This window comes from Pristiophorus japonicus, chromosome X (assembly GCF_044704955.1).
Source record: "Pristiophorus japonicus isolate sPriJap1 chromosome X, sPriJap1.hap1, whole genome shotgun sequence".
In the NCBI taxonomy this organism is placed as follows: Eukaryota; Metazoa; Chordata; class Chondrichthyes; family Pristiophoridae; genus Pristiophorus; species Pristiophorus japonicus.
This window is the reverse complement of record NC_092010.1, coordinates 36,213,731-36,502,088: the sequence shown is the minus strand read 5'-3', so window position 1 is coordinate 36,502,088 and position 288,358 is coordinate 36,213,731. Positions and strand designations below refer to the sequence as shown.

The 288,358-nt window shown below is 45.2% G+C and overlaps 4 protein-coding genes, 2 long non-coding RNA genes and 1 pseudogene across 23 annotated transcripts in view; 4 read left to right on the top strand and 3 right to left on the bottom strand.

Moving 5' to 3' along the window:
* The window catches only part of LOC139240985 (STE20/SPS1-related proline-alanine-rich protein kinase-like), a 102,804-nt gene extending 35,737 nt beyond the window's left edge, over nt 1-67,067 (top strand). The window contains exons 1-18 of one of the 8 annotated variants that reach the window (XM_070869632.1): nt 715-785; nt 2,564-2,670; nt 37,460-37,572; nt 39,735-39,843; nt 40,933-41,074; nt 42,007-42,062; nt 45,157-45,266; nt 48,032-48,133; nt 48,790-48,923; nt 49,826-49,874; nt 54,085-54,150; nt 54,897-54,965; nt 56,296-56,415; nt 62,627-62,694; nt 63,205-63,257; nt 63,658-63,726; nt 64,044-64,108; nt 64,516-67,067. In XM_070869632.1, the coding sequence (XP_070725733.1) occupies nt 2,598-2,670; nt 37,460-37,572; nt 39,735-39,843; nt 40,933-41,074; nt 42,007-42,062; nt 45,157-45,266; nt 48,032-48,133; nt 48,790-48,923; nt 49,826-49,874; nt 54,085-54,150; nt 54,897-54,965; nt 56,296-56,415; nt 62,627-62,694; nt 63,205-63,257; nt 63,658-63,726; nt 64,044-64,108; nt 64,516-64,587 (1,470 nt within the window). In that variant the 5' untranslated portion in view covers nt 715-785; nt 2,564-2,597 and the 3' untranslated portion in view covers nt 64,588-67,067. Of the gene's footprint in view, nt 1-714; nt 786-2,054; nt 2,421-2,563; nt 2,671-15,482; nt 15,698-30,864; nt 30,926-37,459; nt 37,573-39,734; nt 39,844-40,932; nt 41,075-42,006; nt 42,063-45,156; nt 45,267-48,031; nt 48,134-48,789; nt 48,924-49,825; nt 49,875-54,084; nt 54,151-54,896; nt 54,966-56,295; nt 56,416-58,558; nt 58,677-62,626; nt 62,695-63,204; nt 63,258-63,657; nt 63,727-64,043; nt 64,109-64,515 lie in introns of those variants that run through there. The other 7 variants (XM_070869631.1, XM_070869635.1, XM_070869630.1 and 4 more) reach the window with 7 other exon arrangements.
* LOC139240989 (uncharacterized) lies at nt 25,967-57,853 on the bottom strand. The gene is made up of 4 exons (XR_011588767.1): nt 57,761-57,853; nt 56,268-56,402; nt 34,042-34,118; nt 25,967-26,088 (listed from the first exon to the last, which is right to left on the bottom strand). It is a non-coding gene; the product is annotated as an uncharacterized lncRNA (long non-coding RNA).
* A 10,880-nt stretch (nt 67,068-77,947) lies between the features above and the next one.
* Nucleotides 77,948-221,784, bottom strand: lima1a (LIM domain and actin binding 1a). Of its 9 annotated transcripts, none has more exons than XM_070869616.1 (15): nt 221,729-221,772; nt 221,323-221,358; nt 193,426-193,585; nt 168,982-169,045; nt 143,728-143,861; nt 137,699-137,759; nt 131,027-131,530; nt 110,807-110,939; nt 95,738-95,889; nt 91,966-92,058; nt 89,587-89,700; nt 86,697-86,766; nt 86,254-86,357; nt 83,552-83,685; nt 77,948-81,237 (listed from the first exon to the last, which is right to left on the bottom strand). In XM_070869616.1, exons 5-15 carry the CDS (start codon nt 143,844-143,846, stop codon nt 80,196-80,198), a joined length of 2,526 nt encoding a protein of 841 aa, XP_070725717.1. In that variant the 5' UTR covers nt 143,847-143,861; nt 168,982-169,045; nt 193,426-193,585; nt 221,323-221,358; nt 221,729-221,772; the 3' UTR covers nt 77,948-80,195. The 9 variants fall into 9 exon arrangements, with proteins under 9 accessions (XP_070725717.1, XP_070725716.1, XP_070725725.1 ...); XM_070869615.1 differs by having other exon boundaries at nt 221,619-221,753; XM_070869624.1 differs by having other exon boundaries at nt 137,699-137,744; nt 221,619-221,753.
* On the top strand, nt 96,047-96,284 carry LOC139241050 (U2 spliceosomal RNA; annotated as a pseudogene).
* Nucleotides 221,785-226,118: 4,334 nt separating the features above from the next.
* On the bottom strand, nt 226,119-255,488 carry LOC139240980 (protein FAM186B-like). Its single transcript, XM_070869610.1, has 8 exons — nt 254,998-255,488; nt 246,757-246,967; nt 244,888-245,079; nt 238,922-240,845; nt 237,111-237,300; nt 234,370-234,548; nt 228,038-228,151; nt 226,119-226,390 (listed from the first exon to the last, which is right to left on the bottom strand). Exons 1-8 carry the CDS (start codon nt 255,127-255,129, stop codon nt 226,216-226,218), a joined length of 3,117 nt encoding a protein of 1,038 aa, XP_070725711.1. The 5' UTR covers nt 255,130-255,488; the 3' UTR covers nt 226,119-226,215.
* On the top strand, nt 232,376-243,395 carry LOC139240982 (uncharacterized). Its single transcript, XR_011588766.1, has 3 exons — nt 232,376-232,906; nt 234,103-234,308; nt 243,055-243,395. It is a non-coding gene; the product is annotated as an uncharacterized lncRNA (long non-coding RNA).
* Nucleotides 254,549-288,358, top strand: part of LOC139240981 (cysteine/serine-rich nuclear protein 2-like) — an 81,597-nt gene continuing 47,787 nt past the window's right edge. For 2 of the 3 annotated variants that reach the window (XM_070869614.1, XM_070869612.1), the window contains exon 1: nt 255,644-256,002. The gene's annotated coding sequence lies outside the window, so the exon portion shown is untranslated. Of the gene's footprint in view, nt 254,610-255,643; nt 256,003-288,358 lie in introns of those variants that run through there. The other variant, XM_070869613.1, reaches the window with a different exon arrangement.

The window sequence follows — 288,358 nt, the reverse complement described above, 5'->3', positions numbered from 1 at the left end:
AACTGAAGGATATCCTTATTAGGCGGGAAATTGTGTTAGGGAAATTGATGGGATTGAAGGCCGATGAATCCCCGGGGCCTGATAGTCTGCATCCCAGAGTACTTAAGGAAGTGGCCCTAGAAATAGTGGATGCATTGGTGATCATTTTCCAACAGTCTATCGACTCTGGATCAGTTCCTATGGACTGGAGGGTAGCTAATGTAACACCACTTTTTAAGAAAGGAGGGAGAGAGAAAACAGGGAATTATAGACCGGTTAGCCTGACACCAGTAGTGGGGAAAATGTTGGAATCAATTATTAAAGATGAAATAACAGCGCATTTGGAAAGCAGTGACAGGATCAGTCCAAGTCAACATGGATTTATGAAAGGGAAATCATGCTTGACAAATCTTCTGGAATTTTTTGAGGATGTAACTAGTAGAGTGGACACGGGAGAACCAGTGGATGTGGTGTATTTGGACTTTCAAAAGGCTTTTGACAAGGTCCCACACAAGAGATTGGTGTGCAAAATTAAAGCACATGGTATTGGGGGTAATGTATTGACTGGATAGAGAACTGGTTGGAAGACAGGAAGCAGAGAGTTGGGATAAACGGGCCACAGGCAGTGACTAGTGGGGTGCCGCAGGGCTCAGTGCTGGGACCCCAGCTATTTACAATATTCATTAATGATTTAAATGAAGGAATTGAGTGTAATATCTTCAAGTTTGCAGATGACACTAAAGTGGGTGACGGTGTGAGCTGTGAGGAGGACGCTAAGAGGCTGCAGGGTGACGTGGACAAGTTAGGTGAGTGGGCAAATGCATGGCAGATGCAGTATAATGTGGATGAATGTGAGGTTATCCACTTTGGGGGCAAAAACATGAAGGCAGAATATTATCTGAATGGCAGATTAGGAAAAGGGGAGGTGCAACGAGACCTGGGTGTCATGGTACATCAGTCATTGAAAGTTGGCATGCAGGTACAGCAGGTGGTGGAGAAGGCAAATGGTATGTTGGCCTTCATAGCGAGGGGATTTGAATATAGGATCAGGGAGATCTTACTACAGTTGTACAGGGACTTGGTGAGGCCTCACCTGGAATATTGTGTTCAGTTTTGGTCTCCTAATCTGAGGAAGGACGTTCTTGCTATTGAGGGAGTGCAGCGAAGGTTCACCAGACTGATTCCCGGGATGGCCGGACTGACATATGAGGAAAGACTGGATCGACTGGGCCTTTATTCAGTGGCGTTTAGAAGGATGAGAGAGGATCTCATAGAAACATATAAAATTCTGACGGGACTGGACAGGTTAGATGCAGGAAGAATGTTCCCGATGTTGGGCAAGTCCAGAACTAGGGGACACAGTCTTAGGATAAGGGGCAAGCCATTTAGGACTGAGATGAGGAGAAACTTCTTCACTCGGAGACTTGTTAACCTGTGGAATTCCCTACCGCAGAGAGTTGTTGATGCCAGTTCGTTGGATATATTCAAGAGGGAATTAGATGTGGCCCTTATGGCTAAAGGGATCAAGGGGTATGGAGAGAAAGCAGGAAAGGAGTACTGAGGTGAATGATCAGCCATGACCTTATTGAATGGTGGTGCAGGCTCGAAGGGCCGAATGGACTACTCCTGCACCTATTTTCTATGTTTCTAACCCTTGCCACTGGACCAAGACCTAGCTCTGTCAAGCCCGTGTGGTGGTTGGTGTGCAACGGTCACCACACGTTAAAAAAAATCCACGCACAGGCATCTTCCACCCTTCAACATGTAGTTCGGGACCTGGAATATTCGGTCCTTCATCGAAACACCTGTGAACTCATCCCTTTTTGGTGTGGAAGCAAGTCATCCTCGATATGAGGGACCGCCTAAGAAGAAGTAGTATCGCCAGCGGCCCTGGCAGAAGAGAAAAGTTTATTGTGAAGGAAAAATGTCAAGCCCCTGCCTTGCATGGAGCAACTGCTGCACGGGGCGCAGACGTGTGTCGATTAAATCCCCCTTTCCGCCACCTTAGAAACCCGAGGACGCTTAGAAACGCGTGCCTCTCAGCCGGCCGTTGCCATGGTGCGAATAACAGGAAATTCACGGTCCTGGATAGATGCCCCCATCATTTGTGTTCCATCGCAACACGGCCGCTCGTATCGCCAAGGGTGGGGGCACATGCGCCCGCTAAAGAAAATGGCAGCGAAGTGGCGAGGAACCGGCGGGAGGGGGGCCGGATTTGCCTCCCTTTGCCGTTAGGACTAGAGCGAGCGCGAAGAGCGAGACTGCCGGGGAAAATCGGGCCTAAATTAACGACACGGGCAGGGATTTTAATTTTTGAGGGGGGTGTGAGGTGGTCCTGGGGACACTTTTGAAAGCGCGCGATGGAGCAGATGTGCCAGCGGGAGACTTCGACCTGTGACACTTTGTGATGCGGGCATTCGATGAGTAATCGGCGGGGCGAGGTAACAATGGCTTGTTTCTTGTGATGTATGTGCGCGAGAGACAGTGAGGGGCTGTCAGTTGGACGGTGCCTGCTGAGAGGTGTGTGTGTGGGGAGACTCAGTCTGTGGAAAGTTGCTGAGCTTCAGCCTCTCTCTCTCCTCAGCAGCCGACTCTCGCCGCATTGACTCACAGCGGCAATGGCGGAAGAGCTGCTCGCCGGGTCCCAGTGGCCGAATTCAAGAGATGCCTACGAACTGCAGGAAATCATCGGTTAGTCCCTTCGCCATCGTTTCAACTTTTTGCTTTCGGGTGGCGCGTCTAAATAAATATAACCGTCGCGTCAACAAAGAGAGGAAAAAAACTTAATTCTCTTTTTGTTGTTTTTTAGTTCTATTTTCAGTCTGTTGTGTGGCATTATTCATCCTGAGCGATCTCAATCCTTTCATTGCTGCAACTATATACTGGGTGCAGGGAGACTGCGTCTTTTTTTTTAAACTGGCGCTGCTTTTCAATAATATTGAGGGGGAGAAACCGTTTTTTTCGTTCTGATTTATCAGCTGCTTTGGGTTGGGTTCTCGCCTCAAGTGAATGTTCTGGTTATTAATGTGTGTTTTAAGGTCAGGATGTGTAGCTTTGGTTTCTTGCGTTGCTGTTATTTTTCTCTCTCCCCTCTCTGACTGGGTTGATCCGGGTTCAGTCGCAATGAATGAAAGGAGTAAGTTAAAACATGTTGGAAGTGACTGTGCTTCCAGACTGTGCTATCAAGCCCCCCCCCCTTCCTCCTCTTGACATGTTTGCAAAACTGCGACATTGGCTCTTGATGTCAAATAGGATCCCCCTGTAACAAGCGTTTACACTTGAGGGTTTGTGTGTGTGTGTGTGTGTGTTTGTGAAGTGTCAGCTGATGCCTGGCACTATATCAAGCCCAATGAAAATGTTTATACAGATCACAAACTATTTTATTATTGTTATTGGGAGAGGGGACAGGTGGTCCGAAGGCTAACTCGATGCATATTTGCAGAAGGCAGACAGACTTTTGAAACAGTAAATAGTGAGATTGTTTCTGTTGGTTGGCGAATCAGTAAAGAAAGGGGGCATCGACTCAGGATTGTCACCCAAAAAATGAAGAGGAAAGTTAGACAATTTCTTTTCACAGAGTTGTCAGAACATGGAATTTTTTACCACGGGTGGCGACAGTGGCAGAAAAATTTGAAAGGGAATTGGCTAAGTATTTGAAAGGGGAAGAATATAAAAGGATGTGAGGAAAGAACAAGGGAATGGGATTAGAGTAGACAGCTCCAATTGAGGAGCCAGCAGCAGCACAGACTTGATGGACTGAATGGCCTCCTTCTGTGCTATACGTTCACTGATTCCATGACTGAAACATGATCCAAATGTGACCAGGATTTAATCTGTAACCATGGAAGGACATCTAACCTCCCCCTCTTACTCCTTCCCCTCAAAATATGCACTTGACTCAGTACTGATACCTGAACACTGAGAAAGTGTATTGTTTTATTATGTTAACTATTTTCTGTGTATTTTTGACAGCAAATGTATCGTTTTATTATGTTAGCTATTTTCTGTGTATTTTTGACAGCAAATATCTCGAGTTAAAGACCTGTACAGAACTGTAAAACATTTTTTCCAGGGGCACAGCTAATTTCACTGATAGCTCTGTTGCTAAAAATGTAGCCGTACAGATCTGAAGGTCCCAGTTTCTGAACTTGGTTTGCATCTGAGGTGTGCAGTAGTTTGGAAGCTACAATTGACCGTAGCAACAGGGTTTCAGATCACCACATGATTGGCCGTGGCTACGATGCTCCCTGTGATCGAATAGCTGGGTGACATGCACTGTCCAGGCTCACATGAATATCAGCCATTTGGGTGAGGTATTGGAGAAGAGCAGTGAAAAGGGGAGAGAGTCGCGCAAAATATCAGGTGAAGTGCCACCTGAGTTGCTACCTCAGGCTTAAAATTAAGAATACGCAGTAATTTGGTTGGTGGCATCATTGCATTGTTAACTATGTCTGTCTTGACACATTTGTAAGAATTTTTTTTTAAAGTACATTATGGAAGTTGTACTGTTGCAGATCATCTGCATAAAATGTTTCCATCAGCCAATATGGCAGCTAATGAGTTGGTGTTCAGAGCAGGTTACTCTGGGCTCTTACAGAAGCGAAATCTGCCTAAACAGCCCTATCTTCAATATACAATGTCAGCATGATTTTGCAGAGTGCCGGATAATGCCTCATATCCTTAGTGGGCCAAGGATCAAAATCAATACTTATCCAATTTTCTTTTCCTTTCTCCACTTCTCTCTTGAAGGTGCTGACCCATGCTGGGGACTGGTTCCATGGGTGCTGGTCACTCTCTAGTAGCTTCTCCAACTATTCATTTGTGAGCCTAGAAGGGCTGTTTGGCCATAGGAAAAGGAAAATTAAAACCAAACCTAATTCTGTCCTCAGCTAATGACCACATAGACATATTTTCCAGCAGGAGTCACTGAATGCCAATTAAGAGTGGGAGCATGGACTGCTTTCCGTCACTGTAGCCCAGGGGGGCACCGATAACAATTGGAACACCCCATTTGCTGCCCTGGCTGATATCCACTAACTCGACATCGGCCAAGGATCGATCCTGGTACTTCTGATTCATATGGCTTAGGACTTCACCAGGAAGCGTCTTTGCTCATTGGGAGTGGAAGGGGGCTACAGCAAGCTATGCAACAGTGACGGGCATCACAGCCAAGCCCAATACTGTTCTCGTGTAACATCCACAAAATGGAGTATCTAGCAGGATCCGCTCACGATCAGCGGTGAGGCGCCTGGCTGGTTTTCCCTCCCCTCCCTTAGCCTAGCGACACTAATGCCAATTGTAGACCATTACTATCATTCCAACTGAGGTCAGTTAACTCAGCACAAAGCAATGTCGGAACCTTCCCAATCTGTATAATTCAGTGCCACACCATGTGGTGCAGTTACCCACTAGGGTACTAGGGGAGAACGATTCAGGCTGTAAGTGCACTTACAATGGCTGCCATTTAAATTATCTTTATACTGGAGCAAAATCAAATGGGGAAATTAATCCATTCCTCTTTTTCCTCCAGTACAAGTGGGTTTTGTGTTGTATGCAAGGACTGCTGTTACAGATCTGTAATTGGATTGTTAAACCGATGCACAAGACCACAGGCATGTTGCACTGTAGCAGTAATAACAGAAGCTAGAGATGTAAAGTTCTTGTGCACCAATGTACCAACCTCCCTACATCTCTAGCAAGTTTTAAATCACTTTGGGATATTGTCACCAGCAAGTGACTTGAAGAGATTCAAACTGGTGCCATATGGTGGTCAGGCATGGATTCATGCCCGTAATTCCAATATGGTAAGTTCCAGATCTTTGCCATGCCATGGGAAAGGCAATGATCACCTTAAGAATAAAAAGACTTGCATTTATACAGCGTCTTTCACGACCACTGGACGTCTCAAAGCGCTTTACAGCTAATGAAGTACTTTTGGAGTGTAGTCACTGTTGTAATGTGGGAAACACAGCAGCCAATTTGTGCACAGCAAGCTCCCACAAACAGCAATGTGATAATGACCAGATCATCTGTTTTTGTTATGTTGATTGAGGGATAAATATTGGCCCCAGGACACTGGGGGTAACTCCCCCTGCTCTTCTTTGAAATAGTGCCATGGGATCTTTTACATCCACTTGAGAGTGCAGATGGGGCCTCGGTTTAACATCTCATCCAAAAGACTGCACCTCCGACAGTACAGCACTCCCTCAGTACTGCACTGGAGTGTCAGCCTAGATTTGTGCTCAAGTCTCTGGAGTGGGACTTGAACCCACAACATAAGAACATAAGAAATAGGAGCAGGAGTGGGCCATTTGGCCCCTCGAGCCTGCTGCACCATTTAATAAGATCATGGCTGATCTTCTACCTCAACTCCAATTGCCTGCACTATCCCCAAATCCCTTGATATCCAAAAAATCTATCGATCTCTGTCTTGAATATACTCAACGACTGAGCCTCCACAGCCCTCTGGGGTAGAGAATTCCAAAGATTCACAACCCTCGGAGGGAAGAAATTTCTTCTCATCTGTCCTAAATGGCCGACTCCTTTTATTCTGAGACTGTGACCCCCTGGTTCTAGGACGCCCCAGCCAGAAGAAACATCCTCCCTGCATCTACCCTGTCAAGCCCTGTAAGAATTTTGTATGTTTCAATGAGATCACCTCTCATTCTTCTAAAACTCTAGAGAATATAGGCACAGTCTACTCAATCTCTCCTCATAGGACAATCCCCCCCCATCCCAGGAACAACCTTCTGACTCAGAGGCTATGCCGAGCCACAGCTGACACGGTAGAATGATATAACACAGAAACAGGCCATTCAGCCCATTAAATATGTTCTGATGTTTGCCCCTACATGTGCCATCTAACCCCACCCCACTCTCCTGCTCATTCCCCATGCCCATTAATATTCCTCTTTTTCAAGCAATTCTTTTTTTGAAAAGATTTATGGACTCCACTTCAACGGTTTGTGGCAGTGAATTCCACCCTCTAACCGCACCCCCTCTCTAAAGAAAATGTTCTAGCCTCCCCTTTAATTCTTTCTGCGATTACTGTCTCATCAGACATACAAGGGAGGCTGAGTCACCTTAGGCCCTTTACCCACATCTCTTTTGCCTGCCAATAAGCTCAAAAGTGCAAGTCCCTTTCAGTGAGAATTCATAATGAATTACATTCTTACTTTGTATGTGGGTGTGAGGGGGGAGGGGGGGTGGCAGTGTTTGCTGACAGAACATAAAGACTGTTGGTATCACCCAAATCTGCAATATACAGGCCACATATGTATTGGAAAAAGAAATACACTTGAAAAGAAGGAAACAAAATTCAGTTTTGATTTAAACGGTATCATGTTATTTTTTAAACTTTATGGATTCCCTCTACCCCAAATTAGTAAGAAAGTGATTTAGCTCAACATTCCTGCCAGTAGATTCTGTGGGCTTGCAGCGCCTGAAAAGTTTTGGTACACCAGCACTGTACATTCTGTACTGCTCTGTACATTATTAGTAGGTAACCCATGCAGAGAAGTTTCATTTGGTTGTGTTTTTTTTTCCCTTCGAAGTTTTTACTCTTTTTCCCTCCTGGAAGTGTTGTTTCATGCTGGGGCACACTTTCACAGGCACTGGCAGCCTTTCTGTACCTCACTCAAGTGGCCATTCTTCATACATGAGCTTAGATAGCAAGTGTCGACAGCTTATTCAACTGCAGCGGCGTCACAGACAGGCCTGACCTTGCTCTCACCCAACATCCATACAAACACAAATTTTCAGCAATCAGTCAAGAGTGGGAACCCTGGCTGATTCTTCCCCGCCCTTGCTCAAGGAGGCAGCTGCTCGCTTTATGGTGTCATCATTACTCCTTATTGCGGTTGACGGAAAGGGGAATAAAGGAATATGGCAGGCACATGCGATTAGGATTACGAATGTGTGGAGGATAAGCGTGTGTGTGCGCGCGCGTGTGCGTAAAATAACTAAATTGGTATCCAATTAAAAACAAGGGGATACAAAGTGACCCAAACTAGTGGGAGGATAGAAGATTGGGAAGCTTTTAAAAGCCAGCAAAGAATGACTAAAAAAATGATTAAGAAAGGGAAGATAGACTATGAAAATAAACAAGCACGAAATATAAAAAGAGATAGCAAGAGTTTCGACAGGTATATAAAAAGGAAAAGAGTGGCTAAAGTAAATGTTGGTCCCTTAGAGGACGAGACCAGGAAATTAGTAATGGGGAACATGGAGCTGGCAGAAACTCTGAACAAATATTTTGTATCAGTCTTTATGGTAGAGGACACTAACAATATTCCAACAGTGGATAATCAAGGAGCTATAGGGGGAGGGAGGAACTTAACACAATCACAATCACTGAAGAGGTGGTACTCAGTAAGATAATGGGACTAAAGGCAGATAGATCCCCTGGACCTGATGGCTTGCATCCTTGGGTCTTCAGAGAAATAGCGGCAGGGATAGTGGATGCATTGGTTTTAATTTAACAAAATTCCCTGGATTCTGGGGAGGTCCCAGCAGATTGGAAAATTGCAAATGTAACGTCCCTATTTTTAAAAAAAGGAGGCAGACAGAAAGCAGGAAACTATATACCAGTTAGCCTAACATCTGTGGTTGGGAAAATGTTGGAGTCCATTATTAAAGAAGCAGTAGCAGGACATTTGGAAAAGCATAATTCAGTCAGGTAACCTACAAGTCTCCCACTGCTGTGCCCTCTGGTGGCACACCTTGTGATAGTACCAACAGTGGCCATGTAGGATACACGACAGAGTATAATGTTGGAAAGTGTGAGGTTATGCACTTTGGTAGAAAAAAAATCATGGATTTATGAAGGGGGAAGTCATGTTTGACAAATTTGCTGGAATTCTGAGGATGTAACAAACAGGGTGGATAACGAGGAACCAGTGGATGTGGTGTATTTGGACTTCCAGAAGGCATTTGATAAAGTGCCACATAAAAGGTTACTGCACAAGATAAAGGTTCACTGGGTTGGGGGTAATATATTAGCATGGCGAGAGGGATTGGCTAACTAACAGAAAACAGAGAGTCAGGATAAATGGTTCATTCTTGGGTTGGCAATCAGTAACCAATGGGGTGCCATGGGGATCAGTGCTGGGACCCCAACTATTTAAAATTTATATTAACGACTTGGATGAAGGGACCGAGTGTAACATAGCCAAGTTTGCTGACGATACAAAGATGGGAGGAAAGCAATGTGTAAGGAGAACACACAAAACCTGCAAAAGGACATAAGCAGGCAAAGTGAATGGGCAAATATTTGGCAGATGGAGTATGTTGTGTCCTTAGATGCTCTAGCAATGACTCCACGAGGCAATGTGTTGTACTTGAACTGCAGTGGCCTTAGTCCTTTATTTGTTAACTCCAGAGTGAGGATCACACCTGGTGGCCTGCCTTTTATACTAGGCCAGGCACACCGATACAGGTAACCTACAAGTCTCCCACTGCTGTGCCCTCTGGTGGCACACCTTGTGATAGTACCAACAGTGGCCATGTAGGATACACGACAGAGTATAATGTTGGAAAGTGTGAGGTTATGCACTTTGGTAGAAAAAAAATCGAAGAGCAAGTTACTATTTAAATGGAGAAAAATTGCAAAGTGCTGCAGTGCAGCAGGACCTGGGGGTACTTGTGCATGGAACACAAAAGGATAGTATGCAGGTACAGCAAGTGATCAGGAAGGCCAATGGAATCTTGGCCTTTATTGCAAAGGGGATGGAATATAAAAGCAGGGAAGTCTTGCTACAGTTATTCAAGGTTTTAGTGATGCCACACCTGGAATACTACGTCCAGTTTTGGTTTCCATATTTAAGAAAGGATATACTTGCTTTGGAGGCAGTTCAAAAAAGGTTCACGAGGTTGATTCTGGAGATGAGGGGGTTGACTTATGAGGAAAGGTTGAGCCTCTAATTCAGAAGAATGAGAGGTGATCTTATCGAAACATATAAGATTATGAGGGGGCTTGACAAGGTGGATGCAGAGAGGATGTTTCCACTGATGGGGGAGACTAGAACTAGGGGGCATAATCTTAGAATAAGAGGCCGCCCATTTAAAACTGAGATGAGGAGAAATTTCTTCTCTGAGGGTTGTGAATCTGTGGAATTCGCTGCCTCAGAGCTGCGGAAGCTGGGACATAGAATATATTTAAGGCGGAGAAAGATAGTTTCTTAACCGATAAAGGGAAATAAAGGGTTATGGGGAGCAGGCAGGGAAGTGGACCAGAGTCCATGATCGGATCAGCCATGATGGTATTAAATGGCGGAGCAGGCTCAGGGGGCCAATGGCCGACTTCTGCTCCTATTTCTTATGTTCTTCAATAGCCTTTTCCATTGGACTCGACAGTAACTCCTGGCATCATGTTCCTAATTTTGATATTTTAGGTGATTTAAAAAAAAATATTCCTTCTCCAATTTGATGTAGACACCTGAAGGGAGTCAGAGGCCTGGTCACTGATTGGGAATGAGAGAGATATGGTCAGAGGAGGATGTAGTGGAGGATATGGTCAGAGAGGGATGTAGTGGGGGATATGGCCAGAGAGGGATGTAATGGGGGATATGGTCAGAGAGGGAAAAAAGAAATTGAAAGGTGACGTCACAGCCAAGGGGGTAAGTGATTAGTAAGTAGCTTTTCTTTTCCTTTCCTATATCAGTAAGTAACCTTTAGCATTGTTGTTGCCAAATTAAGTTAATCTAGGGGTTAAGTCATGGCAGGAGAGCTCGGACACGTGTTTTGCTCCTCCTGTACTATGTTGGAAGTCAGGGACGCTTCCGGTGTCCCTGACGACTAAGTGTGCGGGAAGTGTATCCGCCTCCAGCTCCTGACGGACTGCATTGCGGCACTGGAGCTGCGGGTGGATTCACTCTGGAGCATCCACGATGCTGAGAATGACGTGAATAGCACGTTTAGTGAGTTGGTCTTACCGCAGGAAAAGGGTACACAGTCAGATAGTAAATGAGTGACCAGCAGGAAGAGCAGTGCAAGGAAGGTAGTGCAGGGGTCCCCTGCGGTCATCCCCCTGCAAAACAGATACACCGCTTTGGGTACTGTTGAGGGGGATGACTCATCAGGGGAGGGCAGCAGCAGCCAAGTTCATGGCACCGTGGGTGGCTCTGCTGCACAGGAGGGCAGGAAAAAGAGTGGGGGAGCTATAGTGATAGGGGATTCAATTGTAAGGGGAATAGATAGGAGTTCCTGCGGCCGCAACCGAGATTCCAGGATGGTATGTTGCCTCCCTGGTGCAAGGGTCAAGGATGTCTCGGACCGGATGCAGGACACTCTGAAAAGGGATGATGAACAGCCTGTTGTCGTGGTGCATATCGGTACCGACGATATAGGTAAAAAACGGGATGAGGTCCTACGAGACAAATTTAGGGAGCTAGGAGCTAAATTAAAAGGTAGGACCTCAAAAGTAGTAATCTCAGGATTGCTACCAGTGCCACGTGCTAGTCAGAGTAGGAATCGCAGGATAGCTCAGATGAATACATGGCTTGAGGAGTGGTGCAGAAGGGAGGGATTCAAATTCCTGGGACATTGGAACTGATTCTGGGGGAAGTGGGACCAGTACTAACCGGACGGTCTGCACCTGGGCAGGACCGGAACCAATGTCCGAGGGGGGAGTGTTTGCTAGTGCTGTTGGGGAGGAGTTAAGCTAACATGGCACGGGGATGGGAACCTATGCAGGGAGACACAGGGAAATAAAGTGGAGGCAGAAGCAAAAGATAGAAAGGAGAATAGTAAAAGTGGAGGGCAGATAAACCCAAGGCAAAAAACAAAAAGGGCCACATTGCAGCAAAATTCTAAAGGGGCAAAGTGTTAAAAAGACAAGCCTGAAGGCTCTGTGCCTCAATGCGAGGAGTATTCAGAATAAGGTGGACGAATTAACTGCGCAGACAGCAGTTAACGGATATGATGTAATTGGCATCATGGAGACATGGCTCCAGGGTGACCAAGGCTGGGAACTCGACATCCAGGGGTATTCGACATTTAGGAAGGATCGGCAGAGAGGAAAAGGAGGCGGGGTGGCGTTGCTGGTTAAAGAGGAAATTAACGCAGTAGTAATAGGGACATTAGCCTTGATGATGTGGAATTGGTATGGGTGGAGCTGCGGAATTCCAAAGGGCAGAAAACACTAGTGGGAGCTGTGTACAGACCACCAAACAGTAGTAGTGAGGTTGGGGACAGCAAACAAGAAATAAGGGACGTGTGCAATAAAAGTACAGCACTTATCATGGGCAACTTTAATCTACATATTGATTAAACAAAACCAAACTGGTAGCAATGCGGTGGAAGAGGATTTCCTGGAGTGTATTAGGGATGGTTTTCTAGACCAATATGTCGAGGAACCAACTAGAGAGCAGGCCATCCTAGGCTGGATGATGTGTAATGAGAAGGGACTAATTAGCAATCTTGTTGTGCGAGGCCCCTTGGGGAAGAGTGACCATAATATGGTAGAATTCTTTATTAAGATGGAGAGTGACACAGTTAATTCGGAAACTAGGGTCCTGAACTTAAGGAAAGGTAACTTCGACGGTATGAGGAGTGAATTGGCTAGAATAGACTGGCAAAGGATACTTAAAGGGTTGACGGTGGATAAGCAATGGCAAACATTTAAGGATCACATGGATGAACTTCAGCAATTGTACATCCCTGTCTGGAGTAAAAACAAAATGGGGAAGGTGGCTCTACCATGGCTAACAAGGGAAATTAAGGATAGTGTTAAAACCAAGGAAAAAGCAACAAACCTGAGGACTGGGAGAAATTTAGAATTCAACAGAGGAGCACTAAGGGTTAAATTAAGAGGGGGAAAATAGAGTTTGCGAGGAAGCTTGCAGGGAACATAAAATGGACTGCAAAAGCTTATATAAATATGTGAAGAGAAAAAGATTAGTGAAGACAAACGTAGGTTCCTTGCAGTTGGATTCAGGTGAATTTATAATGGAGAACAAAGAAATGGCAGACCAATTGAACCAATACTTCGGTTCTGTCTTCACGAAGGAGGACACAAATAACCTTCCGAATGTACTAGGGGACAGTGGGTCTAGTGAGAAGGAAGAACTGAAGGATATCCTGATTAGGCGGGAAATTGTGTTAGGGAAATTGATGGGATTGAAGGCCGATAAATCCCCGGGGCCTGATAGTCTGCATCCCAGAGTACTTAAGGAAGTGGCCTAAGAAATAGTGGATGCATTGGTGATCATTTTCCAACAGTCGATCGACTCTGGACTGGAGGGTAGCTAATGTAACACCACTTTTTACAAAAGGAGGGAGAGAGAAAACAGGTAATTATAGACCGGTTAGCCTGACATCAGTAGTGAGGAAAATGTTGGAATCAATCATTAAGGATGAAATAGCAGCGCATTTGGAAAGCAGTGACAGGATCAGACCAAGTCAGCATGGATTTATGAAAGGGAAATCATGCTTGACGAATCTTCTGGAATTTTTTGAGGATGTAACCAGCAGAGTGGACAAGAGAGAACCAGTGGATGTGGTGTATTTGGACTTTCAAAAGACTTTTGACAAGGTCCCGCACAAGAGGTTGGTGTGCAAAATCAAAGCACATGGTATTGGGGGTAATGTACTGACGTGGATAGAGAACTGGTTGGCAGACAGGAAGCAGAGAGTCGGGATAAACGGGTCCTTTTCAGAATGGCAGGCAGTGACTAGTGGGGTGCCGCAGGGCTCAGTGTTGGGACCCCAGCTCTTTACAATATACATTAACAATTTAGATGAAGGAATTGAGTGTAATATCTCCAAGTTTGTGGATGACACGAAACTGGGTGGCAGTGTGAGCTGTGAGGAGGATGCTGAGAGGCTGCAGGGTGACTTGGACAGGTTAGGCGAGTGGGCAAATGCATGGCAGATGCAGTATAATGTGGATAAATGTGAGGTTATCCATTTTGGGGGCAAAAACACAAAGGCAGATTATCTGAATGGCGGCAGATTAGGAAAAGGGGAGGTGCAACGAGACCTGGGTGTCACGGTACATCAGTCACTGAAAGTGGGCATGCAGGTACGGCAGGTGGTGAAGAAGGCAAATGGTATGTTGGCCTTCATAGCTAGGGGATTTGAGTATAGGAGCAGGGAGGTCTTACTGCAGTTGTACAGGGCCTTGGTGAGGCCTCACCTGGAATATTGTGTTCAGTTTTGGTCTCCTAATGTGAGGAAGGACGTTCTTGCTATTGAGGGAGTGCAGCGAAGGTTCCCCAGACTGATTCCAGGGATGGCAGGACTGACATATGAGGAAAGACTGGATCAACTGGGCCTTTATTCACTGGAGTTTAGAAGGATGAGAGGGGATCTCATAGAAACATATAAGATTCTGACGGGACTGGACAGGTTAGATGCGGGAAGAATGTTCCCGATGTTGGGGAAGTCCAGAACCAGGGGATACAGTCTTAGGATAAGGGGTAAGCCATTTAGGACTGAGATGAGGAGAAACTTCTTCACTCAGAGAGTTGTTAACCTGTGGAATTCCCTGCCGCAGAGAGTTGTTGATGCCAGTTCATTGGATATATTCAAAAGGGAGTTAGATATGACCCTTATGGCTAAGGGGATCAAGGGGTATGGAGAGAAAGCAGGAAAGGGGTACTGAGGGAATGATCAGCCATGATCTTATTGAATGGCGGTGCAGGCTCGAAGGGTCGAATGGCCTGCTCCTGCACCTATTTTCTATGGTTTCTATGGTCAGAGAGGGATGTAGTGGGGGATATGGTCAGAGAGGGATTTGAAGTGTTTGTCAGTTGCAGCAGTGTAGCCAAAAAGGGAACAAAATAAGAGAAAACAGCAGAGGAACATAGCAGAGACCACAAGAGAGAAAACCGAGTCAGAACAGAAAAACAGCAAGGAGAAGGAAAAGGACTTAGTAGAGAGAAGCAGTGTTTGCGAGAGGAAATAGTAAATTATATAAATGCAGGAGAGACACAGATTTGCGTTTATATAAGCACCCGATCATGTCTCTCAGAAACATCTCAGTGCTTCACATCGAATGAATGCAGTAACTTATGTAGGCAGCCACAGTGGCCATTTTGTATATATAGTAAAACCTTGCATGTACTTAAGTGACAATGCAGAGAAATAAATATAGAGAAAAGGAGTGAGCGAAAGACCAGTCTCCTGAGGAAAGTAGGAGCAGTGTATCTTGGTGCCAAGTCCATTCATGTTGTCTTTTTTATAAAGTCACAGCCTTTTCTTCTGCCACAGGGGCACTTATTTAGTCAAGACCAGAGATGCTGTGGCACAGACAGGCCCACACAGGGCTGATTTAGATGACATTTTCAAGCAGTCTTCCCCCTTCTTTCCACCAGAACACACCATGTACTGTGTGTACCTTTCACTTCACAGCCTCTGCCAATGAAATCACTCACTCTGGGTCATTTGATTCATTTAACCGTTACAATGCTGCTTTCTGTTCAGCTCCAGACAGAGAGAGAGAGAGAAAATTAGCTGCCCGAGAAGGAATGAGATCTTCATTGTAAAGAAATCTGGCGATGGCAAAGATTGAGAGTTCGTGACGCAAAAGGCAGAAAGTACTGGAAGTGCACAGCAGGTCGGTCAATACCTGAAACAAAAGACAGGCTGATGTTTGAGGGGAAGGGACGGCACCGAAAGAAAGCATTAAAGCCATCTTTGCTTTTGCTGTGCATTTCCAGTACCTTGTGTCCAGATTCCAGGATTGGCATTCGGTTTGTGACTGGAAAAGGCGACGTTAGTGAGTAGCTTTCTACCTGTCCTTCACAGAAGAAGTACTTTTTGCCTCATGATTTTACAAACGTTTGCTCATTTTTGGTAAGCATATTATGCTAAATGTGGGAGTTTATTTGGGAGTGGTGTAAGAATTGGACTGCTTTGTGATTCCACGTGTTGTGGCACAGCTTTACCCTGGCAGCTGTGTCACTCGCACCGAGGGAGGCGGCGTTCGCTCCCATTGTCTGAGGGACAGTGGTCATCCAGAGGTCACGGCCTTGTGGGTCAGACAAAAATGTCACTTTATAGCATTAATGCAGGTCATGAGAGGCAGCGATGAGCAGTTTGTCTTGCTCAGCGATCATTGAATTGGTATAATTTATTTTCCACACCTCCGGTGACTCCAGACACAAGACAGTGAGTTTGTTAAACAACAACAACTTGCATTTATATAGCACCTTTTAATGTAGTGAAACCCCCCCCCCCCCCAAGGCGTTTCACAGGAGTGATAATCAAACAAAATTTGGCACCGAGCCTCATCATGAGATATTAAAGACAGGTGCCCAAAAGCTTGGTCAAAGAGGTAGGTTTTAAGGAGCATCTTCAAGGAGGAGAGAGGGGTGAAGGGGTTTAAAAACATAAGAAATAGGAGCAGGAGTAGGCTGTTTGGCCCCTCGAGTCTGCTCCACCATTCAATATCATGGCTGATCTGATCACTGACTCGGCTCCACTTCCCCGCCCGCTCCCCATAACCCCTTATCCCTTTAACGTTTAAGAAACGGTCTATTTTTGTCTTAAATTTATTCAACATCCCAGTTTCCACAGCTCTCTGAGGCAGCAAATTCCACAGATTTAGAACCCTCAGGAGAAGAAATCTCTCCTCATCTGTTTTAAATGGGCAGCCCCTTATTCTAAGATCATGCCCTCTAGCCTCCCCTATCAGTGGAAACATCCTCTCTGCATCCACCTTGTCAAGCCCCCTCATAATCTAATACGTTTCAATAAGATCACCTCATTCTTCTGAATTCCAATGAGTCGAGGCCCAACCTACTCAACCTTTCCTCATAAGTCAACCCCCTCATCCCCGGAATCAACCGAGTGAACCTTCTCTGAACTGCCTCCAAAAGTATATCATTTTGTAAATATGGAAACCAAAACTGCACGCAGTATTCCAGGTGTGGCCTCACCAATACCATATAACTAGCAAGACTTCCCTGCTTTTATACTCCATACCCTTTGCAATAAAAGGCCAAGATTCCATTTGCCTTCCTGATCTTGCTGTACCTGCATACTATCCTTTTGTGTTTCATGCACCAGGACCCCCAGGTCCTGCTGTACTGCGGCACTTTGCAATCTTTCTCCATTTAAATAATAACTTGCTCTTTGATTTTTTTTCTGCCAAAGTGCATGACCTCTCACTTTCCAACTTTATACTCCATCTGCCAAATGTTTGCCCACTCACTTAGCCTGTCTGTGTCCTTTTGCAGATTTTTTTGTGTCCTCCTCACACATTGCTTTTCCTCCCATCTTTGTATCATCAGCAAACTTGGCTATGTTATGCTTAGGGCTTAGACAGCTGAAGGCACTGCCACCAATGGTTGAACGATTAAAATCAGGGATGCTAAAGAGGACACAATTGGAGGAGTGCAGATATCAGAGGGTTGTAGGGGTGGAGGAGGTGAGAGAGATAGGGAGGAACGAGGCCATGGAGGGATTTGAAGACAAGGATGAGAATTAAAAAAAAAAAAAGGCATTGCCGGACCGGGAGCCAATGTAGGTCAGCGAGCACAGGGGGTGATGGGTGAGTGGGACTTGGTGCGAGTTAGGACACGGGCAGCCAAGTTTTGGATGACCTCAAGTTTATGTAGGGTAGAACGCGGGAGGCCAGCCAGGAATGCGTTGGAATAGTCAAGGCATGGACGAGGACTTCAGCAGCAGATGAGCGGAGGCAGGGGCAGAGACGTGCAATGTTACAGGAGGTGGAAATAGGCGGTCTTAGTGATGGCATGGAAACGCGATCGGAAGCTCATTTCAGGGTCAAATATGTCACCTAGGTTGCGAACAGACTGGTCTGGAGAATGTAAGGGCCACAGACTTGAACCCTACACTCTTTCCAATCTCAGCTGCTCCCCTGTGGAGCTGAGCAGAGGCCTGGCAGCGGAGAGATGGTTTTGTGGCAATTGCCCTGTTTGAGTGGGAAAAACTTGAATGTCTTCCCACCCAGCCTCTAAAGAGCCAGCCCCTCCTCGGTCAGTGGGCTTGGGAACTGCAATCAATCTCAGTACAAACTCCAGAACTTTCCAATTATTCAGGAGGGAGAGCCAGGAACATTTCATCTCTTCAAAACCTTGGAGAGACAAAAAGGTTCCAAGAGATTGGCGGCACCTTTATTCCAGCTGTGAGGAACAGCAGAGTAATGTTACGAGATTTACGAGGATGTTCTTTGGAACCGTGGAGACTTAATTGAGGTGTATAACAATTATGAGCAGCCTAGATATAGTGGATAGGAAAGGCCTATTTCTCCTAGCATAGAGAGTTCAATAACCAGAGGGCATAAATTTAAGGTAAAGAAAGAAAGAAAGACTTGGATTTATATAGCGCCTTTCACGACCACTGGACATCTCAAAGCGCTTTACAGCCAATTAAGTGTTTATGGAGTCACTGTTGTAATGTGGGAAACGCAGCACACAAGCAAGCTCCCTCAAAGAACAATGTGATAATGACCTTTTTTGTTATGTTGATTGGAGATAACTCCCCTGCTCCTCTTCGAAATAGTGCCATGGGATCTCTTATGTCCACCTGAGGGAACAGACGGTACCGCGGTTTAATGTCTCATCTGAAAGACGGCACCTCAGACAGTGCAGCACTCCCTCAGCACTGCACTGGTGTGTCAGCCTAAATTTTTTTTGTGCTCAAGGCCCTGGAGTGGGACTTGAACCCACAACCTTCCAACTCAGAGACAAGAGTAATTGTGAGAAGGATTAAAGGGGAGTGGAGGAGAACTTTTTTTTCACCACCCCGAGGGTGGTGGGGGTCTGGAACCCATTGCCTGAAAGGGTGGTCGAGGCAGAAACCCTCATATTTATAAATGCTTGGATGTGCACTTGAAGTGCTGTAACCTACAGGGCCACGGACCAAGAGCTAGAAAGTGGGATTAGGCTGGATAGCTCTTTTTCGGTCGGCAGTCACAATGGGCTGATCACACCGCTCCGCTGTGCCTTGCAGTGGTAGGCTGCCATGCTGCTCCTTCTTTTAAGGCCCCAACCTCCAGTCGCCTTGGTTAACCCTTGCCACTGGACCAAGACCTGGCTCTGTCAAGCCCGTGTGGTGGTTGGTGTGCAACGGCCGCCACACGTTAAAAAAATCCACGCTCAGGCATCTTCCACCCTTCAACATGTAGTTCGGGACCTGGAATATTAGGTCCTTCATTGAAACACCTGTGAACTCATCCCTTTTTGGCGTGAAAGCAAGTCATCCTCGATATGAGGGACCACCCAAGGAGAAGAAACGTCTATGATTCTCGGACTACGAGCAGTCACTGGTGGTAACTGCGCAGCTCCTCCCAGCTGCTGTCAACATTCCCAAGATTCTGAGCTGGGCCACATGAGGTGAAAGCCTCTTTATTCACAGCCGAGCACTGGGCCATCACCAACAGTGACCAGACAAAACAAATAGCAGTTAGAGACTCTGTGGTTCAGCCTTGTTGGAAGGAGGCAATTGTATGTTGTGGGAGTCACGAGTCTGGAGTCTATAATTATCCTCTATCACAACGATGTCTCTGCAACATTGCCAATGAGATCTTTAAGCACAATTGTTTCTCTCTCGAAGGTGCTGATTCATGCTGGAGGGTCAGGACTATGGGTGTTGTTGACATCTCTTCAGCACCTTGCTCGCTGAAGTGGTCATTTTTTTAACGTGCGAGCGCAGGCAACGAGTGCTGTCAATGTTGTTTGACCAGCGCTGGGCTTTTATCACTGGGAAATGGAGTACGGGGACAATATACAGCTTCTCAAAAGTGCTGAACTTCTCCAAACTGAGGAGTTCCCATGATGGCTTAACCAATTTCTTAAAAATAGCACACGGAGTCATTTCTGCTCCCAGGTGTGGGACTGAACCACACACACACACACACACGCACAAAGGAAGTTCGCAGTTGGTTTGAGCTGATCTCAGCTAAGGTGGCAATCGGGGCGCTGCATTTGGCCATAGTGTCCCTTGTCTGCAGGGGGAGGCGGTGGGGAACAAAGTCAGGTAGGTTGCTCATTCTTGGGCCGAGAGATTGGTTTCTGGGCCAGTGACAGCAGGGAACGGGTCGAAACATAGAAAATAAGTGCAGGAGTAGGCCATTCGGCCCTTCGAGCCTACACCGTCATTCAATAAGTTCATGGCTGATCATTCCCTCAGTACCCCTTTCCTGCTTTCTCTCCATACCCCTTGATCCCTTTAGCCGCAAGGGCCACACGTAACTCCCTCTTGAATACATCCAATGAACTGGCATCAACAACTCTCTGCGGCAGGGAATTCCACAGGTTAACAACTCTCTGAGTGAAGAAGTTTCTCCTCATCTCAGTCCTAAATGGCCTACCCCTTATCCTAAGACTGTGTCCCCTGGTTCTGGACTTCCCCAACATCGGGAACATTCTTCCCGCATCTAATCAAGTCCCGTCAGAATCTTGTATGTTTCTATGAGATCCCCTCTCATCCTTCTAAACTCCAATGTATAAAGGCCTGAGTCACACCAGATATTGGGCCTCATTTACATGACACCCCTGCTGGGCCTTCACCAGGCAGCTTGCCGGCAAAGAGGATTTCTGATGGGGACCGGGGGGGGGGGGGAACCTAAGACCTGTCAGGAGCTGGCAGCAGCCTTCGGCACTACAGTGGACCTGGAAGGAGCACTCCTGCACCTCACGGCTCCACATTTAACCAAGTATTTTAAAAAGCCATACCTCTTTGGTTGCGGCCTCCAGCGATCCCTTAAAAAAACGCCGGTTAGGCCGCCTGTAGACCACATTTTCCTGAACGCAGCAGGCCTGGCGCTGGGTGCGTTCAGGGCAGTCCACTTTTATAAAGGGGGGGGCCTCAAACAGGCTTTGCACCTCTATTTGCATTTGCAAAAGTGCGGGCCCCGTCTCTTCTGCCTTTATCAATATGGCCAGCATCGCACTTCCAGTGCATCATGAGCCAATGTGAACTGTTTAGCTCCAGATAATTTTTGGCTCCCATGATTCAGATTGCTCTCATAGTCGAGCCGGATTCCCCAAGTCCCACAGAGCGAGTTTTGCCCCGATATCTAGGGAAATTGGTAGGGTGGGCAGGGAATAAACTGAAAATTCTCTGCCTTCAGAAGGTGGCAGAACAGCTCGACACCAGACGAAAATGACTTGGCCTTTAACTGCCAGGCAATTTTATTAAACGGGAAAAGGGAACAGGAGCAATGACACAACAATATATTTTACAGTACAGGCAACTCTCGATTATCCGGGTCCCTCGGGGATTGGGCTATGCCGGGTAAACGATTTCTCAGTTAGAGCGATTGATATTCTAAAGTTAAAACCCGATGCCTTCCCGGGCCGAAATTTTAAATCCTGTTACAATGGTTTCCCGTTGGATCCGTGTGCAAATAATTGAGTTGCCTGTAGTTGTGAAGCTTTGTAGCTCCTCCCCTGGGCATCTGCCTGACAACAAGAACTGATTCAGCAACAATTGTATCAAAGATGTGCCGGAACATTCTCTTTGGTTGCGGCCTCCAGCAATCCCTTTAAGAACTGCCGGTGAAGCTGGTTTTTAAACCCCTGATGTACTGTGATAGAATTTTTAAAAAGCGCATGCCAAGTTAAACCCGAAGGCAAAGAAAGGCCTCATTTTTGTCCCACTCATCTTTCTCAATCCGATGCTGGCTGATCTGCTTTGCATTTCTAGTTTCCCCTTTAAACTAGTCTCGGCAGTATTCCTCCCAATCCGTGTTTGGGAAGAAGCTGACTTCCATTCTCTGCCTCACGTCAAGGTCAGTAGAGATGCCCCTTTGCCAGCCCTCCAGGATAGCCTTGCGTCGCCAGCAGTTCAACATTAATTTCCCAGACATTGCTGCGAGCAAAACCAGGAGAAAAATCAGAGGGGCATTGAGGGGAGAAAAAAAAAAGTGCGTTTTTTCTTCATTTACTGCAGTTGTACAGGGCCTTGGTGAGGCCTCACCTGGAATATTGTGTTCAGTTTTGATCTAATCTGAGGAAGGACATTCTTGCTATTGAGGGAGTGCAGCGAAGGTTCACCAGACTGATTCCCAGGATGGCAGGACTGACATATGAAGAAAGACTGGATCAACTAGGCTTATATTCAATGGAATTTAGAAGAATGAGGGGGGATCACATAGAAACACACAAAACTCTGTCGGGATTGGACAGGTTAGATGCAGGAAGAATGTTCCCGATGTTGGGGAAGTCCAGAACCAGGGGACATAGTTTAAGGATAAGGGGGAAGCCAAATAGGACCGAGATGAGGAGAAACTTCTTCACTCGGAGAGTTGTGAACCTGTGGAATTCTCCACCACAGAAAGTTGTTGAGGCCAATTCGTTAGATATATTCAAAAGGGAGTTAGATGTGGCCCTTGCGGCTAAAGGGATCAAGGGGTATGGAGAGAAAGCAGGAATGGGGTACTGAGGTGCATGATCAGCCATGATCTTATTGAATGGTGGTGCAGGTTCGCAGGGCCAAATGGCCTACTCCTGCACCTAGTTTCTATGTTTCTTTGAACACTTTTGTTTATTAGTTATACAAATGTTGGAGATGGGGGGGGGGGGGGCGGGTATAATCTATTTGCTTCATGTGTTCTTTGCTAATAAACCAACTAGTTCTTAATAGCAAAAAGGTTTAACAATCACACGACACATTACCAGTTCAGCCACCAGGCTCACAACTACCTGCCTCGTCGTGGATCCCCCGAACCCAACTGGCTGGAGTTTTATTGAGTCTTGTGAACATCATGGGACTGGCAAAGCCACTCCCAACTCAACAGCTCTTATAAACCCGTGAGCATGCTCACATAGTTGGCGGAAAGAGGGTGTTTGACTGACAGCTAAGAATCATCCAATTGGGTAATGAAGACTCTGCTTGCTGACTGATTGGCCGGGGAAGATGGTGCGCCATGAGGATGGATGTGTTGGGCGACCAATGACGGGAGTGCGGGAGGTCATGTGACAAAACCTCCTCTAATCCGTCCAACCAGAGTTGGCAACAATGGAGTTCCTGTCTGATAACCATGCTGACTCTTGCTCATCTTATGAAGGGGTCTTCTGGGCGGAGGGAAGGCAGCTAGTTTCCAGCCCAATAGTAGTTGCCCCGTGACCACCATATTTCAACAAAAACAAAGTGGAACGCCGTTTGAAACCTCAACTCGGAGAAAACTAGTGCTGATACAGGAGACAAATCCAGAGTTTGCTGGCACAGCACTGAAGGAGGCCATTTTGCCCATCGTGCCCACGCCAGCTCCCTGGTAGATCCACCCACCCAATCCCATTTCCCCACAACTTTCTTTCCATCTTATCCAACTTTCCCCGGAATGTCATGGTCCCACACAAGAGATTAATGTGCAAAGTTAAAGCACATGGGATTGGGGGTAGTGTGCTGACGTGGATTGAGAACTGGTTGTCAGACAGGAAGCAAAGAGTAGGAGTAAATGGGTACTTTTCAGAATGGCAGGCAGTGTCTATGGGGTACCGCAAGGTTCTGTGCTGGGGCCCCAGCTGTTTACATTGTACATTAATGATGTAGACGAGGGGATTAAATGTAGTATCTCCAAATTTGCGGATGACACCAAGTTGGGTGGCAGTGTGAGCTGCGAGGAGGATGCTATGAGGCTGCAGAGTGACTTGGATAGGTTAGGTGAGTGGGCAAATGCATGGCAGATGAAGTATAATGTGGATAAATGTGAGGTTATCCACTTTGGTGGTAAAAACAGAGAGACAGACTATTATCTGAATGGTGACAGATTAGGAAAAGGGGAGGTGCAACGAGACCTGGGTGTCATGGTACATCAGTCATTGAAGGTTGGCATGCAGGTACAGCAGGTGGTTAAGAAAGCAAATGGCATGTTGGCCTTCATAGCGAGGGGATTTGAGTACAGGGGCAGGGAGGTGTTGCTACAGTTGTACAGGGACTTGGTGAGGCCACACCTGGAGTATTGTGTACAGTTTTGGTCTCCTAACTTGAGGAAGGACATTCTTGTTATTGAGGGAGTGCAGCGAAGATTCAACAGACTGATTCCCGGGATGGTGGGGCTGACCTATCAAGAAAGACTGGATCAACTGGGCTTGTATTCACTGGAGTTCAGAAGAATGAGAGGGGACCTCATAGAAACGTTTAAAATTCTGATGGGTTCAGACAGGTTAGATGCAGGAAGAATGTTCCCAATGTTGGGGAAGTTCAGAACCAGGGGTCACAGTCTAAGGATAAGGGGTAAGCCATTTAGGACCGAGATGAGGAGAAACTTCTTCACCCAGAGAGTGGTGAACCTGTGGAATTCTCTACCACAGAAAGTAGTTGAGGCCAATTCACTAAATATATTCAAAAGGGAGTTAGATGAAGTCCTTACTACTCGGGGGATCAAGGGGTATGGCGAGAAAGCAGGAAGGGGGTACTGAAGTTGCATGTTCAGCCATGAACTCATTGAATGGCGGTGCAGGCTAGAAGGGCTGAATGGCCTACTCCTGCACCTATTTTCTATGTTTCGATATCACTTTTCTGATCAATACAACAACCACCTCAGCTCATCCGCTGCTGAAGCCCTTATCCGTGTCTGTGTTACCTCCAGACTTGACTATTCCAACGCACTCCTGGCTGGCTTCCCACATTCTACCCTACGTAAACTTGAGGTCATCCAAAACTCGGCTGCTCACCCATCACCCTTGTGCTCGCTGATCTACATTGGCTCCTGGTTAAGCAATGTCTTAATTTCAAAATTCTCAAGCCTTGTTTAAAAATCCCTCCATGGCCTCGCCGGTCCCTATCTCCAATCTCCTTCAGCCTCAACCTCCCGAGATATCTGCGTTCCTCTAATTCTGCCCTCGAGCATCCCTGATTATCAACACCTCTATCTGTGGCTCGGTGGGTGGCACTCTCGCCTCCAAGTCAGAAGGTTTTAGGTTCAAGACCCACTCCACGGACTTGAGCACAAAAATCAAGGCAGACATTCCAGTGCAGTGCTGAGGGAGCACTGCACTGTCAGAGGTGCCGTCTTTCGGACGAGACGTTAAACCGAGACCCCGTCTGGTCTCAGGTGGACGTAAAAGATCCCATGGCACTATTTTGAAGAACAGGGGAGTTCTCCCCGGTATCCTTGGCCAATATTTATCTCTCAACCAACATCGCTAAAACAGATTATCTGGTCATTATTACATTGCTGTTTGTGGGAGCTTGCTGTGCGCAAATTGACTGCTGCGTTTCCCACATTACAACAGTGACAACACTTCAAAAGTAATTCATTGGCTGTAAAGCGGTTTGAGACGTCTGGTGGTCGTGAAAGGCACGATATAAATGCCAGTCTTTTCTTTCTCCTCTCAACCTTCTTTGCTCCAAGGAGAACAACCCCAGCTCTCCACATAACTGAAGTCCGTCATCCCTGGTACCATATGGGGGCAGGGAGGGACTCGCTCTTGGATATTTCATTAAAGGAAGGAGAACTGGAAATAGTATACCTGCACACAGTTTTCGCTTGATACATTAGTGTCTCAGCTTGCTCAGTATAAGAGAACCGTATAAATTAGTATCCCAATACCTGTACCTGCAGCATCACAAACCTGTGCTCGACGTGATACCACGATGCGAGCATCAGAATCCATCCTAGAAAACAGCCCGTCAACGACTGCTTCGCCCCGTGGAAATATTGGCCTGAAATTTCCTCGCAGCTGCTCCCGCTCCGCCAGAAGATCGGCGAAAGCGCAGTGGAGGTTTACGCACAAGGAAATTCAGACCATTGTGTATAGTTTCGGCAGCAAACCATAAAAATGACATACATGCATTGGAGAGCAACAGGACTGATCACGTGGAAGAGAGAAAGATAAAAGTAACTCGAGCTCGCCAGTCTAGAAACAATCCAGTTTACAGAGGTGGTAGAAACTGTCAAATGCACATAAAATATTAAATGATATAGATGACTCAGCATATTACTTCAAAGGCAAGAAGCACCAATGGATAGAAATGAGAGTTTGTGAAACTGATATCAGACAATACATGAAAAAAATTGTTCCTATCAACACTGTCCAAGCAAATGAGCCTTCTTACCTCTACTTTGTCTGTACCTTTTGTTAGTCTAAAGGTGATCTGTATCAAGTCTCCTCCAGAGAAAAGCTGTTCAGTTGCCAGAGTCTATAGTCCCCAAAGGCCAGGATCCATCCGACTCACTTCTCTGAATTCTGTATCCTTTTAGAGGTCGAGTGAGCAGAAAAAAAGGGTCAATTCTGTATCGATTGATAACCTTTTCCAAATACTGGATCAGTATCTGTTGAGAACGGGTTTGAGAGGTATGGAGATGTTAGTTTATCTGTTTGAGTCACATGGGGGGGGGGGCGGGGGTTAGGAAGCGAGATCTGATGGGGTGGGAGAATCCATGATAAAAGTAGTCATGCTGGGATTGTGCAGGGAGTGGGCTCGATGGCCTTTTATCATTCCAGACTTTAACTTCTTATGATTAGAGGGGATTTGAGGAGAACTTTTTTCACCCAGGGAGTCTGGAACACACTGCCTGAAAGGGTGGTAGAGGCAGAAACCCTCACCACATTTAAAAAGTACTGGATGTGCACCTGAATTGCCGTAACCTACAGGGCTACGGACTGAGAGCTGGAAAGTGGGATTAGGCTGGATAGTTCTCCTTTTAACTGGCATGGACATGATGGGCCGAATGGCCTCCTTCTCTGCTGTAGATTTCTATGATTCTATGTTCTTTTCTCAGAGTGATAACTTGCCTGGTAGATTATTCCAGTTAATAGAGGCACAACTGTTGGGGCCATTCAAAATGCAGTTCGATACTACAGGTACCCTGTATTGCAATTACTATCCGATATCCTGTGGCATTGCTCCCAGTTAAAAATATGCAACAATATCATAATACAGGCAATGCACAACATTAATATTAAATATGTGAAAGCAGTAGGCATAGTATTGAGGAGGGAGCCACAATTTCCCAAATGGGCGGTTATATTGTTGGTATTATTTGGTTGAATTTTGGAACTTCCCAAAAGTTGGCTATGTATAGTTTACTGTTCAGTATTTAATATCCGCTCCAATTCAGCATGGATGATTTGGCGTGTTACTAATGTCTGTGTTTTGGTGTAGCTCTATCCATACAATATATTATAAATCTTACACCTTCATGCATTCCCCATCAACCTTTCCCATTACAAATTCCTGTGTCCCCATTTATAATGGAAACATCCTAAGTCAATGTGTCATGCTGTAATTATACCCTCCCGCCAGTAGAAGCATTGCAGCACCACCACTGGAAGAAAGGAAATTATACTTGTTCAAGGGTGACTCCTGAGGCCAATTAGAAGATATTTCCTATTAATCCTCTGTAATACTTTGAAGCGCGACATGTAGCATGTCACTGATATTTTCCAAACATTTCTATGAATAGGTAGATGAAGCATGGACAGTAGAAAATTCCAGGTGTGATGTAATGGCAAATGTGAAGTATAATTGGATTTAGACCTTAAATGGCACAATATAATTAAATCTCCCAAGGCACTTCACCAAATGAGGGGAATGGACACAGCAAGAGATACAGAAAGAATTTGAAGGTGACTGAAGGCAAGGTTGGAGGAGACTTTTGAAGGTGGGGAGAGATGCAGTACGGGGCAGTGAATTAGTGAAAAAATTCCAGAATACGGGGCAGTGATGGCAGAATGGTCTGGGAAAGGCAGCAACAGTGTCATGGCGGGTTTGGTGGATGGTTGATAGGAGCACTGGCAAAGTCCAGGCGGTTCTCAAGCCTGGGACAGGGGGCAGGGGAGATCAGTGGGGGAGTAACATTGATTGGGGTGAGGGACACCGAAGTATTAGCTTTGATCCATGTACAAACCAGGAAAAGCTATACATGGCTAAGAGAGTCCCTAAATAGAGGCTTGAGTGTAGTGATCATGGACCAGGTCAAGAAATTCAGAGCCTAGCTGGTGGCTGAGAACCCAGGGTCTGTCATCAGGTTGAAGTCCAGGGTTCTGCACTAATCGGGGGCTAGAGCCTGCTTGATGGCAGGGGTCCCGAGTGTGGCTAGTGGGGGAATGCCAGGGCTATTCTAATGGGTGGTCTGTGCTGCCAAGGAGCGAGTGTTCTGGGGCTGCCAGATAGTCGGGAGCCGATTATTCCAGCAGTAACGTGGCGACGATAAGAGACCACTGAAACTTGGAACGTTGCTAGAGCTGTTGCATTGTGAGTGGCTCAGCCAGTCACATGATGGTTCGCAAGACTCAATAAAACCCCAGTCAGTTGGGTCTAGGTCATCCACGATGAGGTATGCAGTTGTGAGCCTGGTGGATGAACTGGTAATGTGTCGTGTGATTGCTAAACTAATAATAAATCAATTAATTCTTAATAGCAATGTGTTGCTATGAATTCTTAAGCAAAGAACCCATGAAGCAAATACATTACAACAGGGAAGTACCAACGTCAACGACTAATGGAGCTCTCTTCCTAAGAGAGGCAAGTGGAGGAAGTGTGTGACCCTCTCCCTTTAAAGCCTGGTGAAGAGATCCAGGAGCAGGGTGGCATGTTCTGTGGGCGAGCCTTGGTATCTACTGGACCGGCTTGCACCCTCACTTGCATACTCCCAGTGACGATGAGACTTTAGCCGGCAGGCGTGCAGAGTCTTGAGTCAGATGCCGAGTGCCATCAAACGGATTGAGAAATGGATAAAGTCGAGCCATTGGCCGAAGGACTCGCGGTCTTGTTTTTGTCTTCGGCCAAGGAGGGAAAGCCTGGCGCTGTAGTGGGCGGAGTGCTGGAACATTCCAGAAACTGGATACAGGGCTACTTCACACCATGCTTCAATCGCTTTAAAAAAAAAATTATAATGGACTTTCTGCACCGAAGGAGGAAGCAGGCGATGGACTCCGAAGTGAGGAAAACAATAACGGTTTATTAAATCGTTAACATTTAAAAAAGGTAAATGAATAACATTCCTCATATGTAATAACTGAAGTAAATCTACTGTTGTTGTTGTCATATATAAATAAAACCAGTTGAAATGAATTGTCTAAAGAGTTTGGTCAGGTTGCATCACTGGGGAGGAATTCTGCCCGGGACGGAGGCAGCACATCCAGCCCATTGACATTCACAGCTGCCCCCAACCATGCCTCTAGGCTGGGCTTCAAACAAGTCACCAGAGCATTGAATGCTGACTGTGTGGAGGAAGCGTTGCGGACGGTACATGAATGATAATAGGCTCCCGAGGTATGGAAAGTGGTCCACGTTGTCCAGGGCTGTGCCGTGGATCTTGATGACTGGGGAGCAGTGCTGTGTGGCGGGGTCAGATTGGTGGAGGACCTTTGTCTTATGGATGTTTACTGTAAGGCCTATGCTTTCGAATGCCTTGGTGAAGATGTTGACTATGACTTGGAGTTCAGTCTCTGAATGTGTGCAGACGCAAGCGTCGTCCGCGTACTGTGACAGAGATCGGGATGGTCTTGGATCTGGCCTGGAGGCGACGAAGGTTGAACGGGTTCCCACTAGTTCTGTAGTTTAGTTCCACTCCAGCGGGGAACTTGATGAGTGTGAGGTGGAGCATTGCAGCGAGGAAGATAGAGAAGAGGCTTGGGACGATGACGCAGCCCTGCTTGACCCTGGTTCGGACGTGGATTGGGTCTGTGGTGGATCCGTTGGTCAGGATCACTGTTTGCATGTCGTCATGGAGGATGGCGACAAACTTTTGGGGGCAGTCGAAACGGAGGAGGACGCTCCATAGTCCCTCGCGGTTAACAGTGTCATCAAAGGCCTTTGTAAGGTCAAAGAGGCCATATGCAAGGGTTGGTGCTGTTTCCTGCATTTCTCTTGCAGTTGTTGCACCATAAAGATCATGTCCGTTGTACCCCGTAGTGGACGGAATCCGCACCGAGACTCCGGGAGGAGCTCCTCAGCCACTGAGAAGACGGTTGAGGAGGATTCTAGCGAAAGTGGACCACTTTCCATACCTTGACAGCCTACCATCAACAAGGGCAGAAATCGATGACTAGGTTTAACACCCCCTCCAGTGCACCAGTGCAATCTTCGGCCGCCTGAGGAAGAGAGTGTTCGAAGATCAGGCCCCCAAATCTGGCATCAAGCTTATAGTCTAGAGGGCTGTAGTGATACCTGCCCTCCTGTATGGCTCAGAGACGTGGAACATATACAGTAGACACCTCAAAATCGCTGGAGAAATACAACCAACGATGCCTCCGCAAGATTCTACAAATCCTCTGGGAGGACAGACACACCGTCAGTGTTCTCGCTCAGGCCAACACCCCAGCATCGAAGCACTGACCACACTCGACCAGCTCTGTTGGGCGGGCCAATTGTCCGCATGCCTGACACGAGACTCCCAAAGCAAGCACTCTACTTGGAACTCCTTCACGGCAAGTGAGCCCCAGGTGGGCAGAGGAAACGCTTCAAGGATACCCTCAAAGCCTCCCTGATAAAGTGCAATATCCCAACCAACACCTGGGAGTCCCTGGCCAAAGACTGCCCTAAGTGGAGGAAGAGCATCCAGGAGGGCGCTGAGCACCTCGAGTCTCGTCGCTGAGAGCATGCAGAAACCAAGCGCAGGCAGCGGAAGGAGCATGCGACAAACCAGACTCCCCACCCACCCTTTCCCTCCACTGACTATCTGTCCCACCTGTGACAGAGACTGCAATTCCCGTATTGAACTGTTCAGTCACCAGAGAACTCACTTTGAGTGGAAGCAAGTCTTCCTCGATTTCGAGGGATTGCCTATGATGACATTAATGAGGGTGAGCAAATTGACCGCTGAGTCACCTTGCTCAGGCAGCCTTCCTTGCATCGTATCATGCAAGCCATTCATGTTTCTGTGCATGTGGTGGAATCTTGTCATCGTCCCGAGTCCTTGGGCCACTCCCTATCCGTCTCCTGTGTGCTCAAGATATTGGAAGAGGGTGTTGAGGGGGACAACTGCTGTGCATTGTGGCTAATGTGTCCCTTTCTGTGTTTCAGATGTGCAGACCAATGACTTGGCTATTTCCCCGAGGTGGCCCTGAGGAGGATCCTTGAAAAGGTGTGACGCCCTCTCCTCTCACTGCTCAAATATCTTGGTTTTGCCCAGGGGTGAAGGTTCTTCCTGTTGACTTCCCCCTCCTCCCCCGCCTTGACCGTGGTGTTTTCAGGCACCGATGGGGAGCTAGATATGGAAGAACCGTGTGTGGTGATGTGTAACGATGTGTAACAAAACACTTCAGTCGTTGTAAAGGAGCCAAGCTGTTCTTTATTCTGCAGTTCAAAACCAACCAGCAGTTCATTCTGATTCTCTGACCCATGACCCCTGTAAGCATCTGCCTTCTATCGAGTTCTCTCTGTTACTTCATAAGCATCTTATCAATTCACTCATATGACATGCTACCAATGAGTTACGCACCACAATGCTCCATTACGGAGTCTAAAACATTACCAATGTATGACCTTAGAATAGACATTTAACGGAGATTTTTTTTAAAAACGTCTGCTGCACGCGATATGGAAGAAGTTGTTTTTACAAAGCTCTGTGATGCTGATGAAACTGGACAATGAACATTATACCCCTGTTCCAACCACTGCGCAATGTGTTAGCACAACTTCAGGAGTATCATACATAGAAGATAGATGGTGTGACAACCCATCTAAAAAAATGTGAACCCAACGACACAAGACAAACGCAGAAAGGTCCTGAATATAATGTGTGCAGTCAACAGCAACTAGTATCTGACACAGCAAGATGTCCCAAGGTGCAGGGACTAAAATAGACAGGGAGCAGCACTGCAAGAGTTAGGATACTGAAAGCATAATCAAAAAGATAGGCTTTGAGGAGGTTTTTAAAAGGCAGGGAGAAAGATAGAGAGGTGGAAGGGTCCAGGGAGAGAATTCTAGAGGGAGGCCGAGGTGGCTAAAGGTTCTTCCATCGATGGTGAGTATGCAAGGTGGGGTGCACAGAAGGCCAGAGCCCGAGGATGAAAAGCTACAGGCTGGGGGATGTAGCTAGGGGGCAAGGCCTTGGAGGGATTTGAAAAGCATTTTGAATTGAGTGTGTTGGGGGACGGAAGCAGGCGAGGACACGGGTGGTGGGGAGACAGGATGTGGATGGAAGAGTTCTGGAGAAGTGGGAATGTGTGTGGTTGGAGCTTGGGAGGCTGGTGAGCTGGACGTTGGTGGAGTTGAGTCTGAAGGTAATGAAAGCATGGATGAAGGTTTCAGCTGAGATAAGGGCAATATTGCAGCCTTGGTGACGGATAGGATGCGGGGCTTTGAAGCTTCGCACACGGTTGAACAAGACACCAAGCTTGCAATTGGTCTGGCTCAGACTGTGAACAGCTGGAAGGAGAATGGAATCGGGGCTAGGGTATGGATTGTTTTTGACAGGTTTTCGTCTTCATAATGTTCAATTAGGTAAAGTTCTGATTTATCCATGATCCGACGTTGACAAGCAATGCAAGAGGTAGTCAAGTAGTCGAGGGTTGTGGTGGAGAGCTGTCATCAGCACCCATATGGAACCATCTAAACTAGGAAAAGGAGGGCCCAAGGTTGAAACGTTGAGGTACATTGAAAATAGGGACTGCAGAAGCTATTGGTGGAAATGTTGGGACAGGTAAGGGGATAGTACCACTGAGGTGGACAACAGAGGAGAGGCAGTGCAGGAGGACGGAGTGATAGAGTGTGTCAAACGTTGTGGAGAGGTCAACCTGGATAAGGAACGAAGACAGATCAGTCGCACTCACAGGTTGTCGTGACACGGGAAGGGCATTGAAACAGGCAAATGTGGGAGGCGAGCATGGAATTGGGGGGCAACAACGTCTTCAAAGACCCTGGAGAGGAAAGGGAGGGTAGAGGTGGGGCAGTAGTCGGAGGAGATGGAGGGATCAAGGGTAAGCTTATTGAGGAATAGGTGATGACAGCAGTATGAAAGGAGAAGGAAATGGTGCCCTTGCAGAGGGAGCCATTAATGATGTCAGTGAGCATTGAAGCAAGGAATACCAGTAGAGTGGTCAGAGGTTGGGTGCAGAGCATATTGAGGGAGGAATCTGATTGAGATGAGCGTGGGGAGGGCTGCTTAGGCCGGGAGATGGGACAAAGCAGTTGAGTGGCCTGAGGTCAAGGCTGGTCAGAGGGGAAAGCCGGAGGAGGAGATTGTTGCTGAGGCAGCCATGGGGAGAGTTTCAATCTCGAGACAAAAAAGTCTGCAAGGTCCTTCCATTTGACGTTGAATGTGTGGATTTGCGGGGGGGGGGGGGGGGGCGGGGGCGGGGGTTGGTCACTGAGAAAAGGAATCTAGGACTGTCCTCACACTGGGATGATTCTGGATTTGGCCGTGGAGGGGCGGTTTCTGGAGATGGTCAAGTGTGATGTGACAGCAGTGATGTGCTCACATCTCTGGCACTCAAACTTCAGGATACCGGTGGCAACTTTACCAGTCTCTCCACAAGTTGTTGAAATATTGCATCGCACTGGGACCCATATCCATTTCTGTTCAAACAATGGCTAACTAATGTTGAGTTGTAAAAACTGTGAAAAATGAAATAAATGGATCTATTTTCTACGTGTGCAGTGTCATGGAGGAATACTATGGTTGCGAGTGGTGATTCGGTCAGTTTACTGAGAGTTGGGACTCGGGTGCGTGGGCGTGAGTCCTCATAATGCTAGAGGCACTTTCCTTCACACCAAGCTTCCATATGATTTAAACTTTAAAATATTTTTTTTTAATTAAAAGGTGGTTGTATTTTGTATTTAATATTTTAGTCCCGAGTTTGTAAGCGTGAAACCCAGTTAATGGTTTAGTCCAGAGATCAGGATATATAAAAAAGGAACCATGTTGTGTGTTTGTGTTTCCAATGAGAGCTTGTATCGAATATTCCTCACGTGAGGTATGATTTCCTGGATAGTTAATGGTGTGCTTATATTTCTGATATGTGCCCCACCCGTGCAGAGCACAGGGTTGGGAAATTAACCTTTAAAGTCTTGTGACTAGTTAGTACATGTCTATCACACAGCAGATGTCGCACCTCATAGTGTCACACTTTGTTAAAGATGTAAAACAATCTTAAAAGTATGTATTTAATTTCCTGCTGGTTTTCCTGACCTGGATAACCTCGTCTCACCACAAGGGCAGGAGCTGGGGATTAACGAGTGCTGCCAATCTAGACTTACCCTCAACAATCAGCCTCGGGATGTGCCTATTTAGACGGGGAATGCTGGAGCTGTGGCCTTATTGGATAGAACACCACCTCAAAGGATAAAAGAAAAAAAAACAGACTTGTATTTCTATAGCGCCATTCACGACGTCCCAAAGCACTTTACAGCCAATAAAATACTTTAATTGTAGTCACTGTTGTAATGTAGGAAACATGGCAAGCAATTTGCACACAGCAAGCTCCCACAAACAGCAATTTGATAATGAACAGATAATCTGTTTTAGTGATAGCGATTGAGGGATAAATATTGGTCTCAGGACTCTGGGAGTAACTCCCCTGCTCTTCGAAAGAGTGCTATGGGATTTTTTACATCCACCCGAGAGCAGACAGGGCTTCTGTTTAATGTCTCATCTGAAAGACGGCCTCTCCGACAGTGCGGCGCTCCCTCAGCACTGCACTGGAGTGTCAGCCTGGATTTATATGCTCAAGTCCTTGGAGTAGGACTTGAACCCATAACCTTCCAACTCAGACGAGAGTGCTGCCCACTGAGCCACAGCTGATACAAACATCATCACAGTGCCTCAGAGCAAGTCGAGGGGGATCAGCTTATTCTAGTTAAGTGCTATCACGCTGGTTTTTACTAATATTCTGCAGGCCACAGCCATCATATTCATTGGTATCTTCCATTTACTAATAGTCCATTACTGCTGAACATTAAATCATTACTTACCAGAGTCAGACCATTCTAAAGATTTCTCATCTCCGCTGCGGTAAAGGTGGAAGGTACGGCTCAGCATTGCTTTGGTGCCATATTGCCACCCTTTGTTGTGTGTGTGGGGTGATGGGCCACTTTTTTTTGAAGACTCCTTGTGTTGGGTCTTGGGGTTCCTTTTAATTTTTTAAATCTTAATCGTCAGCTCCCGCCCAGTGAATCCTCCGATGTGGAACTGAGCCACGGAAACCAGGAAAGTCCCAGGATGAACTGCCGATCTGGCCTGAGCTGGTAGAGTATAGCCAGGGTTGCACTGAGGGCAATCGAATTATCTGTGTCCGCTGGGCTTGGAGAAGGTGGCAAAGATCAGCCAGGGTTCTTGCTCCTGATCGCCATCCAGTGACTCCCACTGGAACACACATGGACGTGGATATTGGGAGAGGACAGGATCAGTTGTGATAACTTCCATGGCAGAACAGCCTGTAGACACTCGGGGTGATTTTTTTTAAAAAATCCCACTCGCTCAGCAGAAAACTGGCGGGTGGGCAGTTAAAAATCGCCCTGGCTCTTACCTGACCAAAAGCCGCCATGATCGCAACATCTGCAATTTTAACCTGATCTCCTGAGCAAGCAGCAAAGACACACACCCAGAGCCAACATAGGCATGGTGCGGCCCGATGACATCATCAAGACCCGACTGTAATTTTAACTCTGGCCTGAGCAGGGAATCCACCTGGAGTTAACATCGGGGCCAAGGCTCATGTGAAGGACAGCCAGTTGGGTGGGGTACCAGGGAGAGGCCAGTGCCTGTGAAACTGTACCCAGTGAGCGGTCAGCATCTGTCAGGGAGGAGGGGAGCAAATGTTTGTAATGCATTTGATGGATGATTCATTTAGAGGCATTTCAATGCCCTATAGTTGTTGACAAAATGGTTGACAATCCCATAAATACATCCTTTACCTTGTAATGAAAGAAAGATGTGCATTTGTACAGTTACCTCAGGACGTCCTAAAGCGCTTTACAGCCAATGAAGTACTTTTGAAGTGTAGTCACAGTTTAAATGTAAATGTGATTAAACAACAACTTGTAAGCTCAGGTCGGTGAAAGTGCGATTTCTCGTGCAGAGATGATGACTATTGCAGTTCCTCCTCATGGTGGCAAACATGCAGAATTTCAGCAAACTAATGGGAACACGGCCCTATCGCAGTTCAGCAGCAATGCAGTACTTTTTGGAGTGTAGTCACTGTTGTAATGTAGGAAACGCAGCAGCCAATTTGCGCTCAGCAAGCTCTCACAAACAGCAATGTGATCATGAACAGATAATGTGTTTTAGGGATGGTGATTGAAGGATAAATATTGGCCAAGCACACCAGGGATAACTCCCCTGCTCTTCTTCGAAATAGTGCCATGGGATCTTTGACATTATCCCAAAGACAGCACCTCAGACAGTGTGGCGCTCTCAGTACTGCACTGGAGTGTCGGCCTAGATTATGGGACTCAAGTCTCTGGAGTGGGGCTTGAACCCACAACCTTCTAACTTAGAGGTGAAAATGCCATTACTGAGCCAAGGCTAACAAATAGACAAAAGAAGATGCAGAGTCAATGAAACTCATATATAACTAGGTAATGGACTCTCCCGTGAGGCAGAACACTGCTATCAGAACGGGGGTTGTTGATACTGTTGTAGTGACATTTCAAATGAAGGGTTGGGGAAGGGCTGTGGGGTGAACCAGTCAAATAGAAATTAAAGAATCTCTTCAGGAGGCTTGGGTGGCAGTGTGGTGCCATGACAACAGCTAGTGCCGCAAGAGTGCCAGGCATGGGTTTGAATGCTCCAACCTCAGCTGCGCCCTTGTGGGGAAGAGCCAAGTAGAAGCCGTACGGGAAGGAGTTGGTCTCTGGCTCCTCCGTATGCAGCTAACAACCCATTAATAAAAACTGGGCCCATGTGTACAAGAGTGCAGCTCGGGGCAATTCCCTCTTCCAGTTCCAAAGTGCCAGGTCTCTGCTCAGCAGCTCCCCCTGGTGGCACAGCCGATATTAGGAAATCAGTGCATGTGGGTAATTGCTGGTTTGAACCTGCATCCTAGTACGCATGATAATAGTTCAAAAAACATTGAAGCGTGTGTTAGAGCGTGGTGGGGGAGATGGGGAGCTTTATATTTTTATTGGGATGACTTTGGTCGTTGTGAACTGATGGTACTTATAATAGGATTACATAGGTTATACAGCACAGAAACAGGCCATGCCAGCGTTTATACTCCACTCAAACCTCCTCCTGTTTTTCCCTATCTAACCTTATCATCATAACCCTCTATTCCCTTCTCCGTCATATGCTTGTCTAGCCACCCCTTAAATGTATCTATGCTATTCGCTTCAACCACTCCCTGTGGTAGCGAGTTCCACATTCTCACCATTCTCTAGGTAAAGATGTTTCTTCTGAATTCCCTATTGGATTTATTGGCAATTGTTAAATTCTTAGAAGCCGGTCTTAAAGACCACCCCTGGGGAGAGACCACTGAGCACGGATCTGTCCCAACAGTAAGCGATGGCTCAGACTTGACTCTCGAGTTAAGACCACGAAAAGATTGACTTGGAAGGAGCTTTGCTGTATTTGGAAGCTCCATTGAAAAGTCGAGCGCTGTTTGCTGGACGGGTTGGGTGTTTTACGTTTCCCCCTTGTGATTGCCACTGGTGATTCTCTCGTCTCTCCCTGCTGTAGGCAGCGGGGCCACTGCCGTGGTGCAAGCAGCTCTCTGCAAACGCAAGAAGGAGCAGGTGGCAATAAAGAGGATAAATCTGGAGAAATGCAACACGAACATGGACGAGCTACTGGTGAGTTGAGGCACCAATTCTGTCCGAGGGTTTGTTTACAGAGAATCAGAGAAATTTACAGCATGGAAGGAGGCCATTTCAGACAATCGTGTCCACGCCAGCCGACAAAGTTATCCAGCCTAATCCCACTTTCCAGCTCTTGGTCCATAGCCCTTCAGGTTACGGCACTTCAGGTGCACATCCAAGTACTTTTTAAATGTGATGAGGGTTTCTGCCTCTACTACCCTTTCAGGCAGTGAGTTCCAGATCCCCACAATCCTCTGGGTGAAGAAATTTCCCCTCAAATCCCCTCTAAACCTCCCCCCAATTACTTTAAATCTATACCCCCTGGTTGTTGACCCCTGTGTTAAGGGAAATAGGTCCTTCCTATCCACTCTATCCAGGCCCTCAATTTTATACACCTCAATAAGGTCTCCCCTCCGCCTCCTCTGTTCCAAAGAAAACAAACCCAGACTGTCCAGCTTTTCCTCATAGCTAAAATTCTCCGGTCTAGGCAACATCCTCGTAAATCTCCTCTGTACCCTCTCTAGTGCAATCAGATCTTTCATGTAATGCGGTGACCAGAACTGCACGCAGTACTCAAGCTGTGGCCCAACTAGTGTTTTATACAGTTCAAGCATAAACCCCCCCCACCCCCCACTCTTACATTCTATGCCCTTGGCTAATAAAGGCAAGTATTCTGTATGCCTTCTTAACCACCTTATCCATTTGGCCTACTACCTTCAGGAATCTGTGGATATGCCAAAGGTTTGTGCCCATCTAGATTAGCGCTGCAGCACATTGCACCAGTGAATGGCGGGACTTGACTTGACCACAAAGCGAGTGCCTGATCTGGGCAAACACCCAAGAGAAGTTGGGGACAATTCGGACAGAGTCCAGATTGTACGTGCACTTTCCCGACTGGCTACTTATTCAGCGACATTGGCAGAACCTGGAAGATGGTCACTGGCCTCTCCTCAGAACTGGTGCAGGGCAATTTAAAAAAACACCAAGACTGCAGGCTCCAGCGAAAGGCAAATGCCAGTCACAGGGTCAATGCTGAGAGTCTGTCCACCACAGGCCACTGTCAACTGCAGATTCAAAGAGTGTTTCCCAGCTTTAGTGGGCCTGGTTAGACCACGGAGTTACAGAAATTGCACTTTGATGCATATGAAATAAAACATTATGTAAATGGGGAGAGTTATGGACTAAAGTCACCATTGAAGTGGACAGTATAAATGGATCCAACTGGCACCTAGATAGATTTCTGGACAGAGAAGGGATTGGGAGCTAGGACGAGACGATGGGTAGTTGGGGCCGACATTTCTCAAAGTCCCAATGGCTTTAAGGGTCTTTCACTATCCCCAAAATGTTTTATGATAAAACAGGGATGATGTACATAGCCAATAAATACACACTCGGGGGCATTTTCGAATTGTGTGCTCCTAGTGGGGAGTCTTACCTGCCAGGACCACTCAGCAGAAGTTCAGCTGCCACCATTTTCCAATCATTTAAATGAAGGGACAGAAAATAGTCTTCAGCAACTGCCCAAACTTCCGATATCTACTCACAGGGGACCAGGGTGGTGAATTCACCCCGCGTGAGTACTCGCAATAAGTACATCATCAGAAAGACAGACAGACTTGCAGTTATATAGCGCCTTTCATGACCACTTTCAAAGTGCTTTCCAGCCAATGAAGTACTTTTTGAAATGTAGTCACTGTGCAATGAGCTCATTTAAGCAACACAGAAAAAATGCACTTCAACAATCCAGCCAATTCATTAAATTGCTTCCCTGGCCTGCTTCTCATCTTGAGCTGGGCATGTATCTTTTTACTGAAACTCACTGGCCCAAGTTTTGCAGGCACTGGCCGCCTCCAGTACCTCGACCGAGTGGCCGCTGTTTGATGCGTGAATCTAGACAGTGAGTGTTGGCAGATCATGCAACTGCTGAGGGCTTTGCAGTCAGGTTCACCCCCGTCCTCACCCAAAGACCACACACACACACACACACACGTTCCCGAGTCACAAATAATCACCATTAACAACCCTGGCTGGTGTCCTCTTTCCCCCCCCATCCCCCCATCCCCATCCCTAACCACAGGTGCAGAAGACAATGGGTATGATCACTAAATGTTTGGTGTTGCTGTGAAATGCTGACCATTCCGTTTCTCTCCGGACAGAAGGAGATTCAAGCTATGAGTCAGTGCAACCACCCCAATGTAGTGACCTATTTCACCTCATTTGTTGTGAAGGATGAACTCTGGTTGGTCATGAAGCTGCTGAGTGGAGGTAAGACCCAGAATATAAGTACAACTGTTGCCTTCTTTTAACAATATTACAATAATTATTGCTTTATATTCAAGCTGAGGGACGAGATTTAAGGTAGGGCAGTAGCGCAAGGCAGCCATAGCACTTGGCAGCCTGTTTTACACTCCGCCCCATTCTCTTTTCCACTGAGGTCAGTTTATCATTTTGTGGGACCACCCACGGCGAATGGAACAATGTAGTGCTTTATCATTCCCGAGGGATCTGAGGATGGCCATTGCTGTTCTAACGGAAGAAATGATTTTTCTTAATTATTTTCAATGCGAGGCCTGTATTCCCTGCCACAACGTCTGTTGTTCCATCTCCCTGTAACTATGGCGTTTGTAGCAGCTAAATTGCGCAGAGAGTTCAGTCAAGTGTTGGGCAAGAAAAACAAAAAGATAAAGTTCACATTTTGGACAATTCTATAGGTATTAATCCAAAGTGAAACTTTCATGAGATTGCTCAAGTTCCCCCATTGGCTGAGTGGGCGAGCGCACTGCCCAGCGAGGTACTGAGCCACAGGACAGGAAGGTCCCGGCTTTGATAGCTGCCTGATGCAGAGTTCACTGATCTCCACTGTCAGGGGTGGTGGGGAAGAATACACGTGGCCTCAGCAAGGGCTGCTGCTCCCAATTATTCTCCAGTGGCCCCTCTGTGTGGGCAGAGGGAGGGGACAGGATTGGGCTCACTGCAGAATAGCCCACTGACATTCCTCTGGGCTCACATTTAAAAAATGGGCATTTGGGCAGGGCAGCTGCTGCCTGTTGAAGCTCGACCCCAGCAAGTCAGGGCCTTCAAGAGAATTGGGCAAAAACTGTTTTGTCAGTGGCTCACAACGGCCTCCTACATCACAAAAGGGAGTCTTTTTTGATATCATTTGATTAGCAACTGTGACATTCGCAGTTTGAGCACAAACCTCAGTATTGACCGGTTCTTGTTGTTCAGTGTTATGTGCAGCAGCAGCTAATAACTTGGTGTGAGAGAGAGAGAGAGAGAGAGAGAGAGAGAGATCGAGATCGAGAGATCCATCTGTGATGTGTGGTGACCCAGCTCTTCATGCCCTTGTTGCAGGCTCTATGTTGGATATAATCAGGAGGACAGTCGGCAACAATGAACACAAGACTGGCGTGCTGGATGAGCCAGTAATAGCAACAGTTTTAAAAGAGGTGTTGGAGGGCTTAGATTACCTGCACAGGAATGGACAGATACACAGGTGAACTTTCAAATCTTCATCGAACCCATATTGAGCAGGGGTCAGGTGGCAGTGCCAATCCTAGGGGTCGAACTAAGTAACTTAAGTCAAACCAGAAGTGTTGCATCTAACCCTTTCATGGGGTGCTGCAGATAATCTTATCGAAGGATCATCTAATTACTCAGAGGAGACAACACCAACCGTGGGCACCGGTCAATATTTTGTGAAAAAGAAAGACGGACTTGCATTTATATAGCACCTTTCACGACCTCATGTCCCAAAGCACTTTACAGCCAATGAAGTACTTTTGAAGTGTAGTCACTGTTGTAATGTAGGAAACACAGCAGCCAATTTGCACACAGCAAGCTCCCACAAACAGCAATGTGATAATGACCAGATCATCCTTTTTAGTGATGTTGATTGAGGGATAAATATTGGCCCCAGGACACCGGGGAGGACTCCCCTGCTCTTCTTCAAAATAGTGCTGTGGGATCTTTTACGTCCACCTGAGAGCGCAGACGGGGCCTCAGTTTAATGTCTCATTCAAAAGACGGCACCTCCGACAGTGCAGCGCTCCCTCAGTACTGCACTGGAGTGTTAGCCTAGATTTTTTTGTGCTCAAGTCTTCGTAGTGGGACTTGAACCCACAACCTTCCGACTCCGAGGCGAGGGTGCTACCCACTGAGCCACAGCTGACAGATGCCTGAAAGATCAGGTCTTTGGCTGTGCCCAGCTCAGATTGTCTCGGGATAGAGCATGCTAAACTTTAGCAAGGGTTCTGCTAATTGGTCAGTATGGCCTGCCATGCTAAGGAGGTCCATCATAGAATGGAGGGATGACCTGAAATAGTGTAGAAAGCAAGGGGAGGGACACAAGATGAGATCAGAGTGTTCGACAGTAATCCTTCCAATCTTTTAATCTTTGTATTGTTTGAATGTGTTTTCCAATTGCAGGGATGTTAAAGCTGGTAATATTCTGCTTGGCAATGATGGATCTATACAAATTGCAGGTAGGTTTATATACTAATCTCGTCATTGTGCAGTCATTCAAAATAATTCCCTTAATGTATTTCTCCTGTGAGTTATATTAAATCAGCCAGTAGAGGATTATCAGAACGGATAACAAAATGGATTAGCTTTAAAACACGACTTTTAGCAGCAAAGCATTTCCAGTTACGACCTGTAGACAGAGTGAGTAACATTGACGCAGAACCGAAAGGTCACAGTGGATTCACACACTGCTGTCGGTGCTGTTGTTATTGATCACATGCTGACTGTACCCATTATTGGAAGCAAGTAAAAAAAACTCGCAAATCGCAGAATCCTTATAATTCAATCACTGTAATAAACTAAAAGGTTAAAGCATTCAGTGCATCGACTTCAGAAACAGTGGGGGTGATTCTGACACTCTGCGATAGTCCCTTTTTATAATCTCTCTCAATTTTTATTTCCATTGCAGCCAATGAGATGTAAAACGAGCTGCCGATTCTCTATTTCCCGTTTTACACCATCACAAAAGTCAGTGACCCCACCCCCGTCACGGCTGGGCTAGGACCCACAGTAAAACCAGAAGATTATGGATGAGAAAGACCATGTGCTTCTCAAAACCCGAAGCCTGTACCAACCACATCCACTTTGCACCATTGTGGACTCTAAGCGAAGCAACAAACCAAAAGTAACGCTCCCAAGAGCTCCCCTCATTGCTCAGCGAGCTTATCCAGCAAATAGCTGAGCCAGGAACATCCCAGATTCCATCCCTGGTCCGTGCCAAGTTAGTCAGTAGAGGCTAGGGTGGTACCAGGAGCATGCATATTGGCCACAGGATTGGGGAGGAGAAGAACCTTCTGATCATTATACAGTAACCCAGTCCAGAAAGTAAACCCATGTCAGCTTGGGTGAGGACAGGAGCAGTGATGCCTCTCTGGTGAAATAGTCTGTTGACACTCACATATGAACAATGGTCATTTGGGCAAGGCACCAGTGGGTGTCCAGTCCCCCCTGGAACTGTATTCCAGCAAGAGTCAGCACCTTCAGGGAAAGGAGGGCGGAGAAAATTGTTACAATAAAAAGGCGCCAAGACGACACAGCTTTGTGAAACAACAACTTGCATTTATATAGCACCTTAAACATAGTAAAACATCCCAAGGCGTCTCACAGGAGCATTATCAGACAAAGATTTGACACTGACATGTAATATTTCCAAGTTTGCTGACGACACAAAACTAGGTGGGATTGTGAGTTGTGAGGAGGATGCAAAGATGCTGCAAGGCGATTTAGATAGGTTGAGTGAGTGGGCGAACACATGGCATACGCAGTATAATGTGGATAAATGTGAAGTTATCCACTTTGGTAGGAAAAACAAAGACAAAGTATTATTTAAGTGGTGATGGCTTGGGAAATGTCGATGTACAAAGGGACCTGGGTGTCCTTGTACACCAGTCATTGAAAACAAACATGCAGGTGCAGCAAGCAGTTAGGAAGACAAATGGTATGTTGGCCTTCATTGCAAGAGGATTTGAGTACAGGAGCAAGGATGTCTTACTACAGTTATACAGGGCCTTGGTGAGACCGTGCCTGGAGTATTGTGTGCAGTTTTGATCTCCTTACCCAAAAAAAGATATACTTGCCATAGAGGCAGTGTAGCGAAGGTTCACCAGACTGATTCCTGGGATGGCAGGACTGTCGTATGAGGAGAGATTGGGTCAACTAGGCCTGTATTCACTAGAGTTTGGAAGAATGAGAGGGGATCTCATGAAACGTATAAAATTCTGACGGGGTTGGACAGACTGGATGCGGGGAGGATGTTTCCCCGGGCTGGGAAGTCTAGAACAAGGGGTCATAGTCTCAGGATACGGGGTAGGAAATTTAGGACTGAGATTTGGAGAAATTTCTTCACTGAGGGTGGTGAACCTGTGGAATTCTCTACCACAGAAGGCTGTGGAGGCCAAGTCACTAAATATATTTAAGAAGGAGATAGATAGATTTCTAGAAACAAAAAGGCATCAAGGGGTATGGAGAGAAAGCGGGAATATGGTGTTGAGATAGAGGATCAGCCATGATCATATTGAATGGCGGTGCAGACTCGAATGGCCGCCTGCTGCTCCTATTTTCTATGTTTCTATGGCTGAGGTCATGGCCACCAACGGTAGGGTTAAGGAAGGTGAGGATGGACAAGAGTCCAGAGTTGGAGGAACACCAATATCTCAGGAGGGTTGTGGGGCTGGAGGAGATTACAGAGATAGGGAGGGGCGAAAGCCTGGAGGGATTTGAAAACAAGGATAAGAATTTTTTTTTTTTTTTATAAACGAGGTGTTTTCAACCGGGAGCCAATGTAGGTCAACGAGCACAGGGGGTGATGGGTGAGCGGGACTCTGTGCGAGTTAGGACACGGGACAGTGAGCACAGGGGGTGATGGGTGAACGGGACTCGGTGCGAGTTAGGACACGGGGTCAGTGAGCACAGGGGGTGATGGGCGAGCGGGACTCGGTGCGAGTTAGGACACGGCACAGTGAGCACAGGGGGTGATGGGTGAGCGGGACTGGGTGCGAGTTAGGACACGGGGTCAGTGAGCACAGGGGGCGATGGGTGAGCGGGACTCGGTGCGAGTTAGGACACGGGGCAGCGAGCACAGGGGGTGATGGGTGAACGGGACTCGGTGCGAGTTACGACACGGGGCAGTGAGCACAGGGGGCGATGGGTGAGCGGGACTCGGTGCGAGTTAGGACACAGCACAGTGAGCACAGGGGGTGATGGGTGAGCGGGACTCGGTGCGAGTTAGGACACGGGCTGTCGAATTCTGGATGAGCTTAGTTTGTGGAGCACTCTCCGGTCCCCTGGGATAATCAAATAAAACTCCAGCGTGTTACTGCAATAAATGCAGACCTTAATGTCAACCTCTTCATCTCAGACAGACCAGATCTAGAATGTGAAGACTCCCAATCTATATACAGTCTCCAGCTGGGTCTCTCTGTGCCATGGACCTCCTGAGGCTACGATGGCAGCCGAGTGACCTCTGGCAGGCCTCCGCTGACGTCCTGCAGCAACAGTTACTGATGTGAAGAATTGCTCATACAGCAGTGTAACACTGACTTCTTCCTCCATTAGATTTTGGCGTCAGTGCCTTTCTAGCTGCTGGTGGAGATATGACCAGAAATAAAGTGCGAAAAACCTTTGTGGGAACTCCGTGCTGGATGGCCCCAGAAGTGATGGAACAGGTAACCCTAGGTTTCAAGTCAAACTCTTGTTAAAGCAGGGGCCTGGTTTTACATTGTTTGCATTCCCCCCAGATTCTAACCTAACCCACCCAGATCAGTTATGGTTTGCACATACCCCAACCCCTGGAGTGTAACTTCAGACGAGGTGTAAAACGGGCACTCAACCTGAATCTGCCTCGCTCCCACTGGGCGGATTAGGTTAAAATCAGGGCTTAAGTTTCCTGGGACTGGTAGGTATCAGTGAGTTGGGTGCGCTGTCCTTTCACCTCCAATACTGATGGAATCAAAGTCTTGTCTCTTGTGAAATAAGTTGGAGTAGTTGCCAACCGGGTGGGGAAGTGGAGCTGAGTCCATGACCTGATCAGCCATGATCATATTAAATAGCGGAGCAGGCTCGAGGGGCTGTATGGCTTACTGCTGCTCCTATTTCTTATGTAACCTCACTTAGAGGGCCTCAAGGGCATCACTCCAAGAAATGGACATAATATACTAGTACAGTAGGTGGCGCTCTTCAGCATTTAGGGCAAAGGTACGTTATGGTGTAGAGTAAAGTGAGCTTTATTCAACATCTGGAGGTGATGCTGTACATGACCTGAAAGCACTCAATGCTGACAGTAGATGCCCAACATGGAAAACATGTGATTCTCCTTCATTGACATTGCTTGCCTTGGTAAGCACAAATAAGCAATCTGACTGTATTCTAGAATGAGAGAAAGAACGAACTTGTATTTATATAGCACCTTTCATGACCTCAGGATGTCCCAAAGCGCTTTAGTCAATTAAGTGCTTTTTTTAGTCACTGTTGTAATATGTTGTAATATAGGAAATGCAGCAGCCAATTTGCACACATCAAGCTCCCACAATCAGCAATATGAGAAATGACCAGTTAATCTGTTTATAGATATTGGCCCAGGACACTGGGGAGAACTCCCCTGCTGCTCTTCAAATAGTGCCATCTATTTGAAGAAATAGTGGGATCTTTTACATCCATTTGAGGGGACAGACGGAGTCTCGGTTTAACGCATCATCCGATCGACGACACCTCCGTCAGTACAGCACTCCTTCAGTTATGCACAAGGAGTGTCGGTCTGAATTATGTGCTCAAGTATCTGGAGTGGGACTTGAACCCACGGCCGTCTAACTGGGTACAGTAGTGTCGTGGTTATGTTACTGGACGAGTAATCCAGAGAACACAAGTTCAAATCTCACTGTGGCAGTTTGAGAATTCAGTCTTCTAAAAAATAAATCTGGAAATGAAAAAGGATGGTATCAGTAAAAGTGACCACGAAGTTGTTGAATTATCGTAAAATCGCAACTGGTTCACTAATGTCCTTTAGATAAGGAAGCTTGGCGTGTGGCTGCAGTCTCACAGCAATGTGGTTAACTCTTAATTGCCCCCTAGCGCTGAGCAATAAGTTCTGGTCCTGCCAGTGACGCCCACATCCTAAGAATTTAAAAAACTCAGGCGAGACTGAGCCTTGGTAGGACTATATAGTGAATCTAACGTCCATGCAACATACTTCTGTTCAAAACTACTCTCATGCTTATTATACAGATGCTCAGCCTTTACCATCCTGTCTGTTACTTTTGCCAATCACAACAGATATTAGTGGTGCTCCTAGCCCATGACTGTGATTCTTTCAAGATTCACATCTGGTCACAAAGCATGTGATGGATCAAGTACAAAAGGATGGGATGGATCAATTACAGCGAACGTGATGGATGTTTCCAAAGCATGGGAAGGATTGTTACAAACCCAGGGATGGGTCAGTCGCAATGCATGGGGCGGCTCTGTCGCAGTACATGGTGTGGATGTGTAGAATTGCACCCACAGTTGGCTGCACTACAGACTTGTATGACTGGAAGCTATCAGTGCTGAATACGGTGAACGGCAAAAGTGTTACGTTATACAGTATTATATTTTTGGCAAAGATGTTTATCTTCAAAAAACAAGCAGATAGGACTGAAACGGTGTATATATTGGCTGCTTCTTCTGTGTGAAGCATTGGATGGGACAAAAAGCTGCATTTATGTATAATCTCAATGTGAAACAACACCCTTTTGTTTGAAAACTGTGCTCTCTCATCTGTTGGAGAAAAGGTTGTTCTCAAAATGAGTTTTATTTTATTGCTTCTGATGAAAGGTCATTGACCTGAAACGTTAACTGTTTCTTTCTCCACAGTTGCTGCCTGACCTGCTGAGTATTTCCAGCATTTTCTGTTAATGTTTCAGATATCCAGCAGTTGTAGTACTTTACTTTAATTGATCTCTGCAGATTGTCCTGCAGTAGAACAGAAGCCACTTGTTGCCAGTAGATGTCACTACAGCAATGAGCACAACACTTTTGCACACGTCTCGTCTTAGTCATGCTCACAGCATCATCATCGTAGGCAGTCCCTCGAAAGCGAGGAAGACTGCTTCCACTCTAAAAGTGAGTTCTCAGGTGACTGTACAGTCCAATACGAGAATTACAGTCTCTGTCACAGGTGGGACAGACAGTGGTTGGAGGAAAGGGTGGGTGGGGAGTCTGGTTTGCCACATGCTCCATCCGCTGCCTGCGCTTGTTTTCTGCATGCTCTCGGCGATGAGACTCGAGGTGCTCAGCGCCCTCCCGGATTCTCTTCCTCCACTTAGGGTGGTCTTTGGCCAGGGACTCCAAGGTGCCGGCGGGGATGTTGCACTTTATCAAGGAGGCTTTGAGGGGGTCCTTGAAACGTTTCCTCTCACAGCAGTAACAGACTGACTCCTGGGCCATTTCATTTCAGGTACGAGGTTATGACTTCAAAGCAGACATCTGGAGTTTCGGAATAACAGCGATCGAACTGGCAACCGGAACTGCGCCATATCACAAGTACCCACCGATGAAGGTGGGAGTAAACTTGTAACAGTTTGCAAAATGATGGATACCTGGGAGTAAGTTACGTGCAGGGAATCAGGGATATCCGGGAGTGAGTTGCACACGGAGGGAATCAGGGATATCCGGGAGTGAGTTGCACACGGAGGGAATCAGGGATATCCGGGAGTGAGTTGCACACAGAATCGGGGCGAGTTACATTTGGGTTTACAGATGCTCGAGAATGAATTACATCCAGGGGCAAGGATATCTGGGAATTGCAAGGCATTTGAGTTTCCAGCCCCTTTAATTGTTATGTTATTTTAACAAAAATGTGTCAGTCGCCTGTTTAAGATTAAAAATAACAAGCCAGGTGTTCAATTAGCCAGTTATCTTTTCTAAGTTTAGATTGATTCTAGTTGATTTAGAAATTATTTTATGTGCATGGATTCCACTTAATCCAGGTGGAGAGCGGATTTGCAGCGTGATGTGATCCGAACTGCGTGTTTAGTCAAATTGGAGCCGATTTTCATTTGCTAGCACTGGTTTAAAAAGTTGCAGGAAATGAAAATCAAGTTGAATGAGGAAACAGACACCGGGGCCGTCCGATGTTCAGAGCCCAATAATGTCTCGGTTACAGTCGGACAGTCGCACTAGAGATTACCACCCATATCTTTTATTTGTCACTAGGTGCTGATGGTGACGCTGCAGAATGACCCTCCTACTCTTGAGACAGGGGTGGAGGACAAGGAGATGGTGAAGAAGTACGGGAAGTCCTTCCGTAAATTGATAGCTCTGTGCCTGCAGAAAGATCCTGCAAAGAGGTGTGTGCATCAAGGTCATTCATGGGGCAGTAGCTCTGGTCAGGTGACTGGTTTTAAGTCCTGGTTCTGACTGATCTGGGCACTCACCTGGTCCCATTGACTGACCCCGTGAAGTGGCATCAGTACTGGTAGGATGATGGCTGCTGCTTTTGGCATTGCCGACAATAGAATGAGTGCATGCTTTTGACCTTCCCTTGGAATGAATCACATGCTGCGTTCCCGTTACAGCTGGGAGTCAAGAGAGCGCTACTCCTGAGGAATGGTAAAATCTGCATGCGAGTCACCTTGGGAAGATATGGAGAGGTGGGCACTGTGGGCACAAACCCACAGCAACCACCTTGTGGCGAAGCAGGCTGGCGCACCAAGCACGGTGCCAATTCAGTATGGCTTTTCAATACAAAATGGAAAAACACCAGTCAGTAAGTTTGCCACTCACTGCTTGGACAGAGCACCTACCCCACATGGACCGAAATATCCTGCCAATGTTGCTGGGTAGATCATATTTAGTTGCAGTAAAAGCCTGTCTGAGTTGATGCTGCTAGACGCTGTTATTGGGGCACTTGCCATGTGGAAGTTGGCCGCCCAGTTTGTGTTTCAATGGAATTGGTTGCTCACACGCAGCATGTTGTGTGACTAGAGAGTGGCAGAGGCTTGGCAGCAGGCTACAGGCCTATTCCCTCCATCAGGAAATGCTGTGGCAGACAAGGACCTAAAAGAGGTGGTAAAGAAAAAGCTAATTGTTGCAGCACCAGCCACATTTGGCAGAGTCTGCAAAAAAAAGCCCCCCGCCCCCATTTGGCAAATTGCCCATTCTTGCCCCAGTACTTAGCAGCCTGGGGCATCTCTCCGAGCTATTTAAGTTACTGCACGAGTTCCAACTCACTGTCAACTTTATTTTTCAGGCCCACAGCAGCAGAGCTTCTGAAGCACAAATTCTTCCAGAAATCAAAGGTAAGCGAGCGGGGGGGGGGGGAAATATAACCCACAAGTGCCATGGGACTCGGGGAGAGTCTATTTTACACAGTGAAGTCTGCTCAGTGGGGTCAGCTGTGGGTAGCACACTTGCCCGAGTCAGAAGGCTGTGGGGGTTCAAGTCCCCCTCCAGGAACTTGAACACATAAATCTAGGCTGACATTCCAATGCAGTGCTGAGGGAGCCGTCTTTCAGATGAGAAGTTAAACCGAGGCCCTGTCTGCTCTCCTCAGGTGGACGTAAAAGATTTCATGGCACTATTTCGAAGAAGAGCAGGTTGAGGGTTCTCCCCGGTGTCCTGGCTAATATTTATCTCAATCACCATAACAAAACAGATTATCTGGTCATTATCATATTACTGTGTGTGGGATCTTGCTGTGTGCAAATTGGCTGCTGCGTTTCCCACATTACAACAGTGATTACACTCCAAAAGTATTTCATTGGTTGTAAAGCGCTTTGAGACATCCGGTGGTCGTGAAAGGTGCTATATAAATGCAAGTCTTTCTTTGCTAGAAACTTCACTGATCTTAGCCCAACTGACAGGGTGACTCTTGCCAATTCTCCTTCCACCCTGTGGTGAACTGCTGAGCATCCACGTGGTGCATCCCTGTGACCGAGATCAGGAACTCAGTGCAGAGAATTGCGACTGCCTCGCTCTCCATTTCTTTCCGATTCGGAAAGATAGACAAGAAGAGAAAGGAGGTGGGGTAGCTCTGTTAATAAAGGATGATATCAGGGCAGTTGAGAGAGACAAGATTGTCTCTAATGAACAAAATGTTGAATCATTGTGGGTGGAGATTAGAGATAGTAAGGGGAAAAAAGTCACTGGTGGGTGTAGTTTATAGGCCCCCAAATAATAACTTCATGGTAGGGAGGGCAATAATCAAGGGAATAATGGAGGCATGTGAAAAAGGAATGGCAGTAATCATGGGGGATTTTAACCTACATATCGATTGGTCAAATCAAATCGCACAGGGTAGCCTGGAGGAGGAATTCATAGAATGCATACGGGATTGTTTCTCGGAACAGTATGTTACAGAATCTACAAGGGAGCAAGCTATCTTAGATCTGGTTCTGTGTAATGAGACAGGAATAATAAACTATCTCCTAGTAAAAGATCCTCTCGGAATGAGTGATCACAGTATGGTTGAATTTGTAATACAGATTGAGGATGAGGATGTAGTGTCCCAAACGAGCGTACTATGCTTAAACAAAGGGGACTACAGTGGGATGAGGGCAGAGTTGGCTAAAGTAGACTGGAAACAGACTAAACGGTGGCACAATTGAGGAACAGTGGAGGACTTTTAAGGAGCTCTTTGATAGTGCTCAACAAAAATATATTCCAGTGAAAAAGAAGGGCGGTAAGAGAAGGGCCAACCAGCCGTGGATAACCAAGGAAATAAAGGAGAGTATCAAATTAAAAACCAATGCGTATAAGATGGCCAAGGTTAGTGGGAAAATAGAAGATTGGGAAAATTTTAAACGACAGCAAAGAATGACTATGAAAGCAATAAAGAAAGGAAAGATAGATTACGAAGGTAAACTTGCGCAAAACATAAAAACGGATAGTAAAAGCTTTTACAGATATATAAAACGGAAAAGAGTGACTAAAGTAAATGTTGGTCCCTTAGATGATGAGAAGGGGGATTTAATAATGGGAAATGTGGAAATGGCTGAGACCTTAAACAATTATTTTGCTTCGGTCTTCACAGTGGAAGACACAAAAACCATGCCAAAAATGGCTGGTCACAGGAATGTGGGAAGAGAGGACCTTGAGACAATCACTATCACTAGTGGGGTAGTGCTGGACAGGCTAATGGGACTCAAGGTAGACAAGTCCCCTGGTCCTGATGAAATGCATCCCAGGGTATTAAAAAAGAGATGGCGGAAGTTATAGCAGATGCATTCGTTATAATCTACCAAAAGTCTCTGGACTCTGGGGAGGTACCAGCGAATTGGAAAGCAGCTAATGTAACACCTCTATTTAAAAAAGGGGGCAGACAAAAGGCAGGTAACTATAGGCCGGTTAGTTTAACATCTGTAGTGGGGAAAATGCTTGAAACTATTAAGGAAGAAATAGCGGGACATCTAGATAGGAATAGTGCAATCAAGCAGACGCAGCATGGATTCATGAAGGGGAAATCATGTTTAACTAATTTACTGGAATTCTTTGAGGATATAACGAGCATGGTGGATAGAGGTGTACCGATGGATGTGGTGTATTTAGATTTTCAAAAGGCATTCGATAAGGTGCCACACAAAAGGTTACTGCAGAAGATAAGGGTACGTGGAGTCAGAGGAAATGTATTAGCATGGATAGAGAATTGGTTGGCGAACAGAAAGCAGAGAGTCGGGATAAATGGGTCCTTTTCGGGTTGGAAATCGGTAGTTAGTGGTGTGCCACAGGGATCAGTGCTGGGATCACAACTGTTTACAATATACATAGATGACCTGGAAGAGGGGACAGAATGTAGTGTAACAAAATTTGCAGATGACACAAAGCTTAGTGGGAAAGCGGATTGTGTAGAGGACACAGAAAGGCTGCAAAGAGATTTGGATAGGTTAAGCGATTGGGCTAAGGTTTGGCAGATGGAATACAATGTCGGAAAGTGTGAGGTCATCCACCTTGGGGGAAAAAAAAAAAAACAGTAAAAGTTATTTGAATGGGGAGAAATTACAACATGCTGCGGTGCAGAGGGACCTGGGGGTCCTTGTGCATGAATCCCAAAAAGTTAGTTTGCAGGTGCAGCAGGTAATCAGGAAAGCGAATGGAATGTTGGCCTTCATTGCGAGAGGGATGGAGTACAAAAGCAGGGAGGTCCTTCTGCAACTTTATAGGGTATTAGTAAGGCCGCACCTGGAGTACTGCGTGCAGTTTTGGTTTCCTTACTTCAGGAAGGATATACTAGCTTTGGAGGGGGTACAGAGACGATTCACGAGGCTGATTCCGGAGATGAGGGGGTTACCTTATGATGATAGATTGAGTAGACTGGGTCTTTACTCGTTGGAGTTCAGAATGATGAGGGGTGATCTTATAGAAACATTTAAAATAATGAAAGGGATAGACAAGATAGAGGCAGAGAGGTTGTTTCCACTGGTCGGGGAGACTAGAACTAGGGAGCACAACCTCAAAATACGGGGGAGCCAATTTAAAACCGAGTTGAGAAGGAATTTCTTCTCTGAGGGTTGTGAATCTGTGGAATTCTCTGCCCAGGGAAGCAGTTGAGACTAGCTCATTGAATGTATTCAAATCACAGATAGATAGATTTTTAACCAATAAGGGAATTAAGGGTTACGGGGAGCGGGCGGGTAAGTGGAGCTGAGTCCACGGCCAGATCAGCCATGATCTTGTTGAATGGCGGAGCAGACTCGAGGGGCTAGATGGCCTACTCCTGTTCCTAATTCTTATGTTTCTCGGCTTTCCCCACCGATGTTTATATCTCCCAGCACGATTGCCCAATCAAGAGGGTAGGAAAGACCACCTCCCCTGCTTAGCAGGAGTAGAATATTCTGTGTTTCCACCGGCAGCCTAGCTTAGCTGGAAGCGAAACAGAAAATGGGGGAATGCAATCAGAGCGTGGAGAGAGAGGAGAGAGTTGTTTCACTCCATCTTCCGTTCCAGAACAGTCATCCATCCCGACCCCACACTCAGAAACGTTCGCCCTAAAACCTTGCCATATTTCTCCCCTCCTTCAGAAGGCTTCTTAAAACCAACCTCTTTGACCATGTCTTTGGTCATAACCCACCGCTCCAGGTCTGCTTATTTTTGCTGCTTTGAAACATTTGATCACATTTCAGGTTTCTGTACAAGTGAAAGTTGTTGTTTCAGGGACCATGAGTGGTGACCTCATTCAGTCCTGTTCACCAATAGCTTGTCAATGGCAAATATCATCTTCAGTAAAGTTGTGGCTTATTGAAGTTGGAGTGAACATTCACTTCAATCAAACCATGTATAAGGTAAAATGAAACAGCCAGCTCACCAACGTTTAACATTTGAAGGAAATGTCCTTGACTGATACTTGAGCTACGGTTCACTGGATATTTGAATGCTCGTATGATGCTTTGCACTTTAGTCCCTGTTCATGGGCTGGATGCAAACACGAGTCTGCAGCAATCACTGAGCCCAGTGGGACCAGTATTCTAGAGTAGCACCTCTTGTTTCATGTAGAACTCTGTACTCTTATTTCAGAATAAAGAATATCTGATGGAGAAGTTGCTGGGCCAGTCGTTAAGTGGAGGGCAAAAGGACACAAAGGTAAAGACAACTCCCTGGAATTATTTACAGACAAGGTTCAGGGCAAAAGATAGGAGTCGCACTGTCTCTGGTCTCAAACTTACTGCCTCCAGTTTTGATTAACTTGGAACAGTGCAATGAGGCAGTGATAGCCACAGTATGTTTAGAACACATCACTGAGCGAATGAGTAAACAAAATGGTAATGAGGCAACAGTAACTTAGAAGGCAGATGCTTACCGAGGTTGTGGGTCATAGAAGCAGAACCAACTGCTGTTGGTTTGGAAGGGAAGAATAAAGAACTGCTTGATTCTTCGACAAAGAATGAAGTGTTTTATTACAGTGGAGTACAATGCAGACAGACCAAATTGCAGCAGTTCACTGGAGAGATATTGGGGTCTAATTGAGTAATGATTTGCACTTCAAACCTCGCTGTATTACTAGTCACCCATCACACAGGAGCATCCCACAGGAACTGTCAGTGCGACAGATAGAGACAACAGCACACAAGCACTTTATCTTCCAGACTCACTTAGATGACGCGTCTTATTTAGACCTAATGTTCCCCTCTTGCTCTTTAAGTAAAAAGCGCAATGTTGAGAGATTTGGACCAATACTAACCCTCCCCAAAGATTGGACCAAGGAACAGACACACGTGGCCTAGAACGAAGAAGAGGGATACTGTGTGGCGCTCACCGAGACGCATTGATCCGTGGCTTTTCAATACTTCATACACTGGCGCAAATAGAGTTCTTCTATTTTCTTGCAGGCTAACAACACAGTCCAAGCTCCTGGCACGATGCCAAAGTCTGCAAGCGAGCCAGAGTCTAACAAAAAGGTCTGTATTTTCTCAAAGCGTTGAGAGAGCATTACTCAGCAGAGGCAATACAGATTTGAACGACAATTTGCCTGGACTGAAAGCACACGGCAGCGATCCTTGGCTCACTTAGTAGCACTCTTGCCTCCAAGTAAAAAGGTTGTGGGTTCAGGACTTGAGCACATATCCTAAACTGACACTGCAGTGCAGTGGTGAGGGAGCGCTGCACTGTCAGAGGTGCCGTCATTCGGACCAGACATTAAACCAAGGTTCCGGTTGCCTGTTCAGGCGGACATTAAAAAAAAATCCCATGGCGCTATTCAAAGTAAAATGAGGGAGTTCTCCTGGTCAACATTTAGCCCTCAACCACCATCACAACAGATTAACTGATCATTCATCTCATTGTTGCTTGTGGACCTTGCTGTGTGCAAATTTCTGGCCACAATTGCCTACAGAACAATAGTGACTACACTTCAAAAGGAATTTGCGTTCTCAGTGACGTGTAAAGATACTATATAAATGCACGTCGTTCATTACTGTTGGATACACTGCATGTTTGCCACAGGATCATAAGTTAGTATCAATTAGAAATACGCTTAAAATCTACCCAACCACATTTCTTCAAAGGCAGTTCTACCTTCATCATGATAGTATGATCTCCAAGTAAACCAACCAATTAACTCAAGTCACAGTGGAGGTAAAGATAGCAAGTCGCTCAATCACAAGACGTTAACTAGTTACTTACAGTGGGACAGCAGATGGACTGAAGGGTGGAAATGCTGGCAAGAGGATATTGGGATTGAATTCAATGCACGCTAGCCCACATTACAGGCTCCAGCACCTGTATCACAGCGGCTTTGCCCGACAGTGCTGCTACTTTGCTCGGATAGTTTCCTGTGCATTTCCTACTGGTCTGTCCAACAGCTGAGGTCTAGGAGCAGGTTTCCTGTTGGCTGCACTGTGTGTGAGTGTGAGTGTGTGAGTAAACACATGCGTTATGTAAAACCATGGAGCTCACTGGTGGCTCAGGTTGTAAACCCAGTGTATAACTGAGCTAGAGAGGGAGGGACACGTCAACAAAGGTTCACTGTCCTGGAGCAGTTGGACGGGATTGAGCCTGTGATGCCATGGACGACAAGCCTGGCGAGACTCACTGCCTTGGCTCACACGTGGAGAATGGTCACTTGGGCAAGTTACCCGAGGGCAACTAGTGTGCATTGAATTGGACCCCAGCAAGAGTTGGTGCCTTCAGGAGAAGAGAGGAAAACACTGGCAACAAAAAAAAAATATCTTACCAGAAAAATCTAAATGTTGCCAACTGACCTTTAACCCGCATTATGATTGACCTCAGGTGAGACGGGTCCAGGGATCGAGTGGCCATCTGTACAAAACGGAGGATGGCGGCTGGGAATGGAGTGATGATGAATCAGGTGACGCATATGAACGGAAACCTGCTGCCTATCAGAAAACAGTGAGTGCATTTTGTTCGTTCTTCCACCCGGCAATAGGCAATCTCCCTTTTTAAATGAAACGGAAATCAGACAAAGTCTTTCCTGGGGCCCAGTGATTTTAATCGAATGATGAGCTACACAGACCAGGTCGTCAGAGCCCTGGTCTGCGTGGAGCTCACTGATCTCTGCCTCTCAGCACTGGGGACACTGTCATTGGCTGGGGCCTCCTGCTCACTATTCATTGACCCCTGTTGTAAGTATGCCGATGCGGATATCAGGGCAAGGACAGGAGTAATGCCTGTATATCGGCTGTAATGCCTCCAAAGGTCAAATAGCAGACGGATACTGTTTATGCTCACGTAAGAATGCCCTCTAGTACAGGGTAGGAGGAGAGAAATCAATGCCTTCTGGGACAGGGGAGAGAAAATTGGATGGGGAATAATCATTTCATTGAGTTTTGGGTTCTGAATTGACAATATAAATCTATACCATCTGGTCAGATTACTAAGATAGTTACTCGCTTTTCTACCTATTTTTTTTTTCAGTTGATCAATGATTCCTCAGTTTCCTTCCCTTTATCCCTTTCTTTCGAAGCTGGTTGATTGTGTGGGTACAGCACCATGATGATGGGCACAGCCTGGTACCTCACCGTGTGATCCTAGACAGTGAGCACAGGCAAGCTATTAGCCCATGGAAGCATCACAACTGAGCCTGAACCAGTCTCCAATTGACGTCCACAGTTGCACACGTTCCAAGAAAGGAGGAGGGGGAAGAGAGATCAGTCTGGGCCATTTAGGCCAATTGTGGCATCCCACTAAGAGTCTTACAGCACAGAAGGAAGCCATTCGGCCCATCGTGCCTGTGTCGGCTCTTTGAAAGAGCGATCCAATTAGTCCCCTCCCTCTACTCTTTTCCCCATAGCCCTGTAATGTTTTCGTATTCAATTCCCTTTTGACAGTTACTATTGAATCTGTTTCCACCACCCTTTCAGGCAGTGCGTTCCAGATCATCGTAACTCACTGCGTTAAAAAATTCTCCTCATTCCCCTCCCCCCCCCCCCCCACAATTATCTTAAATTTGCCAGTTTCTCTCTACCTACTCTATCAAAACCTCTCATAATTTGAACACCTCTATTAAATCTCCCCTTAACCTTCTCTGTTCCAAGGAGAACAACCCCAGCTTCTCCAGTCTATCCACATAACTGAAGGCCCTCATCCCTGGCACCATTCTGGTAAATCTCTGTTCCCTCTCCAAGGCCTTCACATCCTTCCCAAAGTGTGGTGCCCAGAATTGGACACAATACTCCAGCTGGGGCCTAACTAGTGCTTTATAAAAATAAAACATTTTTAGAAATATAAAACTTACTGCTAGGTCTTTCGATAAACTCCCAGAGTATTCAAGCTTTTCTGTTACCCTGAGGGTAAAGTAAAAGTCCAAACAAAATCCACTCTCACCAACAATCACTGCTGCATGTTGGAAGTGGCCATTTTGTAACTAATTAGCCAGTAATTAAAATCACCATGGTAACACTCAACGAGAGTCCATGTGACTCCCCTCTCACCAACACAAGCACTACAAACAGCTGATTCATCATCAAATCACTAAACAAGGGCAACCAACTGAACCACCCTTTGAAGATAGAAAATGCTGGAAATCTCAGCGGGTCAGGCAGCATCTGTGGAGAGAAGCAGAGTTAACGTTTCAAACCCTGAATCATTAACTCCGTTTCTCTCTCCACAGATGCTGCCTGACCCGCTGAGATTTCTGTAATTTTCTGTTTTTATTTCAGATTCCAGCATCCGCAGTATTTTACTTTTGTACCCTTTGAAGGTTGTTCATTTCTCACTATAATGGCAGGTGGAGTGTGGGTCAGACGAGATATTTTAATAAAAATAACAGGGTCGTTGCAAGGTGTGAGTGTTGGATCAAGGGGACACTGTAAATGAAATCTTACACAAAGCATTGACATTGTGTCAAACAGCATTACATTCAGGGTTTGGCAGTGGGTTTATAAATGTGTGTGTTTACACAGTGTGTATGATAGAAAGGGGACGGGCTGCACAAAATGTGACAGCAGTGAGATCCCTTCCTACCCCGCAACCTCAAAACATTTCATGCTAACACGCAGATGTATTTTATTTAACCACTCCCTTGGTTTCGAAGGTTTGTTAAAAGCCTGTGGATTATGCCTCCCTCGGGACATCAGCCAACTTCACTCCCAACTCTGCACTCCTCAATGTTACCACAGCCCCAGGCTCAGTTTTGTGGTTCAAACACAGCCCCCGTGCTCAACACCAGCCAGAGATTAGCAATTCCAACAATCTCCAGCTCTTACCAGGGATTTCTGCACTTGGTTAGTATCAACTGCTTAAAACAAAATGTTAAAGTTGCAGAATTCAAAAGCAAATAATCCCACTGTCAGTTTTAGTTTGATTTCACACTGAGGTTCCAATATGATCAGGAAAGTGATCGCTTGCATTTTTTAAAAATTCGTTCCGGGATGTGGGCATCGTTGGTAAGGCCAGCATTTATTGCCCATCCCTAATCGCCCCTTGAGAAGGTGGTGGTGAGCCGCCTTGAACAGCTGCAATTCGTGTGGTGAAGGTGCTCCCACAGTGCTGTTAGGGAGGGAGTTCCAGGATTGTGACCCAGCGACGATGAAGGAACGGCCAATATATTTCCAAGTCAGGATGGTGTGTGACTCGGAGGGGAACCTGGAGGTGGTGGTGTTCCCATGCACTGCTGCCCTTGTCCTTCTAGGTGGTAGAGGTCGTGGGTTTGGGAGGTGCTGCCGAAGAAGCCTTGGCGAGTTGCTGCAGTGCATCTTGTAGATGGTACACACTGCAGCCACAGTGCGCCGGTGGTGGAGGGAGTGAATGTTGAAGGTGGTGGATGGGGGGGCCAATCCAGCGGGCTGCTTTGTCCTGGATGGTGTCGAGCTTCTCGAGTGTTGTTGGAGCTGCAACTCGTCCAGGCAAGTGGAGAGTATTCCATCACACTCCTGACTTGTGCCTTGTAGATGGTGAAAGGCTTTGGGGAGCCAGGAGCTATTCGTTCATCAATGAAATCAGTGCATTTAGACCTGTGCTTAATGGAGCTATAATTATAATTAGCAATCACTAAAACTTGTGATTTAATGTCCAGGCCTTGCCTAAAGAATTTTTTTTTTTTTTTAAAGATTTACTGAACTTTAGAGCACTTATTTTACAAAGTAAATTATTATTGATATACCCTCCCCGGATTTGTTAGGGTGGCCATTTTGAAATGAAAACAGCGATGCAATCCCATCATGCATTTGCTTTGGTACTGCAGGAACCTGTGCAACTAAAAGTTGTTGAAAAGGACAGACCCTGCTCCTGGTAATGTCACAGGGAATTGTTTCAGTTACAAAGGCCGAAGTTGGTTGGTTGAATATCTTCATGGCCAGAGGCCCTGTTAAGTTGTCTCCTCCCCACTCCCTTTGTATTTTTCTGTAACTCAGTTTAAGGCATCTGTATGTCTCACATTGGAAAAGGCTGAAAAGTATTGGTAAAGGAACAGAGTTTACCCTGGATTGTTGAGATTCACATGATGCTAAGAATGGATCGCAAGAGAAACCGGACAAGATCAGTTATGTTGGAATCTGGTGTTGGATGGAATCAAATAGAAAGTGGCCTCAGTGGTTTAATGCTGACATCCCACTGTCCCATTTCTGCAGCTATGGTTCACCTTGAACTTCCACATCTGCTTGTTGGAAACTGTACTTCGGCTTCAAGCTCGAGAGTGGGGCTCAGGTGGTGGGAGGGTTTAAACCCCATAACCAGGTGAGTAGCTAGCTCATTCAGTCACACGCTGCCTCATTAACACTCAGATAAACCACTTTGAAAGACAATAACAACTTGCATTTATATAGCGCCTTTAACATAGTAAAATGTCCCAAGGTGCTTCACAGGAGTGTAATACAACTAAATGTGACACCAAGCCACATGAGAAATTAGGGCAGATGTGTAAGAGTTTTCTTAGTTCTTTTGGACCGGCTTAAATTGACAAGTCAGAAAAGTTTATTAAACATATAAATACATATACCTTAACAAAACTAGGCAGCAATTAACTCGGCTTTACTTCCCGTATGTAACTTTGAACGGCGGAGCGTGCTGACTTGGGTGCATAGTGACATCATCCTCGACTCATTCCTCCGCTGTGTCTGCCCACACTTGGTTCGCTTCTTTTGTGCAGTCTCCGGTGCCTGGCCCCCTCATATTCGATCCCGAGCTGCGTGATCACTCTCGGATTGGTTCCTCTTGCTCCGGCACCGTCCAATGGCATCCTTCCGCAGGAATTTCAGCAACAAGCTCACCCGCTTTGTTCCTTTTTACCCGTTACAAGCAAACGCACGCTGTTTCAAGCACGTACACTTTTCGCAGTCAAAGGTTCACATTAAAGGTCCCCCCCCCATCTACATATATACATTCAAACATTAATTCATTAGCAAGTTTCTACATAAATTAATTAATTCCTAACCACACCTCTCTCAGACTACCAAAAGCTTGGTCAAAGAGGTAGGTTTTGAGGAGAGCCTTAAAGGAAGAATGGGAGGTAGCGAGGCAGAGAGGTTTAGGGAGGGAGTTCCAGAGCTTAGGGCCCAGGCAACAGAAGGCACAGCCACCGATGGTTGAGTGATTATAATCAGGGATGCTCAGGAGGGCAGAATTAGAGGAGTGCAGATATCTTGGCGGGGGAGGGGGTGCAGTTGTGAGGCTGAAGGAGATTAGAGATGGGGAGGGGTGAGGCCGTGGAGGGATTCGAAAACAAGGATGAGAATTTTAAAATTGAGGTGTTTAACCAGGAACCAGTGTAGATCAGCGAGCACAGTGGGTGACGGGTAAGTGGGACTTGGTACGAGTTAGGACACGGTCAGCCGAGTTTTGAATGACCTCTAGTTCACGTAGGGTAGAATGAGAGGCCAGCCAGGAGTGCGTTGGAGTAGTCAAGTCTGGAGGTAACAAAGGCACGGATGAGGACTTCAGCAGCAGATGAGCTGAGGCGGGGCGGAGATGGGTGATGTTACGGAGGTGGAAATAGGCGGTTTAGTTATGCTGCGGATATGTGGTTGGAAGCTCATTTCAGGGTCAAATATGACACCAAGGTTGTGAACCGTCTGGTTCAGACCAAGTATGTTTAAACACTTTGTGACCTTGCCAGTGTGAGGGGGTGGGTTTGGCGAATATTAAAACCTGGGGTTCGATGCCGCCCCCCTCGCCTCGCCCAGTTCTGCCTCTGGAACTATTCTCACGAGAAAGAAAAGGTTTTCTAAAACCAGCAATGGTGTTAAAACTTTCCACACTCTACCCATCCAGAATGTTGCACAGAGATTACAGAACTTGCTGATTTCAGCAAAGGGAACATTGCTCCACCCTCATTCGAAAGGCTTCCATTGTGCCCCCCGATTTCTCCGAGGTAAAGTCACCCACTTGGGCATGGAAGAGGAGGGTGACCAGTGTCCTTGAAACCAGCCCAGTAAGGACGTCAACACGTTGCAACCAGAGGGGAATGGAAGAGAGAGGGGTAAAAGGACTTGGGTATCACACACAATTGCAATTCCTGACCCGCGCAGTCTCTCAGCAGTGACTCCAGCTTTATTGTGTGTGTTAGATTTGTACGGCAGCCAGAGGAAACACTTATTGCCTGCTGAAAAGTACAGATAAGACCTGGACAATTTGTTGTGGGTGATAATGGTATAAACCCAGAGCCCTCCCATAGTTTGATGTGCAATTCTGTAATCCTGCTTACAAGGGATCATCAGCTCCAGTCACTCTCACTACCCTGACCTTTTCACAATATCTTTTACACCATGTTAATATTAGCCAGTAAGCTTGTGCCACTAAAGAACTGCTACGCTAAGACTGGGGATATGTAGACAAATGCGTCACTAAGAGCCAGTTGTGCAAACAGATAGGTTTGTGGTATTGAAAGGATCAAGTCTTTCCAGAGTGCAGTTGACCGAGATATTTTCAGGATTCCTGTTAACCAAATCCAGGCCGTTTCCAATAACCCTTGTTGGGATTTGGAGCAGTGCCACAAGATAAGTGCCCTCATACGGTGAGCCAAATGGGACATTGGCAGAGTCTTTTTACAGACATGTTTTGTCTAACTTGCAGAAGCCAGCAAGAGCTGTGGCCACACTTCTGAGGATTAGGATAGGACAAAGGCCACGCAACAATCTTAATTAACTTTGACCTTTCCGTTTGACAGGAACAATTGGGAAGTCCATCTCACCTAAGCAACGAGGATGGTTCTCGCCATCTAGTCCTGCGGCTAAGGTAAGGAAGATTCAACCTTCGTTAAATGTTGTGGAAAGTTCGCTGCACTTGTCTATCTTTTGAGTGGAATAAGCTGTGTTGATGTTGGATGAACTGGTGTTTGTTCGGCTCAGATGAGCACAGCAGCATACAAGTAGCACGTGTGTTGGATCAGAGTATCTCTGTCAAGGTTTCCAATGCAATGAAACAAGCGGCCTGGAAAGGTGCTACCCTGATTTTGGTGGTCGGGGGAGGGTCCAGAACGAGAGTCGCTCTCGAGGAGAGATTGATGGTGACGGTGAAGGGCTAGACCACCCAGTCCTCCTAGAGGGGGTAGCAGGGGGAATGTTCACCTATGTGTGGGGGGCACCAATTGGGATTTGGGAGAAGGGGAATGAGCAGGTGGTGGAGGGAGATGTTCTCAACCTCTGAAGAGAAGTCCTCAGTAACAAACAAGTCCTTCAGAGCTGGAAAGGTTAATCCAGGCGCTGTGTCACAGTTTCTGTATTAACTGTTTTGATGTTTACACAGGAATTTACGAAGGGAGTTAAACGACATCAGATTTGAGTTCACTCCAGGGAGGGGTAAGTCCTAGTGTGATATTTCTTAAATTAGAGCTGATCTGTCGGAGGATTAGACTTCGATATTCATTGATGTTTAGTGGCTGGTTATAGAATGGCAGAGACCTGGGACAAGGCATCTGTGTATCATCTTGGTTGGGCACGGGGCATGGCTCCGGAAATCTAACTGGGAATGGGACAAGTAACAAAATAATTGAGAGGAAAGGAGGACAACTTGGAAAAAGTAACTGCAGTGGGACCCCAAGGTGTCCCGGCCCACAATGAATAACGGACGAGGGGAGTGCGTTGATTGTCTCTTCAGTTTAGGCACCAGACTGTTGTTGTGGTCAGCATTAATGGTTACAAGTGATTCCACACACAATTCGGTGATCCCGCAACTGATTTCAAGCATCTCTCCCTGCAGACTCAGCGGTTGGTGTTTCTCAGGAGCTTGTCTCTGCCGGTCTAGTGGACGCGTTTGACATGATGGTTGGTAAGTTGCAACTCCATCGTGTTCAACTTTCAGATGAATTTGAAGGCCAGAGTAGCAGTTGGTTGGTTTGGCAGTGATGCCCATCATGGTCGAATAGCCTGTTGCTACTCAGTCTAGGTTCACACGTGAAGTCTGACTAAATAGAACTGCAGGCACCATTGGAACCTGACAACAGTCATCCCCATCGAGAGATTTGGGATGGAATCCCTCCAATATGTTGCATTGAGGCCAGTGTCCCACCATACCCCATTGTCGAACTGTTGGATGATGCGATGTCCTGTCACCTGACGACCCTCTTTTTCTGTTGCTTCTTATAGTGGCCAACAACCTGCAGAGACTAATAGATGACCCTCATTCAAACAGGAGCCTCACATTCAGACTGGTAAGGAGACCAAACCAAACACCCTCTCTACGAACCCCTCAAACGTACACTGATTTTAAGGGCTGCACACAGGCAGTTCAGTGTAAACTCCTGGATTGGGAGCAGCTGCTGTCAGGATAACACACACTGCATGATCACGAGTGACCACACATTGCCAAGTCAGTAATCTGAAACTGCTGGGGGAGGACCTGAGTAAATGCAGCGGAGATTAAAGTCAGTTCAGTTCAGACTGACAGATCCAATCACCAATTATACATTCCCAAGGAGTAACAAAACACTTCTTGGAAAACACATTATAACCCCCCCCCCCCAAATGTGACATCCGCTGACCAATGAGGATGTAAGACAAAGCGACAGAAAGATATGCCAGCTGGTAGCTCACTCTTTCCCCCTCATTCTCCTCACAGGTCTCTGGCTGTGAGGGCTACAGCCCTGACGAAACCAAACTCATTGGATTTGCACAGCTCAGCGTAAGATGACAATTCTCCTCAGCAACCAGTACCAAAGAATTCTGGGACGCCTCTCTATCAACACAAGCTGAACCCCCCCTCCCCTCCCCGAGAGCACTTTATATACGCCGTTTAATTATCCTGCTTCGACTAGTCCTGTGCATACTATCGATACTGTAGTAGTGATAGCTCAATATTCCAAAAAAGGATTTTCAGATGACCTGGCACTAGAATCAGCTCCAATATCTTAGCCATATACAATGGGCTCGTGCCTCCTGGAATAGAGCCATCGTCTTAATTCAATTGCAGAATTATTAAAGAGGCAATTTTATCCCCCCCTTGCAGTCTAGGTTCAGTGTTTGAAGGTAAGAAACTAGAAAAAGGTCTCAAAATAAGAATGCATTCAGTCCATTTCATTTAGATTAGTCACCATTTACTTTACCAGATTAGTGATATCTTTACGTCTCCTCTAGTCCTGTCAAGAATTGGCATATGAAAAGTGTTAACCGTGCTGAATTTTCCTTAAGGGTAGATATACATATGCTGCAGTACCACTTGGTATAATACTGTATTAAATTCACAACACTAAGACAGTTTAGTATGGCTTAGCCATTCTCATGTCATAGGAACTTTTAGTCACCAATTAAAATGGGGGAAAAATGAGTCAGCAGCATAGGAAGATTAAAGAGCTCCTATTTCTAAATGGTGAATCTCATCGATGAACAGTAAACAGATTAGCTGCCGCAGTGGTGAGAGCAGGTTGTGGAAGGATTGTTATCCGTGAGTTATTTACTGGATAAATCCATGGTTGGAGCCTTGCCACAGCAAAACAGGCTAGTGAAGAAGCCCTTTCTCGGTGTCAACTGAAACACCTGTTCTCTATAAAACGAGGTTTTAAAATCTGCTAAACCCGCACTTAGACCACGAGTTTCTGTGACACGGTCACGAGGGTTTGAGAGTGACATCAGGCTGATTTCGGGTCAGGCCCATCAAGAGAATGCACAGTATAAACTCAGTTTATGACATTCAGTCTTGCTGTTAAATTAACTGGACGGAAGAGGGATATGAAAACTAGTCATTATGTACCAAGATGGGGGTTTGAAATCTGAAATGTGGCTCTTCAGTACTGTACAGCCCGTTGGCCTTAGTCGTTTGTGGGGATCAGCCTGGATTCAGGGACCTTTGTTTGCCCTTAATAACATCGGGGGAGAGCTAAGTGGCTCAGCAAGAGGAACGCAGGAAATGTTAAAAATCTAGAAACGCACGCTACGTTGCTCGGCTTGGAATCTAATCCAGCTTGTACCTGCACGTGAGCCTGCCCTGGAGAATGGGTTGCAGCCCCCGCATCTGGGTGAATGAATCCCGTGCCAATCTAGTGGGCATCTCCGAGAGTCAGCCAAGGAGTGACAAGACGGTGGAGGAGATGTCTATGGGGCAGAATGTTTCTCGCAGCTGTTTAAAGCAGATTATTATGTAGATCTATATTTTTTTAAAAGAATTGGAGGGTGGGGGGTGAATGGAACAGGGAGGAGACACCCAGGACAGCAGATGAATGACAGACCTATTCCAGAATTCATCTATTCAAGGAATGTGGCGTACCCAAAGTAAAGCACATACGGACTGCTAGCTAGGTCACGTGTTTCATTGAATGCTGTTGTGTGTTGTTTTAAGTCCAGCCACAACCTGTATGGCAGTAGTGATGGGTTCACCAAAGCAAAGAACTACCAGGCAAGTAGCACCTCTCTGAATTAGACTTGAATATGCACAGCACATACTTTAGAGTATTTATTCTGCACTTAGCGATGGCATGGTACTTATGGGGAAAATATGTACCTTGATGAGAAGAATTCAACTCTTCATGGTCCCCCTCGTTACATGGAAGCTAGATTTGTTGAATGCAACGTCAGTCATGCAAAGGGTCCCAGCATGCTCCATGCCTCTGTTCTATTGTGTGATGCAGTGATCCATCCTGTGCGCTACGCCGATGAGGAAATAACTGCTCTATGCAAAAAAAAGGTCCACCCCACTCCCTGCTGGGAGTGTCAGGGTCCCCCCCTCCTAAAACCATTGGCCTGGGAACTTCAGGGAATGTGGGGTAGAAACCAATCATAGACTGAACCAGGAATCATTTTTGGGAAATGAAACCTAGAAGCTGTAAAGATCCACGTAATTGTAGAAATGTGACAAGTAAATGGAACTTCTCTCGTTCCAAAGTACTTCATAGGAAGTCAATTCAGAAGTAAAGCTGGTCAATCCCTGAATCAGCAGTTGAACCTGGTCTAACTGACCACATAAATGGTGATGGCAGCCAGGCTGCAAATAGAACAAAAGCCAATTTTATATTAGTATTGACTTGTCCCTAAAGGTCAAGCATGTGCATCCCAGAACGTGACCACTTCCACATGCATGTTCACAGGATTTTTGTTCAATCCCATTGTGAATGAATGTCTGAGACATTCTCCGTAGGGTAACAGCCCAGTGTGGTGCTCAGGACGCGCAAACCTGGAATGGCTCCCGGGATTGATCCCTGGTCCGAGCCGAGTTAGCTGAAGCGGGGGGGAGGGGCAACAATTTTCCTCACTAACCCTGCATTAGAGAGGAGAGGGGGGGGGGGGGGAAGAAATCAGCTGGGGTTTACACCCTGGGTCGCTATCCGTTGACCCTAGGGGAAAGTTACCTCACTCAGATGTTGCGCGTAGACAAAATCAGGCTCAGTTAGGCTTCCATGGTCGAATATCCTGCCGCCACTCACCCTCTTGGGGTTCGTACGTGGCCACTTGGGTGAGGGATTGGAGGTGTGCCCACACCTGGTGAACTGTACCCCAGTATGTGCCAGTGCCTTCAGGAGAAGTGAGGAGAAATGATAAAGGGGCTACCAACATTTGGGCACAGATTAACATTGTATGTTGTTAACGCCTGCCCCTCCAATTGTTCCTTCCCAGTCGCCACAAAAAATATCCATATGCCGAGAAGCTGGCTTTCTCGAGGAAAGTGCTTAGCTGTCAAGAGTTGTGGGCAGTGTTCCTTCTAATTAATTTTTTTGGGCTGCGCGGGCCATTCAAAATACCGCACAGACACGGTTTTTACATTGAAAGCTGGCAAGCCGGCTGTGGTGGGATCGCGGGAGCTTAAAAGGGAATGTTGCTTGCAGACAGATATTTCAGAATGAATCGGAAAGGCTGTCCATTGCCATTAATGTGCACACTCCCGCTCCGGGTAGGACTAGAGAGTCTTGCCAACCTGTCCAAATACAGGAAGTGCATTACAATTACATACTTGGACCTTCACTCCTGCTGAAACCAGTAGAATCACCCCAGCCCCGGCAGTTTTACTTGCAGTTTAGTCTGACGAATGTGTATACAGTAGGATCAGAGGAGAAAGTGACTACCAGACTCACTGTGGAAAATTACAGAAAGAACTCCTCCATAAACAGGTGGATATGCTCAGAAGAGAAGGGAGGGGGGGTACATCAGTCTGAAAGCAAATCCTTTTGGGGGTGGAAGACAAGGGGCGGACAGATTAAATTATACAGGATCGCTCACCGGTACACTTATCTGCATTATGGTATCTGCAAGTTCATAAACTGGCTTACAGGATGGGCCACAGCATCACGGCACAATATGCCAGTTATTGCTGCCGTTCGATTTAAAGTGGGTGAAGCGGGCATGCATCACTCTTTATTCTAATCACAGCTAGTATTGTGGGACTGGGACAGTCACCTCACACCCACAGAATAAATGATTCAATGGTTCACTGCAGGGTTGCCACCTGTCTAGTTTTGAGGTGTCCAGAAATTATTAAAAATATAAATCGGATTCCAGCAAGCCCAGAATGTTTGATCAGTATTTTAACACCGGTGCTAACCTATTGGGCTACCACTGATGTTAAAAGAACACCAATTGGGAAACCTGGGTACAAAAGGAATGAAAAGAACAATATTTCCCACTTGCATTGGTGTGTCATAATGTAGAAACAATGAGAGGTCATTAAAGCTTGTGATGGATATTCCTCAGCAGCGTAGCAACCCTCAAATGCAAGCCATAATCCCTCACATACCTGGGATAGTTTTGGATTTGGCAAAATATGGCAACCCTAAATACATGATTTTGGGATCTCACGAGCATAGACGGGAGACCGAGTTCTGTTCAGTAACCATTAAGTGCACACGACTGAGGAAAGTGCCTTGTATTACTGCTTTCCGTGAAGGATATACTTGGTATGAAGCATTGTAAGGATTTATTAGTATACGGGTTTCAGTGTATTAATGCTGCTGTTGTTTACATCCCATGGTTACTGGATCCTCTTCATGGGAGATTGCAGAAATTGTGACTAATTTATTTAAACCATCCTTGATGTGAATGTGAGTAATCGTGAAAGGATTCCACCATTTTACAAATGATTTTTTTCTTTGACATTGTAAGATGTACCAGTAACCAGTTTGTTGCACTAATGTAAAAGCTCTTGCTATGGCAGTGACATGTGCAGTTGTGTTTTTTTGATTTATGCATTTGATCCTCCATTTTGCAAACTCTTGCTGCCACATGCATCCATCACCGTTACAGTATGATGTTTACACAGTCTTGGACTCTTTGAACCGAAGCCACAGACTGCAGCAGCATGGGATGGTTACAGTTGGATACAAGATCAGATCAGTCCAGGACCTGTTCTGAGCAGGTGCACTCCTCCAAAAGCGCTTTACATGGTCATCTAGAACACAACGGTGAAACGCCTATGTAGGAGTGACGGACCCAGCTCGATCTTACAACAGCCTTTTAGCTGAAACTTGAATGCTTCAGCTGTATTCAGTCCCAGCATCAATCCCTGATCTGGGCTAAGTCAACCAGGATAGGACCACCATATCCGATTAAGACCCTCCTCTGACTAAGATTTTGGTTACCAATATCTTGTCCTTTGTTTTGGTGTTCCATTTCTGGCCGATTACAGTCTCGTGAAGCACCTTGGGATGTTTTTCTATGTTAAAAAGGTGCTGTATAAATGTTTGTTACTTTGGCAAAACAGTGAGTTCACTTGCACACAGAGCCAGAGGTTCACAGCACAGAAGGGAGATATTTGGCCCATTGTGTCTGTGCCAACTCCGATAATCCCACTGGTCCATGCGCTCTCTGTAGCCCTTTAATAGATGTTTAAAAAGGCAGGCAGTTTTAAAACAGGATTTTTACTGTTCCGTCATTCCAGAAAATTGCCAGGCAGCCACTGCTAAACCCGGGCTGGTTTAAAACTGCTTTAATCTCAGGTGCTGTAACTTAACTATCCCATAATCCCTGCTGAAAAGTAATTGAGAATGTGGACCACCAAAAAGGACCTTGACAAAATTGTGTTCACAAAGTGATGTGCATCAAAATGTGCGAGTTTAAATGGAGATAGTTCCAAAATTAGTTGTTGACGTAATGTGACCGATGGATCTTTGTTGCAAGTTTCAAATTGACTCTACAAATGAGGTGGGTGCACCGTCAAAATAAAACCCGTCGTCTGGAGATAAATCAGGTCTGGTGACCACCAGAAACAGGAGTCAGGCCCTTTACATGTGTAAATGAGGGGCCGAACACTGGTTGTAAGTCCTCTTGCCAAAATTGGACAGGGATAAGTGGAGACAGTACCACGCCTGCTCGACTCAGGATTCTTTGGTGGAGAGTGTGTTTAAAAAAATAATTGTTGCTCTGATTCCACAATATCCAGATCAATGCCACCTGCATTGTCACTCCACCACCATCCTCCTCCCCCCACCCACCCAAAAAGGGGCAGCCTACCCATAAGAGGTAAATGATATTAATAAGGCCCGAGTCTCAAGTTCAAGGCCTCAAAAGGAATTTCAACCCGTATGAGGGCAGGAGAAAGAAGCTGTAAATATGAGCGGTATCTACATTACCATGGTGAACACGAGTGGCCTAGCTGCCAGCCTAGGGGTCAGATACTGGAATGTTGTCAGTGATAGGAAAGTAGCACAAAACCCAAAGAGTTGCATTTTCATACTAGTGAAATGGATCTCTATTGCAGTAAGGTTTGATTTTAATCTTAAATCAGATAGCACTGGACCTGTAAATGGGATGTTAGGGGGCATCTATAAACAGCAATCAGATTGTGGTCCCAATAGCAAATTTTCAGAAAGAGCCCAATAAACAATGCCGCTCTACCAGGACAGCAGGAAACTTCATTCAGACTTTTTCAGGAAGGGTGTAGAGAATATATAAATATTTTTCATTTTTGTCTAAGAAATGACAATTGAAATGGATGCATCTAAACAAAACACCAAATATCTTAAAGCTTTATGCTTCAAAACGCAACTGTACAGCAACCAGCACTTTGTGCCATAGAAAGAGCTTTGATGAATTGGTAGTTGAGAAATGGTTTATGATTTATTGTTTGCTTCCTCTCCTACATTCCACGTTATCATCTGAGTAAGACCACAAGTAAAGTCTCCGCAGTTCAATTGTTCAGAGTCTCTGCACCACTTAATTACATTTTCACTTGCTCAAGTCCTCCCAGCAGTGCACAATGGAGACCTGGGATTATGCGATTACTGTAGCTATACACCAAACGTCACATGTTTGGGCTATTCTCAGTTAAATATTCAAAATCTCACCTTCAATTGGCTACGTTATGCACCATGTGTGTGTTGTAAGCATCAGCTTTGCTTAATCAGTTGTATTCATGCCCGAGGTCGTAGGTTCAAGCCCCACGACAGACTGGAACACAATATGCAGGGTCAACATTTCAGAGCAGTACCGAGTGTGCGCTGCATTGCTGGAAATGCCATCTTGTGGTTAACACGCTCAACTGAGCACCATCTACCTGCTCGGGTGGACCTAAATCTCGATTCGAAGAAGAGCAGGGAGTTAGCACAGGGGCTGAGTCACAATTCCTCCTCTAACCAATGATGCATTATTTGGCTACTCATTCATTTGCTGTTTGTGGAGCCTTGTGCGCAAATTGGCTGCTGCATTTACCCACATAACGGTGACACCTGCTTCAAACAGTAAGCCATTGGTTGCAAAGCACTTTGAGACACTGAAGACGCAAAAGGCGCTATCTAAATGCAAGCAAGCTCGTTCATTCTTCCTGCTTGGTTTTTTCCATCGATCAAAACAAAAAAAGCACAATTTTCAATGGCGCTAAGATTCTCCCAAAGAAGGATTTAGCCACCAATAAGTCAACAGTGCAAACAGCCCTAGTCAAACCACCAGGTCTGTGAAACCAGCAAGTTAAGAAATACAAGCGCAAATAGAATAGATTTGCCCGGGCTACGTAGATTGAATTGCCAGGGCTCACAGGCTTTAATGTGGACACCCAGCAACAAGTGACGGCAGAGAGTGTGTGTTCATTCTGAGGAGAGCAGACAACAATCACTGGTCTCAAGTGTAGGAAAGCTAACCATTTCTATAGTAAGCTGCAGACATGCAGCAAAACAAACGATTAATCCTGAAGTTCTGCAAAACCAACTCAAGACAAAAGATCTACAAATCCAGATGTTACCAGGTGGTCAAGGGAGATGGTCCCTGCTTAGCTGGGTCCAAATGAGAGCCCTCAAGATTGTGGATGAAGCAACCGAGCACGAGCAAAGTCGTCTCAAAAGATCAACGAGCAGGAAAAGCCTTGGAACAACTGGGGTCAAAGACTCGGTGCACTGAGCACCAAGAACTAAGTGCAGCATTTGACCTCCATCAAACTAAGTGACATCTGACAGTCAATTTTACAAGATACCGTAAGGATCCAGGCGTAGAGTTCATCCTCTTTATTTGGTCACTAATGTTTCAGTTCTCTAACAATGAAGGTGTAAAGCTATGCTTTTCCCCACCCCTAATTTAGAGAGGAGAGGGGGTTTACAAGAAGATTCAGAAGGTTCCAAGCGTTGGGAAGCTCTCTAGAAGGGGCAGAACATTAAAAGGTTGTAGTAAAGAACTTTTTAATTAGCTCTGCAAAAAAAAAGTAAAAGTTGAAACATTAAGAATGGTTAAAAGTTTAATTGATCTTAAGTAAAATTTGTAAAGTGCATCAAAACTTAGTTAAAGCTCAAGTCTCTGAACCCAGAGAGAGCAAACAGTATAGAGAGAGTAGAGATAACATACATGCTAGGTGAGTTAAGCTGGGATAAGATGATGACCGCTGAAGAAAAATGACAAACTACCACAGGTGGTGGTTCACCAAAAGCATTCCCAGAGGAGAAGCAGAATATCCCAGAGCAAGCTGCAGCAGCCAGACAACGGAAAGGAAGAGGACGTACAATGTGTTCCTATTTCAGAGGAATAGCCAAGTGCTGAAAAAATCAGTGACATTTAATATGAACTGTAAACATAATCTTGCAAAGCCATACTGCACTCTTGGGCCTTGAATATAGCTCCAATACCGTCATTAAGCAAAACCTAGCTACGGCTGAGCTTTGTGATACATTGAGGTACAATGATCGAAACCCCATGTCAATTAATATAGGGCAAAGCAGTTAATGTAATTCTCAATGCTTAAAGCTTGTGATTATGTCAATGTTATAAATGTTGAATAAAGTAATGTTAGTTAATGCAGCTCTGCCTGACCTCATCTGTGATGACTGACGAGTACAATTACTGCACCCAGTGATTCGGATTGGTTTGGCTTGTGTAACTTAATATAATTTGGACTGTAGGACTGGTTACTGAAGACCAAACACAAGCTATTTGGCATCTTGTAAATTTTAAAGATGAATGATACACTTCAACCCCAACCCAGTTCTCCAACATGAAAGTTGAGTAACACTGATTACAAGGCTTATGAATTCACTATACATTCCAATCCTACAGGAAGAAGGGAAGGAAGTTTCTTGTGCAAGAACCGGCATATCACCCTGGGCCATTTTCTCACGTCTCCTAGTGACCAGTTCAGTGAGCGATTACCCATCAGGAGCTGTGGATCTGAAGTGGACCACAGGCCATGGTCAGGGATGGCCCACTATTTAGGGCACCTTGGTTTACGATGTTCTATCATGTTACTCCACTATGGGAGACATTGATAGATGTGTGGGCAGCCATGTGTGTGTGTGAACAATGATTCTATTTAAAAGGCAGGAGAGCGGGACAAGGCACATTCAAAACCAGTTCAATGAGTTACTTTATTTTTTCAGCTTCCCAGCAGCCACCACCACCACCCTTCAATTAACTACTGTGGTTATGGTTTGGGACATAATTCTTGCAACAGCCTGCTCAAACACGGCCACGTGTATCTGCGCTATATCTACTGCAGTGCATTTATTCGAGAACCTCAGGATGCCCCAAAACACTTTACAGCCAATGAAGTACTTTTTGAAGTGTAGTCACTGTTCTAATGAAGGAAACACGCAGCCAATTCGCACACAAGCAACCAAAACCGCAATCCGTCTTTCGGATGAGATGTTAAACTGCTCTTAGGTGGACGTAAAGGATCCCATGGCACTATTTCGAAGAGCAGCAGGGGAGTTATCCCTGGCCAATATTTAGCCCTCAAATCAACATCACAAACAGATTATCTGATTATCACATTGCTGTTTGTGGGAGCTAGCAGTGCACAATTTGGCTGCTGCATTTCCTACATTACAACAGTGACTACACTTCAAAAAGTACTACTTTACAGCCAATCGTGAAAGGCACTACATAAATGCAAGTCAAGTCTTTTATAAAGTTAACCACGGGACCAGTAATGATGCGAGACGTGAGACACAGTAATACTGTGCACGGTGTAAAAATGTGACATTTTCATTCTTTGCATTATGGTCACCACTCCAATTACACAACTGGTAATCTGTCCATAGTACAGGGAATTGCAGACGCAGACCATAGTCTGACCTCTCCACTTGGGAGCATATGCAGTGTGCTATATGAAGACATCAACCTAGGAAAACATGCCCAACAAATTGAAATATCCTACTTCAGAATTTCCAACACTGCTGCACTGTCACCACAACTTGGGTGGAACTGGGTAGTGCAGTAGGTTCACAATCTGTCAAACCAACCAAGGGTTTGATTAGGGCAGGGAAAATGGAGTACGAGAAGAAGCTTGCAAGGAACATTAAGACTGATTACATATCTATAGAAACTTTTGCAAAGAGAAAAAGGTTAGTAAAGACAAACGTAGGTCCCCTGCAGTCAGAATCAGGGGAAGTCATAACGGGGAACAAAGAAATGGCGGACCAATTGAACAAGTACTTTGGTTCGGTATTCACTGAGGAGGACACAAACAACCTTCCGGATATAAAAGGGGTCGGAGGGTCTAGTAAGGAGGAGGAACTGAGGGAAATCCTTATTAGTCGGGAAATTGTGTTGGGGAAATTGATGGGATTGAAGGCCGATAAATCCCCTGGGCCTGATGGACTGCATCCCAGAGTACTTAAGGAGGTGGCCTTGGAAATAGTGGATGCATTGACAGTCATTTTCCAACATTCCATTGACTCTGGATCAGTTCCTATGGAGTGGAGGGTAGCCAATGTAACCCCACTTTTTAAAAAAGGAGGGAGAGAAAACAGAATTACAGACCGGTCAGCCTGACATCGGTAGTGGGTAAAATGATGGAATCAATTATTAAGGATGTCATAGCAGTGCATTTGGAAAGAGGTAATATGATAGGTCCAAGTCAGCATGGATTTGTGAAAGGGAAATCATGCTGGACAAATCTTCTGGAATTTTTTGAGGATGTTTCCAGTAGAGTGGACAAGGGAGAACCAGTTGATGTGGTATATTTGGACTTTCAGAAGGCTTTCGACAAGGTCCCACACAAGAGATTAATGTGCAAAGTTAAAGCACATGGGATTGGGGGTAGTGTGCTGACGTGGATTGAGAACTGATTGTCAGACAGGAAGCAAAGAGTAGGAGTAAATGGGGACTTTTCAGAATGGCAGGCAGTGACTAGTGGGGTACCGCAAGGTTCTGTGCTGGGGCCCCAGCTGTTTACACTGTACATTAATGATTTAGACGAGGGGATTAAATGTAGTATCTCCAAATTTGCAGATGACACTAAGTTGGGTGGCAGTGTGAGCTGTAAGGAGGATTCTGAGGCTGCAGAGTGACTTGGATAGGTTAGGTGAGTGGGCAAATGCATGGCAGATGAAGTATAATGTGGATAAATGAGAGGTTATCCACTTTGGTGGTAAAAAGAGAGAGACAGACTATTATCTGAATGGTGACAGATTAGGAAAAGGGGAGGTGCAAAGAGACCTGGGTGTCATGGTACATCAGTCATTGAAGGTTGGCATGCAGGTACAGCAGGCAGTTAAGAAAGCAAATGGCATGTTGGCCTTCATAGCGAGGGGATTGGAGTACAAGGGCAGGGAGGTGTTGCTACAATTGTACAGGGCCTTGGTGAGGCCACACCTGGAGTATTGTGTACAGTTTTGGTCTCCTAACCTGAGGAAGGACATTCTTGCTATTGAGGGAGTGCAGCGAAGGTTCACCAGACTGATTCCCGGGATGGCGGGACTGACCTATCAAGAAAGACTGGATCAACTGGGCTTGTATTCACTGGAGTTCAGAAGAATGAGAGGGGACCTCAGAAACGTTTAAAATTCTGACAGGGTTCGACAGGTTAGATGCAGGAAGAATGTTCCCAATGTTGGGGAAGTCCAGAACCAGGGGACACAGTCTAAGGATAAGGGGGAAGCCATTTAGGACCGAGATGAGGAGAAATTTCTTCATCCAGAGAGTGGTGAACCTGTGGAATTCTCTACCACAGAAAGTTGTTGAGGCCAATTCACTAAATATATTCAAAAAGGAGTTAGATGAAGTCCTTACTACTAGGAGAATCAAGGGGTATGGTGAGAAAGCAGGAATGGGGTACTGAAGTTGCATGTTCAGCCATGAACTCATTGAATGGCGGTGCAGGCTAGAAGGGCCGAATGGCCTACTCCTGCACCTATTTTCTATGTTTCTATGTTTCTAACTCTTGGGTCTTAAATCCACCCCATTGACAGGATTTAATAGTTTTACTTAGGTGAATGGTAAAATAGAATTTCCAGAACCAGAGATTAGTGCATGTTTTTTTCCATGCAACACAAGACCCCAAAGTTCCATAGGAAGCCAAGGGACGAGAGAGAGTGAGAAATATACCCGATTTTTAGGTCTGGTTTAACACTCCCAAATTAAAAATCAGTTTGCAGAGTCTCAATCCATCTTCTAGAGATGTTCAGTGTATAATACACCCACCAAAACATGCAGCAACCTGCATTAGTGCAGTCAGGAGAAACAGGTTTGTTCCCCACTTTTTTTTTAAAACAAAGAATTCCCTCCTCCGCCAAGATTTTGTGTAAGTGTAAAATGACAGAACAATGAAAGCTCACAGGAGAAACCAAAATAGGGACTGTACATCTCGTATGAGAAAAGCAAGATCAGTCAAACTTTTCTGGGCTGACTCAATGATATGAGTCAATAGTGGCTTGGAAAATAAATGATCTGGTACTCATTATTAGGAGACTACAGTCAAGGGAGACAGACACCTGAATCTCTCACATCATGAAAAAAATCCTGGACACTAAATGCAGGTGGTGGGGTGGGGGGGGAAGGAAAGAGAGAGAGAAAAAAAAACAAGAGTTGCCTCATCAAAATTCTGCCCATTTATTCACAACTTGTGGTCAGATGGCCTGTGGGATTTTTGTTTTCCAGCAAGGTGGGGGGGGCAGGGGAAAAGAGGAAAGAGAGAGAAGAAGAACTCCTGCTCACTAACAAGTGGCTCCTGCTAGAAGTGTACATGAAGATCAGATGAGGAAAGGGAGCCTGGCTGTGATGCCCCAGATCATTTAGTTTCATGTGGCATGTCCATCGGAGCAAGGTATCTCAAGGCTACCAGAAACCATATGCCAGCAAACGTCACCACCTGTAAAATCAATGTTGGACTGAATGGCATCGTTCTATCGTGCCTGTGCCAGCTCTTTGAAAGAGCGATCCAATTAGCCCCACTGCTCTGCTCTCTGTAGCCCTGTTTGACACCTTCCTCATGTCCCCTGCAGTGAATGGTGGGCACAGACCTGCACCCAACCACATAGTACAGTATCGAACCAACTATCCATAAAGCATCCCTCCCTTAAAAAGAATTTGTACAGGTCCAAAAAATTGTAAGGTGGAAGGTTTTCCAAAGCTGCTGAATGATTATCTTTCGAGTTTACAGTCATTTCAAAGCTTGTACACAAATCAAAAAATGGGATGAGCATCTATTCAACTTGAACATTAAACTGGATTCTGGTGAGGTAAGTATGCTGGTCTGTTGTGTGTTCTGTTGATCCTGAGGTCAAAGCAAATTGGCAGGATAAGTGTGTTGGAAAGTTTGCAATGTACCATGCTCAAGCTCTCAGACTGGAGCTCAGTGTCATCACTGGATAAGTGGAAAATAAAGACATTTGTGCAATAATCTTTATACTAAAGAGTTTATTATTCATTACATGCTAAACAAAAAGAAATCACGACACAGACAATACACAACCCTAAAATAGTTTTGAAAAAAAAAGTCACCAGCATTGGTCAAGTCATTCCTTTTACATCATTCACTTCTCTACATTCGGTTACTTTAAATTTTTTGAAGCTGCTCATTTCTTTGTACAAGACTCAATGGATGAGAACATGAAGGGGGTAGGAGACTAATATACTATCCATACATCGCTGGGACTTGAGTTGCATTCCAGCCTGGATTAATGGGATGAAAATCTTAGCTCATCTGCTGGTTGCAGGAGTCTTAGAGAATGAGTTTTGAGTCGGCTCAGGTACTGGGCCAAGACATGGAGCCACAACACAAAACAGGCTCCAATTTAACACTGAACTGGCAGACAGCCTATTGATAGCTGGCTGGTGTCAATATGGAAAAACGAATGTGCTATTTAGAGATTGGAGTTAACACACATGGTTGGAGATTTACTCAGCATCTGGTTGTCTCAACATGGACTCAAAAGTGGGAAAGTATTCCAATTCCCCAGCACCAACCATCCTTACCATGAAGGGGGGGGGGGGGGGGGAAAGACCCAGACAAGCTTTGCATTAGTGTATTCTTGATTCCAATTAAATGGTAGTCATGGGGTTGAACATTAAAGCTATGACAGGTCCATAGTAACTATTTACCTGCAGTAAAGCAAGAAACATAATTTAAACATCAAGTATAATGTAATAAAAAGATTGACTTTACCAGTGCAGCGTAAATCACCTTGAACCAATTGAGTGCCAGCAGGCTGTAGTGGTATATTCAACATTACGAAGAAAGCAATATTGTGCAATGTTTGAGTATTGGAATGTCAGAAGATTAAAATTGTATTGCTCCAGAAACCATAGCACAAATTTATTCCCCAATTCTTCACTTCCTATCTAAAATAGTTATAGTAAGATCACATCATTTAATATTTTCAGCAGCATCATGTCCCCACATATATGTGCTGTCAGTATGTAAAAACAATTTTATGTATAAAATCATATAGCATTAGGTACAAGAGATTCTAAAACAGGATTGGAGGGTGGGGAACAAAGCCAAATTTAAGAATTTACAATGTTTGAAGACTAAAGTCAGGTTTTACAGCCCACAACATTGCTATTAAAGTGGTGTTATTCTAATGCTTCCATTTTCATCTCACTGGAATCAGTTACACAATTCTAAAAAGAAATGTGGAATGTTTAAAACGACACTGTTACAGAGCAGCTAGGTCGGGTGGACTCATCAAGTTTTCCCTTTGATTTTTGGAACCATCTTTGGAAAGTACAAAATTGGAAAGTCTGTTAAAGCGGCTCGATTACGGAGAGTGTTTGAAGTCAGGATCATTCTGTCGCTCAGCTATTGCAGTGGAGGGACCACACCCTTGCATGCCAGCTGAATGCACTCAATCCAGTAGGACGTCAATGAATGGGCTCCATTTTCAAAGTACACAGAGAACCAAATTACAATACAGCCTCCAATACCCTTTCATTTCAGGATTCATATGGAGGCAACGAGGTAGAATATGCCTAGCTGCCTTCAACTCAAGACATCCTTTTTTGCTCCTCTGCTATTGGTAGGCAAGGTGTGCTGGCATGCTTTCTGGTTCTTGATAAGCTCAATTCATCCTTTCTATGACAAACATTGGGAGACTATGTGCAGGCAGCATTAAAGGAGCGATCTGAATACAACGTGCAACAGAGTTTACTTGTAACTTTCAGCTGAGTCAGAAAGTTATCTACAGTGTTTTGAAAATCAATCTCCCCCTGCCCAGTTAGTGGATGATGCTCAAGAGTAACATCAGATAAGAACCCATGCCCTCACATTAGTATTTCACTACATCCAGTTTGTTCAAATCTTGATTCCATACCCATTCTTTTTAATTGCTTGGCACTACTAGTATCTTTCCAGTGTACCTTTTGGAGGTTACCTGGTATGACCAGTGGAGCGAGAGCAAGATTCGAAGTATACACAAGCACTATTTTAGGCACTCTACATGTGCATAGTGTACATTAAAAATGTAATTAATTTCTTAAAAACTACACCAAAGTAGCAATCATCTCTCTTCTCACTCCAAATATAATCAACTTACCAAGTTTTTCTTTTCAAAATAAAGTTCACATCAATATAGGCACTTAGAATAAACCACTTTACAACAGGAAGTTCTGAGCTGATGCTGACATCTACGAACCACAAGGCCAGTCACCAATTAAAATATGTAAATCACCCATATCCACAGTAATCTAATCCTCATCTTCATAATATCGATTTCTCTTGATTTGTTCTTCAACTGACAATTCCTCAGTTTCTTCCACTTCCTCGTTTTCGTCCCCATCCCAAAAACCAACATCCTCCAGTTTTTTCTCGTTCTCTGGAATTTGCTCATTTGAGGTAAGAGTGTCCCCTGAAGTTTGCAACTCGACTGGCGTTTGTTTGGATTCCTGCTCCTCGTACTCCAGAAAGTCGGTTTCTTTGGCCTCCGCGTTTTTGAAGTGAAGCTCCTCTACATCCTTATCTGGAGGCAGCTGTCCATGGTTCCTTTTGACTTCTACAACCTCTTCAGCCACTGAATCTTCTTTTTCATCCTGGAGCTCAGTAGTCACCAGTTGCTCATCCTCATTTTTTAGACTTTGCTTCCTTTCATTCTTCAGTTCATCTGTCTCTCTTTTGGCTTCCTTCTCTTTACTGATGACCACATCCTGTACTGCATTTTTGGCAGGCTGTTGATTTCTTCCCGGCTCCTTTACGGCCACAGGTCTCAGAGGCATGGCAACAGTAAATGGCCTACATCGTTCTTTCAGAGAAGCACTTCTCCTCAGTCTTGATGTACCAATGAATTCGGAGTTTCTCTTGGTCATCTGTTGGGAGTCATCCTCTGGTGGCCATCTTGGTTTGTTAACTCTGAGGCTCTCATCAGTAGAACTGGCTCCTTTACTACCTGCTTCAGTAGGTGGTGGCCAAGCTATTTTTAACTTTTTTGTTTCCACGGGTTTCTCCATCTTTTCTGGCGAAGAACTGGTAACCAAGGCCTCCATGCTCGCAGCCAAAACACCTACCTTGGGTATGGAAAGCTCGTCTACGCCAGAGTTCTCGGTTTTGGCCTCCGATTTATCTGTGGCAGCTTCACCCTTGTTCTCCACAGTGTCACTCTCGTTTCTGGCCATCCACAGCTCCTTGTGCGGCTTGTGGCCAAATCCCTCGTCGTAATTACCTTTGGATTTGAAGAGCTGGCTGAAATGTGGCCTGCAGTATACGTTCCCATGTAGAGAAGCAAAATTTCCAATGCTGAGCAAAAGAAATTACAAATGTTAAGACTTCTGAAGCCCAAGGCTTGCACCAGTCTAATGCAACAATTTACAATGCATAGGCCCGTACAGTGCATCACCCTGTAAGTGCACTTGTTCTTCATATATTGTAAGCAAGTCATACTGTCCATTGGAGGTCATCACAAGATGACAACAGTAATGACAGATGTCTACCAAAAGATACCCAACAATGGAGAACAAAGACCCAGAGATTATGCACCAGCATTCGAGTGGGCAAGTCCAGAACAATCCTTTGGCATAATGTGCATACTCTTACACTTGCTTTTGAATACATACAGAAAATTACACAATGGGAGCATTGCGACTAACTTCAATGGGGTTCACCAGTGAGTCAAGCTCAAGCAGTTTCAAATTAGTCAGTCAATGGATCACTGGGATAAGATTACCCGTTCATTCTCTTCACCCTCCCCAAATGTGGTACCTTTGTTTAAAAAGGGAGAAAAGAATAGACTTGAATAATTACAGGCCAGTCAGCCTAACCTCAATGGTAGAAAAATTTTGGAAAAAATTCTGAGGGACAGGATAAATCTTCATTTAGAAAGACATGGATTAATCAACAATAGCCAGCATTTTAGTTTAGTCCCATTTAAGGGACACTTCTTCTATAAATGTAAAAAGTGGCCACAGAAGCCAATCTCCAATAACTTAAAGAACTCAACACTGCAGAAACTCTATGCACAGCTTGTTTTTTCCATTTGGAAGTTTCCCTTCCCTTTTTTTGCACCAATGTTCTCTCAAGGAGACAACGCCAGTTCTATATTTATGGTACCTTCGTGCCAGAGTCTGGACAATGATCAGCAGACGACTATTCAATTTTCGGGGGTGGGGGGGGAGAAAACGCATCACAGCAGAGACCAATCCTGCCCTCACTGGATGCATTAAGAAAGCAAATGGTATGTTGGCTTTTATTACAAGAGGATTTGAGAATAAAAATAAAGATGTCTTACTGAAATTTATAGCCGACGAGGAGCGATTGAGTGGACTATATTCTCTAGAGTTTAGAAGAATGAGGGATGATCTCATTGAAACATACAAAATTCTAAGAGGGCTTGACAGGGTCGATGCAGGGAGGATGTTTTCCCTGGCTGGGAGTATAAAAGCAGGGAAGTCTTGCTACAGTTATACAGGATATTGGTGAGGCCACACCTGGAATACTGCGTTCAGTTTTGGTTTCCATATTTACGAAAGGATATACTTGCATTGGAGGCAGTTCAGAGAAGGTTCACTCGGTTGATTCCAGAGATGAGGGGGTTGACTTATGAGGAAAGGTTGAGATTGGGCCTCTACTCATTGGAATTATGAGAGGTGATCTTATCGAAATGTATAAAATTGAGGGGGCTTGACAAGGTGGATGCAGAGAGGATGTTTCCACTGATGGGGGAGACTAGAACTAGGGGGCATAATCTTAGAATAAGGGGCCGCCCATTTAAAACTAAGGTGAGGAGGAATCTCGGGAGGGTTGTAAATCTGTGGAATTTGCTGCCTCAGAGCTGAAGCTGGGACGTTGAATAAATTTAAGACCGAGATAGACAGTTTCTTAACCGATAAGGGGTTATGGGGAGCGGGCAGGGAAGTGGACCAGAGTCCGAGTCCATGATCAGATCAGCCATGATCGTATTAAATGGCGGAGCAGGCTCGAGGGGCCGTATGGCCAACTCCTGCTCCTATTTCTTATGTTATGTAGAACCGGAGGTCACTCTCAGAACAAGGTCAGCCATTTAGGACTGAGAGGAGGAGGAATTTCTTCACTCAGAGGGTGGTGAATCTTTGGAATTCTCTAACCCAGAGGGCTGGAGGCTCAGTCTTTGAATATATTCAAGACAGAGATTGATAGATTTTTGGATATCAAGGGATATGGGGACAGTGCAAGGAAGCGGAGTTGAGGTAGAAGATCAGCCATCATCTTATTGAATGGCGGAGCAGGCTCAAGGGGCCTACTCCTGCTTCTTATGTTCTTGTGTATGGGCACACTTCCTAGCAGAGGTTATTGGGTAACCAGGAGCAGGGACCCTGGAGGTCAGTTGTAATGTATTAATGCCTGCTGAGGATAGAGTACAGACCAGGACCTCTTTCTCTGTATAAGTCATTTACATGGTTTTCACCAACTGAACCACTGGGGAAGAGAGGGGAGGCTGGAGGAAAAAAAAAAGAGCTCTAAAGAAACCTTTTTCAATACCCGATACCAAACATTAAGCTAAACAGTTAGCAAGTTGAAACATTTTGGAGCCAGGAATATGACAAAAACCGAAGTCGCCTGGAATCAGAATCCTCACCTCAGTTTCGTGTTGCAATGGCTGCAGCGGAAGCAGACATTGTGAAAAACCTGTTGGTTTGCAACAAGACGCTCCATTGGATAGACAGTCTTTTGGCAAGCGACACACAGCTCTCTGGCTGGAAGCTGAAATTTCTGGGAGTCAAAAAAAAGGAAATAGGTTAATTCGTCATCGTGAAAGCTGTACTGCTGGCAAGGCACATTCTTCAAATGTGACAAAACATTTCAGCATTAGGATTAAACCACAGCCCTTCACATATTCAAATAGATTTTTATTCAAAACAATCACGGAGAGGAAAGTGGCCTGGAGAAAGTCAGCGACTTGAGGCAGGTACTTCAGCAAATTGAGTCACTTCAGCAGTTTGTGAATTCAGCTCAGACTTTAGTTTTTAGTGTTTCCTCCAAACAGTTTCCTCGATATCAGCAATTATTGTTCAAGCACAGATTAATAGAACAGGGAGTGGAAAGAGGAGGAACAAAAAAGGACTTTGGTAGTAAGTAAATAACTGGGATAAGTAAGTGATGCCCCAAAGTTTGGGGCATAGATTTAAAGGAGGTTTAGAGGGGAGTGGAGGAGAACTTTTTTCACCCAGAGGGTGGTGGGAGTCTGGAACTCACTGCCTGAAAGGGTGGTAGAGGCAGAAACCCTCACCATGTTTAAAAAGTACTTGGACATGCACTTGAAGTGCCGTAACCTACAGGGCTATGGACAGAGAGCTGGAAAGTGGGATTAGGCTGGATAGGTCTTGGTCGGCCGGCACAGACACGATGGGCCGAAATGGCCGCCTTCCGTGCTGTAAATTTCTAGGATACTAATGTAGAGTTCCAACCAAAAAGGCTCATTTTAGATCAAATACAAGAATGTTTTATATCTGTTGACTTCAAAAATATCTAACATTAGAATTAGATCTCAACTGGTTATTTGGAAGGTGGGGTGGGGGGAAAAAGGAGAATAGAAAATTTTTTAAAAAGGGGAAAAAATGGGCACAGTCAGTAGAAAACGGAAAGGTGTTGCTACTCTCGCAAGACCCCCTTACAGCGCAGCATTGGCAGATGCCTGGCACTGGATCGCCCGCATGCCATTGACCAGTATGCCCACAATTGTTCCGCACCCCTTGCACTTCCAACTTCATGCTAGAAATGCAAACCCTGTACAAACCAAGACAGTACAATCCTCCTCTCCCATCCCAATAGTAACACAGACCCACTGAGTTCAAACAAAAAACAGGGTTTTAGTTCAAATACAAAATAATCTGAGCAGTATTAAGAGAGCATCTTGTTCAGACAACATCAGTTTAGATCAAGTTTTTTTTTGTTAAACAAAGTGAACAAGTGTAAGGAGACGTGGAATTATTTTATTTTATTTTAAAAAGAGCGAACAGAACCTCATATCGGAGAGAGAGGAATGCAGAGAGAGAAAAGGGATACTTCAGGAACAGGAAGTAGCAGCTGAAAAATAGGCAAAGAAATAGCATTAAGCAGCAATATACTAAACAGCAACAGGATGTCACAAAGGTTATACTACCGTGTTTAATCGCATTGGTTCAGTATTGAAGCAGTCTATCGTCCCATCAATTAAACAACGTTTCGATTATTGAAAGCCAAATTTTCAGTTTCAATTTCTCCAAAAAATTATTCTGTACATTTCAAGTACTGGATTTTAACAAAGCTGAAAATATACTGACTGTTTAAATACAAAGCATTGGGAGAGCTCTGGGAATTCTGGTACTGATATTCTCCTTTAAGGAAATAACCTACTTTGTGTAAATGAAGTTACTCAATCCTCTAAAGGATACTCACTATCTGTTTGGACCTTCTCTAGGACAGCTAATTCTACTTGCTTGCAGATCAGCTGGAGCGACAGATGCAATAGTGAGCTCAGCATATCTTGTAACCATAGCACCCAATGCCCGAGAAAGGCTCCACACAGCAGGTGGCTGGCAATGCAGATACAAGCTGCTTTCATGCTTGGGCTGTCCGTCTGGATTGGGAGAGAGCAGTGCGCAGGAGTCAGGCCGTTTACACTGCTTTATACAGCTCCCTTATCCTGGTGACAGACACTCAAAACACTGTCTGCAGGTCTGATACCGAGATAAGAGATTTATCAGTGTAAGCGCTGGGTGGGGGTGCTCTCTCAGACAGCAGTTTCATGTAATCCAAAAACAGGGACAGCATAAAAGCGACGACACAGACCAGAGAGATCCCAGGTTTGATCGCATGTCTATAGCTGATCCCAGGTGCGATAAATGGTTTCAGCACCCCTGGACTTCGGAGAGGTGGGGGTAGGGAAAAGGGGAAGATAAGAAAAAGGAAAGAAAAAGGGGTAATCAAAGCCAGGGATCCCATTCTTGCTCAAATCTAGCAACACGTCTTTGAAAGAGAGCACATCCGTGTCAGCTGAAGACAGGATTGAGCTCAGTTGGGATGGTTCTCTTTTCTCCCCCCTCACCCACCACCACCCATGGTAGCCACTCATTCATCTGGGCTCACACGTGTAGAATGGCCACTTGGGCAGAGGGGTGGGAGTACTGCCAGTGTCCAGTGTGGATCAGCACCTTCGAGGGGGGGATAACCGGACACATGATCAAAAAAAAGGAAAAATGCACCTTTTTTGCACCAAAGCCCAGCTCCGTAAAAGTTGAGTATCACGTACATGAATGACCAAACAAGGTCAATGACTGAGCAGCTGAGAGAGACACCTACCTTTACAGGTTTGGCTGGAGTACTTTGTATTTCCATGGGTGATATTTGTTGCTTTATACCCGGAGCTGAAAGCTTTGGTGTCCCTTCTTCATTTTCCACATTTACTGTTCATTTTAAAAGATTAAAAAGCATGAATTAAGTCCAAACAATCTACAGGCTGTTATTTTAGATCAGTTTTTTTAAAAAAAGTTATTAGTGCAGATATTAAGAGGATCAATGCTAGTTTGATTTTCTATTTTAAGTGCAAACATGACATTGAAACCTATACTGTGCCACCTACTGGCAGGAGGTGGATTTACACCTGCACATCTACACACAAGATGTCAGGCATTTTTCCAGAGAGTCACATGGGCCCTCTCACCCACCTCCAAGTGGCTGGCTGGGAAGGCGTGGGGAGGATTTACACGTGGTGTTCATAAAGAACATCGAATATATCGGCTCACCTTGGCCATCTACTGCTCTTTCAGAAGTAGAACTTTTCCAAGAGTTTGGAGTGCTCTCGATCACAGATCTCTGGGGAAAATAAAACAAGAAAAATTGTCATGAAGCTCCCCAACACCGTGATGGAACTATTGATAATGAAACAGCATTAGAAAGATTTTTTTGTGCAACCGTTGAAAGTGTTTGGCTGGCCTGGTGTGGTTTGAGCTCTGGCACTCCAACATCTAGCCTCAACTGATGACAAGATAGGGGGAATTTTAAAAAGCCACACCGACACCTTGCTGGATCAATGGACATCAGTGATCCAGCCGTTCCTCCTCCACCACCCTTTCATCCAAGTTAATCACCACCCAATCACTGCCAGATGTGAACATTCAGAAAATATTAAAGAGAGTCACATTCTAAAAGATTGACCAGACTTGAAACTATTTTTTAAAAAATGGTTATTTTCCCCAAAGTGATATACATTAAAACAGGTTCCATTTTTAAACTGAAATGAGTTATGAATGAAGCCGATAGGTCTGGCGTTGCAGAGATCCGGGGCCATTGGCGAGAGATCAGAAGCTGCCAGGTTACTTTGATTCTTTACTTGATACAGGGAGATTCAAACTACAATTCTCCACTCTGGAATAGATGTTTGGAATAGCAATTTCACAAAAGATCATCTGACAAGACACATTCTCGACATAAAGCCAACTGATCCCAAACTGCATTTTTGAAGTTCCTGGGGGATTGGAAGGTCTGGATGTGGTTCGGTTAAACTGGGTTCTTTGAAATACAGTTGTGTACAATAGCAAGCAGAGGCTGAATCATGCAATGACTCAATTCTTGCTAACTCTTCTGAACAAAACAAAGATTATCTGGTTGCATTCAATGATGATTGACTGCAGATATCAATTCTCAGCTGCATACAATTAGCACACCAGGGAAGGAACCATTTAACGTCTTAACTACCACGACGTGATCAAACCATTTATTGTGGAGGGATCCTGGTGCAAAGCTGATGCCACTTTGGCAAGAAACTCTTTTGGAGTTTACCTGAAAAACATAAACATAATGGTGCACTGGGACTCGACAGCTGTTGAATTTGTACCAAGGTGTATTGGGCGGTAACTGCTTGATAGACATTTCTACACTAGAGTGCAGCCAGCTATAGATCTCAGTTCTTCCTCCATTGGCTGCCCTCCATAATGTAAACCAGCTGACCTGCAGTAAGTTAATAGGAGGGTAGACCAATTTGTTGCCAAACTTTTCTGGACAAGATGGAATGGCAATACAGATCGGCCATGATCGGATTGAATGGCGGAACAGGTTCGAGGGGCTGAATGGCTCCCTCGTGTTCTTATGGCACTCCCTGTAACTACTGACATCTCCGGGGACCCCTGTCCTAACTTCCAAAAGACAATACTGCCGACCCAAAAAAGAAAATGGTGATGTTATTAGAGAAAAGTTACCTTGAAGGCCCCCGGCGATCCCTTCGCAAAACCCCAACAGTCCAGAAACCCCTGCTTAAAGACCTATGTTGCAGACTCACAAACGTGCCACGGAACTGGAGCAGGCGGTTTTTAAAATAAATGTGGGGAGGTGATCCCATGTGTTTGGGCTCTGGGTCTCGGAGTCCAGCCAAATTACAGCAATTGGTGGGAGTTTTTTTTGGCATATTGATGGCATCGAGAGAGAGTAGGAAACAACCTCATGAATAGACAAGTCACAAACTTAACTCATTTGAGCACAGAAAGACATGGACAAATTATACTTGGTTATTGATGGGAAAGTCACATTATCTAGAGCTCTTTCTCCTCTCCCCACATGACACTTGCAAAGATGTCGCACAGCAAGCTCTCACAAACAGCAATGTGATAATGACGAGAAAAAAGATACTGCCAACTGAGCCAAGACACTTGCAACAGTCAATATCCCAACTCAAAAATATGGGCCCGGATTTTGCGGTGGTCATGATGGCAAAACTGTCAGCATTTGCAGTCATTACCCCTCTGAAACTGACCATAACTCAGGATTTAGCACATGCGCAGATAAACGCAGAAATCCTGAAGTTGCGGTCAGTCATTTCCTGCTCCGCCATTATTAATAATTTTTTTAAATGTTTTTAAAGTTTGTTTGATATTTCAGCTTTTACCTTAACCCAGTGTGTTTCAATCTTTATTTTGCTCTTTTAACATTTAAAAAAAATTCATAAAAGCTGTTTATTTCCTGGTTGTGTGAGCTCGGATTGGCTGCTTCGACAGCTTGATGATATAACTGCTGCTGGATGGCAGAGATCCCCTATAGACAGCTCTACAATTAAATTAAGGTTGGGAAAGCTAAAGTTCAGAGATCAGGCTATCGCTGTGGGCAGCTTCCTTACAGGTCAGTGGCGATCACCGTTGCTTCACCGCTGACTGCAAATTCCGGGCCATTGTTAGAAAGTGAGAACCGATCAGTTGAAGGAGAAGGCGCTTATTTACAATTATAAAAGCAGCAATGAAAGACATGCATTTTTTTTCCAAAAAGGGGAAGCAATCCACGACCATAACACTTCCAAATGTATTAACTCAATTAAGATTGTGTGCCAGGTCTGCACATGAAAGCACCAAGATGCAGTGCCACGGCAGTACTGGGATGCAGGTTTGATCTTCCCTCGCTCATGCTGGCAAGCGTCAATCACAATGTTAGTGCTTGGAATCAGAACAGGGGTGTTTTAAAAAGATAAGGGGGCATGTACTGTTCACAAAGGTTGAAGGAAAGTGTCAAACTCTAGCCACACTCCGGACTGGAAACCAAAGCCAAACTGGCGGATTCTTGGCATTAGGAAGTCAACAGGCCTCCAGTGCATGTTTAGGTCACCCCTACTATAATTAACACAAGCATTCCAACTAAAGTCTGCTCACATACCTTCTGCAGTTCTGCATGGGGGGAGGTGCTGGTAAAAGGTACTGGTGGCACATTCTCTTTCTGTTCATTCCTATTGCTTGCATATATTTCAAGGTCACTGGTGTCTACGTCAAACTACAACAGATAAAGCAAGCACGATAAGCATTAAGACAAATGTCAGAATAGCCTCCGTTTAAACAGTGGCTGCATTATTTGCATGGCATTTGAATTACTGGCCATTTTAAACAACAGAAATTGGAACTGAAACAAAAGCTGCAAACCTAATTACTCAGGGTTCAAAATACAGGTGAAATCCCAACAATATACAGAGTATGTTGTCAACATGATGTATTAAAAAGGGACATACAAGAGATGAAACTGCAAACAGAATGGACACCTGCAGTCAGTCACAAAGCTGCAACCCAACACCAAGCTCAGAGCAGGAACAAGCAAACGGTTTGACAAAGGCTATTTGCTCCAGAGATTAAATTGCAACCTTCGGTCTGACTTCCTAGTGCCTTTTCGGTGCTATTTTGATTCATCAATATCGTTTTTAATTTGAAGAGGGGTGGGGGAGGGGAAATTGAATATTTATAAAAGGATGATAAAGAAAATGGGCATTTTGTTGCTATTCATCCTCCATATGTAAAATAGGTTGCTATGAATAACAAATACAATGTTCTCATGTATTCTACCATGTAAATATTTAGATTCAAACTAGCAATGTTTTCAGAATGCCTTGGTCATCTTTTATTTAAAACCCAGTTACGTTGACTGAGGGATAAATATTCGGAGTATGAGAGTTAGGACAAATAATCACCGACTCAGCCCACCTCCACAGCGCAATTTACACTAACTCTTTTCTGCACATGCATCCTCCTCTCCACCCCCACCACCACATTGCACCGTAAAGTGCTCCGTGAGGAGGGGGTGGGGGAGCACGCTGAGCAAGACACAGAGTGAACGAGACACAGAGCGAGAGCGAGAGAGAGAGAGAGAAAAAAAAAAGAGCTGCCTCAGAAGGGCCGGGGGGGGGGGGGGCGGAAGGGAGAGAACGCCCTATCTATGGCCGGCGGGGACCGGGGGGGGGGGGTAAGGGTAAGAGTCTTCGGCTGGAACATGGTGGCTTTTGGGGAGATCCATCTGTGGCTTCTGAAGTCAAAATAGATTGAATTACAAATTGGAAAAAGGTCAGTCAGAACGTGGGCTGAGTGGTTCCAGTTACACATTCCAGAGGAACTTCAGGATGTGGCTTATCCTCCAAGGGGACCAATCTGCAGTTGGCTCTCCATTTTCACACAGCCTATCAGAGAAACGGCTGCTTTTCAGTTCGTATAAATAGACGCATCCATAAATATTGGTCAGTTTACCGGGGATAACTCCCCTGCTCCTCTTCGAAAGTGTCATGGGATCTTTTACATCCACCCGAGAGAGCAGACAGGACCTCGGTTTAACGTCTCATCCAAAAGACGGCACCTCTGAGTGCGGCACTCCCTTAGCACTGCACTGGAGTGTCAGCCTAGATTTTTGCACTCCAGTCTATGGAGTGGGACTTGAACCCACAACCTTCTGACTCAGAAGCGAGTCCAGCGTGTAGTTATCAGCAGAGAGCAGAATTGGACTTGGCCACGATACCTCCCCCTAGGGTCAGACTACATGTGCAACACAGAATGACCACTTGGCTGAGGAAGTGGACGGCTGCAGGTGCACATAGAGACACATCCAAGCAAGAGTCTGGCGGTGCAAGAGGGTCACTCGATTGATTCATGGGATGAGGGGCTGTCTTATGATGAGAGATTGAGCATATATTCTGGAGTTTAGAAAAATGAGAGGTGATCTCATTGAAACACAAGATTCTGAGGGGGGGGGGGGGGGGGGGGGGAAACTGACAGGGTAGATGCAGAGGTTGTTTCCCCAGGCTGCAGTGCCCAGAACCAGGGGTCACAGTCTCAGGATAAGGGGTCAGCCATTTAAGACTGAGAGGAGGAGGAATTCTTCACTGAGGGTTGTGAATCTTTGGCACTGTCTGCCCCAGAGAGCTGTGGATGCTGAGTCCGAGTATATTCAAGGCCGAGATAGATAGATTTTTGGAGTCTGGGGGAAATCGAGGGATATGGAGATCGGACGGGAAAGTGGAGTTGAGGTCGATGATCAGCCATGATCTTATTGAATGGCGGAGCAGGCTCGAGGGGCCGAATGGCCGACTCCTGTTCCTATTTCTTATGTTCTTAAGTTCTTGAGTCAGTGCCTTCGGAAAAAAAAGGAGGAAAAAATTGCGAAGACCCCCCAGGATACTCAGCATCAATTCATTCTAACTAATATTTCACTCCCATCTCATTCCCTCCCACCCACCAGTGAAGAAATAAAACCAATAATGATAAAGGCACACTTTGCTTTTACCTGTGACAGTTTCTTCAGATTTGGTACTTCTTTAGTTTCCCACAGCTCTTTGGTGCTAATCACTTCTCCAGCAGGCATCTGCTCTTCCAAAGTCTAAGCATTAATCAAGACAAGACAGTTAGTTACAAGCAGCAGTCAGAGAGACATGGAAACGAGAGAAATTTAAAGACAGACAGACATGCTTTTATATAGAGCCATTCACAAGCTCAGGTCATCCCAAAGCGCTTTACAGCCAATAAAGTACTTCTGTAGTCACTGTTTGCAATGTAGGGAAACACGGCAGCCTATTTGCGCATAGCAAGCTTCTACAAACAGCAACATGGTTTCAGTGATGTTGGTCAAGGGATAAATGTTGGCCAGGACAACCAGATGAACTCCCCTGCTCTTCTAGTGTCACGAGATCTTTTATGTCCACCTAAATAAGTAGACGGGGCCTCAGTTTAACGTCTCATCCGAAAGATGGCACCTCCAACAGTGCAGCACTCCCTCAGCACTGCACTGGAACGTCAGCCTGGATTACGTGCTCAAGGCTCGAATAGGTCTTGAACCCACAACTTTTTTAACTCTGGAGGCGAGCATGCTACCTACCTATTGAACCACGACCAACACCGCACTGAAAAATGGACTACAAAATAAAACCAATGACAAATTCCATGCTATTGTCATAGCACACCGAAAGAGGTGGAATGGTTTTCTGTATAAATGCGTTTACATTTAAAACTGAATCCATTTTTTAGGATAGACATTAAACGGAGACTCCACCTGTCTACTCAAGTGGATATAAAGATCGCTGTGCACTATTTGAAGAGCAGGGAGCTCGCCTGGTGTTCTGGCCAAACATTCATCCCTCAATAACAGATTATCCAGTCATGTGTTACTTGTGGGATCACGCCATGCACAAAATTGGCTGCTGAGTTTGCCTACATAACAGACAACACTTCACTGGTTGTGGAGCACTTTGGAATGCCCTGAAGATGGGATAGAAGTTGCTATATAAATGCAAGTTTGTTGTTTTGTTGAGCATCACGATGACCACTAGCATGCCTTGATTTTCACGAGATGGCTTGTGTCTTTGGCCTCCAGATAGTATCAATATATTAATTAAGCCAGGAAAACATGATGCAAGCACCACCCACCTATGGAACATTCAACCTGAAATGGGAGTGTCAGAGAAGGCATTAATCCATTAATATGCAGTCAAAGCTAATGGATTATCTAAACCTGTGACCGAGCATGAAAGTGAGGGAACCAGGTGAAATGGAACTAAAAACAAGGGCTGGAGTGGGTTGAGACTGATGGTAAAGACGCTCACTATATTCACTGCTGCCAAGAATGGAGAATAGTTTGAAAAAGATCAGGTGTCATTGTGAACAAACGCCTGCTGTTCTGTGTTTCACTTGTTCAATTTCTGTAAATTCATTTAGTTCATTAATTCGCAATGTAAGCCCAGTTTGAGTGTGGGAGTGTTCATAATACCATCAGTGGCTTGGAAAGAACAAACTTGCAATCGGCATAAGCAATGCTGGAGTGCGAGAGGCTGAAAGGGGCAACAAAAACACAGGGCTGCATCTTCTGGGTTGTAGGTGACATGCATGTCAGTAAGGCTGGGGGAATGGTTCATTAAAATGAACACATTTGTGGCACTCTGAGTGGAGCGAAGAGATGCACATTCTGGTTTGAGGAAGTTTTAAAAACTGTAATTCAGATTATTTATTGCCAAAACTAACCAGCAGCACAATAGCAGGAAGAGATGCCAGGATAGATCAGTGTCAAAAAGACAGGAAAGAGCAATCCTGAAGAATCTGGCCAAGGGAGGGGAGGGAGAATGACACAGGACTCCACAAAGTGGTTTAAAACAGATAAATCATTTAGCAGCAGAATGGTGAAGAAGCGAGGCTGTTGAGAGAGAATACAAGATGGAGAAGGAGAAGGAACAGGATGAGAGACGGCAGCAGCAGGGGAGGGAAAAAGTGTCCAATCTAGCATTGGCAGGCACAATACCTGACCTGGCGGGCATTGCACCTGGCGGCTTGACCATTTCCAGCAAAATGTGGAGGACGTTAGCTTGGTTACATTTCAATTAGACTTGAATTCTAAGGAGACAGTGGCAGCTTCTTGCAGGCGTTTCAATTATTAATAGGTCTAAAGAGATGAGACAGAGTGCTGTGGTCAGAGAGTCTGGTCCATTCACATGTAATGTCTCTTCCCCTCCGGTAGAACAGGATGTTTATATCGATTACAACAGTGTGTGATTCGAGATTATTTTAACCACACTCAAGTCTTTACATAAATATAAAACATTAAAGGAAAGAAAGTAACAGTACAAAGAAGGGGCATTAGAAATACAGGACACCTGGACATGGCAGCTAGAAGGGGATAACCTGCAACCTTGCCAGTTGAGTGATTTGATGTCGAGAGATCAGCTCTTTGAAATTGTTCGAAGATTTAGGGTTCTGGCGAGTTGTTGCAAAAAAAGCATCCTCTCTGGTGGCTAGGGACTGCAGGTGAATGGCTGCAGCACTGAGAGCAAAGGGAGACAGAATCCAGCAGGTCTACTAGAGAACTCCAGACACAAGGTGTTTTAATTGCAATAGAGTTGGAACATAAGGCAAAAAATGTTGTTCCGGGGGTGGGGGGGGCAGAACGTCAGGGCACAGCTGGGGAGACAGAGTGCTGCCACAAGACAAGAGCATATAGCAAATTGCGCAAATATATCTGGACAATGGTGCACTACATCACCAGGTATCCAGGGGTCATTGGGCTCAAGTCCAAGGAGCCAGACATTGTAGCCAGTGCATAGTTAAAAACATTTGCGCCAGTTGGTTTTCCAATCTGCCTGAGGTACTAACTTTTTGTCAGTTAGTCACACAAATGTGGGAGGAGTGCCACATTAACCAGTAGTCTCAGCTTGGCTCAGTTGGTAGAACTCCCACCTCCAAGTCAGAAGATTATGGGTTCAAGCCCCACACCTAGCTGACATCCCCGTGTAGTAGAGGGAGTAACACATTGTGGGTTGAGACTTTAAACCAAGGTCCCATTTATCTGCTCAGGTGAATGTGAAAGATCTCATGGCCCTTCGAAAAGCCAGGAATTGTCCTCGTGTCCTGGCCAACATTCATCACTCAAACCAACACCATCAGAAACAAATTAACTGGCGATTCATCTCAATGTTATTTGTGGGAGCTTGCTGTGCGCAAATTGGCTGCCGCGTTTGCTGCAAAACAAGTGATTACACTTTTAAAGTAATTGATTAGATGTCAGAGTACTTCACAGCCAGAGGACATGAAAAATCCACCATATAAACGCAAATTAATATTTTTGCATACCACCTTCAGATGAATGGGTGGTGGAGCTTTAATGGCATGCTAATGCATATATTGCAGGCACATGGGAAGCAGTACTCTAGTGATCAGAGATACAAAGCTACTGTACCTCTCGTTTGCATACAGAGAGGTAACAGAGTTCTCACCTTTCAAGTTACTGTACAGGTGCCAAGTGCACGGTTCACTCACACAGTTGAAGGTGGGGTGGGGGCGAGGCCAAGGGAGAGCAAGGCAGTAAAAAAAAAAATAATAAGTTAGCCTGGTTTGCAGGCCTAGTTATTGATCCAGCTACGGTTGTACCAATGGCATGGTGGGCACAGCTGCTATGTCCTCTCAAGTTTCTATTTTACGGTGAGAACAGGATCATCATATTCCTCCTCAATAACATTTCGAACAATGCATTACAATCAACTGTGCTGCAGATGGAAATGTATTCAAAAGGTGTTTACTGTAGGAGATTTGATGCTGGTCTCCTTCTGTGATGCAGCAGCCTGGTACAATGCCATTCTGTCTTTCACTGATGTCTGTTCCTGCATGTCTGCCAACTCCGTACCAACCTTAGATTCAGTTTTATCAGGGCTTGTTCCAGGCGAGGTATGGTCTGCATGAAGCGCAAACAGAGCCAGATTCAACATTAATGAATACATCGCCACATCAAAGCAAGCAACACTCTTTAAAATGCTAACACAATTAGTCTGTTTAATGTGGGATATTTTTCCCCACATCAAAGTTACACCTGCATCAACATCAACCAGGGTATCGCTTCTCAGCCTTTTGGCTAAGATCATGCATAACTGACCTGACAGGGTAGTAACCATGACCCCAAAGTGGTTCTCCCTGGATCAGGAAGGTGGTTCTCCTATGCTTTTTGGAAATAGGAGGTGGGTGGGGTGGATTGACCCATCCACCTCCACGGAGGTGTGTGGGGGGCCTGACCCATCCACCTCCATGGCACGAACCTGGTATTGCAGTACTTCCAGGAACGGTGCAGTGGCTCTCGGCCTTTTGGCTAAGAGCATTGGCGCAGAGTGATCCTTGATGTGTGCAAGGTGACCTCTGGCGTTTGTGATTTGACAAAGAATTGGAAAGATTGGCTACGAATTTAAAAAAAAAATAACTAAATAAATAAATGAATGGAGATTAGCGCCCTACCCATCTGGCAATGATTATAGCTCAGCTCTGAATTTGTAACTGTTGACTAATTAGGATACACTCTTCTTGTAGCTTTTAAATTGTCATTTTCGCATTCAGTTGGCCACTCACTACTTATAGCTTTTAATTTCCACCACTCTTTAGCAAGGAGAGCAGGCATGGAACCAGCATTAGCGCCTGAATCTGCAGGTTATCAAAAAAAAAAAAAACAATTCTTGTTTCCCCAAAGTGATGAGTTCCACGCTGTAGCAATCCTGAGAGCAATGCACATATCTACGAGCCACAAAACAAGTATGCAGTGCAACTAATTTGGAATGGACTTCAAGCAATGCCCTTCCTCTAGATACCGCAAGATCTACTCAAAGCTAGTGAAACCATAAAGCAGGGGTGCCCTAGCATTTTGTCTTTGTGGGTTGTAAAGGCGGATACCACGGAGTCGCAGGGGCCACATATATTCCACGTTCCCATTAATGTACACATCTCAAATTACTGATACCAACAGCTCATGAGTGTTTTCATTGAGGATTGATCCACCAATGAGGCAACAACAAAGAACAGCCCTTTCCAGCCTCCAGGGCTGTAAAATTCAAAGAGGACACACCTGCAAGCAAGCGATAGAGAGCAGAGTTGCCTTGGCTTTGAGGGATGGATTGCCAGGGCTTGTTGGGTTGCAAGTGGTCCTAGGTTGAACAGTAAGAGTATTGCAATCTGGGATCAGTAATTAAATCTCCATGGATGGATTGTGTCCTTGTCACATTTATATCTCCCCTTTTCAGTGAAGCATGCTTCCCGTGGAGATGATAGTGTAAGGAAATGAAGGCGCTACATAAATACAAGTTAACATGGAAAAAGTCCCACAGGCAAGGTGCTTAAGAATAAAGGAATGAATATAGATTGGGAAAGGGTAGTGGTTGAAACCTTGGTCAACAAGAGGAGTTTGGAGTAGTCTGGGGATAAAGTTGGAGGGCAGGGTAGAAAGAGCTGAAGGTTGGTCAAGAGTGGCTGAGCCGGGTGCAAAGCATGTGCAGAGGTTGAGAGAGCAAGGAAGGGAATGCAACAAAAAAAGCCCGGGATGTGTGTATCAGGAGGGATTTTAAATTGGATATTGGGGTGGGGGAGGGAAAATCCAATGTAGAATCAGCAATGATGGATAAGTGGGGCTGAATGCAAGTGGCAGAGATTGACAAGTTGGAGGATGGAGGAGAGTGTCTATAGGCGTCATGGGGTGTGTATAAGGGTTGCAGCTGCAGTGGAGGCAAGGTAGGACTGCAGGGAGACAATAGTAAGTGGTGGTAGATAGGATGCGGGGCATGAAGCTCAATTCTGGGGATCGAACATTACCGAGCCAGAGGTTTCACACAGCCCGAGGCGGGGATGGGAGTTGGTGGCAAGGGAATGGAGGGTTTTTTCCCCCCTCCAGAGGCCAAAAGTATAACTGTAGTCTTCCCAATGTCCAATCCTCTCTATTTTAAATAAATGTCAATTCCCTCTTATTTTATTCAATTTCAAATAAAATTTGATGCTACAAGTTCTGCATGACTGTTTCACCCCTTATTAGTTCCAATATCCACAGCCTTGGAACAGAAGCTAGAGGCGCTACATTTTTCCCTCCCTCTACCCCTTGCTACAATGAGCCATCTCCCAACACTCTTCACCTATGCTCAATGAAGAGGGACATTTCCCATAAGCAGGCCCACATCGTGGGTTGAAACCTTTGCACAGGTTGTGAATGAGATGCATTGTGCCTCAGCGCCAATAATCGACCCATTTGCCGCTGGATTAGACTGGATATAGTACAGGAGGGCCACAGTATACTCCTGACCTCAGGATAGGCAGGCATGGGGGGGGCAGCAGGAAAGATTAAAAAAAAGACACACCATATTTCAGGCTAAACTACAAATTGTTTATTGAGAAAGAAACACATACAAGTTACGTCATCAAATAACATTAGCAATCCAGTCCTTAACTTTTGGTTAAGCAATATATATTAAATTTTGAGTTCAAAAATCACCAAAACATTTTGAAATTTAGTCCTTCAAGCTGGCAGTCTGGAACACGAGCTTCTTCAACCCGGCTATCATCTCCTTTCTTCTGTTTGCGTGCAATATGGACGTCACCGCCTAGTTTCAACTTCCAAACGTTTAGAAAAACTGCTTCTGGATTAGTGCAAAAATGCTGCTCCTTCACCGGTCTAAGTGCATCAATCAGGAAGCAGCTTCTGGGCCCAGGAAGTTTAAAGAGGCTGAAAAAAAAGAGCTTCTAATTTGCGAACTTTGGCACAGTCCTACCAGCCCAAGCGCAGTGGGTACAGCAGCGGCAGAGGGTCACCAAAAATAGTGGGGAAAGATGGCGGTGGAAGGTTCAGATTTTAGCTGTATGCAGCCTACACAATTAAGGGGGGGGGGGGGTGTTAGATCCACGTGGCTCAAAAGGTTGGACACCGTTACTTTAAGCAAAGTCTTGATTGCGTCTTTACTCGAGTGTACACATTGGTTCACGGAGTTCAGTCTCACCACAGTGGATTGTGGAAGTGATGAAAGCAGATTGCATCACCGCTTCAGGGACCTTGGATACTAAACGGACACTCAAGGCAGATCAGAGACACAATGAAGTGTCTGGAGCAGAGGTACTGTAATTGATTAACAAATGGTTGCACATCCCCAGGAACTGGTTAATACTGGAGACAATGCATTGACTGCATCATATATAATTAGATCAATCTAGCCTGCTCTTTTGCAGACAGCCTGATCCCATTCTCAACAGGTAACCTCACGAGAAGAGTTTCCATTTAAGTCATTCGTTCAAATTGACTCATTTCATTGTACATCATAAAAATGGAGAACAAAAGCATACAACAGCACAAAGCAGGATGGAACGTGGCTTCCATCACACGTCTCATTCCGTTTAGATCGTGTTCCTGGACATGGATGTGACAGTCACATGATGTTTCCCCATTTCTTCCCCCACCCCCACCAAGAATGTGTAAAATTCAGAGAAATGGAGATAGAGACTGGAACATCATAAAAGACAAGCTTCAATATTTGTTCTATATACAGGCCGAAATAGAAGACTCACCTGCCGTCCTTAAATAAGACACGTCCGCCCACAACAGTTCAGAACGTCCAGTGCGGGAGGTGTCCAAAGAGCAACACAAAGGATTAATTGATTGATTAAACCTGGAGTAACACACGCTAAATGGGCTGAGAGTGATCGTACCCAAAAGGAACACTCAATATTCTCCTCAGTTTAGTTCCAAAAGCCAGGATTAACAGCAAACAGAGGAGTTTTATTTCCTCAACTCTTTCCCAGGGATGAAATGATTGAAACAAACTTATGATTTGCTTATATTGGATTACTGCTGCCTGGTGAGGGGGAAGAGAACGCCCAATACTCCAATCGGGGATCACTTTTTTTTTTGGGGGGGGGGGTGAGGGGGGAGATGGGACACATGACAACAGTGAGGTGCAGCCCCCCTAACATTAAGAATGGTAGCTCTGGGGAGCTAGCAGGGATTCCGATTAGTTTAAGCGTCAGATTTTGTAATCTGGCAGTCTACTGATGGTTAAATACCTGCATTTTAGCTTTAAAGCTTCTTAAATGCTATGAACCCTCCCCCATGCAATGAGCTCAGGCACTACCACGAGAATATATTTCACCCAACCGAGAAAAGCCTTCGTTCTGGTTCTTGCTCTACCTCAGCTGCCCTTTACACTGCAGGGATTTTATGACTTCGGTTTCAAAACAGCTTGGAAAGCCCACTACAGCTCCATTGCTCAGGCAGAGTTCAACCTGACCTTGAAAATGTCAGGCATGCCAAACTCCAAAACACCTGTGCTTATGACTGTTCTTGGAGAGGTTAAAAGAGAGTGTCGGTTTGGTATTGAATTAAAAAAAATACCTGTAATCCCTAAAGAAAATAAGGTCCATTGAGGAGGTTAAACAATTGAAGATTAACTATAGCTGTAATGGGACAATAATTCAAGACATGAAATATTTGAAGATAATTATATGGTCACGGTCAGAACATTGAAAATTTTGAATGTGGGGAGAAGACTGCAGAACAACTGAATGGGACACATTTGCAGTGAGTCATGGAAAAGGTTAAATTTTTTGACAAAGTGACTTATTGCTGGAAATAAAACTCGGCCAGTCTGAAGTGGTTTCGCTCTATGAAGAGTTCTTTCACTTTGCTAGATTGCTGCTGGTCACAAACAATAGAGGGCAGAGGGGGCGGGGAAGCAGAGAAAAGGCCATACAGCACCATTCCCTCCAATCACAGCATCCAGTTGTAAACAATTCCAGTGTTCTCTCCTCTGCCATCGTACCTGGAAGTCCATTCCACATGTTGATCACTTTAAAAGAACCACCTCCTAACACCAGTATAAAATGTACCCTTCATTTGGTTGAACTGGTGTCCCTTGTCCTACTGTCACTGTTCATCTTAAAGTAGTGTTCTGGATATACCTGCTCAATACCATTTATTAGATCATACACCAAGTCACTCAAGGTTCGTTTTCCTCAGCTCAGTCCTCCGATGAGAGAGATCAGACTGATTGCTCTTGGCACCTCCTCTCATCATAAGTGGTCTCTCGAACGAGGAGTTCACAGATGTTTCAATGAAGGGCCCGATGTTCCAGTCCTGAACTCCAGTTGAGGGGGTGGAAGATGCCTGTCCGTGGATTTTTTTAACGTGTGGTGACCGTTGCACACCAGCCACCACATGGGATTGACAGAGCTAGGCCTTTATCCAGTGGCAAGGGTTAACCAAAATGGCTGGAGACCTGTTCTGCTGCACGGACCTAGTGCGCACACCTATCAGCTCTTCTGGGCCCCATACCCTCATTCACTGCTCCTCCGCCACAATCTCGCTCTGCACCAAACATTCGCCGAACCTCCGTCACGATCACCCACCAAATCTCAGCCATGATCCCTCAGCCCCGATCACTCATTGCAAGTCCGCCACGACCTTCCCGCTCCTCTGCTGTACCAGGGCCCTGCCAATGCTCCTGCCCACGACAGCGACCCGGGTCCTGATGACGTCCCCCAGCTCGAAGCCGTCGCAGATTTGTGTCGGCTCGCGCTGCAGCTGGAACGGTTCCCCTTGTGTTCAATGATAAGAGTTAGACATAGTCAAGGCCTGATCAAGCACACTGTACAGCTTGAGCATTACTTCCTGTAGCCAGATAGTTCAACATGGTTTGCTTTGGTAGACTGCTGCTCCAGTATCTGGACATGCTGAGCATCAACATCTTCAACTCCACCAGAGCCATTATAACAGAGTACATGTTGGCAATTGAGAAAAAATAAATTACATTTTTCCAAACTGAATTTCATCTGCCATTTGTCAGCTCACTGACCCATTCCAACTCATTTTGTAGGTCTTTCACTGCCTTTTTTACATTCAACTGTAAACCATCCCCTTCCCATCCCCCAGTTTGGTATCATTCAGGTATTTGATCAGTTTCCATTGGACTTGTTCCCTTCAAATCAAGCTATTTAAAAAGACAACAGCAGTAACGGACTCGACGTGTGCTCCAGTTTACTGTTCCTGCGAGGTTTCACACTTCACTTGCCCTGGACCGAGCTCCGATTTGAATATAAACGAGAGCCTGTGTCCCACCCCTCCCATGATGCAGCATGTAGCAACACTCTCCGAAAATATTCATCTTTAAAAAGCCACAAAGACGATTAAAAAAAATATTACAAATTGTGATACTACAAAGACCAAAGATGCCCAACATCTGGTGTACAATGTGGCTCCTCCCTGACACACTCTAATTACATTTTGACTCAAGTCTTTGATTAAGTCTGACATCATGGCTTAGTGTTAGGAATGCATTGACAGAACATAGCCGCTCCTCTTCCCAAACAAACTCCACTGACAGCTCATTAGTTTAGCTCACCCCTCAGGACTCGAGGGAGAAACTGGGCACCTTGCTCTTTGAATACTGCAACATGAAAGTGGAATTACTTCTGCCTGAGGGACAGAAATGCAGCTCACACTGGATTACATGTCCCATACTACTCTGCAGTAGCGTTCCCCTCATAACTGCTGCCGTTTGCTGACAACAAGTATTTATATAGCGCCTTTAACGTAGTGAAACAGCTCAAGGCACTTCACAGGAGCGTTGAGATTAACAAGTTTAGCATCGAGCTGCAAAAGGAGAAATTATGGCAGGTGACAAGAGGTAGGTTTTAGGGAGCATCTTGAAGGAGGAGAGAGGGGTAGAGTGGCGGAGAGGTTTAGGGAGAGAGTTCCAGAGCTTGGGGCCCAGGCAACAGAAGGCACAGCCACCGATGGTGGAGCGATTACAATCAGGGATGCTCAAGAGGGCAGAATTAGAGGAGTGCAGATATCTCGGGGGTTGTGCTTAGTCCAATACCCAATGGGGGCTGGGCATTTTAAAACATGGCTGTGTACAAGCTCACCGCAAACTCAACACAGTTGACTCTTATTTGTAGAGTCTTTGATATGCAGCAGTTAAAAGCTTTTACTGTCCAGTTCTCATTCTCCAAAATTACCAGCCTGTCACCCCTAAAACCAGGCTGGTTGAAAAACAGATGATGATCACCTCAGCTTCCGTGTCGGATGCTACAACTTAACAGCACGATGTATTTGTCAAAACTGTAAAGAAAAATAACCCCAGAAAATACTGTGCGTGCGCACACATGCGTGTGATGTAATCAAGCAGGAATTACGTTTTTGTCACAGGCAAAAGTATTCCTACCTTGAACTTGGTTCGAACAGTGTAGGACATCAAAGACTCAAGTGTCAGAGTGAGTGGTGTTGAAATAGCAAGTCACAGGAACACTTCAGGACAGAGCAGAGTTCTTCGGCAAAGCGGTCACCCAATTTGAATTTGGTCTGCCCCATCTGCCCAAACATATTCAGGGAATACAGGCAACACAAGGGTAACTAGTACAGGTAACTGGACCTGCCACATAAATACCATGGCAACAAGAGCAGGTCAGAGGCTGTGTATTCTGCGGCGAGTGTCTCCCCTCCTAACTCCCCAAAGCCGTTCCATCATCTACAAGGCACAAGCCAGGTGTGTGATGGAATACTCTCCACTTGCCTGGGTGAGTGCAGCTCCAACAACACAAGAAGCTCAACACCATCCAGGACAAAGCAGCCCACTTGATTGGCACCTCACCCACCACCTTAAACATTCACTCCCTCCACCACCGGCGCACCGTGGCTGCAGTGTACACCATCTACAAGATGCACTGCAGCAACTTGCCAAGGCTTCTTCGGCAGCACCTCCCAAACCCACCACCTCTACCGCCTAGAAGGACAAGGGCAGCAGGCGAATGGGAACACCATCGCCTGCAAGTTCCCCTCCAAGTCACACATCATCCTGACTTGGAAATATATCGGCTGTTCCTTCATCGTCGCTGGGTCAAAATCCTGGAACTCCCTCCCTAACAGCACTGTGGGAGCACCTTCACCACACGGACTGCAGCGGTTCAAGGTGGCGGCTCACCACCACCTTCCCAAGGGGCAATTAGGGATGGGCAATGAATGCCGGCCTTGCCAGCAACGTCCACATTCCAGAACGAATTTTTTTTTTTTAAAAAAAGGAAACCGTGGAACTCGAAGGATCCTAGGGGCTTGTTTGACAAATGATCAAAGAATGTCCTTTACTCCTTTATCAAGGTTTACAAATGAGTTTACAAGCAAGGAAATTCTTCCCCATATGGATTGGATTTACATAAGAACATAAGAATTAGGAACAGGAGTAGGCCGTCTCGCCCCTCGAGCCTGCTTGATTTAATGGCAAGGCAAAAAAAACTCATCTAGAAATCACCCCCAAAGGGGTCGATAGGTAGACTAATGACATGGAGAGCAAGGGTCCCAATCCTGACAAACTACAATAGACTAAGGGAAGCAACAAATGAAAACAGACACATCTGCCATAATTGTACCAAGGAACCAGTATCCAAGAGGCATATGTGGTTCCAATTTATAAAAGAAAGGACAGACGGATAACTATAGACCTGAGAGTTTGCCATCAGTAGTGGGTAAATCATAGAAAGTGTCCTAAAGACAGAATGAGAAAGAAAGAAAGTTAATGGATTTACAGGTAGATCATGCTTGACTTTTAAATCTACTGTATTACCCTGGTTAACTAAATGCATTACATTTGTAAAATTTTAGCAAAGCCTTTGACTCATCACAGAGGAAATGACTTTACTTGAAGAAATGTTGAGTCATGAAACTGGAGAAAGGAAGCAAATATTGGCAGTACCAAAAAAAAAAATGGGAACGGTCTACAGGAAATGACACCGAAGGGATCGGTAGAGTTTTAGTAGAAAAACACACTGGAACAGTCAGCACAACAGAGTACTGAAAAAAGCAAATGCAATCTTGGGATGTATAGTTCGAGAGATACAGCATAAATCCCATGGCATGAACATGTTCACAAAGCACTGGGACAATCCTCGCCTTGAATATTCTGCAGTTCTGCGCACCGTATCACCTGGAGGGAAGAGAGAACAAACATCCTTTGCCTTGGAGAGTACAAAAAGGGTAATTGAGTTGATAAATGGGGTTGGGCACCTGAGCTATGAGGAAACACTGCAGATACTGTGTATGTTTTATTAAAAAAAAGGGTTTGCATTCAAGATCCTAAAGAGAACAGGTAGCTATCGAGAGGGAGCATGGATTCAAATAAGATATCACTTCACACACAGAGGGTGCCAGATATGTAGATCACTGTTATAAATTTGTGCCTTAACATAGTAAAACGTCAACGTCACAAGGCACTTCACAGGAGCATTAACAAAATTTAACACCAAGCCACATATTGGAGCAGATGACCAAAAGCTTGGTCAAAGAGGTAGGTTTCAAGGAGTGTTTGAAAAGGAGAAGGTAGAGAGGTGGAGGGGTTTAAGGAGGGAATTCCAGATCTTAGGGCAGCAGCAGCTGAAGGCATGGCCACCGACGATGGAGGGATTATAATCAGGGGATGTGCAAGAGGCCAGAATTGGAGGAGTGCAGATAACAACAATTTGTATTTATATAGCGCCTTTAACGTAGTGCAATGCCCCAAGGCGCTTCACAGCAGTGTTACAAAACAAAAATTTGACACAACCACACAAGAAATTACAGCAGATGACCAAAAGCTTGGTCAAAGAGGCAAGTTTTAAGGAGCATCTTAAAAAGGGAGGAAAAAGAGGCAGAGGGGTTTAGGCAGGGAGTTCCAGAGCTTAGGGCCCAGGCAGCTGAAGGCACAGCCACCAATGGTTGAGCGATTATCAGGGATGCTCAGGAGGGCAGAATTTGAACCCCAAGTTTATGGAGGGAAGATGATGGGAGGCTAGCCAGGAGTGTATTGGAATAGTCAAGTCAATAGGTAACAAAAAGATGTGGATGAGAGTTAGCAGATGAGCTGAGGCAGGGGTGGAGTTATGGAGGTGGAAATAGGCAGTCTTAGTGATGGCACGGATATGTGGTTGATATCAAATATTGAAGGATATAGTCCTGTGCTCAAGCATTTTGGGGGGGGGGGGGGGGGGGAAGTAAGAAAAGGAGAGGGGGTCACCAGGGGCCTCAAGTCTAGTGGTGCATTATGGGGAATCACATTTGCCTGGTTCTAACCCAATTGCCTTTAGGGATTCAGGGAATAATTTCCTGAATTTTGCTCGAGTTTTTTTGCCTCCTTTACGTATTATTACTTAGAGGCGGTACACAAGGTTGCAATTCAACAAATAGGTGAGCACTCACTAGCCCAATGGTCTTTTCTCACTCTATGCAGAGACCACCATAACCCGAGCAAAAAACACAGTATACGAGATTAGAGCAAGTGTAAAAAATTGCCGTCTCTCAATGTGTGCGCGGTTCCAGGACAATGGTGTGCGAAGAGTTGACTGAACAGATGTTGCATCTGCTTTGGGGAAGTGCCAAGGGACAGGCAGTTGGAAGTCAAGGTGATGGATGAATGAACATTGGCATCCCAGAGGGAGCAGTCCCGCTAGAAAGTGGCAAGGAGACAGCAGGGGAAGATGTGCTTGTTGGTGGGATCAGTTTATGGGCAAAAATGGTGGATGATCTAGCAAATGCAGAGTCTTGTGCAGTTTTCACAAAACCAGTTTGCTCACTGTTCAACTGACAGGAGTCAGCATGTGTGACTCTGGCCTTAAACTTGGTCCATCCTCCCCCTGCCTCCATTTTGTTCAGTCTTTTTCAGGGCCTTAACTCATCTTCCAGGTCTGAAAGGATTCACACTGAAAATATTAACCAGTCTTTGCTCTTTTCCAGCTGCTGACTGGATCCACTAAGTATTTCCAGCATTACACCATACCACTCTTTCAACCCACCCCTCCCACAGCTCAGGAGACACACTGTGCCTCTGTAGAAAAGGGCCACAATGATAATCTCCACCCAATAATATTGCAGTATAAAAACCAGATAGTGTCTTGGGTTTGTATTCTGATTGGATCAAGGTATTTATAATAATAAATACAAGACAACATAAAAGTAGATATAGTGCATTTGAGGTGATGGGAATAGGTAAAACTAGGGGCCACCCATTTAAGGAGATAAAGTGAAGGATGGGCATCCAGGAGGGTGTTGAGCAGTCTCATTGCCGAGTGAATGCAGAGACCAAGCGCAGGCAGCGAAAGGAGCGTGCAGCAAACCAGTCCCATCCACCCTTTCCTTCAACCACTGTCTGTCCCACCTGTGACAGAGACTATAATTCCTGTATTACATAGAAAATAGGTGCAGGAGTAGGCCATTCGGCCCTTCGAGCCTGCACCATCATTCAATATGATCATGCAACCTCAGTACCCCACCCCTGCCTTCTTTCCATACCCCTGATCCCTTTAGCCGTAAGGGCCACATCTAACTCCCTTTTGAATATGTCCAACGAACTGGACTCCACAACTTTCTGCGGTAGAGAATTCCACAGGTTCACAACTTTGGGTGAATAGGTTTCTCCTCATCTCGGTCCTATTTGGCTTACCCCTTATCCTTAGACTGTGACCCCTGGTTCTGGACTTCCCCAACATCGGGAACTTGTTCCTGCATCTAACCTGTCCAATCCAGTCAGAATTTTAAGTTTCTATGAGATCCCCCCTCATTCTTCTTGGTGTATGTAGCACACAAATCACTGACTCCACACGGTCTGGTGTAAATCTAACTGCTGTGACCTTCGTCCTTTATTGTTCAGCTCCAGAGTGCCCCTCAGGTGTGGTGGTCAGCCTTATATAGCACCTGTTGCAGGTACTACCAGGGTTTCCCACCACAGCGCCCTCTGTGGTGTGTCATAGTGCTTACATTACATTTAAGGTACTGGGACGATACACACATCATTACATAACACTTCTAAATTCCAGTGAGTAAGCCTAGTCGATCCAGTCTTTCTTCATATGTCAGTCCTGCCATCCCAGGAATCAGTCTGATGAACCTTTGCTGCACTCCCTCAATAGCAAGAATGTCCTTCCTCAGATTAGGAGACCAAAACTGTACACACTATTCAAGGTGTGGTCTCACCAAAGCCCTGTACAACTGCAGTAAGACCTCCCTGCTCCTATTCTCAAATCCCCTAGCTATGAAGGCCAACATGCCATTTGGTTTCTTTACTGCTGTTCAGTCACCTGAGAACTCACTTTTAGAGTGGAAGCAAGTCTTCCTCGGTTCCTTCAAGGCAGCAACAGACAAGACTTCGAGAAAGGGAAAGAGAAAAAAAAAAGAGAAAAAGAGGAGAGAAAAAAAAGAGAAAAAAAAGAGAAAAAAAAAAGGAGAGAGAAAAAAAAAGAAGAGGAGAGGATGATTGGTACATAGGGATGAAATAAGCGGGGGGAGAAAAAAAAAGAAGAGGGACGAACACACATGGGCCGCCGACGCCCAGTCTTTCTCCTCAACCCAAACATAACGCAACACAACCCTACACATCAATTTGTGTGACTCAAAATAGCCAGTGCAACCGTAAAGCTACAACAAAGATATGGTTCAGTCACAAGTACATGGATATGATGCCGCTGCAAGGAAAATATCAGACTTCAAAGAGCAAATGGCAGGGAAATCAGCTGGGAAATCTTCAGACTGTAGCAGAGCAGTATTAAAAATTTACAAGACATTCAAATTTACAACACTTGACGTGGGGGGAGGGAAAAATGACCAGATACTACATGATTTACAAGCAATGAAACCTTCAGGAAAGTCAAAGGCAGTAGGAATGTACAACTGTAGGCTCCCATTTGAGTTTGAAATTATGCAGGAGGTTTGTAAAACATTTAGAAAGCAGTATGTTTTTAAAGCACGGTAGTTGCTAAAGTTAGTGAAGACTAATAAAAACAGACAGCTCTTTCCTGCCAAGTTGTTGTTAGTGATTTACACCTAGGGGAACTACCCCAAATATAATATTTAGTCACCACATTATAGGAAAGATGTGATTGCACCAGAGAGGGTACAGAGGAGATTTACAAGGATGTTGCCTGGACTGGAGCATTTTAGCTATGGGGAAAGATTGGATCGGCTGGGGTTTGTTTTCTTTGGAATAGAGGCTGAGGGGAGACCTTATTGAGGTGTATAAAATTATGAGGGACTTAAAGTGGATAGAAAGGGCCTATTTCCCTTCGCAAAGAGGTCAACAACCAGGGGGCATAAATTTAAAATAATTGGTCGAAGGATTCGAGGAGAGTTGGAGGGTTGTGGGGGTCTGGAACTCATTGCCTGAAAGGGTGGTAGAGGCAGAAACCCTCATCACGTTTAAAAAGTACTTGGATGTGCACTTGAAGCGCCATAACCTACAGGGCTACGAACCAAGAGCTGGAAAGTGGGATTAGGCTGGATAGCTCTCTTTCGGCCGGCACAGACACGATGGGCCAAATGGCTTCCTTCTGTGATTTGCGAGGATTCTGAGTTCAAAAAGGATATGAAGCCAGTGCTGTACTCCAGGAAATGCTGACGGGAGATTAGTGAAGCTGTCTCAGTTACACTTGCTAAAGTTTTCAACAGTTCTGAAACCAGTCCTGAAGGTGGGGGAATCATTTACACCAGAACAGATTAACCCAGCTAAACTGCAGGTGGCAATACTGCACACATCGGATACAAGAACCTCAACCAAGTCAACCACAACATTATTACATTCACACGTATTTATTTTATTATTTTAAAAAAAGTAATCAAAACCATAGAAAGCTTATTTCTCCAAGATCATGCTGGTAAAGCCCATTACAATTCCTGACCTTGCACTCCATCAGTTTAACAGATTTCATGGTCAGACAATCCCAGATTTTCCCCTAAAACACTGCAACAGCCAGTGATCAATGAATCAGAGATCGATCAGGTGTAGTCTTTGTGATCTGCAAGTAATTACTCATGACATTTGAGAAACTTGGCCACCCTGGACTGTGCAGTTATCCAATGAACAACCAGTAATCATTGCATTCTGCAGCAAGCAAAAGGAATCAGCAGTTATTCTAAAGAGCTGGCAAACAATTGCCTACTCCCCAGAAAAATGGCATCCCTTTGTCAAACGGTTTCACTTAACGATGTGACTGAATCTGTTCTGCTGTGATTGAAGCAATGGGGAAGTCGGCTCAACACACCGCTAAAATGCTAATGGCATCATTAGAAAGAATATTTAACAATACTATAACTCAGAGGGAAAGAGACGGATGCTCAGGGGACATTCAGGTTTATTTCCCCAAATGTCTATTTTCATACAGCAAGTCTCATTTGGCAACAAGGCTAGTTTTAGAAGACAGAACACAAAATCACTGACATTATACGGACCACTCCAAAAAGTCAGCAGAGTAGTCAACTGGCAATATAAACAAGGTGGCATTCACGCCACCAGAGACAGCAAGCCTTGCTAAAAAAGAGCTGGTTTCAGTCCAACAGCAGTATAAAGCTTGAAACAGCTGGTCACGGGGCCAAGAGGCCGAAGTGGTTCGGGCTGCTGTGGAAACAAGTCCGCAATGTAAACAGGGCACTTTCTACAGCAGTAAGGCACCCGGTATTAGAGAACTAAGTCAAGCCGTTCTCTGCACTATAAATGCAACAGTAAACGACAGCAGTTTTCAGAAAAAAGTACACCGACATTCTTTAAAGTACGCACGTGCGAAACATCTTGCACTATATCCCAAGGCCGATGACTCAAACGTCAGTGCTCATTTTACTGAATGGAAACAGTGGCAGCACAATTTAAAAAGGAGACTCTTACCACTTCTAATACCACCTCCAGAATGCACAAAGATACCTCTCCAGACTTGATAACTACACCTTCCACAAGCACGAGAAGGATTTTGAGCTTGGCAAAGGCAAGCACATAACCTAACTAGAATACTGCTCCTTCCCTCACACACCTCCGCGCCCCCGCCCCCCCCATACAGTTTTAAAGAAAACAAATCCTTACCAAAATCATCAGATTTGAAGCTACTTGTGCTTCTTCCTTTGTTCTCCATGCCTTCGATCGGACAGCTGCTTTCCATAGTCTTGTCTAACCACTTCTTGGAAACATCAGACTGAAGGTGCTGATCTCGGGTAGCCTGCTCGAGAGAACAAAAACACTCAGCATGTTCAACCCCGAGCATTTATCTGGGAGGAAGCGCTTCAGGAAGAGACTCTCGCTCACTCTTCATATCTCATTAAAATGAAGCACAGTGCACAATTTGGCTATCAATTACAGCTGTAAGCAATCAACTTGCACATCACATTATCTTTTGTTGGAAGAAAGCACAATCACTTATTTAATCAAATCGGCTTTGTCTGCCCATTTAAAACAGTTGTGATTAGTATATTGCCCGGCTGAAAGACACCACCAAACTTAATTAGCACCTCAATCCCTACATGGCAAAAGGAGACCCAGACAATGAACTGAATGTTTTGGGGCCCGTCTGCCCAGGTTCAAACCCCATATGATTGCATCACAAGCCTTAATAAACCTACAGTCTGCTAATGAGAGCACTGTATTGCCATCTGGATTAGCAGAGTTCAAAACCCTTGCAGCACTTATGGACAAGACTGATCCCATCTGCAGTGATCACAGGGCCCCTTTAATCCCATTTCCAGATGGTGAAAAAAAGTGACTGGTACCTACGGTTAATTGCAACCCCATACATTGCGAGTAATTCAATTAGCTATATTTTGCCAAAATAAATCATTTTAAATATTTTGCTGGTGTACATATTACAGCAACAAAACTAAACACTTTGAAATCAGTACAAGACCAAGCTCTGTACTGTACCTTTACATGTGCAATCTTTAACAGCTTCAGTATATACAGCAGAAAGATTTGCGTGTGCGCGCGCGTGGGCATGTAGCATTTTCTAGTTTGTTTAACACAAAAAAAAACATTCCTTCCTCCCCCACTAATTTTCTCCTGAAAGCTTAGGCTACTGTCGTCAGTTCCATGGTGCCAGGCACACTCCATTAACATACCCAAGTGGCCATTTTGCACACGAGCCGAAACAGCAAGTTTGGGTGGGCTTTTCAACAGCAGTGGGCATCACAGTCAAGCCCAAATTCTCGCACATGTGTGTGGAGCTGTGGCTCAGTGGGTAGCACCCTCGCCGCTGAATCAGAAGGTTGTGGGTTCAAGTCCCACTCCAGGGAGTTGAGCACGTAAATCTAGGCCGACACTCCAGTGCAGTGCTGAGGGAGGTGCCGTCTTTCAGATGACATGTTAAACCGAGGCCCCATCTGCTCCCTCAGGTGGACGTAAAAGATCCCATGGCACTATTTTGAAGAAAAGCAGGGGAGTTATCCCCAGTGTCCTGGCCAATATTTACCCTCCAATTAATCACTAAAAAACAGATTGTGATCATTATCACATTGCTGTTTGTGGGAGCTTGCTGTGCACAAATTGGCTGCCGCATTTCCTACATTACTTTATTGGGATATCCTTTCCGATATAAAAAAAATCAATTACCATATTTGTATAACGAACATTTGTGTTTATAAAATTCACATCAGCGTTATTGGGCTTCTGATGAGGGGCCATTGACCCGAATCATTAACTCTGTTTCTCTCTCCACAGATGCTGCCTGACCTGCTGAATATTTCCAACATTCTGTTATTTATTCTTGGGCTTATTTGGTATATTGGCATGCAGCCAATAGGTGCTCAAAAATTAATGAACTTGCATTTGGACGGCTTCTTAAATGCTCAAGCCATCCTGAAGCACTTTACAACCGATGGATTAAAGTGCAAACACAGCAGGCAATTTGCACACAGCAAGGTCCCATAAACAATGAATAAATGAACGAACGAATAAACAAACAGATAATTTGACACCGTCGGTCGAGGAGAGAATTTTGGCCAAGACACTGAACGCCATGGTCTTCTCTGAACAGTGCCAAGGAATCTTACGTCCACATGAACAGGCAAGGAATGGCCTTGGTTTAACATCTCAGCCAAAAGTACTATGCCTCAGACAGTCACTACAACTGACAGAACTGTACCCATCAGTATTTCACCTTTAGTGTTAAGTGTTCAAAATACTCTTGGCACAGTACACCATCTAGAAGGACAGAAATCTATAATTGGATTTTTTTTGCACAGTTCAAGAGGATATAATCCAAAATTTCATACTTCACTGAAATCCGAGCAACATGGTTTATAAAACAAAAAAAAAATGGCAGTTGTGAAAGGAACACAGAAAATGCTTGAAATACTGAGCAGGTCGAGTAGCATCTGTGGAGAGAACAGACAAGTAACTGTTACAGATGTGGACCCTTTATCAGAAGTATTGTAAATGACCAGCATTTTCTTTTAAAAAAGGAACAGAATAAAAGGGTAGGGAATAAAAACCAAAATCTCACACCGGAAAATAGAATGAGCTGTAGACTGCGTGGAGAACAGGGGATGATTAAATGCCAGAAGTTTATAGTAGCACGAGACCAAGCAGAGAGAAGTCAAAGAAATAAAATGCATTTGAGACACACAATGCGAGTAGCTGGGGTGGGGGATAGGCAAGTAGAAAGGGAGGGGGCAACGGAAAGCAGGCCTTCAGTGGCACAGAAGCCTGGTAGAATTTAAATGCAGGTCGACACCAAGGGTGCAGACAACCTCATCAGCACGGTGTTTGAAGGCTGTTGGAGCCCATAATCAAGGCCAACACTCCAAGTGCCAGTACTAAGGGAGTGCTGCACTGTCGGAGGTGCCGTCTTTTGGATGGAATGTTAAACAGAGGCCCCGTCTGCTCCCTCAGGTGAATGTTAAAAGATTCCATAGCACTATTTTGAAGAACAGGGAGTTCTCCCAGGTGTCCGGGCCAATATTTGCCCTCCAACATCACTTAAAACAATTCTCGTCATTATCACATTGCTCTTTGTGGGAGCTTGCTGTGCGCAAATTGCCATGTTTCCTACATTACAACAGGGACAACACTTCAAAAAGTACTTAATTGACTGTAAAGCGCTTTGAGACGTCCAGAGGTCTTGCAAGGCGGTGTGTAAATGTAAGTCTAACTTTTCTTTTTCCAGTCAAGTGGTCATTCTTCAGTTGTTTAGCTTGACTAAACTTGGAGACAGTAAGTTTAGTCAAGCTATACAACTGCAAAAGCATCTCAGTTGAATCTGATCTTGTCCTCACCAGATAGCCACACATCCACAACTTCCAATCGGATCCTTTTCTCCTCTCTCCAGTCTGGGGGAAGATGCCACCAACGCTGCCTCCACAAGATCCTGCAAATTCATTGGCAGGATAGGCGCACCGTCAGTGTTCTCGCTCAGGTCAACATCCCCAGCATCAAAGCATTGACCACGCTCGATCAGCTCTGATGGACGGGCCACAACGTCCGCATGCCCGATACTAGACTCCCAAAACAAGCGCTCTACTCAGAGCTCCGACACGGCAAGCGAGCCCCAGGTGGGCAGAGGAAACGCTTCAAGGACATCCTCAAAACCTCCTTGATAAAAAGAGCAACATCCCCGACACCTGGGAATCCCTGGCCCAAGACCACTCAAAGTGGAGGAGAAGCATCCGGGAAGGCTCTGAGCACCGAGTCTCTTCGCCGGGAACACACGGAAGCCAAGTACAAACAGCGGAAGGAGCTCATGACAACCCAAGCACCCCACCCACCCGTCCCTCCAACCACTGTCTGCCCCACCTGTGACAGAGACTCAGTCACCTGAGCACTAAGTGTGGAAGCAAGTCATCCTCGACTCTGAGGGACTGCCGAGAGAAGAGAGAGGTGGCGTCAATTGTAGTGTCCTTACTGATGCTCCTACATGGAAAACCAGAAAAAAAGTGATTGAAGCTGGGACAGTCATAGTTTCACTATTAGAATTTTAAATCAATGAGCATAGATTAAAAGGTTATGGATTAATCAAAACCCAAAAACAACCCATGTCAAGATATATTTTAAGATTGTGCTCGATGATCTTAAATGCAGACATCGATGTTTAAATTCTGTAGTTTTAAAAACCATGCTCAATATTTGTTACATGGATTCTATTAATTTTAAATTCACAGGATCAAAGTTAAAATTAGAGTTGCCCCCTTTTCCAAAACTCAGACGTTGGTAGAATGCCCGAATGTAGTCCTTTAATAGCATAGCTCAAAAAGGCAGCCAGACATGGCATCAAATAGAACAAAGCCGACAAATTTTGAGTCTGCAGCAACCAATCACAGTCCCCGCCACCATAGGATGTTTAGAGATACACCAGGACAGAGCTGGGAGCAGAGACGCCATGCTTCCTACAAGCAGGATGAATTTAAACCACCTGGTTTCTGTTCTGTACATCCAGGGTATTGCCCCACTGATAAAAGCACCATATTACCATGTGGTCAGTTTTACTATGGGGAGGGGCAGGCGATGGTTAACCAAAAGTGATGGCCAAAACACAGCCTTTGCCAGTCCTTCTCATACCAGTAGTATGGCACTTTTGGTAGCACTTACTGGTGTAGTGCCTCTTTCTTAGTACATCAGAGTTCGAGAAGTTTTAGGAACTTAGCATATAACAAGCATGCTCTTCAAAAAGTAAAATGAACATGAAAACCTTGTCAATAAAGTGAGATGGATTTTGAAAGTTAATTTTGAAAATGCTGCAATTAAGTTAATTGATTCCAGTACAGTTTACACTGTTGCATTAAGGGCCTCCGAGGCTAGTTACTGACGATAGTATTAGGTCAGCAGTGTACATTTATCAGTCAGCAGATTTGTGGGTGCATATTTCAAATGTAAAAGTGCCTCCAATCAGTCATTGCTGTTTATGGAACTGCCTATGTCATCTGACAATCTAGCACTGAAGAATTTAACTGCGATACAAAAGACATTAAAAAGATAGTTAGCATTAAATATTTCTGTTAATTATTTTATCAGCAATCTGCACTCATCTACCAGGTGGGAAAAAAGCAGGAGAGGAGATTTTACTAATGCCCTTAGTGTGAAATGGTACTTAAACTGCATTTAGATTACAAAAGCCATGGGAATGCCGTGATGTGAAATTTGTCACATGAATATTGCTGGGCAAATTCCACAGCACTGATGGTAAAGGTAAACACACATTCTTGTGCTGGCAGATGTCACTAAATCAGATTGCTCATTAGTTAAATCCCCCTCCCATTCACAGTGGTCTTTTCCCTCCAGTTTCAGCTACTACCTGATGTTGTAAACGGTATAGGCAGGAACGCCTGATCTCGCAAAACTACAAGAGTAATTAAGAGCCACAGAATACCGCAGTGTTTAGTCTCCTGCAGCAGTAGGGACATTGGGCAAGAGCTGGGAGCCAAAGTCAGCCAATTATTAGCTAGTGGCCAAGGACAGCACAACCAAAATCCAATTCTGACCTCCCTTGGCATCCACACATACTTTCTGGCAGGGGGGGGGTCGTCACTGCATAACAATCAGAATGGAGAACCCAGGCCGATGTAATCCTGCTCCTCGCTATTGTAGTGCCCTGCAGAGATCACTTAATACAGCAAAATCTAAGAACGGAACCTGGGACCTGTGGTCTGTATGGCTGAGCATCAACCATGCCATAGTGCGCATGCCAGACAAGAGACTCCCAAAGCAAGTGCTCTACTCGGAACTCCTTCATGGCAAACGAGCCAAAGGTGGGCAGAGGAAACGTTACAAGGATACCCTCAAAGCCTCCTGGATAAAGTGCAACATTCCCACTGACACCTGGGAGTCCCTGGCCAAAGTCCGCTCTAAGTGGAGGAAGTGCATCCGAGAGGGCACTGAGTACCTCAAGTCTCATCGCCGAGAGCATGCAGAAATCAAGCGCAGGCAGCGGAAAGAGCGTGCAGCAAACCTGTCCCACTCACCCTTTCCCTCAACGACTATCTGTCCCACCTGGGACAGAGTCTGTGGCTCTTGTATTGGGCTGTTCAGCCACCAAAGAACTCACTTCAGGAGTGGAAGCAAGTCTTCCGGGGCTGGGGGCTTGACATCTGGGAGTGTTCGGCATTTGGGAAGGATTCTGATGGGACGGGGTGGGTTGGGTGCGAGGGGAGTGTTCCCGGTGTTGGGTGGGTCCGGAGCCAGTGGGGTGGCACACTCTTGGGATTGGGGGAGACTTCTTTACTTGGGGAGTTGTTGGCCTGTGGGGTTCCCTGCCGCGGAGAGTTGTTGATGCCAGTTCATTGGATGTGTTTGGGAGGGAGTTGGATGTGGTCCTTGCGGCTGGGGTGGGGGTGGGGGAGGGGGAGGTGCTGGGATGGGTGATCAGCCATGATCTTGTTGAATGGCGGTGCAGGCTCGAAGGGCCGAATGGCCTACTCCTGCACCTATTTTCTATGTTTCTACAAGTTTTTATTTTCCTCGATTCTGAGCGATTGCCAATGATGATGATGAAGCATCATAAGACCACAAGAATCTGGAGCAGGAGTAGACCATTCGGCCCCTCGAGCCTGCTCCACCATTTATCATGGATCATCTACCTCAACCCTACATCCCTGTATTCCCCTGGACTCCAAAAATCTACCCATCTATCTCAGCCTTGAATATACTCAACTAATATTCACACGTGGCACATTTACCAACCAAGTTACTGGGGGGGGGGGGGGGGGGGAAAAAAAAAAAAAAAAAAAAAAAAAAGAGTTGCTTTCGCTTAGTGTATTTACAAACAGGAATGATTGGCTCTAGGCTGCTGAATGGGATTGGGGGGGGGGGGGGGGGAGGAGAGAAACGAGAGCGGAATCTGCATTAAGTTTTATTTAATTATTTAAAAAATTGTTAATCTTTGCACAAGTATTCCTTGCAACAAAAAAAAGTGTTCAATTATTTCAAAGCACAAAATACAAAGGTGATGGTTTGCTAATCAGGCCGTCTTATCTCCAACCTTCATATCCTTATGAACTGTTGGTAGCAGCCACCCAATCAGGGCATCTACCTGACCTTGGTGTCAACTGGGTACCACTTGAAAAACGATACTGCTTACCGAGTGTACAAGAACGCAGCATTGTCAACTGAAGCGACAAATATCAAGTCTTTAATGCACGGCCCCAGCTTTGCTGTGAAGTTTGGAAAGAAGGTTTCTTTTGCCCCACCCGCCAAAAAGGAAAAGTTATTAAAAGATGAGCAAGTAGAAATAAATAATTGTGCACAAATCATGTGCTTGTGATGAGTGGACAGAAAGAGCCCAGTGTTTCATTGTATGACTGCATGCATCATGTGAATCATTTGACTTGCTCTCCAACATCCTTACGGTCTTCCATGAGATTTACCACACAGATCAGTCGGAGATAGAGACTCTTTCACAGCTACTGTTCCTGCCCTGTATAGCTTAGTTTTGCTTCCTAGTCTCTAAGCAAACATTGTTTCCCTAGATCAGGGGGCATGCAGATGATCTGCCGACAGGCTGGCACGCGAACCAACATGGAAAAACAGTCCCAGGAGCGTCTCAAAAAAAGTGAGGGGAGGGGAGGAGTGATCAAGCAATATATACTTGGCATTTAAATGCATTTCTTAATGTTTAATTGTGTGAAGCTCAGACATTTCATTTCCGCACCCTCCACAGTGGCTTGTAGAAAGAAGAACTTGAATTTATAGAACTTGTATTTATAGAGCTAGAGCACCTTTAACATAGTGAAACGTCCCAAGGCGCTTCACAGGAGTATAATGAGATTAAACATTTGACAGAGCCGCATAAGTAGAAATTATGGCAGATGAAGAGGTATGTTTTAAGGAATATCTTGGAGGAGGAAGGAGAGGCAGAAGTTTACGGAGGGAGTTCCAGAGCTTAGGGCCTAGGCAACAGAAGGCACGGCCACCAATGGTTGAGCGATTATAATCAGGGATGCTCAAGAGGGCAGAATTAGAGGAGCGCAGACATCTCGGGGGTTGTGGGGCTGGAGGGGGTTACAGAGATAGGGAGGGGAGAGGCCATGGAGGGATTTGAAAACAAGGATGAGAATTTTGAAATCAGGACGCTGCTTAACCAGAAGCCAATGTAGGTCAGTGAGCACAGGGAGTGATGGGTGAACGGGACTTGGAGAGTTAGGACATGGGGCAGCCGAGTTTTGGATCACCTCTAGTTTACATAGGGTAGAATGTGGGAGGCCAGCCAGGAGTGCATTGGAGTAGTTGAGTCGAGAGGTAACAAAGGCTTCAGCGGCGGATGAGCTGAGGCAAGGGTGGAGACGGGTGATGTTACGGAGGTGGAAATAGGTGGTCTTCGTTATGCTGTGGATGTGTGGTCGAAAGCACCTTTCACATCCTCAAGATGACCCAAAGCGCTTTACAGCCAGTGAAGTACTTTTTGAAGTGTAGTCCCTGTTATGTAGGAAATGCGGCAGACAATTTGTGCACAGCAAGGTCCCACAAACTTGCCTTAGTATCCAGCCTCTGCTTAGGAGGTCACTTGATGGCACTACTGTTCAACCTTCGCCGTCTCCAGGCCAGGTCCAAGACTACTCCAACCTCTGTCGCCGAGCTACAGTACACGGACGACGCCTGCGTCTGCGCAGAGAGGCTGAACTCCACGACAGTCAATGTATTCACTGAGGCGTACGAAAGCATGGGCTTTACACTAAACATCCGTAAGACAAAAGGTCCTCCACTAACCTGTCCCCACCGCACAGCACTGTCCCCCAGTCTTCAAGATCCACGGCGCGACCCTGGACAACATGGACCATTTCCCATACCTCAGGAGCCTCTCAAGAGCAGACACAGACGACGAGATTCAACATAGTCTCCAGTGCACCAGTGCAGCCTTCGGCCGCCTGAGGAAGTGTGTGTTCGAAGATCAGACCCTCAAATCTGGCACCAAGCTTATGGTCTTCAGGGCTGTAGTAATACCCACCCTCCTGTATGGCTCAGAGACATGGACCATGTACAGTAGACACATAGAAACATAGAAACATAGAAACTAGGTGCAGGAGTAGGCCACTCGGCCCTTCTAGCCTGCACCGCCATTCAATGAGTTCATGGCTGAACATGCAACTTCAGTACCCCATTCCTGCTTTCTCACCATACCCCTTGATTGCCCTAGTAGTAAGGACTTCATCTAACTCCTTTTTGAATATATTTAGTGAATTGGCTTCAACAACTTTCTGTGGTAGAGAATTCCACAGGTTCACCACACTCTGGGTGAAGAAATTCCTCCTCATCTCGGTCCTAAATGGCTTCCCCCTTATCCTTAGATTGTGTCCCCTGGTTCTGGGCTTCCCCAACATTGGGAACATTCTTCCTGCATCTAACCTGTCTAACCCCGTCAGAATTTTAAACGTTTCTATGAGATCCCCTCTCATTCTTCTGAACTCCAGTGAATACAAGCCCAGTTGATCCAGTCTTTCTTGATAGGTCAGTCCCGCCATCCCGGGAATCAGTCTGGTGAACCTTCGCTGCACTCCCTCAATAGCAAGAATGTCCTTCCTCAGGTTAGGAGACCAAAACTGTACACAATACTCCAGGTGTGGCCTCACCAAGGCCCTGTACAATTGTAGCAACACCTCCCTGCCCCTGTACTCAAATCCCCTCGCTATGAAGGCCAACATGCCATTTGCTTTCTTAACCGCCTGCTGTACCTGCATGCCAACCTTCAATGACTGATGTACCATGACACCCAGGTCTCTTTGCACCTCCCCTTTTCCTAATCTGTCACCATTCAGATAATAGTCTGTCTCTCTGTTTTTACCACCAAAGTGGATAACCTCACATTTATCCACATTATACTTCATCTGCCATGCATTTGCCCACTCACCTAACCTATCCAAGTCACTCTGCAGCCTCATAGCATCCTCCTCGCAGCTCACACTGCCACCCAACTAAGTGTCATCCGCAAATTTGGAGATACTACATTTAATCCCCTCGTCTAAATCATTAATGTACAGTGTAAACAGCTGGGGCCCCAGCACAGAACCTTGCGGTACCCCACTAGTCACTGCCTGCCATTCTGAAAAGTACCCATTTACTCCTACTCTTTGCTTCCTGTCTGACAACCAGTTCTCAATCCACGTCAGCACACCACCCCCAATCCCATGTGCTTTAACTTTGCACATTAATCTCTTGTGTGGGACCTTGTCGAAAGCCTTTGGAAAGTCCAAATATACCACATCAACTGGTTCTCCCTTGTCCACTCTACTGGAAACATCCTCAAAAAATTCCAGAAGATTTGTCAAGCATGATTTCCCTTTCACAAATCCATGCTGACTTGGACCTATCATATTACCTCTTTCCAAATGCACTGCTATGACATCCTTAATAATTGATTCCATCATTTTACCCACTACTGATGTCAGGCTGACCAGTCTATAATTCCCTGTTTTCTCTCTCCCTCCTTTTTTCTCTCTCCCTCCTTTTTTTTTTTTTTAAAAAAGTGGGGTTACATTGGCTACCCTCCACTCCATAGGAACTGATCCAGAGTCAATGGAATGTTGGAAAATGACTGTCAATGCATCCACTATTTCCAAGGCCACCTCCTTAAGTACTCTGGGATGCAGTCCATCAGGCCCTGGGGATTTATCGGCCTTCAATCCCATCAATTTCCCCAACACAATTTCCCGACTAATAAGGATTTCCCTCAGTTCCTCCTCCTTACTAGACCCTCCGACCCCTTTTATATCCAGAAGGTTGTTTGTGTCCTCCTCAGTGAATACCGAACCAAAGTACTTGTTCAATTGGTCCGCCATTTCTTTGTTCCCCGTTATGACTTCCCCTGATTCTGACTGCAGGGGACCTACGTTTGTCTTTACTAACCTTTTTCTCTTTACATATCTATAGAAACTTTTGCAATCAGTCTTAATGTTCCCTGCAAGCTTCTTCTCGTACTCCATTTTCCCTGCCCTAATCAAACCCTTTGTCCTCCTCTGCTGAGTTCTAAATTTCTCCCAGTCCCCGGGTTCGCTGCTATTTCTGGCCAATTTGTATGCCATTTCCTTGGCTTTAATGCTATCCCTGATTTCCCTTGACAGCCACGGTTGAGCCACCTTCCCTTTTTTATGTTTACGACAGACAGGAACGTACAATTGTTGTAATTCATCCATGCGGTCTCTAAATGTCTGCCATTGCCCATCCACTGTCAACCCCTTAAGTATCATTTGCCAATCTATCCTAGCCAATTCACGCCTCATACCTTCAAAGTTACCCTTCTTTAAGTTCTGGACCATGGTCTCTGAATTAACTGTTTCATTCTCCATCCTAATGCAGAATTCCACCATATTATGGTCACTCTTCCCCAAGGGGCCTCGCACAACGAGATTGCTAATGAATCCTCTCAATACACAACACCCAGTCTAAGATGGCCTCCCCCCTAGTTGGTTCCTCGACATATTGGTCTAAAAAACCATCCCTTATGCACTCCAGGAAATCCTCCTCTACCGTATTGCTTCCAGTTTGGTTAACCCAATCTATGTGCATATTAAAAAGTCACCCATTATAACTGCTGCACCTTTATTGCACGCACCCCTAATTTCATGTTTGATGCCCTCCCCAACATCACTACGACTGTTTGGAGGTCTGCACACAACTCCCACTAACGATTTTTGCCCTTTAGTGTTCTGCAGCTCTACCCATATAGATTCCACATCATCCAAGCTAATGTCCTTCCGAACTATTGCCTTAATTTGCTCCTTAACCAGCAATGCTACCCCACCTCCTTTTCCTTTTATTCTATCTTTCCTGAATGTTGAATACCCCTGGATGTTGAGTTCCCAGCCCTGATCATCCTGGAGCCACGTCTCCGTAATCCCAATCACATCATATTTGTTAACATCTATTTGCACAGTTAATTCATCCACCTTATTGCGGATACTCCTTGCATTAAGACACAAAGCCTTCAGGCTTGTTTTTTTAACACCCTTTGTCCTTTTAGAATTTTGCTGTACAGTGGCCCTTTTGTTCTTTGCCTTGGGTTTCTCTGCCCTCCACCTTTCCTCATCTCCTTTCTGTCTTTTGCTTTTGCCTCCTTTTTGTTTCCCTCTATCTCCCTGCATTGGTTCCCTCACCTCAAGTCACTGGAGAAATACGAACGATGTCTCCACAATATCCTGCAAATCTCCTGGGAGGACAGACGCACCAACATCAGCGTCCTCCGTCAGGCCAACATCCCCAGCATTGAGGTACTGGCCACGCTCGACCAGCTCTGCTGGGCAGGCCACATTGTCCACATGCCAGACCCAAGACTCTCAAAGCAAGCACTCTACTCGGAACTCCTTCGTGACAAACAAACCAAAGGTGGGCAGAGGAAATGTTTCAAGGACACCCTCAAAGCCTCCCTGATAAAGTGCAACATCCCCACTGATACCTGGGAGTCCCTGGCCAAAGACCAGTCCGCCCAAAGTGGAGTAAGTGCATCCGGGAGGGCGCTGAGCACCTTGAGTCTCGTCGCCGAGAGCATGCAGAAACCAAGTGCAGGCAGCGGAAGGAGCGTGCGGCAAACCAGTCCCACCCTCCCCTTCCCTCAACGACTATCTGTCCCACCTGTGACACGGACGGTGCTCTCATATTAGACTGTTCAGCCACCTAAGGACTCATTTTTAGAGTGGAAGCAAGTCTTCCTCGATTCCGAGGGACTGTCTATGATGATAAATGATACGTCCTTACTACAGTATAAATGCACACGAGGCCCATGCTTGAGAGGTCAGTCTGTGACCTGTCCTTTATTCCTTAGCACTCAAGTGATGAAGGTGGGTGGAGCTTCCCCTCTTATACCTGAAGGTCCAGGTTAGGAGTGTCTCCCACCTAGTGGTCAGTGTTCTCACAGTGTACAACTTAGATCAGTTTATACATGGGTTACAATGCTGGTTGAATACATGACATCACCACCTCCACCTCCACCTCCCCTCCTCCTCCCCCAAGTCTTATTGGGATCACAGGTTGAGTCTCTCTGGTGGTTTACGCTCCCTTGTAGAGTGCCTGAGTTGGGGCTCCGGTTGTTGGGCGCTGGCCTGAGTGTCTGCTGTTTGCAGTGCCTCAGGCCTGTCTGGACTGCCGACAGCGACTGGGCTCTCCTCCCTTTGGTTCCGGTGTTCGGTCACCTGTGGAGGAGTGAACTCGATATTGTGTTCTTCCTCTGCTTCTTCTATGGGGTTGCTGAACCTCCTTTTTGTTTGATCCACATGTTTGCGGCAGATTTGTCCATTGGTAAGTTTAACTACCAGAATCCTATTTCCCTCTTTGGCAACCACAGTGCCTACGAGCCATTTGGGCCCTGCAGCGTAGTTGAGGACAAAAACAGGATCATTTACATCAATACATCGCGCCCTCGCATTCCTGTCATGGTAGTGATATTGTGACTGGCGCCTGCTCTCGACAATTTCTTTCATGGTGGGGTGTATAAGGGATAATCGGGTTTTGAGCGTCCTTTTCATTAGTAGCTCTGCGGGTGGAACCCCTGCGAGCGTGTGGGGTCGGGATTTATAGGCCAGCAGGAGGCGTGATAAGCGGGTTTGTAGGGAACCCCCTTGGAATCGGAGCATCCCCTGTTTGATTATCTGCACTGCTCGTTCTGCCTGGCCGTTTGAGGCCGGCTTGAACAGTGCCGTTCTAACATGGTTAATTCCATTGCCTGCCATGAAGTCCTGGAATTCAGTGCTTGTGAAGCACGGGCCATTGTCACTGACCAAGATGTCCGGTAGACCGTGGGCGGCGAACATTGCCCGTAGACTTTCTACTGTGGCAGAGGATGTGCTTGAATTTAAAATATCACACTCGATCCATTTGGAGTAGGCGTCGACTACAACCAAAAACATTTTCCCCATGAAAGGACCTGCGTAGTCCACATGGATGCGTGACCAAGGCTTGGCGGGCCATGGCCAGGGGCTAAGGGGGGCTTCCCTGGGCGCATGGCCCAGCTGGGCATAAGTGTTGCACCTGCGAACACAAAGTTCCAGATCTGCGTCTATCCCTGGCCACCAAACGTATGACCTGGCAATTGCCTTCGTCGTGACAATGCCCAGGTGCCCATTGTGGAGTTCTCTGATGAACACCTCTCTGCCCATCTGGGGCATGACTACGCGGTTTCCCCACAGTAGGCAATCGGCCTGAATCGAGTGTTCATCCTTGCGCCTGTGAAATGGTTTAAGTTTCTCAGGGCATGCCCTGTACGTGGCTGCCCAGTCCCCATTCAGGACACATTTCTTGAATAGAGACAATAGCGGGTCTCTATTTGTCCAGACTTTAATCTGATGGGCTGTCACGGGTGAGCCTTCGCTTCCGAAAGCTTCAACAGCCATGACCATCTCAGCACCATGCTCGGTAGCCCCCCTCAGTGGTGGCTAGTGGGAGCCTGCTGAGTGCATCGGCGCAGTTTTCGGTGCCCGGTCTGTGCCGAATTGTGTAGTCATAGGCAGCTAACGCGAGTGCCCACCTCTGTATGCGGGCCGATGCGTTTGCATTTATGGCCTTGTTGTCGGCCAAAAGGGACGTTAGGGGTTTGTGATCTGTTTCCAGCTCAAATTTCCTGCCAAACAGGTACTGGTGCATTTTCTTCACCGCATATACACATGCGAGCGCCTCCTTTTCTACCATCCCGTAGCCCCTTTCTGCCTGGGACAGACTCCTGGAGGCATAAGCTACCGGCTGTAACTGACCCTTGGCATTGACATGCTGCAACACACACCCGACACCATAGGACGACGCATCGCACGTTAACGCTATATGACCCATGTAAGAAACTTGTGTTAACAGATTGTTGGAACATAACAAATTGCGTACTCTATTAAAAGCCCTTTCCTGGCTGTTCCCCCCAGACCCATTCGCGACCTTTGCGTAGGAGCACGTGTAGCGGCTCTAGCAGAGTGCTCAATTTGGGAAGAAAGTTACCAAAATAGTTCAGGAGCCCCAGGAACGAACGCAGCTCCGTCGTGTTACGGGGTCTGGGTGCTCTCTGGATCGCTTCCGTCTTGGATGCAGTAGGGCTGATCCCGTCTGCTGCTACCCTCATCCCCAGGAATTCTACCTCTGGAGCTAGGAAGACGCACTTCGCCTTTTTCAGTCGCAGACCTACCCGGTCCAGTCTGCGTAGCACCTCCTCCAGGTTGTGGAGGTGTTCTTCAGTATCGTAACCCGTAATGAGGACGTCGTCCTGAAAAACCACCGTCCCTGGAATTGACTTGGAGGCTTTCCATATTTCGTTGGAAGATCGCGGCGGCCGAGCGAATCCCGAACAGACATCTGTTGTACTCAAACAGCTCCTTGTGTGTCGTTATGGTGGTCAGCTTCTTTGACTCACTCGCCAGCTCCTGGGTCATGTCAGCTGAGGTCAGGTCCAATTTTGAAAAAAGTTTGCCACCGGATAGCGTCGCAAAGAGGTCCTCCGCTCTCGGTAGCGGGTACTGGTCTTGGAGTGACACCCGATTGATGGCGGCCTTGTAATCGCCACATATCCTGACCGACCCACCCGCCTTGAGCACCGGCACAATCGGGCTCGCCCAGTCACTGAATTCGACTGGCGAGATGATGCCTTCCCTCAACAGGCGGTCCAATTCGCCTTCTATCTTTTCCCGCATCACGTACAGCACCGCTCTGGCCTTGTGGTGTACTGGTCTGGCGTCCGGGTTTATGTGAATCACTACCTTGGCCCCCATGAAAGTGCCAATGCCGGGTTGAAATAATGAGTCAAATTTGTCCAGGACCTGTGAGCACGATACTCGCTCCACAGAGGAAATTGCATTGACATCGCCCCATTTCCAGTTCATGACAGCAAGCCAACTCCTCCCTAGTGCGGGACCGTCCCCTGGGACAATCCAGAGTGGCAACCTGTTCTCCGAATCTTTGTGGGTCACGACTACCGTGGCGCTGCCTAGCACCGGAATGATCTGCTTTGTGCAAGTCCGTAGCTGTGCGTCAATCGGCGATAATTTTGGCCTCCTGGCCTTGGATGCCCACAACTTTTCGAACTGTTTGATACCCATCAGCGACTGGCTGGCACCCGTGTCTAACTCCATTGATACTGGGATGCCATTGAGGTGCATTTTCATCATTATCGGTGGCGTCCTGGTGTATGAACTGTATACGTGCTCCACATGAACTCGCTGAACTTTAGCTTCCAGCGATTTCCCAGAGTCCATTTCTGCAGGTATTTTGCTCATCTCTGCAAACTCCTGCTGAATGTATGCCTCCACGCCTCCAGCATGAGTTGCGGTTTGAAACAAACGGTCCCTTGCCAGTCGATCGTCCCTGACTGCCCCTGTTATTGTCCTTGAGTGCACCATTAACAGGTGTTGATGGCCCCATTGTCCCTTGCAATGGCGTGAATCTCGCTGTTCAGCTTGCCATTGTCTCTGTTGAACTCCCCCTCTGGGTTCGACTACATGTTGGGGCATGCCTGACTGCCCTTGTCTGCCTGAAGAACTGTGTGCTGCTTGAACAATGTTGAATCTCTGTCCCAACCATTCCTTAACAGTATCTCTAGTCTGTTCTGCTAGTGGCCATGCTCGTGTGGTTTAAATCCCAGTTTCTTGTCGCCATTGATACGTCCTTACTACACAGTATAAATGCACGAGGCCCATGCTTGAGAGGTCAGTCTGTGATCTGTCCTTTATTCCTTAGCACTCAAGTGATGAAGGTGGGTGGAGCTTCCCCTTTTGTACCTGAAGGTCCAGGTTAGGAGTGTCTCCCACCTAGTGGTCAGTGTTCTCACGGTGTACAACTTAGGTCAGTTTATACATGGGTTACAATGCTGGTTGAATACATGACAATAAACTTTAGCATTCTACACCAACTATTCCAGCAGTCACTTCTTAAAAGCAGTATTCCTTCCAAGAGCAACGAGACTACAAATGAAGTGGAGTCAACTGTGCCACACAAAGGAATACATATAGGTCATAATGGTTGCCGACATAAAGACAAGAATACTTTCATTCAAATGTGTTTTTTTTTTTAAATAAGTTCATTTAATTTTGTTTCCACTTACAAGATCTATAATTAGAAAAATAGGTTTAATAAAAAACAGCATTAACAATTTTTTTTTTTTAAAAAAGGTTGTGTTGTGACAAACAATATCCCCTGCAACACCCAAAAGTCATCAAGTTGTTACATTAACAAGTTATTTGGTATCAGTAACTTCTAAATATTTCAACATACTAGTGCAGTGGAACCTTGAATAATCAGCCATAAGGAAGAGGATCCCAGGAGATAATGTTCCCTCTGGAACCAGGGTCAATGGTCAGCTGCTCGGGGAGTGCAGAAACCCCCATCTGTGCAGTCCTCATGTCTGGATTCTTTTCAGAGCTTTGAATTAGTTGAGCAAGCATTTGCTACAGAATGACATGGGAGGCCACTTCGAAGAAAGTGCAAGGAGCAGCTGATCACAGTGGGCCTCTCTTGCTGACCCATACGCCCTCCTGTCCTTTCCCTTCCGCAATCCGCCAAATTAGTGTCATTGCCCTCCAATCCCCATTACATTTGCTTCTCAGATCAGACAGAAACACAGACACAGAGATGGCTCCTCCACTCCCCTAAACAGCACATCAGTGCACTCTTCTCCATTCCCTACACTGCAGTCTGTTGCTCTCCTGATTCTGGCAAAAAGTCACAGATACATGAAAACGTAATGAGAGTGCCAATAACTGAATTTCCACTAAACTGCAATAGAATTGGGCTTTTAAGCTGTGTATATAGTAGCAAGTGGGATTCAATCATTCCAAAACCAATCCTCTAGTTGTCACTTGGGGCGCAAACGGAACCCACTTGGAGCCGATCTCACAATTCGAGGATTTAGATGCAGTGAGTAGAAACTAACAAACTTGCATGCTAAAACTCTTACTCACCTTCCTGTTCTTCCCACAGTCCAACTTTGATAGCAAAGACACAGCGTGCATATATAGGTGTAGACAACTTTCCAAATACCCAGATCAAATTAGATTAGTCATGTTCCAAATGAATGGCGGAACAGGCTTGAGGGACTGAATGGCCTCCTCTTGTTCCCAGTTGCGATTTTATGAGTCAGGAGCAGAGATGAGAGGAGGCTCCCATTTATCAAGAGGGAATGGAATAAATTATTTTAAGTGGAGCACCAGTAGGCTGAACTTGATTCCATCTTCACCAAATATCCACAGCTTTAATAGGGTTCAGTGGATAGCCAGCAGGAACACTGGTCAACTTGCCCCTCCATAATTCAGCACACTGGAAAAGAAGTAGAGCACCTCCAACTACTGACCCAGCCGAGCTCCGGTAACTCAGCACAGCTCAGGAATCAAACCTGGGACCCTCTCACTCTGTGCCCCCACCCCACCTCAAGTTAAAATGGTCTGCCAATAGGCTTATACGAAGGATTGGCACTTGGGCCCTTCCCTTTAGCCAAGCAAATTCCGAGCATGCAACCAAGTTAGGATTGTTCAAAGTGCAGCCTGCAAGCCCTGGTAATGAAGTGCAGGCAACACTGGTCTATTTGTATGTATATTTCACTCATTGGCTTGTTTCATGGGCTGGAGGTTTGGAAAGCGTCATCAACTTAGAACACCAAAATCAACAACTGGAGATGCAAATTTAAATGTCATAGATTATAAAATTTTCTACATTACATTACAACAGTGACTACACTTTCAAAAACACTTCATTGGCTATAAAGCGCTTTAGAACATCCTGAAATGCGCTATATAAATGCCAGTCTTCATTTTCTTTTATAGGGCCCACAAAATTCTATTGTGTACATTTAAGATGACAAAAAGCTTGGACAATCTGGAACCAAGCCACAAAGACCAGAAAGCTTCAATTCTCAGCACATTTGGTGTTGAATTGGCAGATAGCTGGGTTGTGGTAGGGCACCACAAACACCTCAGCTCTCCTGGACTACATAGGAGAAAAATCATCTATCTAGGACACAGTCAAGGGAGGGAAGTAACCCATGTTCATGAACTATAACCCAGCAATGTGCAAACGACTTTGAGAAGGGTGGGAAGGAAAAAGAGAGGAGGATAAAAGGAGGGTGGGTGGGTGAAAACAGTTCTTGTCCATTTCAGTCAGTAATCGGGAACACATTTTCTTCCTTTCTCGAGGTGGCAACTCATCCTGGGACTTCTGTTCCACAGCACCAGCAGTGTGACCAGACGTTACACAAGAGGACATGTGTGAGCCTCAGCCACAAGTATGGGCAGGCTATTTAACTCAAGAAAAACCCCCATCACAAACTGAGCCCAATCCTATCCTCAACCAGCATCGATGTGTGGACATTTTCCAGCCAGGGTCATCAAGATTATCATATAGCCACCAGGATAGAGGACCCGGAATTATCTTCTTCATTTCTCCTCCCCTCCCCCAGCCCATAAAGACCATTAATTGTAGACGAGATCAGCTAAATTACCACAGATGGAAGATTGATCCTGGGACTTTTTGGCAGCCTGTATTCCTAGCGTTTTTGGGGGCGAAGAGATCTTTTCCCCCTCTTTCCCATTTTTAAATTAACAAGTGGACGATCAGGAAAGGATGAGCAGGCTGGGTCTCTTTTCTCGAACAAAGGCGGCTGAGTGGTGACCTAATGTAGGTCTATAAAATTATTAAAGGTTTGATAGAGTAGACAAAAGTGTTTCCACTTGTGGGGAAGAGTAGAACTGGGGGCCATCAATACAAGATAGTCATCAAGAAATCCAACAGGGAATTAAGAAAAAACTTCTTTAGTGATGAGAATGTGGAACTCACTACCACAGGGAATGGTTAAAGCGAATAGTATAGATGCATTTAAAGGGAGGCTAGATAAGTACATGAGGGAGAAGGGAGATGGTTAGACAAGGAAAGATTTGAGTGGAGCATAAACGCCGGCATGGACTGGTTGGGCCGAATGGCTGGTTTCTGTGCTGTAGATCCTATGTAATCCTATGAATGCCAACTAAAGCTCAAATTCAAATGTGGGACATCCAGGCAGTGTTATGTTGTGCTCAGCTTTTTTTTTAAAAGCAAGCCCAGGCTGGTTGTACAAGGCTCCCCTCAGTGCTTTTCTTCCCAAGAAATAAAAGAAAAATACATCAAATGACAGTGCCAACAAGTTTTTAACTAGTTGCTAAAAACAAAAATTCTTTGAAAAAAAACTTCTAATTCAAGCAATATTAAAACAAACGGAGTGCATTTAAAATGACAAATAGTGAACCAGTTGACAAATTCTAAAAGTTCTGAGCCACAAGAGGTCTCCACGTAACCAATTTACTTAAAGGCAGCAAGTACTTGGAGCTCAGAAACAGTTTGAGAATCTTTAAAATCAACTGAGCGTGAAGGATACTCTGCCTTAACAAACAACTTATGGCAAACACTTACCTTGACTGGGATTTCATGCTGTCTGCGCTTGGACTGAACATTTCCTTCCCCCTTCTCAAACATCATCTTCAAACTGTTCAGTGGGACGTTAAACTTCTCAATCTTGGGAGAGATCAGCAGATCTTGCGCTGTCCCATTCTCCACTTCATTCCCCTCTTTCGAAAGCACGCTCTCCATCTTCCAGCTCTCAGAATGCGTCTTTAACTCAACCTGGCCTTCACTCTCTGCACCAGGATAAGGAAATCTGCTCAAGACTCCTGGGCTCTTGGGAGACTTGACTCTTGTGGTGGTCTCCGAATTCTGATCAGACTCACTTAGAGGCACAGAGCTGGCGTCTGCTTTTGGACTGACAGCAGTGACCAGCGGCCGGGAATCTGCACGATTAATTCTGACAGGCGGCTTTTGAGGCACTAGCTGGGCTGTGGAATTTGCCGGAATTTCCCACCTCTTTTTCAAGATGCTCAGTGTCCCCTTCCTCAGGTTAGGTGGAAGATTTTCAGTGTTCTGCAAGACACAATTTAAAACCGGTTAGAGAAAAAGGAATGCCCACAGAATGGGTTGAGAGTTTTGTTACTGCTTTGCCAACAGGAAATAGTGCACACACATACACATACGTGTCACCAGTGCTTCGAGTTACATAGGCAGCTGCAACCATTTAGTGCTACAACTTGTACAGGCATTTCACCCCTCAGGGTATAACAGAAAGTCAGGAAACTGAAGCAGGAAATGATAAAACAGCAGGGTTTCCTTATAAGGAAAAAGGAAGAACAATGAAGGGAATTGTTCAGGATTTCACTTCTAAAATTAGTACATAAAACAAAGTTTTACTCAGTGCAATCTAAACTTTAAAAAAAAAAGTATTCTAGGGCAACTTGGTACCACCGGGATGACCTGGTTTCAAATTTCCAGCAAACAATCGTTTCAACTTTGCAGTCTCGATTTTTGGGAGAGCAGCGCTCTCCTTGCGCTCCTCTCCCCACTTTATATTCGCATTTTGAAACGCTCTACAGATACCAAGCAACAAAGTGGAACCAATGTATCCAGCAGCAGTTCACAAGACCTACATACACACAAAATAAAATTGTCTGTGTTGCTGCTGGACAAGTTGTTGTTTTTAGATTTTCCAGTATGGTCAGTGGTGGGAGAACAACCCGAGCAGAAGGCTTCATTTTACCGGCCTGTTAGCAGACGTGTGTGTTCCGGTTTCCCCCAGATGATAGTAGTGCATTTTTAAAATTAAATTTTACAGGATCTTTGCGACACCGACAAGGCGCCATTTATTGCTCATCCCGAGCTGCGCTGAGATGGGAATGGTGGGCCGCCTGTTTATATCAAGAGTCAACCACTGCGTTAAGAATACAACACAAGCAGCAGGAGTAGGTCATACGGTCAATGTTACCTTTAATTTTTTTTGTGGTGCGCGGCCCCTTGAAGGGACTGCACGGGCCATTCAAAACCACAACACGTGCATTTTTGGCTATTGAAATACTGGCGAGCCAACTGTGCTGGAGGTCCCAAGTGCTGCATGGCCACAGGGCTTAAAGGGAACACTGCATACGACCCCTCAAGCCTGCTCCACTATTCAATAAGATCATGACTGATCTTAGTACTTAAAAAAAAAAAAAAAGAGGTTTTACATTTGATCATAAACCAATCACGCAACTGTGGCCCGAAGGAATACTCCTTAGCATTCTACCTTCCCGCCCGATCCCTGGATTCCCCTAGAGTCCAAAAATCTATTTATCTCAGCCTTGAATATATTCAAACACTCAGCATCCACAGCCCTCTAGGGCAGAGAATTCCAAAGATTCACAACCTTGAGTGAAGAAATTCCTCCTCATCTGTCTTAAATGGACGATCCCTTATCCTGAGGCTATGCCCCCTGGTTCTAGACTATGCAGCCAGGGGAAACAACCTTTCAGCATCTACCCAGTCAATCCCCTTTAGAATCTTGTATGTTTCAATGAGATCACACCTCATTCTTCTTCACCCGAGTGTATAGGCCCAATCTACTCAATCTCTCTTCACAGGACAACCCTCTCATCCCAGGAATCAATCGTGAACCTTCGTTGCACCACTCCCAATGCATGCACGTCCTGAGTGGGAAAATATCTCCTCCCCGAGCCAATCTCTATGAACTTAAAAAAAAAAAACCTCCAGAGTTGCATCAAGAGGTGGCAGTGATGTTCACGGGGGCCACATTCGCTACTGGAATACATACCCACAAATCTAGAAGAGAATGGAAGAAAATACTTTGATTTCATTTTTAAACACAAGATGGGGTAATGACAAAGTGTGTGTAAAGTCCATCACTGCGGAGTTATGCTGAAAGGGTGGTGGAAGCAGATAAAATAGCAACTCTCAAAAGGGAATTGGGTACACAGGTTGAACCTCTCTTATCCAGAACTCATTTATCCGGAACCACCCCTCGGCCACTCTGACAAAGAAACTGAAGTTGAAGTCCTACCTTGCTGCCGACTCCTGCAATCGCTGGCCTGACCCCGCGATGCACCGCCCTTCTCCCCCTCCCCCCAGTGCCTCCCCCATGATCTCTCTGCCACACTCCCAGCTGCGATACAACCTTGCTCAGTACCTGTACTATCCAATTTAACGTAACCACCCCTCGTCCGGAAAAATCCCTTATCCAGAACAGGCCAGGTCCTGAGGATTCCAGATAAGGGAGGTTCAACCTGTACACTTAAAAAGGAAAATTTGCAGGGCTATGGGGAGAGAGAGAGAGAGAGAGAGAGAGAGAGAGAGAGAGAGAGAGAGAGAGAGAGAGAGAGAGAGAGAGAGAGAGAGAGAGAGAGAGGAGTGGGACTAATTGGATCGCTCTTCCAAAGAGCCGGCACAGGCGCGATGAGCTGAAAGGCCTCCTTCAGTGCTGGAAGATTCTATGAAAAGATATAACTACACAGATTTGAAATAGAGCATCCACAATGGCTGATTGAGTAATGGTACCTGCGGGTATAGTACTACACCACAGAAACCCGAAGTTCGCAGGTTCGGTCCCCAACTGAGCCACGATAGCAGAGTTCAACCAAAGCAGCAGTTGGTCTTGGCACCCCTGGGCTGGGTGGAGCAAAATCAGCTGGGATTATAGACTTCAACAGTATACACTGTGCCAGGGTTTGCAGCTGAACCTTCTCCCACTTCTACTAGATACACAGCTCTGTAGTACTATATAGTAGGGGCAACATCAACAGCTCAAAGGCTCCAGATTCAATCCCAGTCAGTTGAGTTAGCCGGGGCAGCAGACAGGCACAATTGGTCTCAGCATCCACCCCACACCCCCCTCAGAGTTAGAGGCAGACATCTCAGAACACTCACGTGGATGCTGAGTGAGGACAGTTGAATAGCCTGCCAACATACGTCAGCAATAATCAGGAACATATGGGCATATTTCCCCCGCATAAAAATGTATCTACTTGGAGTGTTTTTTGTACACTAGTTTTATTTATGCTGTACTGTGCATGCTGGAGTATAAACAAATCCTTCTAAATCCAGAATATCCTGGCCAGGCTTCAGCATCTGCTCTTGCCTCAGCTTGCCCATTGAATCTTTACAACATGCTAACCCTCACTGCAAAAAACTGGTATAATATACACCGCTTATGCCTCCTGCTCCAACAATGTTACACATTGTTTCTCAATCTCTACAGCAAGCCTCTTGCTAAGAATCCTTTGTCTGGCTCTCGGAGAGGATTTTATACAGTCACATCTTCTCCAAAACCTCTTAGATTTGCCCAATGCAATGTAAAGGATTTCCTTTCCTATCTCAGTTATACCAGCAAATGAGCCACAATCTCACTACACAAGAGTCACCTACACCTGAAAAAACTCACTACAAATTCAAACTTGCAATAATCCCAGACATGAACACAGATGTCAAATTTGGTGGTTACAGCTATGCTTTATACTTGGTGACTCATTTCCTGCCATTGCATCTTTTACATAATGGACATACAGTAAGCAGAGTGTCAACACAGCAGCCTTCAACCAGCAGAGCCTGCTGATTGAGCAGAGTTGGTCAAGTGGAACAGTTAAGGCCATTGACAACACGTCAATGACATCATTGCTATGCTGGGGCAAGTGCGCGGTGGGGGTGGGGTGCTGGACTGCATACACACATATTCCAATGTTGATCAGAGCTATTTAAGATAGGAGAAACATATCTTTCCTCCCCTTCTGAAGGCAGGACTCCTGCAGGGTACATTTCCACTAGCAGCTTCAGTATATTTGCCCAAATGGCTACCCTATATGCATGAGCCTAGACAGCAAGTCTCGGGATTGGGGCCGGCTTGGGGGGGGGGGGGGGGGCAACATCACAACCAATCATAATGCTGTCCTCACCCAAAAACCCCATACACATTCCAGCAGAATTAAAATGTACAGTGGGAGCTCGAGACTGGAAAATAGACAAATGTTGATTCAGTACTAAAGAAATGTGGCCGAACCATACCTAGCAACAACAGATCCATAGGAACAGGAGGCAGCCATTTCAGCCCCTTGACCTCATTCCGCCATTCAAGCAGATCATGGCGCATCTGTACCTTAACTCCAACAAACCACCTTGGTTCAAAGGTAGCCCAACTTCAATAAATTTGGAAAAAATTAGAAATGAGAAGGACAAAAAAAAAAAAAAAAAAAAAAGAGTCTAAATGTCCTCATTACAATAGTAAACTTACACAGATCTTAGACACTATAGTCTGGCATTGCTTGCTGATTTCCAATACTACGTTATTAAAACAACAATCAGGTTACTGAATGATACCAAAATAAGCTTGCTTCAACAGTTCAACCTAGAAATGTCTTGGTTTTGCTATGCATTGCCAGTTTCTTCATTAAATTATACTTGCTGGATCTATTCGAGATGAATTTCAAGAACATGGGTAGACCCAGTAAGCTGCTGTGATTGCAGTTTGATTAATAACTTACAATTGCTTGGTGTTGACTTGAGGCCATCTCCAAAACATAACCCTCAACAAGGTAAACAAACTTAGAATTGAACATCAGCAAGAACTGTACCTGCTTGCAATTCATTAACAAATGCTTACACTCCTCTTATTTTACTGCACAGACCATTTGAAAGCGAAAAATAGCCAGATAAAGCCTGTAGGAATTAAAAGGGATTATTGGATGAACTGGGATTGAGGGCCCACCTCAAAGTTAACTCTTCAAATGGCCACTTAACCTGGTCAATGGTTACAGCCAATATCCTGAATTCAACAATTCAGTTTTGTGTATGTAGCTATTTTGTGCCCAGTAGTTATTATTTTGCGTTGGCCGTGGCTCAGTGGGTAGCACTCACCTGAGTCAGAAGGTTGTGGGTTCAAGACACACTCCAGCGACTTGAGCACAAAAATCTAGGCTGACACTCCCAGTGCAGTACTGAGGGAGTGCTGCACTGTCAGAGGTGCCATCTTTCAGATGAGACATTAAACCGAGGCCCGTCTGCTCTCAGCTGGATGTAAAAGAGCCTATGGCACTATTTCAAAGAGGAGCAGCATTATTCCCAGTGTCCTGGCCAATATTTATCCCTCAATTAACACAAAAAAAAAGTATCTGGTCAGTGTCATTGTTGTTTGTGGAGCTTGCTGTGCGCAAATTGGCAGCCGCGTTTCCTACATTACAACAGTGACTGCACTTCAAAAAGTACTTCATTGGTTGTAAAGTGCTTTGGGACGTCTAGTGGTCATGAAAGGTGCTATAGAAAGGCGCTATAGAAAGGCAAGTCTTTCGTTCTTTATTTGTATGAAGAGGAAGTTAGAGTTCAGTATTGGGTGCTAGCAGCAAAACAGGTTCTCACATTGTTGGCCCATTTCAGTTTAGTTTCATGCATTTGTAGATCCATCACATTGATTAAAAAGTTGCTGTGCAGGAATTTCAATACATTGGTCTGTTTAAGAGGGAGAATTTGCCGATGTGGAGGAGGAGGCGGCAGGGAACAAGGTGCAATGACTGCATGATGCTGCCAGGCAACACAAGCTCCAGTGCCCTCAGCTTGAAGAGTGAGTTACTCCTGCTCACAGGGAAATGCATGAAACATTGCCCATCTTCCAACAGTTGTGCAAACTACATCAGCCCCCTCTCCACAGTTTCAGATATTATTTATCCTCCATTTACTTTGTTAGTCATCAGTTTTTTTTTTTAAAACTCCACCCCACATCATTAAATAACCTAATTAACAAACATCATGGATGATTCTTCTTGGGTTAATCTGTAATGGTCTTCCATTGATCAGTCTGTAAAACACTCTGGAGAAACTTAATCTGGACAGTCAAATGTTCACATCTAAAATAAACCCTGCCAGAACATGTGAAAAAGTTGAGCAGGAATACTTGGACTGCTCTTAAGAACCACTCATTGATGATGCATACTATAATAAAATTATAAAAACAGAGCGGTCCTACAGTGTTTTAACAAATTTGCATGTTTTGGTGCTCAAGTGATCATAGTCCTGCAGAATAGAACACTTCAGGAATCCAGCACCCAGATTAAATGCTTCTGCGTTGAGAATTTACCAAGTGAAAAATAATTCAATTCCACTCCAGTCCAAAAAGTTTTTTTTTGGATAGCAAATCCAAAAATTTTGCACGAGCCGATCCTTCTCACTGTGCATCCCCTGCGCACGCAAAGCAGCAGAAATAAACCAATCTGAAGATATACCTACCCCCTTTTTTCGATCACTGCTTGCTTCCTCTGCTGCCTTCTGATACCTGATGGCAAAGAGACTGGGATTACTATGGGACAAGTAAAGGAAGAACTTGGACAGAGCAGAACGCAGTGTGCCTCATTAGATCATTCGTTAACAAGGTGAGAATCGATGCACAAATCAGCACCGACAGATGTGCTCAAAAGCAACTCACATCATGGTGCTTCAGAGTCTCTCCCGTGTCTGCTTTAAAACAGCTATTTTGAGCACAACTGAAAAAAAAAGAGAAGGGGTGGTGGCTTGAAGAGAGATGGATTAGATTCAAATATCCCAAACTCTTGTTCTGTGCGAAGTTGGTTCTTAATGGGGGATTGCTATAATTGGGCTTCAGTGTCCCTGGGCTTGAGTGGGGGGAAATTAATCGAGGTTCTTGCTGCTGATTGCCCAGGTTCCCCACATGGGCAACAAGCAGGAAGACGACCAAGCTCAGCCGTGATGTCCTTTGACATTTGCTGTCCATGCTCACTCATGACAAGAGAATTTGGCACGAGGAACTGCCAGTATCGGTATCCCCCAAAAATCCCTCCTTGCTTAATGTTGGATTGCATCTCTGCATGGGATTCTAGCAACAATGTGCTTAGCACCTTTTGCCAAGAGGTTTTTTCATCTCTCCCCATACATGTTAATCAGTGTAGTTACCAGCCTTATTTAGCACAGTGCCACCACCAATAAACTATAGGGGAAAAAAATCCATGAGGCAATATACTTTAATGTGACCATACACAAAAGATAATCAAATTAGCAAATTGCTCCTATGACTTAGAGAATGGAATGGTTACGGCACAGAAGGCGGCTGTTCAGCCTGTGCCAGCTCTCTGCAAGAGCACTTCAGCCAGTCCCACTCCCCCGCAGCCCTGCAACATGTTTTTCCTTCAGTTACTTATCCAACTCCCTTTTGAAAGCCACGATTAAATCTGCCTCCAGCACCCTTTCAGACAGTACATTTCAGATTCTAACCACTCGCTGCGTAAAGTTTTCTCATGTCGCCGTTGGTTCTTCTGCCAATCACCTTAAATCTGTCCCCTCTGGTTCTCGACCCTTCTGCCAATGGGAACAGGTTCTCTATCTACTCTGCCCAGACCCCTCATGATTTTGAATACCTCGATCAAATCTCTGCTCAACCTTCTCTGCTCTGAGAACAACCCCAGCTTCTCCAGTCTATCCACGTAACTGAAATCCCTCATCCCTGGAACCATTCTCGTAAATCTTTTCTGCACCCTCTCCAAGGCCTTCACATCCTTCCTAAAGTGCGGTGCCCAGAATTGGACACAATACTCCAGTTGAGGCCGAACCAGTGTTGTATAAAGGTTCAAAATCAGAGTACCATGACGACTGGAGTTTGATTCAAGACTATGTCGTTAGATGTGCAAATCACAACCACCCAAATGACTAGATCATACAATTACTTCCAGATTGCATGATTGGAGTACAAGACCAACATTAAACTACTCATGGGGGCTCTAGATTTTGCATTTATACCCACGTGTTGTAGATATGGGAACACGAGGCTTTAGTTCCACAAGAGTGTAAAACCATTATTGACTGTACAGTATACTGAAATGTTCAGTTATTGGATCCAACCTACCATTAGATGCACACAGTAAAGAAACATGTACATGCATGCACTGTACAGAGAATGGAGGCAAGGCAGTCCTGATTAAAATAGGAGGTTGCCTTAGAAGATGAGAAGGGGGATTTAATAATGGGAAATGTGGAACTGGCTGAGACCTTAAACAATTATTTTGCTTCGGTCTTCACAGTGGAAGACACAAAAACCATGCCAAAAATTGCTGGTCACAGGAATGTGGGAAGGGAGGACCTTGAGACAATCACTATCACTAGGGGGGGGGGGGGGGTTAGTGCTGGAGAGGATAATGGGACTGAAGATAGACAAGTCCCCTGGTCCTGATGAAATGCATCCCAGGGTATTAAAAGATGGCGGAAGTTATAGCAGATGCATTCGTTATAATCTACCAAAATTCTCTGGACTCTGGGGAGGTACCAGCAGATTGGAAAGCAGCTAATGCAACGCCTCTGTTTAAAAAAAGGGGGCAGACAAAAGGCAGGTAACTATAGGCCGGTTAGTTTAACATCTGTAGTGGGGAAAATGCTTGAAACTATTAAGGAAGAAATAGCGGGACATCTAGATAGGAATAGTGCAATCAAGCAGACGCAGCATGGATTCATGAAGGGGAAATCATGTTTAACTAATTTACTGGAATTCTTTGAGGATATAACGAGCATGGTGGATAGAGGTGTACCGATGGATGTGATGTATTTAGATTTTCAAAAGGCATTCGATAAGGTGCCACACAAAAGGTTACTGCAGAAGATAAAGGTACGCGGAGTCAGAGGAAATGTATGAGCATGGATAGAGAATTGGTTGGCGAACAGAAAGCAGAGAGTCGGGATAAATGGGTCCTTTTCGGGTTGGAAATGGTTAGTGGTGTGCCACAGGGATCAGTGCTGGGATCGCAACTGTTTACAATATACATAGATGACCTGGAAGAGGGGACAGAATGTAGTGTAACAAAATTTGCAGATGACAAAGATTAGTGGGAAAGCGGATTGTGTCGAGGACACAAAGGCTGCAAAGAGATTTGGATAGGTTAAGCGAATGGGCTAAGGTTTGGCAGATGGAATACAATGTCGGAAAGTGTGAGGTCATCCACCTTGGGGGGGGGGGGGGGAAGAAATAAAAAAAAAACAACAGTAAAAAAGGGATTATTATTTGAATGGGGAGAAATTACAACATGCTGAGGTGCAGAGGGACCTGGGGTCCTTGTGCATGAATCCCAAAAAGTTAGTTTGCAGGTGCAGCAGATAATCAGGAAGGCGAATGGAATTTTGGCCTTCATTGCGAGAGGGATGGAGTACAAAAGCAGGGAGGTCCTGCTGCAACTGTATAGGGTATTGGTAAGGCCGCACCTGGAGTACTGCGTGCAGTTTTGGTCACCTTACTCAAGGAAGGATATACTGGCTTTGGAGGGGGTACAGAGATGATTCACGAGGCTGATTCCGGAGATGAGGGGGGTTACCTTATGATAGATTGAGTAGACTGGGTCTTTACTCGGAGTTCAGAAGGATGAGGGGTGATCTTACAGAAACATTTAAAATGATGAAAGGGATAGACAAGATAGAGGCGGAGAGATTGTTTCCAGTGGTCAGGGAGACTAGAACTAGCACAGCCTCAAAATACGGGGGAGCCAATTTAAAACCGAGTTGAGAAGGAATTTCTTCTCCGAGGGTTGTGAATCTGTGGAATTCTCTGCCCAAGGAAGTAGTTGAGGCTAGCTCATTGAATGTATTCAAAATCACAGATATAGATTTTTAACCAATAAGAGAATTAAGGGTTACGGAGAGCGGGCGGGTAAGTGGAGCTGAGTCCACAGCCAGATCAGCCATGATCTTGTTGAATGGCGGAGCAGGCTCGAGGGGCTAGATGGCCGACTCCTGTTCCATGTTGCCGAACAAGCAGAACATAAACGTGTTGCAATAAATCAAGGCTAACTATTGGATTATATCTCCATCAGTAAGTAATTCACTCCAGTATTATACAGCTCAAAGTATTCTCTCCAGATACAACCACGTTTGAACTTAATTTTTGTTTAAATTAATTTATGGAATGTAGGCACCATTGGTAAGGCAGGCATTTATTGCCCATCCCCAATTGCCCTCGAGAAGGTGGCGGTGAGCTGCCTTCTTGAACCACTGCACGTAGCGAGGGAGTTCCAGGATTTTGACCCAGCAATGACGGATATATTTCCAAGTCAGGATGGTATATAATTTGGAGGGGAACTTCGAGGTGATGGTGTTCCCATGCGCCTGCTGCCCTTGTCTATCTAGGTGGTAGAGGTCATGGGTTTTGGGAGATAAGTGTTTTTCACAATTCAACTAGACATACTTTGAACAGTTCATGCACCTTTATTTAAACCCTAGTTTTTTTTTTTAAAAAAAGGCTTTTTTATTTTATTTTATTTTTTTAAAAAAGTGCAGATGCTTGAAAATTTCACATTATGCCCATTCTCGTGCTCAGCTGATGTCTAAGCAACAATGCTTATGTTTGATCAAGCAGGAGACTGCTCCAATGCTGGTCAGCAACCAAAGTTTGCTGGGCTGTCAAAACGTCTTAGGAAGGTCCCAGGTTTGATCCTGGATCTGTGCTGGTCTCTATTGGGAAATTGCAGGCTGTGGGGGGAGAGAAAAAGACAGAGAGAGAGAGAGACAGAGACAGAAAAGTTATTGGTTAGGGTCCCACTGCCTGGAAATTGCTCACATTTCGACATTAGGCAACAAAAGATACAAAGTCCTGCCCTCCAGTCCAATACACGCCATCGTGGCTCAACCATGAACGTCACTTTGGCAGGGTATTAATGGCTGACTGCTGCAAGGGAGCAAACACCTTCAGCAGTGGAGGGAAAGGTGAAGTAAAAGGACAGGAAAAAAAAAAAGCGAGCTTTTAAAAAAAAATACGTGGGGACTGCAGTTTTAAAAACCTTACACAATGATAGAGAGTCATGAAACAAAGTCTGCTGCTTCGGGGATCATAAGAACATAAGAAATAGGAGGAGTAGGCCATTTGGCCCCTAGAGCCTGCTCCGCCATTTAAGATCATGGCCTCAGCTCCACTTCCCCGCCCACTCCCCATAACCCTTATCGCTCAAAAATCTATCTCCGCCTTAAATATATTCAACGACCCAGCCTCCACAGCTCTCTGGGGCAGAAAATTCCACAGATTTACAGCCCTCAGAAGAAATTCCCCCTCATCTCAGTTTTAAATGGTCGGCCCCTTATTCTGTGTATGTGTTCCCTAGTTTTAGTTTCCCCTATAAGTGGAAACATCTTCTCTGCATCCACCTTGTCGAGCCCACTCAGTATCTTGTGTCAAGATCACCTCTCATTCTTCTGAGCTCCCAGTATAGGCCCAACCTATCTTCAGAAGTCAACTCCCTCATCCAGAATCAACCTAGTGAACCTTCTCTGAACAGCCTCCAATGCAAGTATATCCTTCCTTAAATACGGAGACCAAAACTGTATGTAATACTCTAGGTGTGGCCTCACCAATACCCTGTACAGTTGTAGCAGGACTTCTCTGCTTTTATACTCTATCCCCCTTGCAAGGCCAACATTCCATTGGCCTTCCTGATTACTTGCTGTACCTGCATACTAACTTTGTGTTTCAAGCACAAGGACCCCAGGTCTCTCTGTACTGCAGCACTTTGCAATTTTTCTCCATTTAAATTGTAACTTGCTTGTCTATTATTTCTGCCAAAGTGGATAACCTCACACTTTCTCATTATACTCCATCTGCCAAATGTTTGTTCGCTTAGCCTGTTTATATCCCTTTGCAATCATTATGATTTGCTTCCTTAGAGTAGATCCACTACAGGAATTCTTTTCATTGGCCAAAAAAAAAAATCAGCAAAATCCATTTCAATATCTGAACAGACGACGTGTTGCACGAGAGCGGAGATATTACACACCTTCTACATTACTTCTGTCAAAAACAGAAATACCAAGGGTTCTCAAAAGGAAGCACCGAATGATGATCTTGGTGAGTGGGTAGTAGTGTGTTCATCAGGGTGAGGGACAATGCTGCTAAGTAATGACAAATGTTCCTTTGTGTACTGTTGGGATGAAGGGAAGTAAAGCTCTTACATCTTCCCCAACTTGTGTAATCAGAACAGCCTACGGTTGCAATAACAACTCTAGCCATCCATATGGGTGACAACTTGGTGCAAAATTCTAGGTGCAGAACAATGACCACTAGGATCTGGGTTGAAACTATTCAATTTCTGGATTTGGGACAACTGCATCCCTTCAGTTTAAGACTATGGGTTCAAATATATGTGCTAACCCACTCCACCAACCAGATTCCCAAGATGGCCATAGGGCAGGCACAATGTCACATGGCACACAATCAGAAATAGCCAATAGTTTGTGTATCTAAAAAGCTAGTTTATTTCACCAGTGAATGTAGTACTTACTTAGAAAAACGTTCCCGGAGGGCTGCTGTTCCCCTATTACTACTTATGGACAGCTCTTTGGCAGTAATCCGCAGGGATTGCGAGGTCCATTGCCCTCTGCTGAATGGTGATCGTTCCATGTTCTCTAGGTTTGCCTGCATAAACAGAAAGATGTGCGTGATGAAATACATAGCATTGATTCTACTATACAAACAAAGACTACAGGAAAAAACTCTGGTCACTAGCAAATTGGTCACACCAACAAGTTGCATTTATATAGCACCTTTAATGTAGCAAATCGTCCCAAGGCACTTAAACCAGAGCGAGTTTAATAGAACCTTGCTGATCCAAATGGCTCAGTACAACGCCAAGCATTTACCAAACGAACCCCCCACCATGCTATCAAATGAAGGAACACTCGACATAATAGAATGCTTCAACACTTCAATCTTATAAAAATCATACCAATATTTTCAAGCAGTAGGCCATTGCTCCATCTAACCAACTAATTCAGCTTCCCACATTGCTTTGATAAATTTCTAAAATCTTACCCCGAATCCCAATTGTCAACAGAAACTGGTCTCGTCTCTTTTTGACATTCCCCCCCCCGCCACCATTGCTGCTTCCACCCTTTAACTGAAAAAAAAAGTCTGAAATTCTCCACTTTATCAATGGGAGGGAAGATAGTTGCAGAATTTTATGAAATATGTAATGCTAATTACAATCCAGGAAAATAGCACACAAAGCAAGACTTTAAAAACAGACGTACTAAATTAGATGTTAGGTGCACTTTTCTCTCCTCTTCTCTTCCTCCATCTTAAGCGGTCCCTCGTATCGAGGATGACTTGCTTCCACACCAAAAAGGGACGAGCTCACAGGGTGTTTCAATGAAGAACCCAATATTCCAGGTCCCGAACTACATATTGAAGGGTAAAAGATGCCTGTGTGTGGATTTTTTTTTTTTTAAAAACATGTGGTGACCGTTGCACACCAACATGTATCCCCAAGCCATGCTCCCATTACCTGGTTATGGTCTTGACTGGTAGTGTACTCGCAGGTCTCTGTCCGTTTTTATAATCAGTCACTTGAGGGACGTACACAACAGCAGCCAATGAAAATCTTTCTCCTTGAGGAAATGCCTAGCCTCAGCGGAGTCCGCATGAAAACACATGCAACATTGTGAACTCACTAGAGTTATTAAAGTGCCACTTGTTGGGGTCCGATTGCAGGCGAGCCAACTCCCAGCACTTAAACCGACTGAATCCAGCTCCTTTATATATGGCAGTAGACTCGCATATCCAGTTTCTGCATGGGTCCAAGTCTACCGCCAGGATGAAGGAGCCAGATTTAGGAGTCAGTGCACGGACGCTGGACTCCTGGAAACCTAACAAAGCGTCTGAATAAAAGTACAAAAATTTCAGGCATAAACTGGTTTCTTACGACTTGTGCCACAATGCTGAAAATTAGTTTAATTTCCCAATAAGCAGCCATTTTCAGTATAGTGAATTTATTGGTCATACGTATGCCTCCCTGAAATATCTTGGTGCCACACTCCACAAGCATCAACTTAACCCTGTGGACCAGCATTGAAATGAACTTTAAAGGGGTGGCAGGGTACCCGTTGGTTTAATTGACTGGTATGGTAACATAATGGACTAGTAATCTCGAGGCCTGGACTAATGATCCAGAGACATAAGTCAAATCCCACCATGGCAGTTGGGAAATTTAAATTGTTAATTAAATAAATCTGGAATAAAAAGCCAGTTTCAGTAATGGTGACCATGAAACTGCCGGATTGTTGTAAAAATCCATCTGGTTCCATTAGTGAAGGAAATCTGGCCTATATGTGACTCCAGACCCACAATATGGTTGACTCTTTTGTCCTCTGAAATAGCCGAGCAAGCCACTCAGTTGTCAAGAAGGCAACTCATCACCTTCGAGGGCAATTAATGCTGGCCTTGCCAGCGACACCCACATGTCATGAATGAATTAAAAAAAAAAATTTAGGCCAACAACCAAAAAAATCTTAAAAAAAGAAATTTAGTCCAACGACTGGATCAACAGCCTTCACTTCAGCAGAGCAAGTGTTAAACAACCTGCATTACAGCAATAGGAAGCATTACTGAAAACATTCTTTAGCGTTGAGTACATCAATTTATGGGGAATTATATCTGCAAATTTCAACATGTTGATGTTCTGGCTGTCACATGTGAAGCAATCAATTCCTTGTCTGGTTAGAACAACAAAGGAATCAACTGAAAATACAACTGATGTCTACAAATTACTGTTGAAGCAGATAAAAAGGAGGTAGGAGGCCAATAAATGTTTCAATCAAGCTCACCCACTCAATTTAGTCAAATTACAAAGTACAAAAAACTCAAGATACAGATGAAGCACTGTCCTTTACAGTAAGCAACATCCATAATCTGGAAAAAAAAGACCAAGTTCAGACATGTACTACCTGAAGTTACACAAGCAATGTTCACAGTTACGAGGAGCCACCCAATATTTTACCCTTGGGGCTTTTAAGACTCAAAAAAATTTAATCTTTGCTATTTCTGCTTGAGCCATTACCTTTCCCTGGTGACCAGGGAAGGTCCACAGTGCTAAAACAGAAAAAAAGTTTCAGGCCATGTCATCATCACCAGAGGCAGTCCCTCAGAATCGAGGAAGACTTGCTTCCACTCCTGAAGTGAGTTCTTTGGTGGCTGAACAGTCCAATACGAGAGCCAGAGAGTCTGTCACAGGTGGGACAAATAGTCGTCGAGGGAAAGGATGGGTGGGACTGGTTTGCCGCATGCTCTTTCCGCTGTCTGCATTTGATTTCTGCATGCTCTTGTCGTTGAGACTAGGCGCTCAGCACCCTCCCGGATGCACTGTCTCCACTTAGGGCGGTCTTTGGCCAGGCACTCCCAGGTGTGCGTGGGGATGTCGCACTTTATCAGGGAGGCTTTGAGGGTGTCCTTGTAACGTTTCCGCTGCCCACCTTTGGCTCATTTGCTATGAAAGAGCTCCGCATAGAGCACGTGCTTTGGGAGTCTCCTGTCTGGCATGCGAACTATGTGGCCTGCCCAGCGAAGCTGACCGAGTGTGGTCAGCGCTTCAATGCTAGGATGAGGACACTGATGTTGGTGCGCCTGTCCTCCCAGGGGATTTGCAGGATTATAGAGGAGTGAAAACACACTGGCCAGTCAGCTTGGTGACGTCCTCATGAAACTTCTGCAAAACTGCCATGTGATAAAAACCTACTCAGACATCTTCCTTAACCTTTTCATATCCAGTGTCCATTCAGCTTCTCTGAAGTACCCAGATATGTTTTGTTTTATTGACAGTGCATGCCAGCGTCAACTCTTTGCTGGGTTAATGTCACAGGGTGACTGCATCCAATTGTCAGGATTCATTATGCGAAGGGAATCACAGCAGAACCAGTACCCCGATGGCAGCCACTTAATGGTGATCAGGAACTGAATCAGCCATGACTCAGTGGGTAGCACCCTTGCCTATGAGTCACAAGGTTGTGGGTTCAAGTCCCACACCAGAGATTGGAGCACAAAAATCTAGTCGGACACTCCAGTGCATTACCCGAGGGAGGGGACGTCTTTTGGAGTTAAACCGAGGCCCCGTTTGCGCTCTCAGATGCGCGTAAAAGATCCCATGGCACTATTTCGAAGACCAGGAGAGTTATCTCTGGTGTCCTGGGGCCAATATTCGTCCCTCAAATCAACATCACAAACAGATTACCTAGTCATTATCACATTGCTTTTTATGGGAGCTTGCTGTGCTCCTAAATTACAACAGTGACTACACTCCAAAAGTACTTCATTGGCTGTAAACAGCTTTGGAACATAGTACCTTTCACGACCACTATATGAATGCAAGTCTTTCTTTGAATACTGGGCCAATATTCCCACCAACCAAAGGCAATTGAAGTGCCTCGACTACCAGCCCAACAGAGCAGACCATAAAAAAAACCATCAGGACCTTCCTGGTCGACATAGTTTACCCACCCGCTGGATTAAAAACCTGCTGAATGAATTGGGGAGCCATTGCTAATACATGTAATGCAATCCACATCCTTAGGAAAGGTTCCCCCCGGCCCCCCCCACCCCACCCCACCCCACTTTAAACTACAGAAGATCATGATGTTAGGTATGGAAGAACCCCACAAGACTGAGTACTGAGAGCTAAAACTGATGTGACCTTAGTCTCTAATACAACTCGAGTGCCTAAGCAGCATAGCAGACAACCTTTTATACTCCCTTGCACAAGGTGTGCAGGTGACCCTTGGGCATCCAACAATTGCACCCTCTGGTGGCAAGTCTTAGTGTTACATTGTTTACATACATAACGGATGACAGCACATTACAGTCAAGGAAGTACCTTTGAAGTGCAGTCAAGTATAAAAAGCATCAGCTCTGGAGCTATATTTATTATATTATTTAAACAGGGAAATGACTATAAACAAGCTTCCTTTCACAGACACATTTGTGCTCCATTATCAAATTACAATGGGTAAATCTAGGTAGAAGTCATTACATCTCAGGAGATGGTTAAGGTTGATGCAAGAGAATCTCTTCAGGATATAACAGTACTTAGATCCCACAATGGCTCCTTTTCAATCCCATTATTCCTGACTCAGCTCAAATTAGTTGGGAATTCAAGAATCCCCATTTCAATAGCACACTTGACATTTTGGTGCTTGAAATGGAGACACTAGCCCACACACTTTGCATAGTAACAGTGTTTATATACAGGTGGGATAAAGGGCAGGGGCTCTTCAAGCAATGGCCTCAAACCAATCTCAATGTGTAAATTAAAGTCTTTATCACTGTAATCTTTTAAGCAGTGCCACATAATCATAGGCCGTCCCTTGAAACGAGAATAGAAACATAGAAACATAGAAAATAAGTGCAGGAGTAGGCCATTCAGCCCTTCTAGCCTGCACCGCCATTCAATGAGTGCATGGCTGAACATGAAACTTCAGTACCCCCTTCCTGCTTTCTCGCCATACCCCTTGATCCCCCAAGTAGTAAGGACTTCATCTAACTCCCTTTTGAATATATTTAGTGAATTGGCCTCAACTACTTTCGGTGGTAGAGAATTCCACAGGTTCACCACTCTCTGGGTGAAGAAGTTTCTCCTCATCTCGGTCCTAAATGGCTTACCCCTTATCCTTAGACTGTGACCCCTGGTTCTGGACTTCCCCAACATTGGGAACATTCTTCCTGCATCCAACCTGTCCAAACCCGTCAGAATTTTAAACGTTTCTATGAAGTCCCCTCTCATTCTTCTGAACTCCAGTGAATACAAGCCCAGTTGATCCAGTCTTTCTTGATAGGTCAGTCCCACCATCCCGGGAATCAGTCTGGTGAATCTTCGCTGCACTCCCTCAATAGCAAGAATGTCCTTCCTCAAGTTAGGAGACCAAAACTGAACACAATACTCCAGGTGTGGCCTCACCAAGGCCCTGTACAACTGTAGCAACACCTCCCTGCCCCTGTACTCAAATCCCCTCGCAATGAAGGCCAACATGCCATTTGCTTTCTTAACCGCCTGCTGTACCTGCATGCCAACCTTCAATGACTGATGTACCATGACACCCAGGTCTCGTTGCACCTTCCCTTTTCCTAATCTGTCACCATTCAGATAATAGTCTGTCTCTCTGTTTTTACCACCAAAGTGGATAACCTCACATTTATCCACATTATACTTCATCTGCCATTCATTTGCCCACTCACCTAACCTATCCAAGTCACTCTGCAGCCTAATAGCATCCTCCTCGCAGCTCACACTGCCACCCAACTTAGTGTCATCCGCAAATTTGGAGATACTACATTTAATCCCCTCGTCTAAATCATTAATGTACAATGTAAACAGCTGGGGCCCCAGCACAGAACCCTGCGGTACCCCACTAGTCACTGCCTGCCATTCTGAAAAGTCCCCATTTACTCCTACTCTTTGCTTCCTGTCTGACAACCAGTTCTCAATCCACGTCAGCACACTACCCCCGATCCCATGTGCTTTAACTTTGCACATTAATCTCTTGTGTGGGACCTTGTCGAAAGCCTTTTGAAAGTCCAAATATACCACATCAACTGGTTCTCCTTTGTCCACTCTACTGGAAACATCCTCAAAAAATTCCAGAAGATTTGTCAAGCATGATTTCCCTTTCACAAATCCATGCTGATTTGGACCGATCATGTCACCATTTTCCAAATGCGCTGCTATGACATCCTTAATAATTGATTCCATCATTTTACCCACTACGGAGGTCAGGCTGACCGGTCTATAATTCCCTGTTTTCTCTCTCCCTCCTTTTTTAAAAAAGTGGGGTTACATTGACTACCCTCCACTCGATAGGAACTGATCCAGAGTCAATGGAATGTTGAAAAATGACTGTCAATGCATCCGCTATTTCCAAGGCCACCTCCTTAAGTACTCTAGGATGCAGTTCATCAGGCCCTGGGGATTTATTGGCCTTCAATCCCATCAATTTCCCCAACACAATTTCCCGACTAATAAAGATTTCCCTCAGTTCCTCCTCTTCACTAGACCCTCTGACCCCTTTTATATCCGGAAGGTTGTTTGTATCCTCCTTAGTGAATACCGAACCAAAGTACTTGTTCAATTGGTCTGCCATTTCTTTGTTCCCCGTTATGACTTCCCCTGATTCTGACTGCAGGGGACCCAAGTTTGTCTTTACTAACCTTTTTCTCTTTACATACCTATAGAAACTTTTGCAATCCGCCTTAATGTTCCCTGCAAGCTTCTTCTCGTACTCCATTTTCCCTGCCCTAATCAAACCCTTTGTCCTCCTCTGCTGAGTTCTAAATTTCTCCCAGTCCCTGGGTTCGCTGCTATTTCTGGCCAATTTGTATGCCACTTCCTTGGCTTTAATACTATCCCTGATTTCCCTAGATAGCCACGGTTGAGCCACCTTCCCTTTTTTATTTTTACGCCAGACAGGAATGTACAATTGTTGTAATTCATCCATGCGGTCTCCAAATGTCTGCCATTGCCCATCCACAGTCAACCCCTTAAGTATCTTGTTTACGCACAAAAAAAAAGGATGAGCTCACAGATGTTTCGAATGAAAGACCCGAACTACATCCTCAAGGGTGGAAGATGCCTGTGTGGGGATGTTTTTTTTTTATAAAACGTGTGGTGGCTGTTGCACACCAGCCACCACACGGACTTGACAGAGCTAGGTCTTAGTCCAATGGCAAGGGTTAACCCAGGACGACTGGAGACCAGCTCTGCTGCACGGACCTAGTCGCACACATATCGCAGTGTGGGTTGGCCTGTGCTGCCCCAGAGCCCCGAACTTACGCCTCTCCTGGGCCTCAATCACATCCCTCCAGTGTCTTGCCGCTCCTGTAGTGCCACATCAATAGAATGTTAAACAACAGTTTAGTATAAATCTGGGGATCGCCATTAATGTAACCATCACACAATCTTACAATTGCATAACCCTCGATTAGGAGTGGAGGCAGAAGCAAAGATAAATAGGGGACGGAGGCGTGCAGAGATCATGAGTCTTTAGTTGAGCACTACTCTCGGGACCCTCACTAAAGATTTAATGGGTGCCTATTATCCAAACATTCCATTAGGTGCATGGATACAGAATGTAGGGACACACTTATTTCATGCGTATGGTTTTTGTTATACTTGTATTTACTCTGTACAGCCACCAGAGAGCTCATCTCCTGGAGTCCCAAGGAATCCCATAGTCCCTTGGGAGCACAGGTATTTAAGGAGGCTTCACAGGTTGGAGCAGCACTAGAGACCTGCAATAAAAGACTACGGTCACACTTTACTTTGAGCTCAGTATTCAGTCTGACTCTTTCTCCATTACACAGTTTTAAAAAAGGTGGGATTTTATAAAAAGCAGAGTCAAGAAAAGGAATGTTGGAATTGGGAAAACAGAACACTTAGCAAGCACTTCCAGGTCAGCATGATCTGGGCAGAAGAGTGAGATCTATCTTAGTGATACACGTCCAAGGGGTGTAAACTTGAGTGTAGGAGCCAGTGAAGGTTTTGCTAGGGACATGGGAATCAAAAACGTAGATGCGAGGGACTGCTTGAGCAGACAGACAGCAGTAAATGGAAGGCCAAATGCCAAGTAGTTGGAAGTGACTCGAGAAGTTTTCCTCCCAGGTGTGGCACATAAGGAATTGGTCAGAGGCTGCCCCATCTGTGATTAAGACCATGGGATCGAGGTCACAGGACATGGCAAGATCAAGGGAGTGGTCACAAGATAGTTTGGTGTTTCCGGAGGGTGAGGTTTACTAAGGATAGTTAGGTGGTGAATTCTAAAGGAAAGGGGACAGGGAAGAGCAGAGAAGGACATGTGAAATCACCATGGATAAGTCACTGCTTAGTTCAGAGGCAGAGAGAGGATCTCTCTCAAACCCAGAGTGGGGGCAGTAAACAAGGAGGAGTATAAATGCTGAGGTGAGACAGGCAAAACAAGGCAAGGTGCTTGAAGAAGGAGGCATCACAGCAGTGTGGAAGGGATGGAGAAGGGGGTGAGCAAAGAGAGCATCTGAATCTAGGTTATTTATGTAAATCAGAAACATAGGAGTCCCAACACTAATCCCTGGGGCATTTCACTCCGTACATTAGCACTCCCCAATTGCCACTTCCTCATCTACCTCCAAGTTTTCCCATCTCGGATTAAATTAGCTACTGGCAGCCAGGTTGACCGTACAGGTGCTACAATTGCCCTCAGCACACCCCCAGATCATTGTCTAGCCTTCCTTCCTGATCCCCAGCCAGCATACATGGGCATTGGGTGCGGCACCACACTTTAGGAAGGATGTCAAGGCCTTAGAATGATACCAGGGATGAGGGACTTCAGTTATTTGCAGAGTCTGGAGAAGCTGGGATTGTTCCCCTTAGAGCAGAGAAGGTGAAGAGGAGATTTGATGGGTGTTCAAAATTCTAAGGGGTTTTGATAGAGTAAATAAGGAGAAACCGTTTCCAGCAGCAGAATGATTGGTTACCAGAGGTGACATGAGGAATTTAAACCGGATCAGGTTTGGTTGCAGTACCATTGCAGTCAAATCGGTGGCTGACGCTCACAGATAAACATTGGCACTTAGGCAATGCACTAGAGACCACACACAAGCAATCTTTTGAATTGCCTAGCCCTCCAGGTGAGTGAGTGAGTGTGTGAGAGAGTGTCAGGAGTCAGGATACATTGCAACATGAATCACCCTGGCAACAGTAAAACAGGGCACGGGTCAACAATCTTATCTGCCCTAACCTTTTGCCAAGTTCTGGTCACTAGAGTAAACAGCATTGATGATCAGCAAAATGCACTTGCACAGATCACAGTAAACCCTCTACTTTAAGCTACAGTCACTGTGCCAATGAATGCATTGAACATACAGATGCAACCTAACTCCACTTCATTAAAGCCCACTACATGGTGAGTAAATGTATTGTGTTCCTAACACAGATGACACTGCACACAGAGGTTAAAGTAACAGTGACCTGTCTTTATTAAGACACTCAAGGTGAGGAACAGGCCTTAGGGGCCTGCTCCCAAGGGATGCGCTCCCTGGTGGCGGAACATGGGAGTCTCTCTCTCTCTCTCTCTCGCTCGAAGTGAAAACTATTTACAAGGTGAGGCGGTCGGAAGCCTTTCTTTCCCTGGTGGACCGCCTCGGTACAAATGTCTGTCCTGGTGTGTTGGCTGTGTCCTCGCTGGGCTGGCATGTTGTTGGCCCTGCAGGGCTGCTGGGTGAGCCTGGCCTTGCTGGGCTGTTGGGCATGATGGGTTAAATTTCCTGGTCCGGTGTGGTATCGTTGATCCTTTGGGTGTGTGTTGTGGGCTCAAAAAAGTTGGGTTGTTCAGGGCAGTCTGTGAACCGCAGCCTCGTTTGGTCCAGGTGCTTTCTACAAATTTGTCCAGTCAAGTTTGACGACAAACACCCTATTCCCTTTTCTTTAGCCATCACCGACCCAGAGGCACGACCCATTCACCACAAGGCGAGCGGTATCTCACATGATATGGGAGTGTGGGGAAATCGAGCTGGACAGGCTGCAACGCGAGGGCATCAACTCCCCAGTGGAATTCAGCGAGTGGGCTAGCCAGATTGTTCCAGTACTTAAAAGTGGTGGCACGGTCAGGATTTGCGTCGATTATAAAGTAACTATTAATCATTTCTCACTGCAGGACCAATACCCGCTACCTAAGGCAGACAACCTATTGGCGACACTGGCAGGAGGCAAGACGTTCACCAAGCTCGACCCGACTTCGGCCGACATGATGCAGGAGCTGGAGTTGTCTTCAAAGGGCCTCACCTGCATCAACACACAAGGGACTGTTCATCTACAACAGATGCCAGTTTGGAATTCGGTTGGCTGCAGCAATCTTCCAGAGAAACATGGAGAGCCGACTCAAGTCGGTACCACACACGGTGGTCTTTCAGGAAGACATATTGGTCACGGGTCGGGATACCGCTGAGCACCTCCAAAACCTGGAGGAGGTCCTCCAGCGACTGGATCGCATTGGGCTGCGGCTGAAGAGGTCGAAATGCGTCTTCATGGCAACAGAAGGGGAGTTTTTGGGGAGAAAGATTGCGGCGGACGGCATTCGGCCCACAGACACCAAGACAGAGGCTATCAGGAACGCGCCCAGGCCACAGAATGTCATGGAGCTGCGGTCGTTCCTGGGACTCAACTATTTTGGTAACTTCCTACCGGGGTTAAGCACCTTCTTAGAGCCCCTACATGTGTTATTGCATAAAGGTGAGAACTGGGTATGGGGAAAAAACCAAAGTAATTGCTTTTGAGAAAGCCAGAAACATTTTATGCTCCAACAAGCTGCTTGTATTGGAGAACCCGTGTAAAAGACTTGTGCTCGCATGTGACACACACCCGACTCCGTACGATGACTTATTACAATAAGCTAACGTTGCGGGGAAGTTGCAACCTGTCGCCTATGCTTCCAGGAGCTTGTCTAAGGCCGAGAGGGCCTACAGCATGATTAAGAGGCATTAGCGTGTGTGTTCGGGGTAAAGAAAATGCATCAGTACCTGTTTGGCCTCAAATTTGAGCTGGAAACCGATCACAAGCCCCTTACATCCCTGATCAGTGAAAACAAGGGGATAAATACTAATGCCTCAGCCCGCATACAAAGGTGGGCACTCGCGCTATCAGCGTATAACTATACCATCCGCCACAGGCCAGACACAGAGAACTGTGTAGATGCTCAGTCGGCTACCATTGCCGACCACGGGGGTGGAAATGGCGCAGCCTGCAAACTTCTTGATGGTGACGCAGCCCGCAGACTTGTTGATGGTTATGGAAGCGTTTGAAAATGATAAATCACCTGTCACGGCCTGCCAGATTAGGACTTGGGCCATCCTCTGCTGTCCCTAATAAAAAACAAACACAGTGTACTGCATGGGAGCTGGGCCAGCATCCCCGTTGAAATGCAAGAGCTAATCAAGCCGTTCTAGCAGCAAAAGGACGAGCTGTCCATTCAGGCAGACTGCCTGTGGTGGGATAACCGCATGGTGCTACCAAAAAAAAGGGCAGGGAGACGTTCATCTCGGATCTCCACAGCACACACCCGGGTATATAGTAATGATGAAAGCGATAGCCAGATCCCACGTGTGGTGGCCTAGTATCAACTCTGACTTAGAGTCCTGTGTACAGCAATGCAGCGTGTGCTCAGTTGAGCAACGCGCCCAGAGAGGCACCACTAAGTTTGTGGTCCTGGCCCTCCAGACCATGGTCAAGGATCCATGTCGATGATGCGGGCCAGTTTCTCGGTAAAATGTTCCTGGTGGTGGTGGATGCTTTTTCAAAATGGATTGAATGTGAAATAATGTTGGGAAGCACCGCCACCATTGAAAGCCTGAGGGCCATGTTTGCCACCCACGGCCTGCCTGAGATACTGGTCAGTGACAACGGGCCATGTTTCACCAGTGCCGAATTTAAAGAATTCGTGACCCGCAATGGGATCAAACATGTCACCTCGGCCCCATTTAAACTAGCCTCCAATGGGCAGGCAGTACAAACCATCAAACAGAGCCTTAAACGAGTCACAGAAGGCTCACTCTAAACCCGCCTGTCCCAAGTACTGCTCAGTTACCGCACGAGACCCCACTCGCTCACAGGGGTGCCCCCGGCTGAGCTGCTCATGAAAAAGGACACTTAAAACCAGACTCTCGCTGGTTCACCCCAACCTGCATGATCAGGTAGAGAGCAGGCGGCAGCAACAAAATGTAAACGATGGTCGCGCCACTGTGTCACGGGAAATTGATCTGAATGACCAGTGTATGTGCTAAACTGTGGACATGGTCCCAAGTGGATCTGCACCTTTGCCCTGGAAAATTTTCCAATGCCTGGCTCAAAAAGGGAAGGAAATTTGTTAAGAACCTGGGCACATGAGGCCGCATCGACATGTAATAGTGCTCGGATGTCATCCCAGTTCCAGCGGATTTTGCCCAGCCAGCTCCTTCCAAGCAGTGTGGGGCCATTGCCCAGGCCAATCCAGAGTGGCAGTTTGTGCACCATGCCCTCGTAGGTGACCTTGACCATGACGCTGCTCAGGACAGTGATAAGCTCTTTGGGGTAAGTTCTCAGTTGTGTGTGGATGGGGCTCAGGGCTGGTCTGAATGCCTTGTTGCACCAGTCTCAAACATCTTTTTACTCATGATGGATTGGCTGGCGCCAGTGTCCAGTTCCATGGCTACAGGTAGGCCATTCAATTTTAGCATTATAGGTGGACATTTCGTCAAAAATGTGTGCACCCAGTGTACTTCAGCATCTGCCTCCTCTGAGGCTCGAAACTGCTTTGATCCACCATGGACCGATCTTTCTCTGCCACGTGGTGGTTAGCAGGTTTTAGAAACATAGAAAATAAGTGCAGGAGCAGGCCATTCAGCCCTTCTAGCCTGCACCGCCATTCAATGAGTTCATGGCTGAACATGAAACTTCAGTACCCCATTCCTGCTTTCTCGCCATAACCCTTGATTTCCCGAGTAGTAAGGACTTCATCTAACTCCCTTTTGAATATATTTAGTGAATTGGCCTCAACTACTTTCTGTGGTAGAGAATTCCACAGGTTCACCACTCTCTGGGTGAAGAAGTTTCTCCTCATCTCGGTCCTAAATGGCTTACCCCTTATCCTCAGACTGTGACCCCTGGTTCTGGACTTCCCCAACATTGGGAACATTCTTCCTGCATCTAACCTGTCTAAACCCGTCAGAATTTTAAACGTTTCTATGAGGTCCCCTCTCATTCTTCTGAACTCCAGTGAATACAAGCCCAGTTGATCCAGTCTTTCTTGATAGGTCAGTCCCGCCATCCCGGGAATCAGTCTGGTGAATCTTCGCTGCACTCCCTCAACAGCAAGAATGTCCTTCCTCAAGTTAGGAGACCAAAACTGTACACAATACTCCAGGTGTGGCCTCACCAAGGCCCTGTACAACTGTAGCAACACCTCCCTGCCCCTGTATTCAAATCCCCTCGCTATGAAGGCCAACATGCCATTTGCTTTCTTAACCGCCTGCTGTACCTGCATGCTAACCTTCAATGACTGATGTACCATGACACCCAGGTCTCGTTGCACCTTCCCTTTTCCTAATCTGTCACCATTCAGATAATAGTCTGTCTCTGTTTTTACCACCAAAGTGGATAACCTCACATTTATCCACATTATACTTCATCTGCCATGCATTTGCCCACTCACCTAACCTATCCAAGTCACTCTGCAGCCTAATAGCATCCTCCTCACAGCTCACACTGCCACCCAACTTAGTGTCATCCGCAAATTTGGAGATACTGCATTTAATCCCCTCGTCTAAATCATTAATGTACAATGTAAACAGCTGGGGCCCCAGCACAGAACCTTGCGGCACCCCACTAGTCACTGCCTGCCATTCTGAAAAGTACCCGTTTACTCCTACTCTTTGCTTCCTGTCTGACAACCAGTTCTCAATCCATGTCAGCACACTACCCCCAATCCCATGTGCTTTAACTTTGCACATTAATCTCTTGTGTGGGACCTTGTCGAAAGCCTTCTGAAAGTCCAAATATACCACATCAACTGGTTCTCCTTTGTCCACTTTACTGGAAACATACTCAAAAAATTCCAGAAGATTTGTCAAGCATGATTTCCCTTTCACAAATCCATGCTGACTTGGACCCATCATGTCACCATTTTCCAGATGCACTGCTATGACATCCTTAATAATTGATTCCATCATTTTACCCACTACTGAGGTCAGGCTGACCGGTCTATAATTCCCTGTTTTCTCTCTCCCTCCTTTTTTAAAAAGTGGGGTTACATTGGCTACCCTCCACTCCATAGGAACTGATCCAGAGTCAATGGAATGTTGGAAAATGACTGTCAATGCATCCGCTATTTCCAAGGCCACCTCCTTAAGTACTCTGGGATGCAGTCCATCAGGCCCTGGGGATTTATCGGCCTTCAATCCCATCAATTTCCCCAACACAATTTCCCGACTAATAAAGATTTCCTTCAGTTCCCCCTCCTTACTAGACCCTCTGACCCCTTTTATATCCGGAAGGTTGTTTGTATCCTCCTTAGTGAATACCGAACCAAAGTACTTGTTCAATTGGTCTGCCATTTCTTTGTTCCCAGTTATGACTTCCCCTGATTCTGACTGCAGGGGACCTACGTTTGTCTTTACTAACCTTTTTCTCTGTACATACCTATAGAAACTTTTGCAATCCACCTTAATGTTCCCTGCAAGCTTCTTCTCGTACTCCATTTTCCCTGCCCTAATCAAACCCTTTGCTGAGTTCTAAATTTCTCCCAGTCCCCAGGTTCGCTGCTATTTCTGGCCAATTTGTATGCCACTTCCTTGACTTTAATACTATCCCTGATTTCCCTAGATAGCCACGGTTGAGCCACCTTCCCTTTTTTATTTTTACGCCAGACAGGAATGTACAATTGTTGTAATTCATCCATGCGGTCTCTAAATGTCTGCCATTGCCCATCCAGTCAACCCCCTAAGTATCATTCGCCAATCTATCCTAGCCAATTCACGCCTCATACCTTCAAAGTTACCCTTCTTTAAGTTCTGGACCATGGTCTCTGAATTTACTGTTTCATTCTCCATCCTAATGCAGAATTCCACCATATTATGGTCACTCTTCCCCAAGGGGCCTCGCACAATGAGGTTGCTAATTAATCCCCTCTCATTACACAACACCCAGTCTAAGATGGCCTCCCCCCTAGTTGGTTCCTCAACATATTGGTCTAGAAAACCATCCCTTATGCACTCCAGGAAATCCTCCTCCACCGTATTGCTTCCAGTTTGGCTAGCCCAATCTATGTGCATATTAAAGTCACCCATTATAACTGCTACACCTTTATTGCATGCACCCCTAATTTCCTGTTTGATGCCCTCCCCAATTTCCCTATTACTGTTTGGAGGTCTGTACACAACTCCCACTAATGTTTTTTGCCCTTTGGTGTTCTGCAGCTCTACCCATATAGATTCCACATCATCCAAGCTAATGTCTTTCCTAACTATTGCATTAATCTCCTCTTTAACCAACAATGCTACCCCAACTCCTTTTCCTTTTATTCTATCCTTCCTGAATGTTGAGTTCCCAGCCCTGATCATCCTGGAGCCACGTCTCCGTAATCCCAATCACATCATATTTATTAACATCTATTTGCACAGTTAATTCATCCACCTTATTGCGGATACTCCTTGCATTAAGACACAAAGCCTTCAGGCTTGCTTTTTTAACACCCTTTGTCCTTTTAGAATTTTGCTGTACAGTGGCCCTTTTTGTTCTTTGCCTTGGGTTTCTCCGCCCTCCACTTTTCCTCATCATCTCTGTCTTTTGCTTTTGCCTCCTTTTTGTTTCCCTCTGTCTCCCTGCATTGGTTCCCATCCCCCTGCCATATCAGTTTAAATCCTCCCCAACAGCACTAGCAAACACTCCCCCTAGGACATTGGTTCCGGTCCTGCCCAGGTGCAGACCGTCTGGTTTGTACTGGTCCCACCTCCCCCAGAACTGGTCCCAATGCCCCAGGAATTTGAATCCCTCCCTGCTGCACCACTGCTCAAGCCACGTATTCATCTGCGCTATCCTGCGATTCCTACTCTGACTATCACGTGGCACTGGTAGCAATCCCGAGATTACTACTTGAGGTCCTACTTTTTAAATTTAGCTCCTAACTCCTTAAATTCGTTTCGTAGGACCTCATCCCTTTTTTTAACCTATGTCGTTGGTACCAATGTGCACCACGACAACTGGCTGTTCTCCCTCCCATTTCAGAATGTCCTGCACCCGCTCCGAGACATCCTTGACCCTTGCACCAGGGAGGCAACATACCATCCTGGAGTCTCGGTCGCGGCCGCAGAAACGTCTATCTATTCCCCTCACCATTGAATCCCCTATCACTATTGCTGTCTCACTCTTTTTCTTGCCCTCCTGTGCAGCAGAGCCAGCCACGGTGCCATGAACTTGGCTGCTGCTGCCCTCCCCTGATGAGTCATCCCCCTCAACAGTACTCAAAACAGTGTATCTGTTTTGCAGGGGGATGACCACAGGGGACCCCTGCACTACCTTCCTTGCACTACTCTTCCTGCTGGTCTTCCATTCCCGAGCTGGCTGTGGACCCTTTCCCTGCGGTAAGACCAACTCACTACACGTGATACTCACGTCATTCTCAGCATCGTGGATGCTCCAGAGTGAATCCACCCTCAGCTCCAATTCCGTAACGCGGACCGTCAGGAGCTGGAGGTGGATACACTTCCTGCACACATAGTCGTCAGGGACACCAGAAGTGTCCCCGAGTTCCCACATGGTACAGGAGGAGCATAACAGCCGACCGAGCTCTCCTGCCATGACTTAACCCTTAGATACACTTAAATTGGCAACAACAATGTTAAAAGTTACTGACTGATAAGAAGAAAAAGAAAAACTACTCACCAATCACCAGCCAATCACTTACCCCCTAGGCTGTGAAGTCACCTTTGTTCCTTTCTTTGCCTTCTCCCTGTAGCTGCACCGGCACGCCTCTCGCCGACCCCGGACTCGCGCTGCTCCGAGCTCCCGCCTCCTCGACTGACTGCTCGAACTGCTCGACTCCCGCTGGCCTTTATAGGCCTCTCGCCGACCCCGGACTCGCGCTGCTCCGAGCTCCCGCCTCCTCAACTGACTGCCGGTGGAGGTGCCCCATTGTTCCACAGCTCTTGCAAACATACCCTTTGAAGTGGCATGAATAGGCTGAATGGAAGCCTCCACAACGCCAACAAGGTGTGAATTGCCTTGCATTCATCCTTTGTTGGGGACGGAGTCATCTGGGTCACCTGAGGCCTGCTGGCAGTTGCAGACTCGTGGGTTCTGCCCTGTACATTTCTGCTCACACACACAGTTCCAGTTAATTTATGAACATTGCTAGCACTTGTGTGCTGAGAGATTTGTTTGGTGTTATCACTGGGACATAAACGCCTGTGCTATCGCAATGGCCTTACTGAGGGTCGGTGTCTCGACAGTCAAAAGTTTTCGTAGGATGGTCTCGTGGCCAATGCCCAGTACAAAAAAGTCTCTGAGCATTTGCTCCAGGTAGCCATCAAACTCACATTGTCCTGCAAGTCGTCTTAACTCTGCGACGTAGCTTGCCACTTCCTGACCTTCAGATCGCTGGCACGTGTCGAACCGATAACTCGCCATCAGCACGCTCTCCCTCGGGTTAAGATGCTCCCGAACCAGTGTACACAGCTCCTCATACGACTTATGTGGGTTTCACCGGAGCCAGTAGATTCTTCATGAGGATGTAGTCGGTGCCCCGCAGACCGTGAGGAGGACCGCTCTCCTTTTTGCAGCGCTTCCTTCTCCGTCCAGCTCGTTGACTACAAAGTACTGGTCTAGCCGTTCGACATAGGCTTCCCAGTCCTCATCCTCCGAGAACTTCTCCAGGATGCCCACAGTTTGCTGCATCTTTGCGTTGGATTCGCATTCTCGTCACCAGTTATTGTGTTCCGAACACATGAGGCTGCACACAGGGAGTTTAAAGTAACAGTGACCTCAGTCTTTATTAAGACACTCCAGAGTGAGGAACAGGCCTTAGGGACTGGCTTTTATACAATGCTCCCAAGAGATGCTGGGATCCCTTGGGACTTCAGGGGATGAGCTCCCTGGTGGCAGAACATGGGAGTGCATGCTTTACAGATACACAACAAAATGCACCTATAGTTGTAGATTAAGCCATATCTGCCCTATTCTAAGCTCAAGTCAGCAAATCTCAGCCAGTACATAGTAGAGATGGCCTTCAAATAATTTGGAAATTAGTAGTTCATACAAAACTTCCTGCTTATGGCTTAGCACCAGAAACAATGTCAAATGGACCTACAACATTTCAGCATGAACAATCAAAGGTATATATAAATATATCTCTCTTCGGAAATAGCAGTGCCTTCAATGTAGTAAAAATGTCCCAAGGTGCTTCACAGGAGCATAAGAATTTGACACCGAGCCCGAGACACATTAGAACAGATGACCAAAAGCTTGGTCAAAGAGCTAAGTTTTAAGGAGCATCAGAGCGAGAGCGAGAGCGGCAGTGAGGCGGAGTGGTTTAGGGAGGAAATTCCAGAGCCAAGGGCCGAGGCAGCTGAAGGCACGGCCGCCAATGCTGGAGGAGGGGCGGGGAGGAAAGCTCAAAATGTTCTCTCCATAGAAAACTGAAGTTTGGAAAAGAACAGAATCTAGAATTGTATTTGTATTTCATGGTTCAAGTTGCCATACTACAAACGCATCATTACATGAAATAGGGTGAGCGAAAGGATGAGTGCACGAGAGAATGTCCAGCTTCTTTCTACCCTGGTCTGTGGAGAGCTCGGACCTCAGCCAGTGTAGCTACACAATTAGTTTCAGCGCAAGGAGAGGATAAATAAAGCCAGTGATCCTGCTCCTGATTGCCATCCAGTGCTGGAAAATGGTACATCAGGCAATTACAGGATCAGACACATCTATCTAGGCTCATGCTAAGAATGCCCACTCCAGTGAGGCACACCAGGATGAATTAGTAACTTAGGGATGGGAAGAGAGAGAAAGCAGGCAAAACAAAAAAAAAAAAGGGGTAGAATTTGTAAAAATAAAACTTCAAAACAAAAAAATGGAAACACAATTTCACATAACCCAGATGACAATCTACTCAAATAAAGCGAGGAATAATTAAGACATTTTAAGTGGTGTGTCTTTTCCCCTCTACACTGCACATCAGTCCCTGATCACAGGGCAGTTAAGGGACTGCACCCATTCCAGAGTTGCGAAAGTGAACCTGTAATGGGCAGCTAGCAGCTGTTTAACAGGGTGGGGGTGGGGGTAACTGGACCTTCCCATTTCTCTTGCAGAAGTGTAGTTTTCCCCCAAAAGGATGACAGATCTGCAAATCGCTTTTATACAAGAGGTTAGTGAGGTGTTCAGTGTCTTTTCTTCTCCTCCTTAGGCAGTCCCTCAAATCGAAGATGACTTGCTTCCACGCCAAAAAGGAATGTGTTCAATGAGTTCACAGGTGTTTCAATGAAGGACCGAATAATCCAGGTCCCGAACTACATGTTGAAGGGTGGAAGATGCCGGTGTGTGGATTTTTTTTATTTTGAAAACGCGTGTTGGCCGTTGCACACCAGCCACCACACGGGCTTGATAGAGCTCGGTCTTGGTCCAGTGGCAAGGGTTAATCAGTGTCATCAGGCTCCCAACACAAGTCATGTGCAGCTGGAAGAAAGCAGAGTAAACTTGCCAGATTCACTCAAAGCCAACGACTGGGAAACTGGGAAGATTCTGTTAAAAATAGCATCGCCCCACTAAAGCCAATATCAAGCCAGCCACTGATCAGAATCAGATCAGACTGCAACACCTCAACTGCAATGGTGTCGAGTTTTGGTCTCCTTACCCAAGGAAGGATTTACTTGCCTTAGGAGGGTGTGCAACTAACATTCACTAGACTGATTCCTGAGATTATGGGGGTTGTCCCATGAGGAGAGTTGAGTAGACCAGGCTATAATCCCACAAGTTTAGAAAAATGAGGGGTGATCACATTGAAATATATGAAATGCTTACAGGGCAAATGCTAGAAGAATGATGTTCCCCAGGCTGGGGAGTCTAGAAGTAGGGGATCACAGTCTCAGGATAAGGGTTCGGCCATTTAGGACTGAGGAGGAGAGAAATGTTTTCACTCAAAGGGGTGAATCTTTGAATTCTCTGCCGCAGAGGGATGCTCAGTCGTTGAGTATATTGAAGAGAGAGATTGATAGATCTTTGGATGCTAAGGGAATCAAGCAATTGTATGGGAAGGTGGAGTGGCGATCAAAGATCAGCCATGATCTTCTTGAATGACAGAGCAGGCTCAATAGACCTACTCCTGTTTATGTTCTTATTCCTCTATTGATAATTAGCACCCAAACATGCAATTGTGGTGCTTTAGAGGGAAGTAGCAGACAGGAGATGCACAGTTCTTCCCTGTTGGCTGCACTCTTGGATTATAAACAACCCAACCAGGAGAAAACCAGCAGGCATTGTACACCCAGGAAAAGGAGAATCGACGACAAGATCTCTGCTGCAACAACACAAATGTGCAAAGCCAAATCCGGCACACCTCTGAACATGTACAATGTAAGCTCACCAGGCGTATTGGCACCTGATGACGCAAGTGGGAGATGACCAAAGCCAAAAAGTAGCAAGGTAACGGCTCACCACTCATCCAATGCTACAGGATGGCATTTCAGCAGCTTGTGCTGAGTTTTATACTAGCAGTAGCACAAGTAGCAATTTCAGTAGCAGTATAGTGTATAAATCAGTCAGTTTGGCTGTCGCGCAACCACCACAAGAGGGGTTTAATGGTCAGCAGCTACGTGTCGGTGGACTGATTATATGGGAATTGAACATGTCATGTTTAACGTTCCATAACCCTTTAAGGGGCTGCATGGGCCATTCAAAATACCGTGCATGAGCAGCTTTTGCATTGATAAGCCGGTTTCCTGGAGCGGTGTGTGGCCGGAACATTGGTCATATTGAATTTGTACAACAACTTGCAGTTATATAGCACCTTTAATGTAGTAAAGCATCCCAAGACATTGGTTAGGTCACAGTTGGAGTATTGTATGCAGTTCTGAGCACCCTATCAGGGCCATGGAAAGGGAACACATTGGGTCACTAGATGGATACCAAGAGTGAGAGGCTATACTAAACAAACAACAAAAAATTAACATAGAAATTTAGGTGCAGGAGCAGGCCATTCGGTCCTTCAATAAGATCATGGCTGATCATTCACCTCAGCACCCCTTTCCTGCTTTCTCTCCACACCCCTTGATCCCTTTAGCCATGAGGGCCATATCTAACTCCCTTTTGAATATATCCAACGAACCGGCCTTAACAACTTTCTGCGGAAGAGAATTCCACAGGTTAACCACTCTGAGTGAAGAAGTTTCTCCTCATCAGTCCTAAATGGCTTACCCCTTATTCTTAGACTGTGACCCCTGGTTCTGGACTTCCCAGCAACAGGAACATTCTTCCTGCCTCTAACCTGTCCAATCCTGTCAGAATTGTGTGTGTTTCTATGAGACCCCCTCATTCTAAATTCCAGTGAATACAAGCCCAGTTGATCCAGTCTCTCCTCATATGTCAGTCCATCCACCCCAGGAATCAGTCTGGTGAACCTTCGCTGTACTCCCTCAATAGCAAGAACGTCCTTCCTCAGATTAGGAGACCAAAACTGAACACAATATTCTAGGTGTGGCCTCACCAAGACTCTGTACAACTGCAGTAAGACCTCCATGCTCCTATACTCAAAACCACTAGCTATGAAGGCCAACATACCATTTGCCACCTTCACCACCTGCTGTACCTGCATGCCAACCTTCAATGACTGATGTACCATGACACCCAGGTCTCGTTGCAGCTTCCCTTTTCCTAATCGGTCACCATTCAGATAATATTTTGGTCTTCCTGCTTTTGCCACCAAAGTGGATAACCTCACATTTATCTGCATCTACCATGTATTTTTGCCCGCTCACCTAACCTGTCCAAGTCACCCTGCAATCTCTTAGCATCCTCTTCACAGCTCACACTGCCACCCAGTTTAGGGTCATCTGCAAACTTGGAGATATTACATTCAATTCCTTCATCTAAATCATTGATGTATATTGTAAATAGCTGGGGTCCCAGCACTGAACCCTGCGGCAACCCCACTGGTCACTGCCTGCCATTCTGAAAAGGACCCGTTTATCCCGACTCTCTGCTTCCTGTCTGCCATCCAGTTCTCTAACCAAGTCAGTACATTACCCCAAATACCATGTGCTTTAATTTTGCACACCAATCTCTTGTGCGGGACCTTGTCAAAAGCCTTTTGAAAGTCCAAATACACCACATCCACTGGTTCTCCCTTGTCCACTCTACTAGTTACATCCTCAAAAAATTCTAGAAGATTTGTCAAGCATGATTTCCCTTTCATAAATCCATGTTGACTTGGACCGATCCTGTCACTGCTTTCCAAATGCGCTGCTATTTCATCTTTAATTGATTCCAACATTTTCCCCATCACTGATGTCAGGCTAACCAGTCTATAATTACCAGTTTTCTCTCCCTCCTTTTTTAAAAAAGTGGTGTTACATTAGCTACCCTCCAGTCCATTTTCACCCGCAAAAATTAGTAACATAGGAACAGGGGTAGGCCATTCAGCCCCTCGAGCCTGCTCCATCATTCAATCAGATAATGGCTGATCTGTACCTCAACTCCATTTACCCATACATACTGGAGGGGTTGAATGGTCGAAGAGGACAGATTGAGAATCACCGCAAGGAGAGCAAAGGTGAAAGTTAGAAGTTTTTTTGCTCATGAAATTTATTAAAACATGGCAAGCTTGAACACAAGTAGCTATTTTAGGAAAAAAGGAATTGGGCAAGTGTTAACAATGAATCTAAAAAGGATACAAGGAAAGGGCAGTGGAATAGGATTGGAATAGATAGCTGCATTTGAAGCGCTAGCACAGGCCGAGGAGCCAAATGGACTCTTTCTGTGCTGTAATTTCTATGATTGTATAGGCCAATAATGCTGTTTCCACATCAGTTACCTGCACAAACCTTTCCCAGCTGTCAGGGAATGTTTTCAACCATCAAATTAAAGTCACAACTGCAACTTTTAATTTAGCTGCAAGTACAGTTTAGCCATTGCCACTAGTGTGCTGAAGTCTGGACGCCAAAGCATCAGCAGCCAATAAAAACAGAACTGCTTCAATTTCAAATGGTTTAGGATCAAGTTCATGACCCCCAATCTAAAACAAATACCTGGTCAGATTGATCACTTTCCCTTGTAAACATTAATCTTCCTTGCATTTATATACACAGAGATCCAGGACTCCCGATGGGGTCAGATATGGTACCAGAGAAAGATGCATTAAATAAAAGTCATGGTATGAGAGATTGATTTCTACATAAAACAGGAAAATAAAAACTTGGATTTATTTGGCGCCTTTCATGACCACCAGACTTCCCAAAGCTCTTTACAGCCAATGAAGTACATTTGGAGTGTAGTCACTGTTGCAATGTAGGAAATGCAGCAGCTAATTTGCACACAGCAAGCTCCCACACATAGCATTGTGATAATGAGCAGATCATCATCATCATCATCATAGGCAGTCCCAAATATATAGGTTTGTGATTGAGGGATAAATATTAGTCAGGAATAAATATTGGCTATGCTTTCTTTGAAATAGTGTCATGGGATCTTTCATGTCCACCTGAGCACAGACGGGGTCTCAGTTTAACATCTTATCCGAAAGACTCCCTCAGTACTGCACTGGAGATCCCGATTAGATTTATGTGCTCAAGTCTCTGGAGTGGGACTTGAGCCCATAACCGTCTAACTCAGAGGCAAGGGTGCTACCCAGAGTCACAGCTGACACTTCCCAACAGCTTCTCCTCTTGGACAGGCACAAATTTTTTATGTGACTCAGAGGAGGAGTGGGGGGGGGGGGGGGGGGGGGCAGGGGGAAATGGACAACAGGACACAATCGAATTCAGTGCGATTGCCTGCAATAAAACTGGCAAGAGTTCACTCGGCAGAATTTCTAGTTAACAAAACTGAAATATACAATGGCAGGAACAGCAAAGGAAATTAAACCCAAGATTCCACTAATATCAAATTCTCAACAACTTCAGTTTGACTCAAACCGTATCCATGTGTGGCTGGTTAGTCAAAAAAAGCGTAAAAAATTGAACGCTGCACATTTTAAAGGTGGCGTCAAGCAGACAGCATTTTAATGATAAAGAAAGCCTGCCTGACACAGTGCTACTGCCACCTTGTGGAACAATCAACCAGTTCAGGCTAGAGTAGATGATAGGCGATCATGTACAAATCAAATGCACGCCAACAGAAAGGGATAGCAGAAGGATATGGTTTCACTGCTCACACCTACTGCATTATTTATTGGTAATACAGCCCCACAGTACAACAGTCTCTCCCTCCCTCCAAGGAGTGCTAAACAAGAGTCTGCCTGTTTAGTAGCAATTTAGAGGGTATGTAATCGATTCAAAGTCACAAAAAAAACTGGCAGGTTAAATTTGGTCTCAAATAACAGCATAAAGGACTCCAGCTTCACTGTCCTACAAGCAGTTCAATACAATAGCATCTACTACTGTAGCTGGTGTAGTTGCATTCTTGGTCAAGTCTCCTATTCACTGCTAAACTATCCATGGAAAGAACACATGAATAACACAAGTGAACTTTGAAATCAACACAGATGAATTTGAACACAACTTCAGCTTTCTACCATTTGAATACGATTTCCTTGTTTGGGTAGCCGGTCCATTGTTGCATTTATCTACAACATAGGTAGCAAGCACCAGTCCTCCAGCTTGCTCAATACATTGAGTGTTCAAGGCAGATTTCCTGTTCATTCAGCACAAAGTAGAGATAAATTACCTTCGTTTGAAATCACAGCACAGAAAGACAGCAAACTGGAATACAGAGACAAATCTTGTACAGTTCAAGCAATACTCAATACAATGCAAATGTTTAAACTGGCAAGATAATTTAAACAAATTAGATGTACTCCACCCTACTCCGTGTTTTCACCCCAAATCACCCAGAGGATTATGCAAAAAAAAACTTTAAAAAAAAGTATGGATACAAAATTACACATGGGGGAAAAAAAACTTAACGCATTGGAAAAGACGCCTCAGATTGCTCAGTACAGAACAAACCCTGCCCAGTCACAATAGCAGTGACTAAAATATTACAAAATAAATGTGTCCGTCATTAATTTATTACCTGAACAAAAGCTTATCTTCCCCCAAAATTGCAACGTCGCTGGCAGCACTTGTTCTGAAGGCACCTGCAGAAATAGACCCGAAACCGTAAGAGCGACATCCAAGACAGAAGAAAGGAGTGCAATGAACTTATTTGCTTACTGGTTTGGTCACTTCCCTGGTAATTGTTAACACATTCCGATCCCCATCAAATCGCCAATTCTTGGACAACTTCCAAAATCAGATGGATGCCCAACCCATGAGCTAATTTCACCCAATTGCAGTATATAAAACAGACAGGCATATTTCGTGTACTCTTACCCAATACCCAAAATACCGGTTGGTCAACACTTACCTATCTCCCTCTGGATCAACTTAGTACTAAATATCAAACAAGAATTTCCCAGGCCTGTTGCAGAGCATAACCAACCATCCGCACACCCTCCCCCAATCCCTGCACCCCCACCATTTATATAAGCGCCTTTAACATAGTAAAAAAACAGAAGCGTCAAACAAAATTTGCCACCAAGCCACATAAAAGGAGATATTAGGGTAGAAAGAGGTAGGTTTTAAAGGAGTGCCTTAAAAAGGAGGAAAGGGTGGTAGAGAGGTTTTGGGAGAGAATTCCAGAGCTTGGGGCCCAAGCAGCTGAAGGCACAGCCACCAATGGTGGAGTGATTAAAATCAGGGATGTTCAAGAGGGAAGAATTAGAGGAGCAAATATATCTAGGTGGGGGATTGTAGGGCTGGAGATGATGAAACAGATAGGGAGGGGCGAAGCCATGGAGGGATTTAGAAACAAGGACGAGAATTTTGAAATCGAGGCATTGCTTAACCGGGGGAGCCAATGTAGGTCAGCGAGCACAGGGGGTGATGGGTGAGCGGGACTTGATTGAACGCCGTTCAAAGACAGACACAAAACAGTGGACAAAATTTCTCAGGTTACTCCTGTCCCACTAAACTAAATCATCCAATTCCCTCCAACCCGTATGTCTGAGACTCTGCTGCTTTAATAGTTTCAGGTTTCTTGACCCAAATGGTCTCCTTTCTCCCTCTGCTTTCTCCCTCCCCGCCTCCCCCCCCCGCCCCCATCTCCATCCATCATGTGGACCATCTCCTTGCTCTTCACTTCTTCCTTAAACAGCAGCCCAACCAGTTCGATTCAGCTTCAACAACCTCAGACTGGCTGAACAAGTTCTTGCCTTCAACAACTTCTCAACCTCCAGATAAAAGGGTGTGGGAATGGGAACCCATATGGGTTCCTGCTTTTCTATCTTATTGAAGGATATGTGCAACACTGTTCCAATCCTATTCAGACCACCTCCCCAACCTCTTCCTGTTACACTGACAAACGGAGTGACTGCAGCTTCCTGCCCCCATTCCAATCTTCAGAATTTCATCAACTATGCTTCCAATTTCCATCCATCCCCCTCATGTGATCCACCTCTGACTCCGCTCCACTTGCATTACATTCACTTTCTGCTCAACAGCTTTTGAAATATTCTCAGCGAAGCTCTCTCCCTTCTCCTTCCCCCCACTCCACAGGGGTCAACAGAGCCCTTGGATTGATTCTCACCATTTCCTCCACCTCTGCTCTCAACCTTCTTGTCCTCATCTTCCACCCTACAGATCATCTTTCCAATATGGTCCAACTACAAAGTAACTCTTTCTTCCTTCCTTTGAGTGGGAAAGATTCCTCCAGATACCCTGGTTTGCCCTTCCATAGCCAACTTCCAGCTGCCCTTCCCTGGCACATGTAACGCTTGTTCATTCACCTGCTGCCACAGCACAAGCCCAAGGCATGCTTTTAAAAAAATGCTATATTCTATTTATTGCTCAGAGTGCTGCCTCTTCTACATTTTAAAGACCAAAAACATTTAGGTGACCACTTTGCCGAATGTCCCCATTAGCGTGACCTTGGCATTCCTGTGGCGTGCCACTTGCCACATTGACCCCCTACGTTGTTCCAACTCGGCTCAACTACAAGTCATCCTTCTCCTGGACACTCATTGGCTGTAAAGCACTTTCAGATGTCGAGGTTGTGAAAGGCAGGATAATTTTTTTTTTTAAAAAGACAGACTTGCATTTATATAGCACCTTTCACTACTTCAGGATGTTCCAAAGCACTTTACAGCCATTGGGAGTACTTTTGAAGTTGTAATGTACAAATGCAAGGATTTCTTTCTTATACATCCTCTGGTCTGAATACTGACTGGTAACCAGAGCTAGATGCCCCATTTTTCTTTACAACAGAGGGGAATGCGGGGTGGAACAGTCTGAAGTCTCTGGAGGGTGGGTTGGGGGCGCAGAGATAGCCAGTTGTCATTTTAGATGCACACCATTTGTCAGATCACAGTTGCAGCCCAGTAGTGGGGGAGAGGAGGGAGGGAAGAGTCTTCATCGAGGGCATAGTTTGTTTTTTTCCCCCCCTCTTTTTAGGACAAACTAGTGTGTAATGCATATCAGACCCCAACAACTGAGAGTTTATCATTCTTCTCCAATTTCCCCCGTTTGCTCGTCTTGTTCTTGCATGTCTTTTCACTATCTTGGCTATTCGCAGTCTCGTGTTCATTTAATACCTATGCCTCTGATTTTTTCCCCCCCCCAGTTTTCTATTCAGCAATGAGGTCATTCAATCTATTGACTTCCTCTTTCTGATTTGAGTATCTGTTTCTCCTGTGCTTTCTCCAACCACCCTCCTCCCCTCATTAAAATGCTTATCTTTTAGTTCAGTTCTGGTAAAGGGTTACACCCAAAACCGATCTTTTCTAGTTACAGGTGTTGACTCGTCTGTGTATGTCCCACATCTTCAGTTTCAAATCAACAGCATTTAAAGGTTTTTAAAAAAAATTACTACTAGTTTGCTCCACTACCTGCTGACCAATGGGGAATTTCCAGGCGATTGCTCACAGACAGCACCTGACTCATTAGTAATCTGCTGTTTCCATCGAGCCTGAAGTGAGAAAGGTGACCAGTTTGCCAATAGAAAGCACTGGATTACTTCCATTTCAAGCTAGAATATTCCTCGATGTCTGTGCAAGAGAAGTCACATATACTGTCCCAACACTCACACAGCCCATGCTTATCCTGGACAGCCACCTATTATTGGGCAAATGGCGCTGATTACAACATAGAACCAGGAGTAGGCCATGCAACCCCTCGAGCCTGCCCCACCATTCAATTAGATCATGGCTGATCTGTACCTGAACTCCATTTACCCACCTTGGTTCCATATCTCTTAGCATCCTTCGCTAACTAGCAATCTCGGTTTTGAAATTTTCACTTGACCTAGCCCAACTTTTTGGGGACAGTATTTCTATTGTTATCCACGTTCAAGGAAGGAGCTGATTGGGTGCTCCACTTATATTGCAGAAGCAGTTCTAGACCCCAAGACCCATTCCTAATTCCTACAAGTGACTACACTTAGTGCTTCAGTGGCTGTAAAGCGCTTTGGGACATAGTGAGATCGTGAACGGCATTATAGAAATGAAAGTTCTTTCTTTCTTTCCATGTGGTTCAAATTCACAAATAGGAACCATTTTCAAGGCGGCCCAAAGGCTGGGGGAAGGATCAGGTTCACAGTCATGCAAGAAAGCCACTTTGTTGACTGATGTGGGGCAAGGCATGCACACGTCAGTTGCCCGACACACCAGTGGCCAAAGAGACACGAGCACCCCAGACTGCCAGCAACATCACATTCAAATGTTCAAGTCGTCAGATACAGGTAGATCAGGAATAAACAACTTCATTTAGTTTTGACAGGCAACAGTGGCTTTAAATAAAAACTTTTTTGCAACAAATCTGTGTAAGGAACATCATTCCAGAATTACTTCTAATTTCATGCACTGTCCGGACAGGAGAAGGTTGCTGCTACAGAATACCTTCAAGCATCAGTTTTAAATGCTCCCAGGTCAGATACAACACAAGATACAGAATTCAAAAAGGTCTTTCTTCTCTCCTCTGCCTTCAAAAGGAGTGACTGCAATTCCATTTGGTACAGAGGCACTTTAGGAATTCCTGACATGATGACCAGCTCTTTTGTCTCTTTTTCTGCCTGAACAATGCCCCCAACACCCCTCAGGGGAACATTGCCTATTGCTACACCAGTGTCAACATTTCTGCTCATTCTCTCAAAGGCACTGACTCGTACAGGGATACAGTTCCATGGACACAGTAACCAGTCATTATTAAAAGACAGTCCCTATAGTCAGTTGGGATCAGTGTTTTTAATCCAAACATGCACTGCAGACTTGAATTTATTTTATAAACAAAAAGGTGGTGATCAGGGTTGTCAGTTTAAAAGGCTGTATACTAGACTGCTGAGTCAGTCAATCATTAGCCCTGGGGGGGACATTCTTGTACTTCGGTGTTGCCAATGATGTCTTACCATGACCTTTGCAAACAAAAAGCTTAAGTGGAATAAAACTGCAGTTACGCCACAGAATTTATACTCTGGAGCTGCCATTGGAAATGGTTCCCTTCCAAGTCTGCAGTCATCACCCCCTCAAAAATAACTCAACCTTGACCCCTCTGTCCTTGCAAACTACCACCCCATCTCCCATCCTCAAGTCCTTGAACGTGTTTCTTGCCTCCGAATGTTGCGCATTTTTGTTGTGGAAAGTAGGATTCTGAGTCATCTGCTGAACTTGGCATCGTAACATTATCAAGGTTATTTTTGGGTGTTGGGAGTCTTCTAGGACGAAGGGTAGGAGCTTATAATAAGCACAAAACAAACAAACAAGTCAGATGTTGGAAGAGTGGGGGGTGGGAAGAAAGGAAGAGGGGAATATTGGTGTGGGGTAAGGGAACATTTTACTTACCTTTTGAAGTTGCAAGGTACTTTGAAAAAGGCTGAGAGCATTCTCTGAGAGTACATGTTCGACTACAGCCAATTTTCATTTAGCTCTCAGGAACTTCCCGTGGTTTATTTACAGTAACTGAGAACTTTGACTTCCCCTTATACAGTCCCCCAATTAACTATTGGCACTCATTCCACAAGGTGAGTAGATGTGAGAATTTTTGTACAATGTCCTTTGGGAAAATGCCAGAGATGATGATTTTGTGGTTGTTTTGTATGGGTGTATTGTAGACAGTGGAGCAATTATTTTGGTCAAAACTTAACTTAATTTAAAAAAAAAAGGGAGAATTCCTCCTGCCCGCAAATGTGAACTGGTTCAGAGGAAGCCACTTTCAAACAGGTGTACATTTTGTTTTATTTATAAACCGATCCAAAAGCTTCCTGGATTTGATAATGTCCAATGTTCAGTGGAGAGAACCCAAACAGGAAGATGTCAGGTCTGTGCCAGGGTTATCAATCTTGAACAGTTAACCTCCCCAAGAAGGGGGGGGGGGGAGAAAAAGGAGAGAGAGAAAAAAAAAAATCAGCCAGGGTTCCAGCACAAAACATTAAATGTGCAGATGTCAGGTGAGGGAAACTGATCAGTTTTGGTGGTGATGGCCACCCATCACAATGACCTGCCAACATTCAGGACAGATCAGATCATCAATATGAAAGTGAAATCACAAAATATATATGAGCATTAAATGATTGATAACAGATTACATATATTCAAGTTTTTCCCAACAGGTCCAGATTAGGTGACAAAAGCCCCTGCTTGATTGAAGTAGGCATGATGGGTGTTTTTTTCTTTAAATTAGTCTCCAGGCTTTAACCTAAAATTTCCTTTTCAAGTAGGAAAAAGTTTTCTAAGGAGACATGTATACCTGTAGCACCATAAAAAGACCAGGTCATTTCTCGAAATTAACTGATCCATGACATTGCTTGCAGTAAATCAGATGTCTGGCTTTATAAAAAGGACAGGAGGGCTGCATGGTGAAAACAAAATGTCTTCCTTAATATAGTTGACTGATGGGATTGGTCATTGGCAAGAATTGGTTATGGGCAAGAGTTTAAAAAAAAATGATTATTTTCCTGTAACTATTTCCATTTATATTCATCATCCTTGTTGCAAAACACATACTTTTGGTGGCCCCTGTATCTCTGGGATTGTCTCCACATTCATTCCCTTCGTGCAAATCGGTCCTCATCTGAATGTTCTCTTCCTACATTATAACAGTGACCGCACTTCAAAAAAATGCTTCGTTGGCTGTAAAGTGCTTTTGGAAGTCCGGTGGTCATGAAAGGCTCTGCAGAAATGAAAGTCTTTTCTTTCGACATATCTCAGTTTGTCTATTTGTACAACTTTCACAAAAGTTCTCCCTTCTGTCTGTATCTTTGTATTTTCCTCCCTCTCTTGTATGCTTTCGCTCTTTACGGTGAAGGCCTGGAGGGAGACCAGGGACTCCAAACCTCAATAGCTACAGAAGCAATCTGGTTTCTCTCTGGGCATGTGGGAGCTAGGATGCAAATCATGTCGCATTTGCCAGGGGTTAGAGGTGGTGGTTGGGGGGGGCTGGAATTCAGCGGTCTGTGTCTGTATTACCACGGTTCTTGTGCTGTCTGTATTTGTTAGCTTACAGAGGGAGGGGTGGAAGGGGAGAAGATATATTATGGTTTTATTACTTGTATGCAGTGTACTGCTGCATTAAATTATTATTGCAGACCAGGATGAGCAAAGTCTAAAACCTGGGATAGGTTGGCTTGGAAGCAGGGAGGCAATTCAATCTCTGCTGCAATAAATTAGGAGTTTGTCCAGGCTGGTTTTCCTTCTGGCGATTATTAATCTGAAAACAAACTGAGGTAACGCAGCAATTTTTTTTGTTTTTGTTTTAAGTTTATTTAGTGAAATCACCTATCCAGTTCCAACAATTACAAAGACTGCCTAGAATATCCTAAAATACTCCCAAGCAGGGCCAGTTAGCAGGCAAAAGATTACCCGCTAGTCAACTCCCAAAACGAGCACACTACTCCGAGCCAAGTCACGGCAGGCGAGCCCCAGGAGGGCAGAGAAAACGCTTCAAGGACACCCTCAAAGCTTCCTTGGAAAAAATTGAACATCCCCACCAACTCTTGGGAATCCCTAGCCCAGGACTGCTCAAAGTGGAGGAGAAGCATCCGAGAAGGCACTGAACAGAGTATCTTCACCGGGAGCATGCAGAAGTCAAGTACAAACAGCGGAAGTAGCGCACAACAACATAGAAACAGAGAAAGTAGAAGCAGGAGAAGGCCATTCGAGCCTGCACCACCATTCAATATGATCATGGCTGATCATGCAACTTCAGTACCCCATTCCTGCTTTCTCTCCATACCCCTTTAGCTATAAGGGCCATATCTAACTCCCTTTTGAACATATCTAACAAACTGGCCTCAACAACTCTGTGGTAGAGAATTCCACAGGTTCACAATTCTGTGAAGAAGTTTCTCCTCATCTTGGTCCTAAATGGCTTACCCCTTATCCTTAGGCTTTGACCCCTGGTTCTGGACTTGCCCAACATTGGGAACATTCTTCCTGCATCTAACCTGTCCAGTCCTGTCAGAATTTTATGTTTCCATGAGATCCCCTCTCATTCTTCTAAATTCCAGTGACTATAGGCACCCCACCCACCCGCAGTCTGCCCCACCTGTGACAGAGACTGTAGGTCCCACATTGGTGTTATCAGTCACCTTCGAACTCATTGGAGCATGGAAGCATGTCATCCTCGACTCCGGGGGGGGGCACACACACACACACACACACACACGACTGCCCGCCACGTCCTAAGGTTATGAATGGCGTTTTATAAATGCAAGTTCTTTTCTTTCATCGTATTGTTTGAGATTCCACAAACTGGTCAATCTGATTTTATTGCACATCTTCAACATGTGCAGCTTTGTAAGTCCCTGCAAGTTCAATCTTTTAAAAACAAACCTAGACCAGTCTCAAAAATCCTGTCTGTGGGGAGAAATAAAAAAAAAAAACGAAGTGACTATTTACACTATGCTTTTTCTGTCAAGTCCCTGCCCCGATCCTTCCGCTCGGTCGAGTCCCCGCCCCCGATGCCTCCCGGCCGAACCGGAAGTGCAGCCCCGAACCACATGTGCTGCTAATCCTCCGAACCTCCGCTGGGCGAGTGAGAGAGAGCACGAGCGGGGAAAACGGATTACGCTCTTTCAACCCACTACAAGGGACATCATTGGAGTGGATGAAATCCAGAAGTCACGACACGGTCACTATTCACTTCATACCCAATAAATCGGTTAACAATCCGTACACAATGCCCCATCTTTGGTGGTTTGTTTGGGGGGGGGGGGGGGGGGCAGGGTAAGGTCACACACTTGTGCTGGTGTAAGGAGGGACTTCAGCTGGGGGAAGGGATGCACTTGTGCTGGGGTAAGGGACTTCGACTGGCACTTGGTGACTTCTGGAAGTCAAAGTAAATCATGTTTGCAATATCAGTGAGAACTTGGGATGGGCGGTTCCATTTACACATTTCAGAGAAACTTCAGGGTGTGGCTTATCCTCCAAGGGGACCAGAGACAAAGGGTGGCCATTTTTACAGTACAAATAAACGCACCCATAATTAAAAATGCTTTTTTTTTTAAATCACAACTGGAATATGACAGATTGTTCCAGCCAGACAGATGAAGCTTTCCTACCATCAGGCTGGGCTGGATTTGAACACAGGTCAAAGATCAATGGCCTTTATCTAACCTATTGTTCCCCAAGATAATACTTTGAATTCAAGCACTAAGTGTGCAAAACATACCACTAAGAGTTGCCAACTCTGGACGTATTCCTGGATTGATCGTGACAGTTGCTCGCAATTATGGCATGAACAGCTGGTCTGTTACTGCCCAGCCGGTCCTGCTCATTGGAGCAGGCGTGGACAGCTCCATCGGACTTGGTTCCTAGTCCAGGGCTCTGACTGTTCGCAGCTCGCAAACCTCAGAGAACACGTGTCGATTAATGCAAAGAGAATGCTAGGAGGCTTCAAACAGACAGTGCAGGAGAAACACTCCAAACTGATGAGTGAAGTTTCACAGCCCCTGGGGTACTGGTGTACAGTTCTGGTCTCCCTACCCAAGGAAGGACATACTTGTCTTGGAGGGAATGCAACAAAGGTTCACCAAACTGATTCCTGGGATGAGGAGAGATCGAGTAGCCTAGGCCTATATTCTCTAGAGTTTAGAAGAATGATCTCATTGAAGCATACAACTTTCTTAAGGGGCTGGACAGTGTTAATGCTGGGAAAATGTTTTCCCTGGCTGGGGAATCGAGAACCACGGGTCAGTCTTAGAATAAGGGGTCGGCCATTTAAAGACAGAGATGGAGAAATTTCTTCACAGTTATGAATCTTTTGAATTCTCGACCCCAGAGAGCTGTGGATGCTCAGCCGTTGAGTATATTCAAGACAGAGGTTGATAAATTTTGAGGAACAAAGGGAATTAAGGGATACGGGGATAGTGGGAAGGTGGAGTTGAAGGAGATCAGCCATGAGCATGATGAATGGTGGAGCAGGCTCGAGGGGCCGAATCCTATTTTTTTATGTTCTGTTCTTCAAACACCAGCACCTTTACCTGGGACTCTACAGCAAATACAGAGTCAGCAGCTTAGGTTATACAAACCTCCAGCTACAATTATAGTCAACAAGAACCAGAAGACTGAGACCTGCTCACTCCTACTATGTCTGGCTGTGGAAACCCACCTTTCACGGAGAGAAAAAAAGCCAGCCAATCAAAATATAAACTTGCTGCTGTTGCCAAGCTGTTCTAACCAATCCAAATAACGGTGTGTCAAGGAAGGGGCATTGTTGGGTAGTTTAAAGCTTGATCAGCCAATTGCCAGACAATATAGGTTAGAGGTCAAAGTGCCATTGCGACAAGATCCCAATTCTGCATTGTCCTGGGTTGCTCACAGCAGTGCATCTTCGATTCAGAGACGTGTGGAAAATCCAGAAAGTTGGCAATAAAACCATTCAAGTACTGACTTACAGCAAATACATCAAAATAGTAAAGCAGAGTTGGAAACATACTTGAAAGAGACACAGCTGGATACAGCAAGGAGGCAAATTAGGAAATAAAAGCTCCCATGACAAAACCCACAGAAAATCAGGAGAATACACTTTTATAATAATGAGGGCATTAGCAAAAAAAAGTGCAACAGAGTAAGTGTACGCAGTGTTTACCATATCCACAAATAATAATAGATACGACGAGGATTAAATGAAAAAGCTACAGCAGATCAACATGCAGATATTCACAAAGGGCGATTCAGTCCAAAGCTTGGTGTATGAAAACTGTTGAGTGGAGAAGCCCTGGAAATGAAAGACACTTTCCATACAATGCATCTCATTATGTTTGAATGGCCTATGTACACTAAAAGAAAACGCAACAGGTGAGAGAAGAAGATACACTGACAATAGGTCAATGCTGTACACACAGGCTAACAGATGGGTAGCAGGATTCAGAACAGAAGCTCAGTCAAGCAATTCAGATGATGAGCCACACTGAACTGCAGCCTTAGAAACATAGAAACATAGAAAATAGGTGCAGGAGTAGGCCTTATGCCCCTTTTACAATGTTACTGCTAGTGCATGGCAGCCCCAGTAATCCAACATTTGTGATGGAGGGAGGGGTGAAAGGAGAGAAGGGAAGGGAAAAAAAAAACAGCAACTAGGGAGGAGGAAAAAAACCCCAGCAATTTATACATCACAACCACCAACTTGCATTTGTAAACATATTAATAGGTCCCAAGGGACTTCACAGCAGCATTATCAAACAAGATGTGACACCAAGCCACGAGGAGATATTAGGGCAGATGACCAAAGAGGTAGGTTTTAAAGGAGAGTCTTAAAAAGAAAGAGAATTCCAGAGCTTAGGGACTTGGCGAGTAAAGGCACAGTCACCAATGGTTGAACGATTAAAATCAGGGACACTCAAGAGGGCAGAATTTGAGGAGCGCAGATAAGAGCGTTGTGGGGCTGCAGGAGATTACACAGATAGGGAGGGGCAAGGCCATGGAGAGATTTGAAAATAAGGGAGAGAATTCTTTTTAAATATATAAACGAGGCGTTGCTTAACCAGAAGTCAATGTAGAAGAACGTAGAAGGGTGATGGGTAAACATGGCTGCTGGTGTCCTAACTCGCACCAAGTCGAATTTGAATGACACCAAGTTTAAGAAGGGTAGAATGTGGGAAGTCAGCCAGGAGTGCATTGGAATAGTCAAGTCAAGTCTAGAGGTAACAAAGACATAGATGAGAAATGTGATACAGGAAGAGAGAGGGAGCAACAAATTCATGTTTCATATTTTGTGTGGCCACGGTCAGCACAAAGTTCATACATATCAAAAAGGTAATACTCTCAACATTACCCAACAATCGGTCTCAACCAGACTAGCACACAGCTGCCCCAGTGGCGTAGTGAGTGTAGTGGTACTGCACTAGATAAGCTGACTTCAGCACAAGCAATGATGGGGCAATGCAACTAGCCAGAGTGCCCTTGGACTGGGGAGCGATCCCTAGTGAAAGATGCACACGAGAAGGCAGAACAAGTCAATGGTTGAATAATTGGTTAAAATCGCACACAAATGCAGATTTACCAAAGGACTGATGGCAATATGATACCACATCTCAGCCTGAGTCAGTACCTTCAGGAGTGGAAGGGGAAAAAAAAGACACAAATTGCAAAAATTAACACCTTTTATGCAACTAAATCTTTCCATTCCCAGCCATCCTTGTGGTCTCGCAAAGCAATACTTCAAATCTGTGGACTCTTGAAAATGAACAGAGACCACCCAAAGTTATTTCACTCGAGACAAGTCACATCTTCTGGCTGCAAGTATCTCATTAGTCTGGACTATATCCAGTACCAGAGGTGAAAAAAAAAGTGTGCCAACCAAATGCACAAAGCAAAAGGAGCTTATTTAATTTTCTTGTTGCAATGAATTGCAATTTTGCAAATTAAATCAATATGCACGTAAAACCCAAATTAGAAGCAGATTATTGGCTGGCAAGTGCATATAAAGTACAAACTGGCACATGGACTTTCTCCTCCTCTTCCTCCCCCCCACCCCCTGACCCAACCAGTTTAGTAAGCAATTTTATAAAAAGCTCCCACACAAGGTTCTTCATAGAGCAGAGCTCTCATGTAATGAGCAAGATGGAGAAAAGACATCTTCAAAGCAGAGTCTGTGTTTGTAGAATTCAATTTTTGCCAGTATCTTGAGAGTCCAGAAAATGAGGACATTTTGTACATGCAGCTGTGCAGTCAACTGGGGACAGGGGTTAAAAAAAAGGCGAAAAAAAGGTAAAGTTAAAAAAGTTGAGCCATATCTTTCTTATACTCTACCCCAGTGGCTGGTGGGAAGAGACATGGGGAGGGGGCACTTGTGTAAATGTACACTGTTGCATTCAATAACATGAATGGCTAAGATAGATTGGCGAATGATACTTAAGGGGTTGACTGTGGATGGGCAATGGCAGACATTTAGAGACCGCATGGATGAATTACAACAATTGTACATTCCTGTCTGGCGTAAAAATAAAAAAAGGGAAGGTGGCTCAACCGTGGCTATCTAGGGAAATCAGGGATAGTATTAAAGCCAAGGAAATGGCATACAAATTGGCCAGAAATAGCCACGAACCTGGGGACTGGGAGAAATTTAGAACTCAGCAGAAGAGGACAAAGGGTTTGATTAGGGCAGGGAAAATGGAGTACGAGAAGAAGCTTGCAGGGAACATTAAGGCGGATTGCAAAAGTTTCTATAGGTATGTAAAGAGAAAAAGGTTAGTAAAGACAAACATAGGTCCCCTGCAGTCAGAATCAGGGGAAGTCATAACAGGGAACAAAGAAATGGCAGACCAATTGAACAAGTACTTTGGTTCAGTATTCACTAAGGAGGACACAAACAACCTTCCGGATATAAAAATGGTCAGAGGGTCTAGTAAGGAGGAGGAACTGAGGGAAATCTTTATTAGTCGGGAAATTGTGTTGGGGAAATTGATGGGATTGAAGGCCGATAAATCCCCAGGGCCTGATGGACTGCATCCCAGAGTACTTAAGGAGGTGGCCTTGGAAATAGCGGATGCATCGACAGTCATTTTCCAACATTCCATTGACTCTGGATCAGTTCCTATCGAGTGGAGGGTAGCCAATGTAACCCCACTTTTTAAAAAAGGAGGGAGAGAAAAAGCAGGGAATTATAGACCGGTCAGCCTGACCTCAGTAGTGGGTAAAATGATGGAATCAATTATTAAGGATGTCATAGCAGCGCATTTGGAAAATGGTGACATGATAGGTCCAAGTCAGCATGGATTTGTGAAAGGGAGATCATGCTTGACAAATCTTCTGGAATTTTTTGAGGATGTTTCCAATAAAGTGGACAAAAGGAGTACCAGTTGATGTGGTATATTTGGACTTTCAGAAGGCTTTCGACAAGGTCCCACACAGGAGATTAATGTGCAAAGTTAAAGCACATGGGATTGGGGGTAGTGTGCTGACATGGATTGAGAACTGGTTGTCAGACAGGAAGCAAAGAGTAGGAGTAAATGGGTACTTTTCGGAATGGCAGGCAGTGACTAGTGGGGTACCGCAGGGTTCTGTGCTGGGGCCCCAGCTGTTTACATTGTACATTAATGATTTAGACGAGGGGATTAAATGTAGTATCTCCAAATTTGCGGATGACACTAAGTTGGGTGGCAGTGTGAGCTGCGAGGAGGATGCTATGAGGCTGCAGAGTGACTTGGATAGGTTAGGTGAGTGGGCAAATGCGTGGCAGATGAAGTATAATGTGGATAAATGTGAGGTTATCCACTTTGGTGGTAAAAACAGAGAGACGGACTATTATCTGAATGGTGACAGATTAGGAAAAGGGAAGGTGCAACGAGACCTGGGTGTCATGGTACATCAGTCATTGAAGGTTGGCATGCAGGTACAGCAGGCGGTTAAGAAAGCAAATGGCATGTTGGCCTTCATAGCGAGGGGATTTGAGTACAGGGGCAGGGAGGTGTTGCTACAGTTGTACAGGGCCTTGGTGAGGCCTCACCTGGAGTATTGTGTACAGTTTTGGTCTCCTAACTTGAGGAAGGACATTCTTGCTATTGAGGGAGTGCAGCGAAGATTCACCAGACTGATTCCCGGGATGGTGGGACTGACCCATCAAGAAAGACTGGATCAACTGGGCTTGTATTCACTGGAGTTCAGAAGAGTGAGAGGGGACCTCATAGAAACGTTTAAAATTCTGACGGGTTTGGACAGGTTGGATGCAGGAAGAATGTTCCCAATGTTGGGGAAGTCCAGAACCAGGGGTCACAGTCTAAGGATAAGGGGTAAGCCATTTAGGACCGAGATAAGGAGAAACTTCTTCACCCAGAGAGTGGTGAACCTGTGGAATTCTCTACCACAGAAAGTAGTTGAGGCCAATTCACTAAATATATTCAAAAGGGAGTTAGATGAAGTCCTTACTACTCGGGGGATCAAGGGGTATGGCGTGAAAGCAGGAAGGGGGTACTGAAGTTTCATGTTCAGCCATGAACTCATTGAATGGCGGTGCAGGCTAGAAGGGCTGAATGGCCTGCTCCTGCACCTATTTTCTATGTTTCTATGTTTCTAATAACACTCACATTGGAGTAAGAGAGGAGACAGTACTGTAGTTAAAAAAGGAACCATTTGCCAACATTTAATATCAGTGGACATGGAAAGAGACTGTCTGAAATTCGGCAGGACGGAAAAATGAGCACAACCTGACTCACTACTCAAAACTTTTAGTATTACTTCAGTTTTCCCCTTTGGATTAAAAAAACAAAAATAATTCTCCAGGAAATTTAGGTTGCATCTTGCAGGTAAAGCACTGAAGGGAAAATTCAATGTTCTAAATCACACCAGATGCTATCTCCACATGAAGCCGATTTGGGGGAAAAAAAAAAAAAAGGTACAGAAGCACATCTTGAAGACACAACACAGGAACAGGTTGCCAAGTCTGTCGATCTGAAGTTAAAACCTGAAAAACCACCCAAGTACATCCAAGAGCTGACCACACAGCAACGTGGAGTCCACAGCCGATACCAGCCAGCTGAAAGAAATTAAACTGAACGCTCGTGTGAAACACCTTGGGACATTTTACTGGCACTACATAAATGCAAGTTGTTGTTGTACAGATAGACATTATGCACCATAACTGGCACAGGGGAAAGAGATATTTGGGAGTAAAAAGAAAAAGGAAATAAGCATCTCTCTGAAAAAGCAATTTGTGTCATTCTACTTGCAATATTCAATGCTTTCTGTCAGAACAGATGGCTGAACTAGGTGACTGCCAGGAGTACAGGAAGGAGCTCAAGCAGTATAATCTGGTTAGAAAATATCAGAGCTCAATGATATCCCACCACTATCAGGGGGCTTTGCTCCCTTCATACACAAGCCTAAATAACACATTCCTTTATACTCCAATTCTGCCCTTCTGAGCATCCCAGATTATAAAATCACTCAACCATTGGTGGCCGTGCCTTCTGTTGCCTGGGCCCCAAGCTCTGGAACTCCCTCCCTAAACCGCTCTGCCTCCACCTCCCTTTCCTCCTTCAAGACGCTCCTTAAAAACATACCTCTGACCAAGCTTTTGGTCACCTGCGCTAATTTCTGCTCATGCAACTCTATGTCAATTTTGTATTATATAATACTCCTGAAAAAGCGCTATATAAATACAAATTGGTGTTATTCTATTAGTCTCGTTTTAGATCCATCATCAAGAGCCAAGGGTTCTTTATTATTAAGTTACTAGTTTCTGTTCAGTTTGTTAAGTTTCTGCTTTGCCTCAAGCTCCTCACTGAATCATACAGCACAGGAGGCCGCCATTCGGCCCATCATACAACTCCTTTAAACAACTCCCATAGGTTTGAAATGCTTCAAACCAAAGCTGCAAGATAATGTTGGGTAGGATTTGCTAATTTTGTTGGCCGGTTCTGTAAATCGCTAGCATATTCAGTTTAAAAAGAAAACTAGAAATTTATCCCAACTGCAGTTGGGACTTTGCAATATTGGTAAAGAATGTGCAGCAATTACTATTGCACTGACTGCATTGCATTGGTTAGTCACTGGGGCAAATTACAATAAGCTATGTTTTTACACAAAGGGACAGCAGTTACTGAAATTAATCTCAACAATAAAACCACAGCATATTTTCTTCCACTTCTAAATGTGAAAAAGTCAGAGGGGATAAAACACATTCCCACTTTATACTTGCAATGACTCTTTGAAACTAAAGGCAAACGGAGAAAGATATAGCCCATGGGTATGAAGAGCCTCCCCTGGATATATATTCTTTCAATTCGGTCTTGTGGCGCCAGTTTGACAGCAACAAAACACCTCCGACAAGGAGATGGATTGCATCAACAACAACAAATCCAATTTAAAAATTGGAGAAAACTTTTCAATGGACTGCACCTACCCCTCGATACATTCCAGGACCCACCACCAACCATTTTCAACATTTAAAAAAAATGTTGTCCACTTATCCTCAATTCAGTGATGTCAGCCAAGAGGATCCACTCAAAGATAGTCCTCGCCCTGCATTGGTGGAATGAGTCAGGTTTAGGATAGATTGCGAACAGTATTTCCAGCTGTGAGTTTGTATTAAAACTTCTGTATACCCACCCACTTCAAGGTTACAGTTTGCTTTTTATTGGGCTCCCCTGCAAAAATGTTTCCTGCATTATTCATCAGCTAAAAAAGGTGAAGCAGTGCACGGCCCAAAATTCACTGCCAATGCCACTGAGCAAAACCGTCTGCCAGAAGATGCATGAGCACACTCTGGAACAACTTGTACCTTCAATTTTGCTCTTCTCAAGGGAGAAAAGCGCCTGGCTTCTGCTCTACACAAAATGCAAGTAAATAATTCTGCACCGGTTTATGGGAACAGAGTACACGCAAAAGTTAGAGGTAACATTTAAACAAACAAAAGGGTTTTGAATTGACGAACTTTGCTCGATTGATGGAGTATCAAAAGTAGCAATAGCTAACCAGTTATCAGCCACGTCACTCTTATCTACAGTATATCCGCACCTTAAAACTGCTACACTCACACAAAGAGATGAGTGTGCAAAATTAAGGCACATGGTATTGGGGGTAATGTATTGACGTGGATAGAGAACTGGTTGGCAGACAGGAAGCCAAGAGTGGGAATAAACGGGTCCTTTTCAGAATGGCAGGCAGTGACTAGTGGGGTGCCGCAAGGTTCAGTGCTGGGACACCAGCTATTTACAATATACATTAATGATTTAGACAAAGGAATTGAAGGTAATATCTCCAAGTTTGCAGAGGACACTAAGCTGGGTGGCAGCGTGAGCTGAGAGGAAGACGATAAGAGGCTGCAGGGTGACTTGGACAGGTTAGGTGAGTGGGCAAATGCATGGCAGATGCAGTATAATGTGGATAAATGTGAGGTTAGCCACTTTGGTGGCAAAAACAGGAAGGCAGATTATCTGAATGGTGACAGATTAGGAAAAGAGATGGTGCAAAGAGACCTGGGTGTCATGGTAAGTCAGTCATTGAAGGTAGGCATGCAGGTACAGCAGGCAGTAAAGAAAGCCAATGACATGCTGGCCTTCATAGCGAGTGGATTTGAGTATAGGAGCAGGGAGGTCTTACTGCAGTTGTACAGGGCCTTGGTGAGACCACAACGAGTATTGTGTGCAGTTTTGGTCTCCTAATCTGAGGAAGGACGTGCTCGCTATTGAGTGAGTGCAGCGAAGGTTCACCAGACTGATTCCCGGGATGGCAGGACTGACATTTATGAGGAAAGACTGGATTGGCTAGGCTTATACTCACTGGAATTTAGATGAATGAGGGGGGATCTCTCAGAAATCTATAAAATTCTGACAGGACTGGACAGGTTCGATGCAGGAAGAATATTCCTGATGTTGGGGAAGTCCAGAACCAGGGGACACAGTCTAAGGATAAGGGGCAAGCCATATAGGACCGAGATGAGGAGAAACTTTTTCATCCAGAGAGTGGTGAACTTATGGAATTCTCTACCACAGAAAGTTGTTGAGTCCAGTTCGTTGGACATATTCAAAAAGGGAGTTAGATGTGGCCCTTACGGCTAAAGGGATCAGGGGGTACGGAGAGAAGGCTGGGGTGGGGTACTGAGGTTGAATGATCAGCCATGATCATATTGAATGGCAGTGCAGACTCAAGGAGCCGAATGGCCTGCTCCTGCACCGATTTTCTATGTTTCTACACAGCAAGACTGATTTTTATAATCGTTATAGCAAACTTTTAGAACATTTCAAACTGTGGCAGGAATCTAATTATTGTCCAAAAAATATTCTGGAATGTTACCTTAACCACTGAAGGGAGAAAATAAGGGCGGATAAATATTGTGTTAGCAAATTCCAAGGTGGTACACTCAGTTTTGAAACCAAGGTCAAAAGGTGAATTCACACCATCATTGAATAAGGAGTGTTTTAACTTGCTGTTTCTTTCATCTGTTGGACAGATAGGAGGATGAAATAACTTGCATCCTTCACAACCCCAGGACGTCCCAAAGCACTTCACGATTGGCAGCACGTTGGTATTGTAAGTCACTGCTGTAATAGTCAGATTTTCTTTCTACACATTGAGGACAATCTGGACACCATTTAAAAGTCTGCAAAAAAATTTCAAACTTGATAAACAGCAAGATTGGAGACTACAGCAAACGGTAAATGCATCAGCTTGCGATCCAGTATCAGCAGCCAATGTGACACTTCTGCCCGCGAATTCCCTCCACCCAATCACCTCTATTTCAAAATCCTCCAATTCCTTAGGTTCTTGGAGCTACTGCTCCTTTTCCTCCTGCGGTGTCAACCCCTTTCCTCATGTCTTGCTGTACTTTAGGAGCGCTATATAGATACAACGGTTGTTGTGCAAGCCTCAACACCAACCATTGGCAGGCGGTCTGACTGGGGGAAAAAGACAGAAGTGAGGGCGAGGATGGAAGGCATCACAGCCAAGTCTAACCCGGTCCTCACCCAACTCCGCGAACAAGGGACTGAACCAGAGACCCAATATACATTTGTTCTCGGGATGGGGGCAACATTGGCACGGCAAGCATTTAATGGCCATCTCGTGTTGCCCTAGAGGTGGCAGTGGGCCTTCTCTGAACAATTATAATCTTTGTGGTGATGGTGCTCCCACAATCAAGCCAATGGATCCATCAGATTCTCACTTCTCTGCTGAGCCACCAGGATAATGCTCCCACAGAAATTTGCACAAAATTGTAACATACGTCACAACATATCAGATTAGAGGAATACAAAAAGCATTGAAATATTCTAAAGAAATAGGAGTGCAACAAAGCCTCATTGTTTGTGAACTATACAAGTTACTTTGTGGCTGTATTTATAGCTAAATAATCAGACCATGATACCAACAGACAATGTGCCTGCTCGGTTTGATAAGACTTCCTGCAACAAGTTAGTATTTTTTTTTTTAAATGGTTGTTTGGGATTTTAAAAACTTACGAGCGCGCTCTATAATACAAACCTTTAAATATCCAACATATATCAAATAGATCTCAGAATACTAATCCAAAACCAAAACAAACATTAGTCTCAAAGTTCTGAAGGTTTTTCGAAAATAAAACCGCAGTATTCAGTTTAAAGCTCAGACATTAAAATATCCACAATACCAGTCACTACACATGGAAGTTTAAACCACTTCCAAGATCAAGTAAAGCATGAACCGAGGGGGTGAGGGGATATTAACGTGGGCCGTTGTCTGTAAATACGACACAGGTTGAGGTGGTAGAATATATTGCACGTGCTTAACCACACACTGGCATTCACAGAATCAGAGTGGTTACAGCACAGAAGGAAGTCATTCGGCCAGTTTAGCCCGTGCCGGCTCTCTGCAAGAGCACTCCGCTAGTCCCACTCCCCGGCCCTTTCCTGTAGCCCTGCAACATTTTTTCCCACCCACCCCCTCCCCTCCAGTACGTATCCATTTCCAGTTTGAAAGCCGCAATTAAATCTGCCTCCACTGTTGTGTTCATACTCTATTTGTTACAGCTCAGAAAACGGGCAATTAGGACCCTGCGGGAACTATTCACAATGATTTTTTCCTTAGGCGTGGTGCATGCCTGAGCCTGGGAATCAGTCCATTTCTAAGGGACGCCCTTGCGCAACAACTTGCGAAGTGGTTTGGCAATGTGCACGTAGTGTGGGGCGAACATTTGATAGAAGTTGCAAATGATGGAAGTTCTGACGTTGGTAGCCACCTGCATTTGCTGCATCACGTCAATGTTGTCAAGCTTGTGCTGTGACTGTAGCCCAGAAAGTTTATTTCTTCAAGTCTAGCCATAACTGCGTGAAGTTGCTGGTCATGTTCTTCCATTGTCAATCCACGGATGACGATATCGTCAAGCAGATCGAGGGCTCCTTCTCTGCCTGGTAGCATAGTAGTGACAATCTTCTGAAATGCACTTGGTACAGAAGATAGTCCATAGGGCATACGTCAATACTGATAGACAATGCCACGAGCGGTTTGCAGTCCTCCACTAGATGCATTTGCAGGCAACTGCGGCACATGTCAAGTTTCGTAAAGACTATTGAGCCGTGGAATTTTAAAGACAGTTCGCCGATGGCAAGAACTGGTCGGGGTGGTCTTGTTGACCTTTTTCAGGTCGATGCATAGGCGGATCTCCCCATTTTTACACCAAGCAATGACTAAGTTTGAGATCCGGGGTGAGGAGTCGATGCTCTCAATGATTCCTAGAAATTCAAGTCGCATCAATTCTGCGGATACTTGGTCACGAACTGCGAATGGGAGATGGCGAAGTTGCTGCATAACCGGTTTGACGGAAGGGTCAACACGGGGACAATGGCAGAATTTTGTTGTCACTTAAAACCCCAGGGATACTGCTCGTCAAAGTCCACCGTGTACACAGGTGTGCCACAGTTGGGTCGTAAACTTTGAACCCAACCCAAGCAAAAAAAGTCAACACCCATGAGGCTTCGTCCCGTCACGACATAAAAAAGGAAAAGTTCTCCAATGTTTGTTCTTGTAGTATATCGGGACAGATATGACCCCAAGTAACTCAATTTGCGAGTCAGTGTACGCGTGCAGAGTGGCAGTTGCGGGCTGCAGTTGACAGTGCGTGAAGTGGGTTTTGTACACAGCCTCGCTCAATATGGAGACTTTGGCTCCAAAGTCAATGAGGAGGCAGCAAGGTGTGCCGTCAATGTTTACCTCACAGTCCTTGAATTTGCCCAAACTGATGCGCGAAATGTCACCAATGGTGTAAACCATACTGGGTTCATCACCAACAGGGTTGTCCACATGTCGAATATGCTGCGATGAACAACAGACACTAGCAAAATGGTTCATTTTACCACATGGAGCATTTCTTCCCACATGCAGGACCGAAGACTTTTTGCTGAATGTGATTTGTCCCCACAGTTAAAGCAGTGGAAGTTAAGCCCGCGATCTGTAGTGGATGGCTTATTACTAGCCCTGGGTCTCTTGTAATTTCCACTTTGGACGAATGCCTTGCACATGGGCTGTAGCTGCAGTCTGCTGCATAGGGGGAGCAGGGGATCCGATTGCTTTTGAATCAGAAAGCACCGATTTGATTTGAATGGCCAAATTAGTTGCTTTGTACAATAACAATTTGTCATCCCCCATCAGCAAGCGTTCGCGAATTGGGGGTGGGGTGGGGGAGGGGATGGTTGTTTTCTCAATAATTTGATCCCTGATCATTTTTTCTGTGTGATCCAAAGTTACACGTAGCGGCCAGTTCAGTTAATGAAACGATGTACTGTTTGGTTCACCGTTCTCTTTGGCCCAAAATAGTTCTCTAGGGCACTTACCGTTTTGGCCAAAAATACATTGGCCTTCGGTGCCAAGGCACTGGATAAGTATTGCACGGCTGGTGTTACATTGTCACCGTCTAACCCATTTGCCATGATGTATGGAGAAACTGTTGTTATCCATCTCGGTCACAGAACTGGAGGGTCCCCAGGTGTGGAGGGGAAGGGGGAAAAAAAAAAAGAGGGAGGTTAATTTGAATCATCGTCGTCTTGGTTAAATCAGACGCTTCCAGCCTACTTTAAAAAGAAAAATGTCCGTGTAAAATCTAGAAGTTGGTGGGTTGCAGCTGGCTTCCCGATACGCACGCGCGCACACACACACACACACACTGGATTGACCCTTCGCCTGTCGCACGCGCTCATCTGAAAAACGTAAATACTCTACAGGGGAACGTGAAGCACTCACTTGCATAGATGCACATGAATGCTGGCACATCTACCTCAATGGCAGGAAATTTACCCTCCACACAGATCACCAACGACACTACAACTGGATTTGGGCACAGACCACTACGAATCAGCCGATGGTCAGATCGCCTTCATCAGTATAACTTTGATGTACAGTACATAGCTGGCAGTCGCAACTACGTAGCTGACATGCTCAGCCGCTCTACACCTGCTTCGGACTCGGGTGCGAACTTATTCACAGATGACGACACATAGGTCACGTCAATCATCACTCAGTCCATCAAAACAGAAATCAGAATGATGCTACGCTCCAGCACGTGTGCCACTTCCTCCAGATGGAGTGGCCTAAGCAAATTCTGCAAGAGCTGAAAACATTCCACAGACTTCGCGATGAATTTTCCGTTTGGAACGAGGGCTGCCTAGCTCGTGGTGAAGCAGCGACTTGGTAGTTACTGCTCGAACACGTTCTCATTTGGCACATGGATACCCTGGCATTGTCCGCATGAAGCAGAGTTGTTGCAATTCAGTATGGTGCCTGGGATGGACACTCAGGAGTTCGTCTCACATGGCAAAGCATGTAGTCTGTGCAAAAAGGCCACAAACATCCAACTAGTGCCAATGAAACCCATTCCATGGCCACAAAGACCTTAGCAACAACTTCAGTTGGATATCTTCGGTCCAGTTGAAGCAGCTCCACAACACCAGTGTTACCTTGTTGTAGTACATGACCTGCATTCCAAATGGCCAGAAATCGCTACAAGTTCAGTGACCTCATCAACGATCGTCACTATCCTGCAGCATATGTTCACGAAGTGGTGCCTCCCAGAGGTCATAATCACTGACAATGGACCGCAGTTTTTATCCGACCAGTTCACGGATTTCCTCACTAGTCATGCTATAGAGCATCGCCTTACTGCTCAGTACAATCCTCAAAGCAATGGAGGTGTTGAGCGTTTTAACTGAGTCATCAAAGAGGGTTTGAAAGCCAACCTCTCAGCAGGCCAAACATTCGACGAAGTGGTTCAGACCATTCTTCGCACATACCGTTCAACAAAGCGCTCGCTAACGGGGAAGACACCCGCTGAGCTCATGATTGGGCGGAATCTTCACTGGCTACTGGACATTCTCAAACCCCCAGCCAAACCTAGCGCGAAGATACCAGCAGGATAGAACAGAGGCATCGTTCTGTTCCCCAACCAAAACCGAGAGCAAACACCGCAAGCTCCGCGCCAGTCTCAGCGTATGAGAACACGGCCTGGCTATCTCAAAGACTTTGTCGGTTGGTTTTAAAAAGTGGGGGGGGGGGGGGGGGGGTGTGGGGGCAGCAAAGGAATCGGTTATGTTCGTACTCTCTATTTGTTAGAACCCTGCGGGAGCTCTTCACAATTGCTGTATTCATGCCGTTTTGGGACACCATTTTGGGTTGTTGTACAAAAGCACAGTTAAGTTAAGTTACATTACTCCTGGCTCAGGTTTGTCAGTTATTTACGCATACACAACATCCACCGCCACCCTTTCAGACAGTGCATTTCAGATTCTAACCACTCGCTGCGTAAAATTTTCTCATGTCGCCGTTGGTTCTTCTGCCAATCACCTTAAATCTGTCCCCTCTGGTTCTCGACCCTTCTGCCAATGGGAACAGGTTCTCTATCTACTCTGCCCAGACCCCTCATGATTTTGAATACCTCGATCAAATCTCTGCTCAACCTTCTCTGCCCAGCTTCTCCAGTCTATCCACGTAACTGAAATCCCTCATCCCTGGAACCATTCTCGTAAATCTTTTCTGCACCCTCTCCAAGGCCTTCACATCCTTCCTAAAGTGCGGTGCCCAGAATTGGACACAATACTCCAGTTGAGGCCGAACCAGTGTTGTATAAAGGTTCAAAATCAGAGTACCATGACAACTGGAGTTTGATTCAAGACTATGTCGTTAGATGTGCAAATCACAACCACCCAAATGACTAGATCATACAATTACTTCCAGATTGCATGATTGGAGTACAAGACCAACATTAAACTACTCATGGGGGCTCTAGATTTTGCATTTATACCCACGTGTTGTAGATATGGGAACACGAGGCTTTAGTTCCACAAGAGTGTAAAACCATTATTGACTGTACAGTATACTGAAATGTTCAGTTATTGGATCCAACCTACCATTAGATGCACACAGTAAAGAAACATGTACATGCATGCATGGTACAGAGAATGGAGGCAAGGCAGTCCTGATTAAAATAGGTTGCCATATTAAGCAGAACATAAATGTGTTGCAATAAATCAAGACTAACTATTGGATTATACCATAGCTTTTAAAAAAGAAAACTCTGATGGTCAACAGACCTGGTTATAACTTCAGCTTTTTGTTGCAGTGTTTGTTTCATTGACTGACTACTCCATAATGGACTGTGCACCGCAGTCTGAAATCTGCATCTTTTCACTTTCCAGCCCTGCAGAGTATATGGTCTTGCGATCACCAATTATCCCAGTTGCAGCACCCCTACTAAATTAATTGTAAAGTCACATTATTACAGAGAGCAGGAAATTCAACCTGTTGAAACAAATCAAGAATTTACAAAATATAAAGAATTAGATGAATACTAGAGTACATGACAACTCAACTTAGTTGTTGATCAGGCTTTCCCCAACCCTTCTCTTGGAACAAACAAAGCAGTGTATGAGTAATACCAGCCCAGACATCCCATACCCCTTGGTATAAATCACTTTAATCTGTACCCTTCAGGTAGGGAGTTGCACATGGAATATGCAAGCCAAAACCATTGTTTTAAAAAAAATTGGAACTGGTTTAAAAGGATGAACGAAAGAATCTGCTGACAGTGTCAACCATGATCCTATGGAAATGATATTACAAAACAAGGACAAATGGAAACACTTGTAGCTTTAGCATGGTTTATGTTCACTGCCACACAAAAGTGAAACATTTTTAACAGAACCACAACACAAATCACACTTCAGAGCACATACCTGCTCCATCACCAAGATCACCGACTCCCACCTCCGTAACATTGCACGACTCCATCCCTGCCTTAGCTCATCTGCTGCTGAAACCCTCATCCATTTATTAACTCTAGACTTGACTATTCCTACACTCCTGGCCTCCCATCTTCCATCCAATGGTATTACTGATAGTTTGACTTTTTTTTAAAAAAAAATTATAGGAGTGTGAGTACTGTGTGTAATTTTTTTTTTTTTTAATTTCAAAATGAGCAAGTGTGACCTTGGCTCCTTTATTATAGTTCCAGAGTGCAGGCACCTTGTGGGTGGCCTGCTTATATACTGTGCTCCCAAGGGATGCTGGGATCCCTTGGGACTCCAACAGGTAGGCCCTCTGGTGGTCAGGTGCGATGCAGGTTACAAGGGGTTAAATACATAATTACCACTGTCGAATCCCCCACTATCAACATTCTGAGGGTCACCATTGACCAGAAACTTAACTGGACCAGCCATAAATACTGTGGCAACAAAAGTAGTTCAGAGGCTGGGCATTTAGCAGCAAATGTCTCACCACCTGACTCCCAAAACCTTTCCACCATCTACAAGGCACAAGTCAGGAGTCTGATGGAACACTCCCCACTTGCCTGGATGAGTGCAGCTCCAACACAAGAAGCTCGACACCATCCAGGACAGAGCAGCCTGCCTGATTGGCACCCCATCCACCATTTTCAACATTCACTCCTTCCACCACCAACGCACCGTGGCTACAAGATACACTGCAGCAACTCACCAAGGCTTCATTCAACAGCACCTCCCTAATCCTCAGCCTCTTGCCACCGAGAAGACAAGGGCAGCAGGCATATGGGAACACCATCACCTCCAAGTTACACACCATCTTGACTTGGAAATACATCACTGTTTTTTCATAGTCACGGGGTCAAAATCCTGGAACTCCTTCCCGAACAGCACTGTGGGAGTTCCTTCACCACACGGACTGCAGCAGTTCAAGGGCAATTAGGGATGGGCAATAAATGCCTGCCTTGCCAGTGATGCCCACATCCCAGGAACAATTTAAAAAAAATTAAACTGGAGCTCAGCCAAAACTCCTGCTGTCTGTATTCACCCATCACTCCTGTACTCGCGACAGACATTGGCTCCTGGTCCAGCAACGCCTCCATTTTAAAATCTCATCCTGCTTTTCAAATCCCTCCATGGCCTCATTCTTCACCATTTCTGAAACCTCCTACAACCTTTCTGGATATCTGCACTCTTCAAATGCTGGCCTCCTGTGCTGCACCATTGTCAGCCACCCCTAGGCCCCAAGCTCTGGAATTCCCTTCCTAAACCTCGCTCTCCTCCTTAAAACCTACCTCTTTGACCAAGCCTGACCCAATCTCATGTGGCTCAGCATCAAATGTCATTTAATAATTGCTCCGATGAAGCACCTTGGGATGTTTTACTAGATTCAAGGTACTATATAAATGCAAGTTGGTGTTGTATTGGCCAAAAGATAAAAAGCATATCAGCTGCTGGTGCACTAACCCTTCCCACATGTTTGTAGAGCTTTTTATAGTGAGTCTGTGACACTGTGAACTTTGTGCTGTTTCGTTAAATAACATTCTTTGCAACCCAGGGCTAAAAATTTTTTTTTTTTTTTTAAATCCTATTTCAAAGGGGGTTAGTTAACTGGTTGTGAGTTATTGGATCATTGCCAAGTGTAAATGCCAGCCCCCGTGTTTCAGGTGCCAATGGTCCAAGCTATTCCAATTAATAATCGGGACTTTCTTGCTATAGAAAGAACAAACTGCCATTTATGTTGTATGTTCCAAGCGCTTTACAGTCAACTGATTACTTTTGGAAATGTTGTCACTATTGTATAGGCAAATATAGCAGCCAATTTGTTAGATGTTACACAATAAATCAAATGCATAAATAGTTAGTGTAATTTGGCTCAGTTGATAGAGCTCCCCTCCGGATCTAAAGGTCGTGGGTTCATGCTCCACTGCAACTGGAGCAGGCCAAGGGAGTGGTGCTTTATCAGAGGTGCCATCCTTTAGAAGAGTTCAACAGAGGCCCCATCTTGCCCATTTGGGTGGATGTAAAAGATTCTGCAGCACTATACAAAGAAAAACAGAATGTCCCAGCAGACATTCGCCTCAACCAAAACTACAATGGGCCATCCAATCATCTACAAAAGTGTACAGTAACTCTGCTGTTCTGCACCATGCAGTATTTTGCTGCTACTGGGACCTTTTGTACAAAAATTGGCTGCTACATTTGCTTATACAATAGTGAACATTTCCAAAAGTAATCAGTTGACTGTAAAGCGCTTGGAACATACAACATAAATGCCAGTTTATTCTTTCTATAGCAAGAAAGTCCCAATTGTTAATTGGAATAGCTTGAAACACAGGGGCTGGCATTTACACTTAGCAATGATCCAATAACTCACAACCAGTTAACTAACCCCCTTTGAAATAGGATTATAAAAAATAATTTTTTTTAGCCCTGGGTTGCAAAGAATGTTATTTAACGAAACAGCAAAGTTCACAATGTCACAGACTCACTATAAAAAGCTCTACAAACATGTGGGAAGGGTTAGTACACCAGCAACTGATATGGTTCTTATCTTGCGGCCAATATTGCTGGGTTTCGGAAGAGGCACGAGTGAGCTGGGGTGATCCACCCACTAAAATATTCCCTCCTCCCTATTTTAGATGCATCCACTTTGTACCTTACCACAGTGGAGACAGTAAAGGCATGTGTATAATGGGAGAGCCAGCGAGAGTGGGAGTGCAGTGCGCAGTCAGCAGCAGAGGCCCACAATGTGGATCGCAATGAGCTGCTGTCTGATTCAGCACCTTCCTGTACTTAATGTTCAGAGCCAGCTGCACGATTACACCTCAATACTACTTTGCATCACAATACAGATGTATAGAATGTGCTCTGTGGCCACTTCCAGATCCATCCTACATCAAGAAGGAGGTTTCAATGATATTGAAAGAAAGACTACCAGCCATCTTCATCAAGGAAGTGAGCAAAATGGGGATCCGTGAAAATCGCAACATTGCTATACCATGAGGCATGCAAGTTCACGTGAAATGGTCACAAAAATAAATTTTAAAAATGCACTTGTGAAATTTGTGGTTTCCATTTTCAAACCTGGTCTCCCAACAGGGCTGTAACAAGAGCAGATCACAGAAGACATCCCATGGAGATCAAACTCTCCCAGAAGCTGAACACCATGGCAGAGTTTGGTGATCTCCAGGTGCCACCCTCTGGCCCACCACTCCTCTTTGGGCTGGGCAATGGAGTGACGTCACAGATTTAGAGCCACATCCTGGCACTCTGGACACTAGTGCATCTGCTGCATTTATATTTTGAGGCAGCAACCAGCAGTCTTTTCCAGGAGACATGAGTGGATGCAAGATCGTATCTGGAAAGTATGTGGTCATTTGAGGGCCAGTTGTTCTTTCCTATTTGAGCCATTAGCATTATATCTGCACTGCACCCATGACATTTATATCCCAAGACTGAATGACTTAAGGAATGTTGTTTTTCAGGTCACTGCAGCTGGAAAGTAAGGCAACCTAGTTTGTAAGTAACATCCATCCCTCTCCAATCCTTCTTGATCTTGCTGCATGGTAACCTGTTGCTTTTCCCAATCCGACTGTGGGTAGTTTACAATTCACAAAAAAAAAGAGTAAATTTTATTCCCTCCAGTTGGGCAAGAGATTCACTCAGACAAGCTATATAAAAAAAAAAGAAAAATGTAAAAGTTTTTACATCGCCAGGTTCCATCTAGGCCTCCCCCTCCCTTACTGATCTAGCAGTGTCATTTGAATACCTCACCCTCTTCCAGCTTCTCCTTTAACATCCTCTTTGCTCATCACTCTCAAGGAACTCCTCTCCCACTTTAGCCTCTACACCAAGCATCTCCGTATCCTCAGTCATATCAACTTTCACCCAACTTCTCTGGTCTCCTGTCCTCACTCAACCACATCCAACATATCAATTGCCCCATCCATACTTCAAGGTCTCGCCTCCTTGACCTGGCCATTAAGCAAGGCCTCGCTACTTCAGAGCTTTTGATAAATGACAAGGCAATCTTGGGATCATTTCCTGGACTCTCTCTCACTATCCACATCTCTGGTCTAATCCCAACTCACTAGCCTCATCTTTTGCCCCTGGGGTGGCAATGAAACCTTCCCACCAACTTTCAAAGACTTGTAGGCAGAAGGCCAGATCACCACCACCTCTGTTGACCTACTTAACGGATTCCATGCCAATGACAAAATGTAGAATATATAAATCAAGGCCAACCGATCTAATTATGCTATTGAAAATTGATTTTTGTTTTATACGACATTTTGTAGAAATTCAGCACCAAGACAACAAAAAAGTTACTTCCTACCTCATGGGTCTGGACAAGAATTAGATTGGTTTGCATAGCAGGGATATTTTCCCCCCAATTACTTCAGATGAGGGTTCCAACTATGATATCACTTTGTTGAAGACAATCTTAGGTGGAAGTCCCTTTGCTGCCAGTCACTGAGTTTAGACTAATTATCCACCTACCCTGGTATTGAGGAAAAGCCCAGGACTTGTACAGTACTTTAGGTAATAATAAAAAAAAAAAATTATTAAAGCAGGAGTAGGCCACCTAGCCTACTCCACCATTTAATATCATGGCTCATCCGATCATGGACTCAGCTCCACTTCTCTGCCCGCTCCCCATAACCCTTATTGCTCAAACATCTGTCTATCTCCGCCTTAAAATATATTCAATGACCCAGCCTCCACAGCTCTCTGGGGCAGAGAATTCCATAGATTTACAACCCTCAGAAGAAATTTCTCCTCCTCTCCGTTTTAAATGAGACTATGTCCCCTAGGAGTGGAAATATCCTCTCTGCATCCACCTAGTCAAGCCCCCTCATTATCTTAGATGTTTTGACAAGATCACCTCTCATTCTTCTGAATTCCAATGCGTAGAGGCCCAACCTATCTTCATAAGTCAGTCAACCCCCTCATCTCCAGAATCAACCAAGTGAACCTTCTCTAAACAGCTTCCAATGCAAGTATATCCTTCCTTAAATAGAGACCAAAACTGTACGCAGTACTCCAGGTGTGGCCTCACCAATACCCTGTACAGTTGTAGCAGGACTTCTCTGCTTTTATACTCTATCCCCCTTGCAATAAAAGCCAACATTCCATTTGCTTTCCTGATTACTTGCTGTACCTGCATACTAACTTTTTGTGTTTCATCCAGAAGGACCCCTAGGTCCTTCTGTACTGCAGCACTTTGCAATTTTCTCCATTTAAATTAGAATTTGCTTTTCTATTATTTCTGCCAAAGTGGATAACCTCACATTTTCCCACATTATACTCCATCTGCCAAATTTTTGCCCACTCACTTAGCCTGTCTATATCCCTTTGCAGATTTTGTGTGTCCTCCTCACAATTTGCTTTCCCACCCATCTTTGTATCAGCAAACTTGGCTACATTACACTCGGTCCCTTCATCCAAGTCATTAATAGAGATTGCAAATAGTCAAGGACCCAGCACCGATCCCTGCGACACCCCACTAGTCACTGTTTGCCAACTGGAAAATGATCCATTTATGCTGACGACCCATTAATCCCGACTCTATTTTCCATTAGTTAGCCAATCCTCTATCCATGCTAACCCTGGGAGCTTTTATCTTGTGCAGTAACCTCTTGTGGCACCTTGTCAAATGTCTTCTGGAAATCCAAATACACCACATCCATTGGTTTCCCTTTATCCACCCTGCTGGTTACATTCTCCAAGAACTCCAGCAAATTTGTCAAACATGATTTCCCTTTCATAAAACCATGCTGACTCTGCTTGATTTGGAAAAGCATGATTCAATGTCCCACTACTGCTTCCTTAATAAATGGACTTCAGCATCCTGTATGAATCAATAGATCAATCCATCTATACATTTTGTTTTCTTTAATCATTCATGGAATGTGCGTGCCACTGGCAAAGCCCCCAATTGCCCTCAAGGTGGTGGTGAACCGCCTTCTTGAACTGCAGCAGTCCGTGAGGTGTTTTACTAGTGGTTTGTAACAACTGAGTGGCTCGCTAGGCCATTTAAGAGTCAACTACATTGCTGAGAGTCTGGAGTAACATTATAGGCATAACAGCAGATTTCCATCCATAAAAAAAAAAGACGACATGAGTGAACCAGATTGTTTTTTTAAAAAATATATAAACAATCCAGTAGTTTTACCATTACGGATACTAACTTTTTATTCCAGATTTATTTAATGAACTTCCACAGTTGTAGTGGTGGGATCTGAACTCATGTCTCTGGATTACTAGTCCAGCAACATAACCACTATGCTACTGTAATTATATATATTCAGTTGTTCAGAAAATGGTCAAGACATTCATTCAAAAATAATAAGCCAAGGTCTTCCATTTGTTTAAAGCTAAATATCGTTTTTTCACAATCAGCAGCAGTCCCTCGGAGTCGAGGATGACTTGCTTCCACTCAAAAAAAAGGCAAGTTTCTCAGGTGACAGGAGTCCAATACGGGACCAAGCTCAAGGTCTACAGGGCAGTAGTGATACCTATCCTCCTATATGGCTCCGAGACGTGGACTATATACGGGTTGGGGAGCCTGGGCTGACGCACGCTCCTTCCGCTGTCTACGCTTGGATTCGGCTTGTTCGCGGCGATGGGACTCAAGGTGCTCAGGGTCCTTCCAGATGCTCTTGGGCCAGGGATTCCCAGGTATCGGTGGGGATGTTGCACTTTATCAAGGATGCTTTGAGGATGGCCTTGAAGAGTTTCCTCTACCCATCTGGGCTCGCTTGCCGTATCGAAAGTCTGCGTAGAGCGCTTGCTTTAGGAGTTTCGTGTCGGGCATGCGGACAACGTGGCCCACCCAATGGAGCTGATCGAGCGTGGTGGTCAATGCTGGGGATGTTGGCCGGAGCAAGAACAGAGACGTTGGTGTGTCTATCCTCCCAGTGGATTTGCAGGATCTTGCAGAAGCAGCGCTGGTGGTACTTCTGCTGTACATAGTTCATGTCTCAGCCATATTGGAGGGCGGGTATCACTACTGCCTTGTAGACCATGAGCTTGGTGCCGGATTGGAGGTCCTGGTCTTCAAACACTCTCTTCCTCAGGCGACCAAAGGCTGCACTGAAGACGGTGTTGGACCTCGTCTGCTCTTGCTGGCAGTAGGCTCCCGAGGTATGGAAAATGGTCCACGTTGTCCAAGGCCGCACCGTGGATTTTGATAATCAGTGGGGTGGGGGAGCAGGGGGCAGTGCAGAGTGGCATGGTCAGGTTGGTAGAGGTCCTTTGTCTTACGGCTGTTTAACGTGAGGCCTATACTCCCATACATCTCTGAAGGTGTTGACTATGACTTGGAGTTCGGCCCCCCGAGTGTGCGCAGACTCCGTCATCTGCATACTGTAGTTCAATGACAGCGGATGGGACGACTTTGGATCTGGCCTGGAGGCGGCGGAAGTTGAACAGATTCCCATCGGTTCTATAATTTAGCTCCACTCCGGCAGGAGCTTGCTGCGGGCGAGATGTGGCATTACAGCAAGGAAGATCGAAAAGAGTGTTGGTGCGATGACGCAGCCTTGCTTGGCCCCAGTCCGGACATGGATTGGGTCGGTGGTGGATCCGTTGATCAGGATCACGGCTTGCATGTCATCGTAGAGCAGACGGAGGATGGTGACAAACTTTTGAGGGCAGCCGAAATGGAGGAGGACGTTCCATAATCCTTCATGGTTGAGTGTCCAAGGCCTTTGAGGTCAAAAGGCCATGTACAAGGGTTGGTGCTGTTCCCTGCATTTCTTATAGTTGTCGTGCGGTGAAGATAATGTCCGTTGTACCCCTCAGTAACGGAATCCACATTGCGACTCTGGGAGGAACTCTTCAGCCACAGGGAAAAGATGATGGAGGAGGATTCTTGAAATGATTTTCCCTGTGGCCGACAGCAGGGAGATTCCTCTGTAGTTACCGCAGTCGGGCTAGTCTCCTTTTTTGAAGATGGTAACAATTACGGCATCCCTGAAATCTCCTGGCACGCTCGCCTCCTTCCAGAAAAGAGAAATGAGGTCATGTAGTCATGTCAAAAGTGCTTCTCCGCCATGCTTTAGTGCATCGGCAGGAATTCCATCTGCTCTTGTTGCCTTGTTATTCATCAGCTGACGGATGGCCTTTCCTACCTCGTGCCAACCCATCACATTTTAAATAATACTTCACTGTGCCTTTATCTGGACAAGAGGACAACCAAACATAGAAAATAGGAGCAGTAAGTGGCCATTCGGCCCTTCAAGCCTGCACCGCCATTCAATATGATCATGGCTGATTCTCTATCTCAACAACATATTCCTGCTTTTTTCCCCCCATACCCCTTGATGCCTTTTTGTTGCTAGAAATCTATCTCCTTCTTAAATATATTCAGTGACTTGGCCTCCACAGCCTTGTGGTAGAGAATTCCACAGGTTCACCACCCTCAGCGAAGAAATTTCTCATCTTGGTCCTAAATTTCCTACCCCATATCCTGAGACTGTGACCCCTTGTTCTAGACTTCCCAGCCCAGGGAAACATCCTCCCCGCATCCAGTCTATCCAACCCAGTCAGAATTTTACACGTTTCAATGAGATCCCCTCTCATTCATCTAAACTCTAGTGACTACAGGCCTAGTCGACCCAATCTCTCCTCATAAGACAGTCCTGCCATCCCAGGAATCAGTCTGGTGAACCTTCGCTGCACTGCCTCTATGGCAAGTATATCCTTTCTTGGGTAAGGAGATCAAAACTGCACACAATACTCCAGGCACTGTCTCACCAAGGCCCTGTATAACTGGAGTTAGACATCCTTGCTCCTGTACTCAAATCCTCTTGCAATGAAGGCCAACATACCATTTGCCTTCCTAACTGTTTGCTGCACCTGCATGTTTGTTTTCAATGACTGGTGTACAAGGACACCCAGGTCCCTCTGTACATCGACATTTTCCAAGCCATCACCATTTAAATAATACTTTTCCATGATGTTTTTCTTACCAAAGTGGATAACTTCATATTTATCCACATTATACTGCGTATGCCATGTGTTTGCCCACTCACTCAACCTATCTAAAATCGCCTTGCAGCATCTTTGCATCCTCCTCACAACTCACAATCCCACCTAGTTTTGTGTCGTCAGCAAACATCAGAAATATTACATTTGATTCCCTCATCCAAACCATTTATATATTGTGAATAGCTGGGGCCCCAAGCACAGATCTCTGTGGTACCCCACTAATCACTGCCCGCCACCCCGAAAAAGACCCGTTTATTCCTACTCTCTGTTTCCTGTCAGTTAACCAATTTTCAATCCATGCCAGTACATTACCCCCAATCCTACACGCTTTAATTTTGTACACTAACCTCTTGTGGGACTTTATCAAAAGGTCTTCTGAAAATCCAAATACACTATATCCACTGGTTCTCCCTTATCTATTCTATCTGTTACATCCTTAAAAATCTCTAGTAGATTTGTCTACAATCTGCTCCCAAGTCATTCCCAATGGATCAAACATTGGATCATGCCCTTGTTTTCATCAATTGGAACTGGATTTGAACAAGTCCCAGAGTTGAAATAGAGCATTGTGTTAACGTATTACCCAGTTCTCACTTAAAATTCCAAGCTGTAGGAACTCAGCTTCATATTATAACTTTAAAAAATACTGTATAACATAGATAAGGCAGCAGGATTAGAATGAGCAATATGAACCGAAGATGCCACCCAAGGGGGGGGGGGGGGGAAAGAGATGTTTTTTTAATGCACAAACTGGATTTAGTCACTCAACAATGAGCTCTCTGAAATAAATTTCATACCTCAATCTCCCCAGAAGGTATGCCTACAGTAGATGACTGGGTATGATCACAACACTAGAGAATGCTAAAAGCTGATTTACTTCACCCTTCCTCTCGCTATAGCCCAAAGTTGATACATTCTAACATTACAAAATCCAGTGCTACTTAAAAGCGAATAGATTCAAGATGCTGAACCACATTTGTACAAGTGGTTTTTGTGAAATTCACCCCAAATAAACTTGTCTGACCAAACACCACTATAAATTTAGAAGTAAGCCACAGGAGGCTGCCCTGTTTTTAGACAATCTAAAAAGATAACTAGTTTTGCTTATTCATTAAGTTTAAAAAAAAAAGAGTGCCAAATTCAAACGGTCAGATGAAAACAAATTTGGTTCCTTCATCTTCCTGAACACTCTCTGCCAAGAAATATTCCTACAGTACAGAGGAAATATTTCTCAGACACAGTCGTGTGCATGGCAGGACTAGAAGTGATTGAAAAACATTAGCAGCCAATGGAGTCAGATTAGCAATTTTCTAGGACCAGAGTGTAGTTGCCGGCACCTTACTGAGAAAATGGCTCAAACCCCACTTGGACTGGTTTCCATTTCAGTTTTCTGGTTTGGGAAAAGCAGGGACTGTACATGGATTTCCCCAGAGTTCCAGTCAGAGATGTCTTTGACCAATTCTCACTGAAATGAAACTGCGAATAAGTATTATGCTGGGCGAACAAAGCTCCTCGGTCTGGTTATTCAGGTTATGGCACTTCAGTAAAAGACAGAACTTCAGGGGAATGTTGAGACACTGGCTAAGTCTCAAATGTCAAATTAATTCAAGCTGTGTCTTTTAGGAGACAGTATCATATTGACATTACAGCATCGATGGTTATAAATCAGACAGGACCTTGGCAACTGGGATTTTGGAAAGGGGCAGTTTTGTTTAATGGGAGGTGCAGGGGGGGGGGGGAAAGAGAGAGAGAGAGAGAGAGAGAGAGAGAGAGAGAGAGAGAGAGAGAGAGAGAGAGAGAGAGAGAGAGAGAGATCGATCTCAAGTTGAGCAAGACACTCAATGGCTGGTGTAGTTTTGGAAAGTACTCAAATCTTTGGTCCCCCTGTTCAGCCCCCCTACCCAAACCCATATGAAGAGAGGCTCAGTAACATTCAGCTAAGACCCACTGGCAACATACAATAAACACATCCAAATAAATAGCATGTTCAGACTGCTGAAGGAATGTTCAATTCCCCCAAATCACTTTTTAAACAAGTGTGTCTGCAAACTCTTGCCTTCCTCACAGGCCAGAGAGATCTGGAAATAACAGAATATATATATTTTTTTTAAATCACAAGACTTACATAACCTGGTCAGTCATCTTCCAATTTAGTACAGAGAACTTTGTGGCTCTTCTGAAACTTTTCAAAATCTGGCCAAACCCAAACTGCCCATCACCACTCTGATCAGTAACAATTGACAGTTACCACGTCTTTAACATAATCAAATACCCAAAAGCACTACTTGAAGGAAGCAGTCACCTGCCATTGAAGAGTTTTAGGGAAAGGACAGGTGAGCAAAGGATGGGTGAGGTAGCAAGGCAGAGTGGAGCACAGTACCAACTGCTTCCAGAGGTGGGCACCTGGTTGAAGGTCAGAAATGAATATATCGACAATCAATATTAAATACTTTTAGCATTTGTGCAACATTTAAATCAAAAATTACAACAAGTATTTATATAGTGCCTTTTACGGAGTGAAACGTTCCAAGGCGCTTCATGTGAGTATTATGCGATAAAAATTTGACAACGAGCTGCACAAGTAGAAATTAGCGCAGGTGACCAAAAGCTTGGTCAGAGAGGTAGGTTTTGAGGAGCATCTTTAAAAAGAGGAAAGAGGGGGAGACAATTACCCTTGAAGAATGTTTTTGGGGAAGCAGCAAAGTCTGATACTTGCTGGAAAGAGTTCCATCTCCCAATGATAAATTCCACCCATTTTCATCCTCCCATACTATTTTTCAGTATAATTTTAAATGCATTATGCACATCATATTCCAATTTAATCACTAAGTTCTGTGTACTGCCATCTGACCAGACAAATCTGAAGATACTGTAATATGTTGTTCGGGAGAACCACTTTTAACCCCGATATTATAAGTTTTCCAACAAGCTTTGTATTAATGTTTATGACAAGTGCTACATACAGTTGGGAGCCACGCAAAAATCGTATCATCCAAAAATAACTGTGCATACATGTCTGTGGAGGTGTAAACCCCAATTACGCAAATCCCTACCAAACCATTAATCAATCCATTCACGAAACAGACTACTTTGAAATGTACACCAAAGCACAATCTGATCTAGGATCAAAGGACACTGTATGCTTCTTTAATTAGAAACAAAGCAATTCAAAATTCATGACAACACCCCACTAGGATTAAAAACTTCAGATCCCAAGTTTTCCATCTGATAGTTGGGTGGAATTGTGGAAACACTAATACATGTGCCCAGCTGTAACTTGAAGGACAGTTATGATGGAGGGGCATAAAGCTGTCCCTCTGCACAAGTAAGAGACATAAAATCTGGGTGGAAATACATTGCCATCATATGCCAACACTTGTTAGAGCCACAACTCTGCAGCTGGCACCATTTTCAATAGTTTCGATCCACACCCAGCTACAAACCCAAATTAAAACCTTCCCTCTACATAAAGGCAAGGAGAACAAAATCAAAAATGTTACACAAGGTAAGCCTCCAGCTCCAAGCTATTTAAAAAAGGGGATTCACTCCACCACCCTTGGATTATTAATACTGCACAGGGCAACTGTAGACACATTAGCTTTAAAACATCCCCGAAGTCTGGAAATCAAATTTTGTTAGCTAATTTTTTTTCCCCCCCTTACTTCTCCCTCCTGAAGACACTGATCCTTGCTGGGGTACAGTTCCACAGCAAAGCCACCCTCCAGTACCTCACACCCAATTGCTATGAATTTCAGCAGTTGAATCGAATTCAGGAAGGCAGAACTACAAGCCGGGATCCTATTCTCACTGGATATCCACTTTCCACAAAAGGATCACTAAAATAACAAACTTGTATTTATAGTGTCTTTAACGTAGTAAAATGTCCAAAAAGGTACTTCACAGGAACAATATCAGCCAAAGAGATGACATCAGGACAGTTGACTAAAAGCTTGGTTTAAGGAGGTGGAAGGGTTCAGGCAGGGTTTCCAGAGCTTAGGGCCTTGACTGATGGAGGCATGGCCTCCAAATGGTGAGGCAAAGGGAGTGGGACTAGATAGTAATTACCAATTCCCACCCGTCCCTGCACACCCAGGGAAATTGCAGCACTTCTATTGTTGTCTGAGCGGACATGAACTCAGTGCAAAACAGGAATTGAACCCGGAATCTTTTGATCCAACTACCTTAGTGCTACATCCTGCAAAAACCAGAGAGAACATCTTTCCCCTTTAATAAACTTCCTACAAGTTCGGGGCTCTCAGGCGGAGTTACGAGAAGCATAAAACTTTAAAACCATCACCTTGGAAGCTTTCTTAGTAATTTGTTTGTGGGCCTTTACAATAGATTTGTTACATAAATCTTGCTATTCATACCATTTATAAAGTCACATCCAAGACTCTTCTTTCCCTGGCTTCCTCCCAGGCACAGCCTTTATTGATTTTATGAACCATTTTGTATGAACCATTTTGTTTGAACAATGAGTGTTAAGGGCAAAGAGACTGACTGGGAGGAGTTCTTGATTAAGTTCAAAGCTGATAAAATAGGGAGAATGCAAAGTTCAGTTGCATTAAACAGCTCCATTTAAAAACTTACTGCATTCTTCTTGACTGTCAAAAGGGAAACCAAAGACAGGCAAGTGTTGAAGAACGCTGTGTTGTTCACTTCCGATTACATTTTTTTTTTGTTAAACAAAGGCAGGCCACTTGAAACAACTTTAACTTAAACATCCCAAAATGAAAATAACTAGAGCAGCGAGAAGAGTTAGGGGGTGGTGAGTTAAGGCAAGATCAAAGAGGTAGGTTTTGGAGGAGGCTTATAAAGGAATGGAGAGGCACCAAGACAGAGGGCAGGTGTGTCAGCTGTAACTCAGTGGGTAGCGGAGACAAAGTCCAACACCGCCTTCAGTCACCCGAGGAAGAATGTGTTTGAAGACCAGATTCTCAAACCCGGCACCAAGCACGTGGTCTTCAGAGCAGTAGTGATACCTACCCTCCTATAGACATGGACTATGTACTGCAGACACCTCAAACACTGGAGAAGTACCACCAACGCTGCCTCCACAAGATCCTGCAAATCCATTGGCAGGATAGGCGCACCGTCAGTGTTCTCGCTCAGGGCAACATCCCCAGCATCGAAGCACTGACCACGCTCGATCAGCTTCGCTGGACTGGCCACATCGTCCGCATGCCCAATAAGAGACTCCCAAAACAAGCGCTCTACGCAGAGCTCAGACATGGCAAGCGAGCCCAAGGTGGGCAGAGAAAACGCTTCAAGGACACCCTCAAAGCCTCCTTGAAAAAGTGCAACATCCCCACCGACACCTGGGAATCCCGAGCCCAAGACCACCCCAAGTGGAGGAGAAGCATTCGGGAAGGCCCCGAACACCAAATCTCTCCGCTAGGAGCACGCGGAAGCCAAGCGCAAACAGCGGAAGGAGCGCACGGCAATCCAAGCACCCGTCCCTTAAACCACCCCCTGCAACAGAGACTGTAGATCCTGCATTGGTCTCAGTGTGGAAGCAAGTCATCCTTGGCTCCGAGGGACTGCCCAAGAGTGGGTAGCATTCTCACCCGAGTCAAAGGTTGTGGGTTCAAGTCTCACTCCAGAGACGAGAGCACAAAACAAAAATCTAGGCCAGTGCAGTGCTGAGGGAGTGCTGCATTATCTGAGGTGCCGTTTTTCAGATGAGACATTAAACAGAGGCCCAGTCAGTGTTCTCAGGTGGACATAAAATGATCCTATTGCACTATTTGGAAGCTTAGGGAAGTTCTCCCAAGTGTCCTGGCCAACATTTATCCCTCAAATCAACATCACTAAAAAAGAGTTTATCTGGTCATTATCACATTGCTGTTTGTGGGAACTTGCTGTGTGCAAATTGTCTGCCACATTACAACAGTGACTACACAAAAAGTACTTCATTGGCTGTAAAGCGCTTTGGGACGTCCAAAGGTCGTGAAAGGTGCTATAGAATTGCAAGTCTTTCTCTTACAGGAAGGTGTTTGATAAACAACAATCAATGGTAGGCATCTTGGCTAATTTTGCCTTTCCTAACCCATGGCTGGCACGGACACAGTGTTCTACTGCCATGCCAATAGAGCTCAGCTAACTCAGCAGGGACTAGAGATCAAACCTAGAACTTTCCTGACTATATGGGTCAACGACTCGTGGATAAACACACCAAGCCATCAGGGAACCACAGAAGCTTTGATTGTTAAAATTGAAAAAAGGGATTGAGGAACAAGATGAGAAGGCGAGATTGATCCATCAAATAAAAGGGCAGGGCTTTCCCGTCACTAAAAATTGTGTTTAGAAAGTTAAACACAGACAGAATGCATGTACAGAGAAGCAAGAGAAAGCAGCACTTCAGTAGGGACCAGATTAAACAGGGATGAATTCCAACTTTGATGTCTATGAAATGACTGTTCAGGGAATAGATATTATATGGTCTTCTCCAGGTGGCATTACCTTCCTTCTTCACCTGAAGGAGTGACTGATGCTGGTGCACAGACCCACATGTGCCATCCCATCAAGGAACTCCAAAGATGATTATAATGGAAGGGACGAGTAGTCAGACATCACATCAAATATGTTGTTTGGGAGGGGGGGGGGGGGGGGGGGGAAGGAGAACAAACTGTTTGATTCAAGTTTTGCTTGGTCTAGCACGATATCCATTGCTGGTGAACTGCAACAACATTCCATACAGGCGATATCCAACGTGCAGAATGATTACTGCTGGGAGTTTGAGAATAATCGACATTTCTGGAATAATATGCCCCTTTTGTTAAAAGGCTGGTTAACATTTTTGAACCATTACATTCAAGCAGCAAATGAAAGACTAACTTGAAATTTATATAGCACCTTTCACAGTCACCAGACATCCCAAAGCGCTTGACAGCTAAGGAAGTACTTCATGAAGTTCAATCACTGTTGTAATGTACGAAACGCGGCAGCCAATTTGCACACAGCAAGTTCCCACAAACAGCAATGTGATAATGAGCTGATAATCTGTTATGTTTTAGTGATGTTGATTGAAGGATAAATATTGGCCAGGACACCAGAGAGAATTCCTGCTTTTCTTCAAAATAGTGCCATGGGATCTTTGACATCCACCTGAGAATGTCTCATCTGAAAGGCAGCATCATTGAGTGCAGCGCTCCCTCAATACTGCACTGAGTCTCAGCCTAGATTTTTCAAGTCTCTGGAGCGGGACTTGAACCCACAACTTCCTGACTCAGAATCTTAACTTATGAAGCTTTTGGAAAAAGTACTTGCCCCACACCCTACCATGCTGAATGCTGGCTCAGACACGTCTCAAAACAAATATTGCACAGTATATGAATTCCAGGTTTTAAAACTCTACAGAAGCCAACTAGGAATGCACAAAAAAAATATGAAGTCAGCTCTAAGGCAACAGATGCTCTCAGCAAACTTGGCTCCTCTGGTAACAGATTACATCATTCTTCTTTTCACCAAGGGTGTGGAAAGACTTTGCTCCCCATCAACTTGCTTTCAGACGCATCAATTTGAAGGTCACAGTGCTTCATCCTTGCTGCATTTGACACTGGCCCATTTGAGTTCTCAAAAGTGGAACTGTTTATACCAATGGGCTCCTTGAAACATGGAAGGATAGTTCCACTTGTCATTTAAATTGAGATTATGCAATCTGCAGCAACTCAAATGCAACTCAGGTTACAAAATTATTCCTCTCGAGTTGCAATGGGTTTCGTGTGATGCAAAATAAAAGACTAGCATTTATATCACGGCTTTCATGACCACAGCAATGTGATAATGACCAGATAATCTGTTTTTAGTGATGTTGATTGAGGGATAAATGTTGGCCAGGACACCAGGGATAAATCCCCTGCTCTTCAAAATAGCAGTTTGGGATTTTTTACGTCCACTTGAGAGCAGACGGAACCTTGGCTTAATGTCTCATCCGAAAGATGGCACCCGGATCTGACCAGTGCTGTGCACTGGAGTATCAGCCTAGATTTTTGGGCTGAAGTCTTTGCTGTGGGACTTGAACCCACAGCCTTTGGACTCGGGTGAATAAAGAGTCAAATCTAGCATCTTCTACATTAACATCTCATACATGGTCAATTCTTCAAAATTGTGGAACCGCAGCTAATACAATTTCCCCTTATTCGAGCATCCTTTATTCAAGATCAGAGAGTGTGTTGTTGGTCATATTTAGTTGAGAGACATTAAAGACTGAAATTCCCCTTTAATTTCAACTCTGCAACATCTTTCTTTAATCCTGATTTCAAGAGGAAATCGGAGATTCGGAAACAAGCTGTACATTCTAGATTCCAGTCACTTTTATGATGAAGGCAAAGTGGCTGAGAAGGATTTCAGTTTCACTATTTAAAAAAAAAAGATTGAAAGAAGGAAATTCAGGTGCCAGTCTTACTTAACATTTGTTCGATATGCAGTTTTTATGTATTTTCTGACAGGTCAGGACATTTGCCAAACTTTGAGGTAATAAGCCAAGAGATTTTACTGAGAGTTACATGGTCATGTTTAAACATTTCACCCAGATTTTTTTTTAAACTGACAAAAGCAATGTTGGAAATCTGGCCTAAAAACAAAGTGCTGGAAAGACTCAGCAGGTCAGGCAGCATCTGTGGAGAGAGAAACAGAGTTAACATTTCAGGTTGATGACCTTTTTGTCAGACTTCAAGTCATTTCTTGAGCAGTCAATCAAGGTGGAGTAGGATACTACTTATCCAGAAAGTTCATTGACCTGAAACATTAACACGGTTTCTCACTCCACATTTCTAGCATTTTGTGTTTTTATTTTAAGTGTTCTACTTATTTGATTGTACTTCACAAAGAGCAAACAGATCACACCTAGATATACCAAAAAGTCATCTTTGATCACAGTGCAGATAATCTCATTTCAAGACAGCTTATAAATAGGAGTCATTTACAACTGATTTCTTGAGCAGTCAGTCAAATCGAGGTGCAGTAGGATACTGCTTATCCAGAGGATACACATTAGAACTGTAGGATTAAAGCACCCCTCCCCCCCAAAAAAAAGCCAGACTGCCCAGCACATAATTATTTCATCATGCTATAAGTGTTTCACTGCTGAATATTTCATGCAATACAACACTGGAATATCCAAACAGCTATCTGAATTATTCACTTATTCACTCAAGCACAGGTTTCCTGAACTGCAAGCAAACAGCATCTTGTTACGCGATGGCTGAGACCAACCAGGGAAGCTTTACAGTTCATTTAAGCTTGCTTTTAATTTTACTAACTCTTGGGTCCCAATTGGACTGAAATGGATACCAAAAACTAACATTTTTATTTAATAAAGGAGGAGGAATTCAGAGTGTATCCGGGATAGTTTCCTTGAACAGTATGTTGCGGAACCAAACGGAGCAGGCTATCTTAGATCTAGTACTGTGTAATGAGGCAGGATTAATAAATGATCTCCTAGTAAAGGATCCTCTTGGAATGAGTGACCATAATATGGTTGAATTTCAAATTCAGTTGGAGGATGAGAAAGTTGGTTCTCAAACCAGGGTCCTCAGCTTAAATAAAGGAGACTACAAAAGGTTTTTGGCTAAAGTGGACTGGGAAAATAGACTAAAGAACGGGACGATTGATGAGCAGTGGCAGACATTTGATATATTTTTGTTGCGAATTATGAAATATATCCCAATGAGAAAGAAAGACTAAGAGATGGAATAACCATCCGTGGCTAACTAAGGAAATAAGGGATGGTATCAAATTGAAAACAAAGGCATACAATGTGGCCAAGACTAGTGGAAGGGCAGAGGATTGGGAATTTTTTTTTTTAAAAGCCAGCAAAGAACGACTAAAAAAAATGATTGAGGTGGAAGATAGGTTATGAAAGTAAACGAGCACAAAATATAGTAAGAGTTTCTACAGGTAGATAAAAAAGGAAAAAAAAAAGAAGAATGGCTAAAGTAAACGTTGGTCCCCTGGAGAATTAATAAATGGAGAACAAGGAAATGGCAGAGACGTTGAACAAATATTTTGTATTGGTCTTCACAATAGAAGACACTAAAAACATCCCAATAGGGGATAATCAAGGGGCTATAGGGAGGGAGGAAGGAACTTAATACAATCACTATCACGAATGAAGTAGTACTCAGTAAAATAATGGGACTAAAGGCAGACAAGTCCCCTGCACCTGATGGCTTACATCCTAGGGTCAAGAGAAGTGGCTGCAGAGATAGTGGATGCATTGGTTGTAATCTACCAAAATTCCCTAGATTCTGGGGCAGTCCCAGCAGATTGGCAAACCGCAAATGTAACGCCCCTATTTTTAAAAAAAAAAAGGTGGAGGACAAAAAGCAGGAAACTATAGACCAGTTTGCCCAACATCTGTCGTTGGGAAAATGCTGCAGTCCATTATTAAGGAAGCAGTAGCAGAACATTTGGAAAAGCATAATTCAATCAAGCAGAATCAACATGGTTTTATGAAAGGGAACTCATGTTTGACAAATTTGCTAGAGTTCTTTGAGGATGTAATGAGCAGGGTGGATAAGGGGGAAACCAGTGGATGTGGTGTATTTGGATTTCCAGAAGGCATTCGATAATGTGCCACATAAGAGATTACTGCACAAGATAAAAACTCACGGGGTTGGGGGTAATATATTAGCATGGATAGAGGATTGGCTAACTAACAGAAAACAGAGAGGCGGGATCAATGGGTCATTTTCCAGTTGGCAGTGACTAGTGGGGTGCCGCAGGGATTTGTGCTGGGTCCTCGACTATTTACAATCGATATTAATGACTTGGATGAAGGGACGGAGTGTAATGTAGCCAAGTTTGCTGATGATACAAAGATAGGTGGGAAAGCAAATTGCGAGGATGACAAAAATCAGCAAAGGGATATAGACAGGCTAAGTGAGTGGGCAAAATTTGTCAGATAGAGTATAATGTGGGAAAATGTGAGGTTATCCACTGACAGAAATAATAGAAAAGCAAATTATAATTTAAATGGAGAAAAATTGCAAAGTGCTGCAGTACAGAGGGACCTGGGGGTCCTTGTGCATGAAACACACAAAGTGAGTATGCAGGTGCAGCAAGTAATCAGGAAGGCAAATGGAATGTTGGCCTTTATTGCAAGGGGGAGGGAGTATAAAAGCAGAGAAGTCCTGCTACAACTGTACAGGGTATTGGTGAGGCCACACCTGGAGTACTGCGTACAGTTTTGGTCTCCGTATTTAAGGAAGGATATACTTGCATTGGAGGTAGTTCAGAGAAGGTTCACTAGGTTGATTTGGGAGGCGAGGGGGTTGACATGATGTGTGTAGGCTCAACCTTGGAGTTCAGAAGAATGAGAGGTGATCTTATTGAAACATAAGATAATAGAGGGGGCTCAACAAAGGTGGATGCAGAGAGGATATTGCCACTCATAGGGGAATCTAAAACTAGAGGATATAGTCTTAGAATAAGGGGCCGCCGATTTAAAACTGAGATGAGGAGAAATTTCCTCGGAGGGTTGTAAATCTGTGGAATTCTCTGCCCCAGTCAGCTGTGGAGGCTAGGTCATTGAATATATTTAAGGTGGAGATAGACAGATTTTTGAGCGATAAGGGAGTAAAGGGTTATGGGGAGTGGGCAGGGAAGTGGTGCTGGGTCCATGATCAGATCAGCCATGACCTTACTGAATGGTGGAGCAGGCTCGAGGGGCCGAATAGCCTACTCCTATTTATGTTCTTATGTTCTAATAGGTCCCATGTTAATAAAATATAGATCTTCTGTTTTGCACACAATAAGTTGACATCAGCAAGTGTCACCGTGGCTCAGTGGGTAGCACCCTCACCTCATTCAGAAGGTTGTGGGTTGAAGTCCCATTACAGAGCTTGGAGCACAAAAATCTAGGCTAACACTTCAGTGCCATGCTAAGAGAGAGCTCCACTGTCGGAGGTGCCATCTTTCAGATGAGACGTGAAACAGAGCCCTGTCTACTCTCAGGTGAATGTAAAAGATCCCATGGCACTATTTCGAAGAAGAGCAGGGAGAGTTATCCCTAGTGCCCTGGGGTCAATATTTATCCCTCAATCAACATCACTAAAACAGATTATCTGGTCATGCTCACATTGCCGTTTGTGGGGGCTTGCTGTGCACAAATTAGCTGCCACATTTCTTACATTCCAAAAAGTACTTCATTGGCTGTAAAGCACTTTGGGGTGTCCGGTGGTCATGAAAGGCACTATACAAGTGAAAGTCTTTCGTTATGTCGTCTCGAACATCTTATAGCAAAAATTGTAGTCAGAGGTAGAGAGTTAATTTGGGAAATGTGGGCTGCTGGTTGTGTTGGGAAGGAGGCAGGCTACAATTAACAGCAAGCCTCCCAAACCCTTAGTTGAAAGTGATGTTGGGTATAGTGGAACACTCAGAAATCCCACCCATATAGCTCTGGGACAATACCAGATCCTCTCCAGCTTTCCCACTGGGGGCAGGCGAGGGGAGATTTTAAAAAATGGAGCAGGATTCCGGCAGGAAACCGCTCCTGCGAATTAGTTACTTGCCAGTGGCAGGAGGCCACAGTGATTTTAACCACCGGGCCTCATTTAAATGCTGCCAGAGGGCACAATGTGGTTGCTGAAGATAGAGTGGCTTTGGGCTGTGCGCAGCCTTCCATGCAAGTGCAAGGCCCTCCGTAAACTTGGCCATCCAAAACTCAGTTGCCCGCGTCCTAACTCTCACCAAGTCCCGTTCACTAATCACCCCTGTGCTCACTGACCTACACTGGCTCCCAAGTTTAAAAAAAAAAGCTTCGATTTTAAAATTCTTATCCTGGTTTTCAAATCCCTCCATAGCTTCGTCCTTCCCTAGTTTTAAATCTCCTCCAGCCCCACATTGAAAAGATGAAACACCCCAGACAGTGGCCAGCCTGCTTTCACCTGGCCGAAAGCCAGTGGTTTCCCTACTATAATGGATAATTAATTAATTCATTCAATAGAAACAAAAACACCCAAGAAAATCAATTTTACAAGACAAAAATAACTGGAATTTGGAGGGGGGGGGGGGGGAAATGGGTGTTTAAAAATCAAAAACAAGGTACAAGCAAAGAGATATTTTCCTTGAAAAATAAACAATTTAAGTTACTGTACTAGCCGAGTGAAACATCTAAACAATGCTAGATTTCAAAGTGGAATTTTTATCTTTTGTAATGTATTCGCAGTGCTTACACAATTTATTTATATGCAGTACTCAAACTATTTTTCCTATAAACAGCAAGGGGTTTTGATGGAGTAAATAAGGAGAAACCTTCCACTGGCATGAGGGTCAGCAACCAGAGGACACAGATTTAAGATAATTGGCAAAAAATGAGGGGAATCATCCTCATCCTCATCCTCTAAAACAGCTGTGATCTGGAATGCACTGCCTGAAAGGGCGTTTGAAGCAGATTCAATGGTAACTTTCTAAAGGGAATTGGATATACACTTTAAAAAAAAAAAGAGAAATTTACAGGGCTATGGGGGAAAACAGCAGTGGGACTAATGAGAGCTGGTGCAGGCACGGTGGGCCGAACAGCCTCGTTCTCTCATGCAAGAACTGGACTGCACTATACGATGTCATTATTCAAAGTTGGAAGGCGGATTGAACGCAAGTCCTGAAATGAAAACGCTTCATCAAAAAGGTTCTGTTTAAAACACACAAGTACTGTAGGTGAGATAGTGTCAAGAAAAAAAAAGTGTGAAAAAAAGTCTTACATTGTTGTTGACTTTCATGAAAAAAACCACGTCCTAAACAGGTGGACAAGATAACAAGCTGCTCCCCAGATGTGTAGAATTAATTAAGCGTGGTATGCAAGAGAACAAATCATTATGTACTTGTAGTTGGAGAGGTACATAAGCTATTTATTTTCCAGGAATCAAATAGCTCTCCAACTTCTTTCCAAATTCTCAGTGGGGATGTGCACCTCACCCCTCCCATAAGCTAACTAACTCACCAGTGTAATCTAGCTAGTAAATCTTAAATTGGGGTGAGAGTTGCATGCCTTCAATAAAGCAAGCATGACTCAATATTAACCTTTTAAAACCACCATTAGTTCCCTCCCATAATCTTGCATTTTGTAAAATCCCAGAGCCTTTGAATAAAAATACAGTAGCAGCTATTCTGGGTCCCACCCATCATTGAGAAATCCCCAGTACTCAACACATGAAACTTAAATAGATTCAAAAGAGTCCCAAGAACCCATAATCGTACACTAGAGTGGGAATTCCAGGCACTTGCAGCCTCTTTACAATTTTACAAGCTGGCTACTCAGGGATTGTAATGCATTTATTTTACCTCACTGCTACCAACAGCAGCAGTACTGTAAACAAGGTCGTGCTCGTGCCTCCAAGTTGTCCTTTGCCCTTCTAAGGAGCTGGTTTTGATAGGCAGCCAGGTTTTCTGGCAGAGACACCCCCAACAAAAAAAAAAGAGGGAGAAGTGCCAGAAAAGAGGACATCAACTGCACCTTGTTGTTCCTGTTTGAGCTGTTGTGGAAACCACATAAAACAGGGTGGTTTCCACATTACCAGGACGCTCGGGCACTTTCCAAAAAATAGGGTTGTAGTTGGCACAGACATGGCGAGGACATGCAAGACTGCCAGCAGTTTCACCTCAGGTTATGTCTCTTGACTTACTTTGCCACAAAAGGGGAGAGGACAATAGAAGACACAGCACCAAGACATGTTTGTGGACCATAGCAATACTGAAGAATTTTTTTTAATTAATTCTCCAAGTAATGAGTTTAGATCCCAACTGGCCATACTAGGGTTAGTTTTGGGGGGAGGGGGGGGGGGGGGTGCCAAGAGGAGGAAAATGGGGATAAAGCACTTATGTCAGAGAGGGGGACATTCTCAAGTCTGGTTGCTTGTTGCATCGGTCATGAAACATATTAGAGCTCCTGTGGCAGGGAGTCAGATTCAGATTCGAAAAAGGGTGTAGAGAGCACGAATGAGCACTTGTCTCGGGAAAACTTGTTGGAACAACAGCGCTAGCAGATAGACAGAAACAACTTGCATTTATATGGCACCTTTCACACCCTCAGGGCATCCCAAAGCACTACAAATGTACTTCGTTTGGTTGAAGGGCAGTAACTGTCATTGTGTAGGCAAACACAGCGACCAATTTGCACAAAGCAAGATCCCACAAACAGCTAGTGACATTAATGACCCGATGATCTGCTTTAGTGATAATGGAGAGATATATATTGGCCTCAGGACACCGGGGAGAACTTCCCTGCTCTTCTGCCAATAGTGCCATGGGATCTTCTACATCCACTTGAGCAGACAGATCAGGCCTCATCCAAAAGACAGCACTGGAGACAATGCAGCACTCAGTCTTGTTCATGTGCTCAAGTCTCAAGAGCAGAGCTTGAAGCCACCGTCGTGAGGGGAGTGTATGTTCCCACCAGTTGATTACAACAATAACTGCACTCCAAAAGTACTTCATTAGCTGTAAAGCACTTTGGGAGATGTCCAGTGGTCGTGAAAGGCACTATATAAATGCAAGTCTTTCCTTCTGATTGAAACAACTCCAGCATTATATCAAAGAGACAAGATTTTAAAAAAAAAGATAATTGCAGGCAAGTTAATGTAATTAAACATTCTGGGAACAACATAGGAAGGTGGTGAAAACCTAGTGATTTCATTGCAATGGTTTCCACCCATCCCAATCTGGTTTCTAAATTAGACCTCATGACGATCAGTGTGCCAAAAAAAAACTTCACATGCTTCATTGTCTACGCACAAACAACCCAAGAAAACGGTTCTTCTCTTCCTGAGTAACAGCCAGTTCAGGAGGAAATTTGGGAAAATGCATAATTGCACGACAGGTTCAAAACAGTATGAAAAGGAGAAAGTTAGTTTCACTGAACTCCTCTCCCCCTCCCTCCCCAAACATTTTTCAGTCTACTTTCAAAACAAAAAAATACACTGGTTTTGCAGCACTGTTGCACAACTGGAAAAATGAGAACAGCAGCTGTTGATGAACAAAAGCAACTTTTCAACACTATGAAACAATCTTTGGCAGATCAGCAAATCAAACCTTAAGTGTGCAGTAACAACTATTTTGGAGCACAGCTTGCTGTGCTGTCACACTACCCATTACTTACACAGACCATTTCATTTTCTTTTTAAAAACCCAACATAGCAACTTCCTCCCAATAGATGGTGATTTATATTGCAGTTTCTCATCCCAGTGCATAGTCAGTGAAGTGTCAACAAGCAATTCAACCAGGGGAGGGGGGACAACCAATAAATAAATTAAAAAAATTATTTAAAAAATTGCATCAAAACCAAATTATGTCCTCACCGAACAACCACATGTGGGCTTTACAGCAGGGATCAGTCAAGAAAGACTGGTTGATGATGATGCTTCCCCCCACCCCCCCCTTCTCTAACCCAAAGAACGACCAACTAACACTTCGATATGCCCTCAAGACATCGCAAAGCACTTTAGAACCAAGTATTTTTGAAGTGCAGTCACTGTTTTGTAGGCAAATATGGCCGCCAATTTGCAGAGCAAGGTCCCACAAATAGCAAAATGATCGATCAGACCACGGTGTCATGAGGGAGTTGGCCGAGGAGAACGATTTTGCCTGAACTTCCTTGGTCTTCATCTAGTCATAGGTTCTTTTACCCTTCATCTCAACAGGTAGACAGAGTTTCAGTTTAAACATATCAAAAAGTTGGCAACTCCAGACAGTGCAGCACCCCCTCATTAAGGCACTGGAGTGTCAGCCTGGAGTGAGGCTGTACCCATTGGTATAGAGGTCAATAGAATCCAACAGATCAGCCAAATTGTGTGATATTGAAGTTACATTTTGGCATCATACACAAACATCTGGCACAATACATTATACACACAATTCACTAAACTGACTCACCAGGAAAAGGTGGATGTGATTTCCAGTCAACATGAAACATTTTAATTTGTGTCCACCAGATTTTTCCCCATCAGTATAAATCAAAGTACAATGCATTATTTTTTAACAGCAAGTGCTGATTGCATTACATGGGGAAACCAGCTTGGAGGAGTTAGAACTTGGAAAGGGTTTTGAAGGTGAATTTAGGACAGCTGAAACTGTAGCTACTGGTGTTGATCTATTACACCATTAGATTCAGCAACTCCTTCAGGCCAGTTCTTTTATTAATACAACTAATCAGGGTTCTTTGCAATAGTTATTTTTCCCCCCCAAATAAAAAAAGGGGGGGGGGTAAATGAAAGGGACAGCTCATTAAGCCCCACTGTATCTGCAAGTTTTAAAGAAGCTATTTGGTTGTGCAAACAAAAAGTAACACCCAGATTATAGCTTCATAAAACAACTCATATCTTCAAGTTATTGAGTAAACTTTTATATCTTACTACCTTCTGTTGTTCCAAAATTATTACATGCATCATTTTTATTCTACAATATTTGGTTGATTATTATAAATGTCAACAGAACAGTCCCATAGCACAGCACACTGGCACATTAAAGGCAGGGCACAGAATCTTAAATCACATGTACAAAAAGTTTCTGATCTTGGTTGGGACATCTGGAGAGCTGTTGAACAGCGACACCAAATTATGACCACCAAGGTGCATACCACCCAGGTAAAAACAGCACATACACAGGTTGTCCACAAGGAGGGGAATTAAACAATTTATAAAATGGAAGGCAGTCAGATTTAACTCCTTTAATTCTACATTTTGATCAACACTCAAATTTGTGGCAACACACAAGTGCCAGTCAACAAACAGTACAAGACTTCTTCTGAACTTGATCAAGGCATTTGATTCCAGCTGCAAATATTTTGTTAAAGATATATAAACTGGATTACATCACATCCAAACATTTAATAACACAACAAAATGTTTATTTTAGCAGACCACGATTCACTTTGGTGCCTCCCTCCATGCAGACAACTTATCTCAATCTGTCTCACTATTACCAATACTCGCAGTCAAGCAAGCCACACAGGAGCTTGGGAAAGTCAATGATATTTAGAAGTACAACGAGTCGAGACATAAAAAGTGCAATTTTAAAATTTAATTAACATTTCACTTTCAATAAATACAAAAGCAGAGAGTGGGTGAAAATAGCATGCATCGTAAGCATTAAATCTCTTACTTTGGACCTGCTCCTTTTAGAATTTATCCACAAGTTAATAATCTCAACCAGAGAACTAATTTTAAATTCAAACTAACAAAGATACGAGATGAATGGGGGGGGGGGGGGGCACTCACCTTAACAGGTGGATTCGTTTGCACAAATCGATAGAACTGGAGAGGAAATGAAGTGAGACAACACATCAGTAAATCAATTTGCAAACACCCAGACACAATTATTTTTTAAATCACTCTGAATAGACCAAAGTCCTTGAGCGAGAGAGACACACTCAAATCTATTTTTCTTGACCACAAGCCCAGAGAGGACGACTTGACTCCTCTCAGCTCCTCGCTCTGCCCAAAAACTTTCCGAAAGGCAAATTTATCCAAGCTGACGGAATGGTTTTTTTTGCTGCTGGAATTGTTCTCCTCACCTTATTGAGACGTTCTTCCCCTCCCAAGGTTTTTCCCAATGTCAACCAAAGTTGGACTATTCCTGCAAAAAGAAAGCTTTGCCCCCGCGCGCGCTGCCTTGACGACGCACCTGCCTCCTTTGCCCTGTTCTAATTTCCCAGACTGATGGACCAGCTCGAGCTTTTAAGCCACGCACCAGCAAATGACCTCAGCGCGCAAGAGCCGAGTCTGAAGTCGTCTCCTTGCGAGTCCTCCGACTGCTCCTCCGCGCCTGCAGGGGGCGCTTGTGCGGCGGCAGATCCGCTGCCATTTGTCCCCAGAGAACAAACGTCTCGCCCCTGCATCATTCTCTGACAACAATGCCATCTACAGGATGGGGAGGCACATATGTTCCAATGCTGCCATGGATGTGCCACCTGCTGGATTTCAGCAGCATTGCTGCACTTTTTTTTAAAGTGTTGCACTTTGCAAGATCATTGGACTGCTTCCCATTTTCAGGAGGGAAAGAGGCCTATGTCGTAATGATTACATCGAGTCTACAGCACAGAAACAGGCCGCGCAGATCGATGCCGGTGTTCATGCTCCACATGAGGAAAAGAACCAAAGGCGACATAGGAAATTTTTTTTTTTTACACAGTGAGTGGTTAGGATCTGGAATGTGTTGCCTGAAAGGGTGATGGAGACAGACTCAATCACAGCTTTCAAAAGGGAGTTGGATAAGTATCTGAAGGAAAAAAAAAATGCAGGACTAGCTGAGAGTTGGCACAGGCTCATCAGGCCGAAAGGCCTTCTTCTGTGCTGTGACCATTCTATGATCCTGTGAGCCTCCCCCCACCCCTACTTCATAACCCCATCAGCATATCCTTCTATTCCTTTCTCCCGCATGTGTTTAATACTTTAATCCCCGATTAACTTTTCAAATGCCACCTTGTTTTAAAATTTTTTTTTTTTGAGGGCACAGAAACACAAACTGGCTAAAAGCGGGGGGGGGGGGGGGGCACTAAAACCGACAAACTTAAACAAATTAAACTTTTGACGTGGTTCAAATTAAAATTTGGTTGCCGGGGGTGATGATGCACTCCAGTCCCTCCGGCACCCATCTCTCCCTCATATGCTTATCCAGCTTCCCCAGATGCCACCTGCTTGCAATGTGATTACTGTTTTAGTTCCATAGTGCTCAATATGTACCGATAGAAGTCTCACAATACATACCGAGAAAGAGATAGAGGGTGGTGGACACTGAGCTGGAGAGGGGAAGTGGGACAGAAAGTCATGAGGGGACAACAGCCCTGTCAATGGGTTTCTGGAATTAGGGAGGGAGGTGGCAAGGCAGAGATGGTGAGGGAAGGGCTTCCAGAGGTTAGGGGGCAAGGTGGGAGGGGTGAGGCCATGGCAAGATTTCAACATGAGAACAAAAATCTTAACGTCAAATCTCTGGGAACTGAGTGGAACTTGACAAGGACAGGGGTGATGGGGCTTCAGGTCTTAGTACTGACTGCAGTATTCTGGATAACTTGTGGTTTAGAGAGATTGTCATTTTGTCAGTCTAGGCCAGATTTGAACCCAAATCCTAGACATAAATGAGCAATGTATAACCTACTTCACCACTCTTAGCTCTCAATTTAGATATAAATGCCTCGATCTGCTATTCTGAATTTAAGAGGAGCCTTGGGAAGAAGAACAGGGAGTTCTCCGTGTGTCCTGGCAACATTCATCCCTTATCCAAACCCACCATAACAGATTAACTGGTCATTTATTAATTTTCTGTTTGTGGGAGCTTGCTGTGTTTGCTGAAAACTCTGAATGAGATGCTGAGTTATTCCCTGCCTTTGTACATATGATAGTGATAGCTCTCCATGACTGGTTCCCCTTCTTTACACTTATTTGTGAAGTGCGTTGGGACGTTTCATTATGTTAAAAATGCTATTGAAACGCCAGTTGTTGTTGATATATGCCATGCAATGAAAAAATTTGGTATTGCCGATTTTGAGGCGGTAACACCGGTTGAGTGCAGATTTTAACGCTGCCGCCTGGAACTGCGAAATTCCATTATGCCGCCTGAAAAGTGGATTGCAGCATTAAATCCAGGCTTTGCACGCTACTCTGGAGGCTGTAAACGGCGTTAAGTGGGGCAGCAACAGCAGCTTTTTTTACAAAATTGGCACGTTTTTTGGTTATTGATTTGCCACTTAAGGCCAATGCATTGAGCAGCATTTGGAGCTGTGCCACTTGCATTCAATTGAGGCAGTGATTGAGCGCCTCACTGCCTCGTGGTTATATTTGCTTCCTACGCACTCAGTCAGACAGTAAAGATGGCAGATGCAGCAGCAGCACGCCAGCGCGCTCACTGCTTCTCAGACACCGCCATCGATGCACTCCATGCCCTGGAGATGTGTCGGGAACTACTGAGGACAGAGGCTGGGAGGAGGCCACTGCCACAGGTCATTCGACGCCTATGAAGGGAAGTGACTGAAAGAGTGTTAGCGAGTGACACGGTGCACAGGACAACCACTCAATGCCGCAAGAAGTGGAACGACATGACGTGGTTGCTGTGGGTGAGTATCTTTAACATTAACCTGACCATGCAATGCTGTCAGCTCAATGTGCAGTCTGCCCTCAATGTGAATGTGTGGGCCCCATGCTCTATGTGGGTGAGGCGAGATGTAATGATCGCATTTGCAGCCTCACTCACTCCAAAGGTCTGTAAGCGCTGGCAACCTTCCTCATCCATTCTTCACACCCACCCCTCATCTTGATACCTCCTCACTCTTCATATGCAGGTGGAAGACGGTAGCCTCACCGTTACTGTTAGGTCCTGGCCCCCTCATTCAAGCATTGGCAAACCAAGGACACACAGCGAATCTAAGTTTGCTCGACCTGTGAAGACTCTCAAACAGTAACATGTTCTCAACTATGTAAGGCACTTGGGACTGACCGATAGAAGGACACTAACTCTGACGTTCTCTTTAATCTTTCAGGCCAAGCTCGCCCACAATCAAAGGGAGCAGATGAGGACCGGAGGAGGGACTCTGACCTTCAGCCCATTACTGCGTTGGAGCAACGCATCTCAATTTGGTGCGATGGCGGTGGGTGAGGCCGAACCCCCTTGGGACAGTGAGGGTATGTTGAGTTCCTTTGCAGCATGTAGAAGGCCATTTACATTGACACCACAATCCTTTAGCTCTTTCCATGAGACTGGCATTTCCAAATGCCTTTCCCGATCCTGGCCCCCTCCCCTGCAGGTAACCACGCTTCTCTGGCTTTGTGCTTTCAGATGATCAACCAGATGGACCGGAGCCTGCATGGTCAGCCTTTGACTGCAGGAGATGTTGCACAGGAGGAGGAGGACACCTCTATGGACGTCACACAGGAGCCAGCGGCCTCAGAGAGCGAGGCCAGCAACTTCTCGGGAGGAAGGCGTGGTCGGGGAGGTGGAGGTGGATGATGCTCCAGGACCCAGTGGCCAGAAGCAACGCCACGGGGGAGGGGGACATCCAGGGGCCAGCTCCCCGGAGGGAGAGTGCGCGCCTGACTGATGCTCAGCAGCACTTTGATGATGAGGCCGAATTAGAGGTTGTCACAAGACAATCATTGCTGTTGCACAGCAATCTGCTGGGTGCACTGGCAAGGGTGCCCGAGAGTCTCGGTGCACTAGCTGTGAGGATGGAGGAGACTGCCTCAAGGTTTGCACCTGCCTCTCAGCAGCCCACCGAGCCCATCCTTGGTAGAGACCAACGGATGTCGGATGCAACAAGTGACCATGGGGTCTCAGACATGGTGGCATGGGCTATGGCTGATATTGCAGTAGCCATTGATCACCAGGCCAATGCTATTGGAGGCCTGCATAATGTAATGTCGTCAGTGCATAGTGGCATCAATCAGCTCTGTGGTGTGCTGCACTCGCAGTCTGTGTTAATGCAGAGGCAAATTGATACCACAGATGCACTGACTCGCTGCCATCGTGTCTGAGGCCCCATCAGTTCAACGGGGACCTAACATTGCTGAAGCAGGGCAGCAATCTGTGCTCACCCAGATTGCACCAGATGCTGAGGCTCTGCCCCAGGGGCGTAGCAGCATGAGGCTGAAGGAGATTCGAGATAGGGAGGCGGGGGGGGGGGGGGCGAGACCATGGAGAGATTTGAAGATGAGGATGAGAATTTTGTAATCGAGGTGTTGCTTAACCGGGAGCCAATGTAGGTCAGCGAGCACAGGGATGATGGGTGAGCGGGACTTGGTGCGAGTTAGGACACGGGGCAGCCGAGTTTTGGATCACTTCCAGTTTACATAGGGTAGAATGTGGGAGGCCAGCCAGGAGTACAGAGAAACGTTTGCAAATCTTTAAAGGTCGCAAAGTGGGCATAAGAACAAGGCGAGTGTTAAATTCAAGGTACAGTATAGCAGGAACTTAGACACACTTGTCATCGCAGACAATGGGGTCGCTGACAAAACTCGAACAATCCCTGCCTCCGAGTCTGGCTGTGAATGGGCTGAAGTAAGGAACTGAGATCTGTAGGTGTTGTTTAGACTTTATTGAAACCAAATAAAGTTACAGAAACAAAAATAGAACAAGGCGCACAACATTTATGAGGCAGGACAACTGTTGTTGCGATAAACTCTTTAGCTCTGCTGAAATTTGTTTGAAGATGCAGCAACGGCTAATGCCACCTTTTTGTCTGAAAACCGAGGAACAGGTGACACGGGTGGGATAGGAAGGCTCTTCGTTGGTATCTGCAGTCTGTCTCCCACAATATGTATTTGCGTCTTCGCTAACATCTGCCTAAAATAATTATTTCTGGTAAAGAAAATGAAATATTGATGAAATATGTTTAAGCAAGACTGCAGGATAAAAAAGCAGTGGAGTATTTACAGATCTTTATAGACCTTGAAGCGGTTACAGTTATAAAACAAAGAAAATCAGAGGTCCATGATGGCGGTTGCTGCAGCCTGAAAGCGACCGGCACCAATTTTTTTTTTTTTAACGTTCCTGTGGAGCAGGAGCAGGCCCCACAACTCTGCAGTATATACGATCGACCCCTCCCCCACATTGCTACTTCATCTCCACCTCCCCCTCGTCCCGGGACTTACCACAGGGCCGCTGTCTGTCTGCGACAGTCGCTATCAGCGCGTCCAAATAATGGAAATAAGGCCTGAGGCTCAATTGTGTCAGCCATGGCTCAGTGGGTAGCACTCACCTCTGAGTCAGGGACTTGAGCACATAAATCTAAGCTGACACTCCAGTGCAGTGCTGAGGGAGTGCCGCACTGTCAGAGGTGCTGCCTTTTGGATGAGATATTAAACCGAGTCTGCTCTCTCAGGTGGATGTAAAAGATCCCATGGCACTATTTCGAAGAAGAGCAGGGGAGTTATCCCCGGTGTCCTGGGGCCAATATTTATCCCTCAATCAACATAACAAAAACAGATTATCTGGTCATTATCACATTGCTGTTTGTGGGAGCTTGCTGTGCGCAAATTGGCTGCCGCGTTTCCCACATTACAACAGTGACCGCACTTCAAAAGTACTTCATTGGCTGTAAAGCGCTTTGAGACGTCCGGTGGTCATGAAAGGCACTATAGAAATGCAAGTCTTTCTTTATTCCGGGTTCGCCTCGGGCCTCCTGAAAAGGCGTCATAACCAATTTCTAGGTTCCGTTCTCGAGGCGACTTGTGTGAGACACTAGAAGATTGTTGGTGCTTATGGAATTGTACTCCAGCATGAATCATTGCCTTCGGGGAGGAGGAGAAAATTGAGGGCGAAAGCAAATTAAAATCAGGTAATGGAACTTCGGCAAAGAACCAGTAATGTTGCTATTATTTTTGGTCCCTTCAGAAGCAGGTACTCCATCCTGTGATCGATGAGCTTTCTCTTTCATCCCCAGATTATTGCCATGTACAACCCCCAAACCATTGGCACATACATGTCCCCAGACTAGTTCATGTATATCCCTTTAGACTATTGCTGTGCACAAATCCCTCTTTAATTATCGAGCAGGACAAAGGGAAAGAAAAACTCCAGAGTATCAGCACTGACGCTGCTCTGTGAATGAGCGTAGGAGTTCGTTATCACCCTCAGTCTGCATCCTTCATGTTTTAATACTGATATTGAAACTTGATACGTCCTTACTATACAGTATAAATGCACACGAGGCCCATACTTGAGAGAAGGTCACTCTGTGACCAGTTACCTTTATTACCAAGACCTCAAGTGATGAAGGTGGGTGGAGCTTCCCCTTTTATACCTGGAAGTCCAGGTTAGGAGTGTCTCCCACAAGTGCACCCCTTTGTGGTCAATGTTCTCAAGGTGTACAACTTAGGTCAGCTTATACATGGGTTACAATGATAGTTGAATACATGACAAAACTCCCTCTTTAAAGTATGAGATAGGGAACAGGATCCAGGGAGTGGATGAACAGGATAACAAACAACAAAATGGAACTCTTACCTGTCTATTGCCACTAATTTAGGAGTCCCTGGAAGCGAAGCTGGGATAGCGGGGTCCTTCTTGGCAATTGGTAAACTCCCATCTACAATATTTGTGGACCACATATGGGAGTTCCTAGCAAAGGATAAGGTGTAATATTAATGGAGTACAACAGTTAACGTTTAATCAACTCGCGATTGTAAGAAATAGGAGCAGAAGTGGGCCATTCGGCCCCTCGAGCCTGCTCCGCCATTCAATAAGATCATGGCTGATCATCGACCTCAACTCCACTTTCCCGCCCGATCCCCATATCCTGTGTGATATTGGGGCACACCAGGGACTAGATTTTCGTATAGGCTGTAATCTTACAGGCTGACTTTCCAATATATTTGCCGAGCACTAATTACGCAGACCACACAAAGCTATTTTCCGATGGTAATCTGTTGCTGCGGCTGGAGCAATCTGGGACAGACTGGCATGAATCTGATATTTTATGATTTATGATTTTAAATGTTGAGCAAATATTAGCAGCCTTTATCACTACACCACCAAATCATGGATTGACAACAAACTGTGGATGGTGTTAAATAGCGTATTACTACACTAGGCACTGAGGAACACAGCTAATAACTGCTGCCATTTTGCACACAGAACAAATGAATACATCACTACCACAAGAAATGTTTGCATGTGTGACATAGAAACATAGAAACATCGAAAATAGGTGCAGGAGTAGGCCATTCGGTCCTTCGAGCCTGCACCGCCATTCAATAAGATCATGGCTGATCATTCCCTCAGTACCCATTTCCTGCTTTCTCTCCATGGCCCTTGATCCCCTTAGCCGTAAGAACATAATAAGAACATAAGAATTAGGAACAGGAGTAGGCCATCCAGCCCCTCGAGCCTGCTCCGCCATTCAACAGGATCATGGCTGATCTGATCTGGCCGTGGACTCAGCTCCACTTACCCGCCCGCTCCCCATAACCCTTAATTCCCTTATTGGTTAAAAATCTATCCATCTGTGATTTGAATACATTCAATGAGCTAGCCTCAACTGCTTCCTTGGGCAGAGAATTCCACAGATTCACAAACCTCTGGGAGAAGAAATTTCCTCTCAACTCGGTTTTAAATTGGCCCCCCCGTATTTTGAGGCTGTGTCCCCTAGTTTTAGTCTCCCTGACCAGTGGAAACAACCTCTCTGCCTCTATCTTCATTATTTTAAATGTTTCTAATAAGATCACCCCTCATCCTTCTGAACTCCAACGAGTAAAGACCCAGTTTACTCAATCTATCATCATAAGGTAACCCCCTCATCTCCGGAATCAGCCTAGAGAATCGTCTCTGTACCCACTCCAAAGCTAGTATATCCTTCCTGAAGTAAGGTGACCAAAACTGCACTCAGTACTCCAGGTGCGGCCTCACCAATACCCTGTACAGTTGCAGCAGGACCTCCCTGCTTTTGTATTCCATCCCTCTCGCAATGAAGGCCAACATTCCATTTGCCTTCCTGATTACCTGCTGCACCTGCAAACTAACTTTTTGGGATTCATGCACAAGGACCCCCAGGTCCCTCTGCACTGCAGCATGTTGTAATTTCTCCCCATTCAAATAATATTCCCTTTTAATGTTTTTTTTTCCAAGGTGGATGACCTCACATTTTCCGACATTGTATTCCATCTGCCAAACCTTAGCCCATTCGCTTAACCTATCTAAATCTCTTTGCAGCCTCTCTGTGGCCTCTACACAACCCGCTTTCCCACTAATCTTTGTGTCATCTGCAAATTTTGTTACACTACACTCTGTCCCCTCTTCCAGGTCATCTATGTATATTGTAAACAGTTGTGGTCCCAGCACCGATCCCTGTGGCACACCACTAACCACCGATTTCCAACCCGAAAAGGACCCATTTATCCCGACTCTCTGCTTTCTGTTAGCCAGCCAATTCTCTATCCATGCTAATACATTTCCTCTGACTCCGCGTACCTTTATCTTCTGCAGTAACCTTTTGTGTGGCACCTTATCGAATGCCTTTTGGAAATCTAAATACACCACATCCATCGGTTACACCTCTATCCACCATGCTCGTTATCTCCTCAAAGAATTCCAGTAAATTAGTTACACATGATTTCCCCTCCATGAATCCATGTTGCGTCTGCTTGATTGCACTATTCCTATCTAGATGTCCCGCTATTTCTTCCTTAATGATAGCTTCAAGCATTTTCCCCACTACAGATGTTAAACTAACCGGCCTATAGTTACCTGCCTTTTGTCTGCCCCCTTTTTTAAACAGAGGTGTTACATTAGCTGCTTTCCAATCCGCTGGTACCTCCCCAGAGTCCAGAGAATTTTGGTAGATTATAACGAATGCATCTGCTATAACTTCCGCCATCTCTTAATACCCTGGGATGCATTTCATCAGGACCAGGGGACTTGTCTACCTTGAATCCCATTCGCCTGTCCAGCACTACCCCACTAGTGATTGTGATTGTCTCAAGGTCCTCCCTTCCCACATTCCCGTGACCAGCAATTTTTGGCATGGTTTTTGTGTCTTCCACTGTGAAGACCGAAGCAAAATAATTGTTTAAGGTCTCAGCCATTTCCACATTTCCCATTATTAAATTCCCCCTTCTCATCTTCTAAGGGACCAACATTTACTTTTATATAATCGTTAAAAGCTTTTACTATCTGTTTTTATGTTTTGCGCAAGTTTACTTTCGTAATCTATCTTTTCTTTCTTTATTGCTTTCTTAGTCATTCTTTGCTGTCGTTTAAAATTTTCCCAATCTTCTAGTTTCCCATTAACCTTGGCCACCTTAAACGCACTGGTTTTTAATTTGATACTCACCTTTATTTCCTTGGTTATCCACGGCTGGTTATCCCTTCTCTTATCGCCCTTCTTTTTCACTGGAATATATTTTTGTTGAGCACTATGAAAGAGCTCCTTAAAAGTCCTCCACTGTTCCTCAATTGTGGCACCGTTTAGTCTGTGTTCCCAGTCTACTTTAGCCAATTCTGCCCTCATCCCACTGTAGTTCCCTTTGTTTAAGCATAGTACGCTCGTTTGAGACACTACTTCCTCACCTCAATCTGTATTACAAATTCAACCATACTGTGATCACTCATTCCGAGAGGATCTTTTACGAGGAGATTGTTTATTATTCCTGTCTCATTACACAGGACCAGATCTAAGATAGCTTGCTCCCTTGTAGGTTCTGTAACGTACTGTTCTAAGAAACAATCCCGTATGCATTCTATGAATTCCTCCTCAAGGCTACCCCGTGCGATTTGATTTGACCAATCGATATGTAGGTTAAAATCCCCCATGATTACTGCCGTACCATTTTCACATGCCTCCATTATTCCCCTGATTATTGTCCGCCCCACTGTGAAGTTATTATTTGGGGGCCTATAAACTACGCCCACCAGTGACTTTTTCCCCTTACTATCTCTAATCTCCACCCACAATGATTCAACATTTTGTTCATTAGAGCCAATATCGTCTCTCACAATTGCCCTGATATCATCCTTTATTAACAGAGCTACCCCATCTCCTTTCCCTTCTTGTCTATCTTTCCGAATTGTCAGATACCCCTGTATGTTTAATTCCCAGTCTTGGCCACCCTGCAACCACGTTTCAGTAATGGCCACCAAATCATACCCATTTGTAATGATTTGTGCCGTCAACTTATTTACTTTGTTTTGAATGCTGCGTGCGTTTAGGTAAAGTGTTTTAATACTAGTTTTTAAACCATGATTTTTAGTTTTGACCCCTCCTGCAGCCCTTTTATATTCATACATATTGTCCCTTCCTATCACCTTGTGGTTTACACTTACCCCAGTGCTACTCTGCTCTGTTGCCTCCTGCCTTTTGCATTCTTTCTTGGGGTTCTGTTCATCTGAGCTCTCACCCACTCTAACTAGCTCAGAGCCCTCTCCTGGGTTCCCATCCCCCTGCCAAGCTAGTTTAAAGCCCTCCCAACCGTACTATCAAAACCACCCGCGAGAACATTGGTCCCGTCTCTGTTGACGTGTAACCTGTCCGACTTGTACAGGTCCCACCTACCCCAGAAGTGGTCCCAATTTGTTCAGGAAACGAAAGCCCTCCCTCCTACACCAACAGGAGAGTGGAGAGCACCAGTTCCAACTGTCACAGGACGAGAGAGTGGAGAGCACCAGTTCCCACTGTCACAGGACGAGAGAGTGGAGAGCACCAGTTCCCACTGTCACAGGACGAGAGAGTGGAGAGCACCAGTTCCCACTGTCACAGGACGAGAGAGTGGAGAGCACCAGTTCCCACTGTCACAGGACGAGAGAGTGGAGAGCACCAGTTCCAACTGTCACAGGACGAGAGAGTGGAGAGCACCAGTCCCCACTGTCACAGGACGAGAGAGTGGAGAGCACCAGTTCCCACTGTCACAGGACGAGAGAATGGAGAGCACCAGTTCCCACTGTCACAGGACGAGAGAGTGGAGAGCACCAGTTCCCACTGTCACAGGACAGAGAGTGGAGAGCACCAGTTCCCACTGTCACAGGACGAGAGAGTGGAGAGCACCAGTTCCAACTGTCACAGGACAGAGATTTTTACCTAATTAACTTCTATACCGATGGAAATAAAGGTAAGATCATGGGTAACATGACCCTATCAGAGGATCCTAGTCCCTGGTAATCCCACAGCGGGTAGTGCAAATGAAGGCTGAAAGTACTGCAACCAGTAACACATCTTTGTCCCTTTTTAGGATTCAATACGGTCAGTGGTTTAGCTCATGTCCTAGTGCAATCCTGTTGTCCGCTTCCTCCATCAGCCTTACAGTTTGGTGACAGTTGTTAAGTCAAAAGCATCGGAATAAAAGACCTACATTTGAAACTGCATTTGCAACTGTACTGTACAGGGTATGTTGGATCATCAATCAAATTCTACCAGGATTTGCCCAAAGATACTGAGGCCGAAATTCAGGATCTGAATAAGACCCTTTACCGCCATTTTGTGGCGGAATCGACTGGCCGCCGTGTTGCAGTCGATTGGCCGCCCCGACCCAAATTTAGGTCTGGTATTTTTCGGCCTGTCCCCACTTCTGCCCCGCTACTGCCGACCGCCACAAGCGCGTCATCAAAACGTGCACCGCCGCTCTCCCTCACCTGCAGAACATTCGGATCCCAATTCACATCAAAATAAAATCGCTGATCCATTGCGCGGTGCCCCCGACTGCTTTTTCTGTCGGTGCACCGAGAACTCATGTTAAGAGTGGAAGCAAGTCTTCCTCGATTCCGAGGGACTGTCTGTGATGATGATGATTTCCCCCGGGTTCAGCCGGGCCGCCAACAGGCAGCCTGGCACTCCTCTTGGGTGCCTGGCCGCTGGCCCGGCCGAAACCCTCCGTGGTGGGCAAGTGGGCCGAAGTTTAAAAATGCCGAACACTCTCCCCTTTAAGTGAAGGGGAGAGCGTGGTGACGCACACGCGCAGTGACATCACCACTACTCCACCGCTGAGTGACAGTGGCGGAGACTCGATCCCACCCCAACTTCCGCCCCTCACCAGGACTGAATGCCCCAAATTCCGCACCCATTATGACCGACTTCCGGTCCAACGGGGGAAAAAGAAAGTTAAAAGTGCCGAAAATCGAGCCGAAGACCACCTCATCGCTCCCGGCGGAAAAACCAGGTAAAAAATCATTGGTGCGCCAGCTTTCTGGCGTGCCTGAATTTCGGCCCCACTGTCTCCTATTTTCTTCTCTAAAAGGTCCACTGCCAAACCAAAGGGAGCAGGACAGGAATGAACCAGCCAACAGTTAAGCTCTATTGTGGAATGCATGACTTCTGGTTTGGCTGTGCACCCTGCTTAATGGCCTTGCTCCTTGGCACGTCAGCATTGGTAATGGGATTGATTTACAATGCTGGGACCAGACTTTTTTTTAAGCTCACTGCAATCACGACAAGCATTGAACACTCTGGTTAATGCAGTACAATGCAGACCTTCCCCTACAACAACGGAACGATATACTCAGCCACATTTGTTATCAACTGCCTTCTCTCGTTACCCTGTTTATGCTATCATTTGTAAACTAGGCTACATTCAATTTTTTTCCAGGTTCGGTTGACAGACGACACTGCATACTGCCCACAAAGTGGTGGTCTACTGAATCTGATTCAAGGAGTAAACCTGACAACGCTCAGAACAAACAGTACCAGGAGGCACCATGAACAGGCGATGGGTGCACTTAATCAAGCAATGCCAATCCAAGGTCACTTTTGCCATAGAGAACCTGCAAGTGTCCTCACCTCCCCATAAGAAAGGTGAGGCCTTTTTAGTATTATTCAGCTGAAATACTTGGAACCTTTAACACTGAACCCGTACCTCTTTCCAAGAAAAGCTGAAGGCGTGCAGTTGCCCTCACCGCAAAGATAACACGGTGTCCTGGATGTCACCAAATACGTCGGCTGAAGGGGGGACCGGAACTGCATCTGAGTCCTTGATTTTCTTGGTTTGGTGGCTAGCAATGGACTTATCAAGTGCAGGCCAGCACGGTGTTTAAGCTTGAAAAAGAATACAAATACAATGGTAATAGATTTTTTATTTTTGATCTTCTGTCCTCAAGACAGTGACTATTGTTGGGTTACAGTTCCATGAGTTCCAGCTGCTCCTCTGGTACCTCACCCAGTCATTTTTATGAGCAACTGGAGGAGCCAGAGGGGTAGATAGATAGATTTACAAGGATGATGCCAGAAATGCGAGGTTGTACCCATCAGGAAAGGGTGAACAGGCTGAAACATAGAAACAGAAACTAGGTGCAGGAGTAGGCCATTCGGCCCTTCGAGCCTGCACCACCATTCAATAAGATCATGGCTGATCAGTCACCTCAGTACCCCTTTCCTGCTTTCTCTCCGTACCCCTTGATCCCTTTAGCCATAAGGGCCATATCCAACTCCCTCTTGAACATATCCAATGAACTGGCATCATCAACTCTCTGCGGTCGGAAATTCCACGGTTAACAACTCTCTGAGTGAAGAAGTTTCTCCTCATCTCAGTCCTAAATGGCTTACCCCTTATCCTTAGGCTATGTCCCCTGGTTCTGGACTTCCCCAACATCGGGAACATTCTTCCTGCATCTAACCTGTCCAGTCCTGTCAGAATTTTATGTTTCTATGAGATCCCCTCTCATCCTTCTAAACTCCAGTGAATACAGGCCCAGTCGATCCAGTCTCTCCTCGGGAATCAGTGTGATGAACCTTCGCTGCACTCCCTCAATAGCAAGAACGTCCTTCCTCAGATTAGGAGACCAAAACTGAACACAATATTCCAGGTGAGGCCTCACTAAAGCCCTGTACAACTGCAGTAAGACCTCCCTGCTCCTATACTCAGATCCCCTAGCTATGAAGGCCAACATACCATTTGCCTTCTTCACCGCCTGCTGTACCTGCATGCCAACTTTCAATGACTGATGTACCATGACACCCAGGTCTCGTTGCACCTCCCCTTTTCCTAATCTGCCGTCATTCAGATAATATTCTGCCTTCATGTTTTTGCCACCAAAGTGGATAACCTCACATTTATCCACATTATACTGCATCTGCCATGCATTTGCCCACTCACCTAACCTGTCCAAGTCACCTTGCAGCCTCTTAGCGTCCTCTTCACAGCTCATACCACCACCCAACTTAGTGTCATCTGCAAACTTGGAGCTATTACACTCAATTCCTTCATCTAAATCATTAATGTATATTGTAAAGAGTTGGGGTCCCAGCACTGAGCCCTGCAGCACCCCACTAGTCACTGCCTGCCATTCTGAAAAGGACCCGTTTATCCCGACTCTCTGCTTCCTGTCTGCCAACCAGTTCTCTCTCCACGTCAGTACATTACCCCCAATACCATGTGCTTTGATTTTGCACACTAATCTCTTGTGTGGGACCTTGTCAAAAGCCTTTTGAAAGTCCAAATATACCACATCCACTAGTTCTCCCTTGTCCACTCTACGAGTTACATCCTCAAAAAATTCGAGAAGATTTGTCAAGCATGATTTCCCTTTCATAAATCCATGCTGACTTGGACCGATCCTGTCACTGCTTTCCAAATGCGCTGCTATTTCATCCTTAATAATTGATTCTAACATTTTCCCCACTACTGATGTCGGGCTAACCGGTCTATAATTAACAGTTTTCTCTCTCCCTCCTTTTTTAAAAAGTGGTGTTACATTAGCTACCCTCCAGTCCATAGGAACTGATCCAGGCTGGGTCTCTTTTCTCTTGAGGGGTGACCAATTGGAGGACTTGAAAATGATGAAAGGTTTTGATAGCGTAGATGGAGAAAGAATGTTTCCACTTGTGGGGAAGTGCATAAATAGAGGCCAACAATATAAGATAGTCACCAAGAAATCCAATGGGGAATTCAGAAGAAACTTCTTTACCCAGAGAATGGTGAGAATGTGGAACTCGCTACCACAGGGAGTGGTTCAAGCGAATAGTATCGATGCATTTAAGGGGAGGCTGGACAAACATATGAGGGAGAAGGAATAGAGGGTTATGCTGATAGAGTTAGATGAGGAAAGACAGGAGGAGGCTCGAGTGGAACATAAAGGCCGGCATGGACTGGTTGGGCAGAATGGCCTGTTTCTGTGCCGTATATCCCATGTAATCCTATGTAATAATAACACATCGCAGCTATGCCCGATTATGTCCTCCCTCGCCATCTATACATAGGAACAGGAGTAGGCCAGTCAACCCTTCAACCCTGTTCCGCCATTCTATCAGATCATAATAATATTAGATATAATCGATTAGAACTTCCCGAGTTCCCCATCTCAACCTTTTTGCTGCATTGAAGCACTGAGCAAAGGCCACAAGGGACAATCGGAGGGAGCATCATCTCTGAATTGTTTACTTCCTTGTGACTGTTTTCACAAGGGCTTGGATCTGGGAGCAGTCCACCCAGCGGGAGAGGCTTTATGGCCTGGGGAGATGTGACTGGGCAGAAAGGGTGAGAATGACACTTTCACAAAACCAACAAAGGATATTAGTGGGCTTAAAACCAAAAAAACAAAACTCGTGAATTAAACAAAACCAACTACATAAAATGTGCACCTTCTTAAAATCAGAACATACCTGATTGAACAAGTCGGTCATTCGATTCAAGTGCCTTTGGCGACTCTGATTAACCATTTGCTGTCTTACACCCCAGTGCTGCATGCTGGATTTTACACGTATTTCAAGTCTGTTGGCGAATGTGCACAGATCCCGAGCAACCTTTTCATCCTTGTTGCTAATATCAGACATCCTGCCGTTCAAATAATGTCTTAAAGGAGACAAGACATACAAAAATTAACAAGTGAATTTGTTCCCTTACTTTAAGAACATAAGAAATAGGAGCAGGAGTAGGCCATGTGGCCCTTCGAGCCTGCTCCGCCATTCAATAAGATCATGGCTGATCTTCTACCTCTCCACCTTCCCGCATTATCCCCATATCTCTTAATTCCCTTAGTTCCCAAAAATCTATCAATCTCTGTCTTGAATATACTCAACGACTGAGCCTCCACAGCCCTCTGTGGTAGAGAATTCCAAAGATTCACAACCCTTTGAGTGAAGAAATCCCTCCTCATCTCGGTCCTAAATGGCCTACCCCTTATTCTGAGACTGACCCCTGGTTCTAGACTTCTCAGCCAGAGGAAACATTTTCTCAGCATTAACCCTGTCAAGCCCCTTAAGAATTTTATATGTTTCAATTAGATCACTGCTCATTCTTTTGAACTCTTAAGGAATATAGGCCTAGTCTACTCAAACTCTCCTCATAGGTCACCTGCCCTCATTTCTATGTGGCTCGGTGTCAATTTATTTTGTCTTATAATACTCCTTGGGAAGTTTTACTACGTGAAAGGCACTATATAAATATAAGTTGTTGTTGTAGTCTGTGCTCAGTTAGTTGATGTCAGGTAGGGCAATAGTAGGGTTGCAACAAGTGGCATCAGCATCTTTGGACTCAGGAAGGAAAAAAAACACAGTCTAGATCCTTGCTCCTGATCACTATCCAATGATATGTGGATGTTGGGTAAGAACAGAATTTGGTTTGGCCGTGATTCATAGTTAAATAGCTTGCTGACACTCAAGCCGCGATTTTCTAATTGCCGCTATCTTAATGCCAGCAGTAATCCATTTACTCCTGCCACGTCTACGTATCACTGTCTAAGCTCATGTGAAGAACGGCAACAGATCAAGATCTGGAGATTTGCTGGTGTTAATGGAGCTAAACCCGAGTGTAAGTCACTTTCTTCAGGAGAGGGAGAAAATCTGTAGTATCCCATTTCTAAAAAATAAATTACACCTAATTGTGTCGCTCAGAAACATCCACAATCCACAACATTCTCAATCCACAAACATGCACCATACACAATGAATTCCAGTAATTGCTGTTATGTAGCTAAACGCAGCAGCCATTTTGCATACAGCAAAATCCCACAAACAGCAATGAGATGAATGACCAGTTAATCTGTTTTTAGTGATGTTGGTTGAGGGAGGAATGTTGGCCAGGCAAACTCCCTCCTTTTCTTCAAATAGCGCCATGCAACCTTTATCATCCTTGGTTTGACAATTCATCTGATCGGTGGCACCTCTGACAGTGCAGCACTCCCTCAGCACTGCACCGAGAGTTGCGGCCTGGATTAGGTGCTCAAGCCCTGGAGTGGGGCCCGAACCCACAACCTTCTGACTCAGAGGCCACTAGTTAAGCCAAGCTGACACTCCAATGGGAAACTTGTTGATTTCTGATCGATTTCAAACATTCCAAATCAGTATCCATTTTGAATTTGTGCCCATTTAATCCAACAAGAACATTTAGTGAAAGATACAGTAGTCTGGCCAGACTGGCATCAGTTGCTCTTTTCTATGGGGCTATTGTCAAATAATGACGGATATTCATCTACCTAAGGGTTTGGATATGACGGAAAGCGATGTACTTTTTGAACAGATAAGCCAGTCGAAGCTGAACTGTGGTTAACGTTTGATTAATAAGGTGTGTTGCTATGGCATGGAGTTGTTTGGAAATTACACCATTATACACTGCTTGATCCAAAGTTTTATAATTTCTTCTTAGGTATGTCACATTCGCAATATACGACCTGTCCACAATTTCTTCGCCACCAGCAGCCTGGAAGACCATTCTCCTGGGTCGTATTGTTATTTCCATTGTCTCTGTTGTAGTATTGGTCAAAGGAACTCCTTCCTTCTTACAATGTTCTGCCTGTAGTTTCATTTCCTTTCCTTTAAGGTCAAAGGCATTGTTGATAGAGCAGAGATGATTGGTTGCCTCTTGAATCCTGATTAACTGATCCATTCCAGCCCGAAAGGACTTTTTCTCAAGCATTAGAATTGTGTCCAAGGCGTCCAGTGTCTTTTCGTGGAAATGGGTTTCTTGCTGGGTCAGGCTTTTGTCCTGTTTGGCCTCTTCAATGAAATACTGAATCTGGGCACTTAATTCATCAAGTGCGATTTCTTGAATAATACTGAATTGGGAAATTTCTTTAAGAAGTTCAGCAAAAGTCATAAATTCAGGTTGTTTTTCCTCTGGCTTCTCTACCAGGCTTTCCTTTGACCGATTCAATACTTGGATAGATTGCTCACTAAATTCTTGCTTGAAGTTCTGCTTTGGCTTGGCAAAGATTTCTTTGATCATTTTCTCAATCACTCCATAAAGATTTTTTAATTCAGCAGACTTGAGAAGAGCTTGGACCTTACAGACGTCATCTGGCGAAAGTTCTTGTCCACTGCTCAATCCATGATCCAGTGAATACAAAACAGCGGTTTGAAAATCTGTAAGCATGTCCACAGCCATCTGCTTAGCCTTGGTTTTTAAAGCTCCTTCTTTCCGAGCTGATGTCCTGTGTTTCTTTCTTGCATTCAGGTCAGAGATAAGCATCGTATCCTTCACTGCTTCAGTAAGAACTGCCTCCAATTTGTGAGGTGTTGGAGTGATTCCTCCATTGGATACTTCTGTGGGAATATTTCCCCCCTCAGTTTCTCCAAATGGAATGTTTTCTTCTTTGAATACTTCTAGGATAGTCCTTTGCTCCTCAGGTTCTTCAAAGGGAATGTTTTGTCCCTTGGATTCTACAAGGACAGCTCTTTGTTCCTCAGGTTTATCACGCCCATCACCAAGAATATGTTTGTGCTCCTCACTGAGAGGACATTTCCCCCATAAGCTTTCTGGAGGAATGATTTTGTCCTTTGATTCTTTCACAAGTGCCATACTTTTATTTATTTCTGGTGCCTGCTTTGTTTTTACTTGCAAATCGGCAGACGGAGAGAATTCTTCAGAAGTGACTTTCTCGCGAGCGAGTGGTTTGCTCACGTTTTGTAGCTGCTCAACTTTGGACCTCAAAAGTTTAATGGTGCTTTCCAGATTGTAGTTCATGCTACACGCTTCCCTGGAATGACGTTCTGCTAGTTCAGCGCGCGTTTGAAGTGCTTTGCTGTGTTCGCGAAGGTGATTCAGCTCCTTTGCCAGATTACCTTCAGCACCCTGGGAGCCAAATGAGTCTGATTTTCTTAGTTCATGTTCCACCTCAAAATATTCCTGTGACCGAACGTGAAATGCCTTGTGAAGATTCTCTACGAATTTCCTGATGTATCTGAAGGCAATTGTCTGGGCTTTCTTGCCAGTAGGATATTTTGCGATGTCTGTTAGCATCATATCAATCTCTCCCACTGCTGCGTCCAACTGTTCCACAGTGTTTGGTTCCACCATATTCACTGTGCTCATTGGCTGCATATCTAGAAGGTGCATGAGTGTTTTGGGATCCAACTTCTTCTCCCGCCACCATTTCATATTGGCATCTTTACCACCATGTCCTGCAAAGAATCACAGTGTAAGCCCAATCATTGTGCACGTTATTATGCATTATGCTCTGAGACGTTTTGAGAGTGTTTAAGATGGTATATCAATGCAAGTCTTTTTCTTTCAATCAAAATTAGATATTGTGGAATTTTATGGCAATGTGTATTCTGAGTGATTTTAACATTGTATAATACAACTATGTAAATGTCACTGGGCTCAGTGCTGCACTCTCACCTCAGTTGGATGATCATGGGTTCAAGCTCCATTTCAGGACTTGAGCATCTAATCCAGGCAGATAAGAAAAACCTAAGAAATAGGAGCAGGAGTCGGCCATTCGGTCCCTCGAGCCTACTCCGCCATTCAATAAGACCATGGCTGATCTTCGACCTCAACTAAACTTTCCTGCACTGTCCCCATATCCCTCGATTCCCTTAATATCCAAAAATCTATCAATCTCTGTCTTAAATATACTCAACAATATAGCTGCTGCTTCTTCTTAGGCGGTCCCTCATATCGAGGATGACTTGCTTCCACACCAAAAAGGGATGAGTTCACAGGTGTTTCAATGAAGGACCTAATATTCCAGATCCCGAACTACATCCTGAAGGGTGGAAGATGCCTGTGGGTGGATTTTTTTAACGTGTGGTGGCCGTTGCACACCAGCCACCACACGGGCTTGACAGAGCTAGGTCTTGGTCCAGTTGCAAGGGTTAGCCAAGACAATTTTAGTTTTTAGTGTCTTTTGCCGTGAAGACTGATACAAAATATTTGTTCAAAGTCTCTGCCATTTCCCATTATTAATTCCCCAGTCTCATCCTCTAAGGGACCAATGTTAGTCCATTGATATCTTCCTGCAGTCTACAGCTTTCTTCCTCACTATCAACCACACAGCCAATTTTTGTATCCTCTGCAACTTCTTATTCATTGAAATCTAAATCATTTAGATATACCACAAAAAGCAAGGGAGCTCGTACTGAGCCCCGCGGAACCCCACTGGAAACAGCCTTCCAGTCACAAAAACACCCGTCGGCCATTAACCTTTGCTTCCTGCCACTGAGTCAATTTTGGATCCAACTTGCCACTTTCCCTTAGATCCCATGGGCTTTTACTTTTCTGATCCGTCTGTCATGTGGGATCTTGTCTAAAGCCTTGCTAAAATCCATGGAGACCACATTAAACGCACTACCACATAGCAGGTCAGTACTGAGACACTGCTGCATTGTTGATAGTTTAATGTTTCACCTGAAAGATAGAGCTGAGGCCTCACCTCCCCATTCAGGTAGATGCTATGACACTATTTGAAGTAAGAGCAGGGGAAATTTTCCTGGTATCCAAGCTAACATTTATCCCTCAACTAACCATCATCAAAAGACATTAGCTGTTTGTGTGCAAAGTGGCTACCACGTTTGACTATAAAACAGTGACTACACTTCAGAAATAAATCATTGGCTGTGAAGTACTTTGGAACATCTTGAGGACGTAAAAGACACTATATAAATGCAATCAGGTACCCATAGCACAGTGGGTATGTTACTGGACTGCTAATCAGAGGCCTGGACTAATAATCCAGTGAATGTGCGTTTAAAGCCCACCATGGCAGGTTTGGAATTTGAATTTATCTTGTAAAAAATATCTGGAAATAAAAAACTAGTGACCATGAAGCTGTCGCATTGTCTTAAAAACCCAACTAATGTCCTTTAGGGAAGGAAATCTACCGTCCTTACCCGGTCTGGCCTATGTGTGACTCCAGGCCCACAGCAATGTGGTTGACTCTTACCTGCCCTCTGAAACGGCCCAGCGAGACACTCGGTTGTACCAAAGTGCTGCACGTAACGGTTCATGAAGAAGGCTCGCCACCACCGAGGGCAACTAGGGATGGACAGTAAATGCTAGCCTTGATGACGATGCCCACATCCCCAGAATGATTTTTTTTAAAGTCCTTTAATAAGAGTTGAGCCGATTGTAGGGGGTGAAATTATTCTATCCATTAATGTGTTGTAAGTTGGTATGTTAGCATTATGGATTATTAGCCCATTTGTGACCATGTTCCCAAAGTTACTCTGGGGAGAAATTTGGTTTTAACAGACCCTGCAATAGCATTTTAAGGGTGTGTTAAGGGCACCAATTAAACATGCAGATTTGCTCCTGCTTGCCTTCCAGCCAGCATCACGCTTAATGAAAGCTCATCAACCTGAAACATTAACTCTATTTCTCTCTCCACAGGTGCTTTCTAACCTGCTGAGTGTTTCCAGCGGTTTCTGCTTTTCTATCACATTAACGATGCTTGCGATACAAGTTAAGGTAGGGTAGAGAATCTGCAGAAATCCAACCACATCCAGGTCGGTAGGAAGCATTGTGGATGTGATATGACCATGTTATCCACTGTCATACTAGACTCCAAATTCATCCCATCAAAACTGAACAGCAATTTTGGAGTTGATGATCAGCCATGATCTTATTGAATGGCAGAGCAGGCTCGAAGGGCCGAATCCTGTTCCTAATTCTAATGTTCAATCAAACCACCTCCATAAAAATGAATCGCTATAACACCATCAGAATATGAATCCATAATAAAGTTTAACAATAAGTTCAGTAATCATTTATGTCATATTATGTTTGTACAATGTTAATAAATAAAGACTGTAAAAGCCATTCATCTGACAATGTTACAATACACACTGCAGTGTGCCATAATATCTGACTCTCCTCAGGGTAAGTAAAAGAATAGCCATTTTTACCAGCTTTTAAATGCAGTCACAATGGCAGTCCAATAACAGCTCTTTCATGCAAAAATGTAGTTAACCATTAGAATTTGCGATCTGACAGTTATGCGCAGAATGCTTCTGCGCAGTTTCCGGTTCGTTGGCAGGAGTCACTCCGTTCACATTAACTCTCCTCACCCTCATCAACACAATTTGTGAACCAGGAGACAAAGAGGAAGGAAGTGAGGTCCAGTCGTGGATCACAAGAAATTAAAATATCCCTATTGTTTCATCATCAGCACTGATTGTCCAGTGACCACTCCATGCCCAGCATATTCCACCTTATTACTCTGAACCTTTGTAGTGAACTGACTAAATATCCATAAGCATTGCTCTGATGCTTGAAGACAATCAGTCAACTTCTGAAGGATCCAAGGCCGTTTGCCATAATCTTGTGGATGGGAAAAAACATCAGTTGGTTCAGTCACTCTTGTGTCCTGCATGAGCAGGAATTATTTTTAAAGAGTTTCGAGGCATTGAACAAGCACTCATTAACTGCGATAGTTGACAGCATCATTGGGATCAACCGTATCAAAAGCGTAAGACTTGAGAAAAGTTTTGTTCAGTATTACACACATTCGTAATGAAATCAGTCATGTATCTGGGTTTAGTTTCTTCATCACTTTCAACAAAACTAGTTGACCAGAGAGAGAACCGGCTTCATTGTCATCAGAATGCATGGCATGGTTTCCTGGGATGCGTCTTCACATTTTTCATCTTGTATAGTCTTCAAAGTCACTTGCTCTTGTTGAGTATCGGTCTGCTATTTAGCCTGCTCTAAACAGCCTTCAGTGGGGTAACTTTGAGGAAAATGGTCTTCAACTGAATTAAGGTACTCTGCAGAAGATGCTCCCTGGGCCAGTGTTCATTTTGTTTTATAATGAGTTGAGGTTTGCTCATGTCCATGTACACATTCCCTGCATCGACTTCACAACCCCGAGACACTGGAATCATTTCTTAGAGCTCTTAAAGTTACATCCTTGCTACGTTCTGGGTCTCTGATGTACCCAGAAAGACTGGAGATTGAAGTGCTTTGCTGAGATTGTCAGCGTGCCTAGGGCAACTTCAAACAGGAATTCTTATCTACGTTTGGGAAAAGAAACTTCTACGCCCATAATTTGCTGTTCCATATGCTATTTCTCTTCCCTCCTTCTTCTAATTGTGTTGAAATCAACAATCATCATATCATCTCCAACTCTAACTCATTATTTCCCTGGATCTCAAAACTGTGGCTGTCTCCTATCAATTTGGGTATTAGGATACATGGCAGAATCTAATATTTTTCTAAATTTACCTGCTGGTTTTGGCTTTAAATGATGTTGATGACCAAACAGAGTGTTAGATAGTTTATAGAGATTGTCTATGCACGCTTGTGAAGAAGCCAGGCCTGTTTGCACTTTCACGTTAACTTCATCAATCCATTCAGTGGACCTTTTTTCAACTTCTTCATCCTCCTCCAAGTCTACATCATTGATTAGTATTTGATCTGCACAATACATGAATGACATAAAATTACCTTTGTAAATTACATTGAAATAGCCTATGCGACCTGGCAAAAAACTGCTATTTTAGGAGCAAATATTATTCTTCTTTGCTTCTTTTTTTGTGCTCATTAAGGCGAAGAATTTAGTGCTAGTAAGTGAAACACTTTCCATTTGAGCACTGAGCATTGAGCACACTCAGGTCAGGCATAACATGGTAAGATACAGAGTAAAGCTCCCTCTACACTGTCCCATCAAACACTCCCAGGGCAGGTACAGCATGGGGTTAGATACAGAGTAAAGCTCCCTCTACACTGTTCCATCAAACTCTCCCAGGGCAGGTACAGCATGGGGTTAGATACAGAGTAAAGCTCCCTCTACACTGTCCCATCAAACACTCCCAGGGCAGCTACAGCACGGGTTAGATACAGAGTAAAACTCCCTCTACACTGTCCCATCCAACACTCCCAGGTCAGGTACAGCACGGGTTAGATACAAAGTAAAGTTCCCTCTACACTGTCCCATCAAACACTACCAGGGCAGGTACAGCACGGGGTTAGATACAGAGTAAAGCTCCCTCTACACTGTCCCATCAAACACTCCCAGGGCAGGTACAGCACCGGTTAGATACAGAGTAAAGCTCACTCTACACTGTCCCATCAAACACTCCCAGGGCAGGTACAGCACGGGTTAGATACAGAGTAAACTCCCTCGACACTGTCCCATCAAACACTCCCAGGGCAGGTACAGTACGGGTTAGATACAGAGTAAAGTTCCCTCTACACTGTCCCATCAAACACTACCAGGGCAGCTATAGCACGGGTTAGATACAGAGTAAAGCTCCCTCTACACTGTCCCATCAAACACTCCCAGGGCAGGTACAGCACGGGTTAGATACAGAGTAAAGCTCCCTCTACACTGTCCCATCAAACACTCCCAGGGCAGGTACAGCATAAGTTAGATACAGAGTAAAGCTCCCTCTACACTGTCCCATCAAACACTCCCAGGGCAGGTACAGCATGGGGTTAGATACAGAGTAAAGCGCCCTCTACACTGTCCCATCAAGCACTCCCAGGTCAGGTACAGCACGGGGTTAGTTACAGAGTAAAGCTCCCTCTACACTGTCCCATCAAACACTCCCAGGGCAGATACAGCACGGGGTTAGATACAGAGTAAAGCTCCCTCTACACTGTCCCATCGAGCACTCCCAGGGCAGGTACAGGGGGTTAGATACAGAGTAAAGCTCCCTCTACACTGTCCCATCAAACACTCCCAGGGCAGGAACAGCACGGGGTGAGATATAGAAATAAATGACCAGATCATCTGTTTTAGTGATGTTGATTGAGGGATAAATGGCAGCCAGAACGTCAGAAGAAATGGAAGGCAATGCAGAATGTGATCCCCAAAATAGGCAGTACAAATACAGCAATCCCATGTAATAAAACAGAATTTGACTGAATCAGTCACTGTGAACCATTGGCCCTGGTCATATGCTTTTACACTGGTGCTGCCCCCGGCCAATATTGCTCTCCACTGACTTCAATGGGAAGTAAAATCGAGCAGGGTGCGAAACCAGCCTTGCACCCAATCCCATCAGTTTTGGGGCGAGCGGGTTAGGTTAAAATTGCCCTCTCAGTGTGTAACGCCACTGGAAATCGACTAGTTTCTAAGAAACCGCTTACTGCTGTCTGATAGCCATTGCAGAATAAACTTTAAGATTTCCTCTTTGGTGCTGCTGCCTGTTGCAAACTCAGTGATTGCGTCTATCAACCACTCCCTTTCCTTCCTTTCAGTGGTAAAGGTGATTCTTGGCACTTGCTGGTGGTCCAATCTTGCATGGCTCAAAGCAAAATTCACTTTGTCTAGAATGTCCCTCAAGCGTTCTGCAACTTCCTGTTGGCAAATATTAAAAGAAAAGATCAAAAGGAGGCAAGCTATTCAAGCAAATAGTCGTTTCAAAACTTGGGAAACATCAATTACAGTTATTACTTCGAAAAGACACAAATCACTTCCTTCGGCCTACTTATGTCCCTGCTGTATAAAATGAAGAAGAAATAATTGTACTTCGATGAAGAAAAAAGACTTGCATTTATGTAGCGGCTTTCACGACCTCAGGACGTCCCTTTACAGCCAATGCGGTACTGTTGAAGTGCAGTCACTGGTGTAATGCTGCAGCCAATTTGTGATCAGCAAGATCCCACAAACAGCAATGAAATAAAGGACCAAATTATCAATAGGATTCCCTTGTCCTCACCTTCCACATCACTAGCCTCCACATTCAGCGGATCATCCTCCACCATTTCCGCCACCTCCAGTGTGATCCCACCACAAACACATCTTCCCCTCCCCTCACCTCTCAGCATTCTGGAGGGACTGTTCCCTCTGGGGCACCCTGGTGCACTCCTCAATCACCCTCAACACCCCCTCCTCTTCCCACGGCATCTTCCTGTGCAAGCACAGGAATTGCAACACCTGCCCTTTTACCCTCTCCCTTCCCACTGTCCAGGGCCACAAACGCTACTTCCAGGTGAAACAGCAATTTACTTGTACATCTTTCAATTTAGTATACTGTATTCGCTGCTCACGATGCGGTCTCCTCTACACTGGTAGATTGGGTGACCGCTTTGCAGAACACTTCCGTTCAGTCCGCAAGAATGACCCTGAGCTTCCGGTCGCCTGTCATTTTAATTCTCCATTCCCACTCTGACCTCTCCGTCCTCAGCCTCCTACACTGTTCCAACGAAGCTCAACGTAAGTCCGAGGAACAGCACCTCACCTTTCGATTAGGCACTTTACAGCATGGATTCATGAAAGGGAAATCATGTTTAACTAACTTACTGGAATTCTTTGAGGATATAACGAGCATGGTGGATAGAGGTGTACCGATGGATGTGGTGTATTTAGATTTCCAAAAGGCATTCGATAAGGTGCCACACAAAAGGTTACTGCAGAAGATAAAGGTACGCGGAGTCAGAGGAAATGTATTAGCATGGATAGAGAATTGGCTGGCGAACAGAAAGCAGAGAGTCGGGATAAATGGGTCCTTTTCCGGTTGGAAATCAGTGGTTAGTGGTGTGCCACAGGGATCGGTGCTGGGACCACAACTGTTTACAATATACATAGATGACCAAGAAGAGGGGACAGAATGTAGTGCAACAAAATTTGCAGATGACACTAAGATTAGTGGGAAAGCGGGTTGTGTAGAGGACTCAGAGAGGCTGCAAGGAGATTTGGATAGGTTAAGCGAATGGGCTAAGGTTTGGCAGATGGAATACAATGTCGGAAAGTGTGAGATCATCCACCTTGGGAAAAAAAACAGTAAAAGGGAATATTATTTGAATGGGGAGAAATTACAACATGCTGTGGTGCAGAGGGACCTGGGGATCCTTGTGCATGAATCCCAAAAGGTTAGTTTGCAGGTGCAGCAGGTAATCGGGAAGGCAAATGGAATGTTGGCCTTCATTGCGAGAGGGATGGAGTACAAAAGCAGGGAGGTCTTGCTGCAACTGTATAAGGTATTGGTAAGGCCGCACCTGGAGTACTGCGTGCAGTTTTGGTCACCTTACTTAAGGAAGGATAAACTAGCTTTGGAAGGGGTACAGAGACGATTCACTAGGCTGATTCCGGAGATGAGGGGGTTACCTTATGATGATAGATTGAGTAGACTGGGTCTTTACTCCTTGGAGTTCAGAAGGATGAGGGGTGATCTTATAGAAACATTTATAATCATGAAAGGGATAGACAAGATAGAGGCAGAGAGGTTGTTTCCATTGGTAGGGGAGACTAGAACTAGGGGGCACAGCCTCAAAATACGGAGGAGCCAATTTAAAACCGAGTTGAGAAAGAATTTCTTCTCCCAGAGGGTTGTGAATCTGTGGAATTCTCTGCCCAAGGAAGCAGTTGAGGCTGGCTCATTGAATGTTTTCAAGTCAAAGATAGATAGATTTTTAACCACTAGGGGAATTAAGGGTTACGGGGAGAGGGCGGGTAAGTGGAGCTGAGTCCACGTCCAGATCAGCCATGATCTTATTGAATGGCGGAGCAGGCTCGAGGGGCTAGATGGCCTACTCCTGTTCCTAATTCTTATGTTCTTATGTTCCGGACGCAACCTCTGCCCCCATTTCTTCGGATGGCAGCTGTTGCTGATGATTCTGCTTTTGCCATTTACATCTCCTCTAGGCCATCTTTTGTTTCTTAATTTGTCCCATTATCATCTTTTGCCTTGCACCATCATCCCTTTTGTCATTTAATCTCTCCTGCCTTCCATCCTATCACAGACCTTCTCTTTTGTTCTTTCCTCCCCTCCCCCGTTCCCTTGCTGAAAAACCAGTTACATCTCTAACTTTTTCCAGTTCTGACGAAAGGTCATCGACCTGAAACGTTAACTCTGTTTCTCTCTCCACAGAAGCTACCTGACCCGCTGAGTATTTTCTGTTTTTAGAGCTGATTATCTGTTTTTTAGTGATGTTGGTTGAGGGATAAATATTGGCGAGGAGAAATCCCATTCAATCACCATCATCCCAGCTCTGCCCATTACCAGGACCTCCAAAACAAAGTATTATCATTCAGAATATCAGTGATAAGCTAATACAAAATATTATTTTTATTTCATCGAATCATCAATGCCTCCCAGGCCTTTTGGGTAACTTGTACCTTGTAGCACGTCTGGCTCCAATGTTCTCATCTATACCCCCCATCATCATCATAGGCAGTCCCTCGGGGTCGAGGATGACTTGCTTCCACACTAAAAGTGAGTAGTCAGGTGATTGATGAACTAATTTTAAAGGGTGGAAGATGCCTGTGCGTGAACTTTTTTAACGTGGGGAGGCCGTTGCACACCAGCCACCACATGGGCTTGATGGAGCAAGGTCTTGGTCCAGTGGCAAGGGGATCCAAGGCGACTGGAGACCAGGCTCTGCCTCATGTGCCAATACATACACACAAACTCAAACATACTCCTACTGTCCTCCTTCTCACAGGTTGAAGCGAATAGTATAGATGCATTTAAGGGGAGGCGAGATAAGCAACGGGAGGCGCAGCACGGGCCAATAGCGAGGCTGTGAGGCTCACATTGCGTGCTATGAATTCCACGGAGAGAGGGTAAAAGCAATACATTGAGTGGCACAAACAGCCTGGAGATAAATGACCAGTTAAAGGGCCAATAGCGAGGCTGTGAGGCTCACATTGCGTGCTATGAATTCCACGGAGAGAGGGTAAAAGCAATACATTGAGTGGCACAAACAGCCTGGAGATAAATGACCAGTTAAAGGTGGTGTTGTAGAGGGCATAAAACATTGGCCAGGAAATAGGAGGGGAAAAAACCCACCACAGCTCTCGGTTCTGATCATTCTGCACTGATCTCCAGTGGAATGAATAAGCACGTCACCATTCAGCGAAAAAAGGATTGGGCTTGGCTGGAAATTCTCTTCCCTCCCCCCCCCTCGCGCTGCCCCCCCGCCGTCCCCCCTGCAGTTTCTCTTCCCCGTTCCCCCACCCCTGCAATTTCTCTCTTCTCCCCCTCCCCCTCTGCAACGGCAGCGATGCCCACCAACTCATCACCTTCCAGATGGTGACTGACCACTCAAGTGAGTACAGTGTTGGTGCCCATGGAATCGTAGCTCATCGCCATCGTGAGTCACCACCTTTCTATACACAGCCCCACTCAAATGCTTCCCACAGACGGCTGTGAGCAGTGTGAAATGTGAGAACTTTACAAATCATTTGCTAATCCTTTGTCCTCGCAGAAACAAAACATTCCACCAGTAAGTTAGTGTTTCCTCCTCCTCATACATGTAATATGGCAGGCCTTATTCACTCGTATATACACACAGACATATAAATATATATATACACAAATCATTATCATCATAGGCGATCCCTCGAAGCGAGGATGACTTGCTTCCACGCCAAAAAGGGATGAGTTTACCGCTGTTTCAATGATGGACCTAATATTCCGGATCACGAACTACATCCTGAAGGGTGGAAGATGCCTGTGGGTGGATTTTTTTAACATGGGGTGACCGTTGCACACCAGCCACCACACGGGCTTGACAGAGCTAGGTCTTGGTCCAGTGGCAAGGATTAACCAAGACGACTGGAGACCAGCCCTGCTGCACGGACCTAGTGCGCACACATATCGCAGTGTGGGCTGGGCCCGTGCTGCCCCTGGGCCCTCGCCTCTTCTGGGCCCCGAACTCACGCCTCTCCTGGGCCCCGATCACACCGCTCTGCAATCGCTCGCCGCTCCTTCGCCCCGACCGTGCCGCTCCTGCTGTACCTGGCCATGCTCCAATCAGCGACGTGGATTTGGGTGACATCAAATTCAGTCGTCCTCTTTACAGCCGTCGCCCTCCTGCAGCAACACGCGCTGCTCCCTGAAGTGGCCTGCCGCAGCACGTTGCTCCCTCCAATGGCCCCGGCCTGCTGATGGTCTTGCAGGCCGGGACCGCGCTGATTTCCGGGCCAGGCCGCCGCATGCTGCTCCCTCCAATGGCCCCGGCCTGCTGAAATCGGCACGATCCCGGCCTGCAAGACCATACACATGTATATATAATATATACACACACATATATACACACACACACACACACGCAAACATATATATATGTAATATATACACACACACGGATATATATATACATATACACACATATTTACACACACACTTATCTATATACAATATATACACACATACACACACACACACATACATACATATCATCATCATCATCATCATCACAGGCAGTCCCTCAGGGTCGAGGATGACTTGCTTCCACACTAAAAATGAGTACTCAGGTGACTGATGAACTCATTTTAAACGGTGGAAGATGCCTGTGCGTGAATTGTTTTAACGTGGGGAGGCTGTTGCACACCAGCCACCACACAGGCTTGACGGAGCAAGGTCTTGGTCCAGTGGCAAAGGGATCACAAACGACTGGAGACCAGGCTCCGCCACATGTGCCAATACAGACACACTCAAACATACTCCTACTGTCCTCCTTCCTTCCTCCTTCCCACAGGACCTCTCTCTCCGTGGAAGTCCGCAATGTTAGCCTCCGACCTCTCAGCCTTGCTATTGGCCCGTGCTGCGCCTTCTCTTGGTCTTGTCCACGCTGCTCCACCTCTGGGCTTCGACCTCTCAGCTCCTCCGTGCCTCGTCCGTCCCGACCTCCGCTCCTTGCCCATCCCGACCTCGCTGGTCTTAACCTCCGCATCTCGTCTATCACTCCCGCTTCTCGCCGCTTCCGACCTCCGCATTGTTAATTCTGCTGTTGCGGTGGCTAGCATTTTTTGATTTGTCCACAGCTCCAGGCTCGCTCTCCAAACATACATATACGTACTCATCCATATACATGGGAAACGGTAACTAGTGAGGTGCCACAGGGATCGATGCTGGGTCCTCAACTATTTACAATCTATATTAATGACTTGGATGAAGGGACCGAGTGTAATGTAGCCAAGTTTGCTGATGATACAAAGATGGGGAGGTCACAAAAAATCTGCAAAGGGATATAGACAGGCTAAGTGAGTGGGCAAACATTTGGCAGATGGAGTATAATGTGGGCAAGTGTGAGGTTATCCACTTCGGCAGGAAAAATAAAAAAGCAAATTATTATTTAAATGGAGATTACAAAATGCTGCAGTGCAGAGGGACCTGGGGGTCCTCGTGCATGAAACACAAAAAGTTAGTAAGCAGGTACAGCAAGTAATCAGGAAGGCAAATGGAATGTTGGCCTTTATTGCAAGGGGAATAAAGTATAAAAGCAGGGAAGTCCTGCTACAACTGTACAGGGTATTGGTGAGACCACACCTGGAGTACTGTGTACAGTTTTGGTCTCCGTATTTAAGGAGGGATATACTTGCATTGGAGGCAGTTCAGAGAAGGTTCACTAGGTTGATTCCCGAGATGAAGGGGTTGACTTATGAAGAAAGGTTGAGCAGGTTGGGCCGATACTCATTGGAGTTCAGAAGAATGAGAGATGATCTTATTGAAACATATAAGATACTGAAGGGGCTTGACAAGGTAGATGCAGAGAGAATGTTTTCACTCGTGGGGGAATCTAGAACTAGAGGGCAGAGTTTAAGAATAAGGGGTCGCCCATTTAGAACTGAGATGAGGAGGAATTTCTTCTCGTAAGGATTGTAAATCTGTGGAATTCTCTACCCCAGAGACCTGTGGAGGCTGGGTCTGTGAACATATTTAAGGTGGAGATTGTCAGATTTTTGAACGATCAGGGAATAAAGGGTTAGGGGAGCAGACAGGGAAGTGGAGCTGAGCCCATCAGCCATGATCTTATTAAATGGTGGAGCAGGCTCAAGGGGCCAAATGGCCTACTCCTGCTCCTATTTCTTATGTTCTTATGTTATGTTCTTATATATATATGTGTTGCAAGCCACTCATTTACATCAAAAACCACTATTCGTGGTTCAAGAAGAAGGCCCATCACCATCTTCTCAAGGGCAACTAGGGATGGGCAATAAATGCCGGCCTTGCCAGCAATGTCCGCATCCCGAGAATGGATAATAAAAAAAAAATCCAAATCAACCACCAAGTTAAAAACACTGTAGGAAAAATGGTTCCGTTTTGCTTCAATAGAACCTGCCGCAGTAACACCTGATCGCCATGGTCATGGACAACAATAGGATTCTGTATAATGGCTATTTTTGAATGTGAGATTTTGCCTTGGTAACTGTATCCACATGGGCCATTCTCGTTTAAAATAAATTAAACGTCAGTTCCAGATATATGGAGAGTACAATGAGAAATTCCATGTCTGACAACCCCAATCTGCATAAGTTTCCCCTAAACATCCTTGTTTCTCCAAAAAGAGAACTTCAGTCGAAGGAATTGAAAAGGTGAAATGTCAGCATCAAGTTCAAATCTGAGTTCTGGCATTCGCTAAAATTTGACATCACATTGTGTGTGTGTGTGTGTGCCTCTGCAAATCAAAATAACTCAATGAAATGGAGTTCCTCAATAAAACCTTAAGGTCCCACATAATCCTGAAGACCAAAAGATCACAAAGTCAGGAGTGAGAAAAGATCTTTCTGCCCCTCAAGCCCACGCCATCCAAAATTCATGTCGGATTAGCATGGACTCAAAATCATCCACTAGGAGGCATCAGGAGGCACTGCCCAGGCCGGACTCCTCCAGCGGGTTAATCTACGCCTGCCCAGGATTGCAGGGAGATCAGGGGCTCAGCAGAGCAAATGGATCGACCCACATACTCGCGCTTTGTGGGTTTTTTTTTAGCGCTGTAACAAGGAGTAGCACTTTGCCGCTCGCTGATAACCGGTTTCTTAACGTATGAGATATAAATGTCAATGTCAAGGTTGAAGAGCTTTTCAGGGCAGTGTTGCTGGTACAATAAACATCTTATCTGCTTTCTTCCTGTCAAGGAATTCTCCTTCGGAATACAATGTTTCCATTGAAATTCCGGCCTCAGCTTTAAGTAGAGGGGAAACAAAATGGAAAAAAAACCCAGGACGCTGGAAACCTGAAATAAAAGCAGAAAATGCTCGAAATTTGCAGCAGGTCAGTCAGTCTGTGTAAAGAAAAAAAGATTAACGTTTCGGGTATCGATATTTGCTCAGAATCATGAAGGATATCGAAGCTTTTTATGATTCTGACCAAATATCGATACCCGAATCGTTAATCTCTTTTTAGTGTCACTGTAACTTGAAGGATATTGAAGCTTTTTAAGTTTCAGTGACACTATGGTGCTGAAAAACAGCGTGGGATGATGTTCCCGCTCATTCTAACTTCAGCACTGGGTGTTTAGTCGAATGGAAATCTTATGACAAACGTACATAGCACCCTGCCAGGAACCGTTCTTCTAAGTTCGGGAAACATACGATTGTTACCCTCTTTTTTGATAACTGGTCATCTTTCTCGCCTACAATTCTTCCACAGGCGCTGTTACCTGTCTTGCCCTGGCTAGCTGCGTTTTCTCGATTTTTTCTATGGCCTGTTTGACTGTTGCGGATAGGTCAGCGACGCTGTCTTTAGGTGTCAGCCCAGTGCTCTCGAAGTCAGTCCTGCTTGTCTCCTCCATGTTGCACAAATCTTCAAATCGTTCCAAAAACCGGTCTATGTATCGATTTTTGTTTTAAACTGCCCCTCAATCTTTCTGTCTGTCAGAGCAGAATGGTGGAGGGGGAGAGAATTCACGCAAAAGGTCTGGTCGCACCTTGAGCCACGTGTCATGAATGAGCGATTGTTTACCTGTTACCTTTTCGTTACGCCGGGGTTGGTCGGAAATTGACCTGGGCGTTCACTGCGCCCGCGGGCTGACAATGGGATGACGCGGACCTCACACACACACACACACCAGGCTGGAACCGACCCATTATTTGTTTTCATTGGAGGACGTGCGCGCTAAGGTGGATCAAGTCGGACCCTTTTTTGTTGTTGGGTGGCCACAGAGGAGAACAGAAGGAAGGGCGGACCACAACTCCCAAGATGCAGCGGGATCCGCCCCTCCACGCATGCGCTCTGATTCGCCGGCTGGCGTCATGTCTATAAATAGCGGCGTGGGGGGAATGCCGAGCCCATTGTTACAGTCAGGTCGCTACATTGTAGCGGCTCGGAGCCAGGGCTCCGGCAAGTCACTTTTCCCCCCCCACCCCCCCTTTCCCTCCCCCCCCCCGCAGTAGAATCCACCAACCAGCCCCCCGTCTCTCCCCTCCCCAGCCGTCGCCTGCCAATCCCCTCCTCTGATCGCAACAAACCCAAGCACCTCCACCGGCAAAAAGCAGCAACACTTTAATTAACACGGATCTGTTTTTTTTTGGAAAAAGGGGTTGAATATATATTGTCTAAAAGACTGCTGTTGGAAAAAAAGGACTCGCCCAAGCCAAGCGCCATTTAAATCCCTGTACAGCACTTAAATAGGAGGGGAGACTGCCGATTATAACCAACATTTCAGGTAGGGGAATGCATTTTTGTTTGTGCACGGTCATTCATCCGTCATAACTAGGATGGCAGAACGCTCTTTTCTGTTTAATGCTTGGGCTGGCTATTAATCCAGCCTTGACACGGTTCATGATGCGGTTTCCGGGATAGTCGCCGGTAAATCTTCGTCAGAGACCGTGATCACTTGATGAATCATGCCGTGTTAAATGCCACCTCCCTCTCAATGCTGCTATTTACCTTTCTGAGCGGCGTTCCCCTTTACCCACAAGTTGTGCGAATCAAATGTCAATTCCAACTTGCCCACAGTTACAGTAACAAAAGGTCAGCTGCAATGTAGTGTATGCATTCTCCTGGTGACACCTCGTAAACGGCACGGTGGAACAGGCAGCGAATAACTACATCCAATATGGTTAATACTTGCTATGTTTCTTTCTAAACTCTACGTGTCTCTGTACATTATGTATTTCTCGGTGCATTAGGAGTCTTTTTATTTTCTGCCTTTATTGCAATTTGCAGCAACTCTTTTAATTTACGAATAGTTAATTGGTGGAATGTAAATATCAAGAACTACCCCCTGCTACTGTAAATGTGAAATGGCACTTGTAGGAATTAAATGATGAGCTACTTTGGATCTGCTTATTTTATGGATATATAATTTATTGAAAGACTAAAACATGTTGCGGGGAGTGTACTACACACTTTAAAACTGCCTCAAAGGAATGCATTTTTAAATACTGTACTACCCAATCCTAAATGGCAATAAATATTCTTTTTCTGTTATTCTGTTGCTAAAAAAAATTCTGAGAGTTTTAATTGACTAAACTAGATGGGAAAGTGCAACATATTTGAGATTGTGTGCAGGAAATCCTAGCTAAGCTTGTTTTTAATGGATTCGTGCCCAAGGGCAGCATACAGCTGTAATACTGTTACTAGAGACAAAATGGACACAAGATTAATCTGAGAGTCATCTATAACACTGTAGTTTCTTAATCACCAAAGTGAAGGACTGTTTAGAAGAACCCCATTTTGAGAAGCAGGTACGCATGGATTTTTGGGTCTCATGATTTCAAAGCATATGACCGACCTGGGTTTACGGTGTCAAATTCTGTTGTTGCATGGGATTGCAGAATTGTTGTCTTTTTTTGGGATCGTTGGTTAAGCAACACCTCGATTTCAAAATTCTCATCCTTGTTTACAAATTCTTCCATGGCCCACCTATCTCTGTAATCTCCTCCAGCCCCCCCCCCGGAGATAGTCTGTGCTCCTCGAATTCTGCCCTCTTGAGCATCCCTGATTATAATCGCTCAACCATTGGCAGCCATGCCTTCTGTTGCCTGGGCCCTGAGCTCGGGAATCCCTGCCTAAACCTCTCCGCCTCTCTTTCCTCCTTTTAAGACGCTCCTTAAAACCTCATCTGCCTTAATTTCTCCTTTTGTGGCTCGGTGTCAAATGTTTTGTCTCAATACTCCTGTGAAGCGCCTTGGGGCGTTAAACTACACTAAAGGCGCTATATAAATACAAGTTGTTATTGGATCACATAGAATCATGGAAGGGTTACAGAATGGAAGAAGGCCATTCGGCCCATCGAGCCCGTGCCGGCTCTGCAAGACACCTCAACTAGTCCCACTCCCCCACCCTTTCCCTGTAACCTTGCAAATTTTTTTCCTTCAGGTACTTATTCAACTCCCTTTTGAAAGCAGTGATTGAGTCTACCTCCACCGCCCTTTCAGGCAGTGCATTCCAGATCCTAACCACTCGCTGCGTAATAAAGTTTTTTCTTGCGTTGCCTTTGGTTCTTTGCCAATCACCTTAAATCTGTGTCCTCTTGTTCTTGACCCTTCTGCCAATGGGAACAGTTTCTCTTGATCTACCCTGTCCAGACCCCTCATGATTTTGAACACCTATCAATTCTCCTCTCAACCTTCTCTGCTCTAAGGAGAACAACCCCAGCTTCTCCAGTCAATCCACGTAAATGAAGTCCCTCATTCCTGGAATCATTCTCGTAAATCTTTTCTGCACCGTCTCGAAGACCTTCACATCCTTCCTAAAATGCGGTGCCCAGAATTGGACACACTGCTCCAGTTGAGGTCGAACCAGTGTTTTATAAAGGTGGTGCATAATTTCCACGCTTTTGTACTCTATGCCTCTATTCACGAAGCCCAGGATCCCGTAAGCTATTATAACCGCTTTCTCAACCTGCCCTGCCACCTTCAACGATTTGTACATAGATACCCCTAGCGCTCTCTGTTCATGCACTCCTTTTAGGATTGTTCCCTTTTCTGTGTTAAATTTCATCTGCCACATGTCTGCCCATTCCACCAGTCTGTCTTCTTGAAGTCTATCACTATCCTCCTCACTGTTCACTGTACTTCCAAGGTTTGTGTCATCTGCAAATTTTGAAATTGTGCCCTTCACACCCACATCAAGTCATTAATATATATCAAGAAAACAATGGTCCCAGTACCAACCCATGAGGAACACCACTGTTTACCTTCCTCCAGTCCGAAAAACAACCATTCACCACTACTCTGTTTCCTGTCACTTAGCCAATTTCTTATCCATTCTGCCACTGTCCCTTTTATTCCATGGGCTTCAACTTTGCTGGCATAAGGATATAAGAAATAGGAGCAGGAGCAGGCCATTTGGCTCCTCGAGCCTGCACCGCCATTTAATAAGATCATGGCTGATCTGATCATGGACTCGGCTCCACTTCCCTGCCTGCTCCCCATAACCCTTTAGTTCCTTATTGCTCAAAAATCTGTCTATCTCCGCCTTAAATATATTCAATGACTCAGCCTCCACAGCCTTCTGGGGCAGAGAATTCCACAGATTTACAGCCCTCTGAGAAGAAATTCCTCCTAATCTCAGTTTTAAATGGACGACCCTTTATTCTGAGACTCTGTCCCCAAGTTTTAGTTTCCCCTATGAGTGGAAATATCCTCTCTGCATCCATCTTGTCGAGCCCCCTCATTATCTTATACTCATTCTTCTAAATTCCAATGAGTATAGGCCCAAACTACTCAACCTATCCTCATAAATCAACCCTTTCATCCTCTGGAATCAACCTAGTGAACCTTCTCTGAACATCCTCTCATGCAAGTATATCCTTCCTTAAATACGGAGACCAAAACTGTACGCAGTACTCCAGGTGTGGCCTCACCAATACCCTGTACAATTGTAGCAGGACTTCTCTGCTTTTATACTCTATCCCCCTTGCAATAAAGGCCAACATTCCATTTGCCTTCCTGATTACTTGCTGTACCTGCATACTAACTTTTTGTGTTTCATGCACAAGGACCCCCAGGTCCCTCTGTACTGCAGCACTTTGCAATTTTTCTCCATTTAAATTATAATTTGCTTTTCTATTATTTCTGCCAAAGTGGATAACCTCAAATTTTCCCACATTATACACTACTCCATCTGCCAAATTTTTGACCACTCACTTAGCCTGTCTATATCCCTTTGCAGATTTTCTGTGTGCTCCTCACAATTTGATTTCCCACCCATCTTTGTATCATCAGCAAATTTGGCTACATTACACTCAGTCCCTTCATCCAAGTCATTAATATCAATTGTAAATAGTTGAGGACCCAGCACCGATCCCTGTGGTACCCCACCAGTTACTGTTTGCCAACCGGAAAATGACCCATTGATCCCGCCTCTCTGTTTTCTGTTAGTTAGCCAATCCTCTATCCATGCTAATATATTACCCCCAACCCCGTGAGCTTTTATCTTGTGCAGTAACCTTTTATGTGGCACCTTATCGAATACATTCTAGAAATCCAAATCCACCACATCCACTGGTTCCCCCTTATCCACCATGTTCGTTACATCCTCAAAGAACTCCAGCAAATTTGTCAAACATGACTTCCCCTTCATAAAACTGTGCTGGCTCTGCTTGATTGAATCATACTTTTCCAAATATCCCACTACTGCTTCCTCAATAATGGACTCCAGCATTTTTCCAACGACAGATGTTAGGCTAACTGGTCTATAGTTTCCTGCTTTTTGTCTGCCTCCTTTTTTAAATAGGGGCGTTACATTTGCGGTTTTCCAATCTGCTGGGACCACATCAGAATCCAAGGAATTTTGGTAGATTACAACCAATGCATCCGCTATCTCTGCAGCCACTTCTTTTCGGATCCTCGGGTCCAGGGAACTTGTTTGCCTTTAGTCCCATTATTCTATGGCAAGCCTATTATGTGGCACTTTTGTTGAATGCCTTTTGGAAATCCATGTACACTACGTCAATCGCAATCACCTCATCAACCTTCTCTGTTACCTCGATCAAGTTGGTTAAACACGATTTAACAAATCTGTGCTGGCTTTCCTTAATTAATCCACATTTGTCCAAGTGACTGCTAATTTTGTCCCTGATTATTGTTTCTAAAAGCTTCCCCATGACTGAGGTTAAACTGACCGGCCTATAGTTGCTGGATTTATCTTTACACCCTTTTTTGAACAAGGATGTAACATTTGCAATTCTCCAGTCCTCTGGCACCAGCCCTGTTTCTAAGGAGGATTGGAAGATTATGGCCAGTACCGCCGCGATTTCTTCCTTCACTTTCCTCAGCATCTTAGGATGCATCACATCCGGTCTTGGTGACTTCTTTACTTTAGCCAGCCTTTCTAGTACCTTGTCTTTATCAATTTTTATCCCATCCAGTATCTCCTCTACCTCCTCCTTCACTGTGTCTATGGCAGCAGCATCTTCCTTGATGAAGACAGATGCAAGCAAAGTACTTATTTAGTACCTCAGCCATACCCTCTGCCTCCATGCATAGCTCTCTTTTTTGGTCCCTAATCGGCCCCACCCCTCCTCTTACGACTCGTTTACTATTTATATGCCTATCGAAGACTTTTAGATTACCTTTTATGTTAGCTGCCATTCTATTCTCATACCCTCTCTTTGCCCCTCTCATTTTCTGTTTCACTTCTCCTCTGACCTTTCTATATTCAGCCTGATTCTCAGATGTATTCTCGACCTGACATCCGTCATACGCGCTCTTTTTCTGCATCATCTTGCTCTCCATCTCTTTTGTCATCCAAGGAGCTCTGACTTTAGTTGCCCTACCTTTCCCTTTAGTCGGAATGTACCTCGACTGCACCTGAACTATTTCCTCTTCAAAGGCAGCCCATTGTTCCACTACAGTTGTGCCTGACAATCTATGCTTCCAATTTACCCGGGCCAGATCCATTCTCATCCCACTGAAATTTGCCTTCCTCCAATTATGTATTTTTGCTCTAGATTGCGCCTGTCCTTTTCCATAGCTAATCTAAATGTTATGATACTATGATCATCTGACACTTGCTCCACTTGACCCACCTCATTCCCCAGAACCAGCAGCAATGCCTCCTTCCTCGTTGGGCCGGAAACATACTGATTAAAAAAGTTCTCCTGAACATACTTCAGATATTCTTCTTCCTCTCTGCCCTTTACACTATTGTTATCCCAGTCTATATTAGGATAGTTGGAAGTCCCCCATTATCACTACTCTATATAGTTCTTGCACCTCTCTGTAATTTCTCTGCAAGTTTGTTCCTCCACTCGTTGGTGACCTTCCACAGTTATATCCCATTTTTCCATGAAAAGAGAAAACTTGTACACAAAAGAGTTGCTTTTCTCTATAATCAGGGTCACTGGTTTATGAATAAATCAAATTCTGTTATTACATAAAACTCAGAGATTTTTATGATCCGTGTTGTGGGGATCGACTTGTGTTAATTCCATCTATTTTCTTGAGAATAATGAAAGCCAGTCGTCTTGCTTGTGAATCCTTTCTGACCATTAATAACATTTTCCTAAATTGCTGTGGATTGTCTGGGGACCCAGAAGGCTTTCCATCTTTCTGGCTGCAAGACAAGTAAGTAAAAGAGAAGGTTTCTCTGCCAGATGTGGGAGCACCATCGCCACAAGGACTGCTGCAGTTCAAGGAGAAGGCCCACTACCTTCTCTGGGTAACTAGCGAGGTGCAATAAATGCCAGCGTCGCCCACATCCCAAGAGCAAATGCTCCTCATCGGCATTTTGCTTGTCTGTTGCAACCTGGCTTTGGCAGAGACGAGGGAGCAGGTTGGCCACTTGTCCAGATAAGATTGATACCTCACTTTGCTCGATGTTCGTGCATCTCCTGAAACTCTGGTACAATATGTTGTTGTTTTTCAATGTGCACAGCACCAGGAAGCTCTTGGCCTGTATTTTAAACCTCCAGACTTAATGGCCGAATGCAGATAGTACAAGTAAAATCATGTTGAGTAGACTTGTTACTGGTATTATAATTCAGTTAATGAGTGTAACCAGAAGGATAATGAGCTAGACTGGCGAATCAACAACTGGCATTTATATTGTGCTTTTAATGGAGGCAAACGTCCCAAAGCGCTTCACATGGGTGCAATCAAAAAAAAAAAATATATAGACACTGAACCAAGGAGGGATATATTAGAAGGCTTGGCTTAAAGCTCGGTCGAAGAGGTAGGTTGTAAGGAGGACAGAGAGGCGGAGGGGTTTAGACACTGAATTTCAGAGCTTAGAGCCCAGATGGCTGAAAGCACGGTCGCCAATAGTGGGGTAAATGAAGTGGGGAATGTGCAAGGTGGCTGAGTTTCAAGTTGGGTCGACCTATTGCTGAATATATGCTGAATCTGGGCCCGTTCTCAGAAGGATTCTTACAGTAGATAGGAAGCCTGCACAACAAGAAATTGCATTTATATAGTGCCTTTAACATAGTAAAACGTCCCAAGGCGCTTCACTGGAGCGTTATCGGAGCAAAATTTGACACCGAGCCACATCAGACAGATGACCAAAAGCTTGGTCAAAGAGGTATGTTTGAAGGAGCGTCTTAAAGGAGATGGAGCATCCCATTGGTGTATGTGATGGGGGAAAATGCACCTCTTTGATAACATTGGCAGCTCACAGAAACCTGTTGCTCAAAGTTTCACCATCCAGCTGCTGGTGAGTGCAATGGAGAGATAAAAACCTTCAAACACTTGAGCTAGAAATGTGCGGTCGTTCAGGTGTGACAACGGCCGAGTGTTGGTGCTCCGTTTGCAGAGTAGTCTTCTTTCGTACGGTCGTAGCAAAGCAAATCAAACATCAGTATCTAAGTTGGATATCCAGGCCAAAGCTTCTGGTGTAACAGCATGGATATCTTGTCGGCTCCTCTGAGGGCAGTGCTCAATGATGTGCTCCAGGGTAGCATGATGGGGAGGCTTTAATCATCCATCTATGGAGAAGGTGGCAGCATCGACCGTGACCAGTTGAGGCGGTTTGATGGTTGCCCACTGTTTGCGAGGAAGGTTTGATCCTTCAGGTTGTACTGTGGGCTTCTCTGCAAGGAATCCATTCCATATGTCGCAGTTCTTCCAAGCATTTCGCCATTGGTCAAGGCTAAGGGGAGATCACCGAAGGGCTTTGGCGACGGTCCAAAAAGGACTCCTAGATTTGAGATGGATTGGTGGTAGGTTGTTCAAGTCGGCCTCGATCGGCATGTCTTTGCTGGTGTAGTGGTTGTATTCTCTGGAGACGGCATATTTGTGGTGCAGAGTAGTAGAATCTTGGTGTAAACTGACAAATACTAATTTGCCAATTTTCCTGGGCTGTGCTGCAACAGTGGAGGTGCGGAGCAGAGTGCTGGCACATCCCCGGAAGAAAGAATTAGAGACCCATCAATACCACTGGTGCTCTGCAGCACCTCCTGATGCTGAGCTCGAGCAGTGTTGGGAAGAGGCAGCTCGACCACCTCATATCAAAATAATAAATAAGACACCATGCCATTCACTTAGAAACATAGAAAATAGGAACAGGCCATTCGGCCCTTCGAGCCTGCACCACCATTCAATATGATCATGGCTGATCATGCCACTTCAGTACCCCATTCCTGCTTTCTCTCCATACCCCTTGATCCCTTTAGCTGTAAGGGCCACATCTAATTCTCTCTTGAATATATCTAGCGAACTGGCCTCAACAACTTTCGTGGTAGACAATTCCACAGGTTCACAATTTTGAGTGAAGAAGTTTCTCCTCATCTCGGTCCTAAATGGCTTACCCCTTATCCTTAGACTGTGACCCCTGGTTCTGGACTTCCCCAACATCGGGAACATTCTTCCTGCATCTAACCTGTCCAATCCCGTCAGAATAAAAAAAAAAACTAAAGCACATGGTATTGGGGGTGATGTATTGACGTGGATAGAGAACTGGTTGGCAGACAGGAAGCAGATAGTAGGGATAAATGGGTCCTTCTCAGAATGGCAGGCAGTGACTAGTGGGGTGCCGCAGGGCTCAGTGCTGGGACCCCAGCTATTTACAATATACATCAATGATTTAGATGAAGGAATTGAGTGTAATATGTCCAAGTTTGCAGATGACACTAAGCTGGGTGGCGGTGTGAGCTGTGAGGAGGATGCTAAGAGGCTGCAGGGTGACTTGGACAGGTTAGGTGAGTGGGCAAATGCATGGCAGATGCAGTATAATGTGGATAAATGTGAGGTTATCCACTTTGGTGGCAAAAACATGAAGGCAGATTATTATCTGAATGGCGGCAGATTAGGAAAAGGGGAGGTGCAACGAGACCTGGGTGTCATGGTACCTCAGTCATTGAAAGTTGGCATGCAGGTACAGCAGGTGGTGAAGAAGGCAAATAGCATGTTGGCCTTCATAGCTAGGGGATTTGAGTATAGGAGCAGGGAGGTCTTAATGCAGTTGTACAGGGCCTTGGTGAGGCCACACTTGGAATATTGTGTTCAATTTTGGTCTCCTAATCTGAGGAAGGACGTTCTTGCTATTGAGAGAGTGCAACAAAGATTCACCAGACTGATTCTTAGGATGGCAGGACTGACATATGAGGAGAGACTGGATCGACTGGGCCTGTATTCACTGGAGTTTAGAAGAATGAGAGGGGATCTCATAGAAACATAAAATTCTGACAGGACTGGACAGGTTAGATGCAGAAAGAATGTTCCCGATGTTGGGGAAGTCCAGAACCAGGGGTCACAGTCTAAGGATAAGGGGTAAGCCATTTAGGACCGAGATGAGGAGAAACTTCTTCACTCGGAGTTGTTAACCTGTGGAACTCCCAACCGCAGAGAGTTGTTGATGCCAGTTTGTTAGATATATTCAAGAGGGAGTTAGATATGGCCCTGACTGCTGAAGAGATCAAGGGGTATGGACAGAAAGCAGGAAAGGGATACTGAGGTGAATAATCAGCCATTATCTTATTGAATGTTGGCGCAGGCTCGAAGGGCTGAATGGCCTACTCCTGCACCTATTTTCTATGTTTTCTATGTCTCGATATGTTTCTACGAGATCCCCCCTCATTCTTCTAAATTCCAGTGAATATAAGCCTAGTTGATCCAGTCTTTCTTCATATGTCAGTCCTGCCATCCCGGGAATCAGTCTGGTGAACCTTCGCTGCACTCCCTCAATAACAAGAATGTCCTTCCTCAGATTAGGAGACCAAAACTGAACACAATATTCCAGGTGAGGCCTCACCAAGGCCCTGTACAACTGCAGTAAGGCCTCCCTGCTCCTATACTCAAATCCGCTCGCTATGAAGGCCAACATGCCATTTGCCGCCTTCACAGCCTGCTGTACCTGCATGCCAACTTTCAATGACTGATGTACCATGATACCCAGGTCTCGTTGCACCTTCCTTTTTCCTAATCTATTGCCATTCAGATAATATTCTGCCTTCCTGTTTTTGCCACCAAAGTGGATAACCTCTCATTATACTGCATCTGCCATGCATTTGCCCACTCACCTTGCTAACGAAGGCAAATGGTACTGTACATATTGGATTGAATGCAGAGAGAAAATCTGTGTTCAGTCTTCGAACAAAGCCTGCAATTGAACTATTCTTGCAGCTTGCCACCAACTTGAGAAAGGGTACTCAACAACTTTGTCTACTTTAACACTTATTTATCTATTGATTGTCAAAGAGAGAGAGAAAAAAATATTGCACTCTTTGTAGTCACTTGGTTTAACATGCAAAGCATCTGGTTTGTCTATCACCTGTCGTCAGACAGGAAATGAAATGTACAGTTTCTTTTTCCCACTTCAGGCAGATGAGGAAATGATCTTGCTGTGCTTGCCCCGCAATCTCTCGGTTTATTTTGCATGCAAGACATTAACTGGCTGTTCAGCCTGCTAACTGTCGTGAATGGTTGCATCCATTTGCTAAAGTCCACAGATTGTGTTGCAAGATGTCCAAGCTTCAATAAGCACAAGCAAGTAACCGTTTAAATTCATGTGCGGTGCCAGAGATTCTTCTTTCTCTTCCCTCCCTCCCCCCACGCGAGCTTTTGACCACCTAAATAATTTCAAATTCTATTATTTTACAAAAGAAAACCAATCCTTCTCCACTGCAACAGGTCAACATTTCATATAAATGGCGTCACGAATAACAGTCCAGGAAGCATTTGAAAATTATTCATGGCCCTTGACCTACTCAGTTAAGAAGATTACTGAACGAAGAGAATATACGCCAATATAACCGCCTGCTTGTACAGACTCTCTTTGAACAAAGTACCAGATTAAGGGGTTAGAGCTTTCTAACGTGGTGGGTGTTGTATCCTTGTCCCTTGAAGCGCTCTGAATTTGATTTTTTCCCCCTAGCGTCGCTTGCTAAAATGACCGGCCTTTTTAAAAGTTCCAAATTCAGCCACCACAACAGATTCTGACTGGCAGGGCTCGTTAACACACCAACTTCGTGGCTGGGGGTGTTGGATGATAACTTCATATCCTAGGTTGTCCCTCAAAATTGAGGAAGACTTGCTTCCACTCTAAAAGTGAGTTCTCAGGTGGCTGTACAGTCAAATGCAGGAATTACAGTCTCTAACAGGTGGGACAGACAATCGTTGAGGGAAAGGGTGAGTGGGGAGCCTGGTTTTCCGCATGCTCCTTCCGCTGTCTGCGCTTGGTTTCTGCATGCTCTCGGCGACGAGACTCGAGGTGCTCAACGCCCTCCCGGATGCACTTCCTCCACTTTGGGCGTTCTTGGGCCAGGGATTCCCAGGTGCCAGTGGGGATGTTACACTTTATCAAAGAGGCGTTGAGGGTGTCCTTGAAGTGTTTCCTCTGCCCACCTGGGGCCCGCTTGCCGTGTAGGAGTTCCGAGTAGAGCACTTGCTTAGGGAGTCTCGTGTCGGGCATGTGGATGATGTGACCCGACCAACGGATCTGGTTGAGTGTGGTCAGTGCTTCGATGCTGGGGATGTTGGCCTGAGTGAGAACACCGATGTTTGTGCGTCTGTCCTCCCAGTGGATTTGCAGGATCTTGCGGAGACAGCACTGGTGGTACTTCTCCAGCGCTTTGAGGTGCCTGCTGTAGATGATCCATGTCTCTGAGCCATATAGGAGGGCGGGTATCACTACTGCCCTGTAGATCATAAGCTTGGTGCCAGATTTGAGGTCTTAATAGGTTAGTAATTGGGTAAAAGTTCGGCGCAGCCTAAAAATCGGATGGTGTGAATCTAAGTTTAGTTTTTTTTTCCAAAACAAAACTGGGGAGATACCAAAGAATACAGTAACAGCCCCCCCCCAAAAAAAATTATGCATGCTTGGGCACCCAATACTGCCACCCCTCTGCCCTGGCATCGTTGATTTGAAAAATAATTGAAGCAAAATTATGCATCCACCTCCTGTTGTCACTCAACCCCTTTCAGTCATTGACTGCATTGGTGATCTCGGACGAAATATACGGAAATGACGGGCAGGAAAAGAGCAGCTGGTCCATCAAGCCTGTGCCTCATTCAAATCTGCCGTCCTTATCTGGTCTGGCCTATATGTGACTCCAGACCCACAGCAATGTGGTTGCCTCTCAACTGCCCTCTGAAATGGCCCAGCGAGCCGCTCAGTTAAGGGGAGTTGGGGATGGGCAATAAATGCCGGCCTTGCCAGCGACGCCGACATCCCGTGAATGAATGAAGAAATAAAATGATGGTCGGAGCGCCGTAACTCAACACTTCCTCTCTCTCGTCCCCTCCTCCCCCACCGCAGCCATGTAACCTCCTGAGAGAAGCAATAATGGAAAAAAAATACTCTGGGAAAACTTCTCTCTCTTTTCAGCCCTATCAGGCGATCAAAGCCAGCCCAGGAGATAACATGGAACCACAATGGTTCACAAAATGGTGCCACGCTTCATCAATAAGGACAAACCAGCTCAGTGTAACTTTTCGAAAGAGATGGACTGCACTAAATTGGATTGATAGTTTGAAGCTCAAAATTTTGCCATCTTGCTCTTCATGCATCCTTAATCAGTTAACAAAAGCAAAATGTTGCTGGAATCTGAAATAAGAACAGAAAACGCTCAGCAGGCCAGGCACCATCTGTGGAGAGAGAAACCGAGTTAATGCTTCAGGCTGATGACCTTTCTTAAGAGATAAGCACCTCAATTGGCTGCTCAAAAAATGACTGAGGTCTGACAAAAGGTCTCTAAAACCTTCACTCTTGTGAGGAGGACACAAATAATCTGCAAAGGGATATAGACAGGCTAAGTGAGTGGGCAAAAATTTGGCAGATGGAGTATAATGTGGGAAAATGTGACGTTATCCAATTTGGCAGAAAAAATAGAAAAGCAAATTATAATTTAAATGGAGAAAAATTGCTGCAGTACAGAGGGACCTGGGGGGGTCCTTGTGCATGAAACACAAAAGGTTATTATGCAGGTACAGCAAGTAATCAGGAAAGCAAATGGAATTTGGCCTTTATTGCTCGGTGGATAGTGTGTAAAAGCAGAGAAGTCCTGCTACAACTGTACAGGGTATTGGTGAGGCCACACCTGGAGTACTGCGTACAGTTTTGGTCTCCGTATTTAAGGAAGGATATACTTGCATTGGAGGCTGTTCAGAGAAGGTTCACGAGATTGATTCTGGAGATGAGGGGGTTGACTTATGAAGATAGGTTGAGTAGGTTGGGGGCTATACACTTTGGAGTTTAGAAGAATGAGAGGTGATCTTATTGAAAAATATAAGATAATGAGGGGGCTCAACAAGGTGAATGCAACGAGGATATTTCCACTCATAGGGGAAACTAAAACTAGAGGACATAGTCTCGGAATAAGGGGCTGCCCATTTAAAACTGAGATGAGGAGGAATTTCTTCTCTGAGGGTTGTAAATCTGTGGAATTCTCTGCCCCAGAGAACTGTGGAGGCTGGGTCACTGAATATATTTAAGGCGGAGATACAGATTTTTGAGCGATAAGGGAATAAAGGGTTATAGGGAGTGAACAGGGAAGTGGAGGTGAGTCCATGATCAGATCAGCCATGATCTTATTAAATGGCGGAGCAGGCTCGAGCGGCCAAATGGACTACTCCTGCTCCTATTTCTTATGTTCTTATGTTTACATCCTTCCTAAGGTGCGAGGGCAGACGGGACCTCGGTTTAACGTCTCATCCAAAAGACGGCACCGCCCCTCAGTATTGCACTGGAAGGGTCAGCCTAGATTTTTCTCGAGTGGAACTCGAACCCACACCCTTCTGACTCAGAGGCAAAGGTGTGCTACCTTTGAGCCATGGCTGACGCTGTTAATCAGTTAACTTATTGAGAAACAGCAAGAAAAGGAGCTTGCAGTCAGTTAGTGAGTGACCTGTTGTGGTAGAATTCTCTATTAAGATGGAGAGTGACAAAGTTAATTCAGAAACTAGGGTCCTGAACTTAAGGAAAGGTAACTTTGATGGTATGAGCCGCGAATTGGCTAGATTAGACTGGCAAATTTTACTTCAAGGGTTGACGGTGGATAGGCAATGGCAAACCTTTAAAGATCATATGGACGAACTTCAACAATTGTACATCCCTGTCTGGAGTAAAAATAAAATGGGGAAGGTGGCTAACAAGGAAAATTAAGGATAGTGTTAAATCCAAGGAAGAGGCATACAAATTAGCCAGAAAAAGCAGCAAACCAGAGGACTGGGAGAAATTTAGAATACAGCAGAGGAGGACAAAGGGTTTAATTAAGAGGGGGGAAATAGAGTATGAGAGGAAGCTTGCCGGAAACATAAAAAATGACTGCAAAAGCTTCTGTAGATATGTGAAGAGAAAAAGATTACTGAAGACAAACGTAGGTCCCTTGCAGTCAGATTCGGGTGAATTTATAATGGGGAGCAAAGAAATGGCAGACTAGTAGAACAAGTACTTTGGTTCTGTCTTCACAAAGGAAGACACAAATAACCTTCCGGATGTACTAGGTGACCGAAGGTCTAGTGAGAAGGAGGATCTGAAGGAGGGAATTGTGTTGGGGAAATTGATGGGATTGAAGGCCGATAAATCCCCAGGGCCTGATAGTCTACATCCCAGAGTACTTAAGGAAGTAGCCCTAGAAATAGTGGATGCATTGGTGATAATTTTCCAACAGTCTATCGACTCTGGATCAGTTCCTATGGACTGGAGGGTTGCTAATGTAACACCACTTTTTAAACAAGGAGGGAGAGAGAAAACGGGTAATTATAGACCGGTTAGCCTGACATCAGTAGTGGTGAAAATGTTGGAATCAATCATTAAGGATGAAATAGCAGTGCATTTGGAAAGCAGTGATAGGATTGGTCGAAGTCAGCATGGATTTATGAAGGGGAAATCATGTTTGCCAAATCTTCTGGAATTTTTTGAGGATGTAACTAGTAGAGTGGACAAGGGAGAACCAGTGGATGTGGTGTATTTGGACTTTCAAAGACAAGGTCCCACACAAGAGATTGGTGTGCAAAATCAAAGCACATGGTATTGGGGGTAATGTATTGACGTGGATAGAGAACTGGTTGGCAGACAGAAAGAGAGTCGCGATTAACGGGTCCTTTTCAAATTGGCAGGCAGTGACTAGTGGAGTGCTGCAGGGCTCAGTGCTGGGACCCCAGCTCTTTACGACATATATTAATGATTTAGATGATGGAATTGAGTGTAATATCTCCAAGTTTGCAGATGACACTAAACAGGGGTGGCGGTGTGAGCTGTGAGGAGGACGCTAAGAGGCTGCAGGGTGATTTGGACAGGTTAGGCGAGTGGGCAAATACATGGCAGATGCAGTACAATGTGGATAAATGTATCCACTTTGGGGGCAAAAACACGAAGGTAGAATATTATCTGAATGGCGGCAGATTAGGAAAAGGGGAGGTGCAGCGAGACCTGGGTGTCATGGTTCATCAGTCATTGAAGGTTGGCATGCAGGTACAGCAGGCGGTGAAGAAGGCAAATGGTATGTTGGCCTTCATAGCAAGGGGATTTGAGTTTCGGAGCAGGGAAGTCTTACTGCAGTTGTACAGGGCCTTGGTGAGGCCCCACCTGGAATATTGTGTTCAGTTTTAGTCTCCTAATCTGAGGAAGGACGTTCTTGCTATTGAGGGAGCGCAGCGAAGGTTCACCAGACTGATTCCAGGGATGGCTGGACTGACATATGAGGAGAGACTGGATCAACTGGGCCTTTATACACTGGAGCTTAGAAGGATGAGAGGGGAACTTATAGAAACATATAAGATTCTGACTGGACTGGACAGGTTAGATGCGGGAAGAATGTTTCCGATGTTGGGGAAGTCCAGAACCAGGGGACACTGTCTTAGGATAAGGGGCAGGCCATTTAGGACTGAGATGAGGAGAAACTTCTTCACTCAGAGTTGTTAACCTGTGTAATTCCCTGCCGCAGAGAGTTGTTGATGCCAGTTCATTGGATATATTCAAGAGGGAGTTAGATATGGCCCTTGCGGCTAAAGGGATCAAGGGGTATGGAGAGAAAGCAGGAAAGGGGTACTGAAGGAATGATCAGCCATGATCTTTATTGAATGGTGGTGCAGGCTCGAAGGGCCGGATGGCCTACTCCTGCACCTATTTTCTATGTTCTGCTGTCAACCCCCTACCCAGCACTGGGCTCGAATGCAGCCTTGACGATATGACTTCAGTTTCCCATTTGAAAGCCAAAGAGCTGAAAAGGAATCACACGGGCGTGACACATGTGAGTCTTTTCATTATTTCGGTGCATAGTGCCTGGCTGTGAATCATGTTTGATTGGGTTTCAGCTTCGTTGTTCGTGCAGTGCATTGTCTCACCGAGGAGCACCTGGCCATTCGCGGCGAGCTTGTACGATCAGTCGAGGAAGCCAAGATGCTGAGAGACATCGACCAGTGGTCTGGTGGGCCCACCGTGCTTGCTCAATAGGCCCCTCGAGTTAGGCAGCTCCATATTTTATGCCTGTTTCAACTTCACCTGCTTGGATTTGAAGCACTGCTGTTGAAGTTAACATTTAAGGAGGGTGCGGGGTGTTGAATTCAGTGTCCGTGCAATTATTGCAGTGCCCGTTGCCTGCAGAGATCGCCACGTTTGCAAGTGGGTTATTTTCAGTGAGCTGCTTCATGCATTAAATCCTGGGTAGGGGTCCAAGCTATTCTATCTGTGATTGGTGCAATTAGCGGTTGCCAATAGCGGCGGCCGATTTTTCTCAAGCGTCAAATGAAACCCGTTTATTTCCGTTATTTTTTTGGATAAGAATTCTCAAACATCTTGCATTAAATTACTGGATTAAGGTGTGACGGTAGAAAACCGGATGGTGACCTATTGTGTGCTGTGTTTAGAGGGAGGCGAGAATCTCTTTCCTTCTGCTTCCCTTTCAAGAAAGAAATAGAGACTTGGGTTTGTATCGTGCCTTTCATGACTACTGGACGTCTCAAAACGCTTTACAGCCAATGAAGTACTTTTTGGAGTGTAGTCACTGTTGTAATGTGGGAAACATAGCAGCCAATTTACGCACAGCAAGCTCCCACAAACAACAAACTGTGATAATGACCAAATAATCTGTTTTTGTTATGTTGATTGAGGGCTAAATATTGGCCAGGACACTAGGGAGAACTCCCCTGCTCTTCTTCAAAATAGTGCCATGGGATCTTTTACGTCCACCTGAGAGAGCAGACAGGGTCTCGGTTTAACGTCTCATCCAAAAGACGGCGCCCCTCCGACAGTGCAGCACTCCCTCAGCACTGCACTGGAGTGTCAGCCTGGATTCATGTGTTCAAGTTCCTGGAGTGGGGCTTGACTCAGAGGCGAGGGTGCTACCCACTGAGCCACAGCAGTCGTTTAACGCTTCCTTTTAAGGTGCTTCCACATTGGGAGTCCAGAACAAGGGGGCGTAACCTTAAAATTAGAGCCTGGCCGTTCAGGGGTGATGTCAGGAAGCACTTCTTCACACAAAGGGTGGTGGAAATCTCGAAACCGAGATTGATGGACTTTTGTTAGGCATGGGTACGGAACCAAGGCGGGTAGATGGAGTTAAGATACAGATCAGCCAGGATCTACTTCAGTGGCGGAACAGGCTCGAGTGGCTGAATGGCCGCCTCCTGTTCCTATGTTCCTCGAAAGGTGAAGACATGCAGGTCCCCTGAGACTGGAGCCAAAAAACTATACAACCATCTAGAACAGAATATTAGAAATTTCAAACGGGGAGGCCATTTAGCCCATTGTGCCTGTGCTTGTTGCTAGCTCCATCTGTTCTAATCCCATTGACTCGACTTTAATAGTAAATATGTAGTCCATATTCTAATCATTCTTTGTATGAGCATGGGTTGCATGGTCCTAACGCCCCTGGACAGGAATATTATACTATGGAAAGGTGTTCAAAATCATGAGGGGTCTGGACAGAGTAGATAGAGAGAAACTGTTCCCTTGGCAGAAGGGTCGAGAACCAGAGGACACAGATTTAAAGTGATTGGCAGAAGAACCAAAGGCGACACGAGGAAAAACTCTTTTTACGCAGCGAGTGGTTAGGATCTAGAATGTGCTGCCTGAAAGGGTGGTGGAGGCAGACTCAATCGTGGCTTTCAAAAGGGAGTTGGATAAGTACCTGAAGGAGAAAAATGTGCAGGGCTATGGGAAAGGGCGGGGGAGTGAGACTGGCTGAGCTGCTCTTGCAGAGAGCCGGCACGGGCTCGACGGGCCGAATGGCCTTCATTCCGTGCTGTTCACCATTCTATGAAAACTATTCTGCTGTTAAAGTGTTCCTTTAATGCCGAGTTGATACTGAGTAAACTGGTGTATTCATACGAAGGTCGCTCTGATATTTTCTGTTGTTGGAGAGTTTTACGTTACAAATTGTCTTTGTTTTTCAATACAGCCCCCTCCCCTTAAACGTGACAGCCAAATGTGCACTGGGCAGTGTGTGACGCCTGATGTATGATGGACATATACTGGTTCCTGATCTATTGGGCTCCGAGACGTTGATTTTTACCTCCTGAGCTCATTTGGTTTTTAATAGGAAGCACAGATGACCTCATCATTGATTGGTTTGCGGGCATTGCTGAGCCTGGTGGTGAGGGAGTTGGATAAACACCCATTGAGTTACAGGCATGAATTTAAGGATGACTGACATTCTCGAACTCTGATGCCCCTGTCCAGGTCTCCTGATGTCACCAGCACTGACTGGAAACAAGAAGGGGCAGAGGTGACTCCACAATTAAGTGCCATCAATATTACAGTCAGGGCCACTTAAATGAATAACTGCTAAAAGAATGTGTCAGCTGTGGCTCAGTGGGTAGCACCCTCGCCTCTGAGTCAGAGGGTTGTGGGTTCAAGTCCCACTCCAGGAACTTGAGCACAAAAATCTCAGCTGACACTCCAGTGCAGTGCTGAGGGAGTGCTGCACTGTCGGAGGTGCCGTCTTTCAGATGGGACGTTAAACCAAGGCCCTGTCTGTTCTCTGAGGTGGTCGTAAAAGATCCCATGGCACTATTTCGAAGCAGAGCAGGGGAGTTATCCCTGGTGTTCTGGCCAATATTTATCCCTCAAACAACAGAACAAAAACAGATTATCTGGTCATTATCACATTGCTATTTGTGGGACCTTGCTGTGCACAAATTGGCTGCCACGTTTTCCAGAATAGTGACTACATTTCAAAAGTACTTCATTGGCTGCAAAGCGCTTTGAGATGTCCGGTAGTCGTGAAAGGCGCTATATAAATGCAAGTCTTTTTTTTCTTTACAACGTTTTAAGAGAATACAATCTCCATGCACAAATCCCTTTTGTGTGTGTGCCAATGATAGCTGTCCCTGGCAAGTATTCATTTAAATGCTGTTCTGCCTCACTCATCATCATAGGCAGCCCCTCGAAATCGAGGAAGACTTGCTTCCACGCTAAAAGTGAGTTCTCAGGTGACTGTACAGTCCAATGCGTTCGTTGCAGTCTCTGTCACAGGTGGGACAGACAGTGGTTGAGGGAAGGGGTGGGTGGGACTGATTTGCCGCACGCTCCTCCCGCTGCCTGCGCTTGATTTCTGCATGCTCTCGGCGACGAGACTCGAGGTGCTCAGCGCCCTCCCGGATGCTCTTCCTCCACTTAGGGCGATCCTGGGCCAGGGACTCCCAGGTGCCGGTGGGGATGTTGCACTTTATCAGAGAGGCTTTGAGGGTGTCCTTGAAACGTTTCCTCTGCTCACCTGGGGCTCGCTTGCCATGAAGGAGTTCCGAGTAGAGCGCTTGCTTTGTGAGTCTCGTGTCGAGCATGCGAACAATGTGGCCCGCCCAACGGAGCTGGTCAAGTGTGGTCAGTGCTTCGATGCTGGGGATGTTGGCCTGAGCAAGAACACCGACATTGGTGCGTCTGTCCTCCCAGGGGATTTACAGGATCTTGCAAAGTCTGCCTCACTAAAAGCCGATGTGTTAAGCCCTTTTTGCCAATCAACCTGAAGCTCTTTTTTAACAAGTGTTTTTATCTAGGTGTGAAAATTGCCTAGAAACCAATTCAGTGATGTTTCAAGTGTTTTTCTCACCTTCGCGCGTGTTGGAGCTGAGGACCTTGGGCAGTCAACGTGACAAGTGCTTTAGTTTAGGTGTGAAAACCATTTCATCAGGTCCTAATGTGATACTTACAACTTAACCATTTTTTCTCCCCCATACTGTAATTGCAATCCAATTTTCATTCCATTGTTAGCTTCTTGCCAAGCTTGATGCAACAGTTAAAAGGGATAAAAGAATAGGACAGTTAAATGAATAAAATTACTTGGCAAAAACATTCATTTAACTGTTTACAAAGCCCTGGTTAGACCACACCTGGAGCACTGTGAGCCATTCTGGGCATCGCACCTTAGGGAGGCTATATTGGCCTTGGAGGGAGTGCAGCCCAGGTTTACCAGACCGATACCCGGACTCCAGGGGTTAGGTTACAAGGAGAGATTACACAAACTAGGGTTGTATTCCCTGGAATTTAGAAGTTTAAAGGGTGATCTGATCGAAGTTTTCAGGATATTAAGGGGAACAGATAGGGGTAGAGAGAGAGAAGCTATTCCCGCTGGTTGGGGAGTCTAGGACTAGGGGGCATAGTCTAAACATTAGAGCCTGACCTTTCAGGAGTGAATTAGGAAACTCTTCGACACACAAAGGGTGGTAGAGGTTTGGAACTCTCTTCCGCAAACGGCAATTGATGATAGATCAGTTGTTGACATTAAATCTGAGATTGATTACTTTCTGTTAAGCAAAGGTATTTGGGGATTATGGGCCAAAGGCAGGTATATAGAGTTAGTTTGCAGATCAGCCATGATCTCATTGAATGGCGGAGCAGGCTTGAGGGGCTGAACGGCCTCCTCCTGTTCCTCTAGTTACTTACCCAGAGAGATCAGTTCCTCTCTGATCTTATCAAATAAGTTTGGCCTTTGCACTTTGTGGATAGAATGGTACAGATGTGCAGCAGTCACAGTGGGCAATGAGATCCCTTTCAACACATCTGTCTCAAAGCGGACATCACCTTGATGCGGAGAGGAATTACAGCTGCCTTCCCTCGCTAATGATGGTTTGATTCTTAATACAATGATGGCGAGACTCTCTCTTGGCGAAAATTTTAAAAAAAAGAGATACTTGCTGTGTGGAACAGTGTTGTGTTCAGGGGAACGCAAGCAATCCTGTACACACTGTAGACTGGCTAATGCAGTGCCAAACCTGAGAGCTGTCAGTGTGGAATTCCCTCCCTCAATCTGTTATATGTTCTATATCTGACCATTCTATTCAGGGGCTTGGAAACTTGTAGATAGTTACTTATTGAACAATTAGTCACGTTTTGCACCTAATTTTTGACATCTGTCACCGCAGAATTTTAGCATGAATTAATTTTATATTGTGTGTTTTACCATTACCTGTCTTGCTGTGATATATATGATTTCAATAGATTCCCTTCAATATTGGGGAGGCCCATCCTGTAATGGGGAGGGCTAGTAATAGGAGGCTCCTTTTCTCAATAGAATTAACTCAACTGTGGCAGGTTCTGTTGCTGACAACACGAAGAAGTAAAATAGCCTCCAATGAGATGGAAGTGAAGGTAGCTCATTATGAAAGGCATTTGTTTGAGAGTTCTTGGTATAGAAAATAGGTGCAGGAGCAGGCCATTCGGCCCTTCGAGCCTGCACCACCATTCAATATGATCATGGCTGATCATGCAACTTCAGTACCCCCTTCCTGCTTTCTCTCCATACCCCTTGATCCCTTTAGCCGTAAGGGCCACATCTAACTCCCTTTTGAATATATCTAAAAAACTGGCCTCAACAACTCTCTGTGGTGGAGAATTCCACAGGTTCACAATTCTCTGGGTGAATTTACCAGGTGGAATATTCTCAGTGGGGGCTTGGGGGTTTTAAATCTTGTCTGGAATGGCCTGGATTGTGTACTTATTTTTTTTTAAAAAGAAGTGAGTATTGACTCCACTGTGTCAGCCAACCAAAACTACAGCAACATCTCCCGATAAAAGCCGGGTTATTTCTCCAGCCAAATATGCAGTGAGTGGAGGAAAGTTACAGAATACAAATTCTGTGCGTAAACTCAACCCCAGTCACTGACCGCAGTGATTGGGTAATTCCCCCCGTCAATCATCTCTATTGTGCCTGGGAGTGGTGTCACTATATGCAGCCATTAAAAAATTGGTTTGAATTTGCCTGCTGTGTATTGCAGTACAATTTTGACTGAATAACGGCAGAGACTTGTGTGTAATTACGCCATCTCCGTTGAACAAATGCGTTGCATTCGAATCTTTTGGTCTTTAACCTTTTACTTTCTGCATGTGGTTCCACAGGAATTAAAGGAAAGAGTGGCACAAAGTGGGCAGCACTGAGGGAGTGAAGTGCTTCAATTCTCAGCTGACATGTACTGTTTATTTTAAATATACTGCTGGTTCTGCTGATGACTGGCAGGGCTGAAGGAAAACTGACCGTGATCGAGGGGCTGCATTCGAATAAGCAGCAAAAAGAGTAGACTTTAGACTTGGGCAAATAAACGGGAGGTGCTTTATCCCCATCACTGTGAAGCTGTAAAGAAAGCCATTCGTACGACGTGTGAATGATCGTCGACATTGTTTAAACGCAATAGGTCAAGTGGACCCGGCTTCTAATGATTTATTTTGTGTCATATTTATAGCACTCAGCTGTGGCTCAGTGGGTAGCACACTCGCCTATGAGTCAGAAGGTTGTGGGTTCAAGTCCCACTCCGAGACTTGAGCACAAAAATCTAGGCTGACTAGTGTGCAGTACTGGTATTTCAGATGAGACGTTAAACCGAGGTGCTCTCTCAGGTGGACATAAAAGGTCCCATGACGCTATTTAAGGAAGAGCAGGGGTCCTGGCCAATATTTATCTCTATATAAAAAGAGGCTGAAGGAGCAGTGTTTCACCCCATTGTTATTCAGCACTCTGTTCTCGCTCAGACACAACTAATGCTCAGAGGGGCGGAATCTAGAATAGCACTGTTGGGTGCTTGTCGTAGTTCAAGTGGACAGTGTGCATGCACCTCGCCACAAATACACTTTACTGAATTAGTGACAACACGGGTTAACTAACTAAATGCCCTGACCAGGCAAGTATGATGCTGGCATTTTCGACAAAGGTGTAGCGTGGATGGTGTGGCAAATTCTTTTTTTTTCTGAACATCGGAGCTTCAAAAGTCACAGCACTATTGATACCTGAAGTCAAACGACCAATTTTCTCTCCTCTCCATCTCCTGTTACCCAACAGGCATGCGTGGCCATTTCCAGTACAGGTTGCTGGATAGCAATCAGGAGCAGGAAACCGATCCTTAGTGTGCTGATGCCAACTGTAGCTCCCCGACTTCTGCCTCCAAAATCTGCTAACTCGGCAAAGTCGGCGGCGATCCGGGTGGAAGGTGCGGGTTGAACCCAGGACCTTCCCAATCTGTGTGCTTCAGTGACTTGCACAAATATTCTGTGGACGCACACACATGTCTATACACACACACATACATAAAGAAAGCCTTGCATTTCTATAGCGTCTTTCTCCACCAGCGAACGCCCCAAAGCGCTTTGCAGCCAATGAAGTACTTTTGAAGTGTAGTCACTGTTGTAATGTAGGAAACGCAGCAACCAACTTGCGCACAGTAAGCTCCCACAAACAGCAATGTGATAATGACCAGATAATCTGTTTTTAGTGATGATTAAGTGATAAATATTGGCCCAGGACACCAGGGATAACTCCCCTGTTCTTCAAAATAGTGCCATGGGATCTTTTACCTGAGAGGGCAAACGGGGCCTCGGTTTAATGTCTCATCTGAAGGATGGCACATAGAGACACATGTATTCATACACACATACGTGTGTCTAATTGCCCCTTGAGAAGGTGGTGGTGAGCCGCTTTCTTGAACCGCTGCAGTCCGTGTGGTGAAGGTGCTCCCACAGTGCTGTTAGGGAGGGAGTTCCAGGATTGTGACCCAGCGACGATGAAGGAATGGCCGATATATTTCCAAATCAGGACGGTGTGTGACTGGGGAGGGGAACATGGAGGTGGTGGTGCTCCCATGCACTTGCTGCCCTTGTCCTTCTAGGTGGTAGAGGTCACGGGTTTGGGAGGTGCTGCCGAAGAAGCCTTGGCGAGTTGCTGCAGTGCATCTTGCAGATGGTATTTGGGACATTCTGGGTTGCCGTGGTGGTTGATGATCATCTGCCTGAGGGAGTGTCTCCACAGCTCCTGCTGCACGCCTTCATGCAGGGTGGAGTGCTCACTGAATCCTGAATCGCACCATCCAGACTTGAAGGCAGCACGGTGCTCTCACTGGAGGGGCAGTCTGACTTCAGATCTCTGTGTCGGCTGGACTTCAGTCAGGAATCTGTCCAGTGATCTATTAAGTTAATGGGCCACCAAAACTGAAAATTGATACTTTCTATTTACAGTGGACCAACTGCCATAAGAAATAAATGTTGACAGTGACACAGCAGTACATTTGCGGTGAGGCATGGCAGAGGGAAGAGAAGCGAGCACTTGGCTCAGAAGCTGAACTTGCAATTTTTTTTTAATTGATTTTAAATTTGTGGCCTTAAGTGCTTTCATATGAATGCTGCGTTCCTTGGAGTCTACGTTTTAAAATATCGACCAGCTTTCTGTTTGATCTATGTGAAATATGTTTAGTCAGACTGATGGGTCAGTTTGCTGGGATGGCGTCAGTCTGAATTTATTTAGTTGCCTCCAGTGGCACCTTGTCTGTAGGTGAGACCTGGGACGTGTTGTGTGAACCTGGATGGCTGGGATTTGGTGTCCTGCTCTGTGGAGCCACTCGGGGGTTTGGTCACAAGATCCTGCAAATCCCCTGGGAGGACAGACGCACCAACATTAGTGTTCTCGATCAGGCCAACATCCCCAGCATCGAAGCACTGACCACACGCGACCAGCTCCGCTGGGCAGGGCCACATTGTTCGCAACGCCACACACAAGACTCCCAAAGCAAGCGCTCTACTTGGAACTCCGACACGGCAAGCGAGCCCCAGGTGGGCAGAAGAAACGTTACAGGGACACCCTCAAAGCCTCCCTGATAAAGTGCAATATCCCCACTGACACCTGGGAGTCCCTGGCCAAAGACTGCCCTAAGTGGGGGAAGTGCATCCGGGAGGGCGCTGAGGAGCACCTCGAGTGTCCACGCCGAGAGCATGCAGAAAACAAGCGCAGGCAGCAGAAGGAGCGTGCGGCAAACCAGTCCCACCCACCCTATCGCTGTAATCTCCTTCAGCCTTACAACCCTCCGAGATCTCTGTGCTCCTCCAATTCTGGCCTCTTGTGTATCCCCCACTTCCTTCACCCCACCATTGGTGGCCGTGCCTTCAGCCAGCCCGAAGCTCTGGAATTCTCGTCCGAAACCTCTCCACCTCTCTCTCCTGTAAGACACTGCTTAAAACCTAGCTCTTTGTCCAAGCTTTTGCTCATCCCTTCTTTGGCCCGGTATCAATTTTTGTCCGATTACGCTCCTGTGAAATGCCCTGGGACATTTTGCTATGTTAAAGATGCTGTATAAATGTAAGATGTTATTGCAGGTTTCTTAGTTCTTTCAAAGTGAATGAATTTGCATGTGGGATTTGTAAAATGGCAGGAGTTACATTGGCAGGGTACACTGGATAGAGAACAGCACCTTGCTGTATTTCACTGATGTTGGTTAGTCTGAGTTTGCAGAATGGTCCAGTCAATTGATCAGGGCATTAGTTAATCATTGTTACGCCTTCTAGTATAGCGGCCCTGTGAAACTGAAACCGACAGGGGAGAGCACTCTCATTCATTGCCAAGCTGCTCCGCAAGCCAGGAGATTGAGTTATCTGCTACCATTGTATCAGCGGCATTGTTGGAGGCGAGAGAAAGAATATCTGCAAAGGTCGATATCTGTTAAACCCGAATGTTGTATTGTGCACTGCCGAACCCCAAGGTCGGATTAAGGGCCTGATGGGCCTGGGGAAAACTGATCCAAATGGGCCAATAGTTATGTTTGTTCATGTTCATTACATTACGTATATGATTCTGATTCTGAGTATGAAAACATAGGCCAGTATATTCAACAATGAAAGCATATATTCTGTATCAAGTAGGTATATGTTCTGGTAACATTGCAATACTAGATTCCTATATATATATATTTTTAATGTGTGTGTGTATATATATATATATTTGTTTTTTTATATATATATATATATAAAAAGAGAGGAAAAACAAGACCGAGGAAAATATTGTTTATTGGCCTAATGTGTACATACCTATTTTTGCAGAGACAAGATCTTTACTATTTGTGTGTGTGTATATATATATATATAGTGATTTAAAACAAAATGAATCCCTAGTTAACTGATTGTAAATTAGCCACAAAATGCTAAGTAAAATGTCACTTCTTCCTCATCGGGAGGGGTGGTATTGTAGCTTGATTTGGGGGAGATGGGGAAGAACAGACAAACAGCAAAACCTGGATTGGTGAGTGTGTAAATGAGAAACGGTCATCAATAAGATAATTTAAAATAATTGGCAAAAGAACCAGGGGGAGATCAGACATTTTTTTTTACACCGCGAGCTGTTGTGATCTGGAATGTGCTGCCTGAAAGGATGCTGGAAGCAGATTCAATAGTAACTTTCAAAAGAGAATTGGATATATACTTGAAAAGAAAACTTTGCAGGGCTGTGAGGAAATAGCAGGGCGTGGGACTAATTGGATCGCTCTTTGAAAGAACCAGCACAGGCACAATGGGCTGAATGGCCTCTTTCTGTGCTGTATCATTCTATGAATCAGCACTAAACAGGAGACCGATTTCCTGTAAGCTGGTGTGGTGGTAAAACTATATCACAACACCTGAAAAACGTAACCCTGTCTGCAGTGTGTGTAACATCCGAACATAAAGGTAATAAGAACATAAGAAATAGCAGCAGGAGTAGGCCATGCAGTCCCTTGAGCCTGCTCCGCCATTTAATATGATCATGGCTGATCCGATCATGGACTCGGGTCCACTTCCCTGCCCACTCCCCATAACCCATTATTCCCTTATCGGTTAAGAAACTTATCTCTTTCTTAAATTTATTCAATGACCCAGCTTCCACAGCTCTCTGAGGCAGCGAATGTTGCTTTAAGATTGTCCTGGAATCATTACATCCTGCCTAGTTGTTGGGTGAGGCATCAACCTGTAGTGCTGAAGTACCAGAGAGAAGAGATTGAAACCAGTTGTACGTGGAGTGCAAAAGCAGCGAGGGAAAGATCCAACCTCCATAACTTTGTCCCCTCAGCATAGTTTCTTTATGAAAAATACCTCTATATAAAACTCACGCTCAACACTGCATGGTGTTGTAAACTGGCTGTCCCAAGAGACCAGGCCAGCCACAGCCAGTGTGTGAGTGGAATGTTCCCAAAATTTATGATTGACATGTTAATGGTAAAATATAACAGAGGATGGGGAAGAGATGAAAATGGGAATTAATACCAAAAGAATGATTACAAGATTGTTTTATTTAATGTGGTTTTATACAAGTAAGAGCTCTTGTTTGATCTTTAAAAGGGTTGGAGGGAATACTTTGTGTAAAACATTCCTCAAAGCAAGAGCTAAAATCAACAACGATGAATATTGTCTCCTATCCGAGAGAAGACATTGCATTGGTGGCCACCATAACGCAGCCTGGTGGAAAGACCCGCTTGGATGATGAATGGGTGCATCTCTAGTTGGCTGCCATCGCAGTGAGTGGGAGAGTGATGTCCTTCCCAGGTCTGGCCACTGATACTAGTTCAACAATGCCATTAAAAAGCTTACTAACATTAAAACATCCAAGATTCTGAGGGGGATTGACAGGGTTGATGCTGAGAGGTTGTTTCCCCTGGCTGGAGAGTCTAGAACTAGGAGTCACAGTCTCAGGTTAAGGGGTCGGTCATTTAAGACAGAGATGAGGGGACATTTCTTCATTCAGTGGGTTGTGAATCTTTGGAATTCTCTACCCCAAAAGGGCTGTTGGTGCTGATAGATTTTTGGACTCTCGGGGAATCAAGTAATAGGGAGATTGGGTGGGAAAGTGGAATTGAGGTCAAAGATCAGCCATATGGCCTACTCTTGCGCCTAATTCTTATGTTCTTAGTACAGGTATAATGTCTGAAGTCCGGAATCCTTGGGACCGAGTCCGTGCCGGTTTTTGGGGTTTTCCGGATTTCAGACAAGAAAATCAATAGTCTGAAATCCGGAATCCTCGGGACCGAATCCATGCCGGATTTCGGGTTTTTGCCTGACTTCGGACCTCACCGCCTGCCGATCCTCCGCCGCTCGCTGAAATGTTCGGTTTTCGGACAGTGCCGGTTGTCAGAAGTCCGGATTCGGGAGTTGCACCTGTACTGACCAGGATCGCTTCTCCAGCGCCCTGCTGTTTGGGCACAACTAGGAATATCTCCTTGGAGAGGAAACACTGAATATTGTTTCTTGGGAGGGGTGGAGGTTACTGTACATTGAAAGCACTTTCTCCTCTGGGATGGGTCTTTTTGTGTGGAGAGGTCACTGTCCAACCTGAGCTGTCAACATTGTGTGATGCTCAGAAATAGTGACAGATTGCTAACACATCTGAATGTATGGAGCTGTGTTTTTTTTTCACTGTGACGTATGTTAAAATACGTCACATTTTGAAACCAAATGTCTCGCTTTCAAATGAGCAGCTTGAAAGGCAGTGGAAAACTATAAATTTACCAAATTGCCGGGGAGTGTCTGAAACAGGACACATTTAAGCAGTAACCAAATAGATTTGCATAATTATTGTTGGACTTCAAACATTTGTAAATTATACACAATGACCTGACCTGGAGTGAAGTTGGAATGGAAAGCATGTGACATGTTTTTAAAATAGTTTGTGGCGGAGTTTCCATGGCAACGTTCATTTGTTTGCAGAGCCTGTACTGAAGGGAGCTCACTGCAGGGCAGGCCACAGATTTCTGTCTTCTTGCGAAATCCAAGCAGAATAAATAACCGGTTTATTTTAATATTTTCCATTGTCAATTTGAATAATTCTTTGCACGCAGAGGATAATTATGATTTTAAATGAGTGGCTTTTAGTCGGGCTGTGCATCAAGGATCTCCCTCAAAATCTATTGAATATCATACAAAAAAATTACATTCTGGTAATTATAGAGGGTAAGGTTATCAAGGGATATGGGGAAAAGGCAGATAAATGACGTTGAGGAACAACAACATCAACTTGTATTTATATAGCGCCTTTAACGTAATAAAAAAAAATCCCAAGGCGCTTCACAGGAGTGTTATAAGACAAAATAAATACATTTGACACTGAGCCACACAAGAAGAAATTAAGGTAGATGACCAAAAGCTTGGCCAAGAGGTAGGTTTTAAGGAGCGTCTCAAAGGAGGAAAGAGAGGCGGAGAGGTTTAGGGAGGGAGTTCCAGAGCTTGGGGCCCAGGCAGCTGAAGGCACAGCCACCAATGGTGGAGTGATTGTAATCAGCCGGAGGGGTGGGGGGGGGGAGGGGAGGAGGAGGAGGAGTTGTGAAGCTGAAGGAGATTACAGAGATAAAGAGGGGTGCAGGGGGCTGGAGGAGATTACAGAGATAGGGAGGGGCAAGGCCATGGAGGGATTTGTAAACAAGGATGAGAATTTCGAAATCGAGGCATTGCTTAACCGGGAGCCAATGTCGGTCAGTGAGCACAGGGGTGGTGGGTGAACGGGACTTGGTGCGAGTTAGGACACGGGCTGCTGAGTTTTAGATGACCTCAAGTTTACATAGGGTAGAATGTGGGCGGCCAGCCAGGAGTGCGTTGGAGTAGTCAACTCTAGAGGTAACAAAGGCATGGATCAGCCATGATCTAATAAAATGGCAGAACAAGTTTGCGGGGCTGAATGGCCTCCTCCTGTTCGTAGCTTCCTCTACCTAAATGGGAAAGGGGAGGGGAAGACAACATTACTTGTCTCTAAAGAATGAAAGTCTTTGTCCCCTCAGCCCTTCACCGGTTGCCAGTCAGCCAGTTTTCCAGGTAGACACTTGGCGGGTGGCTTATTCCCAACAACAAATGGAATTGATGGCGACTCAACCAGCTGCAGAAGCAAATGAACAATTGTTTTCTGTGAACAGGGCCTGAAACTCTCTGCAAATAAATAGGCCACAGACTTTCTGCGAGTGAAGGAAATGGCTGCCTATTGGAATAGACGTTATGTTATAAATCGCTGTGCAATTGAATGTTAACAGTCCGGGAGCTCTTGCTTTGGGAGCTACTGCTGTGTTTAAATTCAGCAAATGACCGCTTTGCTCATGGGTTTTAAAAATAGATTTTTTTTAAATGCCTCACTCCTTGTTTTTTTTAATGCGGCCTCTGCCTGTACAGGTGATTTGGAAGTGCTTAAAAGTGCTGTGTGCTTATTGTGAGTGTTCTTGGCGAAAAGGTCTTATTACGTGTGATTAACATGAAACACAAGTGGGATTTCAGTAAAGCAGAATTTTCCCAAAGGGCACTAGTTTTATTTTAAATGTGGATTTCAATCATTTGCATACTGCTTTATCTCTGCTTTCCCTGTGTAACCCCCCACCCCCCGCCCCACCGGCCAACTGGAGTTGTGTTTGGAGGGAACAGAAAGAAAGACTTGCATTTATATAGCGCCTTTCACAACCACAGGGCATCCCAATACGCTTTACAGCCAATGAAGTGCTTTTTTGAAGTGTAGTCGCTGTTCTACTGTGGCAGCAGCCAATTTGCGCACAGCAAGCTCCCACATACAGCAATGTGATGATGACCAGATAATCTGTTTGTGATATTGATTGACAGGTAAATATTGGCCAAGACACCAGGGAGAACTCCCCTGCTCTTCTTCGAAAGAGTGCCTTGGGATCTTTTACATCCACCTGAGAAAGCACTGTGAACTGGATAATTCTAGAGTTGAAGTACGAGTGGGTACAATTCAGAGTGAATTAAGAGTAGGGCAAGCTGTGTTGGTTTAAGTGCTATTTTTCCTGTGTTGTATTGGGATATATTAATCTATATCCAAAAATATTAGCAGGCACGCACACCTGTCAACGTTTTTCATTATAAATTTACATTTCCACATTGATAAGGGGACCTTGTGTAATCTGACCATGCTGCAATGACACCCTCCCACCAATGGAGGCACTACCTTCTCACCACTGGTGGGAGTATAATTATCGTGTGACAAGTTTACATAGGCAGTCCCCATTATAAATGTGGGCATAGAAATTTTATAAACGAAACATAAAAATAAGGACTGGTTTAATGACTTTAGAATGGGGACTGAATTGCGGCTGAGTGTCCAGAGCCGATTATCCCTCGTGCTCAAACCTTACTTCACCCGGAGCCTATACTTGGTCTTGACTTGCCTTGTGCAATGTCACGGGATTCTACCTGCTAAGTGCAAGTCTTTCTTTCTGCCCTCTTTCCAATTTAAAGCAGACTGCCACTCTCATACCTGCAAGAAACCAGCTTAAAGTAGCGCTCGATGGTGCTGTGCCCTGAGAGATGTAACGAGAAAAAGTTGAACAACTTCTCCTTTGACTCCACTCACTTCCTCCAAATTAAAGGTGTTGCTATGGGAGCCCGCATAGTTCCGAGCTATGCCTGCCTTTTCGTGGGATGTGGGGAACATTCTTTGTTCCAGTCCTACTCTGTCCCCTCCCTCACCTCTTTTTCCAGTACATTGATGACTGTATCGGTGCCGTCTTTGGAACAGCCCTCTCCGCTGACCCGGTACAACAATGTTGCACCTTTCATGAAATTCAGCGAGTAAAACTATTCATTGAAAGCCGCTCAATTATCAAAGCAGTTTCATGAAGCACCGATACTTTGCATTTAAATTGTCTGCTGGTGAGATAATTGGCACCCCATCTCCATTTACCACAGAAAGATACATTACACTCGCACCTGTCACATTATAAATACCATCAGCCTCGCCACTGCTCAGGACTCCCCAAGAGCTATAACCTCAGTCCTACCGTCCAGCATAGCCGCACATGCAACGAGAAGGGAACATTCAAAAACAAATCCCCAGTCGGGTGCGGGTTGTTTTGCAATTTGATCCAAAGCGACCATTTAAATAACGGGGCTCCTTCACCCTTAAAGCAGAAGTCCAACTGCTTCAGTCATGTCCTTTAGGGAAAGGAACCTGCTGTCCTTAACCGTCTGGCCTAACCAGTTAGCCTAACATCTCTCTTTGGGAAAATGCTGGAGTCCATTCTCAAGGAAGCAGTAGCAGGGCATTTGGAAAAGCATAATTCAATCGAGCAGAGTCAGCATGGTGTTACGAAAAGGAAATCATGTTTGACAAATTTGCTGGAGTTCTTTGAGGATGTAATGAGCAGGGTGGATAAGGGGGAACCAGTAGATGTGGTGCATTTGGATTTCCAGAAGGCATTCAATAAGGTGCCACATAGAGGTTACTGCACAAGATAAAAGTTCACGGGGTTGGGGGTAATATATTAGCCTGGATCGAGGATTGGCTAACTAACAGAAAACAGAGAGTCACGATAAATGGGTCATTTTCTGGTTGGCAAACAGTGACTAGTGGAGTGCCGCAGGGATCGGTGCTGGGGCCTCAACTATTTACAATCTATATTAATGATTGGATGAAGGGACCGAGTGTAATGTAGCCAAGTTTGTTGCTGATACAAAGATGGGTGGGATAGTAAATTGTGAGGAGGACACAAAAA

Excerpts from the sequence above, each read along its gene's own strand:
- lima1a (XM_070869618.1), bottom strand. The coding sequence starts at position 143,846 with ATGGAACGATCACCATTCAGCAGAGGGCAATGGACCTCGCAATCCCTG. Across the intron at positions 92,059-95,737 it reads CCAGCATCAAATCTCCTACA|ACTTTGGAAGAGCAGATGCC; the intron begins GTAAACACCTTT and ends ATTAATGCTTAG. Across the intron at positions 89,701-91,965 it reads ATCTGAAGAAACTGTCACAG|TTTGACGTAGACACCAGTGA; the intron begins GTAAAAGCAAAG and ends TATCTGTTGTAG.
- LOC139240980 (XM_070869610.1), bottom strand. The coding sequence starts at position 255,129 with ATGGAGGAGACAAGCAGGACTGACTTCGAGAGCACTGGGCTGACACCT. Across the intron at positions 246,968-254,997 it reads AGCTAGCCAGGGCAAGACAG|GAAGTTGCAGAACGCTTGAG; the intron begins GTAACAGCGCCT and ends ATTTGCCAACAG. Across the intron at positions 226,391-228,037 it reads AAATTAGTGGCAATAGACAG|AAATAATTATTTTAGGCAGA; the intron begins GTAAGAGTTCCA and ends TTTCTTTACCAG.